The 266,731-nt window shown below is 36.6% G+C and overlaps 1 protein-coding gene across 1 annotated transcript; it reads left to right on the top strand.

Annotated features, from left to right (window-relative positions):
- Nucleotides 1-23,188: 23,188 nt before the first annotated feature.
- Nucleotides 23,189-255,768, top strand: LOC112977984 (liprin-alpha-2-like; the record flags this gene model as incomplete). The annotated part of the gene is made up of 6 exons (XM_026090976.1): nt 23,189-23,399; nt 34,213-34,463; nt 194,872-194,934; nt 233,685-233,786; nt 243,800-243,964; nt 255,694-255,768. Coding segments are annotated over exons 2-6 (654 nt in total), but the record flags the coding sequence as incomplete, so codon positions are not given.
- Nucleotides 255,769-266,731: the final 10,963 nt, after the last annotated feature.

Raw genomic sequence — 266,731 nt, 5'->3', positions numbered from 1 at the left:
AATGAGGCTGGGGGTACTATAGGTCAACAGTTAGTCTGTGAGCAGCAATTATTTTTTGGGATGCAACCCTTTGTGGTCAGGGGCGGACCGTGATACCTCCGTATCGCTCCCTCCTCCGCCGTGCAGCTGGAACAAACTGTCTGGCCTTCACCAGCTAGTTCGTTACTCATGTTGCAAAAGGGTGGTGTGCTTTGGCTGCCACGTACTGTTTTTCCCGTGTGCCCCCTTATCTTTCTCCCTGAATTCTCTCTTGTTCCCACACAGCCAACCTCTCCATAGTCCCCCAATCTGAGAATCTCATATATCTTCCATTAACCTCTATGATCCTGGAGCTAATTCACCCAATTATATTATATGTTATCATGAACTCTTTGTACTAAGGAGAGGATTGTGTATCCTAATAATACTAAGATCCCTGAAGAAACATATGCGCCATTTTCCTACCAAAATTTATGGCAGCCAAAATGTATCTGAGGATCTGGGCTTCAGTGACAGATGTCGTTTATGCCAGACAGAGAAATTACAGAAAGATACAAGCCACAAAATTATCTTTATTTTTGTTTCTAAGTGCCTTAGCTTTAACACTGCATTGTACAAAATTTCTTATATTCCTGGATATAATGAACTGACTGCAAACCTTTTCCAATTCCTCAGATATATCCTTTCCTGCAGCCTATGCCTCTTTTCTTCACGTCCTTCTCTCTGACTGGATGTCTATGTTCTCTTTAGCCACTGGGCAAACTATGATCCTTAGTCCTGCAAAAATTTGTTTTGGGGACTTGTGGACAGTAATAGGGCTCAATACTATGGCATTTCTTCCAAACAAGCTCTGATTTACTTTGCTGAAGGGAAGCCAGCACTCAGAGAAGCAAATTAAAAGTCTCTTTGTGTATAGACTCTTACTGCTGGCTTTCCTTCAAGCCCTTAAGTAGACAGAATTTCATATTGGCATTTCCAGTTGTCTTCAGAAGAAAATGATAACCTTTCTTGCTGCAGGCTAAATATTATACTGGGACATCTGTTGGTCGTCTTCTTTTTCTGTAGGCTGGACCTTTAAACATAAGGATTCTTTTGGTTTTTAGATTCTTTTTCTGAGAAAAAAAAATGTAACATCATTCTTTCACCTTTCCTGCTAGTAGTTTTTTGTGATCTGTACAGTAATTCAGCATAAATAACAAGCATATTTGTTCCAAGTAATATAGATCTTTCCTATTATTCACAACAAACATCTCAGGGTAGCATTATGATTTTTAAGCAGTGTTTCTAAATTTGGGGTAAAACAAAGTATAGAATAAAACATCACACAGTGTCATGTGTGCATTTTATTTTTGCTTTACTGATGAATGCAGTGACCAAACCGTCTTATCCTCTTTTAGGTTTCCATTTAATGTTTTGTAATTATGACTCATACATTAAAAATAAATGATCAATATTTATGTATATCCTGAATGTGTTCTTATAAGGAAATATGGAGATGTTTTCTCAGAAAATCCAAATCATTCTATAGGTAAGTTATTTTTAAAACTGACATATTTTTAAGAAAGCGGAGATCCTGCTACTGAGGGAATATTTCATCTACTGCATGCAATTTTGGCACTGATTCCACCCACCTCAGGCAGAGTTATTTATTATAATGCTTATCAATGCACTATAGCTAGTTAAGGAAACAGTTTACTTTTTTGCCTAAAGCAGCAGAAACTTTTACTTTTTTAAAAAATATAGCAATCAGATTACAGAAGAAACTATGCTTCAATCCTGAAAACTAGGAAGTACCTGGGATAGGCTTGTGATGCAGATGCCAAACAAAGCATTTTCTGCCTTGCTACTGAGCACTGTGAGCTCAAATGGAATATAACAGTAATTTTATATACATATATATGAAACAAAACTGACAGTAGGTAACGTAATCATCTTTCAAAATGATGAAATATATATATATAATCATATATGAATAGTATATACCAATTTGTAAAGGTATCAATCGTGCAAAATCTGCACGGATTTTGTACCCCTATCACAAATGATGCCAGAAGAGAAATAAATGCAAGAAATAGTTTTTCTAGTAGTGGATCCATATCCTGTTTGTTTTACCTCGTGACTGGCAAGACAGAATGACACATGTAAGATGGGATATTTGAAGCTGTGATAAGTGTATTTTGGTTTCTGGCCTGTCTGCTGGTGAGGACACACCCACACAATTTGGCTCATTACCTCTAAGCATGACTGATTCATTTCTGAAGGAAAAAGTGGCACAACATTACAAATTAGTCAACAGGAGCTATAACTGAAAGAAAGTAGAGCACATGAAAGACTTACTTGGAATGCCCAGATAAATCCACTCGACTCACTACTAGCATCTGACAAAGCTGGCAAATTCTCTGGTGCTATAAAAGCTTAAGATGTGCACAAGCCTTTGATGCCTTATTTGTCAGAACACGTAGTGGAAAATATTGCCTGTTTCAGAGTGGGAAGGTGAACTGCGTGAAATGTCATGGGTTCGGTTTGTGCGGGGTTAGTACTGACTTTTACTTAGTGAATTACAGTAAATGTGAGCTCCAAAAATTTTTCTTGACTTCAGCCGAGCACTATCACTTCTGCTGTCCACAGGCTCCTGGACAATAGCCTGTAGTTGGCATTGATTTCATGATGCAAGCTATCTCTTAGAATTTACTATCTGATTTGACTTTCTGCTTACAACAGGAAGGTTACTTTGGACCTGACTCACAAAAATGAGACAGAAGCTTTGGAAATAAAATTAATACATTTTGATAAAAAATTATGACAACACAAAAGCACAATCATGCTTGACAAAGGAAAAGAACTAACACAAATTATCAGTATCTGTAGATGCATTACAGCTTTCCTATCCTCAGTGCCTAAAAAAGGTACTACCTCACCAACACTACAGATGACTGCTGCAGGAAGGTAATCCAGTTTGCCTTAATTCCCAGTCAGTGGAGAGAAACAAGTGCCTCCAAAGACCTACGGAGGGAGATCCTGTCCAGCTAACACAGGTGCTTTCTTTTCCTTAATGACTACCCTCCAGAAGCAGTCAATCTGCTTTTTGCTTAAATCTGAATCTCAGCAGAGCTCTGAGATCTGTGAGACAGCCAACCACTCTGTCCAGCCTCCTCTAAGTATCAAGGACTAATGTTAAGTGCTAAGGGAACAATTAGGAAAATTAGAGAGGGTCCTGGAAAGTAGATGGACTGCGTTGCTGTCTAGAATAAAGAGAATTTTGGGAGGGGCCTGATTTGTATTTTAGGTAGGATTAGCACTTAACTAAATCCCAGTATGCACTATTTATATAATCTCAGTGGGGAGTCCTGAGAAGGAAAAAAGAGGTGGTGCTAAATGCCATTCTGGAGTATTTTCCTCCCAATAGCGCTATGCTATTTCCTTTGCAGAGTTGCTTCCACCCGTACTCCTTCTCTCATTATGAACTTCACAAACATTATCTTTGATTTTATATATACATACATACACACACACACACACACACACACACAAACTATATGCAAATGGACAATATTAAAATGTATTATGGAGGTTCCTATGAAGTAGCTGTGAGTATATTTTTATTGTGATTTACACTTCTTCCATTAGTAGTTCATCATTTTTCACAGCTTCGCCTAACAAGTCTTCTACATTATTCAGCACTGCAGAAATAATTCTCAATCATATGGCATGGAGTCATTGTTAGGCATCCTGTGAACTTGCATTGAACTTCTGTCTAATACAGGTCTTCAGGCCTGCTCATTCACTACTTACAATTCAGCCAAGCTCTATTTCTGTAAGTAACTGTGGATACGATTTAAACTCTGGTTCCTGAATATCAGCAAAAGCAGGCTAAGGTTCAGATTTCATCATAGAAGTTTTGTGTAGCTTTAACTAGAAAAGGGTTGCTACTAAACATATGTAATAGCTTACACTTAAGTACTTAAGCTTGTACTTAAGTAACAAATTTAATTATTGCAATTCTGAGTACCATAATCTCAAAACATCCTGCCACCTCACAGAATTGCCATCTCTGATGTAACTGTGCAGGCCTGCCAAACTATGCAATAACATGCCTAAAGGGAAAAACTGGAAGTAGTAATTCATCTCCTTAAGCCAATCATGAGTTGAAATGCTGCAAAATGAAGAGGAACTTAGGCACCTACTCTTTTTTAGAGACATGTGTCTAAATCTGGCCAGGCAGGTGACTCTTTCTGACTGAGATATCTTGGTGGGAAACCTCTCTTATTAACTGGCTAGAGACTAGTTTTCTGTTAAGAAGAAAATGACATGTGTAATAGAATAACCAATGTCTTAGCAGTTAAAGCTCCTCAGCTAAGTAATGTGAAAGTCAGTGTCCAAATCCTATTGGACCCAATCTGAAGCAGGGACATCATCACCAAGATTGGTGCTAAAATCATCAGAGCTCTGAATAGCATAACCCTCTCTCAGAAGTACTTTGTGTTGGATTCCTCTAGTCCATTTAAATAACTATTTCCAAAAAGAGTATTTGAGTCTCAGTTGCGTACATCACAGGTGAGGACTCTAGTCTCTGAGATATAGTTCTGGCTCAAAGAACACTTTGTTGAGTATAGAAAATGGAAAAATTTCAACATGGACGCCTGAGATTCCCTGCCTTCCCATAGACATTAGGGCTGGGCATTTACCAGAGACGCAGGTTCAGGTCACTACTTTGCGTCAGGTAGGCTAGGAATTTGATCCTAAATCTCTCACATCTGAAACGAGCACACACCTGACACAGGCCTTCGCCCAGCAGCCTTCTTTTGTGTATGTTACATTTGGCACACAAGAGCTCGGATGTAAAGTCCTGACAAGATAGACCTCTGGTCCTCTGAGGTTCAGGGCTGTGCATCAGCTTCATTTAATTAACTGTGGGACAGCATCTGTGTTTAGATACCTTTTCCCTGGTTCACTGACATATAGGCACTGGAGAGTACATGAGTGGTGGAGCTAGGTACTTTGAACAGTAAATGACAAACTAAGCATTTTGTAAATCTCGGCCATAAATTAGAATTATTCCTGGGCTTGTAGTGGACAAGGATTTCAGAGGACTTTTTTTCATTTCTTCACATCTGTTTAGAATTTGACTAAAACAATATGAAATACTTTTTTAAAATCAATATAATTAGTGTTGCCCCACTATACTATATTAGAATATATAGAGAACATACTAAGTTCTATTAAGCTAATATATAGAGAACATATTATGCTCTTCCACATAATGGATACTTTGTTTCTCTGATCCTTAAATGTTCCACAGGTATGGCCCTGCATGCAATGTACTCTTTTAACGTTGTGATGTAAATATAGTAAAATGGAGGTTTTCTGGAGTCATACTCCTTTTTATTCAGTAAAGTTGCATAACTAATTTAACTGGGACTGGATTTTTGAATTGCTGTCCACAGAATTTGATTTGTCTAAGTAGAATTCATCTCCTCCTTCCAATACAGTGAAATAATAATGGGAAATTTCTTGAAACCTCTATAAATTGTAAAAAAAGATGTTCTCAGCTCTGCTACCATCCCCTGTTCATATTGCCGTAAGTAACAGAAAAACAACAACCAAACACACAAATAAAACCATTTGTACAATTAGTGAAATACTGTAGAAAGCAACTTGCTTTTGAAATAAATGTGATTAAAAATTCTACTACGCAGTTCTGATTTCTATTTCAGATCACTCCCACATGCTCACAAGGAGCTTGTTTTTATTTTTGAACTGCAAAAGATACTAAGATTTATAAGTATTTCTTCCAGATGCACATAAGCATAAAACACATGGAGCCAAATTTATTTTTATTGCAACTCTACTAATATAAGGGAGTTACCCCATTGAATAAAATGTGCGTTCCTCGTTCAAACTCTAATGTATACCAATGTGACTAAGAGAATAATTTACTTCACAATATTTAGTAATAAAACTTATTTAAACCTAAAAGTATGTCATATAACACATCAGTTTAATATATTGATATATTATTTTTTCTTCTGAAGCCAAGAAAAAAACCCCTGTGCCTATAGAATGTTAACATGGAAACACTTTTCCCCTTTATTCCAAATACACCTCTTTTTTTGTTTCAGGTTGCTTTCAAAATTTATTCTTAGATCCAGTCTTGGTACAGCCACAATAAGCATTAATAGCCCTTCATATGACCTCTCTTTTGATTTGGTTCAGCTGAAAAAGCTATAAGTATGGTATGCTATAATTTTAGTTAAACTGGTGCAAGTTCTATATCTAGCCAAAGCCTATAATCCAACTGTTAAATATTTATTACTGGTGATAGTATGACTCAAGGAAATACCACTACTAGCTTGTAATTCCAAGAGAGAACACTCATTCTCACTCATTCTCCTTCCAGCCATAACTAACACTTTCTAGGTTTAAAGCATTGCTCATTTGACATGGGATATTAAGTAATGACAAGAAGTGTAATATCCATAATGCTATTTTTACAGAAGTATTTCCAAGACCATTGGCCATTTCTTAATAGGTCACAAAGTCTGGCTGAATTACAGGTTATTAGATCAGGCATTTATTTCTAACAGCAGTCATTTGGTTTTGGCATTTCCTTTTATTGTTTTTTCTAGGATAATATTACTTTTGACAAAGCAGATTTTTCATGAGGCTGTTTTAGTTTTACTGTAAGTTGTGATTGCTATTCTGAATCCATCTTTTTGCAACTTTGCTGGTGTCAATGCATTTTCTTCTCAGGAAAGAGCCAGGAAATATTTACGCAGATATTCCAGATGTCGTTTCCTTTATCTCTCTTTTCAAATTTTCTTTGGAGTTTGAGATCAAACATCTCTCTGTATGCACATGGTAAAGAACGAACAAAAGAAAAAAGTCTGTAGATATTTGATTGATGTTTGGTTTAAAGATGAACAGCTTTCTTCACACACCCAAAATAAGGCTCCATCTTCCTAATAGAACAAAACATCACAGAGTAATAAAGGCTGGAAAAACATCACAGAGTAATAAAGGCTGGACTCTTCAGTGGGTATAGGGAACAAAAATCCCATTTGAGGATGTAAAAGCTCACTCATACTAGACAACATAAAACAAGTGACCCTAAAATATCCCAGACAGAAAATAAAATACATTGAACTGCTTTTACTTTTACTATATATGCCCATATTATCTTAAAGACTAAATATTTCTGGTTTTAAAAACAAGGACCCAGTATTTTCCTGAAGTAAACTATCTTAGCTTAGTGGCTCACAACATCTTTATTGCTAGGCTTCATTAGCAAACTGGCCTTCACATGCTGTCACACTTTTTTGTTCCCCCTCTCCCTTGTTAGGGCTTCTTCAATTGTTCTTTCTTTTGTCTATTCTTACTTCAGGTCCTTCTCTGCTGTGCAGTTCATTTATTTTTCACATCCTGATGACTATTTTCCTTTTTTATAGCCTGCTTTTATCCTACAGTTCTGATCTCAGTCCATCCTCTGTTCACCAGAAAGCTACACACAACTGATGTCATCCAACAAGGAGTCCTGCAGACATAACAAGAAGGCTGATGCTGTTGGGTCCACAGCCCAAATCAGTACTCATAGGGCATTCACACAACTCAGTGTATAAGCACTGAAAACAGGAGCCGGTGTTAGGGCCCTGAGGGCACTAATAGGCCTTAACAGTCCTGACCAGCCTCACCTGCGGCCTTCTCCACACCCCTGCCCATGGGCCCTGTTTAAGCTCAGCCTTGGCTGCTTCAAGTCCTTGCCTGAGCCATGCTGGAGGAGTCCTCATCTCTAGCAGGGGACAGTCTTGTCTGTTCCTGGCCACAGACCCCACTGAGCCAGATATGAATCTGAGGACTGATTTCACAGCTTGTATTCAACCCTGCTTTGTCACTATGGACCTGCCCAGCACTTACTGGGCCTGATCCTAACTCTAAGCTGTGGATTGACTTCCTGGCTTGATCTTGGACCTGCCTCATCACTGTGATATTGCCTTATGACCTGGACTGTTGGTTGGACCTGGCCACCACCTCTGAGCCTGCCCCACTCATCTCACTTGGGTACTGTGGGACAGGGTCCTGGCCTGGGAGGCCCCTGCCCTGCTGGCCCTGTTATCTTCCTTGGCTCCTGGCTCACCTTCCCTTAGGGAGCAGCTGGCCCTTGCTGCTCCCTGACAGCTGGAAGAAAAAGTAGAAACATTTGTACTAGACAGAAAACCTGTCTGCAGCAAACATGATAAAGATAGTTTTGGATTGTTTGTGATCACTTGAAATTTGTTTCCCCCCATCCACACTAAAATTTTTCTGCTCAATATTTACCCTCTTCTCCCAAGAGAAGACATCATTCTGCAAACTGCTAAATATCATTATAAAGAAAAAGAAAATTAAAAACATCAGGGATTTGCTCCTTGTAAAGCATGTTTTCTGTACCTATGTCAGAAACTGATTTTTTTGTCTTAGTGTTCTGTATGATTAAACTACGGTTCTGCTGTTTAAACTGTATCCCAATGCTTCATTAATCATAAGCCTATTGAGATAGTGATACATTATTTCATAGAAGGAAAAATATGGTATCATGTAAAAGTTAGAAGTGACAATGAATGTTCCATTTTCTTCTACATAAAAAACAGAACAACTTACTCCCAAACTTCATGCTACTATGACAACTTCTGTTTCTAGAGGCTGAATTTTGAAAATGTTATACATACTGAACACTCCATTACTCCACAATTAAACTCATCTTCAGGAGGGATGGTTACCATTTGTCACAGTACTTAGTGAATAAGGATGTCCAAGTGTGATCCAAGAAAGAGGCAAGTGTGAGAAAAAAATACATGCAAATAAAATTCAAGCTCTGTAGCTGTTAGTGTCATCCTGTGTTCAGCAAAATTTGAATATGAAAGAGTTGGTTTTCTGCTCTATTTGCTGTCTTGATGTAGAAGATATAAATATACTGGAAAGAGATGATTAATTTGTTTTGAAAAGTGATACATCTGATGCTTTATTTGCTGACCATATAGAATCATATTATGACACACTTAAACTCCTGCTGATTAGTATTTTACTTTGAGAGCAGTTTCATTGATCTTTGGTCTGGTTCTGAATCCAGAGAGAAAAGTGCCTGATAGGTGTTCTGATTTGGTTTTGCTTTACATCAGTGATGCAAAAGGAAGGACAACTGATATGTCACTTAAAAAGAAGTGATGTCAAATCAGCATGATTTTTGCTCTTCTCCCACTTTCTAAAGAGTCACAAGGGCATATTTAGATTTTTGTACTCTGAGAACAGAGATGCCCTTTTCTCAAAACAAGGGCATATTTAGATATCTGAACCCTCTCTCTCTCAAAATACCAGAGCAAATGCTAGTATGTTAGATGCTGGATACATGCCTACAATGAAGGACACAACAAAAATGAAAAGAAATTCACAGTGATGCAGATATAACTTTTTTCCACTGTAACCATGGTTTCGTCAGTGAGTACTTCTATTGTTAGTGCACCATTTTAAAGGCAAAGAGGAAAACAGCAGGTCTTTATGATACCAAGATAGATTTGAATCCAACGTGACAGAATGTCTTACATAAGGAAGATACAAGACATAGGGGAGTATATTATAGATCTCATATTATTGCCAGGACATTCCTGAAATATTGAAAAAAAATCACATACATGAAACCACTATATGACTTAGCTGAAATTATGAAGGCTGCATCATGCAGTGAAAAGCTAAAATAGCACAATAAACCCAGATATTCTCTAGTACAATCATTAATGTTATATATGTTCATCAAATAATTTCTCTCAGTCATTTGATCTAACAAGTATTTTTGGATGAATTTAATGAATTTAAACTACACTCATCCTCAAACAGACTTTCTATGGGAAGCCATATAAATACATTTTGAAGCTATTCCTATTCCTCTTGAAATTTTATATAAAACTTGGAAAACTATGCCTTTACTCCCTACAGTTATTATCTACTTCAGATATAATGGCAAGCGTTAAAGAAATATGGAATGAAAAGTATAAATCAGCCAGGGAAATTGTCAGAAGAAAAATAAACACAGATGAATTCTCAATTCCTTCCAAAAAGCATTTCTATTTCCTCAAAATACCAACTACAAAAGAATTAAAATTAATAAAGAAGGCGGCACTGAGTTCAAGCACTGAGATGGCAAGAAGTTCCAAATATAAAGAAAAAGATACACTGGGAGTGATACCATAGATATATTATACTATTCTATCTTTTTATTGTCTGCTCTTATGACAGCTTACGTTAACATATAACTTAACAAATATATATATATATATATATATATAAATAATGGGTCAAATGAGTTGACAGTTTTTGAAAATCCTTATATTTATTTAGAATCAGGATCTTAAATTAGTGACAAAGTTTTATTCCTTTATATGAAAGTCATGGCACACTCTACTAAGGTAATACAAGTGTTTAGAAATTCTGCCATAGGTGTTTCTATTTATCATCTGCAGAGATCTGGGCTGTAGAGACAAACGAATGACTTACATGAGTCTCAGAATCACCAGTTGATTGCCAATAGTGTCTCTCTTGATTTTAATAATTGTTTTATGGAGAAGATGTTTAAGTATACATAGATAATTTATGTTTAGGCTGGACTAGCTGCTAAGGAGTTTACTGTTTGTGTGGAGAAGTTAGGATAAAGTTTTTATTATTTCCCATACTATTTTTATATTTTTCCCTAATTGTCCCAAGTTGAGATTGCAACTTCAAACCCCCTGGAACTGTTTCATCCATTAGATATCCATGAGTGATCTTATTACCAATCTTAACTGCTCCTAGCTTCCTACCAGCTTTAGAAGCACAGATCCATGTTCAAAGGAAGACAAAGCAAAATGAAAAAAAAAAAAAGACATCTATTGAAACACATTTTCTCACAAGCATCACTCTAGTTGTCCTTATTGTCTCTTTCCTCCTCTCTACTCAGAAGTCCTAGCTAAACTGTAGGTTTGACATGCCTAAGTATATACACTTCAAATCCCAGAGTCATATGATTGTATCAGAATACATTTATTTTTAAACAAAATATGAAACTCTCCAGGTCCATTATGCTGCAAAAGAAGTCTTGAAATGTAACCAAATGTAACAAATGCAGCAGTATGTACAGAAAACCTGAAACTAAAGTTCTGAGACATGTCACGTTTAGCTATAGCCAGAATGGAGAGAGCAGAGTTTACAGCCCTGTGCCTTCTTCCATGTCACTTTTGAGAAGGCTAGAGAGAGCTGGAGGCAACAGGCTTCCTAATCCTGCTTTCCTAATATCTATACCATGGATGCGCGTCCCTTTAACTCAGTAGTTTGTTAGTGTTACAACGGAGGCCTAGAAACAGCATGGGAACAGAGAACGCAGTAGTGACAGGAGAAGATAAGATGCCTCTCTAGAAGTGAAAGGCAGAGAAATGTCTCCAAGCTAATGCTTGGCTTGCCCTGCAAGGGGCTCCTGAAAAGGCATTAATGTATCTTGCATACCAACGCCATAGAGCCTAGTCCTAATGAAGTACTAGAAGCTGGCTGAACGGATCAGCAACAGGATCACAGCCTGACATGTGGTCGGTAACACCTCACTGTCTACAGTGTATGAGCACAGATTCCTCCCAGACAAAGCTCATTCACCTTAAATGCACCCGTGCTTTAAAAAAAAGGATGAAAGCTACATATACTTCAGTCTCTTATTCTTTAGTTTGTTCCTCTTTTATGTGGTTCACTATTTAAAGCGTTCAGTCTTTGTGTACAGTCAGTATGAAGTTATTTGTAAAAATAATGTGTGGCAAATTGGCAGACAAGTAGAGTTTAAAATATAGACAATCTGTTGAGTGCTTTAGGAGAGCTGCCATAAAATTTCATTTCTTACATTATAATATGTTTAACATTTTATGCAGCATAGTACTTCAGAAAAAAATGATTAAACAGTAAAGATTCTCTGAACATGGCTTGTAAGGGGGAATGCATACAAGGGCTGTCGGGGACAGCCCAGGCTGGCGGCTCCCTTTCTGCAAGGGCGTCCGTGTCACCGGGGCTGCCGGCAGGGCAAGGCCGGGCCTGGCTGCCAGGGCCCGTCCCCCTGCCCCGAGGGCAGCCCTGGGAAGGCACTGGGCACTGCCGTGGGTCGGGGCTTCGGCCAAGGTGGGGTGAGGTGGGGGTCGGGGGGCCCGTGGCCAGGCAGGGGCAGGGCCGTGGCGGGGCTGGAGCTGGCACTGCTGTGGCATTGCGGGGCAGGGACTGACCACCCTGGGCTGGGCTGGGCTGAGACGGGGCCAGGGCTGGGCAGGGGAGGCCCAGGGTAGGTCAGGCCCTCAGGGTCTTGACAGCGGCTATGAACCAATGCCAGTAACTCGCTAGTTAGGTTCATGACTTGTGAAAACGCTCTAAGGACTGGGAAAACAATGATCATTTTTCTACACTCAGAAATTAATGTGGGAGTCAGCATATCAAGCTATTCGTCTCATGAAGAAAAGGGAACACCAATGTTTTTGTAACTGTAATTAAAAAATTAAACAGACATAATGAATGATTTGTCTGAATGCCTGAACACTATGAAATCCAAACTCCATTGAATTGAAAACCTATGCCTATGCAGAGCCAGAATTTCATTCCAGTTCTTTACACCAACGTGTACTCTACTCCTTTCTCTGTTGCAGGTCTGTATTTAAATAACGCATCTCAAGAAAGCTAGTAAAGCTACAAAGTATTCTTTATTTATTTAGTTAAACTAAGTCTGCTTGAGTGTTGGGAAGGTAAATGGGCTTTTTTGTTCAGTTCTGTTCAGATGTTTATTAGTTAGATCTTCAATGCAGGGGGAATAGACAGTTGCTAGGAAATTTTACTGTCTGGAAATTGGCAAAATGCCCAGTTAGTTCAAGATCTACAGAAACTTTTTCCATGTTTAAGTGTAAATATATGATTTAGTATTAGCTAGCATTAAGAGTCCATTGATTTTTGTGTTCCACATGTATAGGTTTTCCTTTACCAATTCAATTCATAGTTATCATTTTTTTAATCATTAAATTTTTAGTCTTATCTTTAACCTTTTCCTTGCAAGGGGGCAGTAAAATCAGTTCTTTTTCCCTGTGCTTCTCTCATAATGAAGACCCATAGCAGGAAAGCTCTGAACTTAACCTAATTCTTATGCCCCCCCATGCAAAAAAGACTCTCTAACTCTGAATTAGGTGATGAGTTATCTTGTTGCATCAGATGAGATTCATCCAAAAAAAGGAGCTAAAAATGGTTTGTCTATGCCAACCAGTAGGAGCTGCTGAGAAAGAAAACAGGGTTTCCTTTGCACTCCGTAGAGATACAAAAAACCTCTATGTGGCTACTAATAACAGAGTAGTTAAAACACCTTAAACCAAGAAGGCTGGTTTCAATCTCCCTGCTCTACTGTCTTGGAATGAGAATTTCAACGCAAGTCATGAAAAGTATTTTAACAAGCAGGCCATATGGCATTCTGGGGGGAGGCTGTTCAATAAAAAACCATTGAATCAGGGGACTGAACAAAAGCATCCCACACTTTTTCAGTGTTTTAACCACTGAGCTCTGAGGCTAGTAGTAGTCATAGTCTTTCCTCCTCTCTCCCTGGCAGGATGAGAAGTATGGCAGTCATTTTTTTAACACAGCTTCAATTTAATTAGAAAAAATATTTGACTCATTTTATTAATCATCCTGTGAATGGCAGTGGTTGTTTTTTCTGATGAGAATGCTAAGTAAGATGTTCTCATTGCTTAATTACATACAGCTCCTACTTTGCTGTCAAGTGTTTGAAATCTTTCCTATTCACGCAGAGTTTCCTTTCTACTTTAAACTGCATATTTTTGTCCTTTGCAAATTTCAGATAGTTTTTTCCTATCTTCTGAAAGATTTTTATCTTTTATGATAGTTATCTGTTTGTGCTAGATTTGTCTTGCTTTTATCTCAAAAAATGAAGGTAATTAGAAATGGATTACTTGGAAGCAAAAGGAAGATTTTTCTTTAAAGTAAAAATAATTAATAACTAATAATAGCTGTTAAAAATCTTCCTCAGGTTTCCAGCAACAAACTGGAAAAATATTCAAAAAAAAAAAAAGAAAAAATTCTGAAGAAGTAGGAGCAAAAAATTCTCCAGTATACAAAGGAGGTCAGTGGAAGTAGAATACGAACACAATATAATTGAATGTAAAAATTTGATTTTAAAATATAACTTCCATTAGTCACTTTTTACAACAGCATTTGCTCATTTTCAGATACTGTGATTAATGTTGAAAAAATGCCCAATAATATTTAGGGTTTTGATAAATTTATCTGATGCTTTTCTGGAGAATTCTCGCAGGACTGAGACTTTGTAAGCTTGATCTTTTTTGACACTGTTTTTTGTCTGATCTGTTTGTAGGTCTGTATGTGAGTATGTGTGTGTGTGAAATGTGAGAATTCTCAGCTGTGATCTTCAGTTCTGCAAACAATAACTTTTTGTTCATCTTTGCTCCTCTGCTTTCCTCTTCTTTCCTTCTTCTGTTAACTAATGGTAGGAGAAGTGTGAAGTTTGTCATGCATACAGATGTTAAGAAATCCTTGCCATGACTGAAAATAGTTTGAAAGTAACAAAATAAACAGCAATGCACATATATAGCATAAAGTATGACTCACTTTACGGGTAAAATTTAGAAATATTGCAAATACATGTATTTCTCCGCACTACTGAATATTTAAATCCATTACTCTGCTACATGATTTTTTTATTCAGATAACTGAAGAAATGAAATTATTAGTTTTTAAATTTTTCATTATGTTTAATGGGTATTAAATAACACTAAAAATTATAAGCAAAAGTAACATATTTGACAATAATATATCATACCAAGTGTGCTCTGGATCAGCTTACATTTTGTCTTCTCTAATTCAATTCATAGCAATCTAACATATAGATAAAAAAACAAAGAGTAGGCTGAACATTACTGAGTTTTAATGTTAATGTAAATTTAAACTTGTACTGCTTCATGTTTAATTACACAACAAGTGCTCTTAGTTGGCTGTTCTTTAATGGCTGGTTATTTATGTAAGAGTATAAGTGTGCAGAAAAGGTCAACCCTAAAGGCCTATGTTGGTGTGGAGTTTGATAAGGGGATATCTGAAAACTAGCAATCCTGCTGCAATGTATTTAATGCTGTTTGGGCCACACTGTGAAATACGCTTTTCTGGTAACAAAAACAGTAGTGCGCAAGTTACTTTAATTTCTGTCTCTCATTCTTTTTTGTTCTTATTTTTCACTGATTTTATTACTCCCTGAGATTCTTTGTCAGGTATACTTCACACGCCACAAACTCAATAGGTAAATCAAATGTTCTGTGCATGAAAATACATGTAAGTATACAAATTTCCAAAATAAGGTACTAGTTTTGGCTTTTTGTAGTCCCACAGTTCCCAGTGTTTTTCTTATTGTTGATTGTGAGCCTAAGCTTGTGACACAAACAGATGTATGGTTCATACACTGGCTTGTCTTTCTCAAATTTACGTTAAGAAAACACTTTGGATAGATGTAATCCCCACAGTCAGTCTCCTTTTTCTGGAAAGGAAACTGGAAAGCTCTCCAAGGTACTTGGCTGTTAATCTGGCTGTTAGACTCCATAGTGAATAAAGAACCTGGTTTCTTTTTCTTGTTTTGTTTTGTTTTTTTCAAAAGGCCTGATTTCATAATCGGCTCAATGTACTAAGTAAAATGAATTTATACTGTCCAGAAAGCAAGAAAACAACTGTTTCTTTTGCTTTAATGTAATTCCTTCAACACAGAATTTGCACCAGGAATAAAAAGGAGCAGAACCTTAAAACAATAAGAATGAGCCAGTACACATTTACAGTGAAGCGTAAAAATTATCTTTGCAGAGAGAGATTTCATATTGAATTACTAAGTTTTGCACTGTAAGCCAAACCATTCTGTAGCCCAACTGTAAGCCCACTGATTTCAAAGAATGGTTTTAAAAAAATGTTATTTTCCACTTCTTTGCTGGAGATTCCCCAGCCATAGCATAGCACCCTAAACAACTCAGCATTGTTTGGAACTTTTTGCACCCAGGAGGAATGAATGAACAACAGCCAACAGTAGGAAGCAGTGCAGGAATCTCCTAATCTATTGGCTTCATAAATGCACCAATGCCAAATCAACTGTGTGTGTGGCCACACTAAGGGAATGAACGTGCTTTGGCTGCAGATGAAACTGAATGGCCGAAAGGTGGGGAAATGTTCTTGAAGCTGGAGTAAAAAGATAAACTGATCATTTTTTGTGAAAATCTGTTTAGCATCCCTGGTTAGGCATTGATCCCATGTGGTTTCTTACATCTAATTCACTAGTGTATCCAAATACTTGCAGAGCAATTCGTAAAGCAATTTCGCTAATACCTGTTTTAACTAACATCTCTTGTGTGTTTTTTTTTCTTTATCTCATCACAGGGAGAAGGTCTAGAGTGAAGTGCTTCCCTTTAGCATGTTTGCTTGCATGTCTTTGTTTTGTTTTGTTTACGCACTGCAATTCATTTGTAAGAGAAAGCAAAGACAAAGAAATGCATCCTACAGTCAGCCCAGAAGCTGAGAAGATTTTATGAAGGTCCTTCATTTTATTATTTTTGCTGAGCAGATGAGTTTTTTCCCAATATTAGAACAGTCTGTTATCTCACAGGAACATAACTGTCAAACTCAAAACTTTCATTAATCTGGATTACAGACATCCAAAAAGCCATGGAATTTCTGGATAAATATTGAGAATCAGAACTTGTTTTAAAATTCTATATCCCGGAGCTTAAAATCCAGACTGAGGAATAGAGCGTGTCTTTTGACTTGCCCAGAGTAATCTGTCTGGCTGCAGAGCCATACTGCACTATTGTGCAGTAGATGCATTTTCCTGACCATAAGAGGATTTTTATGCAGACAAATGGCACTCTTGTAGCAAAGCACAGAGGTTATGAAAGTCTAAGTAGCTGAAGCTGATGCTAGGCTAGGATGGAGTTTTCTGGCTAACTCCTTACGGAAATTTTAATTTGAATGACGCTGTATGGAGGTTTAGTGTAAACAGGCTTGATGTTTGTGTGTATAAAGGAGCCAGATATGACCTCAGCACCTATGAGAGGCCTCAACACCTTGACACTTCATTGTTCCTGAACATCTTATCTTTTCTAGGCTTGTGATGGAACAAGCGTCCTGGGGTGAAAAGACAGACTAATAGTGTCATTTAGTTCATTTGCTGTGATGCAGGCTATGATGGCTCCCTTACCGACAATGTGGTATGGATTGTTTCTTAATTATAGGATCTTTCGTCAGCATCAGTATTGCTAATGTTATTCTTTGCTGTTTGCCTCTGATCTACATCTAGTCTGTGGTCCTTGTTCTTGGCTTGTAAATCAGTTCCTCCTTCATTAACTCATACTATATGATGAAGTGGATTATGAATTGAATGGCTTTTAAAAATGCATTATGACCACAAATTTTAAAATGTGTAAAATATTTTAAAAATCATGATACACTGGTTCTTGATGACTGTTGCTTTTTTTGAGTCTTTCCATTTTTATACCTCGAAGTTTGAAAAGGAAGAAGCTCCTTAGCTGAGCAAGTGCATAGGACACGATTCTCTCATGTGCCTGAATTTTACTGACTTCTTGAGACTTCACTGTTACCCACTCAGGTCTGTACCATGCCAGATTTTTATCTTTGTCATTGGCAAAGACCAACACATGATGCTTTAAAGCAATTTGCAAAAAATCCAAAACAGACAAAAGGAAAAATTATGCCACGAGTGGGAGATTTTTCTTTATTGCCTTCATGCGGTTTGTTGCTTGCACCTATACATCTTTTCAAGATAATTAAAAAACAATTAAAATGTAGCCCAAGAATGTGATAGCACAGCCAGCTCCTCTCAGTATAGCTGAATGTCACCTTTCATTTCTTATGGTAACCATGGTAGAGTGAAATTTTCTGCTCTACTGTAAATATTTCTGTAGCAGACTGAATTAGACTGTTTACTCGCATCTCATGCCACTTTAGCTGCAAACAACACTACAACTGAGTAACATTAGACAGTCTAGAAAAAGAGTAGAATGACTGCTCTTAGGTGAACAATGTTCCCAATCATATCCTGTCAGATCACATAAAAGTTCCTCTTTAGTTTTCAGCTCTCTATGCAGGAGTATGTGAGTAACTCGGATTTTTCACGAAGGTCTTTATCAGCACTTAAATCCTGTCTCCAGAGAAAGCGTCTTGAAGAAGTGTCGTAAGACCAGAAGATTCACCAGTCAACCATTCCTTAGTTTGGAACTAGTGTCCGCTCAGCAGATTAAGCTAATTGAAGCAGAGAGAAAAGCTATCCTTTCCCAGCTAAAGACTTTCAGCTGTACTGGAAGATGCTAGCCATGCTATCAAATTAATTGTTCTTTAGTTGGCTTTGAACAATGTATAGCTAAGCTAAAACTATGTACCTGTTCTAAATTACTCCTCCCTCCCACATCAGACATTGGCACAGGGACATTTTAAAAGTTACCATGATGATTTTTGAGGCCACTTATGGAACATTTTTTGCATAACAGAAACAGTTTTTTGACAGTCTTCTAGCAAAACATAGCAATCAGGTCATGTCAGGTGAAAACCCATAGCTTAAAAAGGTAAAAAATATAAAGTGAGGAAACAGAGAGAAGCCCTTAAAGCTGTGACAATATGCAGAGAACCTCTGGGAAATAAGCATGAATGTAACTGTAATGTACAATTTGGAATTGTTATTCCAATTACACTGGAATGTAATTTATGCACACAATATTATATTTCTTTTTTCCAGTCTCAGTCAAGCTCTGAACTTTATTCTTTCTTGCACTCCTTTTTTAGTCTCTAATGACTTCTTGACGAAGTGGATATTATCTCTAAATCTTCCTGATCTGTTTTTTCCCCCTATGTAACATTTCTAAGGCAGGCTCTCTTTTCTCCATCTTCATCAGATCTTCATCATGTGGTAGTAAAGACCCTGTCGCCAGGCTTTAAAATATAAAGTCCTGCACCATCAACATTATTCAAAACAGGCTACAGAGTCACTTTCCTTTCTTGTTTTTTTCCAACCACATCATTTATCTTTGCTTCCCTTTACCTGCTCCTCAGTTTACTCTGTTATGACTTGAAAGCAAAGACTTTTCCAAGTTGCTTCATCACCTCCCTACACGATCAATTATGCCTTGAGAGTACTGTGATGTGAGTTCCCTCTTTCACCCTGTTCATAGCAAAAGACTTCATCAGCCTCAACTTTCTCTTTCTCATAGCAACAGCCTGCCAGAAAGACCCATGGCTACTCTTACACAGGGGTGGAAGCCAACTTTCAGGCATGTTTTTTAAATATTCCTTTTGTCTTAAGACTAACATTTTTTTCAACAAGCTAGCAAATGGTGCTTTGGGAGAACTTCCTATGATAATACAGAGTACTGTCTCACTCTACTCTTCCTACATGTCTTTACCCATTTAACTGGCCTCATGTAAGTTCCGCATGCTCAAACACTAGATAAATAATGCCATTTGACAGTGAGACAAAATAGTTGATGCTTTGGGGGAATTTAATAGATTTGGTTTGCACACTCAGAGCTCAGATAAACAAAAGCATGTTTTGGACATCTAATGGCTCAAATTCCACTCAAGGAAAGATTGAGTTCATAGCTAAATAGTATATTCAGAACCTTCCATTAGTAAAGTTTCCATAAATTATATCATTATGTCTTTGATCAAATTTTTCCATGCACTAAGTTTTACTAACAGATGCCCCCTACTGTAGGGAACATTCCCTTATTACAACAGAGCCCAAAGGACTTGTTCCATCTGTGTTTTTGTGGTTCTTCCTTAGTTCTTCATTTTCAATTCTTTAGAGTTGCTCTTCTTCCATTTCATTGACCTCAAAAATCTACTTGCTTGAATAAAAGGTGTAAGTTGGTACCACAAAGCACAGGTACTAATTGGCAGCTTTTGCACTACACAGTAGCCTCAGTATTGTGCAACACGATACTGAAGCCACTTTCTCATCTGTGAAGCTGGCAACAGAGAAGCTAAGGGCAGCAGGTCAATTAGGACTATCCTATGAGTAGTGATAATAGTCCTTCTGTGCTGTTTTTTTTTTTTGCTTTAATGATTGAAAGACGGTAAAGCAGAAGGGTATGAGGAGCTGAAAGGCTGACAGTCTTTCCAAAGTATTCCACAAATGTTTATAAATCAAATGACTAGGAAGGAGGGCTATCCGTTATAGAGCTTTGCAAATAATTGACTCCAGTTCTTGGAGCAGGAGGTGGAATCTTTTCCTAAGCAAGTGGTGAAAACAACCACCTTGAGTGAAGGACATTGAGATGGAATCTCCCACGTGCTTGGCAAATGCTTTAATTACTAAGCCACTGTTTAAAGAGGTGAACAAGAAATAAGGATGTCATCGACATCATTCATTTTTATCAACAATTTAAAGAGTGATACTTCCAAGCCTACAGACTCTGTTCTAAAAAATAATAGTGCTGACTTCTGGAGAATTCCAAGCTGCAAATCCTGATTTGACCTACATACTTTACAGCACACAGAGTAATGTGCTTTAACCCCTGAGAAAGGAAAAAATCAGATATGCTCTCCTTTGAAGAACTTCGTACTAGCCAGCCTAGGCAGCTCTCTAATGAGTCCTTTCTGAGCTGCTTAGTTTTTCCTTATTCACCTAACTCAAAGCTCAGATTGGTTGTGTTAGCCATGTGCATAAGTCTCTGATGGATGATGTATCTTGCTCTCAGCTGCAATGTGATTGTCAGGCAAGTGGTCAAATGGTTTGTATGCTGAAGATGAATTAAGTCAGTGTAAGGATCTGGAAGGGCTAAGAAAAGTGACAAAAAGCTACTTGGAAGTGTAGGACAGCTGGTGTGAGGAATTACTTTACTTTGGTCCTTTTAACCCATACATTGTGTTGTGAGGCCAAGTGCTTGAAACCGACTCTGGCATGACACCAGTATTTCCTGGCTAATTCACTGCCTTTTAGAGTGGTGTTTGCCACTTATCTTTGCACTTATTTTTAAAATGTCCATGTTGGCAACTCTTCTTAAGTATTTGCTTTCTACCATACATTTACATCCTCTGTACATTTACATTTTCCACAATACAGCATCAGGAACAAGCAAAAATAAGCCAAACCTGCTGTGAAGGTGCTCGGCTGCCACAGCAGCAAGCACCACAGCGCCTGAGCAGGCCGTGCAGGCTGCGGGGCTCCCTTACCCTCCCACCACCCTTCTGAAGTGGATGACATGAATTCAGACTTTTTGGAGAAATACAATCAAACCACCGTGGGCAAAACAAGCATATTTTTTTGTATGTGGAAAAAATGGAAACAAATGCTGAAATATTTCTGGCAAGAATGAAGTTCGTCCTCAGTCCCCAAACTAGGATGAACTTAATTTCACATTAACACATTGAAAACTCCGATTCCACATCATTTTCTGGTACTTATTTGTCCCCCTTCTGGCCCTTTCTCTGGCTGTGTGGCCCAGGAGTAGTTGGGAAAGGTCACACACAGGGGCCGAGGGTGCGGGTGCCGCCGACCCTGTGTGCGTGAAGCAGGGAGAAGGGAAACCCCCTCTCGGGTCGCTCTCCCGCCGAGGGCAGAAGGCACACACCGCCATGCCAGGCGGCGTTTGGGGGATGCGGCCCCACAACCCCTTCCCCAGCCCCGCCGCTCTACCGGCTCGGCGGACTGCGACCGCCAGCCTTCAGCCTCCGCCCCGGCCCCTCCCACCTTGGGCTTGCGCGCGCCGCAGCCGTTGGGACGGGGACGGGGAGGGGGGCGCCAACGGCCGAGTCGAGCCTCGGGGCACCAACGGCCGGCCACGCGCCCGCCCTTTCCAATGGCCGTTAGCGACCGAAGCGATCGCGCTGAGGGGAAAGGCGGGAGCCCCGCTCTCCGGTTAGTCTCCGCGGTTCTCTCTGGCTCTCGCCCTTCGGTGTGTGTGTGTGTTTTTTTTTTTTTCTTGTTAAGGAGTGGGCGTGAGGGAATTAGCGCCCTGCGAGCTGCGAAGCAGCAGCTGCATCTGGGGAGCCGCGTGCGTGAGGCAGGGGGAGCAGACGTGATTACTTCAGAATTTATTTAAGGGCTGGTGGAAACCACTGCAGCGGCTTCCAGGGGAAGTCCCCGCCGACTGGGAAAGCGCGGAGCAGCAGCAGCAGCAGCGCCGTAGCCGCTCCCTCCGCCCCCGCCGCGCCCGCTGCCTCCCTCCTTCGCTCCCGCTCTCCGCCCTGGCCCTTGGCCGCAGCGGGCCCACGGGGATGCCGCGCGTCCGGGCTTCGGACCTGCGGCGAGGACGCTTGCTCACTCCTAGCGTTTCCAAATGCATAAATATTAATTACGTGCCTGGACTAGTCAGATTATAGTAGATATTATCGCTGCTTTGTCATGGTCGAATTACAGCAGATGATACGTTTTATTACACTATATATCCGATTAGATGAGATAAAATAGCGTTTCCCTGAACTCCTCAAATTACAGGATATAGTAGTTGAGAGATGTCATCCCACTTTAAACACAGACATCACTTAGTAGTTAGGCAGGAGTAGGGGGTAGCACAGCGCCTGACAGCGGCGCCAGGTCCGTCGAGGAGGGCTGAGGGAGCAGCACGGGCGTAGCTCGCCCCGCGCAGCAGAGCCGCCCAGGACCTGCCTGTCGGCGCGCGCTCTGCGCCGCGGAGCGCGTGCAGCGACTGGCCGTGACTCTCCCGACTCCTACCGCCGCAACTCCCGGGGCTCGGGGCCGCGGCTCCTGCGCTGTTCCGCCGAGATCAGGCTCTGCCAGGCAGGGATGAGCTGCAGGCAGAGGGTTTCTTTTTGTAAAGCAGAAATCAGCGTTTGCTTTTGGTCATGCGGTCGTGCGTGTGTGTGGACTTCAGTCATGCACAGAGGCATAATCAGCCTGGGAGGCACTGAATAACCAGAAAAGCCAGATATTATTCAGTTAACAAAAGAAGATAAATAAAAGAAAGATGCTTTCGCCCCGACCCCTCCCCCCTGTAATCGCTTTCTTCCAGCTGTAAAGATGCTGCTGCTTGAAAGGGGCTGCTGGAGCTTTAAGAGCCGCTCCCCCCCCTCCTGCTCCCGACAATGGTCTGAGCCGAGCTCTGCTTCCCAAAGCAAAATTTGTAATATGCCATTTTTCCCATGGACGCTTCTCCTCTTGGCAGCTGACGAAGTGATGGAAGAAAATGCCGAGGTGTCAAGCAGCCAGTCTTGCCGGAGGACAGGTGCAGGGGCTTGGGGTTCCTCGGAGCAACGCCTGTGTCACCATTGCTAGGAAGACGATCCAGGAGCACTCGGCTGTGTGAGTCCCTGCTCGAAGCCGGTGGAGACTGCGGTTGTTATTGATCAAGTGAAAGAGCAGACGCCGAAATAAAAGCCACTAGGTACTGAACCCTCTATTTTTGAGTTAGACCTTCCCTCCTTAGTCTCTGCGCCCTTTGGGAGGTGATGTGCAAATGCAAAATCTTGCTATCTGCTGCTTGCTGTCATATGTCTGGTATTATTTAAATGCATTTCTGTAATAGGAGTTGGGAGTTGGGGAATTTCAGAGTAAAAAACATGAGGCCAACTTCTTTTTTAGTGTGGTTGAGGGAGTTTCAAGGCTGAAGGGATGACATATAGAATAAATGGTTGGAATAAGTCCTTTTTTTAAGGCACTGTGTTCATCACCCTTCCTGTGTGGAAAGAGTGCAAGATGCTTCCGTTAAAGGTGATATCATAGTTTAGTGAAGACTCTGGCAGGTAAGGAGTTAACTAGGAGGAGAAATATGCATGTAATGCAACTCAGACAATAGGAAGGATTTTCCTTATGAAATTACAGTGCGCTGCTTAAGAGCAATCTTGCTGAGAGCATTTGAAAAGACGTAATTGCAATAAGAACTGGCTTTATCAGCCACTAAATCTATATAACATTTGGGGGGAAAAATAGCTTATAAATGCAAAATATCCAGAATGATCCAATGAAATGAGTTTTCAAGCTGATGTCACTATGGACAGGCTAGAATGTATGGTAGTTAAGATTTCTACTTCTTTTTCCTGCAGCAAAAATTATAAGTAACTTGAAATGACTCCTCAACCTTGGTGTGCAAAACAAACATCTGAATATACAGAAAACAAGCTTTTAAAACCAAAAGTGGACAAAAAAGTGAAGAAATAAAATTAAGATTCACATTTCTAGAAGGTGGTAGCCTTCAAGGTGAGCAAAATGAATGCTTGTCTGAAAGCCTTTGTCAGGCAACAGCCAAATATTATTTCTCCTTCTCACTCCCACAACCTGCCCAAGTAAGTCCAGCTGGTAAATTATTCCCAGACTACATGAGAAAGTGAAGATATTTGTCATAGCATTCTGTACAGTTTGTTACAGAGCCAAAAATAAATAAATAATTCCCAGAGTCTTGGACAAACGAGACAACAGATGTCAAATAGGGTGGGGTCCAATGAGAAGAAAGATGACAACTTTTCCCCCCTCCTTTACAGAATATATGTAACAGATATTTCAAGTAGTTTGTTTTCTGAAAGTAATTTAGAAAAAAAGTCAATATTAAGGATGCACTTTCACACCTGGTCTGTACATGGTTATCAGCATCAGTAGATAAAAGAAAGAGAATTGCTATCAGTTTAGTGGAACAGCTCCTGAAAAGAAGCCTTATATAACTCTAACCAAGGGTGGGCATGTACTCTATGCTGTTTGTTGCAGTTCTTGTCCATTCACTTCATCTGGATGTCTAAACTGAGCCTCAGTATTCCTAATTGAGCTAATATTCAGTTCATTCTTGATGGAGACATAATGCAGCTAACACTATATTTGCTCTGACATTTTTTCATATAACCTGAAAAACCTTTAATGCAGTGACAACGAACCACATTTTCCCCCTCTCAAGGAACAAATCACTTTAAATAATGGTTGTTTTTTACCAGTTAAGTGCTTTGTGATTCGAGGGGAAACCTGTTCATGATTTCTCATAATATTGTAGCCACTGTAAAATAACATCCAGTGTGCTCATTAATTAAGCATAATATATAAGATACTTTTGATTTATATGTTCCAATTTGGAGGTAATAAAATGATAGGAGGCTAGTGGCTTGCCTATGTTAGTGACTTTTCCAACCATCTGCAAAGAGACTGATCCAAACCCACTGAAGTCCATGATAGTGTTTCCGTGGACTTAAGCAGTTTTTGGAAATGTTTGAAGAAAATACTGAAATAGGAATCAATCAACCTGAAATAATTTTTGCCATAAATGGTGTATCAGATACACAATGGACAATGAAGAAAATGTATTTAGAGATCTTTAACGTTTTGCTTCACAAGCTGTCATTGTGTATGTCTATGATACTTGAGCACCTGAGGTCTAGAAATACTATTAAAAGTAAATGCATAATGTTAAAAACACAGATGGTCTTATTTGTTTCAAATTAGAAGAATTCTGAAGAACTCATTTTGCCTGAGTGCCTGTCTTCATGGATTTTAAGAGAAGCAGTAATTTGTTAGTATACCCCTTTCCCTCAAAACCTCTTAGACGGTTTGGAATAGTTAGAAGGTGCTACACAAGTTCAGCTTCTGTTGAAGTGCTTGAGTTTTGGGTACTGTGTGCGTTTCCTGAGCAAGGGAGTTGTAATGCCTGCTGTGTGGCTCCTGATGAATGTGAGCAACAGCGTTTGTGTATTAACAGTAAACAGCTGCTGACCTAAACTAAATGTATATTGCATTGAGAGATTGTTATACTCATGTTTAGAATCCTGGTAAAGTGGTAAACTTTTAACTGTAGACATACTAAGTTCAGTATCAATAGGGGGTTTGGTTTTGTTTTTGAAGAAAACACATTTCAAAAGTCTTGTTGCCTCAGATGGTTCAAGCATTAAGTTATATTACTATAGTGCAAGTCAACTTTTTTGGGGGGGAAGGAACACAAAATTTCTGGTTTTTTTTTTACTTTGAGTTTATAGGTATACAATATTTAGGTATTAATGAGGCATCTATCACATTGTTAAGCCTCTGCTCTTTCCTCTTCTTTGCGTTTGTGTCTGTGTAGGAGGAAGTATTGCACAGCATAATGTACTTGAAGGTTTATTCTGTTTTCACGGATTGCTGTGGTCTTGAAGATATGGAACAGAGTTATTTGATCCACTACTTGGAGCACCTACACACCCTCTGGAACAAACCACAGCTCCCTCTATGTGTGTTCTTGGTAGTCTGTGCTCCCTCATATATAACTGAGCATTTCTTCAGTCATGTCCTAGCAGAGCAAGATAGCTAGCAGTTAGTAGTGGTCTGCTGTACTATGACTATCTGGCTTGTTTCTCACCTACTCCTGAGAAAGAGAATGGTTAACAAAGATCTTTGCTAACTATTCCCTCTCACCTTCCCTTCCTCCCCCAACTCTTTCCTGGCTCAGTTTTCTGGGGTCTACAGCCTGCAGTTCTCCCCTACCAGCATAAAGACCTGCATGGAGTTCCTAGATGGATGGTTGGGCACCACTGGTATATAATTTGGTATGATCTGAGGTATCAAATTAGGAAACAAAATTGAATGCCTGAAGTGCTCCTTCTTCATCTTTTCTTCCTCCTCTCATGTGACCAGAATCTTAGTATAGGAGTCCTTACTAAATGACTTCATTGGGAATTTACTCAGAACCTGCAAAACTGACTTTTTCCAGTTGGTTACAAATTGCATTCAACACCATGTATCTTCCTTTAGAGAAGAAAGCAGTCTTTGGTTTGGGGTTTTCTTTGTGCATGTGCTTTTTTTTTTTTTTTTGAGGGAAAGAATGGTGTTAGGAAGATTTTTGTTTTTCTGGATGAGAATACAATGTGTTCACATTTCCCATTAATGGCATAGTCAGAAAATTCCAACAAAAGAAATCCTACTATGGGTTTATAAAGTACCCTTTAAAATTAGGGCAACTTCCTAAATGTACTGAGAGCATTTAGGTGTGTTGTAAACATTGACTTGATAATAGATCATGACCCTGAATAGGAACAATTTCAGTGATTGAATTTTGGGGAAAAATATTTATTTATATTTACTGTTTCTTCTCCTATAATTCTAGAAAAAGTGTATACAACTTAAGTAAAACTACTGCTGTTCAGCACATATGTATTCCCCTGCAGAGCTAGGCTTTAGCAGCTTTTTAATCTTAACTCTAGACATATTTGTTTCAATATTTGTTTTATTATAATTCACTGGGTGGGTGAAAAAGTCTAAAGCATTAAAATCTTTCTTCAAATCTATCTTGTTTGAGATATTTGAATGATGAGTAAAGCTGGAAAGTAAGCAGGGACATTAAAAATTCATTTATAAGAAACACTTTTCAAACTTTAAAAGCTAAAATGTTCTGAGACCTTACATTTTAGCATCCAGTGTAAAATTTAAGTTTATTCTTTCTGTGTATGTCTTCTGACAAAGAATAATTGCTTGTGTTTGCAAAAATAACCAGTGATTTTTATTTACATTTTGGATGCCTATAATGTAATTATTCATTTTGTATCCTAGTAAGGTTGTGTTTTCAGATTTCTATAGTTCAGCATATTTTGAAAAGCAGAACCACTTACAGGTGTCCAAAACATCACTCAGAAATTAAGACATTTAATGTAACTAGTACTATCTGAAAATGTGGCCATACTTTTAATCAAGGTTTATTTTTAATTTTTAAAAGAGAATTTTTTTTACTTTTTGTACAATTATTCCAAGAATATAGAGTCCCAACTTCTCCACAGGGCAGGCAATCCTAGAGAACTCAAGGTATTTTTTATGAGTTAGATGAATTGAGCCACAATGTGTGGGGTGGGTTTTTTTTTTTTTTGATTTATTTCAAATTTCCCTCCAGCCTCATTTAAATGTATGTTAAATTTCAGAATTGCTGTGATAAATGAGCAAGCTCTTTGAACTTAAAGCTCTCTCCAGAAATATGGAATAATTCATTTGTGGAGATCATCTGGGCCAGTCCCTTGCTCAAAGCAGGGCCAATGTTGAAATAAGATGGGGTTGCTCAGGGTTAGTTTAGAGGAGAGGAGAGAAAAAAAAAAGGATTCAACGGTCACTGTAAATTTCTGAAGTTCAAGGCAGATATTTATACACTCCAGTTTTGCTTATATTTCATTGTATTAACTGAAAATTGTCACAGAAGTTAGTTTATAATTTAGAATTGTGGCAATTCAGTTCAAGTTTTCTGTTGCAAGCTTCACAGAAGGGATTTTGATGCTTCAGATACACTGTTGTTTGTCTTTGCTTATCCTTCTTTTGCTGTTACTATCAACTCAGAATTCTTTTTCCGTAATAGGACTCATCAAAGATATGTAACTGTAATTGCCTTGTAGTAGTTGATATGAATGTATTGATTATTAAAAAGAGTATTACTCTGGGATAACAAAAATCTTAGCATAGCAGCTGGTACATGCAGACCCAGTGGAGAGATTAAAATATCTGCATAGACTGGATGAACATATTTTTGCGTCTGAATTTCAGTGTGTGCATAGAGTTGAATGAGGAACTAACGACCTATTAAGTTCTATAAAAAAAATTCAGGAAAGTAGGGAGCTGTGAATTTTTTTCATGATCTTAGATCTTTTTGGTCTCTCTCTGGTTATATAGTTATAGGCAGTTCGTTGTATGGCAAGGGAGCAGCATCTCAAATCATTGTTTGATAAACCCAATTAGAAAACATGGAATATCTAGATGTCAGTTTATGACTATATTTAGTCTATTCAAAAGTTATGCTTTAGAAAATCAAGTCCTAATGAGCCTAAACAGTCTTTGAAGCGGTAAGAGTGGGAGGACAAAATGGGATTTTAAAGATGGTCCATTGTTAATCCCGCTGAGTTCTCTGCTGGTCTGTGATTAGCAGGTCAAGAGTACGTAGTTACAGTGATTCCTTCTGATTTCAGTCTATGAATTATTTTAGTTGATTATGTTATGAAACCAGAAAAGAAAATTGATGGGGGGTTGATTTTTTTCTGATCACCAACAGTAGGCTTTAAATTCAAAAGCTGCATAGAAGAAAAATAAAAGTTGTCCCCCTCCCCACCATTAGAAATTTAAAAATATAATTAAGGTCACTCAGGCTATGACCACATTAGCAATTGGAGCTAATTTCACAGAGCAGTACTATTTTAGTTTTATGATTTGATGTGAATCCCTCAGTTGTTTCCATCTGCATTGTGTTGGTTTGGATCTCTATGTGCTTTTGGTGTATGCAAACTAAATTCTTTTCAGTTATAATTAAACTGGAAGCCTGCTCCAAAGCCTAATGTCCTGACCCCATGTGTGAACCACATCATCATGTGGTCAACCAAGGGTTGCCTAATACATGTTCTCTATCAGAAAGCTCTGGAAACTGCAAGACTCCCTGATGTGGTTCACTTGCCGTATAAAGAACCAGGTACGTATGTGCCTTCCTATTTGCCCTCAGCTTCCAATCTTCTGCTACTAAATTGTGATCATTCTGTTTGCTGTCACTTACCCCTCTATTTACTTCTGTGGGTTTAAAATCCTTTCTCTGCTTTACCTGCCTTATCTTATGTTGCAGCCCCTCTTCATGAACCTCCCTTTTATTTTTTTTCCTTTTTTCTTTCTGTTTAAATTCTTCAAATTCTGTTGATATTTTGACTCCTTCCTCTATCACGCAGAAAATTCAACAGGATGCAGTATAGTTCTGGGGAAATGGCTCTATTCTTGAATGTGTGCTGGAAGAAGGCCAGCATTTCTTGGGGACAGTATTAAATGGTGGCAGCCTCAGGAGATTGAAAGCATCCCGTCTGCTGCCAGGTATAAGAGTAATAAAGGCCAGGTGAAGAGGGGTTTTGTTCTCTCTCTCTCTCTCTTTTTTTTTTTTAAGGCTGCTTTTCTAAAGGCAAGACACAAATCATAGTAAATCAGGGGCAGCATGGCAAATGTGTGCCTTTCATGAAGACCTGAAGGAAATCTATGTTTGGGAGCCCCACCATAAACCTGCAGTTGTTTGAAATTTTGCTTCTGTTTCGTGGGTTGATGACCAGGAGCATTCTGAGAAGCAGGATTCCCTTCAGAGTTGTTCCAGGGCCCTATCCTTGGCTCCCAGGAAAAAGCCATGTCTTCATATGGCCCAGGATTCCATTTCCCCCTGTTCCCCACCACTGCAACCATCAATGCACCCCTTTTTGGCACCCTCTGTGAGCTGTCTTGGTGCAGCCTGGGGTAGCATACTGCTTTTCTATATTTGTCTCTAAGCTGAAGGTTGGGAAAGGGAGAGGATGTGTGTGGTTCCAGTGGAATAATGGCATTGATCTCAGAACTGAAGGAAAGCAATGTACATCACCAATCTGACTGCAAGAGCCACTGTACCTTTTAATGCAGTTCTCCTGGGGCCATGAGCTGTGGGAGAAAACATCCAAATAGCAACTGCCTACCTCAGAAACTGCCTACCCACTCCCTGCCTTCTCTGCTGTCTTACTCATAGTCCAAGTTGGTTACTTGTGCCATGTCAGGATAACACAGCCCTCCCAGGCTTTCAAAATAAGCACACCCACATGGTCCACTCCCCTCCCTGACTGCAGCAGCTTATAGGGAGAAGACATGGTCATAGTGCCATGAACATTCAACCTGTGGATCCCATTGCTGCCCCACAACCATGTATATATTTTCTCTCACATTGCTGTAATTAACTGCAGAAAGAGATTTTCTATTAATTTTGATTACAAGCTGCTGAGGTAGCAACAGCTGTCCACACACAGGTTTCCTTCCCCCCAACACCAGCAAGCATGTTAAATTGCACCACTAGTCTTCTGAAGAGCCTGTCCATGGGCATACATGTTGCTTCTATGGAGATCCTGCATGGCATGAGCCCTTCAGGTTCAGGGGTTGGTGCAGACACAAGCATTCAGAAGATGCAAGCAGTTTTGTGGTCCAGTGACAGCCTTCAGGCAAGGGATCTGTCATGCGACATGGGCTTGGGAATGAGGAAAGAAGTCGCTTCTGTGTCATTTATTTCTGACAGAATATAAGGTCCACAGTCTCCCATAGCCTTACTCAGTAAGAGATGAGGTAACTTGTTGTGAGGGGAGGGGTAGCCCCTTACTATTTAGTGCAAACCGTACTGCAAACAAACCAGAACAGCTCCTTAGTCTGAATGAGCAGAAGAATGGTGTACAGCACGTTCACACCAAAAACAGGCAGGATGACCCACCCGTCTTAATAGCCTCATCCACTTTGCCAGTGCACTTGAAGCAAGAAGATTTCAATTTGCCTCTATTCTGTGCAGGATACAGGAAACAAAACAAAGGACTGCTGTTACCACAGTGGTCTCTTTCTGTTCTGTTTATATAGCCTGTTGTCCAGCCAAGTTGTGCTGGACAACCAAGCTCTGGTGGTAGGCTTCAGAGAATTCCATGACCATCAAGTCATCTCCATGTTCCTAGGCATTGTGTCTGCGTCTGTTGTAGCCGGCCCAGGTTAGCAAATTCAGTATGTTTTAGTCCCCTACCAAATAAAAGTTTGTTGCTGTTGTTTGGTTGTACTGACGCATTACTGATTTGCTGGAAGAGTTCTTTTTGTTCAGCTTCATGGCCTTGCTCAGTTATGCACCTTCTTCATGTGTGGGTCTTTGGAAACTAATGGTCCCATTGTGATAATCCCCAGGTTTTATTGTGGATCCATGTTTTCACTCAGTGATAGTGGTTTAACTTCACAGCACTCACGGCATGCCCTGCCATTCAGACCCTAAACCTGATCTGCAGGAGATGGGAAGTAATTTCTTGAATGATGGAAGGTTCACCCATGAGAGTCCTCTGGGGCAGGAGGTGCTCCATAGGATGCTAATGAGCCATCTTGAGGCAGGAAAGTTTCAGTGACAATGTGAATGGTTGTTTTTGGTCTTTGCTCGGGGACTGGACATGCCGATCTTGGTCTCTGACCACCTGCTGCATACCAGTTAAGGTATGAAAAGATCAGGGTGGATAGTGGACAAAGCAGTTGCATTAGCAAGAATTCCCTGAAAGGTTTTCTGCCTTTCCAGGGAAAACAAAATGTAGGAGGGTAGGTTCTGGTTTATTCAAGCTGTCCTTCTGGCAGTGCAGTTGCAGAGTTTAGTCTGGCAGTACTCATCTATGGTGCCTCACACTACACATTGTCCATACTCAGAAGAGGAAGTGGTAGGTACCATAAAGATCAGTTGGAAATGGTGCAAATTTTTTCAAACATTAAGTTTGAAAACTGGTTATGGAGGCACTGATGTATTAACAGCATCTCAATAGAGAGATGAAAGGACATTGTAGTGCTTCCTAGTGGACCCTGTAGTTTAAGATGCAAAGCTATTGGGGATAGAAAATTTTGAACCTCGTGTAATGGAGATACGTGGCATTGGGTCAGATAATCCTGAGTAAATTTACCTGATCCAAATATATTGGAGATGTGAGGCGCCTCAGCACCTATCACTTTAAGCTACTATCTGCTCTTCTTGCACCTAATTAATTGCCAAGGTTGACAATAGCTGTAAACAACCTTTACCTTGCCTCCAATCCAGACATTTTAAAATCAGGATCAAGATCTGCTGGAGACCTCAGTAGTGAAACTATTATCTGTGAAAGCTACACAGTAGTAGCTGATAATTCACACTGAAATATTAATGTGGTTGGTACCAAATTTGCTAGTTATTCACATCTGCTGAAGAAGTGAAAACTAAGAATACCAGATTCTGCATGAGCATTTAGAATATGGTCAAGGCCAGCTAATCTTAGCAAAGCTAGGTCATTTTCCCAGTAAATCTTAGCAGCAAGCAATTGATATTACCTGCTTGCGACAGAGATGGGGAAGGGGGTAGTTAGTTTTAATGAAGTAAGCACAGATATCTTAACCCTTGTTGTTACTTGCTGTATGTCTTTAGGTTAAGTTCTGTAACAGCCAGATCTTCCATTTTTCATAAATTCCACTTTTAAAAATTCCATTTTCCTACTTAGGAAAGTACACCAGATTTAGGAATATGTAGAGCTAATCCAGCATAGTATTGGGACTGTGAAATGGTGATACTCTTATATGATGGCATACTTAAAATAGAAGTGCGTTAATCATATGTATTGTAGACAAAACTCATTTGTATAAGGTCCACAGCAAACTCCTAATTAAAATATTCTAACTTCAGTAGATGAACTGAAAACGCTTTGATTCCACTTGCTGAGATAAAAGGCTTCCAATAGTTGCTAAAATAAGAGAATTTCCAGAAATTAAAACTAAAATATGTATATACTTGTTTGGCCATACTAGAAAAACAAGTTCTGATTCTTCAAGTGATTTCATCCTTCTATTTCTATAGTATCATATCATTTCTTCAATAATTTATAAACATAATTTTTTTGATTTTTTTAAAATCTGAGCTTTGAGGCCTGTTATAGCTTTACTTTCATGTTTTGTTCTTCTTTTTCATCTGATGAACCCAATATCTTATAGCATAAGCTGACATGCAAGCACAAACTGACGTTTTGAGGTTCAAATAAGAAGCTTTTTAATTGAAGAATGGGACCAGGCAATATTATTTGCTGTACTCAGGACTGTTTTTAGGAAACAAACAACAGTGATTCTGTCCTTAGTAATTCAATTTGCACAAGATATCACAGGGATGGTAATTAGAAGAGAGTTTCTAGTTCTTGACCTCTTACTGAACAAGCTCACTGGAGAATAATTTCCCCTGAGGGTGGAAATAACTAGACTGAAAAATAGATTAACCTGGCATTGTTAAGGCAGCGTGATACTGGATCAATGGTTAGCCCGAGTTGTACCGTAGCAATGCCTAGAGCAGGGCAAAATCTAGCAATTGATGGCAGTCATTGTCATCAATACAAACAATTCAACAATGACATTAAATAAGAGAGAGGAGAAAATCAACAATAAAGGAAACGACAATTGCAGAGAAAGTCTTTTTTGTTATTTTAAAGGAGTATTATTTGTACAAAACTATTAATAATTTGAAATATTTTGTTATCTTGTATCTCCCTCCAGTTCCTCTTCTCTCGGTTAGCAAGCACATTCAGAATCTTTGCTGTGTGGAATTAGTCACTGTATTTAATCCCTGCCTATCGACCATCTGATTAACATTGAAAGCACAAAGTTGAGAGGGGGGGAACGATGCAATAATCTCCCAACTGTGTCCATGTGACAGAGTTAATTTCTCTTATAAATCCCCTTAAATGTTTTTCTACTGAAGTTTTTCCTTGATTTTTGTTTTTTTAAAGAAATGATGTGTGAAGTGATGCCAACGATAAACGAGGACACCCCGATGAGTCAACGGGGGTCCCAAAGTAGCGGCTCGGACTCTGATTCTCACTTTGAGCAGCTGATGGTGAACATGCTGGATGAAAGGGACCGTCTCCTTGACACTCTTCGGGAGACACAGGAAAGCCTGTCACTTGCACAGCAACGCCTACAGGATGTCATCTATGACAGAGACTCCCTCCAGCGACAGCTTAACTCAGCGCTGCCTCAGGTATGTAGCTTATAAAGATTCTTTTTTAGGTTCACCAATTTTCTAGTTAATGTCACTGACTCTAACTTTAATCAATATATTCCTTGAGGCCCAAATTCTGCTCCCACTGAGGTCTACTGCAAAACTCCTATAGATTTAAGAGTACCTGGTTTGGCTTCCTTACGACCTGTGTTCTCTTCAAAGTTATGACTAGGAGTATTGTCATTGACTTCAAGGAGAGCAAGATGAAGGCCTGTAGCTACTGGTTCTTTTGGCTGTTGCTCTAATATTCACAACAGGTTAGGGATCATTTAAATTAAAGATCTAATGGTGGGAGTGAAGAAAAAAGTATGAGGAAGTTCAGAGTCTATCCCAGATAAGAGTTTCTAACTAGCATTACAATAAATAAAACTAGTTTGTGTAGGCTAAATAAGGTATTACACACAAAAAGAAAATCAAGAAAAAAGAAAATTAATATTTTTCTTCTATTTTTTAAATAAATATATAAATATATACAATTACCTTGACCTTTTTTAGGAAGTAAAAAATGCATTACCATATTTCAGTTAAAACAATAATATTATATTATTTTTCAATATTATATTCTCTTTCAATATTACATTTCAATATAATATTATTTTTCAATATACTAGAATTTAAAGACAAAGAAACACCTTAGTTCAGTCTCCATATCTGGCCTGAGGTTTGAAGTACAGCGTGTGTGAAAAAGCATTTTTTTCTCCGTGTGATTTTCTGTGCATCTCCCAACTGTCACATGATAGAAGACTTGATTGTTACCTGACAGCCTGGGCATACTTGTATACCTATTAGTCAGTGGCTGGAGAAAAGAGGAAGAAGAGAGATTCAGCTGTGTGATTGGAAGGAGGAGGTGGTAGGGATGAATCAGTGAGAAGGTTCTTGAAGACAGAGGAGGGAATAAAGCAGCTACTGGAATAGGAAAAGGAAACAGTTGCTTGAGGACAAACTGCAGAAGGGCTTTGCAATATCATATGATAGGGGTGAAAAAGAGAGAGAAATTGTGTAATCATTTAAAGAATAGATTCTGTACCTTAAATGTTGGCTTCAGGAAGTAAAAGGGGCTGCACTTGGCTTGGGTCAAACAGAAAGACAAAAGCAGCAATGATCCTGCTACACAGTAAAATCTTTCTTTTTCTTGCTAATTTGTGGGCAGTTAAGCTTCTCTTCCACTGGTGACTCTTCACAGAAGAGTGCAAAAGAGTAAGGGAAAGAGGGCATAGATCCTTTATTCAAAGATTTCTTGCTAGAAATCTGAAGAAGAGAGGAGGTTCTGCATCTGTGAACCCCCGTTCAGTATGCCGCTTAGCCAGAGGCATTCTGTGCTCAGCCCATAATGAGGCGTTCCTATTGAGCAGTAGCAGGTGTCTAAGCCTAAATCTTTCCTTGCTTCACATAAGCAAAGCACCTGGTGAAATCCAGGAGATTAGCTAAGGGAAATAATATTCAGCAGAAAGGTGATACAGAGTCTAAAAGAAACAGAAATTCTAAGGATCTGGAGCGTGATATGATTTTAATCTTTAGTAGCTGTAGTAAATGCTTGTGTTGTGAGTTATAGCCTTGCAGCCGCTACAACTCAGATTTGTCAGGTGAACACTTTCACTACCATGTAGCATTAAGAACGTGTATTTTATGTGGTACTCTACCAAGTATGTAAGTAGAGATATAGGTTTCCTCTATAAGAAACAGTATGACATACTGCTTACACTTTAAAGCAGTACAAGACTTTTTTCCCATCAGATAGATACTCTAAATTTTCATGTAACTATCTTGGTTCTGTAGAAAACTGTTTTTACAAGTATCGAACACTGGCCTATTAGTAGAACATTTTGGTAATACAGCCTTCCAAGAAAATAACTTTTATGACTCTGCCATACTCTTTATCTTTCTTTTTGGAGTTGAGAATTCTACATTATGCTTTTATCATTTTGTTTAAGTTTTTGTGAATGGCAAGTTTGCATTGCTAGTTGCTTGGCATAGCCCTATGACAAATTGCTACCCAGTAGTCTTATTGTGGAAAGGAAGAATTCTGTGTTCACTATATTTAAGGAGAAAATGCATAAATACTCCATGAGATGACTCTTATTTAGTTATAATGTGAGATCTAATGAATCTTCCTTTATCATACTTCTTTTAGCCCTTGATTTCTAGAGAGGTTTTCAAAATTCAGTTATTTCATAGTATTTCTGTAGTGCATTTACATCTAGATGCATCCAGAAAGTGTGTATTGACACAATCATGTTCTGAAGCAGTTTTATTAGGTCACTATTTTTGTTTACTATCTTAAGACACAGCTTAAAATACGATCTGGAAAAATTACTGCACTTTTCAGTAGTAGGATCTGGATCAAAACACCTACATAAAAAAACTAGGGGAATGAAGCGTTGAAAAATCTTGTCTGATTGGAAATAATTAATATGAAGCTTTGAATAATAGTTAATGCCATTACAGCTATAGCTGTTAATGCTGTAGCCAAAATGCAAAGTATGATTGAAGATGACTCTAAGTTTCTATATTGATCTATCCTACAACAGGATGGTGTGTAGTATGTTAGCTACTTCTTTCAAATTCGTGAGTTACAGAAATATAGTTATCCTGTTATGTTGCTATTTTGAACTTGAAATCATTTTTTTGAATGTATCAGAATAGCAGTCATAACTTTATGAACATCTATGTTTGACAGAGCAGCTATGTTTAAGGAAGAAAGGAAAAAGTGAGCCAGGCAATTACAGATGAGTTAGACTAGATGTAATAATAGAGGGGACTTCAAATATTGTTTTGGAGGAAAAATTAATTATAAGTCAAAAAGTTAAGTTAAAAATGTGACAAGGATTTACCAAAGCTTGCTTTATAATAGAGTAACTCAACATCACTCTTTGATGCTGGGACTGTTATACTAGGGAACTATAGTATCCCTAAACTAGCTATCTTTTGAAGTGGCCACGCTTGAACTATTAGTAGATGTGAAGTGAGTAAGAAGAAGAAGGGAAATTAGTAAGGCTAAGCAATAAAAAAGAAACAGGAAAAATTTGCACTGACAGGAGATATTGACGGGATGGAAGGAGGCTAATAAAATTGTTAACTGAGAATAAGTTTTGGAATCCATTTTTGTTAATAATTTGAGCACAAAAAGTAGGAGTATGCTAGTGGAAATTGTATATAACACAAAATTGACTTGTATCGTAAAATAAGGGAATGAGTATGATATCACAGAAGAGCAAGAGTACTAGAGATGGGATGAAAATTTTATGGTGCAAAGTTGAGGGTCCTATACCTGGCAGCTAAAACAAGAATTTCTGCCCTGGCCTTTTAGTTAGCCGTAGCAGAGAGGGAAAATATATGCTGTAGAATGACTGTAAGTAACCAATGAGAGGTGTATATAAAAAAGGTAGATATGATTCTGAGATGTATTGCACAAAAAATTCCCATTAGAAATTGGTAAGTGTTAATGCAGTTGAATAAAGGATGGTTTGAACCTTATTGTCTGGGATTTGGCTCAGCAGTGATTGATGGCAGACCTCAAGTTGGAACAGATTCAGAAAAATGCTGCTAGAAAAAAGAGGAAATAGCATCTTCTACATGAAAAGACTAATTGAAGTTGCCTTACTTATGGAGAAAACAGAGTTGAGAGGGAGTATGAGTGTTTTTGTAAATTTTCTTGGAAAGGAAGGAGGATGGAGAGACTAGGTAAAGGTGAAAAAAAATTTAAGCTAAGAATAGTGTTGATGGAGGAACAAATAAGTATAAGGTAGCTATGAATAAATGTATATCACTCTTCAGAAGAAGGTTTTGAATTATCAAGGAATGATATTGGGAATCAGTCTTTCTCAGACAAAAATGGTGGCAGAACCCCAAATTGTTTTAAAGATGATACTGCTGTGAAAGACATTATGTAACATAGTACCCTTGGTTAACTTCTGGACTTGACCCAGCAAACCCTTTCCTGACTTCTATTCCAAACTTTACTGTGGAGAGATTCCACTTTTTGTGAGATCATTCATAGTGTTAAAATAAAACACTGTTTGAATAGTCTTACTAAAACTATTAGAATTACATGGTAGTAGGGTTGAGTTCAGAAGTGTTCCATGTGTAAACAGGTCTTCTAATACTCAGAATCTAGCTGACAAGTAGTCTTTCTTACTCTTCAAGGTCTTCCCAAAGCTGCCTGTTGACAGCAAAAGCCTCCAAGGAAAGTGTATTTGAATCTGCATTGTATGTTTTCTTACAACAAGAATTTATTGTATTTATGTAATGATGCTTGAATCTGGCAAAAAAAAAAAAAAAAGCTAAATACAATGACTCTGCTATAATGGAGAAGCAGTAGATCTAAATATTTAACAATCTATTTTTATTTTATTGGAGTAAAATTAAAAAGTTCTTTGTGTGTAGCATTAAAAAAGTGCTTTATCACACAAAAAAGGTTAGTAAAGAGAAACTTTCACTCCTGTTTTGAGTGGTAGAAAGAGGAAAAAGTTCATTTATTTACAACTTTTTCAAGAATATTTCTGTTTGGGTTGAAACACATCATAGTCTTCTCTAAGTCAAATTAGGCTTGTTTTGTGGTTGTTTTATTGTTTCTTTTCTTTTAATCTTGCAAAAATAAGTTCTGAGGTATGGAAGATGCTGAGTGATGTAATGTTTATATTAAGGCATTCCTAGTTTATCCACTCTCTAGTCAGACAAATGTATTTTGTACGTTAGTAATATACTTGCTCAGAGATTTATTAAGAAATTAACCTAATATTATATTACTAGAAACAGTGTAACACTGTGGCACAGGCCTGTGGCTGCACAAGATAAAACAGCTTTCAGATTATTCTCAAAGACACCAAAATGGATCCTGATGATTGTCGAAGTCAGGACAATCTCTCTGATAATTGTCAAAGTTGGTGTCTTTCTCCTGCCCTGCACTGGGTATTTAGCAAGACATCCTTGGGGTCATTACTAAAAGGCAGATGTGAATGCGTAAGAAATTTTCACTCTGATGAGAAGCTTACTTTCATCTTGAATCTGGACTAATAAAAGAATTATATTGTGCATGATTCTGAGAAAATCAGTCCCAAATTATGTTTTTAAATGAAATATTTTGGTTTTCTTTTTGAATGATTGCATTATTTTAAAGAAAATATTAAATTCCTTAAAGTCCTTTGAATCAAAATAAAATATTAAAATCTAAACACTTTTTTACTTAATATTAAAAAATGCAATTGAAACAAATTTTGTGAAAGTTTTGTGCTCATTTTGTGAAATCAGAATTTTTTATTTGAAATGTTGCTAAAGAATTTACACTTCTGAGTCCAACAGAACTTAGAGATATGTTGTTACAAGGCTGAAAAGCCTGTGATAATCACAATTTGAAAGCAAACTTAGTAGATGAAAATTAGTCCATTTGACGGTGCTTGGCATGCATTCATTGACTAGTACCTTGATATTTAAGGTAATGCACTAATTTATCTCAGTCTTCAAATAAAAAATCAATTTTTGGAGAAAATTCATAGGTGATATGAATGTCATACCATCATTGATGTTGCTGTAGATATGCTGATGTTTTCAAGTAAATAAAATATGATGATACATAGTTTTTGTTGTCATAAAGGACACGTAGAATATACAGTTCTAATTAAATGATTGATTTACAGAATCTTTCTTTCATGTGTATTTTAATGTCCTTTACTGGGCAGATGCTGGATTTTTGTAAAGAAGTCTAAATTCTGATCTCACTGAGCATTTATTTTAGTAGAACTTTTTTTTTAACATGAATGTAAATCTTTTTTGATGTTTTGAGGATCAAAATCTGGCCCTAAAATATATCTTTGTAGTAGGATTCATCTCAACTAAGAAAGCTGTCTAAATCTTAAGCATTCAGTCTTAATCATACAGAATCTCTCTATAAGAAAATGAGAAAAATAGACCTCTTAGAAAGGGCAGTTCATCGTGTAAGATAGGTAAGGTGAACCTGGAAATATTAATCTTCCTTTCTTGACTATAGAAAGAGTTTTAATGACTAGGTTGGATGGTTAATTTAAATGAATTTAAATTTGACCTTTTAAAGCTACAGCAGTCTAAATATGCTATTCATTGGTAGTGATCATAGAATAATTTATATTGGAAGGGGCCTCTGGAACTCAAGTGGTCCAAACCCCTCTGTAAAGCAGGGCTAACCATCCAGTCCTTGTATGCGGTTATTATCGAAACACACATTAATCTGGTTCTGAGACAACATCCTGTTCTGAGAATTTTTACAGCAAGAATGAATAACTCCATTCAAGGTAATGAGCAAACAAAACATGCACCTTTTGACATGATGTGGTATTTAACAAAAATCTACAAGTTTATGATAGACCTTCTAACATTAAATCCAGAAAGAGAAGATTTTCAAATAGTGCTGATGACAGTATTTATTATAGGAAGTAAATATTAATAATTTCAGTTACAATTGACTTTGTTTCTATAATAGCTTCTTTAGAATATTATTTAAAGTATTTTCACCAGGATTCTCTACAACAGACAGAAAGACATTAAGTACTAAAGAATTAAAGTTACACTTTTTTTGTCTTGATAAGAAACATGGAAAGGAAACTATTCCAGTTTCTTATTCTACTTCTATTTAATATTTTATTTCCAAGAACCTTCTGTGTATTGTGATTAGAGTGAATCTCTGTAGTGGAGATCAAACACCTGGTTCTAATTAAGCATGAATTCTTGAAGACATTGCTAGGAGTTTTCTGCATGTAACTGAAATCATTAATATTTTTTTCCTGTAGTAAATATTATCATTAGCACTATTTGAAAATCTTCTCTTTCTGGATTTAGATAGTAGAATTCTTTGGGGTGTGGGTCTACAGTGCTAAAAAACATCTTTAAATATCTCCTAGTACCCTTCAGGTTTCAGCTAAACTCTAATTAATTGTTAGTTACATTAACTCAGTAATAAAATCAGTAATAGGAATATACTGATAATCATTAAGGTTTTATTTCATCTAATAAGATACCACTTATTTGAAAATGCTTACTGGAGGGAAGATAGAAGGGAAAATCCAAAGAAGGAAATGTAATGACCTTGTTTTATTGAACCAGCTTATGTAATTTGATCAATATTAAGCTTTAATAGGATTGTGTTTAGGGAAGTTTGTTTATAGGCTTGCAATTTCTTCCAATACTGATGAACAATGGATGTTTTATTGCCAGGGATAGGAAAGGTATAGGAAGACAACAGTTAGTTAATAGGGCCTTATTCCAAGGTTTCGCTCTCGTTTGTTCTGTCTTCTATGTCTAAATGTTTGTGCATATATAGAGACATATATATATATATATATATATACATACATACATACAAATGCACATCAGAAAAAATAAGCTCATTTTTAAATAATTGAAAATGAGTTTTTTTCATTTAGGATTGGACACTTGCTAAGGAATTTCAGGAATTTGTCCCTTGGATGGAAATAATAGGTTGCACCGTAATAGTGTTCTCCGCTCGTGTTCTTGCGATGAACATGGAATGATGGCTTTTTTGCCCCATTTTATTCTTTCTGGCTATGCCGAAGAAGATACAGTAGAGTACCAATGGTATACTATGTATTTGAATCAGTATTCGTATTTGAGTCAGTACTTTTGTTAAAGTGCTAAACTCCTCTTGTAAGAAGAACTTTTATAAGATCTTCTCCTTCAGAGTTAGTTTTCTTTACTTTGCAAGATAAGACCGTTTTCCTCACATTTCCACAAAATAATTTGAAAAGAATTCCAAAAAGTGAAATGGATCTCATATCCCATATACCTGAGGATGAAGTCCCAAGCTCTCTAACTCAGAAGTCTAGTGTGGCACTCTAGTGCAGTCAGTGGTTATATGTGAAATTTAGTGCTTAAACCGGGGCCTGTTGGTATCTCTAGGAGATTTCCACTGACTTTGGAGAACAATTCTTTGGGCTGCTTAACAAAAATGTCTTTGTTTTCAGGTGTTCTGAGCATTTACACATTTACATTGAAGTCAGTGCAAGTAGCAGGTCTTTGTCACTCCCAAAGTTGGTTTAGATTTCTAAATGTGGATGTAAATATTTGCATAACCAAATTGGAATGATTTATTTTTTGCTAGTTATCTCAACTATTTATCTCAAATTATGAATATTAAAGGAGGTATACTGATATGTATGCAAAGGATCCTATATTAAACATAACCATGAAATTAATTCTAATAGAGTAAATATAAAGGTAAGTACATTTTGTTACAGAATTAAAATGTACAAAGGAGAGACATAACATCTGGAACTCATAGGAAACTTGGCATTATTAAGTGGAACACAGTGCTGGAATGTTAATTATGTGTCCTACCCTAGGAACTCTCAGAAAAGGTTTAGGTATTAACTTCCTCAGTTACTTGCAGAACATGTATCCATGAATTTTCTTTTGTTACATAACAGCGAATAGAAGTTGTTTGCATGGTATTAAATACCAATTTTGTTGACTCCTAGCTAACATTACCTGTCAGAGCACAAGACTAGCTGTAGCACTGGCATAAGTAGGACAATGCTTTAGTTGGCTTCCCATTAGTCAGACTGTCTTCTATTGAAACTGCCAGCATATTCCCAACAGAGAGCAATCATATATGTGATTACTTAAATTCTTTTCAAGTATGAGTTTATTTCCTTGTACCTGTGAAGTTTTGTATATTCAATAGCATATTGCAAATATTTATAAACAGGAGAGTTTCTCTTAAAAACAGAAAACTTTTACGTACAAAAAATACTTGATGAATGAAAAAGACCAACTTGACAGTCCAGCAGAAAAAGCTGGGATGCAAGAAAAAAGATAGAAACAAAAAAATTTAGAGGAGGAGGAGCACGTGGTGAATGCCTGAAGCTAACAAGATTGTGTACTCTCATTTCACTCTAATTCTGCTTCATAAACATTGCTATCAATTATTTTAGCTTGAACCAGGCACATCAACTGCTACATTAACTATTGATGGCTCATTATCTCAATGCTCCTAAAGACGCATGACTGAATATGAGATAAAAATAAACTATCCTGGTCAACAGAATAGAGCAGAGCTGGTTATCCGAGTGCTTACAAATGAGGCTGTTGCCTTGAAAATCGAAGACACTATAATTTTCATAACAACTATAGTCATGGTGAGGAAAAATGGGGAAAAAAAGAAAGCGATTTTATAAGGCTTAACTCTCTTGGAATGTTCTTTGCTCATATCCTTGAAAATGGGTGGTATGGTCTCAGACATCATCCAAGAAGAATAGCACATCAAGACAAAAACTCGAGACTAAAATGTATCTTCTTGAAAATACATATTGCTGCATTAATAATTTCTCCATGAAAAACAAAGAAAATTGAGAATATTTAAGAATCATCTTTAAAGTGTCTCTTTCAGCCTGTCTTTCTATATTAAGAAATGTTTGCTTAAAAACATCAAAGGGATTTAGGGACATGATTTTTTCCAAAGTGCACAATAACTTTCATCGCTCTCATTGAGATCTGTGAAATTTCGCTGTTGACTTTGAAGAACAGCAGTTTGCTTCTATTGTTGAATGTTTATCTTTCTTGTGGTCCCCAAGAGCCTGAATTTCTGTTGGTAGAATTTAAGGGCCAGGTAAAGCAGTAACTTTGGTTTATACAATGTAAAATTTTTACAGTCTAGTCAAGAATCTGCTCCAAATCCTCATTTGCTGAGTATATCTTACTCTTTCAGTGTGGTTTTTACTTGCATTGACAGTACATTCTCATTGGTTCATTACGTCTAAGTCTTTACCCCAAATTGCAGATTTGTTTTCTCCCATATAGGATAATGTTTTGTGATGTTCTAAGCCAAAGGGAACATTGAGAAGGAATTTGAAAGATGATCACAATATAATACTCATCTAGGAGTTAAGGAGCCAGCATACTAGTGCAAATAAGGAGAAATCATGAAACAACTGGAACTTACAATTACAATGATAAATAAAGGGAAGGAATAATAATGAAAAGGTAATGAGTGTGTAGATAAAACCATGCTTCTGCATCAGAGTGGTGGAACTTAAAAGGTAGAGTGAAAGAAAATCTGCATAGGAAGTTGAGGCCTGGGTCATAGTTCATGGAAGTCAGTAGGAATTTTTTTCTGTTTACTTCAGTCAGCATTAGACCTAGTCCTTAAAGAGCGAGTATTTAAGGAGCAAGCTGAGCAAAGGGACAGAGTGTCTGTGTATCTGTTCTCAAAATTTCTGCACTAGCTGTTTGGCATTGCAGTTACAGCCATTATCAAATAATTGCATTACATGTTGAAACAAGTACACACACAAAAAAGCAACCCTGCATTTTTTTAAGGAGAAATTTATCCCCCTCTTCCTGTCTTACGATTCTTTCAGTGCCTGTTTTTATGCCTGAATATTCAGCCCCCCCAGACCTTTGCATTTTATGGATTATCCAGAAGCTGGGATTTATGCATGAAAGTGCAGTGCTCCTTGAAATATATACTGTTATTTCTGGAGTTCTTTGGGCAGTGTTTTAGACGAATATCATAGTGAGCTGGGAAAGAAATGTGATGGAGCTTCTAGATGACATTTTGGTAGAGCAAGACCATTTGTGACCGTTCATTTTTTGCTTTCCTCATTCGGAAAATGTGATTATTTGTTCTGTATCATTCTGTTATCAAAATAAAGTTCATGAGGGTATTTGAGTCTTTGCAGTGTAAATTATGGTTTTTGTATTTTTTTGCTGTTATAATGACAAATTCTCTATAGGCATTGAACACTGAGACAAATACTACATTTAGAAAGTAAATTTTCTGATCTCACAAAAAAAATTACTCTTTCTTTGGCACTAGTAAATAAAAGTGCCATCTGGAGAAATGTGTTTTGGAGATGGAATTTGGAAGTTATACACTAAGTTTGTATATTGTACTTCCTTTGCTTAATAATATCAAATCCTGCATTACCAATGGAAACAATGAATACCCAGCACTCTGAGACATGCTGAACAAATTTAGATTTCCAGCACTTCATTTCTGAAAGGTAAAAGATAAATACTATTTCATATAATTAGAGCATAAGCACATTGGTGTGCATCTTTGGTCAAAAAAGCCTAAAGGACAATACTTCTCAAATAATGAACACTACATAGATATAATTGTCCCTATTAAATTAATTTGTCATTAGCAGTAAAATCCCAATATGAGAAGCATTTCAACAAAAAAAAGTTTTTTTAAGATAGTTTCTTATTGTTCATTAATTTGTAGACATTCTTATGAAATCCAGATACATTATTTGACTTGCTGTTTGTATCTGCTGTAAACAAACAAAAACTTTGTCAGCTGAAAAACATTTGAACATCCCTTAAAAATTCTAACACTGTACATGTGGAGAATAAGTCAACTGAGCTATTACATTTATTCATTCTCATTTTTTATTGAATATTTAACTAATTCTGTGGGTCATTTTACTTTCCATCTACTTAGGCTCTGAGTCAAAATCTGAATTTAACTGTCTCCTTTATTAGGAAGAAAATGTGTATTTTTTTTGTGTAGTCCCACTGATCCATTTTCTGGGTGAATTATTGCCATATCTGGCCACAGTGCTCCCTGCATGCTATTAATGTGAACAAACTGATAATATCTGAAATATTTTGTAGGTTCCCTACAGAGACTCAACATCTTCATGGGAGGCAGGGGGAGGGAATGGAGGACGTATGATTTGCTGAAATTAGTAAATTGTTCAAAAATGCTTTCAGGAAGAAACACAGTTTTTCACAAAACTGAACATATCTGTGCATTTATATATTCTCAGATTAAGTCTTCAGAAATAGTACAGTGCATGGGCAGATGTTGGTTTTATTTCCTTCCAGACAGAAACTTCTGCATACTTTAATAGGATTAGTGAAGATTATGTGGAAACCTACATTTAAGTCTGAAAGTTGATAATCATCTGGCTTCCAAAAAAAAGGTTACACAAGATCTCAAATAACTTTCTAAAATGTGCACCTTTGCCATATGTATTTCTAATTTCACTATTTCAACTGGTTAAAAATCTTCATCTCTGTAATCTAATTGTGCTTGCATCTGAACCATACATTGACGGGTTTTTTTTTATTTGAATGCATCTGTGATAATTTTGCTTCTTACTTTCTCATTATAGAGCTATGATAGCTAGGATTACAAGAAGATCAATAACAATTTATAGTAATTAAAAAACCAATGTTTTGATCTGTCTTAGAAGATATAAAAAAAGATTTTTTCATTGCTGGTCATTATTTATATTTTCAGAAATTATAGAAAGAAAGGCGATAAGAATCATTTTTGTTTTGGACAGAATAAAATAAAATAGAAAGTAGATCTCTCCTAAAAGAATGCTAGCAGAAAAAGAAAAATGAAACATCTGAAATGCTGCTTGTCTAACCCAGTGCTGCATTTCTGAGTCCTTTGCCATGATCCCTCCTCCTTTGTCTTCCAACTTTCTTCTGTTCATAGGTTAAGAAAGAAAGAGTTTACACTTGCAAATGTTTTTAGATATATTTTAAAGATGCCATCTAGATGAGAATAAAATTCTTGTTTCTCATTAGTTATTTAAACAAACCAAAAAAGTACTTTACGTGAAATCATATGGCACTGAGCTGGATGTAAAGCAGAAGTTTTCTAGGCTTATACAGCAAGAAATGGTTTAACTTTACAATTCTTTGTATTGTTTTTCTAGAGATGGGAGAATGTCCTCAGGCATAACATACAAGCAAATGCTGCCAAGTTTGTAACCCTGTAATGCTCCTTTCTAGTGTGTATACACACCAGCTGCTCCCAGAGAAATGTAGTATTGTTCCAGCACTTTAGCATGAACAGAAGCTGCTGGAAGACAAGATGTACTCCCATGTTTCCCTTCCTTTGCAGCCCTTTGCAAAGTTTGCAAGCTTGTAAACATTTTCTCTGATCTAGATGAAGCACTTGCACTTTCTCAGCTGAGTAAAAATGCTTTGATATATCTAGAATGTAAGAACATAGGAATGATCATGCCAGGTGAGACTTAAGTTCTGTCTCACCCAGTGTCCTTTCTCCAGCAATGGTCAGCAGCAAAGGCCTAATAAGAAGTGTAACAAGAGGGCAAGCGTGGTAGTGTGATATCTCCAGAAAGCTTTCGCAGGCTTCTACAAGTTGCAGCTGAGGGCAAGTTTTTCAGCTTCAGCTTATTTGCTACTCCTAAGATAGAAGTAATGTGTTTGTATTCTGTAACTGGTCCAGTCACTTTTGAACCCATGTAAAATTTTAATATCCATAGCATGGACTTCCACCTACTTTGTTTTTTTCAAATTTGTCACGTGCTAATTTCAACCTACAGCCGATGTCCTCTATTCTTGTTTTGGATCAGATAATGAACAATCTCTCTTTTCATGCCACTTGCAGTTCTGTTTCATCTCTGTCATGTTCTTTCATACTCATCTTTTCCAAACTAAAGAGCTGCATGTTACTTAATATTTGTTTTTTTTTTTCCTAGTATGGAAATCAATTGATTTCTTTGATAATCTTATAAAAATAGATCTTACCAGATCTCAAGATTTTCCACAATCTAACTACTAAAATTTTGTATTTTACAGTTCAAAGAAATTGCATATTTACTTGTCTGGAATGGGAGGGGGTCAGTTGCAAATTTCCTTATGTGGAGATAGAAGTACTCCATTCTGCTAATTAAAGCATTAGATTGCCACAGAATGACTTACTATTGTATTTTTTTAAGTTCATATGTCATAGCATAGCACTGATTATCTTGCTGAAAACATTATGAAGTTTTCAGACAGTGCATTTTCTTTTGCTGCCTGGTATGAATTATGCCCATTCTTGTCTACTCACTGAGTTTGTTAAATATGAATATATGTTCAGTGGAGGATTCTTACCGCAAGGTTATAAATGGAACCACTCTTACAACACTCAGAGGGCTGAATATTTTTCTGGAGGGTGAACAAAAGTCTTAAATTTATATGCCTCAGTTTCAATTTAATAGACTAACTCCTGTTTCACTCTTCCTCCTTTGCCATCTTACTATTGTTTATGCTGATACTGATTGACTTCTTAATAATGATGATTTTTTAACCCCTGCTTTTCTTGCTCTGTTTTCAGTAGCTGATATCCTCACGTCCACAAAAACTTAAATGATATGAAAAAAAGTCTCGCTAGCTCATTTTTTAATGACAACAAAAGTATCTAAATATTTGTAAACATGCAGATCTTGCACATGAATGTGCTTATCTGCATGCAAACAAGGAAGTAAAAAAGAGTATATAAAGTGATATAACTACATAACTACAAGCTACTCATCTAAGTGCACATAAAAATCTGAAAACAGAATGTGACCAAGCCCAATAGCAAGTTAAATTTAGTGGACTTATCAGTTCATGTGTTTTCTGCAAGTGAGGAGGGAAAATAATAAGATACAGAACTAGTGAATGCAAAATACTGTTTGGGTTCTTTTAATGACTCTCTCTACTTTCGAGAACTGCAAGAGCACATTGTACAATGTCCTTGCAAAATTGTTCTGTTGTCATTTTCTCAAAGAACATCACCTGCCTACCTCCTCTTTTTCCATGAGTCAGTAGTGACTCATGACTGTTTTACATTGTCCTCCAAAAGTGAGGTATTTTATTTTATATGAGTATGTTTTATATAGTGTGCTATGTATGAAGAACTGTGACACAAGTCAAAGTCACAGTAGATATTATTAGAATACTGACATGGAAGGTTGTACATTAACAAGATTTTAAATGACTTATGACAGATCCTCTGGTTTGGAAAGGATGATGCTCCAAATGCCAAAGATAAGCAATATATTCTTTTTTCTGACAGAGTGCACATTTTGTAATGTAGTAGTATAAGTTGCATAATTTGATCATGTTGTACCTTTAGTATCCTTCAGTATCCTACTTTTAATTTATAGTAGTGCAAATTAGTGTTGGTATTTTTTAAGACTGTTATTGAAGATATAGATTCTTTTCTCCTATGTTTTTTTTTCCAAAAAATGTTCTACAGCTTGTTCCTTTTGATATCAGTTCTAGTGCTCATAATACACAGATTTGCTGGAAGCAGTTTTAATCACTAGTGAGAGTAGGTTTACATGGGACATGGATAAAATGCTGATGGCTGCATGTGTTCTGTCCAGGATATGCTGTCACCAGTGGGGCTCTTCTTGTCCAATTAACTGCGAATTTCTATTAAAAATCAATTGCTAGCTACTGCACAAAGTTTTTCACTGATTTTTGTCAAAAGAGATTTTTCAAAATGAATGTGATTGCATAATCATTCATTAAAATAATCGTTATTATCTAAAACATTATTTTTAAATCATTGCAGTTTGGATTTTCCGTGAAGGAGAAACATTTCTAGGTATTTTCAGTCTTTATGTCCACAATTTTAGAAAAATATTTTGGAACCATTTTCTATAAATTCATCTTGGAAAAAATAGTTTATTGGGAAAATTTCATTACTGTATTGGGAGCAGAGGTTCATTTGCATTTTCCAAACAAACAAATTGTTCACTAAAAATTCTTTTTGACATCCAGACCTAATTACCTATTTTTCAAAGCATGTAATGTCTGGGATATTATTTTTGTAAAGTAAAAATCTTATATTAGAAAATCTTGAAGAATTTTTTTTACAGACATTGAAATATTTTTGCACAACTTCTTAATGGAATGTTTATACTTTTTATTTAGAAGTAATCTTTTGCTATGAAATTGCCTATTTAAAAAGGAAAAAACCACACCTTCAGCAAGAATAAAACATTGCAGCTGAAATGAAAAGGAGGTTTGGGGGTTCATCTTCATTTTTTCTTATTAAGGAAAGCAGAAAATAACCACCCAAACTATAGTTCAGAAGGTAAAAACCATTTATTAGAAGTGACATTTTAAAAATAGTTCACTGATAAACTTTTACTTTAAAGCACTGGAATCAGTATGAATATGTTCTTTTATCATCATCTATTTCACTGATTTTTTTTGCTTTATTAAATATGATGGTTTCAGGGAGAAGTGTAGCTAGGAATCTGGCTAGCCATTCACATTTCACCTTTGGTAATGATTGCTTTAGGAGGATATGTCACATGTGTGCTCCTTTTTATGAGACATAAAACAGATTGGTATTTCATGAAGATATAAAAATTCCTATCTGTACATTCCTCCTCTACATTATTAAAATGACTAATGGTGGTTATCTTGCCTTCAGCTACAGTTATGTCTTGTGCAAGCTTTCTTATTGAAAAATACTTCCTGGTCAGATGTGTTGTTGCCAGCTTTACTTAGCATTATTCAGTGGTAGAATTGATTGCCTCTGCTCATAGCTTAAGAAAAAAAAAAAAAGAGGAAATATGGTGTGATATGTTTTGGTCTTTGTAATTCCATGCTTTTAAAGGCAAAATAGGAAGAAATCAGAAGGTTTTGCTTCAATTTAATTAGTCCTGAGTAAGGAAAACATTGTTCTCTTGCTTGAAATCAAATACATTCATATTATGATTTTAAAACAAAATACTTCTCAAATAAAATGAGTCTTGACATTCCTTCATATGGAATATAAATTCCTCATTAATATACTAGTGAACTAGTTCACAGATGATCTTATCATGTGAATCTTGTCTGGTGTTTTAGAGCTTAATGGTCTAGAGATGTTCACCTATTATAACGATACTTAATGTAATTAGTTGACTGAAGGAATATAATGTTCTTAGGTTTATAAACCGTATATGTTTTTTACAGTCTTTGTTACATCACAGTTATAGTGGTTGTCTAGCACATACAGACAAGGACACTTGTTTTAATATGAAGGGAAAAATCATCCTAAGGAAAAATATAGTATTAGTGCCCCTCTAAATGAGGGTTAATGTGTACTTCAGCACTTTCAAATGAGTGTGCCTACTTTCTAAACATTTTAGGTTGGTAGGATACAGCTTTAGTGTGACACTCCTAATTATAAAAGTGTCACTTCTGGAAATTAATAAAAAATTTCATTAGGAGCTCAGTGATTATGTTTATGAAGACTGTCTTGCTAATCTAAGTTGCAAAAGTGCAGGATGCTATTAAGTGGTAATCTCATGCATTTTAATAGCTGTGTAATTCTGAATAATTTCAAGGAGAGTGTTAAATATATTCTATGATACTGTTAAAGATGCTTTTAACACAATAGGTAGTTCATACCCCATTCATTGTCAGCTTCCAAATATAAATTGGAAAACAGGTATAGGTTAAATCACTTGAGAGGCTGGGTGATTAACCTGGTTAGCAGGCTCATGCAATCATTGCTGCTCCACATAACAGCAGTCTGATGGGCACACATCAGCAGGGCGACTTTGTGTCCTAGTGGGACAGATTGCCCTCATTCTTTGGGGCCTCTGCAGTATCTCTTTTAGTTTCCTGACTTAAAAAAAAAACAAAAAAACTCAGATCCTTAAAGGTATCCCTAACTGCCTTTGATTCCTCAAAGAGGTTAAGGTTAATGTGTACTATTAAGAGCCACCAGACTTATTATCCAAACATCCAGTGAACCCTGTGCCTCAACTCTCACTGTCACTGGCTTCAGTTAAATACTCCTCACTGTGCCAATAATTAGCCCAGAGTAGCTAGCAGCTGCCATCCCTTTGCAAATTTTTGGAAAAGTAACCTTGATTCTCATCTAGTCATTGCCTATATTGGGGGACATTTAAAAACTATAATTTTGCTTCATTGCTTTGATGCTGAAAAATACAGAACTGGTATAAAATGTAGGTCTCTGGAGTGCCCTATGTTATTTTTTATTGCATACAGACTGGTCAACAGAATATAATTGGCTGAGAATATATGCATTTTTTGGCCTCCTGGGCTTCTCAGAACTGATGCTGAACTGCATGTAAGAGAGGTCATGGAAAGAGCACCATACATTATGCTGGCTCATCATCTCCTCTAGGCAGAGTTATGCAAATACCTATAACTTTGCACTCTGTGTCATCTTTCTTCTGAGTGGATGTATTTCCGAATAAAGTTGGTCTTTTCTAATGTGTAACCTGGCTTGTATTGTAGGTCACTTATTCTGTGACCAACCTCAATAGGGAAATGTGGTTGCATGTAAAGTAGAACTAACTTTGGGGAGTAGTATCTTCAGAATTTGTTTTACTGAATTTGTGTGCTTGTAATCATATTCACAAGAAATGTAACCAATTAAAAAGAAACAAACAAGCTTAATCTGGCTCATCACTAATGAACAAGTCTTCAGCAAGTCTTCCCTTTCCCCAGAGACAGAATTCTATATCAAGAGTATATAGTTACTTCTCGTAATATGTATGAATACAGTTGTCACAGAAACAATGGTACTAGTCCAGTTAGAGTATAGAGCTCAGGAGACGCAATATGCTTCTTAAAAAAGCTTTGGAAGTACAGACTTAGGCTTAGAATAACAGTCAGTTCAGGAGCATAGTATTTGAAATGCTCATCTAACTTACAAAACATAATATGAGCTTGTGGAGGGCTGGATATGGCCGTCAAATTAGACCAGAAGACAGACCGACAAAATCATGAAATGGCATCTGTAGTAGATAATTTTTTTCTAGACTAACATGGGGAACTGAAGTCACAAGATCTTCAGTTGTGAAGAGGTAACATGCTAATGTTAAAAAATGTATCCAAAAATATTTCAAGAATTTGTTTTTTTTTCAAAATTAGTAGTTAATAACCTACCTCCCATTTTCAAACCCAACCAAATTATCTGTATTTTAGATGCTAAAGGATGTTCTACAATAGCAAAAAAGAAAAAAAAATCTAAATTAACAGATTAATTTAAATACATAAAAATATACACAGGGATAACATTTCTGCTTGTAGTGGACTCACTAGTCTCCTAGCAAGATCTACATGTTGACATAAGGCTAACCTTGACAGGAAAGAAGTTTCTATGAGTACACTCGATGATAATACAACATCAGTGAGATGGAAAGACATTGCCAAGGAATTGGGTAGATTCATAATTGTTTGAAGTCAAAGGACTTTTTACTGAAGAGGAAAGCTTCAGCCTTTCTAAAGCTTCTCTCAGTAAAAATTTGAAGTGCAGTTAAAAGCTTATTGTGCCAAAATGTGGTAAAGTAGGAGGAGGATGTAATAAAATAAGTTGTAAATTGGCCATTTAGGTAAAAAAGGGTTGTTGCAAGATAGTTTAGTTAAAGGTGACAGAACGGAAAATGACATCATTTGTTCTCAAGTACTGAAAATAAAAATGTAAAGCCTACAACTAAAACAAGACATCTGTTTTGAAGCAGCAAATGGAGTTTGCCACTGATAATGAACTGTATAACGTGATTTGAAATATGATTTTTTTCATTAGAAACTCAGTGTAAAGGGGATCCTGTGGTATGGCAGTGCTTGATAACCCTACAAGAGAAAAGTTTAGAGAAGTCAAATAACCATCAAATTTAGAATGCACTTTGACATTGCTTATTCATGAAATAATTACTGATTTGTTTTTTGTGTGTAAATTGAATGGGAATGCTAAGCTGCATATGAATAAAAGAAATTTAGTCAGTCTTGAATAAATCTGTTATGATACAAATATTCTGTTGAAAGAATTTCATATAAAATTATGTGTAATAATAAAATCCAGCTAGTATCTTAGCAACTATATGAGTAAAATTCAGGATAGTCATGTAACTTTCTTTTATTGTTTATGATGATACATAGTGGGAAGGAAAATAAATCTGAACATTTTCCCAAATGGTTGTGTTACATTTTTTCATCTGCTTAAAATGATAAAAGTTTGAACTTTGAAGTTCTTCATAAAAATGTTTATTGTTCTAAAAGGCTATGTAAGACTTATGTAAAAGAGAGATTTTACAAAAGATCCATCAGTAGTAATTCTTGGTACAAAATAAATCATTTGGTTGGTATGCCTTGAAGCAGAATGATTATGTGAAAGGCCTGAAGTGGGAGGACGCTAAAAGGAGCAAGCACATTGTAAGGAAATCACACTGATACACAAAGGCACAACTTAAAACATTACAAAACAAAAATAGTAAAAAAATAATTAGCAAAATAATTCCTTTGTGGATCAGTAGTTTTCTGCTGTTGCTTTGTAACCAGTTAGTTTTCAAGGCTCTGAATTTATTAACACATTACAATAGTACTCTGCATGTGAATGTTTCCCTATTCTCCTCCTTTTGTTTCTGTTATAAATTAAGTATCACTATTAATAAAATAAAGCTTTTCTCTTTAGAGCTTATTTTTAAAACAGTGTGGCAATACGGAGTAGTAGAGTTTGCCTCTTGCACAAACCTTACTCCTGCCATCTCATTACGTTTTAGGTATGCTTTAAGCAAATCCTATGGGTCTATTTATAAATGGAAACAGCAGCAGCAGCATGAAGAATGTTCACTCTCTTATTGTTTCTTTGTAGAATCAAAATGTGACATGTTCCTGACATACAAAATTGTGTTGTTTAGAAAAAAAGAATTTAGAAAATGAAGTAATTTATGATAGTATGGATTTTTTATTAATTTTATATTACTATCTTGGCTGTTTTGGGAAGTAAAAAAGGTTTCTGATTAGATTTATTCAGTCTTTTTAAAACTGAGTGCAGAAGTAGCCAAAAATCAAGAAATTAACAGAGGGGGTATATGACATTACCTAATTTGTATCTCAACCTTATTGTGTGCTTTTGTTCCTTCCTCAGATTGTTGATTTATTGCTTTCAATCCATATCAACAGCTGTGTGACAGTTACCTCCAGGTCCCTTTAAATTATACATATCTAAATAAGTTACTACCTTAGACCTTTTTTTTTAAGTACTTCTCTGTCCCTGTGTTAATGTTAAGGCTTTCTTTGCTTCCTCTTCCACTTGCTTTCTTGTGGCAGTGCTGATGTTTTCACTAGTTTAGATTAATTTAACATTGCTCCATGCTGATTTAGCTATATTTGCTCTAATTTTTTAACAAAATTTCTTAAACATTATTTTCAAAGGCTTTTGTTTTTACTCTGATCTTTTTCGCTGTAAAGTCAAAAAGAATATTTATCTGTGTTCTGTCAGCCTAATAAGTGACCTCCTAAGTAGAGAGCATTTCTTATCTCCTTCCCTGGGGAGGGCAAATTACCCATAACTAAATTTCAGCTCCCCTTCTGCATGATTTATTGATCATACCTGTAATTTGCCATTCCTTATGTAAAGTTTATGATTCAAAATCTTGATGAAGTGTTGCTACTTTTCAGAATCACTGAACAAGTTCTGTAGAGCTGTCTCACCCCATTATGCTGGTCTAAAACATGTCCACTTCTGATAACAGGCCATGTGTTGGTGGTAATGAATTCAGAAATAATTGCTTTCTTTTAGTACAGACAAAGGAATTTCATTAGAAAAAGAAAAGTAATATCAGGATGAACCAGTCTGTTTCTTTTCCTGCTCTGTCGTAGGAGGTTGTTAGCCTAGCTTCTTGTTATACATTAAGTAATAATAATACACGTACACTCTTAAATTTGCCATTATTTTCAAAATCTAGTAGCATCCCTTTTCTTTTCAGTTTTCTTCAAAAAGGACATATTCCGTTATCTTAAACTTTCCTATCATACTTTGAACCTAATATTATGTTTATTTTACGCTTTATTTTAGTAAGGCAATGACATTTGTCTGCTACCAACAGTCTGTAGAAATAATTTTTCTAATATTACCTCTTTTTATAGTCCAATTTAGTATTAACATTTAATATTAAATGAAGAGGTTAAAGCCTGTAGTCATATGCTTATGACTGAATTTCTGAAGAGAATGAACTTTGGGATTTGTTTACTGATGCATAGTTTCAGATGCTTTTCTGGAAAAGTATTTGCTCAATATTCAGTACCTAGTTCCCTGGAAATAATACAATGAGCACGCAAATGTCCTTGTAGAGTTGATGCAGATTCTACAATTCTGTGCTATATTATCTTTGAATATATGCTATGTCCTTTAATGCTGTTTATTATATTCTATATTGCTGTTATGTTATACAACCTCATTAATTAGATTTGTTACAATAAAACCTTTGCGTAAAGTAAACTGCTTTGGATGATAATATAATGTATATACAGGGGAAATAGAAGGGAGAGAAATGTTATGTTTTAGGCTTATTTTTATGTTTTATATTTAAGACCAATATAGAGTCTTATGTAAAGCTTTTCTTACAAGAATCTAATATTAGCATATGAAATAATCTGTCTTGGCTTTCACCTCCAAACCTAAATTAGTATATTAAAATTTAACCAATAAAATAATATCTTATTGAATATACCAACAGGACAGCTTGTTGTATGTGTGGTGGTTTGGAGCAAAGAGTTTTTCTTACAGTTCAGGCTTTAGCTCTACATTGCTTTAAGTACAGAAGTTAGGATGGTAATTCTAATAAAAAAAATAAATCACAGTCAGTTTTCCTCTAGTTCATAATGGCAGGGTTAGAGGATGCAAATTCTGATAGTTACATTGAAGTTGCTCTATAATTTGTGTTTTGACAGTAATATGTATGACTGCAACTGAAAGTAGTAGGTTGATGCACACCTAATATCTTGTTATGGAGACTGATCTTCAAAGAGACAAAGGAAGAGGAATACTGAAACTGAACTGCAGGTTCATAACAATACTACCTAATATACAAGAGTCCAGTGAAAATAACCTAAAGAAATGTAAACTGAGCAATCCTTCTAGAACAACCTGAGCTCCTGGGTTTGAGAGCCTTTTTGTTGGGCTTCCTCCTTGCGATATGTAATGGGCTGCTAAATTCCAAAAATTTTCTCCATTTAGGACACGGAAATGTTAAAATTTTTTACAGCATAAAATAAACAACTAAGATGTTTCTGTTGCCCTGTATTAGAGTCTAGAGTTCTGATAATGAAGCTTCATCTCAGAATGTATCATGCTTGCTATCTTCTCAAAACCTACCACTTAAAAGATCATCAGTGCTAGGCGGCATGCTGCAGGTGTGTTATCAGGAGGTCAGAAAATGTATTAGAAATGCTTCTGTGTGTGTATATGCCTGGGTTTTTTGTTTTTGTTTTTTATTTTAACTTCCTATTGGTATATTAGCAATCACAAAAAGACTTTTGATTTCTCTTTGTGATTATGTTTTATTCCTAGAAATCTCAGCAATATCAAATATTTTCTTAAATGAAATCTGCCTCGCCTTTCACCTACAATCCTAAATTAATATATAATTTAAACTGGTTCCGGTGAATGAGTAAGAAGGGAGACAATATATCCTGTTCTTATTAAAGCAGATAATTCTTTTTCTGAGGAGGACCATCTTCAAGAAATTTCTTTGTCATTTTTTGGGGGGAGGGAGAAGACAGAAAGGTAGCATGTCTTACATTTGGCAGCTAAATTAGTTTTATTTTCCCCATCCTGTCTTAATGTGCAGATTAGGTACATTTGCACATCTGCACACAGTGTCTGCTTTGCTTGATTGGGAAATACAGATTGTCTATTTCAGTGATAAATTTCTTCATTCTTTCCCTGTGATCTATTACATAAAGGCAATGAGATGTTTAGTTCGTCTAAGCTATTCTTGTTCTAATAATCTGCTATCCACAAACCTTGTAACAGGAAGAAATGGAACTATCTTGTCTCCAGCTGTCTGTCTTTCTTACTTTAACAAGATAATAAAAAAAAAGAAAGAAAGAAAAATAACACTGGGCTTAAAAAGATGGTAATTTGTTCTTCATCTCCTGCAGGACAGTGTTTCTAGTATATGAAGTTCTTCAGATATCAGTGAACTGAGGACACTCAATAACGTTCAAAACCAAAGCCAGTAGCATTTTACCTGAGACTTTTTACTAGCTTGGAATCCTCTTGTTCTCCATTCTTCTGTTTCTTCTCCCCCCAGAAAAGTTTTTCGATGTCCGTGTAGGTTTGTATACATTACTTGTATGCACAGCAGTAACTTAATTCTGGCCCTGATCAGAATTAGCGTGGATACATGTATTGAACTATGAACATATTTAATTATAGCCTGGCTTTGTCTTTCTTTTTCACTTGGATCAGGAAATGTACACTGTGTTCTTACTCAAATTTAGTTGTATTTTAGTCATCTGCTCATTCCTACTAGCACAACAGACTGTTAATTCTATGGGAGAATCTTTGGCTGCAGAAAGTAAAAAAGGTCAGCAGACTGTACTGTGTACTCCATGGCTATCTACATTAAAGCAAAAATCTCAGTTCAGTAAAAGAAAGCAAATCAGATGGGCAATTGTTAGTGTGACACTTTCACTCTGAACTTGAAGAGGTCTCAAAATGTGGTAGAATTAGAAACCGATACTGAGCCCTCAATTAAATAAAAGTGAGTTGAATGAATAAACGAAGTGGGTAAAGATAGAATGTTTCTGTTCTGTTTATCATATTAAAATGGACTGAGTAACAGTGTCTGTTGTTAAGATTTCCTGATACTTTTGGCTTCCTAAGGAACGTACAGAAGTTTTTAAATGCTGGAATGCAGCTTAATTTTATTTTTCTGACAGTGAAATAGTTCTGATTATCATTCTGCTCCACATGCAACATCAACTACCCTAATTCCATTCTTCCTGCAAACTTAAATTATAGTTTGGTTCTCACTGTACTTCGTAAGCACTGTCTATGTGTCTACAAGGAAAAATAGATTATCATGACCAGAACATTTGAAAGCAGATGACACAGATGTGCAATTTTGTTTGTTTTTTTATTGAAGCAGTTGGCTTCCTTGCATAAGCATCCTTACAACACTGAAATGACATAAATTAGAACATAGTTCTTCTGTTATCTCTTGAAATTAATACATTCTGACATATTTGCATAGATTATAAACATCTATAGAGTATAAAAAGTAAACATTTAATCATATGCAAGTTATGCTATGTTGGCTGGAAGCAAAATGTTACATGGGAGATGCTCTGCAATATGCAAGTCCGTAGTATGCAACGCAGAGCACTTTCTGACAGGTGCATGAGTTCTCTCACTTCCTATTGGGTTATTTTTCTTCAAAAGACGCCAACTATGTCACAAGTTATCATTCATGTTGTTGCTCTGTTTAGCATTTCTTCCTATCCCTACCACTTTTTAGCTAGGAGGTGCAATGACCTGTGAAATCTAATTTTCTATGTAAAAATTTTAAAGGGTGATGTAAGTTGACGTGTAGGAAGGCAGATCATGAATGCCTAAGAGACATAGGATACCTATTGTCATCTTACTATCATGTCCCATAAAAAGATACAAATGATAACTGCCAATGTATCTCACTATGCATAATTATTTCCCCTAGCTCCCCCCTGCGTTTACATGCCCACAGTATTGAGTTTTGTGACTTAGTAGAGGAGATTACAACAGGATTCAGTGTTTGGAAGTCAAAACAGGGTTAACTGCAACTGGGATATGAACAGTAGGACATGTTTTAACAGAGACAAAGTATTAGTCTAAGTATGGTGCCAACAGGACTACCAGACAGACTTGAAATTCGGTCTTATATGGGGGGAAGGAGCTGAAAGAGTGATCTAATAAAATGCCTCCTACTCTTTATTGTTCAGACTTCAGTTCATCAAGTTCATCAATTCAGTTAATCAAGAACTTTTTCATGCTTTGTTGTAGTACTTAGCTGGGGGTGAATGTGTAAGGGGATTGGCAGGATGAGAGGCTCACTTGATGTTTGTAATGCCATTGGAAGAAGCTCAGCTTCAGTAGTCCATCCCCGTCTAGTCTCACTAGCTCTAAACTAACACTTGGTTTCTTTTCAGTCTAAGGGTGTAGACTAGCAGCAAAGGTGAGGAATGAGCAATGAAGCTTCATGGCTGCTGCAGGATAAAAACAGTGCAAACTGCACTGCAGATGAAGTAATTAATGCAGCTGTGTCACATGCTGGATTTGCATTCTCCCCCCTACCCCTTCTCGACTTTGAATTGCACTGACAATCCCAGAAGCTGGGATCCAAACCGCCTATGCACTTGCTGGCTCACAGGTAGGAATTCAGTTTGATCCAGAGCTCTGCCTTCTAGATGGGATGTGAGGGATGATCACATATATGACAGCAATATGTGCAGCTCCATTGCTTGTACCAGTTTTGATGCTGCTCATGTGAATTTTTTAAGCAATAGCTGTTCCCCTTCTGCAGTCACCTACTGTTGTGCAGAAATTCTTGATCAACGTCATGTTCTTCAGAAAGTCTGTTTATTTATGAATTGGAGACTGCAGCAATCCCTTTTATCCCTAACAGTGCTTGGTAAATCCATAATTTTATCAGATATGACCCTCTTTTTTTCCTAATTGAATTGTTTTATATTTTATGTTCAAAAGAGGTACTGTTTATAGCACAAAGCAGTGGTAAATAGGTCTGAATTTTGTGTATACAGTAGAGATTTGGTAAAGATTTTTCCCAGCTATGAAAAGTTGGAGGTGTTTTTTCTTTTTAAATGGAAGTAATTACATGCTCTCACCTAATGCTTTTCTTTTGTAATTCTAGATTATACTTACTGATTAAAATCTTTTTAATCTATTAACATCTGCCCTAACCACTTCAGAATCTCAGGTCTTACCCTGCTTTTTCATTATCTCCAGTGGAGAAATGAAGCTTTTGGGGCAAAGAGCTCTGAGTAGCTCCTTTCCGTTCTCCAAGATTGTTTCTTTCCACCTTGCCTGTTATAAAGTTTCTCCCCTGTTCATAGTGACTGGGGACTGGAATGTGAGTTAGGGATGTGGAAGATAAAGTTCTATCCTTCTGCTCCACTTTTAAGAATTCCCATTAAGAATCTATTCTTTTTTAGAAATCAACTTTCTTAATTAAGATTTATTTTTTGTTGCTTAATTTTTCATGATGCTTCTTATGTGCCCGGTTTCTTCTCATCCAAAATCCAGTATATCTTTCTCTTCTTTGCTTCTACTTATTTATTGTGTGAGTTTAAAAAATTTGCCTTAGGCTTCTCTCATCCCATTAGGAACAGGAAGGCACTAAAGCAAGGGCAAGCCCTGACAAATGCCACACAAAATGGAAGTATATCAATAGATAATGTTAGTTCTGTCAGTTCACTTTTGTGGTTTGAGGAGTTTATGTGACAGTGTTCAGCACTGATGAGTGCTGGGTTATAGAAAATCTGAGTCTGTGGGGAGGGGAAGAGAAATAGGGAGGCTCAGACTATAGCAGGTCTTGTTTGCTAATATTATTTGTAAACCTAACTGAGTTTCTTCCTTGCAAAATGTTTCATAATGTCACATTTTTAAAATCTGTCCACATATGTAAGTTGAATGTTTATTGCATTTCTTGGTCCTTAATTGACATTTCCTGGTACTTCACTTTTGCAGATAGGTCTTCTATCTCTTCTACATAGCCTGGAAAATGCATTGACTGCATATTTATCACATTGTAAGAACATGTTGATGTTAATGTCAGTTTTGCCTAACCATATTCTGGGACTTGAGCAGACTGATGTAATTCCTGTCTCCTTAATATGTTAAATATAAAATTCTTCATGTAGAATAGACTGCAAATAAAGCAGGGAAAATCCTTTTGAGGATTTGAAGCCATTTTAAATACAAAAGGATTGTTGAAATCAGTTAGCCTCAATTTGCTGTAAGCAACTTGTATAGAGAAGCAGTTGGAATAGCTGCCTCATTCTGACAGATTATACATGTGCCTATATAAACAAAAAAAGCAGCCCATTAGCAAGAGACTGTTCAAGAAGAATTCAGCCTTTAAGATATTGCTGATGTTAGTCTGATCCCTAATCACAGCTGCAACACTGAAGTATGTCTGTAGCACTCTTCTATGCCTGTGTCGATTTTGTTCGCCAGTAATGGACCTGGCAGTATTTTTATGTATTTGTTCTTTACTGTGATGAACCTTTCAGCATTGTAGGTTGTTCCATTTTATGGGAAAATAAAATGGAAACTCTGTCAGTTGTTGGCTCCAGTATAATTTGACTGCTTTCTGTGTCTCAGTGTATTCCCCCACTGACAGCTGAAATTGGTTTGCTGCAGTGATTCTTTCATACTTAGATCATAACATTTGAAGTCAGGTTTTATTTACCTCAGTATAAAATTCTGTCTTTATTTCCTTATCCTACTTCTGTTTCCCTGTTAAAAAGTTCTGTAGAAAATCAAAGCATCTGTAAAGTTAATTGATAATTTTGGCTTTCCTGTAGAACTTAATAGTTAAATTTAAAAGCCTAAAGATTCAAATTTGAAGTTCTGTGGTCACCTGTTTTTTGATTCCTAGCAATTAAATTTTTCATTAAATTAAGGACTGATTATGAAAAAGAGGTTCAATCTGAACTGAGAGTCATTGAATCATGAAATAGTTGAGGTTGGCAGAGACCCCCTGGAGATTGCCTAGTCCAATCCCGCACTCACAGCAGGGTTAACTATAGCAGGTTGCACAGGACCATGTCTGGTCAGGGTTCGAGTATCTCCAAGATGGAGGCTCCACAACCTCTCTGGGCAACCTATTCCACTGTTTGATCACCCTTCCAGTAATTTTTTTTTTTAATGTTTAAATGGAATTTCTCATATTTCATTTTGTGCCCTTTGCCTCTTGTCCTGTCAGTGGACACCACCGAGAAGAGTCTGGCTCAGCCTTTGTTACTCCCTCCCTTCAGGTATTTTTACCCATTGATAAGATTCCCCCTGAGCCTTCTCAAGGTTAAGCAGTCACCTAAACTCTAGCCAACTGAGATGGTGCTGTTCCTGTGTATAGCTTAGAATTGTCTGGAAAGTAATAATTTTGGAGAAGACGTGATAGCTTCATCTATTTGGTAATTTTCTATTTGGCATTGTGGCTATACCAATGGGCCTGATGTTTGCAGAGCTGTTAGGAATTGTTGACAAAGAGACTTGAACTGGGGAATCTAGCTCATAATGATAGATACAAAAGGCTTTATTTTTTTTAATCTAAAGATTCTAAACTTAAAAAGGTTAAAAAAAACCCTTTTCAAAAGTATTTTAAAGCCCGTCTTTCATAATGTTAGCTCACTGCATTCTATAAAGTTTTTAAAAAACACATTTATGTTTACTGTGGAAGATACAGGTCTGCACACCTCAGTGTGCTAGATGCTTTACAAGGAGCAAGAAGGTGATTTCTATACCAAAGACTTGCTGTCAAGATGAGACAGTGGATTGAGGTAGGAAGAGGAATTCAACAGGGCAATATTGATTAATAGAAGAATATATTGATCACAAAGATAAACTAGGTCTGCCCACATCAACTGTTACTCAAGTTTTTATACTTACTGGAACAAAACAGAATTTTATGAATAGGTTTGAAGGGAAGTAGTAAAGTGACAGAAATTCATGGGGGATTCCTTTTGAAAATGAGAAACAATATCAGATGAAACCCAAAGATATAGATGGTAACAAGTAAGCAAAGAGTTTGGTATCGTGGTATGCGTATTGGTCAACTCCCATTGAATTCCCAGTAGAATTTTAGTTAGAAATTTAATTAGGTATCTTATTAGTACTGTAGTTTGAGAGAGAGAGATGTCAAGAAACACCATTCCTTTCTGAAGACAGAGGAAACATGTAATGAAACAAGCAAGTACCTTTCATACTCAGGTGCACAAGCCAAATAAAATGTGGAGTTTTTTTTTACTATTAGTTTAGGTAGTCTTCACTGTTTTTCTCTAGCTAAACTTAATGGGATTTGTTTTATTGCATTCAATCTACAGCTCAGTATCAGGTGTCATGGGCCTGTTACATGATTTACCAATGGGTAATTTCACAGTGAGAAGTCTTTAAGACACTTTCCACCAATAAGAAGTGTCTCAAAAGTGCTCAATTGCCAATTGCATTTATCTGAATATGCTTATTGTGCATACAGACCTCTTTTGAGCAGCCTGTCATGCTCCTGTGGCATCCTGGCAAGAACAGCCAGGCTGAATGAGCACAGCTCCCAGTCCTTTGGAGAACAGTGTAATTAACATTTCTGTGATTTGGCCATAGGTTTGAATTAAGCTCACTCTTTATGTTACCATTTTATTTTTAGTGACATACTTATCTATATCTTTTGCAGGTATAAAAAGCTTTTAACAACCACAAAGTGGGCTTGGTGGAATATTGGTTTGCTTTAGCAACTTTGGCACTAATGTAGGGAAAAGTGTCAGGAGCAGGAAAGATGGAGTTGCAAGCCCTTACACTTCAGTTCTGGACAGCTCTGCTACCTAGAGGAGTCCAGTATTTGCTGTTGTAATGCTATTGTAGATGTGCCAAAGGCCATTATGGACACTGGAGCAGCATGGATTTAGGACCATGCGACAACCTTGGCTCCTACCTCCTTCAGGCTTCTTAGAAACAGTAATAATGCCATACAGGGATATTGCCATATATTGCTGCAGCCTATAAAGGGGCCAGTTGACTTTTATTAGAGATGATGGTGCTCAAACTGCAGGTGTGAGGCTGTGAAGCAGAGGCTCTAGACTTGTTTTCACTCTCTATCCACATCCATTAATACCTTAATCTGTTCAAATGCTGCCAAAAATGAACATGGTTTATTCACCAGTGTTCTTAATTCTGCTGATGTAACTGTAAGCTATGCTCATTTGGGTAATAGAAGACAGGCCAAACACAACTGAAGTTTCTAGTTACTTTCTCATCAACATTCCGTTGTCCAGAGGAAAGAAAGTCCAGACACATCTTATGGGGCAGATATGAAATGGTATCTTGAAACAGGCCATCATCAAATTTGTTAGTTTTGTTTAAAAACAAACAAAAAATCGCAAACACAGGAAAATTCTCTAATTAACTTCCAGATTAATTAGAGTATAATTAATATATTAAATATCTCTCATCTGCATTTTGTTGTACATTTTTTCAGATTTATTTTTTGGTTTACATAGAATCAGAATAGATTGCCTCCAGGTTTACTTGTCCAAAACTGTAAGTAGTAAAACCTGAATAAACATAGCATATTTAAATATCTCAGCATACACACTGAAAAAGCAAAGACATATTAGAATGGCAAACAGCAATGAATAATCAAGCAAAACTTTCCATGTACACTGGGACTTTTGAAAAGTGAAAGATGGAAAAAAAATTGTTAATAGAGGAATAGCTGACAGAAACATGTTTGTTCTTCATGTCTGTCTTGCACTAGACAGCTTTTTTCTCTTATTGGAAAATATAAATTGATACTGTCGTTTGTAATGAAAACAGTTCATGTGACTTGACTCTTCACTTCATGTATATACAGGAAGATAGTCAATTTTTTTAACAGTTCTTCAAGATAGTAAAATCTATTAATAAAAACTAGCACATATTAAAAGCCACATAGTGATAATTGCATAGTGAATGCTATATAGATTTTTTTTTATGGGGATCTGGAATCAACATACTGCTGTTTCTATCTGAATCAAGATGTAGTAGGGAATTAAAATGATCAGATTTTCTCACAGCTTAGTGATTTAACCCTAGTCATCGTTTCCTTAACCCATTCCATTTTAGTTATAGCCCTTCCTTGAAACAAAACTGCAAAATATGTTGTGACTGTGATTTTATTTTATTTTCAAGATCTATGAACTTTCTTATTTTTGTAAATGGTCATGAAATAGAGTTGCTATATTGATCATTGAATTGGAGTTGAAGGATTATTCTGTGCAATATCTAGAAGCTGTGTTTTTTTTCCCCGTATAAAAATAGGTGGATAGGTCCTCTGTCTTCCTCACCCTCATTATCTTTTAGTAAATACATACACTATAATTAAAAATACTATTAAAATGTATGAAAGAACTTTGTCTCTGTAACTTTTCTCTTGTTCTCCCAAGATAGAAGAGCATACTTGTAAAAGTGAAGTCAAGAATTTATGATCTGGAGGGTGCAACTTACTGGACTGGAAGTGTCTGTTTGGTTCCACTTAGGAAACACCAGTACATAAAGAGTGGCACATTTGGAAATAATGACCTGAATATGCAAATGGCTTAGGCAAAGTAGGGAAAGGGCCTGGCATCCATTGAACTCTCTTAGAGGTTAGCCGGACTGATCACTTCTGATTTGAAGAGGGGTCTTGTATTTCACTAATTCTAACTTTGACATTGGAGACTGGGGAAGTCCTAACTAAGGTTGACTACCTTTGGTCATAACTATTATAAAAATTTTAATCGTGCAGATGATGACCAAGGATAAAAAAAGGAAAAGAAGGCCTGATCCTACTTGCTCATGAAATGGAGGTAAAATGATTAGTCTAACGATTAGTACTTCTAGACAAGAAAAAGGCCTGGAATATGCAATATAAGACATCTGTGTTTACTTTGTTTTACATATTTTGGAAGATACAGGAAAATACTTCAGGATTTATTAATTTATGCTTCACCATTTGCACTCACATTACTTTGAATTGTCTATAATATTGGATGGCTAAGGGCAAAATCTAGCTTTGATTTAAGAAGAATTCAAACACCTTTGAAATGCTTATTTTTTAGTCATTATGCCTAGTCAGTATAGAATGTGTTCTTGACTAGGTGACAGCTTTATCTTAAAGATCATTCTTTAAAAAAAAAAAACCCACTAAAGGACTAAATGACATGATTGGGGATCCACAAGTGGACTTGATTTTTTTTCCACTCTGTTTTACCTGTTTTATTCTGCTTGTGTAATTCTTTTTTATGAAACTGCAGCTTAAACCTCCCAAAGAATTGGGAAAATCAAGTCCTGAGAGTGTAGTAAACTTCAAGACCTTTAAACACAACAGGTGATGTTTAAGTTCTGAGCTCTGTTTCACTGAAGCACTAGAATAATGTGGAGCAAATGTTTAAGCTCATAAAATTGTATATGTAGAAAGGTCATAAATATTAATTGGTCTCATCATCACTGAATTGAAGAAGAAACTGTAAGGAATATCAATCAATTTATATTAGAAGTTTAAAAGCAAAGGTAGCATTTTATAAAATAAGACTTTTATAAACTAAAACCTTTTATAAAAAATTTTCTAGTTTTTAATATATTTTTATGTTTACTTTCCATCACATAAAATGTCTGTCTGCTCTCATAAATCTTAGTATTTTTTCTGTAAATGGAAAGTACTTCAGGAAGACTGCAGAAGATGTGTAGTAGGTACGCAAGACTTGAGCTTGTATAGGCATACCTCGGAAATATTGCGGGTTCAATTCCAGACCACCGCAGTAAAGCGAATATTGCAATAAAGTGAGTCATATGTATTTTTTGGTTTCCCAGTGCATATAAAAGTTATGTTTATACTATACTGTAGTCTAGTAAGTGTGCAATAGCATTTTGTCTAAAAAAACAATATACATACCTTAATTAAAAAAAACTTTATTGCTAAAAAATGCTAACCAGCATCTGAGCCTTCAGCGAGTCATAATCTTTTTGCTGATGGAGGGTCTTGCCTCAATGTTAATGGCTGCTGACTGACCAGGGTGGTGGTTGCTGAAGGTTGGGGTGGCTGTGGCAATTTCTTAAAATAAGACAACAGTGAAGTTTGCTGTATCAACTGACTCTTCCTTTCACGAAGGATTTCTCTGTAGCATGTGATGCTCTTTGATAGCATTTTACCCACAAGAGAACTTCTTTCCAAATTGGAGTCAGTCCTCTCAAACCCTGCCGCTGCTTTATCAACTAAGCTTATGTAATATTCTAAATCCTTTGTTGTCATTTCAACAATGTTCGCAACATCTTCACCAGGAGTAGATTCCATCTCAAGAAACCACTTTCTTTGCTCATCCATAGGAAGCAACTCCTCATCCGTTAAAGTTTTATCATGAGATTGCAGCAATTCAGTCACATCTTCAGGTTCCACTTCTAATTCTAGTTCTCTTGCTATTTCCACCACATCTGCAGTTACTTCCTCCACTGAAGTCTTGAACCCCTCCAAGTCATCAACATGAGGAAAAACTTTTTCACTGTGAGGGTGACAGAGCACTGGAACAGGTTGCCCCGAGAGGTGGTGGAGTCTCCTTCTCTGGAGATATTCAAAATGCGTCTGGATGCAATCCTGTGCAATGTGCTCTAGGTGACCCATCTTGAGCAGGGGGGTTGGACTAGATGATCTCCAGAGGTCCCTTCCAACCTCAGTGATTCTGTGATTCTGTGATCCATGAGGGCTGGAATCAACTTCTTCCAAACCTCTGTTAATGTTGATATTTTGACCTCTTTCCATGAATCACGAATGTTCTTAATGGCATCTAGAATGGCGAATCCTTTCCAGAAGGTTTTCAATTTACTTTGCCCAGATCCATCAGAGGAATCACTGTCTATGGCAGCTATAGCCTTACGAAATGTATTTCTTAAATAATAAGACTTGAAAGTCAAAATTACTCTTTGATCCATGGGCTGCAGAATGGATGTTGTGTTAGCAGGCATGAAAACATTAATCTCTCTGTACATCTCCATCAGAGCTCTTGGGTGACCAAGTGCATTGTCAATGAACAGTAATATTTTGAAAGGAATCTTTTTTTCTGAGCTGTAGGTCTCAAAAGTGGGCTAAAATATTCGGTAAGCCGTGTTGTAAACAGATGTGCTGTCTGTCATCCAGGCTTTGTTGTTCCATTTATAGAGCACAGGCAGAGTAGATTGAGCATAACTCTTAAGGGCCATAGGATTTTCAGAATGGTAAATGAGCATTGGCTTCAACTTAAAGTCACCAGCTGCATTAGCTCCTAACAAGAGAGTCAGACTGTCCTTTGAAACCAGGTATTGACTTCTCCTCTCTAGCTATCAAAGTCCTATGTGGCATCTTCTTCCAATATAAAGCTGTTTCGTCTGCACTGAAAATCTGTTGTTTAGTGTAGCCACCTTCATCCATTATCTTAGCTAGATCTTCTGGATAACTTGCTGCAGCTTCTACATCAGCACTTGCTGCTTCACCTTGCAGTTTTGTGTTATGGAGATGGCTTCTTTCCTTAAACCTCATGAACCAACCTCTGCTAGCTTCAAACTTTTCTTCTGCAGCTTCCTCACCTCTCTCAGCCTTCACAGAATTGAAGAGAGTTCGGGCCTTGCTCTGGATGAGGCTTTGGCTTAAGGGAATGTTGTGGTTGGTTGGATCTTCTATCCAGACCACTAAAACTTTCTCCATATCAGCAGTAAGACTGTTTGGCTTCCTTATCATTGGTGTGTTCACTGGAGTAGCGCTTTGAATTTCCTTCAAGAACTTTTCCTTTGCCTTCAGAACTTGGAAAACTGTTTGGCGCAGGAGGCCGAGCTTTCGGCCTATCTCGGCTTTTGACATGCCTTCCTCACTAAGCTTCATCGTTTCTAGCTTTTGATTTAAAGTGAGAGATGTGCGACTCTTCCTTTCACTTGAACACTTAGAGGCCATTGTAGGGTTATTAATTGCCCTAATTTCACTATTGTTGTGTCTCAGGGAACAGGGAGGCCCGAGGAGAGGGAGAGAGATGGGGGAATGGCCGGTCGGTGGAGCAGTCAGAACACACACAACATTTATCGATTAAGTTTGCCATCTTATATGGACGAGGTTTGTGGTGCCCTAAAACAATTACAATAGTAACATCCAAGATCACTGATCACAGATCACCCTAACAAATATAATAATAATGAAAAAGTTTGAAATACGGTAAGAATTACCAAAATGGGACACAGAAACATGAAGTGAGCACATGCTGTTGGAAAAATGGTGCCAATATAGACTTGCTCGATGCAGGGTTGCCACAAACCTTCAATTTGTAAAAAACACAATATCTGCGAAGCGCAATAAAGCGAAGCACAATAAAACAAGATATGCCTGTACTTAAGGAGAGGAAAGGTATGTTTCTAAAAACTTTAAAGATCCTCTTTATGTGTTATTTAAAAAAAATTGCAGAGAGAAATAATCAGTCTTTAGAAAACACCATCTCTGTGAGAAGAATAGAGTCATTCTGTTACAATCTTACTTAAAACATAGTTAGGATTACTGCCTCCTCCTTATTCCATCAGTCATAGTGTTCATGCATATCTGCAAAGGGGAACATATAGACCTCCAGGATATGCATAATCAAAGGCTCTAAAATCACTCAAAATTGTACTAGTTTGTTTCAAATGGAAATTTGATTCCTTCTTCAGCCTTTGTTTTTGCAAGTGTTAGTCTTTTCTGCTGTATTTCAGGATATGTTCATATTTCTTCTTAATATTTTATGTAATGAATGCCAGCTTTCAAGCATATTTAAGACATTTTGGTGAGACAAGTAGCCCAAGTCCTATCTTAGAGACAGTTCGGAGTAAAATACTTAAAGGCTAGATTAGATGTCCTGCTCAAGCTGCCTTTGAGGGGACCTGGGCCTTATTCACTTTCTAAAGGACATAATGGTATTTTTATATCATATTACTATAAATGCAAATACATTAAGTCCTGCAAGACAATTGGATACCCATTATATATCAGCTTCTTGACAGGTAGTTTTGCAGCATTGCAAATGCCATTGCATCCTATTTTTGATATATGAAAGTGCTGATGACACTTAGCAGAGAGGCATCTTACAAAACTTTGGCTCTTCCTGGTGCTTAGCTGAATATATTCCTTTACAAACCATCCAGTGTAAGTTGCTTTATTTTATCAATGAGAAATGAGGCAGGTTTCCCCTTCTATTCCACTCTTCTTTAGAATTATTAGCTCAAAAACATCTGAAGGGATTTTCAGCACTCACTTTAAAAACAAAAAAAAAGTGGTGGAAAGTGCAAGTATGGAAACATATTACCGCAGATATTTTCTCCCAAAGGTATGAGTTATGAAAATGAATTGAATCAGGGAAGGGGTGAAAGAGCATTATAATTAGGGATGGTTGAATATTGTTTGTCAAAGACATTATTCAACAAATTATTCATTATTGGATAATTTGAGGACTCACATTTTACCATTTCTATAGCTCGTCAGATGGAGTTCTCAAATTATTCAGTGAATAAGAATTATGTAAATTATTATGACTTATTTTTTCTGCTATTTCATCTGTTTCATTTTAAAAAAGTATTTTCCATCCATGTATAGTGGGAGCTACAACGGCTCATTTGAAATACTGAAAACTAAAAATGCTTTATATCTCTCCAAACTGTCTCCAAACTATTATTAGTCTTGTGCACCAAGACTAATAAATACTGTTTCATTGCAGTGGCAAGCATTTAATTATTCTGATTTTCAAAGCAGAAGAAATGGAGCAATTAAATGATCTTCCCAAAGACATGTAGTGAAACATAGGAGAACTGAAATAAAACCTAGATTTCTGCACTAATTGTTGCCTCAAAAGATCTTCATCATGAAGAGGCAGAGCTGTTTCAAATATAACCTTTACTTTGAAATTCTGTCACTTTTTGGCTAAGATAAGCACTGTATCAATGCATCTGATCTCAAATGTTGTATAAAGTAAACAAATACTGAATTACTTGCATCTACTTTCATATGAGATGAATGAAAAGCAACTACCATATGATGGAATACATCAATCATTTAAAATTATTGTTCTCACAAGTTCTCACTTTGTTGAGTCTTCTCTGCTACAGCCTCATTATCTGTACCCTTAGTCTTGTCAAGTTGCCTTGTTACAGTGGCCGTACTGGTGTGCTTGTGTACAGTGTTTGTCATGTTTTGGATGGGAGGCTGTCATATGATTTTTTTTTCCTGAGGAAAGTGACTTTTGGCACCTGATGGAAATTTCTCCTGGTTCATTGGGCAGTCCTTACTGGAAAAGGCTGGCTACCTAATTTCCCAGGCTGCTCTTCACCAAATTGGACTCCCAGACACGCACAGTTAAGCAGTTCAAGGAGCTGCAGACCAGGGAGCCTAGGTAGGTCAATAGGAGACCAGGCATGCCACGCAGACAGACCTCAAATTCTGTATTCTTCCCTCAGGCACTTCCACAACTGCAGTCGGCCAAACCCATGTAATTTCCATGAGAAGTTTTGTTAGAATGAGTATGTTCCTGTAAACTATTTGGACTTGTTGAATAAGCATTTTCCTGTGGAAAGTGTAATAAGAAGTTTATTCTACACAAAAGTGCTCCTGACAGGTTTTCAGAAGCATGCTTTTATCTTATTTTATTATAATTTAATATATTTAATTATATGTTTTTAACCAAAATTTCTGGAAAGAAGTAGAACAAATGTTATGTTCTGCTTTTCATAGGTGGAAGCATAATCAGGCACTTTTTTCCCTAGGCAATTTCCCAAGCATATACATGTTGTACAGAACTGTGCTTCTGGCTGAACAGCCACTCAGAGGGTTCCTTTGGGGTGCTGAACTTCCTTCCCTGACAGTTGGGGGAAGTTGCCAGGGGATTTGCTTCTTTTTCATTTTCAAAACACTTACAGTGATAGATTGGCATGGCATTTCCTTCATTGAAAGAAGAAAAATATTACAGCTGGTGAATAGTGCAGTCCAGACATGTTGGGGGGAATTGACAGCACTTAAAGCTGAGCTTCCAGGCTGGCTTTGAATATGTTTAGTCCAGCAAATGTACAAATCAGGGATTTGAGTGGATTGTTTGAAACATCTGGAATGAGTGGCTGTGCTATTATGGCACAAGTCAGATGTGGGTTACTAATTTACTTTGGTTTAGATATGTCTGTTTTGCAACCTTTTTATTGTCAATAGTTCTCCTGGGATGTAGTGAACCACTGTCAAGTGGTACCCAGAGCAGGATCTTCTGGGTTTCCATCATAAGTGCGTATGCAGGAACTACTAGCAGTGAATTGCACCTTCTCCTCAGGTCTACCACCATGTTCTTATGATGTAGGTGAATGAAGTTTCTTCTGAAGACTGATTTCTTTCCGTAACAGGCTATGTGAAATCTGTGGCCGTGCCAGGACTGCGTTGCTTTTTCTTAACCAAAGATGTGTCAGGACAGGATGCACAAAGGCAGAATTAGGATTTCATTATAGCTAACGTTTTGTTTTTGTTTTCAGGTTGAGGTGAACTTCTATTTAAAATTGTGCTGCCAGTGGTTTTTAATAACAATGTTTAGGCTAGTTGTGTGAGAGCCATGCCTTGTTTTTTTCCGAACAAACATATTTGCCAGTTGTTGGTAACAAAAATAGCTAAGTTATTGTGAAACATCACTAAGAAATGTGTATGATTGGGGTGCTATAGCACTATATTTTTTCTTGAAAATGGGTGCTTCATTAAATACCTATTGCTGTTTACCCATGGTAAACACTCATTTTGGTAACCTTGCTACATTCATTTTACTTTCAAATTCGATAAGAAAATTAACTAATGGTTTGAAAGTTTATCTTTAACACACTTTTGTTCTATGCATTTATATTACTTGAGTTCAGGAAAATGTACCTGCAGTTATGTCTTTGTGGGTAACTTAGAAAATGCCATTATTACTAAGACACTATAATATTTTCACTATATTTTTATTACCTGGGTATTTCCTGTGTTCAGTTTCAGAATGAGGCATTCATTGCTTGCACTTCTTTAAATGCAAATTCAAGCTTATGAAAAGTGCACTTTTTAAAGAAACTGTAATTTTATTTGCTACTTTATTAGATTATACTACATAGATTGATCCACTGTATTATATTTTAATGAAAAGAAGCACAGTATCATTTTGGTAACTTTACTACATTCATTTTGTTTTCAAATTAGATAAGAAAATTAATTAATGGTTAGAAAAGTTGTCTTTAACAGCTTTGTCACAACAGTCATTCCACTACAACAACTTCAGTCAAAATCTAGTTTGCTTTTTATAGACAGTGGTGTTTACTTTAAATCTGTGATTTTTTAACTGTAATTTTTGCTTTTGCGTATCTTTCTTTGGTTACTTCCTTTCAGTGTCATACCAGGTTTTTTGGCAGTCTCCCATCTTCTAGCTTTCTAGAGATCAGAAGAAAGTATTTGAGTACTACCTTTTATAGTTGCCATAAAAGCTAGGTCTACATGTTACATGCAAGATACCTCTAAAGTCCATACTGAAATATAAATTTAGTGTTTACCTCAGTACTCAAGTAGAAGGCCTTAGGAAGGCCTCATTTATGTGACATACCTGTCCCTTTAATACGAAGCGGTTGTTACGACAGGCCTGCATTTTTGGAGTCTGTAAAATATACGTCTTATCTCTCAGTGTTGCTTCTTACTGTAAGTTGATGCTACTTGGGAGAAGGAGTTGGAGGTGGGAGTAAGAAGAAATTTCTGCTTTTTCCGTAACATCAGATTAACACTTGTTCGTCACAGAATTATGGCAAAAATGGGATTTACAGCACAAAAATGGGAGTCAGCACAACCATCTGGTATATCAGCCACTTCTATGTCTGTGTGTGACACTTTTACTTACAACATTTTAAAATATGTATGCCCTGATTATATATGAAAATATATTTTAAAATAATTATGGACTAATATCTGTGTACATTATAACTACAGTACAGTGTCTTCTCAAAAATACACAGAAGTTGACATGTCTTTTTCTGTTGGTTTTTCTGTTGTGCTGGAGAACCTCAGTGTCTATACTGCACTTCATTTTCATGAATATTTGAGACCTTTGTAAGACATGCATAGTTAGAGAAGCTGTATCTATAACCAGGCTTCTATCCTCTTCTTTTTCGAATAGCATAATGCTATTAATGGTTGAACTATAAGGATTATTAAAGTTAGTTATGTGTCTGTTTTTTTCTGATGTTTTTTGCCACTTTCTGTATTTATGTATGTGTCATATCAAATTAATGTTATAAATGCCCTTCTCTTTTATTTTGTTTTAGCAACGTTCCTTGTTTGGCTGGCATACAAACATGTTGAGATCAGATTTGGTAGTTGCTAATTCAGATAAATTTTTTTTGCCTTGCTCTTAGGAAATGCTTTTTCTTTTTCCCTCCAGATATTTTTAGCCTCACTGTTATTGTTCCCAGTTATGCCTTCCTATGGTATCTGAAACTTTACAATGTACTTTTCAGAGATCAGTTTTCAAATATGAACACCTTAATAAGACACTAGCCACCCAAATAAGGATGTTTAGTATATAAAAATGCACATTTAAGTGGTAATGCTGAAATACAAAGAGTTTATACTAATGACAAAAATCGAATGTAAGACTATCTTTGTGCAATGTCTGTTTTTGTTATTGTTGGTATAACTGCACATAGGTGAGAAACTTTTTTGCTAGATACTGATAAATAACTGCTACTAACTCAACACTCTTTTTATATGAAATCATATTAAAAAGAATCATGTTAACAAATACATTTTGAATATACCAGTCTTGTATTTGTATTAAAATTCCAGCAGCTGCCAGCCTGGATATTTTAATTCTTATAAATACTGTAGCTATTAAAAAACAAATGGAAAAATTTGTTTCAAGATGACTTAAATTCCCTCTTGAATGCCATAAAACTGATGCCATTCTTAAGGAAACAAACAGCTATCTGGCTAGTTTTATTTAAAATAAAATGATGAAAACTCTCAGGATATTCATTATTAAAACTGTTTTTTTTTTAAATGAAAACCAAGGGGTATGTGATATTCCTAAATTTAATGTGGCTGATGTATTGATACAGAAGAGTGGAGAAAATTATTTCGGTAAAAGTAAACTACAAACCAATATCCGATGAAAGCAGAGCTGATTGAATGATGAATTTCCTTTTTGCTTGTTCGATGAGTACACAATGAAATGGTGGAAGGGGGAAAATTGTTCAGACTATACTGAAACAAATCTGCTAGATTTTTCAGCTAAAAATTCAAATCTGGATATTTCACCTTTAGTGAATTAAAAATATTTAATTTCACCCCAAACCAAAGCTTTTTTCTTTTTTTTTTTAATTTCAGAAGGTTATGGTTTGTTTTTTTTCCCCAGTTTAAGGCAGTTTTGGGCCAATGTTGGTTAGGAATGGACAGGCAGAATTTTCAAAATGAATTCTGTCCTTTTTTTTTTTAATTTATACAAATGTAAAGACAAAAGAAATAGTTTCTGTGTTTTCAGAAGTATGTTGTCCCATTTAGTTACATGACTTTTAAAAAACAGAAAAACATTGGACATCATCTCTGCATACCTCCTTCAAAATGCAAACAGGTGATAGCAATAATTAAAGTTTATGGTATTAAGATATTTAATTGGGTAGCTAATTATGGTTGGTATTTTATTTAGAATAGTTCATTTTAAACCTCTTCCTATGGCCTTAATGAAAGCACAGAGTCTGGCTTTTCCTGTCTGATTGGTGCTTATCATTCTGGATGCAGATCTCTGGATCTCCTGTCCACAACAGTGGGAGATGGGGTGTTTCAAGGTAGGACAGGTGAGGATTGCTCTAGCAAGAAGATGAGGCTTAGGCTGCTAATTAACCTTAACTAAAAACATTTTGTTTATAATCAGAAGTTTTATGGCCTATTCTAAGTGCTTTAGTTCTCTCTGTGTTGGCTTGTTTGAGGAATTCCACCAGATGAGCCCTTTGAATGCATGTTATTTCAGAGTATCTGTGGCATCTTCACATGTACAAAGTGCAAAGCCTCCCTTCTCACTGAAGGAAAATGTATTTTTTTGTAGTAACAACTGCATACCCAATAAAGGCAGTGAGTTTTTTATTATTTTTGCCATTATAAAGGTCATGTCAGCACTGTGCAAACATTTGATGGGCAGCACTAGACTTGGTGCAGGCTGGTGCTTTTCAGTAAAGAATAATTTTAGGTAGTTTATGAAAGGTAAGTTGACCCCAGCCCAAAATCTTTGAGTAGGGGCTCCTAATCGTTTTTAAGGTCTGAGGTCTAGACTGTGAATGTATTTCACCCAGAATAGTGTTCATGTCCTTATGCCTGATACCTGTGAGATCTGTGGTTGTGTCTTCCAGGAGGTATCAGAGACCATTTGAAAGAACAGTAGGTAACAGAGAAGTAGTAGATAATAGAGATACAGAGACAGCTAGAGGGCTAGGGGAGGTAGTTGTATGCTGTAATACAGCATATTTAATATCCAGATATGGTGCTTTCCATCCCTGAAAATTTTTCTGAAGGAATTGGGGATGCTATGCTTATAGAATTATTTTCTCAGAGGTGCAGGAAAGGAGTAAATGTTTTAAATTAGAAGCATTTTTGTAATATATAATATACGGTGTGCAGTAGGTACAGAAAAACAAAAGGGCATTGGAATTGTAGAAAAAAGCTTGAAAGTAGAAGAAAAGAAATAAAATATATTGTGTAATACCAGAAAGATGGAGTTTGAAGAGAACGTGGTGTTTAAAGGATCATTTTTGTCTTCATTGGTATCTCAATTAATCTCCTGTTACTCTGGATTTAGGGGAATACCTCAATTACATTGATTCCTGAAACTGGAAGAGGCAAGCCAAACAATGAGGTAGACTTATTTGAATTAAACTGTAAGGAAAACCTGTAAAAGATTTATAACAGTTAAGTTGCAATTTTAAATTCAAAAGCTGTTTGAGAAAATGAGACTCTCATATACTTTCTATGGTAAAAGCAGACATGTTCATAAAAACATTTCAGATGTTTCTTCATGTTTTGCAAATGCTTTATTTTTGATGGCATGCTATAGTGATCTATCTACTGCACAGAAAATTTGGAATGTATCACCAAAAAAAGGACTTAGACTGTAAAATGTGGTGTATCCCTTTAGGATTAGTACTGTCATTCATATGGCTACTTCGTTTTTTATTTTTCCTACTCACTATACCTTAAGAGCATCTGCTTTCTTCAAAGTATGTATTTCTGGGTGGAGGTGAAGGACAAGGAGATGAGGTTTTGGAGCTGAGACTTTCTGGCCGCAGGTCCAATGCGTGACGTTCTGTCAGCATAAAGATTTGAACTTGCTCACCTTTGAGAGACTTTGAACAAGCCCAGCTCGCAGGGAGCTTACCTACTGTGATTCCAAGCAAGGGAACTGAACTGTAAGCTTGAACTGGGTCCTAAGCTGCTGTCCTTGGTGTCATTGTCATCTGGCGAAAGGAGTGTTGGAGCAGGAGTCATTGTATTGCTCAGATCTTCCAGATGCCACCACCAAATGACGGCAGTCAGCAAAAGCAAAAGTGAGAATGCAGCCATGGATGGGGAAAAGGTGTTATGCCACAGGAAGATGATTCTGAAATCCAGAATCTGATTTAGTGACCCTCAGAAAAGGTACATTCCCAGAGGTGGAGGAATCCCAGTGAAACTGTGAGTCAGCAACTTTATTCTAATGCCTCAGTCTCCTCCTTAGGAGGTTAATTGTCCCATACAGGCAATGGAAACACTTATTTGGAACAAGATGGCTTTATGGCCTTCCTCATCCTCTCAGATTCTCAAGCCCTCCAAGTGCCCTTTGTTTTGTTGAAGAATTCAGTTTACTTCAGCGTGCTTGTCTGTTTTGTCGGTTTCTTCTTAAAAGGATGGAGCGTTACGTTGACATAAAGAGTATTGCAGTTCTTCTGTATGGACCCATGGTGTCATCTTAGCATATAGTAGTAAGACATGGCTTATCAGTTTTGCCACTAGATATTCCAGGGAATCCCCTTCTACATTTTTAAGGACATGACTTCTGTTAGTTTGTTGAGCAAGGCTGCAGAGTTCTCACTGCTAACCTGTCCCTACTGCTGCCTCTGCTCAGGCTGCATTTCTGTCACATCCCCGTTCAAAATGTAGAGCTGCTTGTGGAGGTAATGGTCTGTTCCTACTGATCGTCCTCGTCCATTATCTATCTGTTTAGGCAGTTAGCTCTTACCTCAGGTGCACTTCTGACTATACTCAGTGGTTCACATACAAATAAGAAAAATTTTTAGAAAATATGTTATTACTCTTCAGCCTGGAAAAGTCTTTGGGAGCAGTAATTTCCTTGATTGTTCAAAAACCTTGTGTTACTATCCATTGGAGATTATTGACTGGCCAAGGACTACTTGCTTTCATCCTTTTCCTGCCATAATAACTTACATGTAACAATATCTACAGAGAGAGGTGCCAATTTCTGACTCAAGTAAACAGAAGAAAAGGCAATTAAAAAATGATGCAATATTGGCCTGTCTCTGGAATATGCCACTTATCAAAAGAATGCTTCAGAAATAGAATTTTATTTAAATTTTTCTGTCCAACAAGAGAAACTAGAAGTATAAACTAATCTGGATTTTATGCTTGCTTACTGAATGAAGAAACTGAAAAGGAACTCTCTGTAAACTTGTCAGCTAAAATGCCAAATTAAATACCACATCTTGAATTACCCAAGTTATCAACAAATTCAGAGTCAGGTAAGGCTGAAAATGCAGTAGTCCAGATGTCGTTTCCTTGCCATCCTCTGTCTGAACAGACTATATGTGGTCCAGTCCTTGTAGGCAGACCAGTACTTTCCATACTCAATATCCTGGCAATAACTTTTAAATATAGACACGTCCTTGTGTTTGAGTGGAATGATAGTTAAGTTACAAAGGTGACTAGAGTAATTCCTTTAAGCATTTCCTTCAGCCAATGTAGCTATTCTCTCTCCTACTTATATTTCTCGACCTTTAACACCACAAAATCAGGTACAAGATATTTTTAGGTTCTTGATTGTTTTGTTTTTATTGAATGAAAAGGGGAAAAATAATTGCATAAAACTTAGTGTGATATCACTCTTCCACATGGCTACTAATGGTATGTTGCTCAACTTGCAGTTTTGCCCTAAATATTATGGTATTATCATTTTTGGGGGGGGGGGGGAAGGGAATTCCCTGTGGAGGGACAGTTTTAGGCATTGACAGGTTACTATCAGAAGTTCATGTCATATGTTATCCCAGATCGAGGAACTGCTTGTCAAGAATACCTGTAGATGGATATGGAAAATTGACCTAGGATTTAAAACTTTGGGGGTTGTGTTTATCAAAAATGGTTTTGATAAATGTGTACATTTCTGTCAATAGCTTTTGGAGAACAGTTTTAAAAGTTTCATTTTTAAATTTGGTATTTTTGCATGTGACTCCAGAAATTTGTCACAGATACAACATCTAATTTTCAGAATATAATCTTGCCCTTTGAAGAAGAAAAGATTAGGTTGAAATTCATGATCTAGCTTTTTTTCCTCTTCATTTTCTATCTGTGTATTTTCTACACAGACGTTGGCAGTGGTAATAATTACCGACATTGTCATCTTTTGAATCTGTGTTGTTTACATGTGCCAAGATTCAGAGGTACTTAAAGAGATTAAACAGGGCAATTACTGAGTAAAGTCTCTCAACATTCTCTCTTCTGCTAATGTAAGAAAAAGCATGAATGTATCAATTTAAATTAGAGATGTGGAAGACGAGTTTTTAATATAGCATAGTACCATAGAATGTGATGTAAATGCATTGGAACAACATGATGGTATATTAAAAAAGGGATTAAAAATGGACATCAATCAGCAATGTTGCTACAGGGAAATACATTGTGAAATCTTTTCAGTGCATGCTTTGTAGTCTTTGAAGAATTCTTATCCAGTTGGATTGGTGACCATCCCTGAATTGGTGTTTCTTCCTTTTCTGGCAAGAATAAGTCTTTTTTTCTTTTTTTTCCCCAGGATGTGAAAAGCCTGACCTAGCAGAACATCTATTGAACGAACTACTGTTCTGTTCTCTACTGTTTACTGGTTAGTAAATGCAAAGAACTGGTTGAAGAGAGCTAAAGAGTCTTCCACTTTTGAGTAATCTTGAGAGTGTTCAAGGATGTAATGAGGAAAAAAAAAAAACTGTACAGAGCTTGGTCAGCTTATGAAAAGGATTATATGAAGTGTCATCTTCATTGGCACTAGGAGATGGAGCTCTGTGAAGCAGGCTGGTCTTATGCAGCTCCATACTTTGCAGGAATCTAGTTGAATTTTTGTAGTTTTTTCAGTGTCAGGAACTGTTTTGTGCTTGTTTTTCTTCCCTTCCTTCTTCTTTGCCATCAGAGAAAGGAGAGGAGACAAGATCACCACTTATAAAAATAATGCCCATTGAAAAAATATATGAGGCTGGAAGTTGAAAAAATCAAAAAATGTGCTAAAAGGGCTATTGAGAGTTGAGAAGGCGTGTATAATATGACTAAGCCTATGTAGGGCTATTGTGCGATGGTTCTTATGTATTATTCTTGAAAAATTATTATAAATGTAGACTATCGAAAAGGATTTTAGAAGAGATTAAATGGTTGTCTACATGGTTTTAATCATTATCTCCTATGTCTGAAGTGTAGCCTTTTGTGTTATTACCTTCACTTGTTTTAACAGTAGTAAATATAATAATAGAACTTCAGTATTTTTAGCCACTAAAGCCATAAAATTCCAGATAATTAAGAAGACAATTTTGGATAAAAAAGGGAATCTTCAATTCTGTGGATGTTGCAGTGAACATGTTACACTGTTCAAACATATGGAAGCAAAGCACAAAATAAAATCTTTTGCCCCATTGTTACACTTGCTCTTTGTTCCTTGAAAAATTGAAGACCAAATATTGAAGAAAGTAGATAAAGGAGAATAAAAATATTGCATCTAAGGAAGAAAGGAAAGGACTGTGATTATAGAAATTACTAAAAAAAATCAAACATCTTGCTGTTCTGTACCGTCAATGAAATTACTACTGTTTTTTTCTTTCTTAACTCATTGTTTTATCAAAGGTGTACAACAAAGAGACAGTGTTTTATTCAGTCAGATAGTTGCACTCACACCCACAAAATTGCTGAACAAAGTTTTTGTATAGAAATCTGCATTAGGGTAGGTTATCCATTGTTAAAACATTATTTCCATGTAATTTACTATTAATATATTAATATTTAAGTTTTTTATTTTGTAATGTTCAGCTCTTTACTGTGATTCATGGGGAACTGAGAAGCTCATGCCTTATAACAGTTGTAGCTTCTTAGGGGAAAGAGGAGAGCGGAAGTCATATTTCCTACTTAGGGTCTTTTTTTGCAAAACACAGAGTATGTTGCCCCAAAGGTTGTAATGTGCTATTTTTGTTGTTGTTTAGCCAAATGAAGGAAAAAGAAATAGACTGGTATTTGATGAAAGAACATTTTCGTCAGGACATAACCATTTTCATTCCTATTTGTGATCTCTGTGACTCTCTCTAAATATGCATTAAGGTCTGAAATACGCCCTCCCCAAGAAAATTCAGTCTATTTTGCACAGGCACAATTGGTATGCTAGTGTTTGAAAATATTTTAAGTCTGGTGATTTTAAAACAAATATAAAAATTACATGAATTATGCACACACAACAAATATTTTAAAGAAAATAACGCTGTGTCTTGTTGCAGGAGGTGGCATTTACGTGTTTAATCTGTTACAAAGGTGATGTTTAAGGGAGAGTATCATCTGCTACTTATTTGCATGCAATTTTTTCTTTTATAGAAGTGTTAAAATTATTGCCACATCAAAAATACTTCTCATTAACATTATGACTGCAATAATCACATGAAAAACTTGGTGTCCTCTTAACACAGCGTTACTTAGTGAATAGGACATATTCCACTTGCCCTTCTAAAATTAATATTAGCTCTATGTAGGCCCCTTTTCTATTAAAAAAAAATATCATTTTATCATCCATGTAGCAATTAAATACTATGTATTAAATGGACTTTCTGACTTGCTAACTTCTGCTTCACTACAACTTTTTTCACCAGGTAGTGCCAGTTCTTGACCCTGGGGGTCAAGATATATTTGAACAGTGCCTTTGTTCTAATACAATTTAAATTGTGAAGGTTCCACAGGACATAATTTCGGAGCTGATCTGAAGTGTATTAATTTCAACTATATTATATTAACTTGATTTTTCAGGTCTGTTTCTGGTTTCTGAGGGGTACTGGAAAGAATGCCTCCAATTTCTATTCTCCCCTCCTTTTTAGGGCGTATCTTGCAAACCTAGTACAGCTAGGTATATAAATATATAAATACATTTTATTTCTCCTTGTACACTGTTCATAGATACGTTTTACTAAGTGTCTCATGTTTACTTTGTCAAAATCCATGATCTTTGAACCTGGGCATGAATTCTGTTCAATTAAGCTCAGTCAAATTTCTTCTGACACCTTAATGTGCTTTTTGTAAAATCATGTTTAGTGTGCATATATGTGTAGAGAATCACTTAAGATTTTAATGTTTTTGCTTTAACTTGCAAGCAGTCCTTTCCCAGTTTGTAACAACAATTTTCGAGGGTGATGCTACACAATATTTATCTCTCACATTTTTTCCATTAGATATTTTCAATTATGAACAAACAAATAGTATGCTGTAGTTGAAATGCTTAAAATACAGATTTCTGCTTTGTTTTTCTAAATGTACTGATTACTTCTTTAAAAGGGTGAAGTGCTGGAGATTGCAGTAAAATCAGAAACTCTTAGTTTATATATATTTTATATATACACATAAATACACACACACATGCATGCAAATGCTTGCATCTAAAGTATCTGGCATTTATTTGAAATATTCATTATAATGGTAACAAAATGAAAGCAGTTTACTGTGTGGTAAATGACTATATCTCCATATAAAAGCTATCAGAAGATAATCTTGTGCATGATGAAGCTATGTGGATAGTGTGTCCCTGGTCCTCAGTGGGGCAACCATTATTTTGAAAACCATTATTTATAATAAAATTGGAACTCTAATTTTTGAACACTAACTTTGTCACTTCAGAGACTGTGGCACTGACTAGTTTATGCAAAAAAGTCTGTTTTTTAACACAGCTTCTCAAAAGTTCAGCCACCCTTATTTAAGGTTCTGGATTTTGATTCAAAGAACTTGTCTGGTTTTGAAAAAAATGTGTTAGAACAGATGTAACTGCAGTTGGTGACTGGTCATAGAGGAATTGCAGTTGTAGAGGTATAGAAGTTTACTCTGTAGCAAGCAGTCCAATTTGTACATAGGTTAAAAAACAAGAGACCTCTTTTATGTCCCAAACTTTTAAGCATTATTTTCAAGTATAAATTTATTTCTAGGTTAGTTACTTCTGAAATAATATATTTTAGAAAAAGACAGGTTTTTGAATTTGGCTAGGTAACTAAATATTACATGGTCTCCTCACAGATGGGATTTTATTAGAGGTTCTAAATTGTTCTGTCTAGATAAATCAAAACATCTGCTCCTCTCTGCAGAGAAAGGCATCACATTTTATGATATAGTTAGAAATATTAACTGATTTTTTTAGGGGTTTAGAAATGATTTTTGATAAAAGTGGGAAAGTGATGTTGAGGTAAGCAGCTTCTGCTGAACTTGAACTTCTGACCCTCTGCTTGAGAGTCAGATGTTGCCAAAATTTGACACGATTAGGATCGAATAAGCCAGTGACAGCCAGTATTTGGTCAGAACGTAAAGCATTAGAAATGAAAGCAATATACACCAGAATCATAAATATCTTTTAGGAAAAAGAGATACTCTCTACCTGGTATCCAGACAGACGTGAACTATTATTTGTGGACTAAAACAAGAACTCAGGTCCTGCACTGAGTTTTATACACTCATTCAAGAGAAGTTCAGTTTGTTCAAAACACTCCTAAGAACTCAAATTAATGGTAGATTCACAAGGGGCTTGAAGTAGGGGATTATGTTTAGCCGGTAGCTCATGTCTGTTAGTGTGAAAACTGAAGAGCGTGAGCCAAACTGATGGATTTGGAACTTGCAGACCTGGAAGTCCTTCTGTCTGGCCAGAGAGAAATTATCCCACAGTCATGAGGATGCATAATGATTAAAGATCATCTTTAAAAATAGTAGGCAGAATGCCTACAAACTTTGGTCAGTATTGTTAATCTTAATTATAGCGTGTTTAATTTTTCTGTCCTTTTCAGAAAGATATACTGAGATAACTGTGATTCTGTGGAAGCTGCAAAGACCATGTGATATGCCTTTACAGAAAACTGTGAAAACAAGGATAACTATCTTAAAATGTGACAGGTCTTAAATGTTCACTAGAAGAGACTGTCAGAGAAGAGCCGTTTCTATCTTTTTTCCCCCTTGTATGACTATAATTAGGAAGAGAAGATGAAAAATTAATGATGAGTTAAAAAGGGATATCTTACGCCAACTACATCATTTCTCAAAATTCACTAGCACTTAACTACCCGTTCATTTTCTCTGACTGTTGTATCTATTGTCAAATATAGTATTCACAGTGAATGTAAGGTGGATCAATATTAGATACTAGCATAGTAATACATAGCAAGAATGAACAAACTACATGTGTTTGTAGCCTAAAAGACTGACCCTAAAGCTCCTAAAGCAAAGGAGTAAAAGAGCATCATCTCTAGATTTCGCCTGTTGTATAAAGATAAATCAGATGTTCTTTCAGTGTTGTCAGATATAATAATACAACACATATGTTTAGCTTTGCTGCATATTAGGTCTTCCTTAGGTGTTTTCCTCTTATTAACAAGCTGGATTGGTATGTTTACAATTAAGACATTCAAGAACAAATTTAGAATTAGAGTTGTTGGAAAAAAAATGCTTTCAATCACTGCCATAATATGGATATATATGTGTTGCTCATGCAACAGCATACTTTAAAAATAGGCAGGGAATGATAAAGTAATTCCGGGCAAATTATTTGTCCTTAGACTTTTTGTTTTAACACCCTAATGCCTCCAGAAAGTTTGGTTTAAGAAACTTAAATTATATAGGAAATAATATCTCTTTTCTTTCCTTTCCCTGAGTTCATAACAGAATTGTCTAATTCCATTAAACACACCTTTACTCTTCCATTTAGCAGTATTATGCTTTATTGAGAAAATCTTGAATACTAGAATTGTGCAGGAAGTAGAACATTGCTGCTATGCACAAAAGTTTGTGATCTGAACATTTTTGTGGTATGAATGTTTTTAGGGAGTAAAATCTTATCCTTCCCTGCAAATCTAAACTTACAGAAGTGTTTTATTTGTGGTCAATTAAAACACTCCATTTTACAATTCAAATTAAAACACTCCATTTTACAATTCAAATATTTGAATTTTGCAACACTTTAAAATTTTATCTGAAATACATTTTGAAGCTTTTTTTACAAAAATTTGAAATATTGAATTTGGAAAAATGTTTATAGAATATTTCAACATTAAGTGCTTTGTGACATTGTCACTCAAATTTCATTAAAAGTATATTTTAATAATATATGTTCAGATGAAATGGTTTTGGTTTTAAGAAACCAACATTTTTGGACCAAAGAACATCCCTCAGAAATTCTTATAAAGAGCTTCACTTAGAAGGAGATTGAAGCAGTATATTTTTATTTTCTAGAGCAGTACTTCCTCTGTTCTTTTATCTGCATAGTGGCATACGGTAAATATTTAGGACCTGTTGTAATGCTTTGTTTTACCTTCCTTACTCCATCAAACAAACTTTTTTACATTTTTTTTTCCTCCACTGAAATTATTCATTTGCAAGTAAATGATCAGAAACTAGATTCTGAACTTCATAATAAGCTCACTTGTAGATCTGTAGATCTGTAGATCACTGTGCTCTGCGTATGCAGCTGGTCTATATAAATGCTCTTCTCTATTCACATAGTGTACACTTTTGCAGCTTTAAGGTGTGAAGCTTGCATCTGCAAGCGCTGCTCTTCCTTTCCTTATTTTTCAGTCATAATTAGTTTACCTTTCTAATGTGCATTATCATGATATGGAAGAGTGCTCATTCTAGCTTAAATAAACATTCACTCTTCTTGCAATGGTCTGTCTTAATCCATGTCCATTCTGTGCATTTTTAGAGGTAGCGAACCTCTACAGCAATGTCCTGTGACTCATGACTTTATGTTTGTGCATAAGGAAAAATTACTTTGGGCATTTGCAGATTTCTAAGTCCTTCATTTGCAGAACCGGAATTTTTTTTCTTCAAGTTTTTAAAAAAGGAAATTAATGTATCAGTGGCTTCATGCTGTACACATAGTCCTCCAAGAAAATAGTATAAACAAATGAGACATCAGGGATTCATATTAAAGACTATCCCTTGCTACATGGATTGTTTATGTTGCTGTAGAGCCAGACAACAGCTATAGGAGAGCAGTGTTCTCTCTTGAAGACCCCTTTTGAAGAAGTATTAGTGACTTAGTCCCCTCTTCTAAGGTTCCAGTATGGGGGGGGGGGGGCAGCGGGCATGAAATGGGTGGGAGAGGGAATAAGCTCTCCCAAAATAATCACTGCACTCTTAAATTGCTTAAAGTTCATGAGTTACCAGCTCAGTCTAGTGCAAGTTAAAGGAATTGCTAAGGGTATTCTAAAATATACTGGCATTTCTGCTGTTACTGTTATCTAGAATTTCAGAGGTGTACAAGGAGTTTAACTGCTGGATGAAGTTTAGTCTAAAAGAGTCTGAGGAAGGATTAGGACCTCTCTCTGACTGACCAACCGGAGGAGGGTAGGCAAACAAAACTCTTTGCAGCCAAAGAGAAAAAAAGGTTTTTTCACAGTGCAATTAGCACAAGAAGCTGCATTGTGCTTATCAGTCTATTCCCTTACATGACCCCATGTCCAAAGGGATAATAGTAATTTCTGCCTTGTCAAATTCTCCCCTTCTTCCTGATTATCCTTGCACCGCTGATTCAACCAGCCACCATTCTGTTGCAGATTACTTCCCTCTCCTGGCCTTTTTTTTTTTTTTTTTTTTGGAGACAGGGTGTCGATCTGATTTCAAAATACATGTTGAATATGCCCAAGATCATCATTTTTAAGAAGGTTACTTTGTGGCTAGATGGTCTTATATCAGCAGAAAGAAAAATGGAAGTAGAAGTTAGTCAAATGAATGGAGATGGTTTGGAGGAGAGGATGTGACAGGGAAATTTCATTTTGGATAAAATGATAAAGAGGATGGCGATGTGGAAATTTGCAGATAACAGTGTTGGATCCTTATGAGGTTGCAGAAGTAGGAATAAGTGTTCTGTCTCTGTGAAATGAAGACACGTAGACACTGACCATTTTTCAGGGTTATGTATAATTTCTTGTTTCCTGTCCTCAGTCAAAGTTGAGTGAGGTGAATTTATAATCTACGATTTGTTTGCTATAAAGTTATATAAATCTTTAAAATAAATTCACTGGATTTGGGAAATGAGTGTGTCCCATGTGGATTATTATTTTGCTTTTCATTTAAAAGTCAGGAGTCTTTATTTTATAACTCACAACGTATGGTAGACCCTTTTAAATATTTGTAGGTAAATGAATTATTTCACATCCACTACTGGCTACAAACTAAAGAGAAATTCCTCTAAAATATGAGAGATTAAGATATAGTTATGAAAATGTGTAAGCTTTCATTAAAACATTATAAATATCTGAATGGATACAGTGACAACTTTTGGTGCCTTCAGAAATGATAGCTCCAGCACTTCAGCAGCTACCTCTGCTGCAGCAGTCAGGAGGGAAATGGGCACAGCCGTTTATTATGTTGTTAGTTACAAGTACCATGCGGGAAAATGTAGCAAAAATATCCCGAAAAGATTAATTTTCATTTTCAGTAAATACGACTTAACTCTCTGTTGTCTCATGTTCACTTTTCATAAATGTTTTCTCATACAAATTAAATGGCATGAATGTTCAGCAAAACCATTAATGCTAGGTAAAAATCAGTTTTTAGTTTTTGAGCAGCAATTCTGGAAAGCTTATGCTAAGAACTGTTTTTTTTCCTTCAGATGAGAAACACATGTTATATAATCTCTGTGTTTGCTTCGTAAGCAGGTTCTTTTGAGCATTTGGATCATCTGCAGATCAAGAATTGCTGTCTGAAATGATTTGATGACTAATCTTATACCACAATTGCATTTGAAAAGTGAAGTCAAGGAAAAATTAGATTTCTTTTAATAACAAATATTTATCTAGTTCTGTTTAGAAGCCTGTAGGCAATAATAAAACTAAAATGAAACAGTAACTCACTGATACTATTCATTGAGGAGAGTAAGGGACAAAGAAGAGGCTGAAGCATGTGATATTTACGTTCCATTTTGTGCATTCCTCTCCCCTTTAGCATCCAAAAAGCTGAAAGAGAAATAAAGATGTATGATATCTCCTCCACATCATAACACTGGGAGAACGGGAGAGAGGCTGAGTGACTGAACAACCCCATAGACTGTTGTTGGTGCCAGACATGTCAGAAGAAAACTTACCATTACAGCTAAATACAGTAGCATACAGTGTTCATGTGTATCAGGGACCCACTGATAGGAAGAATAGGTAATGCAGACATCTTTCAGGACTTGGGCATAGTAGAAATTCACTGAAAAATGGAAAGACATTGAAAGACATTGAAGACATTATCTAAACATATGTATTAACTGTTTCTCTTAAATATTGGTGGTATCCAACTAGTCAGGTATCAGAAGTGTTAGTAAGTCCTCTCTGTCTCCTCATCAATTTATTATTAAAACTTCATTGTATAATATCCTCACTGTGCTTATTCCCAAATAACAAACCTTTTCACACGTTATAGAGATGAGATACTGGAGAAGAGATTCAAACACATCAGTAAGTCTTAGTCCCAAAACCTCCTGATGGAAAACAGGAAGTCTTTTCAGTACTAAATCTTCTCCTTTTCTAGTACAATAGTTTTATTCTAACCAGAACTTTTGTAAACGCTTATGGATTTTTGTCTTTTTTCAGAAATATTTTTTGTTTTCATACTCTTCAGCCACATTAGAGTAGAAACTGTTGCTGATTTTACTGAATCTTTGGTGAAGATAACATTTTGAATAGCTTATCAAGACAAAGTTGAACATTCTGTTTAAAAGTTTAACACCCTAAGATACCATTCAGTTAAAAAGAAAGCAGTTTTTATAAACATGTTGGTCAAGAGCTTTCATCTGAAAATAACTAATTAAAAAGAATAAACATCAACACCCAACAGATTTAGTACTCGGTTTACCTACAGTGTACAGTAGATGAAGGAGTTTAAGGGAGTGAATGTATTTGCATGAGAACGTAATACACACAAACATTAATAGCTAAGTTTAATGTGTCACACAGGAAACATTAACGCTTATGAAGCTCCAGAGGTTTGCGCAGGTCCTCCAAAGGTTGGATTCGTTTTATAATTGATAATAATTTTCTGTAATCATCTCAGGCCAGCTTCCTGCACAGTAACATCTGTCAGCTAAATCATGCACAGTATCTGGAAAGGTGGGATTATTTCAGTGATTATACTTACTGACTAGAATATTCTGTGTATTACTTTGATTTCTCCCATTTAAACAGTAGTCCTAAAGCAGATGCAGGAGGCCAGTGGAAGATACTCAGTGCAGGAGTTCTTCTAAAGGCATAGACTATAATTGTTCCTGCAGTGGGTTTAGGATACTAGCTCTGGACTGCAGCAGCCACATGCTGGCAGCCTTTAGAGAAACTAGAAGTCAGCCCAGCACGTATTAGCCCCAGAGAATGGGGTGGGAGGAGCAGATCCTTTGCAGATCCTTGCCAAGTTTTTCTGGGTATACTAGAACTTCAGGTGTTTCTCAGTCAACATGAGAGTTTGAGTTCATCTGCTGTAGCTATGATTCTTAATCATTAAAAAAGATTTATATCTGGTTTATTTTGATGTTTTCATTTCTTAGAGAGAGGTTTATTCTCAAAAGTGGTGAGCCAAAGCCAGACTCCCTATGAAGTTGCTAATGATGCCTGGTAAAAATGTTATGCTTGCTTCAAGCTAGTGACTTCACTGACATGTCTCTTAAAATAAATTCATTTTAAATGTACATTTAGAAAGGAAAGTGAAAACTTTATATTTTATGCATTAGGAACAGTTTCAATAATCTTCACTTTTCCAGTCATCTCACTTCCCAGCAAGAGCTGGGTATATATTCTTTCAGAACAGAAATTAAAGAATATTCCTACTGATGTACGATCTTACTGAATCTGGATATGTTTATAAATATATACTTACAAGGGGAAGCCATATAGTAGTCACAGAGGCACATCATTTATTATAAAAAATTTGAAATTATTAGATTTATATATTTTTTCAAATACAATTTCTAAACCAAAAATTTACAAACAGCTTGAAGCCTCCTGATATATGTCATTATTAAAGTAATTGCAATACATAAGTACAGAATAAGGCAATGTTAGAAACAATAAATAGAAGATAGAAAATGTTATGCCCAGCTTGAAGAAAATTTTTATGAATTTACACACTCCTGATCTTTGCTTTTTGTCTTGTAAAGGACTCGTGCTACTATTCATTGCTTCCTAAATCAAAAGTCCTGTTTGTATAACTGATCATCCCAGGAGAATGTAGATATTAAAAATGGTAAAATTCAATTAGTTTTGCACTCCTACTACTTAATTTTATGTAGATGCAAAAAGAAAGCAAGGCTTTGCCTGTAAGACACAAACCCAGACTGTGGGAAGTACAGCCACATTACTTCCAGGAGAAATGCAGGGGGGGCAGTGTGTGCCTAAGGGACAGAGAGACCAAAAGAACAACTCATTCAACGGGAAATGTGCTGAGAGCAATGCCCTTAGAAGGATGTCATCCACTGCTGAAGGTGATGGGGGTGAGGAATCGTTTGCTGCCTCTTCAAACTTGCAGTATTTGGAAGGCTAGAGTCCTATTTGTGCTACAACTGAGCGATCCTTCTAAGAGCTCCAGTCTGAGAGCTGCAGCTGTGCTTCTCCCTGTGTACCTTACTTTTAACGATGTCCTAAGCATGACCACTAACAGGATGAATTACACACTGAGGTTCACAATGTGCCATCCATATTGGACCTCCTCTGTTATCAACAGTGAATTGTAAAGCAGTGGCTTTTACAATTTGGGGGAAATTCTCAGTGTGACTGATTGGGTTTTCTTTTGACGTTTTAATTATCATAAAGGCTCACTGCTGTTTTGTTGCACTGAAACCTCTGTGAATTGGATAATAAATACATGTCATACATTTGAAGGATGACTTTTTTTCCCTGTATTCAAGTGGTAATTAAATTAGTTAAGCTTTGCTAAGTGTTGACACCGCTACTAATCAGTTGGCCAGTAGGTTGGTTTCTTAGAACAGTTCTTTGACAATATAACACACTTGTTTTAAAATGTCACACTGCACTTATTTTAAAATCAGTATTTTGTATTTTCTTGAAACTTAACTGCTAATGGACAGTTTATTTGAATAGGTAATTACTATGATAACCAATTGAACACATTACTTGCAGCATTCCTGGGGAATCTGTTTTGGAACTGATTTTTTCCTAATACAATTTAAATGGATTTCAGAACAACTTGAAATGGAGTTGGATAATATCCTTTCCATCGGGACCTAATTGACAGAAAACTAGATTAACAATACCCATGGGATTATTCTAAAAGTTGTTTGCTTGTAAGTGTGATAAAATGCTTGAAGAACTCTGCAGCATGTTATAATACCCTTTTATGCTGAACAGCACCTACACTGTAAATAGAGCTACTAAGCTACTAAGACTAGTGAACCAAGGAAGTCTGACTTTCAGAAACTGCTAACAAGCCACCTTCTGAAAGTCACATAAGAAAAGGTTGTCAGGCTGGGTGTCCAAAATCTGTAGGTATTTTTTTGAAATTCAGACGTAGGTCTTACTTTGTAAATGGCTACATCTTGACTTAGTTGCATATCCGTATGTACCAGCAAAGAAATGTAAGCTTTATATTCTAATAATAACCCAGACATTATTTCTAAAAGTAGACATTTGCTGTTAACATTTAGGACCAATGTTAATCCAATTTTTTTGTTACAGTACCTATTTTTTTATATCATGCTCAATGTGTGTCTGGTTTGCAAATATATGTGCAACATATATAATTTCTATTTGTTTCTTGTCCGAAACAGTTTTAGCACAGAATAGTGCATAAATAGTGACTATTATTAATGTTGGCATTAGTCTGGAATCATTTGTTATACCCACTCATCTATATTTTGAATGCTGATCATGTTGAAAATCAATGAAGCACGTGAAATTGTAAATGACAAAGTGGAATCATTTGCAATTCTATCCACTTCTGCTCAACGGTTAACTGTTTTAATCTTAAAAAAAATAAAATCCCCATAATACTGTAGGCCAATGATATGAGGTCTAGCCATGTGAATGACCGCAATTGGAGATTTGTACCTGTTTGCAGAAATTTCACATATGGAGTTTAAACAATATGGCAGCTATAATGATATATGTCAGTTTGTATTTTAGATGCTTTGCAAACATTGATTTATATCCACAGTATTGCTTATATAGTATGCAAGTTTGTATTGGTAAAACAAGAGGAGAGGAAAAGAAGCACCATAGCTGAACTGCTCAAGGTCACTTACATGAAGTTAGTAGCTGAGGTGGGACTAGAACCCAAACACTTTTGTAATTGTCCTGCAGACCATCCATCCCCAAAATACTATCCAGGTGACTATATCTGCCTCACATTACAATGCCTTTCCTAAAGGGCATTGAACTTCGAGCTTGATTAATGGTGACACATTACTTTCTATGACAGGAGCATAAGCTCTGAATGAACAATTATTTAAATGTTCTCAGCTGAGAATCATGCCCTCATCATCCATGCTTGATATACAAACATGGTCTCCTGACTATCTACGCTTTTGCCCATCTGTTTGGATGGCATAATGCCTGTTCTCAAGTAGGTCAAAACCTTGCCATAGGGCATGTATGCCAGGCAACAATGGCTTTAGATGGAAGACTGCATAACTCTGAAAGTGTCTTCACTTCTGAGGGAAGTACTTCCTTGAACTGAATTGAATCATTAGTTCCTCAGGTTTTTATACTTATCTTCAGATACTGCAAAGCAGTAGAGAGAAAAAGGAGAGGATGGCCTAATATGATGTAAACTAGGCCCTAGAAAGGGTCTTTTATTTGTTTTGTCTCATATGGGCTCTGAGATGAACAGTATAGTATCAGTGTTTTAAAATGTGGAATCTGCAAGGCCAAGGGAAGAATCTGGTGTGGTGTCTTTTGTTTTAAGTTTCTCTCTCTGCTTCTCCAAATATTCAAGCCCCCGAGAGAAGACCCCTGAGCCTGAAAAAATACAGAAAGATTGGTCAGTGCTCATCTGTTTCTTTTCTGCGGAAGACCACTTACCACATAGAGAGGGAACTGCTTTCAGATGATTCTCATTGAAGAAGTGGATGAGGATGTGTACATAATTTTAATTAGTCTAATCTTAGTACCAGCCTTGTTTATAGCTAATAGGTAAAAATGCAACATACAAAATGGTAATAATCTGATTGCTGTGAGGTGTAGGTTGCTAATGATATGAATAGTTACACTGCAGAGAGCACCATACATTTTTTAAGAAAAATGTAAAAATACATAACAGACAATCTGTAGAAGACAGTAAGACCAGTAAAATGTCTTGTATGTCTTTGTAGATCTTGGTCCCTTCTCAGTAGGTTAGACAGCAGATCTTCTGAGACCCATCACTGTTGTACTCTGCAAAATGTAAGCTAAGCAGCCTTAGCTCATATTAAATAATGATTTAAATGTTCTATTTCAAAATATTTGAGATGCTGTAAATTTTTTTTTACTTCCAACTAATTTATACTAGCATAGCAATTTAAGCACAAAAATAGTAAAAATTATGGGTCAGTTTCAACTGTTTCAGTACCCTGAAAGTCAATGATAAGATTTAGACTGGGGAGCCATCCTAATTTTTTTTCTACAATTCAGCATCTGTAGGGTTATCTCTGATAGGCATATACTGATAGAAATTGATATTCACATTAATGTACTTATTGCAAAATCTTAAAAAAAAGATTAAAAATTACTAGAGTTCAGATACTGCAGAAAACTCCACACCGGTTATACTTCACTATTTCCAATGATTATAAAGCAATAAGCAAAGTGCCCTCTTGTGTACGAAGCTTAGCAATGCCTGTTTACTGATTATGAGAGTATATATAATCTCCCAATCCATTTTTGCTCTAGAAAGGGCATGAACAGAGATTAATTTATTTAATTTTGCTGGTAATTGATAATTATTTTTCACTAGCACATTGGTCTTATTTATTATAGAAACAAATTCAGGCCCACCACCAGGAAAAATCAAACAAAATGAGAGTAACAGCTCAAGAACAATATTAGGCATATGCTGTCCTAAAGAAACCTCATTTCCCATTATGAAATAGTGTTAGTCTTTCTTTGAACAACATCAGACCTGGTGGCTCCTGCCAATCTGTTGTGTTCTTTCTCCCTCCCCACCTGCCCCATGCCATAAAGCTTGAGTTGAAGTTCCCAGTGTCATTGCTTGTTTCTAGAACAGGCAAAAGTTTGGGAAGAGTTAACATCACCAAGCCATGTACCTAAGCTTTCTCACATATACTTTAAAACTGGTCAGTTGTTCCTTTTTAACTGTAATCCAGGTCTTTAAGTTAAATTGCCCAATTTCTCTGTATGAACAATGGATACATACTTATTTCTGTAGGTCTTTAGATGGCAGTTCAGAATGCCTGTCTCAAGATTAGTTTCACAAGCAGCCTTGGTAGCTCCGTAAGGTGATTCAATGCATTTGCATGCTGAGCAGGAACTGCTTAAGACATCTAGTTGGAAGTATTAAGCACCAGATATTTCTCTGCAAGCATGTGACTCACTGATTCTCAGAATTATTCAGGACTCAGAAGGATGAGTTATTTCTGAGGTGAAAGACTTGTTTAATAGTCTAAAGGTCAGAATAAGGTATTTGGGGTCTTGGTTCTTCTCAGCTTGGATCCACAGCTCTGTCTTCCTAAATGAAAGATCTAGCCCCCTGGCTGTCAGCAGGGCCCCTCAGCATCCTGCCCATGAAAGCTGTGTTACTCTGCAGCCAAGAGTGCAAGAACCTCTCAGCTGGAACAAGGGTGAGCAAGTGTGCAACACAAATCTGGTTAGAGCTAGACCAGCCAGCTGGAAATGAACAGCCTTGACAGTTCCAGTGCCTGATCCTTGCACTGCTTCTTCTATTTAATGCCACACTAACATAAAATATGTAAACAATACTGGAATCATTAAGAAGACAGAACCTCTGACCTAACCTTCTTTCAGCTATGAGACCTACATTTGGATTTGGACCAAAGTTCCTCTTGACGGCCTTGTTTCTCGACCCTGGACCTGACCCTTTTCCTGGCCAGCCACACAGTTGCCCAGGATCAGCAATAGGGATGGCAGGAGCTCATCCAGAACACCCATCCACATGGAAGCTAAGGCTTTTTTCTTGAATTGGGAACTCTGGTTCCTAAACTCCTAGGCTGTGAAAGTGTTCTTATCATTAGAATATAACTCCCATTCAGGAGAGTCACATTATGATAGTGAATTGTTTGTGCTGCTCCATATACCTCAGATACATCTAAACATGTCTGTATTGGGCTAGACAACTGTGTTGCTGGTAATATGTTGCAACTTTAGGAACGGAGTTTTTGCTAACTCCAAAAGCAGTTCGTGGAACTACAGATGCAATTTGGTCTTCCAATAATTAAAATAAAGACTGAGAAGTGCAGGGTAGAGGTCTTTGGAAGGCAGCACAATATACCTCCATGAAAAAGCAGGCTGTCAGAGGATCAAAACCAAGCCAGAGTGATGTAAGTAATTTCCATGTTGCTTCTTCAGATTTGCATCAAAAACAACTTGTCAAGCTTGGAGATATATGCCGGGTCTTGGATATTCTTCAGAGCAGTTCATGACTTTACAAGAGTACCCTTCTGCTTGCTTTCTGTTGTCATATTCCAGAAATAATAAGCATCTTACAGAGAAGCCCAAATAGTGCCAGTTATGCTCAGAATGACAGACAAAATCTTTCTTAATAAAATTCAGGAATACCTACTATAGATGTCTCAGACTACTTTAGCAGTATATGGTCAGTATGATAGCACAGAGAATTATTATGGTGGACAATGGAAAATGTAACATGGCCCATTTTGAAGAACTAAGGGAGAGCTGTTTTCTGTTTCCATTGTCCTGATAAATTATGGGCTGCAAAAGACTTCCCAGTGTCATCATAGCTTTATGTAGATTCCTCTCTCTACAACCTTAGATCACCCTTCTTTAAGCATCCGAGTTATTTCAGTTAGGTTGTCTAGAGGTAGGTCTGCAGAGGAAAGTCTGTAGAGGAAGCCTTAGGAAAGCTACCTGGCTAAACGTTAAGGTTAGGTATTGTGAATAATCCTCTATTCTTTTCTTCCAAAATTTCATCATTTCAGTGGCAGCATTATAGGAAGGGACAGTTACGGTTTGTTTACTTTTTGTGCTCCTGTTATTCGTACCAAGTAGGAACCAGTCTTTTTACAGATCTAGCAACTTCCAGTCAGCAGGTCTGTATTTCTGGATGCTATTCTGAGATACCTAATTTCCTGTGCACTCTGTGAAGCCTTGGTGCCTAACAAGGGTTTTGGATTCCACCCCAGTGACCAGGTGCTTCCAAGTTACTTGTATCAGATGCTTTTTTTTTATGTCTAGCCATTAAAACAGAGAGTTAATCACCACTGAACTTCAGGTTATTATGTCCAGTGAAGCAAGGGAGCTGTGTGTTAGGAAACAATAGGGTGAAGAAGCCCCAAACTTATGATCAGAGATAAATTCAGAAAAGAAATATTTTACATGAGGAAGTATAAAAGCTATAGATGGATTTATTTTAATTAAAAATTTCAGAATAATAAAAGTTAAACTAACCCAGGGCCAATGGATATGTTGACCTTAATTTAAATACATTGCTAAAGAGATTTAATAGGAGTAACAGATAATAAAAGCTGGAATTCAAGAGCAACTGCCTTTGAATTATAAGTATTTCACAGAATATTGTAATTTAACATAGAAATATGAAGTTTGAAGATATGCTGTATAGATTTTGGTTAACGTCACATGAAATATCTGAAATTAATCACTATCAGTAATAAAGATTATTGTAGATAACTAATAAAGGAACTATTGTTCATAACTCAAGAAAATCAGTCAGGTTCCTGAGATGTTTATCACTGTCATGCTTAATCATTCCTGAATTTACTGGGTATCTGATAAACCTGCTAAAATGTGATTTAGTCTCATGAAGTTTGTTCAGACCGGGTTGTTGGAACAGAAAATCAAAAGGACTCTGATTGTAAATTTGGGTAGCAAATACATTTTTGTATGGCTTTGTACAGAAAAGGTAAAGTATAAGCTGGTCTGAAAATTGTTCTACCAAGTAAAACAACTCTTGTTGTTGATATTCAGTAGCTGTATAAAGTGAAGAATTTTCATGTTGAGGATATCAGCAAGAAGCTACATAAACAAAAGCATCTTAAAAAAATGTGGGTTAAATCAGGACTAAGATGTGTTATTTGGCCTTTGTGCTACTATCCCTGCTTCTTCTGTTGCCTTTCTTCTTCTCTGCTGGAAGCAGTAAAAATTATAAGGTGAATCTCATTGTGTTGCATTTTTGATTGCTATTTTATTACATACATTCCATTTTCAGAGTATTTTTATCTTGCTGTTTATCTCAGCTAAACATCTAAATTTGGAATGCTGTCTGCGGGCTGCTGTTCTGCTGAATGAGCTGACTGCTTGAAAATATATGTGATGTGATTTTGCACCAGTTAGGGACTGTAAAGTAACAGTACCATTCACTGGCTTGACAAGGGTCTGTTTCCATATATCAAATCTTGTCTCCTTGCATTGTGCAAAAAAGCAAAACTAAGCCAATAATCCCTTTTCTGATTAATTCTCAGATTTAGCAGATAAATCGTTTAGGGTAAAGGAGGAAGGAAAGATATCTTAAGCTTTGAAATAACAAATTCAGGAGATTGTTGGACAGTAAGGCTAGAAAGAGGCCACTAAGATCAACTATTCAGATATCCTCAAAGCATTCCTCCTAAACACTGCAGTACATTGTGACTGAAATGAAGTGACTGAAATCTCTTGATTTTAAAGACTCAGACCAACTCTATTGAATTCTGTAGTCAGTTATTTTGTTTGTTAATTTCTAAACAGAGAAGTGTCCTTGCATCTTAATTTAGCCTCATCTGTGTAAACCACAATGCCAAACAGATGCAAGCATGAAACCAATTTATATCTTATATCCAAAATCTTTAGACTTTGCCTTTCTTTTGCCCAACCCAAATATAAAAAGTGCTTTGTTAAATTTCATAGACATTTCCAAATTTGTCCAAGCTTGAGTTCACAAACACATATTATTTCACAGGCTTTTGGCACAAAGCTTCTTCCACAGAAAAAATAAAGCAAAACAAAGCACAGTGCTACAGAAGAGGTGATGAACAGTAGGAAACGGTAGAGAAGACAGAAGCAGGGCAGAGCTCTGAGGCACTTCACATATGAGTATCTTGCCTGTGATACAGAAGGGAGTCTGAGCTGTCTTTGCCTGACTCCCTGGCTAAATTTAAAGAGCTGTGTTTTTGAAGGCCCTACCCGGCTCTGATGGAGGTACTTTTGGGGATCCTCTAATCTGTTCTGTTTTGGTCATGAACAGAATGCAGTGACATCTTTGTGAAAACATCCCATTTTGAGAAATACGTAAAATATTGCTTTCCCAGTATCTCATTTTAGATAAAGTTTTTGTAACGTTTCATTTATTAAGTGAAGGATCTACCATATAAAAGTCAACATTTTTTTACAAAGCTGTTGCAAATCTGCAGTAAAATAGAAAAAAAAAGAAAATGCATGACTTTTTAAAGGCATTAATTATGACTGCTACTGGCAGATATCCAGAAATTCAGTAAAGGAAACAGCCACATGCTGCCAGAAGCTCGTAACAAGCACACTCAAAGCTTTGCGTAATATTTCCCTTTTTGATATGCAATTTTTAGCAGCTGGAAGTAGTGCTGAAATTAGTTTTCCTTGATTTTTTATTGCAGAATTTATACAAATTTCCTGGGCTATGTTTGGTTTTTGCAGATCTTTTTGTAAATGAGTTAAGTACACCAAGACACCAAGTTAAGTATGAGGCAGCAATGTGCCCTTGTGGCCAAGAAGGCCAATGGTATCCTGGGCTGCATCAGAAAGAGTGTTGCCAGCAGGTCGAGGGAGGTGATCCTGCCCCTCTACTCAGCCCTGGTGAGGCCACATCTGGAGTACTGCGTCCAGTTCTGGGCTCCCCAGTACAAGAGGGATGTGGCACTACTGGAGCAAGTCCAGCGAAGGGCCACAAAGATGATTAGGGGACTGGAGCATCTCTCTTATGAGGAAAGGCTGAGAGAGCTGGGCCTGTTTAGCCTGGAGAAGAGAAGGCTGAGAGGAGATCTTATCAATGTGTACAAGTATCTGAAGGGAGGGTGTTGAGAGGATGGGGCCAGACTCTTTTCAGTGGTGCCGAGCGACAGGACGCGAGGCAATGGGCACAAACTGAAACACAGACACTTCCATCTGAACATGAGGAAAAACTTTTTCACTGTGAGGGTGACAGAGCACTGGAACAGGTTGCCCCGAGAGGTGGTGGAGTCTCCTTCTCTGGAGATATTCAAAACCCGCCTGGATGCAATCCTGTGCAATGTGCTCTAGGTGACCCTGCTTGAGCAGGGGGGTTGGACTAGATGATCTCCAGAGGTCCCTTCCAACCTCAGTGATTCTGTGATTCTGTGATTCTGTGAGTTTATTAACAGGGGTGTTCAGTGATGCAGGGAATTTTGTATGAGTTGTTCATAGTGAATATTGTAATTATAATTGTGAATGATGGCATAAGAAATTTGTTTCTAAGTTATGTTCATCTTTCCAAGAAGATGTAAATGTGTCCATTTAAAACAATCAAAATCTCAAATGAGAATACTTCATCCATTTTCTGAGCAAGAAAACACCAGGAATTGTTCATAAAAAATAGTTAGAACCTTCACAATCATAACTGAATACTGAAAAAAAAGTTCTGTTTACAAGCTCTTCAAAACAGCAGTAGAGATAAAATGAGTGAATAAATGTTCATCGTGTATTAGTCACCCTGCTGCAGTAATTATTATTTCTAATAATAATTTTCTCAGACTGCTTAGACCCTGAGCTTGGATTAACTTTTCCATCTGCTCATCAAATAAAGGTCCTTAATTAGCCAAAGATTTGGGGAGAATCATTAAGAACCTTTGGCTGAACATAGCTAGGACATTTGTGGAGATATGAAACAGATTTTTTTACTATCCATAGCTCTCTTCAAGAGCGAGGTTCACCACAAAGCCATAGGAGACGTATCATCATTGTCATTGTATGGTAAGTGTAGGGTTTTCCTTGTCTTCCCTGGCTTTTGTCCCAAACAGCTGTTCACAATATTTCACAGGATAAAATAGGTACTAGTAGTATGGGACATGGAAGGGTCCCATTCTGTATGATGTTTAAGCATTAAACATTTCCTGTTCATAGCATAGAGCAATCCATGTGTCCCCCCACCAGCTGTGGTGGAATAGGTCTGTCCCATCACTTTCTCTTTGTAAAAGGCACTTCCAGTTCTAGGAGGAAGGAGTGAGAGAAGATGCATGTATGTGTGAGGGAAAATGGCTCATGGAAAGGGCTTAACTTTAAGCAGTAGAACAAATAACCCCTTCTAATAATCTCTTATAAACTTTTTTATCTTTTCCAAGCCTCCAGAAAGCTATATATAAAATTGGAACCTTAACTTCAAACATGGGCCCGAGTTTGAAGATTTGAAGAGTACACTTTGCTAATAAATAAAAGTTTGCATTTTGTGGTACAGCTGCAGACCAGCTTATAAACTAAGTCTCAGCCCAGCTCTGTTACATTTATTGTTCCAGTTTTAGCAAACCTGAGCTTCCGATATGATTAGCAGGTAGGTACCCAAGGTCAAGTAGAATTTTCTGTTCAGTTCCCTTTTTCCTCATTTACCATTAGGTGTGAATAACCTTTACACTGTGATGTTGAGGTGACAGCTCTCAATCTAGGTGCATTTAGGGACTGTGACTGTACCATATGATCCAGGGTGCATATTTTATATAGAACTTACAATCTTGATATCATGAAAATCTAGACTATTTTTTCTTTTTTTATATTTCCATTTTTCCTCTCCCAGTGTTTTTCATTTTTCCTTTAAATGTTACTTCTTTTTCTGATTTTTTTTTCCTGTGCTACCCTCTCTTGCTTCATGGTCCCTCTCCTTGGTCCCTGGTTAATTGGTTTCCTGCTCTCCTCCCAAGCTGCCTACCCATCATTCTGTCCCGTGGCTTGGCTCTCTGTGGCTTCACACTCCTGATTTGCTCTCTGCAGTTGTCTTCTCCACTGCTCTGCTTCATGTGTGAGCCACAGCAAAGTGTCATGGACAAATCTCAGAAAACAGTAGGAAATGGGATTTATGTTTTTCCCCTTGCTGTGTGTACATGTCGAAAAGCAAGAAAACAAGGCAGGGGGAGGAAGGGAAGCATATCATGTTGATGTTTATTCTATTTCCCCCTCTGTCCTGTCTAAATGATGATACATATTGTGTTTATATATGCCTAAAGCATAGCAAAATCAGGAGACAGACAGTGGCAATGTACTGAAACTAAATAAATGAGATAAGAGCTTTTCTCAAAAGCTTGTCAGTGATTTCCTTTAAAAGATTGCCATAAATTCCTATTTGCTTGATAAAAACAACTTCTGCTGCATATCTGCAACAAAGTTGCAGAGAGACTATCCACATTGCCAGAGGGTTTTTCCTGGCTGAGCCAAAGCATGTTTATAAAAGAAAATTAAAATTATAATCTTATTGGGAGATTCTATGATCCATGCTAGAAAGAAATTACATTTAAAATGTAGTATTTATGTTAGACAAAGCTATTTTCACTAGTGATATTTTTATTGACAGTATATTTCTAGAGAAATTTCTTAATTTACTTTTGTAGAATATGTTTGTTTAGATTTATTGAGTAGCAGTATGTTCCTCTGTGCTTGTGTAAAGCTTTCTTATTTCTTGTATATTTAATTTAAAATGAAAAAAAAACCCCCGTCCATAAAATCACATTCCTACTTCAGGTTTTTGCTTATCAACAAACATATTTCTCAGACATCAGCAATGGACATTCTAGACAGTATAATAATCTTAGGAGAAAATCTTGTTACTAGCATATTAGAAAAATTTAAATACATAAACTGTCATAGATTAAGGCAGGAAGTGACAACTAATTACTATTTCTATGATTAATCTCTGCAATTCAGTAATGCAAAATGTCTCAGCTCCACTGTACTTGCTACTGTTTGCACATGTAACAAGAAGCCTTTTTTTTTTCTGTGAAGACCTGGCACTAAACCTCCTGAAGTCTAAGATCCCTCCACTCTGGATTGGAACTTTGAATTCTTATTTTCATGAAAATTTAATAATTTACCCATAGTTTGATTCCCTTTCTATTTCTTGCACTTGCTAGGAATCAAATTTAATTGAAATGACAATCTCAGTAAGTATTTTGATGTTGATTGTCTGTAGATAGAATTGAACACAACTCCGATGTGAATGGAGGAATTAACATAGTTCTTGTGGTGGGGATAGCCCTTCAATATTAGACTTCAGCTTGATTTTAGCTCCTCTCCTAATTCCCATGTCTTACTCTTGTTTCTCTGTATCTTAGTAGATCTGGGATACAGGGTGAGGGAGCTGGAGAGCACCTGCTGGGTCTGTGCTTTGTCAGGGGACTGATGGGGGTGGCAGGGACAAAAAGTCCCTTTTTCTTTTCTCACAATATTTCTGCACTCTGTAGCTACAATGTTGAAAACTCTCCTACCAGCTGAGCTCCCTTGGTATTGGAATTGAGAGGGCCACAAGAAACCAACCACCTGCAGTATTAATTATTGTGACATTTATATCTGCTCTGAAAACTTTCTCAGCTTCCTGGCCTCCATCAATGCCATAATTTCAAATAATTATTGTGTCATTCAATTCACCGAACCAGCCAGCTTGGTACTAATGAAGACTTTAAGTTAGCTGAAATTTGAGACACTGCTACTCATTAGTCGTCTTGAACATTATTGATCAGGAAAGGATGTTGTAGTAAGCTTACCTGACATCTGACTTTTTCCAAAAAGAAAGGCTGAGTCACCTAAGCACGACTCCCTCACCAGCAGGAGGGACAGCAAAACTGTCAATAGCACCCTCTGGTTAGTGGGATCAGAGGCAATTGACAGCTCTCAGGAACTGCCAAAGATGCTTTAGGACAAAACTGCTTTCATGCTGGCAGGGAGGTTGCACTCTGTGTTCATGTGGGCATTTATAAGGCTGGAGAAATGTGATAATCCTTTCATGTGCTGGCATCTTCTTTTGGATATTCTTTTTTGGAAGGAGAGGGGACAGGAAGAGAAAAATAATATGTAGGATGGATGAAGCATCCTGGATCAGTCTCCTGCAAAGTGCGCTTAATCCATGCTTCTTCTTAGACTGGGTCCACTGAAGGATCAGATTGGGTGTTCTGTGTGAGCTGGCGCAAGTTACCACCATTACAATAAAGCAGACAGAGAGAGTGACTTTTCTGGGTTTTATTTTTGCTATTGATTACTTAACCAATCAATGAGTCTCTATAGCTTCATTTTTTCTGAGTATGGAGTGACCAAAGAGAACTGTACAAGTCTGGTCAGAAGCAACTCTGTTTACACAGCCTGAGTAGAGAGGGTGAAAAGCCCACCTGTCCCTGGAGGCTTGCACACATTTCTACTACGGTTGTTGCTGGAGAGGCTGTTGGGGAAAGTGAGGCCTCTCCTCAGCAGCATCGAAAGCAGAAAGTGTTACTCTCTGGATGTTATTATGACTCCTGATCTCTGTACTTGCACCTGCCCTTAAGCCCTAGAAGAAGGAGACCATCCTGAGCTGAAACTTCTCTGTCAGCCCAAAGGGAGGAGTTGGGTACCCAGTGTTAGAAGGGAAGAGGATAACATGGGGAGGAGACAGGGTATTTAGGCGAAAGAGAGCCTCTGAAACCTCACTTGTCTCCCAGTCTCCCTAGCCTCTGCCCACTGCCTGTCTAGAACACTTCTACTTCCCACCACCATAACAATATTTTTACTTGCATAGCTGAGAGATCTTAAATTAACTTTGAGCTCTGCCCAGTATCTAGTTCCATTGTCCTGGAATGTAATTTCCTGCTTAACCTGCTTTTCCGTAGCTCCTTAATGAACAGATAGACTTTCCTCTTTCTGCCGAGAAGACATTGTTGCTACAGTATCTCTCTCAGTTTGTTACCAATTACAGTAGAGGTTTGTTTGTTGGTAAAAGAATTTTTCATATAGCTAAGGGCAGTTCAAGTCAGAAGAGGAAGATTTTTTTTATGTTGACAAGTGAAACAAATGTCAACATCTGCAAATGTTAATTTAATGAAAATGGGCTAAAATCAATAATATAATATGACATATCCCTTATTGGACATTGGGTTCAGTCTGCAGAGACATTTGCACAATTCCCACTGAGGCCAGTCTTTTTCATAAAAAAACAGAACTTTGGCTGTCTATTATTAATGTTTTACTTTGCTGTGTTTGTGTTATTTGTGTGTCCCTATGAGTAACTCGGGACTTTATTGGATTTATGTTAACCTCATTCCTACAAGATCCAGATGTGTAATCATCTTACATTTCCCAAGTGAGGAAACAAAATGAAGAGAGATCAAAAATCCATTTTTGACAATTCTGCTTACCCTTTAGAGTACCTAACTCTGGGAATAATACTGTTGCTGTCAGTTGAAGCTGTTCTCGGAGTAAATCATTGCTATTACAGGCTTGAAGGGCATGATCTAAATCTTTCTGGAATCCATCAGTTTGAGTCAGTTCCTCAGCGATGTGTTGAAAATCAGTAGTAGGAGATGAACTGCAAGCTCCTAGCATGCTATCTGATACTTCAATGCCAAATGATCTGTTTTTGTCACACAGTTATGTATGCGACTCATTTTAGCTGAACACACTTGAAAGGTGTGGGGTAAAGTGTACCGGGATACACAGTAGTCTTAGGGCTGTGACTTGCGTGACCTGAAGCCAAAGGCTGTGGGGGTGTAATGCAGCACTGCCCCTCCGCCTCTCCACCCCACCGGCGCAGCGTTGCAGCCCACAGCCAGGCAGCCCCCAGCCCAGCAGCCCCCAGCCCAGCTCTGGGCACACACACGTCCCCACTGCCAGGTCGTGGCATCCCGGCACTCACCCACTGGTTCCACCCACTTTGCTATGAGGAACATCAACTCTGGGAAAGGGGACAGAAACATTTTAGGTTACCTGAGGCTGATTGCTAACAGTTCAGTGACCAGGGTCCATAGTGCTTTAAATCCTGGTTTCACAAATAGTGTAGTGTCCTTGAAATGTTTTTCTTTTTTGACTAGTTTACTAGTCAAAAGATTGGATTCTTCAGACTTAATATTCTTATCATTTGAAACTGCTCCTGTAGATAAAATGGGGTTGAACCTCTTCTAGTTTCTTGACTTTTTCACTTTTTCACTTTTTTCACCTTAAAGTAAGGGTTTTTAAAGAAAGAGCACCATCTTGTGGAAATACATTTTCTTATAATGCTGAACAGCCAAAAGGCTGTTGAAATCTGTGCAGATAAACTTGGACATAGTAAGTCTCAACACCAATGCTGAGAATTAATGAAACAACAACAACAGCAAAAACTAAAAAAAGAGATAAAAATTCTTCTGTATTATAATTAGCCTTCATTAAGACTGTAATTTGGAACCATGAAAATAATTGCAGAGGTTATTTGAGTAGACAAACTTTCAGGTTAGATAAGGAGGTACTCATATACATATGCTAGGATGACGAAGTGACAAAGCTAGATTTGAGGCTAATTCTTGAGTGAACAAGAACTCTTCACTTGAGATTTGTGATTACTGCACAGAAATTATTTTAGGCTGTAAGTTTAGGCTATACGCTACGTAGGCTAGACATATAATTGTTTCCTACAACAAGGCAATAGCCTTGAGAAGGAAGGCACAATACTGTCCTTTGCAGCAAAGCCAGCTAGTAAAGAGTGAATTTAAGCCTACAGTGCATTTTTATAAAGCATAGTCATTTCTGTAATAGATGTTATGCTGTAGTTGAGGTGTAGTCCGTTTAGCTCTTCTGTTATATACAATATATCTCTGTACCTCTCTGTACTTTCTGGTTGGTTGCACACTTTGTTTTCCATAGTCATTAAATATAAACATGTCAAATAGAATGGTTATTTTATAAAATGGAAATAAGATGATAGGCTGACTGTGATATCAATCTATATCAGCTAATCAGGTCACTCAAAATATCACTTATTTACATAAAATAAATCAGCACTTAAAAGGAACATTTTTACAGCACTTTATTTTCATGGGTATATGGCACCCTGTTCCTCCAGTGCAGTTATGATAGCTCTTAACATAGAGCTCTTTAGGTAGAGTAGTTGTTTAAATCAGATCTGGTATTACCTGCCTATAATCAAGTCTGAAAAGCTGCCCCAGCAAGTGAACCATCATCCACCAGACAACTGCATCTCACTGACATCAATCATTTGGTATATCAGCAATAAAGGCTTTGTATAGGAGCACAAAAATATCATGCTTCAAAAATAAACATAGAATTTATTTTGCCTTCACTTAACAGCAGAAGGGATTCTCCTATGGCAAATATTTGATTGCACAGATATCCAAAAATTTTTATCTATATCTATATATAGAGAGAGAATAAAATAATACAATAATTCCCAAACTTGATTCAATGAATAAATGAATGAAATCTTTATGTCTCTGTTTCCAGTGCATAGCAACCTTGCAGTCAATGTTTTGCTCATGGAAATGTGGTCTAAAGAGGGTATAACTTAATGGCTGTATAATTTGCAACACTTGTAAATCTCTTTTGCATTACCAGAGTGGACTTTATAACCATGAAAATCATTTTTATATTACCATTAAATCTCCTAGCCATTCTGTGAAGCTATTGATTATTGCCAGTATTCCATATCAATTTATGTGGGTTTAAAGCAACCTCTAAATCAAACTAAAACACATACTTTGATATGTGAATCTCTCTTTAAGCAGAAAATTTCCTGAGAATTTCCTGTTAAGGTTTCAAGGAGTCAGATTATTTCTGACAGCTTCCTGAAAAATTTCATGAAGCTGTAGTTTTGTTTTCAGAAAGCAGTGTGTTCTTACTATTGTGAAGGGTAGGCTAATATTGCCAGTCGTGGTAGTACCTTTTGTCTGCGTTTTGGTAGGGGGGCGTGTGTGTATATAGGCTAAAAACATATATTAGCTTCTTGCACTTGGGTTAGCTATAGGGTTTTTTCAGTTTATTTTTTATCTTAGAATTCTAAATATTCTTTGGATGACTGTAAATGATCACTGTTTAACTTAAAACCTAGTAAGTGTTTTTATTAGTGAAAACTCACAGCAGGAGGTTCTACACATTCTGTTATAACTTCTCTGGCATTAAATGACTTTCCTAATGGGTCTAACATTTGTTACTTTTCCTTGTTGCTGCTGGCAGATTTTGTGGAGGCTATAGTATCTTTTCTGTTGCTTGAAAAGCTATCAAGCACATGTAAGTCCAGCTATATAAACTATTGGCCACAAGCTACTGAAACAAATGCCTACAGCAATTCCAGATGTTAACACCTCTCTACTTGGTGAGAGATCCCTACCATAGATCTGGGTCATCTCATGATTTTGGGGCCAGGAATGAAGATGTGTTTTTATCTCAGCCATTGCAGATCACAGTCCAGTGTAGTAGTGCAAACTGTATTCATTAGCAGTTTGAGCTAATGCTGCAAAGTATGTGTGCAAGTGATTATCCATTTGAGAAAAATGTAGCATACTGTAGATGGGTATACATACCACTTTCCATAGTTCAAGAAAATCATTGCCTTTACTCACTTCTGTTCATGTTTAAGATGTGTGAAAAGTTTCTTAGTGTTAGAAACAGCTTTTCCTCTCTCAGTAGTATATGTGATGGGTCCCTCTTTCTGAAATCACCCATCTACATACATCTGCCTAGAGTGGAACAGTTACAGATGGGAGATGGAAGAGAGGTGGTGTAATTTTATCTTTATTTTGCTTGAGGGCTTGTTCTCCCGTGCCTCATTATTTCTTATTTAGAAGACTGCTTGAAGGTTTGTTTTGTTGTGCTATTTTTATTTTATATATTCTGCAGTGTCTGCATAATACTGAGATTTCAGAGTATACAGAAAACCTATTAAAACAGAATTGGAAAAAAACCCTCCCTTGTTCTGGCCCCTTCCCCAAATATAAGAAATTCTACTTTCTGTAATAATCCTGGCTTTGTAAAATGACTCTAACTTGTAAGAGAATGCAGGATGTGTGTTCATACCAGGAATAGTTGTTAACTGTCACTTCATTATATGTATCAAAATCATTTCAAAAGTCTGACTTTACAGTATGTATTTAATAGGGATTCGTACCCATCCAAAGAGCTGATTAAAACAGTTCCATGCAAGCTAATGGGAAATCTGTGTTTAAGCATTCTACATGAAATAATTATTTTTTATATATGCTCATAAAGAAACACTTCCTTGCTAAGAGCTGGGTAAAACTTTCAGGCATGTTTTGGCAAGGTGGACATCAAGGTGTTGCCTATTTCTTATTATTTGGCGAACAAAAATACGTAGTCATCAGCTATTTGAAATTAAGTCATAGTCTGTGTGTGGCCTACAAACCATAGTTTCCCTACTAGACTGTGCCTTACCCTGGCTAGTTCATCGCAGCCCTGGCAAGCACTCCCCCGGTGCTGCCTGCTGCTTCTCGTGGTTAGGGCTGTGAGCCAGGAGGCTTCCAGTTGCCTCAGTTTGCCTCTGTAGACAGGAATCATTGCCCAGTAGTTTTTGTCATACTTAGTTCTGACATCCATTGGCTTTTCAGTTGTATCCACAAGTCCTTTTCTTTGATTCAACTTATGTAGACAGTCAGTATTTTCAGTTTAACATTTTAGAGGTATAAGATAAAAAATAGAACACGCACAAATTTTGTGTATGAGTTGATGGCTTTTTGCTCCGACACAGCCAGAAATCTACAAAAACAATGTAACTGGCACAAATTTCCCAGCTTCAGCAATGCTATTGCTTCAGTTTTACTAATATTCCTGAGGGATTTTTTGTCAGTGGTGCTGGGGGGTTTGTTGCTGGGTTTGTTGTTTGTTTGTTTGCCGTAGGGTTGCTCATTTCTGTTTGCCGTGGTTGGGTGCTGTAGACCCTGCTGCTGCAGCAGACCCCCACCTGCGTCACGCTCCCGGCATTGCTGCGGTTCCACATGCCAGATAACAGGTGACTCCCACCAGCGTTTGCTTTCCTTGTGCGCTTTCTTTGTATTTTGCCACCCACTTGCAGAGAAGGATTAAACTTCTCCCAGATCCGCCAGCCAATCATTTTGGTGTGTTTCCATCTGAGTGAGTATGCCTAAGATGTAACGGCAACTGTAGGGACGTATCCTGAATCAAGATCGTTGACAGCAAACAATGGAGTCTGCATATTTTGATATTCCATGATTCAACAATTTCAGTTCAACAAAAAATGTTAGCCCTGACTTGTCTGTAAAGAGTCAGGTTATTTTGAAACATACTCCTACTGCGGGACAATTCTGAGAAAATTTCCGCCTCATTGCATTTGATAGCGTTGTTGTTAGGAATGTCATATATAAGTAACAGAGTATTACCTCGAGAGAATAGACATAATTATGCCTTTTGTACTATCTTACATGAAACAGAAGCGTGTATAGTTCTGTAGAAATTTTTCACAAGGGAGAAGAATTCTTGTCCCACTCATGTCAGCTTCAAAACTCATTCCTAAAAGTCTATAATTCTATATTTGCTGTTTAAATGAATTCAGAAGTTTAACAGCAAACTAAGAAAAATTACATGAGAAATTCTTGGTACACCTAATCATCAGTGATTCTGAAGGCTCATCTTACAGCTTTGTCTGAAATATGTATTACAGAACCCTGATGAACAAAATTACTTATGTGTGTATGTTTGCAGGACTGAAACTCTAGAGAATTATCAGGAGTTAATGCCTGGCCTTTAGTCCGAACTTTAAAATATGTGAATTCAAGTTTTTTGTCAGGGAATGATTCTAAAATTTAAATTCATTAAATGTAGGCCAATCTTCATAATGAAAAGAAACCAAGATTTTAATAATCTCTGTGGCTTGCAGAAAAGTTTGGGTTTGTATGTAGTTTGTATTTATCACTTCTTCATTGAAGTAATCATTAAACAGTAGCAGAGCAGTGAGTGAGTTAAAACTTTAATAGTCAATATAAAGCTGTGGTGCTGGTTCCAATGAGCCTAGGACACATTTTCATAATTGTTTTCCTGCTTTTCTTTTTTCCCTACTAATTATTGTGGATTGCATGTTCTGCATTGTACAACAAATGTCCATCACTATTTTAGGTTGTTCATAAGCTTCTTTGCCAAGAAGCAAGTACTTTGTAGGGGAATAACAAATGAATGATGAAGAAGCAGCCTGGTCATCTGCCTGTTTTTCCAACTTTATCCGTGCTCTAATCAGGCTTACATGTCCCCAGAATTATTGTCTGTCTTCATCTGTTAAGTATTCCTTTTCATTTAGTGATGACCTGAAAGTGCTTCCTTAAGGCTCTTCACCTACTATGAAACATTGTAGTGGGGAAACTCCATTCTGAAGTTGCAGAAATCCAGCAGCTACACCAGCTTGTGCTTGCAGTGGGCGAACAGTGCATCCCCGGGACGCATTTGCAGGTGGCAGAAGCACAGTTTCTGTGCTACTTTTACATTTTTGTCACTAGATGGCAGTCAGTGGAAAAGGTTAGCACGAAGGGCTAAGCTGTCGCCATTTGTTTTCCAGGTATTTGGGGGTGTCACACGAACCGTAAACACGGACATGCAGCGAGAGGGCAGCTGGCTGCAGAAACCCAGCCTTACAGTTACTGAGACCTGAAAACTAATAGGTTTATTTTAGTGATTCAATTTAGTAACTTTAACTAGAAAACAGTGCCTGTATATCTTACAGTTCATTGATGGTAGCTTTAGGTTTAAATCCTGCCTAAGATGTTTTATTTTGATATGAAGGCGTCTGTTTTCCTCATGACATTCAATGAATAACTCTTGCTAGGAATTAAATGAATTGCACACATAAATCTTCACTTCCATGTTCTTTAAAATGAAATAGGCCTCTAGAGCGTCAGTGTCAACTCAGCCATTCTTACTTTCAAGATTTAGTACCTAAGTCTGTGTTAGATTTCTGACATATATAACTGCGTATCTTAGAAATCACCTAATTCGCATGCAATGTAGTACTGAATGTTTGTAGATGTCCATTAACTGCATCCTGCTTGACTGAGATTAGAAAGTGGGCCCTAATGTTTTAAATAGGATGTGTATATACTTAAAGAAAAGCCTACTTAGGGACTGAGGGGCCGCTTTCTAATCTCACGTACATAGTATGCTCTGCCTATTTACTATATATGGAAAACCATGATACTAAACAGAGATTAGTGTGACATTAAACCTGTGCGTTCTGCAATAAATTACTTATAAGTATTTTAAAATCAGCTCTTGAACCATGCAGTTTCTTTCTTCTTTTTGAAGTATATTGTACAGCTTCCCTAAACATTTTTTTAAAACTTCTATCTAAAAGCCAGTATGCACACTCTGATGTGACCTTTGGTAGCATGATTCACAGATTATTTTTGCATGAATAGCTGGGTACCCAGATTTGTTGTCTTTGCACCTGCAATTGCAAGTCCTGTGGGGACAATTAGCTTTGTTTTAGAAGCATCCACAAGGCAGTGGGAAGGCTGTATCTTTCACATAAAGTGAATTCCTTTCAAGGATCTTCCTATTTACTTGGTTTTGGTTTTGTTTTCTTTTACTTTCTGAAGAATTTCGAAGACAGCCTCAGCATTGCATTTGCATCAGAGAAGAATGATTTTAAAATGCCTCAAGTGATAGAAACCCGTTGCCAGCATAGGGGACACAGAATGATATTTAAATATTTGTGAGACTGTGATACCAAATTTAAATCAGCATGGAAGTAGAAAGTTAAAGCTTGCTCTTCCATTGGTGTCATCTTTCAGTAACAAGAGACCAAAAAATGTTCTGGTTTCTGGTCTGTGTCTTGGGAGCAGGTACTGTTCAGAAGGTCCAGCACTGTCACACCCATGTGCTGCGCACAGACCCCTCCTTGTGCAGATTGAATAGTACAGAAAAAGACTGGCTCGGCTACCAGTTTTTTTTACCAGCTGATGCAGAAAAAGATACATATGGTTAGCACTTTGTTGTGCTAGACAATTCTTTTGAACATTTACATGTACCTTAATATGCCTGCATACCAAATTGCAGGGAAAACCCAATGCAAGAGTAATTAGTCTTCACTTGGAAGGTAGACGCAGTCTTCTTTTTGGTGGTAATTGTGTAACCTGTCTCGTATACCCACTTCTTGCTCATTATGTAGTCTAGTTTCACAGTAAATCTCCTGCTCCTCCAGTCTTAGCTGTTTTTTCCTAAAATAGCTTTGCAAATAAAGCAATGTCTATTTAGTTATATCATGCATCAACTGAAACATTGTTCTGTGAGGCAGTCTTAGCTTCACAGCAGTTTTGCAACCTACTTACATAGTACAGCATGTGTTTTAATGAGTCTAGTAGTTTACTGTGAGTAATTAGGAGATGCATTTGGTAGTTATGAAGTTCATATGTCTGTGTTGCAGGGTTTAGGTCAGTGGGATTTTCTGTATCAGGTGGAGGAAGGAAGTAAAAGTACCTGCTTTTCTCTGTGGTTGTTTCCAGGACTGATGCTTCATAATCTAGAGCAGAAGGGGCTGCATCAAACTGTACCACCATGGATTTTTCTATGGATAGTAGCATGGCTGAGTAGCCATAGACACAGCTCCTGTGTTCTACCATATTCAGAACACAACCTCAAATGGGGTCTCACCCAACTAGCTTTTAATTAAGCAAAATTTTGTTAATTCTTTCAATAAAAGCTAGTTCACCAAAATCCTGAAAAAGGCACGAAGAAAGCGGGAAATAACCATGTTTATCAATGCCTACACCAGAAGACTCTCCTTGTGTAATCCACCAAATCCATAAAACAAAAACACTAATACTAGAACAAGCTCTTCTGATGGAAGAGGTCCAATGTAGCTCTGACAGTAGCATTTTTAAAGAAGTGGTTAATCACTCTTTCCTTAAATGAATAAATGGGCAAAAACATTCAGTGCTCTGAATTCAGCCACATGATGCTATTCAAAGTTAGGTTCTAAACCTCCAAAGAACTATGAACTACATTATTATAAATACATCTATTTTCCAGCTTTAAAAACTGATTTAAGAAACACTGAAAACTGTAAAATCATGAACGTCCTGTCAAAAGTTCTTTACCATTGTGTCACAACAGTTTGTGTTCTCTACCTCTAGTATAGATTTTTATGGCAATATTGTTCACTAACTGGAAGTAATGCTTTTTAATAAAGAACTGATGACAAAGTAAGAACTCGTAAGTGAACACTTTTCATTTCACACAGCCTGGCTGCCAGGAAATATCTTTGTGCTCTGTCTTATCATAGGTGCTGAGAACCCATTGTTCCTGTGGAAGGTGATAGCAAATGATGATCCTCAGCATGTTGGAAAAGGCCTGTGGTTAGGAGCACCTCCAAACAGTCATGAACTGAAACCAAAGTGGAAAAAAACCCCAAGTTTTAATTAAAAATTGCTTCTTCAGAGTCAGCTGCTTGTAGCTGCATATTGCTGAAGGGTGAAATCATTTGGAAAACAAGTGGAATGAAAAAAACTATTTAAGTTAAAAAAAAATTGCAAGCAAAGGTGCTTGCAGTTTTATGTAGGACTCCTATCTGGAAGATTCAATATGATCTGTACTCTGGTGATTAAATCAAGAACACTTAGTGAGGGAGGATGCTGTCTTTTGGACTCTGCTGTGCTGTTGGTTACAACTATTAGGATGATGGAATGTGGCAAGAAAGCAGAAAAAGGGAACACTTGATTTCTTGCCAAAGCACTTGGATGCTGCTCTGAAGCCATGGTGATGCTGTCTCTGCTACAGCCGAGTTGCGTGATTTTGGTCAAGTCACATAAACACAAATCTTGACAGATGGTCATGAGCTGGTCTTGACACGTGGTTTTCATTCTTCATTCTTTAGACCTTCTGAATTTTGCGGAACTGTTAAGTACTGCCAGTCAGAATGACAAAATGGCATTAGCTGAAGAATTCTGTGTTAGATATCTCAGGTTGGATGCAAAACTGACTGACACTTTTGGCCTTAATTTGGCAATGTCTCTGAGTCAGAATTACTGTTATATATTGGAAAGAACAAAACAATCTCATCTCACATTGTGCAAATGAACTGAGACTTTGAATCACTGAGATGCTATGCCAATATAGAGAAATAAAGATTTTTTGGGTGGGCATTCAGCAAGGTTAAATTAGGTGTAAAGCCAGGTGTTAAGCAGTTAAATAGCTTATTCAGAGAGCACTGTAATAATGCTGAGAATATTTTTCAAATCCTGTGGAAAGAAAATAGAACATTTCAGACCACAAGGAACTCTGTAATTGTTCAGACTAGTTCATTCTACTGAATTCTAGGGAATGTTAGAAAGTATGAAAATATATTCAGTTTAGAAACTTTTCATGAAGATCTGTCCTACCAAATCAAGGATCTAATTACATTGTCATTAGAGTTTCTGATAGATTGCACTAGAAAACAAACCAACCTAAAACAATTATGCAACTCCTGCTTTCTTTTCTTCATGGATAAAAAACATTTCCATACCACCACAGAATTAATCAACAGAGCTTAGAATAGAATGCAGAAAAAGATTAAAATTATCAGAAAGAAAACATACAGAATTTTTTTTTGGAAGAGGATGGCAAAACTTGGAATTCAGATGTTCATCTTGTGTTTCATATGTATGTTTGTTTCCTCGTGCCAACCCCTCCTGCAAGTTGAGACGACTTTTACTCTCCTGTGATCCAGCTATCTATCGTCTTCCACTGTCACATTTTTTTCACATTTTTTCAGCCATTTCTTTTGATACCTTATGTAGTTCTCATGTTTCAACATCTTTTTTATTTTTTACTTTGTTCTTATGTTTCAACAGCTCTATTTAATCTCCGTATTTAATAGTACTAAGACTTATCCCTTTGCTATGAATTTGTGCTTATTACATGATCCTTCTTGGCTATACCAGGTGTATTATTGTATAAATTACATGTAATTTACATTACAAAAATTGAGTTTTGTCCAAGTGAACTACTGTGAAATCTTTTACTTTTCTCCTATTCTAGTACTGAAACTTTGATCTAACTTCAAGATATTTTTAAGCTATATACTTCCTTTGACCGAGTCTGTTTCTGTATTCACCTGAGTTCTGATGTCTGATTACAAGACACTTGTGCAGTGTGTAAACCTTGTGCAATGTTTTGTTTGTATGCTTTTATGCTTGGATTTTCTTATGTGTTCTTTGCAAATAGGTCTTCCCTTTTACTAAAAAAATCTTCTAGTGTCTTTATTTTGTATCCTTTACCACTTTGTCTTCTATTTTTGAAGATTAGTAGGATGTATGATTTTCTAGATATTTGCTTTAACACAAGATATTTTCTGTGCTCTTGCCAGTTCCCATATAACACATTGTTTTGTTCTTTTCTGCTGGGTGTTCTCCCTTTGCATTTTTGTATTTTACATTATGTTTCCCATGTTTAGCTGTGCCTTAGTTTAAGAACACTCTGTGTGTTTCTGTGTTTGCTGCTTGTCATAAACTCATACCTGAATCTCTGAGTCATCTTTCCCGTGTTGTTTCAGAACGAACTGTGGAGAATCTTCCAAATACTATTCATTTATACGAATGTCATAAGAGTGTATTTGATAACTTAGGTCTCCCCATTCTCTCAGGCTTTAGCTCAGGCTATATGCACCCGGTGCTCAGCAGATACAATTGCAATATGTTTAGACAATATACTTGTGCCAAGTTTGTTCTAGATGACTTGCATAGCCTTGAAGACTTGGCAGCACAACTGCCAAAAAGTGATGATCTTCTATAGACAATACATGCAGAGCACATGCTGTCATATGTCTACAGTCAGGGGTAAGTGAATGAAACGAAGTTAACTGTCTCTGTGGTACTAATGTGCATCTCTGATTATAATGCTGTATCCTTCAGTTAAAAATGCAGTACTACACTGTATTCAGTACGCTCTGTCTTAACTGAAGGTTTAGAAACAGTTGATAAATACTGATAATTCATATCCTATCTTTGAATCTTATCCTAAGCACCAGATAAGTTTCAACAGAGGACTGGCAATACATAATGTCTTGTATTATGTACCATAACTTTAAACCTTCTGAAGAGACTTGAAATGTTTATTAATTATTAATTGAAATTAAACAGAGCCAGGAAATGTTCCTGGACAGTCAAATGCAATCATCTGTAGTAGTAATCTGTTGGCTCAGACTCTGGCACACTTCTCACACACACTAATTAGCATTTTTCCAGTCAATTCTAAGTATGTTGTGGGAATAGGCCTATTCCAGAGACTATTCCCAATAAGCCATTTGTGTGCAGCCTGTTTTAGACGTTCCAGCACTTCCTAGCCTACTTAGGTACTCTTCTGTGCTGGTTGGCTGCAACAGTTGGGAACCTTCCCAAGCACATTTAGTTTACTCCTAAAAATATAGCCTCCCTTTCCCCTCTACTGACATCCCAGCCCCTGCCAGCTGTGTAGCCTTTTCTGTTAACCTGCCCTGCCTTCTTCTTGCCCACCTCTTTCCTTTCCTATTATTAGCCCTCAGTGACTCAGGTAGCTAGTCCCGAGATGGACGGCAGCAGTGAAATGCAGTAGCCGTAGGGATGGATTGCCCAAGAGGGTGATCTTGGTCTAGGGAAAGGGGCACATAACACTGCTGAGAAAGAATCTGTGAAAGGAGATTCGTGAAACAGGTCAGTGCTTGTTAAAAGTTATTGATAACATTAAAAGCTTATTGATAACATTATTGATAACATTAAAAGCTTATTTTTAGTCCTCATAAAAAGAGATAATTTTCAACCCTGGGTCTTGATCTAACATGTCATTTTTAATCAAACTAAAGCATTCAGCATTTCACAACTCACATTTTTTTCTCTAATAACTATTTACCATTTTATATTTTAGAGGCATTTATTGCAAAAACTGTATCACAGAAATTTTGAAGAATTTTTCAAGGTTTTTATAAAGCAAAGGAAGAGTTCACTGGTTAATTTAACATGTGAACAGTTCAAAGACACATGAAGCAATAAAATATTTTGCTTAGCTTGAATAGAAACCAAGTTCATCTGTTCAGATATTATGAGGCAGAGTGTAAGTAATGGAAAATTATGGAGTAATGGAAAATTATGGATTCATAAATGACTCATTTGCAATTTTTAAAAAATAAAATCACAAGTTTTATTTAAATTGTTGACTCATCTATGATTATTTGCCCAACTGTTCTTTCTTGTCTGTCAAACTACTTCCATGGTCATTGTAGTTTTTTCCAATTAAACAAAGAGAACAAATATAGAAAACTGTTCTCCTTTTTAATAAAATTTCTCTCTTGGTCAGCGTCCGAAATCTTGGAGGAACAATTTATGTTTGTGTTTGTCTAAATTGGTTCATATGCCACCTGTTTATTCTGAAGTATAATGTTGTTCATTCTTAGCAAACCTCAGCTCACTGCATTTTCAGGACCCATTTCTACCCGCCAACTAGAAGGTTGGTGTCTTGGTAAATGGATGGGAGTAGGAGTAAGATAAAATGTTTCCTTTTGATTTCCATCTGGATGTGCTGAAAAGGAGCAAGATTTATTCTCTCATGGTAAGCTGCTATCAAGAGATTTAGAGATGGATAATGCAAATGATTAGTGGCAAGAACGAGTTTTTAAGTGAAGAGAGGCAGTACGGATTAGTGCTGTTCAGTTACAGGAGAAATAAACCATGGCATATTTATTTAAAATATAAATGCTTTGGAGAAGCTACACCAAACCTATCTATTTAATCTCTTAAGAAGCCAGTGGGTGAAGTTGAAAAATGAAGAAATTTGAAACTGATGAAGTAAACCAAATTATATTCTATGTATAATTTTTCTGTGGGTATCTTTCCCATAAGGTTTCCTTATTATAAGTACTATGTTAGATTTGGAAAAGGACTAAACTTTTATATGGATAATGTGAGTTAAATTTGTGGTTGGCTTGTGCCTTTTTTTGGGAATGAAAAATCTTCCTAATGCAGTTCAGTTAGGAAAATTTTCTACTCAGGACAAACACAGTGATTTTATTATTCCATTGGGCATAGATGCATATATTTCATGATACATCTTCATTTCATTATATATCTGGTGCTCTACAATTCTTTAAGGGTTTCCCATGCCACTGTATGAACATAGTAATTAACATTACCACTACTTGGCTCTGATCAGAATTTAAAGCTTAAAGAATATAAATTCTAAAGCAAAATTCTAAGCTGTATATCGCAAACATATGTTACATCCATCGTGTTCATGCTGCAAAGAGCATGGAATCAGTGCAGAGATAGTACTTAGAATTAGGAACTGTCTGGCCTGAGGTAGATATATTATTTAACCCTGTAGAAATGACTTAACATGTCACAATGTCTCTGTTTGTACAATGTCAGTAATTTTGCAATTAGTTTTGCTGTGTTCCATAATGATCTGTGTCTTAGTTTTAGTCTGGGCTGTTAATCGTGCATGTGATATTGTAACAGCAGACTGTGTCTGGATGTGACTGTGAATTTGTTGCTGTGGATGTTGCTTTGCACATCACTTTTTACAGGAAAGTATGAAAAGTCATTTTCAGGTTTGTTTGGTTCTGTTTTCCTTACAGAAATAATGTAGTGCATATTTTTGTTTCACATAGTTGTAGGAATAGTTATTTTTAATAGTAAATTTCTCTCAGGGGTACTTAATCAGTTTTTTCTCCTTGATTATAATATTTTCATGTCATATTTTGATGACTTGTTTAACATGCAGTTCAGACTCCTAGGGCGGGATTCACTGCACCCAACTTCAGACATCCACAGTGTAGGCATTTCTTTCTTTACTCCCTCCCACTTCTGTCGTGTGATTCATCTCAAACTAAAATAGACAACTAAAATAGGTCAGAAGCAGTGCCCCTTGAAAGTGCCTATATTTATTGATTTTAAAGGGTAGCTGACAGAGACACTGCCATCTACATTGCAGATGTTGCTTGTTGAGGAAGATAAATGTTACCTTGAGAAGGTGCTGTTGATTCCTGCCATTGCTTCCTGGAGAGAAGGCGGTGGGAAAGCTGTCTTACATACATAGGCAAGGAGGGTCAGCGTGGGGGTGTAGTGCTGGCTCAACAGCAGCCACAAATTTCGCAGGTGCTCGCTTGGTATCTCTCTTCCTGAGGGTCTTTGTCAGTTCATAAAGCTCTCCCGTCTTTGATCTGCCATCTCTGTGGAACCGAGCTTGCCCATTCCTGCCACGTGTCTTAGTCTTCTCCCATTTTTAGCATTTTCAGAATGAGTTGGAGCAGTGCAGAACATGAGGAACTAGTCATCCACCACCGTACAGAAGGGACGAGATTTGGTTCAAGGAGGAAAGTAGTATTGTATCAGTATTACAGTGTTTAGTTTTGCCTACCTTTTTATGTTTTCGTCAAGTAGCTGTTTTTCCTGATGTTTTTAGGCCTTGGTCTTTAATAGCAATAGTTCTTTCTTTGGTTAATATTAGCACGCATATTTGTTAATTACCGATCCATGTTCTTTCCCGCTTTCTAGCTAGAGATATTGATTAAGCCATAATAATATTAAAAACATATATATAACACTGCTTGTAAGTGTGTGGCATTTCTTGATGCATGGCAAGATAAATCGTGAATAATGCTACTTAGTCACTCGCATGATGAATGTTGAAGGGCAAAATTCTTCCCTTTTTGTATCCTCCAGACTGAATGCAGAAAGGAAATAAAAATGACTTTTATTTTTCCCATGTCCTATAAATGCCCTATAATTACTTTTGTAACATGATTAATAAAGAACAAAGGTGACTGTCATGAAGACTAAGTCTCAGAAAGGCTAACAAATCCTTTTTGGGGTATATTTGCATGCTTATTATGTTTCAAAGTAATTCTGCCCCAAAGTTAGGAAAATGATTTTTTCTTATTGTTGCCTTTCAGCTCTTCTTTCACAGTTGCCTGAAAAATAGATAGGATAATTAAAAATCAGCATTAAAAAGTGGCAGAGCAATATTCTGTGATTGCCCAAGTCTGAATTACAAAGGAAGTAAAAACTTGAAAATGTTTATGAATTCACACTTCCTAGCACTAGGAAAGTATCTTTCAACTGTATTTATATACCATAATTTCCTCCTCAGAAAAATGCAATATTTGTTGCTACTTAATAGCTATGCATTTGCTGGATCATTCTATATTTTTATAACAGCTTGTAAGGAGAAAGGAAAGTCTGCTGAGTCAAGAGTGGGAACAGCCATTTGCCCTCAGGACAGTAATGCCTGTGCTTGTCTTATAATCCCATATCTTTTCTGCGTTGAAGGAAAAAATGATTTTAGAAAGTATTAGTACACAAAGACTGTCACTGCACTTTTGAAAGGGAAAATGATACCAATTGGTTAAGGACAAGCATGGAAGAAATAGACTTTTTAGAAAGTTCATTCTTTCACCTTTATTCCACAGCCACTTATCTTTTTAGGCTGTAAAACAATAAAGCAATGCGCAGCAAAGTGAAGTCTTTTCAAGCTAATATGTTTTTACTGGTTTGTGATATGTACTTAAATAAAAAATATATTGGAAGATTTGATTGCTTGTCTTACTCTAACTGTAAATGTGAATTTTGCATTATCTGTAAAAGACCACATTTTGTAGATATGCTTGGAACAACAGGTCTGACATTTTCAAATCTGCTCAGACATTCTGGGTATCTGAGTGATGTGTTCAGCAGTGAGATCTGATTTTCAAAATGGCATATAACAGCGTGAGCAGGGCTGAAGCGACTTGCAGTGGCTATTCAAGGGCTGAGCATCCTTGAAAATTAGGTGAATGATGTCTTCAATTAAACACCCGAATTAATTGCTGCTCTCGGAAGTGAGACTGTAAATATTTTTCTCTTTAACAGCCCTTTATCAGATTCCAATAGTTGTAATCAAATTCAGAATTGTTGCTCTAATTAGCTACACAGTTGGCTTCAGGCCAGAGAAGCTACTAAGGTAAATCTACTTTGGGGTATTTTCTTAGAACATTAGTAATATCCTACTTCTTGCACAATATGAAGGAAAGCACAATTATGCTGTTTTATGGTTGCTCTGAAAATTCATGTTTCTCCAGATTATGTTCACTTCCACAGATATATGATCACTGACACTATGGAAAGTTTTTTGAAATTTTAATTGAGTAAGAAGACAAGCAGACTTTCTTTCTCAGGCTTATTGAGAGTCACAATCCTTACTCAAATGAATATTCTCAGATTATTTAAATGAGACTAATTGGTTGTGAATTTTAGTTTTTGATTTCCATAAGTCCTTACTCAAAGGACCAGTTTAGCAACTTGCATCACTCACTTATTAAAACAGCAGATATTTTCCAGATGGAGCAGAAATAGAAATAAACGACAAAGACAATTGCCTTTGCACAAGCTTTCCTGACAGCTTTTATCTTGTAGATATAACTCTGCTACTCATTTTCATTAGTAGTTTACTCTCTGGGCAGTTTTTATACTTATGGAACAGGATACATCTCAGTGTATGTAAAGATGGCAGAATCAGTGCTTTTTTTCACAGCAGTGTTTTGTTTTGAATAAAGTAATACTTCTAGGATGAAGAATGTAAGATTATGTTTTAAAAGAAGGAAAGGCAGGACAGAAAGGATATCTACTCATGGTGAGCTGTGCTAAGTCACAGAGCTTAATGCCTTACCTCGGATTTGTATCTTGTTTTATTTTTCCAACATAGGCTCTCATTCTATTTTTAAACTCATGATAGGCACATAATATAAGATGTTCACTTAAAACCGAAAAGCCTGTTTACTGAGGATGATACATAGGCAATGATTATCTTCTCTTATGTTCTTTCACTCTTTCTCTCATCCTTAAGATACCGTGATCCTTTGCAGAAATATATGTGATTTAGCTTCTACATTTACTGTTAAGAAATGACTCTAATTTTGCCAAGCACACTGATACCACTGTGTATAATGTTGCAGTATAAACAACTTAAGGGATGTAAATAGTGGAAGTGATAACTAAGTGATATGACGCAGGGTGAAATAACAAGCTGACTGTTTTCGTTACTTCTTTGCTACCATCTGGGATGACAATATTTTGGAGTTTTTTGGTCTTGATTCACCAAGAGTTAATTGTAGATTTGACTGGAATTTTATTAAAAATGCTCATAAATGTAATCAGAGGTAGGATTCTACATTACAAGGTGTCTTTCATCTAAAGAGCCTCTGGACTTTTTCAGGAAATATCTAATTATGCTATAAAACAGAAATCCTGGCATCAAGAGTGAATGGCAGGGGACACAGGATACGTACTAAATATAGTATCTCTCCTCAGCTTAGTATCTGTGCTCTTGGCAGTTGAAGCCAAGAGTCATGGAGAAAACAAAGCTACATATCTTTTCACATCAGGTAGGATGCTACTTAGTGAAACAGGGATACAGCTCTGCTCATTTTTCATTGTATTATTTCGTTACACATTCTCCCAATTTTACCATCCTTTCTTCCTTCCACTCTCGCATTACTCTCTGTGTCCAGAACACTCTCCTCTGTATCCAAGCATTAGGTTTTCATTCAGATTCCTCTTTACATTCACTCAGTGAGACACTGGCACCAGTCCGTGCCTTAACACCGGATAACAACAGTGTTTATATCAGGTTCATTTTGGTTACCTAATAGGTTTCTGTAGACAATCTTGATGTACTGATGGTCAAGTTCTATTGAGGAAGCACAGGTGCAGTGGTGAGGGCTTGCTGTGTTTTAAGGAAAATGGAGTGGAACTTGGGACATTTCAATGCAGCTTTCCTGAACCGTGTGGAAAGGGAATGAGATAAAGAACTATTTAATGTATTAATTTCTCCCACTTTTTATGGTCAGACTATCGTAGGCCACTGACTCAGAGGAATCCTAGCTGAGGTCAGCAATTGCCTGTCCAGTGTGTACATAGGGAAAGAAAGCCTTGCTTCCGCCCAAGCAAACAGTTTGCAAAACCAAGCAAGTTGTATTTTGGACTTGTTTGCATTTGATTGTTGTTGATTATGGACTGCACACTTGGTAGGTTGTAGAAAATGGACTGTGGATTAGCTCCTTTATTCATAAACTCGCTTAGCTATTTGAATCCATGATTTTAATTTGATTGACCTTTTATGGCAGAGATATGACTAGTGTTAGAAAAATGAATTCTGAAGTTTGCCATTTATAACATAAATGAAATGTTTATGCAAGTTTGAAGTTGATGGATTGAGGAAGGTGCTGACGGTGTGACTTTTCAAAATAATTGCAGTACTTGGCAAAATGTCCCTGTAAATAGAACAAAGCAATGATACTTCAAAAAGGAGTCTCATTTATATTTGTGTTTTCCCTGAAAGCTTCAGTCACTGTTCTTGTACCTGGAAGGGCAGCCACTGTATAGAATACAGACACCTGTTATGTGCCCGTTCTGCCCTTTACTGTCGCTGACATATTGTGTTGTTTGTACATCTAACAGAAGAGATTTTGTTCTGCAGTGTATTTGTCTTCATAAGTTACAGAAATCTTTATATTTGAGGTTAAAATAGGGCTCATAAGTGCATACTGACTTGGTACAAGCACTTCCGTGTAAGACATGATTCCCTGTACAAGCATTTGTGTTTGTATATTCAAGATACAAAGCAACACATAACAATGATGGAAAATGTTGATAATCAATTCTAAATTACAGTTGCAGGATGAAAAATGGGCTTTACTTATCAGTAAGATAAGCTGATCTATTCTATAAGTCTTCCATTCTAAAAGGATTTTCTCTTTGTACCAAAAAGCTGAAAGGAAGCAAAAACTTCCTGGTACTGTACTTCATTTTCCTTAATTCTCCCTCTCAGTTCATCATGTGGGAGCTATACAAGCTGGGAGCAGAAGCTTGATGTATATGCTTTTATACAGTCTTTAAAGTATATTCAGTTGTCAGATACTATGTTTTTGTGTTGTCTTTTGATGGAAATATATAAATACTTCTGGTGTAGAATTTCTTTAAAGGAGATAAAAGAAGTTGGAAATTAATTTGGGCTTGGAGCACAGTTAGATGAGACGTCTGGCTTTATGAACATATTTGATGCAATTTAATACGCAGTTTGAATATCTTTTGTCTGAACTGTGGTAAGGTGTAACATCTTTTCAGTCACTTATAGCTGGAGACCAGAACTCTAAACATTATCAGTTTTCAGTTCAAAGTAATTCAGAGAATGTTAGCCAGATGAATAATATATCATATGATGCTCCCTTTATATTAATGTCTACATTGGTAAGCAGATCTTAAAGAAACATGAATTCAAGTACAGTATTGTAGATTTTGGAAACCTTAGTAGGGTTTCTGTGACTCTGTGAAGTAAAAGTGATGTGGTCTGAGTTAAATGTGAAAGCTCTCTGATGTGCTGAGAATCACCCACTCTCGCTGCTCCCAGAGAAAGGCGTTTCTTTAACATGGTTTTCTGTGATAAGGATAGAAATGAGAACAACATGTGACATAAAGCCCGTGTTTCTGGATAATTACTCATCTAATTTAATAAGAACTGGTGATTTATATCTTAACTCAAAACATCTGTTTTTCTATTGCTTTACATATTCTGAAGAGGAACTATATCACACAAGCCCTGGCACATTAAAAAGCTAACTGTGTTTGGCAGTCAAGAAGTGCATCTTGTTTCGGTAGTCAGAGATAAAAGTTTTTATATTAGTCTCCCTGAATTTCCTAAGTGCTTCACATAATGGTCTGATAGATATATGTGTGTATGTGTGTGTGTATGTATAAATAGTAGCTGACATGAAAATAGTTTGGTAGTTTAAAAAAAAATGTACCACCCTGAAGGGTTTGGAGATGGGTATCTAATTAAAATGCAAAGTCAATATAGCACATATAATATAGATTCAGAGCTTGGTAACTAATAAATTCAAAAATAAACGAACTAGGGCCATCTGGGGAAAATGAATTGCCACATCACATATTATTTAGGGATATAGGGTTTCTTTTCCTATGCCTCATCAATGTGAGTATGACACCTGAAAAGTAAGAATGCAAAAGACGTAAAAGCTGTAACTACCAGCCTATCAGCTGTTTTCATACAGGACATTTTTCTCCTCCTCTAAAACAACTGGATAATAATGGAATATTTAAATTATTCATGGGAAGCCTCATTGGAACAAATGTTTGAATTGGGATCACCCACATCCTTGTGTGAGCACTTGTGCCACTGAGCTGCAGTCATGGTCTGTAGGTCTGGTTCTCAGTTTGTCCTATTAGATCTGTTCAGTTTCTTACAGTGTATTCAACTTTGTGCTCGCTTTGAAGCCAGGTTGCTTGATACTTAGCTTAGCGGTCATGGCATTCAGTTAGTCGTGGCAGAACTGATTTCAGCTTGTTGTTCTGAGGAGGTAGCTGCATCCTAACCGTGAGGCTGCTGGCTCCTCTGAAACATGAACCGCTTGCTTTTCCTGTAATTGTGAGCACCCATTCTGCTCTGTGTTATCAGGTCATACTTTCTGAATTTACATAAATTCTGACCCATTTCAATAAGGAGACTGATTTCATTTAATCAGTGTTTTTTTTAGAGAAGTACTTTTACACGAATCTTTTCAAGCTGTTTGAATGTTGCATTCAAATTATGTTATGATTCCAGGAGGGTCCTGCAAGAATCTGTTGTTGGCCTGATTCGTGGTGAGCTGAAGGAAAATGTATAGTCATTACTGGTAACATTTTCACAAAAAATAAAATTTAGTGGAGAGACAGAACAACAGTAATACTGATATATCTCTTCCCCAGATCTGTACAGATTAGCTAGATGTGTTTATTTGAACATTAAAAATTATTTCTTTTTAAAGTGCAAATTCCTTCACGTAAGAAGGAAAGCCCAAGAGACAGATAAATATAGGGGACAGTATTTTGAAAAACAGTAATTAGTAGAAAATAATAGATAAGTCATGTTGGACAATGACCTGAATATGAGCTAGCTAGAAGAACACTTGTAATCTTTGATGAATAAATAGGGGAAGTAGCAAGCCAAAGGATAGCAATAGTATTATGATCATGGAACGCTATCACTAGAGTATTTGATATTGACTATTTCTTAAAGATGTTGGCAAGTTTTTTTGAGACCTAACTAGAACAAGGTATAGCAAATTCTGGTGAACACCAAACTGAGTTTCTGATATTATTGCTAGAAATAAGGATAAAGTTTTGGAAGTTGAAGCTAGAGAAGTTCAAACTGATAGGTACAGTTATTAGTAGTGACAGTAATTGTCCATTGGATAAATGTGCAAGGAATTTTGCACATCAGCTCTTCAAATCAAAGATTGTAATCAAATTATGGACTTGATGAGAGAGCAAATAGGTACATTTCTATGGTCTTTCAGGACAAATGATCTTAAGCGTCCATGAAAAAAACTTGTTTATTCATTGCACTACAGCGAAATAGCAGATGTTTGGTAGGTGGATCATAAAGTGGGAAATAGCAGCCCAGAATAAAAAGTTCTGTACTTGGGTTACCAGAGATCTTGTATCTTTGCTTTGACCAGCTGAGGGACCCCTTTGCTAATATCAGCATCTAGATATTCTGCAAGAGAAATCAAAAAGGGGAGCATAATCTGTAATCTAAAATCTAGGTCTCAAGAAAATGTTAGAGGCAATAGGTTTTCTTAGCTTCAGTAAATGTTATAGAAGCAATATCCTAGTAATTATATATATATAGATATATATGTATGTATAATTCTTTTGGAATGGCTGAAAGAAATTGTTAGAAATGACTTGGAGCTAAGAGGATTTTTTCTCTTTAGCTTGCAGAATATGATTATTGTGCTGCACTCCTCACTGAATGGTTCATACTGATCGGCATACACATTTCCACAAAAGACATCTCTGTGTCTGTCCCAACCCCTTTCACAGTCATTTCACTTTAGAAACTGTCTTATCTTTGGTTGCTAAAAGCAGGAAGATAATGCAGAATAAAAACAGAAGGAGCGTGGCAACTCATCAGGCTTTTAGGTTTGTGACAAGGTTCGTTTTCAAAGCAACGTTTCTTAAGTGTTTTCTCTGTCTGCCTTCTAAACCTGATGAAAAAATACAAGCTGCTTCATAGAATATTTATTTTTCAACCCCCTTTATATTTTCTAACCTTTACTGAAACTCTATATTTCAATTTGCATAAATGGAACATATATTTTTGTTGCTGAGAGGTATCAAGTTCTTTGAATATTACATTGTTTAATGCCTTCAGGTGGTTCAAATGATCTGTGTGTGAAGAAAAAATGTAGTGATTGCTATTTGGATGTTTGATACAGGTGCTTGCAAATATTATCCTTGACCTCACAAAATGTGTTTTTTTTAAAGAAATTGTATACAGCTAGTGAGCTAACCTATAGGTCCGTAGCTTTAAGAAGCACGATGAGGCTTTGAGTAAGATTTCAGCCTTATACCTAGTAGTGTTTGGTAAATCTTTGCTAAAGAGAGAATGAGAAAGGAGACAAGAAAAAAGAATGAGAAAAGAATGAGAAAAGGGAGGCTTGTAATATGGATTATATTTGAACTGACTGTAACTCTGTAAACCACCTCACAAATCCTTATTTTCCCCTATTTTCACAGTCTGAAGTAGCACCAAAATTTAAGAAATGTATTAAAAAATTGACTTGAATTTGGAGAGCAAGACAGTCCGGGTAAGAGAGTCAAAACAAAAAACCCTTTTGTTATTTAAAGCAAGTTAGCATGTGTCAATACAGCTGTTGGCAGCTGAAATGATAAAATCCTCGCTGTTATCCAGTATATCTATGAACTGAATCCAAGACGGGCCTCAGGCCCCCTGTTGTTCCGCGTGCGTGCTGGCTGGCAGTGACGGCGTGCGTTATTGGTTAGCGGGGATGCTCGGCAGAACCCCTTGGCGAGGCGGCGGTGGAGGAGCTCATCAGCACGGGGAGCAGATGGGCAGGGCCAGCGCTGCCACATGCTGCACCAGCTCCCCGTGCTGTGCTGTAGCTCAGAGCTCTCGTTTCTTCAGCACGTTTCTTTTTTACTCCCCCGGGTGTATTTTGAAGGGCTAGCTGAGCTAAAGGTCGGCGACCAATGACCTGCCAGTTCAGCTCGCAGGTGTAGGAGTGGGGAATTGGCACCCTGCACCTGCATGGATGGGGCAGGCTGCGTCTCGTACAGTCGCCTCCCTGAATGTGCAAAAGGATTTGTCTCTGAGCTTAGCGCTCTGCTCGGCATCTGTAGCTCTCTGTGGATTGTACTGTGTGTGTGACCAGAAATGATATTCTCAGATATGAACACTGTCTCTGCCTCTCCTAAAGTGCATCCTCCTAATGGAACCCGGTTTTATACTTTTCAGGTAAGTGAAAACTTCAGTACAACTGCAGGGATTTTGCTTGGTACTCAAAATAAAGATAAACTTTGAGGAAGAGTAGCTAATAGGTAAGAAGCTTATATATTAAATGGTTTTTATTGGAGGAAATATGCAAGAAATCAAGGAGAAAATATGCAAGAAATCAGTATTATCACCGTAACTTTGTTGCCTTAACAAAATCAGCATGAAAATTGCTCATAAATGAATATAAAATTACATTGACAAAGATTATACTGTTGATTCTCTTTCCTGGTAATATGATCATGGAGTTTCATTAGCTCTGTAGTTTTTAGCTGGACCCACACTGAGTCTTCCCATTTAGTTTAGATAAGCACTATCTTGGCATTATCAGAAATTCCAGGTTTATATTATATTAAAAATATTTTTGAAACTTTTTATGTTGTACCTGTCTGGATTTTTTATATTAATTCTGAATATAGTTTCACTCTAGCCAGCGCTTAATTTGATTGATTAGGTAGTAATCATATATGTGCAATTGACAGAAAAGCAGAATCTATTGGTGGGATTATTAACATTTTTAGTTTTAAGCCAAGTTTCACCTCATTCAAGTAAATAATCTTTTGTGCTTAGCTAAAGGTAAAAATTTATTATAGGGTCTAAATCTCATGTGCAAAGCCATTATAATTATAACCATTTTTCAGGAGTATTGAATTAAATGAAATCTTCAGTGCCTTGGCTCTGGAAAAATATGTTATCCCACATTAAGATTTAACATAAAAAAAAAACAGCCCCCCCCCCGCCTCTCTGCCACCCCCACAGTTGCTCTTCTTCTTACACTCTGGCCCTGCAGGGCCATTCAAACACTCCACTCCTGAAAGTGGCAATGGCTCTTTCAGCTCAGCCTCTTACACAGTTAGGATTTAAATAATCTTCCCATTCCTGATCGTATCTATCATTTTTGTCCTTTTGGTTACTGTATGCTGTTGTAGAATGACATCTTTAATATATAGTAAATTCTGTGTATGCTTCTGGAACAAATAATAGGAGGGAATTTAAAGTTGACCATAAAATACTTGGCAAACTTTTTTCACAAAATACAGGTATCTCATTGAGTGGGTCCAATGAATGCAATTCATTTTTGTCTTCTTTTAATCTATTGTTTTCAATTGTGCCGTCTTGCCCTTCAAACAGTGATGTCAAATGGTAGTTGAGGGCTGCGCAGAAAGAGTGACATCCTGCTAACAGTGCTGGTCTGCCGCTCCTGGCAGTGACTCAGAGACAGGAGTGCCCCAGGCCTCTTCCTCCACAGCCCAGCGCCTTTTCTCACACACTGACATTAAATATGCTGCGCAGCCTACGGTAGCTGTGCTCTTAAACACAGTTCTTGACATCAGGTATTCTTTCTGAGTGTGCCGAGTTTAAAAAGTTAGTAAAATGAGGGTGTTTGGTTGTGATACCAAATTGACTATTTTATTATGTGATACTTTATGAAAGTAAACACCAAGAGTAAAATATATAATCTTTTACAGTATGTATTGTTGTTACAAGCAATCTCTGTGTTTATTGTAGACATTATCCCACATGCAAAAAATTCTCTTCTAAAAATACTTCTTCCACAGATTTTTAAGCTGAGAGGACATAATCAAAAGGGGAATATAGCCTAATTTCTTGTTGCATTCTGGATGCTTAAGTGAGCAATGTAGAGTTGAATGACATTTGAAAGTAAAGTTGCTATTTAAGGACAATCTGTGTTTGTGTACCAGAGCAGCTTGGTGTTTTTAGTGCTAAAACTATCCCTTAAAATTTTTTAAAAATCAACCAGAGAAAGATTATATTTTCCCATGATGGCCTTTCATTTCTTTTTATTCTTTTTTCTATTTATTTGTTTACATCTGGGCAGTGCAAAGAAAGATATGTAAAGCAACTTCTCAGTTTTTGCTTTGGCCTCCTGTGTGCTTCCTTATTTTCTAGCTTTTGACTCCTCCCTCCATTCCTGTAGTATCTTCTTGTCCCCTCTTTACTTACTTCAGTCTTTGTTTACAAATGTAATAAATGCTGAGAAAGGCTTCCTGTGACTCTTGTTAATTGTTTTGATGTGTTTTAAATCTACTTTCACCTTTTTCTTTCTTGCCTACTTATTCTACTGTTTCTGTATGTTAAATTGTAATTGCTTTGAGACAGAGAATCTCTTTCATTTAAATAGTTTGCAAAGTTTTGGAACAGTCTAATCACCCTTAATTTGAAATCTATATGCTGGTACTTAATCTAAGTATGTGAAAATCTTAGTCAATCTGTTGCCTAAAATATTTAAAACTAAACTGTTACACCAAATTATGAGATGAGAGCCTGAACTGACTGATGGAGGATAACAATTAAGCTGCTGAATTAATTGTTTATTGGTTCAAAACCACAACATATTAATTCTCTGGGCAACAAAAGTGGTGCAGAAAGAAAGATAAAGCATACACACAAGCCGTATGTTTATTCTTGACATTTCACTGATGTTCTTAGGAAATAAGACTTAAAATGAACCCTCTGCAGGCCAAGGAGTCAGAATGGCCATATAGGAGTGCATCCAGCAGAGAGCCCTTGCATTGGGAAGAATCCTAATTAGCGGATACCCGTGTAGAAGTTTTTGCAGAAAGCATTTATTAAGCTCTTAATCAAATGCTATCAATGGTATGCTTTATAATCAACTTTGATTTGTTTAATAAATGAGCATAAATTAAAACATCAGAAGTCTTCCATAAATTTGCAAGTTCAGAGCTTTTTTTTGCCTGATATGCTTTATTTCTAGCAGATTAAATTAACAAGGATTTTCTCAACAACTAATTACAACAGTTAAAATGACATTTTCACCTGCAACATGATATGGGATGAATAAATGTTATTTTGCTTCCCTTTCCTTCCCAGTTTGTTGTGGGTTATTATCAAAGCATTTATTTGATCTCCTGGATGCCTAGTGTTCAGGAAAAGTATTGAGTTTGAAAATTACATAGATGTCCGCCACTCTCTAGAGACGATGAAGTTGCTAGTGTCTTTATTCTGCTCGGGAAATCTGTTCTGAAGTTCTATAAATGTTAAAAGCCTGATTTAGGTTAGTATATTTGCTGAACCACCTGTTATAATTAAAACAAGCTTAAGCTTTGATCCCTGGAATATATTTGAACAAAGCAATTAAAATAGAAAACTGTATGAGAGGAGGTTATATGAAGATGTTATATACTGTAGGAAAGGAAGGACTTGTAGCACTTTAATGAACAAGGTTGACTTGTGTAGGAACCCAGGCAAAGCCAAAATTTAGTGCTCTGTATATCAATATCTCTTTGGTTCATCTCAATTTGCTTGTACTTTTCACTCAACCTTAGCAGACTTTTGTGCAACTATACAAAAGAAAGCAGTGGTTTTCTTTCTTTTTGCTTTTAGGCTTGATAAAAAGTTAGTATTTTTACTATTTTATGTGAATATAGTTTGTCAGCAGTCCCTCAGTGAGCATATATCTTTCATCAAAGTTATAAACATTGAAGTCCAAATATAGTAAGATTTCCTTGCTCTTTGGTTGGTCTTGTATTTTACTGTATTCAGTGATTATTTGCATAACATAATGATGCAGGTGGAACAGTCTGGCTTAGAAAGGAGATATTTATAACTATGTTGTTTGTTATGAAATGGGAAACATGAATGCACTGAAAAAATAATTCTTAACCAAGTTTTTATGTTTATAGACAAATTGAGGGTGCTTGGTTCTTTTATGAAAGCACAGCACAAAGGAACTTTAAAATTTCAAGTTTCTCGTAAAAGCAATTTAAGTTGATGTTGATGTTTGTCATGAGATAAATTTTATTTTATTAAATTGGTTGTCTACACTAATACATGTAAACATTAATTTGCGTATGATCATGCATACTGCTACAAAGTGCTGCTAAAATATGTATATGATGGCTCTGTTTTATTCTTACTCTAGGTAGACTGAATTGTACGTGTATAAAATGTACCATGATTTATATAACATGCAGAACAGGGTCAAAAATGTTTGTGTGTACTTTCAGACCTGCGTGGTCTGGTCACAGAAGTGCGATAGGACCTGATCTTTCTTGCACCCTTCGTCTTCTCCTCCTCAGCTGGCTGAGCGTGTGGGCAGCTCCTGCCAGGCGTCCTCTGCCAGGCGGGGGATTTCTCCTGTAGTTTTACCTAAATAAACATTTTCTCTCCATACTTAATGCACTGGCACAATAAATTTCTTTTACAACCATCAAGTAAAAGTGCTAGAGGGATGTTCTCTGTGAAAGCTGCAAGTCCATAGCAAACTGGTAATTTATATCATTAGAGATGATAAACCCGAAATAAAAGGCCAACTGTAGCAGGAGTCAACTGAATAATTGTTTCTGTGTGCAAAAGCTTGTGGTACAGATTGTGTGGGTTGTTGTAGGCTTCAGAAGGTTTGAAAACCCTGTTAGTGAATATAAATAATGACAGTGGCTGCAAGGCTGACAGTGAGGTGTTGCCAGAGACTTCTGACCTCTCAACAGTCAGAGAATAGCAATGCTGGACTAGTGCTTTACCCTGTAGCCAACTGTAGAAAAATCATTAAAAAATCAGGCCAGAGTCACAGGCAAGTGACAATAATAAAGTGATTTGCCTTGCAAATAAGATGGAAATATTTATAGCAATATAAGTGGGTTTTATATAATTTTGGAATTTAGTGCTTGCAGGCTTATTTACTGAGAAGTAAATGACAAGTGGCAATAAAGACTAATCTTACATTACAGCTCATAGCAAGTCTTACATTACAGCTCATAGCAAGTGTTATTTATTCTGATTTAGGATTTCTATTTTGTGATATGTACTTTCATTGCTTGTTTTGTGAAGAACAAGCTCAAAGCACTTCTGCTCAAAGACATGTTAATGCAGTGTTAATTTGAATGTATCTAAAAACAGATTAACATATTCTCTGTATTAGAACAAATATAAAATTTTGCAGGATAAATATTTAAACATTTTTATACCTTAAAACATATTATATCAAAGAAACTTTCAGTAAGTTTCATTTGCTAGTGCTGTTAATTTTTTTGTGTAATGGAGAGGACTCTGAGCATTTTTAATTGGTCTGCTTATACCAACAACTAGTAGGTTGCACCATTTTACCCAGTTGGTGAGAATTTCACCCTCTGCCTCCAGTAATGGAACAGAATTATTCAGGCTGGTAGGAAAATCAGGACGTAGTCTAACTATTCTGCTAAAAAACCCTAAAGGTGTGTTACTGCAATAGGCTGAGTGTACCATTTAATATACTATGTGTTAAGTATCCAGAGAATATTTTTGTCTGCACAAGTGTTTTGCATGGTTCTCTTGCACCAGAGAATTATGATTTGCAGCCATCAGAGCTCATCAAAGACATGGCAATGTCCTCACTGCCCACAGCCCTGTACACACCCACGGCATGGAGAATATCTTTGAAAAGCTATTAGGTTTCTGCTTAGCTTCTGATTTTTAGGTGGAATCATGGTGCTGAGAGCTGCCCTGCCCCAATACCCTCTTTCTGCTTCAAAATCAATGGCACTGTATGGCCACACATTTTCAGTATAATTTTTTCTCAGCCAGTCAATAAAATGGTCTGATACACTTTATGAAGCTGCTGCTCTGCATGCAGCAAACTGGGAAGAGTGACTGAATATTAGCTGACTGTTTTGACCTATAGATGTATTTGCATCCTCCTCTGGGTGGAAACATACATTGCTTGAGGAAGAAATGAGAAACATTATGGTTCTAAGGTAAGCCTGATTACCGCGAATTTGGTAATGGAAATTAGGGAAACCAATCCTTCCCCTCAAAAGTCAGAAGACAAGACAAAACAAAACACATGCACACAGACACATACCCTTCCCACAAAACAACTAGGAAAAACTAGCATAGAAGGATCCTGTCTATGGTATTTTTCAGTTGTAGAGACTTAGTAAATTATATTGTTTTATCCAAAAATCAGATACTTTATTAGACTAGACAAAGAATACAGAACCTTAAAATATATACATAAAAGGAAACAGAAAGAGCTGAATGGCTTTGAGTCTCAGTTCAATATTCATGTAAATTTTTGCCTATCATGCGTATCCTGTTTTGTCCACAGAAGAGCATTTTTTCATGTGTTGAAACTGAACAGTAACCAAGTAGAGCAGTCCATGCACCTTTTCCATGTAGAACTGCTATCATTCAAACAGAGCGTGGCCCAGTCTACTTTGCAATGCAGATGGTGTAAGGAGTCCGAAAGCACCTTTCCTCTGTGTGCCGGAAGCACTAGGACTAAAACAGAGCTGCCATTTCTATTGCAGCTGTATAGATGTGACTGATACAAGCAGCGGACCAGTAGGAGGAATAGCAAGAGGAGTTCTTTCCTCCCGTTCCATAAATAGGATCATGGTTGGATTTCTGACTCATAGCTAGAAACCATGTTTCTGGCTCAGTTTCCAAAGTGCCTTCAGTGCTGGATTCTGAACCTGGAATTCTTTTACCAGAATTCATACAGAAAATAAAACTTGAGGAAGAAATGTACTAGTATTTTCCAGAATACTAAGAATGCTGTGGGTAATGGTTTGTGTTGATTTGATACTGGTTGATCCATTCTTAACTGCACACAAGCTGTATAGGGTGAGAGAGTTCATAGCAGAACATTTAGGTAAGAAGCTATGGGTAATAGGTTAGCTTATAGGGAAAGTAGAGAAAATAGAGCAGGCATAGCCTGCTGTGAGAGCACAGATTGTGTCTCTATAGATGTGTACTGAATATCCTGTATATGTTGTCGTGATAATCTATTGGAATGGTGCATTCTTCCCTTGATGGATATTATCAGTCTTGCTATGTAATACCACTGAAGCTTTCCCTTCCCTGTCTGGAGTGTAAATAATTTGCTGATTACATTGTACATTTCAAATATGTCCCTAGTAGTTTTCTCAGGTCTAGATTATGTTATCTCCTACTCATTAATTTACTTCACACTGGGCCAAGCAAAGGACATCCCAGGTTTGGGGTTTTAATAAAAGAGGGCATTCTGTCTGGAAGATTTTAGTCTTGACTAGCTTTTAGTACCATGTATGATTCTTCAACTTCAAATCTTATCTCACTATAGCTTTTACTGTCTGGAAATCTGAATTAATCAACCATAGCAACATAAATAGAGCCCTAGACATGAACTGATAAGCCTATGATCATCAGGTATCCTTTATGAGCTGGAAATATGAGGTAAAAAAAAAAGTTTTGGGTTAGGAAGTACTGAGGATATAGTTTACCTAGAAAAACTCATCAAACATGGAAAAAAATAATAAATGAAATTAATATAACAACTAACTAGCACAGTATTCACTTTATTTTATACAGAGCATTTTGTTCTTGCAATCTTTTTGTACACAGATTATAAAATTCTAAGGCTAGAGCAGCTGTTGCTTGCCTGTTACTCATGTAGCACTTAGCCTCGTGTGGTTTTGACACTAATGATGTTGAGAGATGGATGATGTATCAGAAAAATTTCTTCTTTTTCATTCATCTGTCTTAAGGCAACGAATAAAACTGGTGAAGACAGACAACACAAAATACTTGGCATGTTCGGCAGTCCTATGATCAGTGGCAAGCCATATAATGCATGGTTTGAATGGTTTTAAATAAGTTGAGATTTGAATAAAAGTGCTGAGGAGCTTGTTAGCATGTAAATATGTCTATGTTTGGTAAACTGTGTGATAGAAACATTAAAGAAAATACAAATATTCCAGTTTTGCTTTTAGGCTGTATTTGCCTTTTGAATGTGATACTTAGTAATATTCACAGATTTTTAATATAAGATTTCTTAGTAATGGTTTTAGTAAAAAAAAATATATATATATTCCTTCTCCTGTCTAGATCAATATTAGGTTGGCACTTAGGCTTAGCAATATTTATAAAGGATTATGAGACCAGGATTGTTTTGAAATGACAGCTGACATAATTCAGTTGGTATTGCGATTCACTCAAATATGTAAACAAATGGGAAAAATGTGGATTCAGTATTTCCACTTCAAAGAAGTAGACTCATTTAAGTGATCTGTTTATATTTATTCACTAAGAGGAATTATACAGTTTCAAATGACCAAGAATGCTTGTTCCATGAAATTTGTTACTTCTAGTGATAGGTCCTAACCAAGGATGACAGACTTGATTTTTGTTTCTTTTAAAATAAAGTATTTTAATATGGTGTGTATGGTGACAGCACAATATAAAGAATGACTATCTACACCTTCAGCTCTTACAGTGTTGGTGCTGAGCAAAGCCAGAGTGGTGGTGAGATGTCCGTGGCACTGAAAATGCATTGACGGTGCGGTTACATGTAGAGATACACTTATGCTATTAGATATTAAGTCAAGGTATCATGAGGTATTCACAAAGACTAACCTAGGTGCAGGGGAAGTTACTTTATCCAGATTACTCTGCTTATGTTTACATTACTAAGTGATGTGGCACAATAAAAGTTAATCTCTAGAGCAAAACAGCAGTAATAAGGATCTCTGGTCTGTATCATCCACTTTGGGGGCCAAGTGGGTTATTTTGGATTAATTCTAGTCTGGGCTCACTGGCTGAACATCCGTAAATGGATGGAAAGCCTTAGACGCACTCTAACAGATAGGTGTCATTTCATCCAGGTGGGATCCAGTTCACATACTCTGAAACCTTTTCTCCATGCAAGCCAAAACAAATGGGAACAACGGGGAGATTTGCTTCAAACCTCCTAAAGTGAACTAAAACACTAATGTAGACATGATTTCTGTGATTACAGGCTCTGATAAACAGCATTTCAGAGCAAGGGCCTAGTTCTGTGAGAATCAGTTTATGGGGGTATGTGTTGGCCTGAGAGAGTTCAGGAAGATGATTCCCCCGGTGTTCAACCTTTGTCAATATAAGTATATGGATAAAAACTATATTGACTCCCTAACGTCATACGGTCATTGCAGATTAATCTTTTCAAGGCTCTGTGCCTTGTGTTTTATTATTTTCTTAGGATTCTGTGCAGTGTGTTTTATTATTTTCATAGGACTCTAAAAGAAATAAAAAGAAAGAAATACTATGTAGAGAAAAATAACATTAAGATGTTATATTTTCTGATCAAATAAAAAGTTTTGATGAAGTTTTGGTACAGTTTTGATAAAGGAAGGAAAAAGGTTACATTAAGTCATGGAAATCTGTTTTCTGCACCACAGGGTCTCACCTTACTGGTAGGCAGACAGAAAATTATTTCAGATTAGTAGTTGAGTCTCTGTTTCACATAGCTGGGGACCTGTATTTCAAATTGGCTCAGTGGGCAGACTGGATTTATCTCATTAGCTATGCAAGCATATACTGCATCCTTTGGCCTGAAGCCTTGGATATCTTTACAGGCACTGTAATGAACAGTGAGGACATACAGATAAATATCTGCTGAACTGTGGTCAGCAAAGAAAATATGATTCGTGGCTTACTCTAAACACACACATACATGCACCTATTGCTTGAAGTAAAGCTGCCAACATCAGCTTTTGTGTTTTGGCTAAAGATCTGATCACAGTAGGGCATATGTTCATATTTTCCGTGTGGGAATATTCTAGTTTGCTGGAGGTGACCCATGAATTTTCAGCTGGTCAGAAATAGAGACCAAAGATTGTTTTAGGCTGAATAAGCCAAAGGGTTGATATTAACACAGAATGTTCCAATCTCCACCAGCTTTCAATTTAGTACAAGAAAAAATGACCATTTATCCTTCCAACAGATATGACAGTCACCATCACGTTTCTTGCATCCATAAGACTAACACAGCTCACATATGATATAAAGGAATGAAAAAGGGATGAGCAGGTTTGGAACAATCTCAGAAAGATGATCAGAAATAGTTTATTTTGTTAAACCTCATTTGATCAAGCAGTTAATCAAAGACCAAAGGAAAAACTGAGGTCAGTGGGAAGCCCGAACCCAAAGTTGTTAGCTGTTAAACACAAAAATCTGTCAATTATACATCAATCCCCCCTTAAGAAACATTATTTTGACTTCTATTTTTAATCATAATGTCTTTCCAAACACATACAAAGTTTCTTTATAGATGTAGAGTAATTTGTAAGAGATTTATGTGAATTCCTAGAGGTATGATTGGAAGCTGTAATGGGTTCATTATGGAGCAGTAATGCTTTGAATTGCTTCTTGGAGTTGGATTACTGGCGAGTATTTGAATAGCTAGCCTCTTAATTAAAGTAATTTTGGAAGCATCAGTCACGGTTTTTATTTAAAGTTGAATTGAATTTTGCATTTTGCATAATTACATTTAGTACTCAGTATAGCATCTTTTTTATTCTCTCTCAGAAATCATTATTTATCATTGCATCCTGTGTATAGGAAGAAAATGAGATATAAGTCTATGTTGAGATGTTTTCTATTGTGTTTCATTTTTTTAAGGGTGGCACAGAGAATAACATGCAGAATATAGCTTAGATACCAAATGTAGTAGAACTGAATGTCTTTATTTCTAATACTGCGCTCTGCCACAGCACAGCACATCTTCGGTGACTGGAAGAAAGACAATAGTTACCTTAATGGAAGAAAGATAGTAGTTACCTTAACTAATATGAAAGCCTGTTTCCTGTTTGTTAGTATCCCAGGGGAACCCTCACTTTTGCACAGCTCTGCCACTGAGGAGATATCTGAAGTCAGTAATGAGACTCAGCTTTATCACTATTCACTAGGGAGCTAATTCCAGTGTCTGAGAAAAAGGAACTTTAAAACTGTGACCTTTCAGTGGTTCTCTAAAGCATATTGATGCAAACTGACACAAAAATCTGCCTTGATCCAGTAACAGAGTTCACATTCAGTTTTTCTGTAATAAATAAGTGCAGCATTATTTAAAATAAATGAATATTTGTTTTCTCCTGACAATGATAAGTTCCTATTTTTGGCTCCATTTTGTGTTTACTCTTGCACGATCAATATCAGCATCTCAGACCCAGCAGGAGACACCATCGTGAACAACATGGTGTTAGGGGTTATGGAATTAGAACTCCTGAAGGTGAGACCAGGCCAGGGTTGATGACACTGGAATATGTGAAATGCTTGTACAATTCAGGATATGCTTTTCCACACTGTGTCACTAATTGGGGACTCTATAAATGAACCCTTTTTGTTCCTCAGCTTTATGACGTTTCAGTATATTGCTGATTGTGGCTGTATAGAAAACTGGGGACAGAGACACTTTGTTTTACCTTCTGTTTCTCCAGAAAAGAATGAGCTGTCCAGACAGTGGCTTCTGATTGTTCCCACTTACCATCTGCTTCGCTTGGTAATGTGGTCCTTAAGACATTTTCCTCTTGGAGGCTCTTGGTCTAGAGGAAGCTAGGTTAGGTTAGCATGTAGTAGCAGCTGGTAGTTTGCACGTTTGCTTTTTTCCTCTCTGCAATTCTTTGCAGAATGCTGGACTTCAGAGAACTGCTTCTGAACTCTTGATTTCAGTTTCAGAAAAAAACTGTTATTTGATCACCCTCAACGAAGAGTGATATCAGAGCTGTGAGGTGAAAGGTCCCCTTTAGGAGCAGGATGCACAAGGACGTATTGGCATGACCCTCATTCTGGCCCTCACAGCTTTCACTAGGAACTGAAAACGGTATGAATCTAAGTCTTGATCCTCAATTAAAAAGTGGAGAGAAAATTAGAATCAAGCACATATTTCCACTTCTAAGACCTGAAAAATCAGATTTAGCCTATCTTTTTTCCCCAAAGATAGCCAGAACAAGGGAATAAAGTATGTTGACCAACACAATTCCCTCTATGAGTAAGTCAAGACCAAATGCATTTGCTTTTGGCAAGTCAGCATATATGAAATCATCACTGGTAATTCCTTGTTCAGCAAACAAATCTCAGCAAATCTCCTAGCTCTTTGCAGTTGAGAGAAGGGCTGGAGTTAGGTCTTTTGAAGATCACCAAGACTTCTGACAGGAAAACTTCAGAGACATTAATTGTTTCTACTAAAGAGAGGAGTTCTGCCAAGGAGGCAATGAGCATTCATTTTGATCTAGAGGACCTTAAGTGAGAAACAGTCATAGTGTGGTAGAAGAATATGCTGGAAGCTTTCCTATGGCAGCTGCAGCATGTGAGATCGAAATCACAAATTGCATTGCATTTCTCTCACACACACAAAAAGGATATGGATATTTTCAAATTTAAGTCCCACTCATTTAGTATACCAGCTGCTTTATCTCCATTTAGTCTTCTTATATTCCGCTCACAGTTCTGATATAGTTGCAGTTCTTTTAACAGCTCATTGAACATGAAAAATACATTCAGATAGCAGCTGATTGTATGGTATGGTATGACTAGATGGTACTAAAGGAATAATAGAAATTCCATACATTTTACTTATTTGGGAAAACTAGGCATGTTAGCTCTGATTTTTCACCTCACATTTGCATGAAACCAGTGTAAGAGTGGAAAGTCAAACCCATTATTTTCTTCCACTTAATTTCTTACAAATAACAGTGTTATATTACTTCCTGACAGGGTTTAATTAAAGCCTTTGGAGATTTTTTCTAAATTAAGGTTTGAGGTTCTTCAGAAGACGCAACTGTGAACTTATCTGACCGAAAGAAAACTAGCAGGATTGTTGTCTTCATTGTTTTATTTATAGGGTACATGTGTCTTTGTGTGTGATGCGTGAGAGTTATAATAATTTTAACTGTCTGTAAAAATTTTACATACTAACTAGCGCATCTAAGACCTGTTTTTTGCTAAGAGAAGGTACACGTCCACTTTTTCTCTTTTCAGAAACAAATGTGGACTAGAAGTAAAAGGAAAATATAGATTCCCCCATTTTGTCAGTGTTTTGGTGGTCCTCTGAGCTTTCATCTTTCCAGTACAAATGTTCTATCTTCACTTTCACTGTAAGGTTCATCTCACTTAATATTTAAAGCTGTATTGTGAAGTCCTAACTGGACTTCTAACCATACTTGCAATTCCTCCAACCTCTTTTCTGTGTGTACTATGTAAAGAGATAAACTACTCTAAAAGTATCTGTTTCTAAGATTCTGAAGGCAGCTAATGATAATTAGATGAGATTTTGTAGGTGCTGATTTTTGGTCAAATCAAATTTACCTGCAAGTTGCAAAGCTTAAGAGGATTTGAATAAATTTTTGTTCTGTTTTTAAACCTACCTCATTGTTTTACATTTTGAAAAGTTAAGGAGTAGATTATTCCTGATGAACACTTAGGGTGTGTGTTCACTGTACACTTACTTGGAAGAGAGTGAGTCTGAATATGAAAAATGTATATTCCAGTCATCTGATGAAAAAAAGAGTAAAGATATACTCATAGCAAGGTTTGATGTGGTAGTCTGATCCTTTTTTGCCTAACATCATTTTATAGGGTGTGGTATAGACTGTGATGTGGAAAAATAACTTTGTGCTACTCAGATAAACAACATTCCCTGATTTTGATATCAAATGTTATGTATATAATCATGATAAGACTGGGATGGCCAGTAAAGAACAGATGTAATTTGGGTGTTTAGAGCAATTGTTTTTAAAGAACACATCTGAAAATACTGTTGCTCTTCTTATATTTGTATTGTAGTTGGCCATGCTTTCAAATTTGACTACTGCCTCTGTGATATGTTTACTTTTCTATAATTCTGTTTTTTACATTGCTGAAGGATATTTCTGTTTGTTTAATATTCAAAATAATTTTGATGTATCCCTATCTGACAAATATTGAGAGCCAGAGCAAAATAGACTGAATTATAGTCAAAGTTTACATGTCAAAAGGTCAGTCTTGGCATGATAAATAATAGTATGATATGCTTTATAAGAACCATGTATAAGAACACAGGAGTCAGAGAGGTCAGTTTTAATAATTTAGAGAATTCATGGGAAAACACATTCAATTTTTGTACATTTTACCTAATCTTGACATCAGACATTGACTACCAGTAAAAAGGAATAATTCTGCTTGGTTTGAGGAGTAGACCTCAGGTTTGTAAGAGAAAAATTTAGACATATACAATATGATATACAATGGACTTTTTCAGTTTTATGGCTGAGACAGAAAGGTATTTCTGCAGAATGATCTATTAAACAAACAATATATAAGGAGTTATTTGATTATGGGAAATGAGCATTATCTCTATTATTAAATTATAAATTAAAAAAGGGACTGTTAAAGTGACTATTTTGTAAAGAAAATATTTATGCAGAGCCTAAGGACTTCTGCTGAGTCTAGGAACTACTACATAGTAAAGAAATTAAGGAGCTACTGTCTAGAAAGAGAAGAATTAGTGAGTGACTGTCACAGAGTAAACTACTTTGACTCCAGATTTTCAAAGTCTGCGGTAACACTGGTTTAGTAATCCTTTAGGTAAGAAAATCCATTCTTCCTCTCTTTTTGCCATATATTCAGATTTTTAAGAAGTCCTGTTTTTTAAGTAAGTTGCTCTGAATGGAATTGTTTGGACTGTGCTGGTTGAGTGTTTGATGCAGAGGGTATTACAATACGTGAGCCAAGGGAGGTGTCCAGAGGGACAGTAAATGCAACTGACTGTCGAAGGGTCTGCGTAATTTATCTTTCCGAATATCAGTTGGCTCCAGACCTCCCTTGATTAAAGCCAGCACTTTCTGAAACCTTCTATAAGATAGAAGGAACTGTGGGCTTTCTTGGTAGGTGAAGAAATGATCTTTGCCTTCAGCGTGGAGTGGCAGCACTTGAGGACTGACTTGAGGGGTTAATCAGACATGTAGCGAGATCTGTAGCTGTGACACTCCTTAGTTCACAAATACAGTTTACTCTCCTGTGCAAATCAAGCATCTTGAAAATGGCTAGAAACTGAACAGGATCTGTCACCGTATCAACTGCGTTTAGTGCATTAGAGCTGTAGCTGAAAGGTTTGTTCTAAGCATCCCATTACATAACACAGGTATCGATTGATCAGTGTCATTACCTAGATTTTTTTCCAAACTTGCAGGGTGCATCTCGTTCTTTAATGTAGTTTTGAAAACATTTAAGGAAGTTGTTTTGTGGAAAACAGTAACACTAGAGAATTGGGCTCCTAAACAAAATCATCATCTTTACTTGCAAAGCAAGTACTGAAGTAGAAGGATTTTTGTTGTAGGATTGCAAATTCAACAAACAGTATTTATTGCAGCCTCTAGCAAAACAGATGGAAATCTATACATGTCAGCTTGCTAATTAAACACAAATGAAATCTTGTTTCCCATCAGCTATTGTTTGTCTTTCTCTTTCATTGTTCAGAGAGGTGACAAGAAGGCATATAATTCTGTTTACTTTCCCCCTCCTCTTTTCTGGCTTCTGCCCACCCTGTGCACTGATTTCCTTTAAAAAAAGCTAAAATTTTCAATATGATCTTTTTTTTCTTTTTTAAGAGATGAAAGGGTAAAATACTCTAAGAAATCTGAGGTTCATTCACAGGCTGAAAATGTTTGACATTCTTGAGTTTTGTGGGATAGAAAGAACATTTCCATTTCAAGTCCTGCTGTGGTAATAATAATAATAATAATAATAATAATAATAATAATAGAGTTTTCCCACCTACAGAGCAAGGGTAGCTCCTCCACAACTGCATAGGATGAACAATCCGTGATTCTCTTCTCCATCTCTGGAAGGAAGATTAATGATAAAGGCTGGCACGTCATGTTTGGATTGTCAGTGTTTTCAAAGACGATGAACCTCCTCCCCCCCACAAAGCTTTGCCCCTTCCAGGCAGCTTGTTCCCTGTGTAAGGAATCAGAAATACTATACAAGGAAATACTTCCCTATAGAAATGTTGAAAGAAATATATAAGATGAATTACTTCCTTACAACTGCTTCTGAATATTTTTAATATACATTTTGATATGAAACCATATCAATATCTTCCATGATTCAGTACCATCTGAAATATTCGTTACTGGGTTTTCATCAGATATGCATTAAAGTATATAATATTTTTATGCTTATTATGGAAAAAAGTTATATTCTGATGTCATTATCTTTCTATCTTTAAGTTATAAAACTTGTGTTAACTTCACTCCTAGAAATGCTGGAATTAGATAGCAGTATGGTATCCAATGAGCTATATTTTAAAATGTATGAAATATCTCAACTGTCATAGAACATAGCTGCCAATGTCTGCAAATATATCGCACTGTTAATTCATTTCCATAGTCTGTTTCATTTTAAAAAATTCCATTGTCCAGGTATTTCTTGACATACTTTGTAGTTGTTAGAAATTAGCAATATTAAAAACAAATAGTGGTTCTCTAACTTAACTCATAACTTGTCCCCATAATTATGGAATATTTCTACAACACTAAACATATACTTGGTTGGAGGTATTAGAAATGTTCCCTATTATTTGCCCTTGCCATGGCACAATGTTTTGAGTATCAAATTAAATACCTTATCTTTAGTCTTCCTAGTTGGAAAACTGCAACTGATTTAAGTGGTTGTCCAAGAGCTGCAAAATAGGCATTTTTTTCAGGCTGTCTTTAATCATGCTATTTTAAGAAAATATGACAAAATGGTAATAAGCTAACAAAGCTACATTTTATTTAGTTTCCCTGTTACTGTTTCATAGGATGTGAAAATGCTAAGGAATGTAATTTTCACAGATTTTGTTCTACATATTTATGTTTATTTGTATAGTGCCTTTTATCAAAGACATTCCGTTTTTTTCCTAGGATGTATAACAGAAACGTAGTTTTATCAAAATTGTATTTGGAATGACTATCTTTCAAAAAAAGCTTCATGTCTCAAAATATGTTTTGGAAATATTCATATACAGCAATAAAACTAAGTCTTTTGTAGGATATCGTACATAATATTTACTAATCGTGCCAAGTTTTTATAAGCATTTCTGCTAGAGAAATGGAGGCAGCACTTTGTGGTGGGGTACGTGGTGCGTTTCCTTTGTGAAGAACACCCAAATGCCTGACACTGGCCAGTGGGTTGGACAAGGCCTTACCTCTGCCATCAGACACTTGCCAGAAGCCTCTAGTTGAACCCAGCACATATACAGTATGGTATAATTCACGTGTATATATAAATAAAAAGGCAACATTAGTTTTGAGGATTAATACCGACTGGGTCAGCATTAGAATGTAAGTAATGACATTAACAAGTTCATACTTGATCCAGAGAGAAAAATAAAGAAAATTGGAGCTTCCCATAATTCTTTTTTCTTTCATGTAGTTGGAACAAAATATTTTCAGATGTTACCTAGACAGAAAAATATAGTAGTTTTTCTGCCTTTTGCTAAACTGAGTGGCATATACCGTTGGTGATGAAAAAGAGCATGTGGATCATTATTTCCAAGGATTAACAATTCAGAATGATCTTTGTTTAGTGAAATAAAAAGCCAGCTCTGTGCTGGTGAGCACAGATGTAGCTATTGAACATAACTGTAACTACTACCAGGTCATTATTAAACAAAAATATTGAATATTTTTGCTAAAATTTTCAGGAAATAGGCTAGATCTGTTATAAGCACTGATGAGTTTTATTCCATTCTAACTTGGCATTTAATAAATTGTCAGCAATTCAATCTAGAGACATGTTTTACTACAACATGAATATACAGATAGGAAAGATAATATACTTCCTGTTTATTAAGCAATTACAATAAACAAGTAGCTATGTTCTGCACTTCATTTTCACTATTGTCGGGAATGTACTGGTAATTGAAGATTGCTACAATTGTTAAATAAAATAGCTGGAGTTTTTATTTTCAAGGAAGAGAGAACAAATGCAGGCTAGTGTCAGGAAATAAGGAAGAACAGGTAGTCTGCATGGCTGCATGGTTCATTGACATTCCCAGCTACCTTCACTTCCATGCCGCCAATAGACAGCGTCCTTTGGATAGAAAAAGAAATAAAAAGTAAAATCATGTTCATATATGAGAGCTAATGACTGCCTCAGCTGCTATTGCATAAAGGACAGTACACACAACAAGATGAAGAATTTAAAAACCTCTGTCATCTTTTATTAGGAATTTGAAATCTTTTGCAGTGATTCCAGCTGTCATTTTTTTCCCTTTTTGAAGCCTGTCTTAACAACAGACTAAGTAACTTTTCCTTAGGGGGCCTTTGTGATCCAGGATTAATGACAGGTTTTTCGTTGTTTTGTATGCCATAAATGCAGAACAAAACATTAAACTACGTGTTCTGGGTTTTTTTATCTCTGGTATCGCAGAAAGCAAAATCCAAAATCTCATTTTTTTTTCATAATACACTTAAGAACAAACTAGGACTACAGAACAAGTCTATGAGATTTTTTGGTTATTATGTATCTTTCCTACTCAAAATTTGACCAGTTTTCTTCAGCTCTTATTTGGCTGCATTATGAAAAGTATTTAGATTGAATGACCTAGAGAGACCATTTTTTTTTCTTCCCTATATGCAATTGATTGGTGCATATTTTATCTACAATTGAAAGTTTTCTTTATTCTGGTGAGTGTTCAAAATTATTTTCCTTAACTGTAGAGTTAAGGAGTCATAGTTTTCATTAAATTATATTAAAATATACACTTGTAATTGCATACAGAAAGTGTGTCTTTGTTATGCAGTAATATCTCTGACTGAAAAAATGAGGTATTTCTTTAAAAATATGTTTTAAACATTTTTCGGTAGCTTGTTTTGGATTGTGGACTGTCTGAATAAGTACTTTGATTTAAACAGAAAAAAGCTTGATTAAAGTCTCAAACATTTACATGGAATATTTGAAAACACAGTACCAACTGTGATTTTTCACATAACTCAGGATATGCAATGAGGCTACCTAGAATAATGAGTAAAAATTTTGTCTGAATTTTAATCATTCTCTTATATTTTAATTTGAACTTGAAAATAATAATTCCTTGTGTATTATCAGACAACTTATTCAAAAATAATAATTAAAAAATCTACCAGAAAAATAAGCACTTTGGTCTATGAGAGTACTTTAAATCTTTCTTGGAAGGAAAACCAATTTACCAGTTGCTCTTCATCTAGACCTTTTCACAACACTAATTTCAATAAAGATTGTATCATGGGAATAGCAAAAAGCAATTCTCATCTCCTCTTTCTCTATTCATGTTACTAATTTTCCCCACTACACTATATGCTCTCCAGAATAAAGATATTTTGCAAAAGACATTATCTTCAGACTTACCTAATGAAATGTTTGAAATGGGGTCTTGATACGGAAAGTCAAGGAAGTTTTTAGCCCGTGGTATATTTTGGTACTGTTCGCTTAGCAGAAAGTTTTATTGTCAGACATTGATGTTATAGCTAAATTAAAATTAAGCTGGCATAAGATGGATGAGACAAAGCTGATGTTTTAAAGAAGCTGGAATTACTCCAAATTTGGACTCTCAGCTCTACACAGGATGCCTTTCCTTGTAGTAGATTCAAAAGATGAAAGCAATTTTTAAAATCATTTCCTACTTTTTTGTCACTTCTTTTTCCTAATTCGAATCAGATGATGCAATTTTGCCTTTATTGCTTTTGTTCTAAATTTTAACTGTACAATCTTCTTTGAAAGAAAGAATTGCAGATGCAGAGTTGTACCAGTGCTGCCATCTTTTCCTCCCTACTCCTGCATCCTCCCCTTTTAGAAACAGCGATCTGCTACACACAAATTACTATCCTTTTATGCATCCCTCCTGTGCATGGGCTGACTCATTTGTGTTGCCAGCAGGCTAGGAGGTGGAGGAAATTCTGCTGCTTGTTTGCCCCTCTGCTGCAATTTGAATAAAGGACCTACAAAAAAACTGGTGAGACCTTTAGGAAAGATAGATATACAGGCCAGCGTGCAGTGCAGACCTCTGTATTAAATGTGCTCTGACTGAAATGCAAGACTTGCAGGAAGGAAGCTGCATGGTGTGAGAAATATACAGCCTAAATAGACTAAACATGTTAAGTATCAAGCGATATACTGAGTCCTGCTGAACTCTACCAGCAACGATTTCAGTTCATGCTGCTTTGCACTGTTAGACCTGAAGAATGCCCTTCGAGACACAATAGTTATGTTACCTTAGAAACATCTAGTTGTCCATGAATAAACTTCCTATCACTTTTGCCACTTTTCAGAGCTTGTATCAACATTTACTAAGACAACACTTATTACTACATCTAAAACTTGGTTAAGTTTATGGAAAAATCACCGTTGGCTACTTGGATTTTTGAGTACGCTTCCACAGTCTGACCAGAAAAAGGCAGCTGTTACGCAAGAGCAGGTCTTCTCATCTGTCCAGAACCTGAATGTTGTATTGTTTACTCCAGTCTAAAAAGAAGCTATGGACTTGTCCTCTGTTATAGTTTTGAGAAAAAAAGCTTTCCTTTGAATTAAAGTCATCCTAAAAAGCCACTTTGGGGCTTTGAAATGCTACTGGTTTAAGAAATTCTCCTTCTTCTTCTTTCAACACCATTTTCTAATATGACACCATATTCTATGTGCATGAGACAAATGACTTCATTAGCAATATTATTAGTATTTTGTGTTTTCTGAAATAGTTTGTCTTTCTTTTGAAACATAATAAATAAAAACACAAACTAAAAAGTGTCTTTATAGCATTTAATCACAGGCGATTTGATATATGAAGCAGTATTTCTCTTATGTCTTCTCCAAGTTGAGAAATTGTCAGTAGGATCACTCTACTAAAACTCATAGCTGGGACACTTGATGGTTTTGAGGATAATTAACTGCAGTAATTTGTCAAGTTTCTTCTTGGAAGGCAAAGCTTGTCAAGTGCCTAAGATGCTCATCAAACCTACTTCACAGATAAACTGTAGGGCAGGTGTGACTCTGGATGAGGAAACATCAGATCATCTGGTTTGATCAAATCCCCTGGAATGGAGACTGCCTAAGGACACTTTCTATTTTGGATCTCAAATGCAGTTATTTATTTTAAAAAGCAAGCCTCATACAAAATGATAAAGCAAATTCAGGGGCAAGTGCAGATCATGTTGCTGCTCCTCGTTATGTGACATCTTGTCGTCTTTTACCATAATGATGCTCAGTTCATCCAATGCATTTTATTGCCAACATGTCACATCATGCAGCATCTTAGCAGGTTTGGACCAATAAAATTTAAAGGGAGGTTTTTTTGTGATTTTTTTACCAACAAATTTGAGGTGCAACAAAGTGGGAGAGCTATGATCCAACAAGATAGATTGATTTTTAAAATTTCAATTTATTATCTCTGGATTCATATAAGTTATTTGTGTGGTAGGTGTGCTGAGTGTCAGATTTAAGAATCCAGAATGGGCTCAACAGAGGAAGCATGGATTACTCTGCTGTCATTAATCCCTAAGGGAGCATTTTTACGTTATTCCCCTATTAATAGCAACATATTATATTCTATTTAAAATAGAAGCTTGTATTGAATTTGTACCTCATTTAAAGTGTTTTTTCTTTACGTAGCATTTTATGTTATTGGGGCAATTATTATGTAAGCAGGATAACAGCAATGTGCATGCTGGAATTCACATAGTGAGTTACAACACTGGTGCCGTTTGTTATTAATGGACAGGTTGTAAAGTCAAGGATATAAATAAGCCAGTGTAATTAAGACTGTCAAAGGACACTATCAATCCTTTCAGTCTATGAAACCATTTTAGAAAATGTGATCCTCATTCTGTGTTACATTCAGCACTGATACCTTGTTTCTGCTTTTCAAATTTTTGGTGAAACTAATCCTGATTAAAGGGACTGACTACCTTTGCTCAAACTGTGTAGATAATAAGTGCTGTGACAGATTGCTTAGGAAATGCTGCGCTGGAACCTTAGTTTTTTTGTGACTCCTTGGTTAGACAGGCCGTTTTTCTGCAGCAAAGCATAGAGAAAGAGGTCTGAGACAAAATGCTTTTCTATGTAGGCTCTTTCTGGGGACATGAGACAGAATAGCAAAACCCAGCACAGCAAAAGAACTACAGTGATTTTTTTTTTTTTTTGAAATCACTTTCTTTCTGGTAAGAAGGGATGTTTTTTGTTGATGATTTGCAGAGTGAGACACACAAAGACATATCAAATAAAATGTCCTGCCTCTCTGGATGGACTGGCAGGTGTAGCTCATATTGCCTTCAGTATCAATAGGTACTGGGGAAAATACCTAGCCTCTATAGCTTGAGCTTTAAAGATGTGATATAAGAGACAAGTACCTAGGGAACAGTCAATTCTAAGGTACATTGGGGAGAAAGTATATGTTTTTAAATCTAGGAACATGGAACACAATGCTACAGGATGATTTGGGACTGAGAGTTTGTTGAGGTAAAAATCATCTAACATAATATCTAACATTTTTTAAAAAATACAGTAACAAATTGAGAGGAAATTTAATTTCAGGTAGGTAAGGCCAGACTGAATGCTATGCACATGAACAGCAAATGATCCTGTTTCCAGAGCTATTTGCATGAGCGGATTGCCTATACATTTATTGTTTCATTCCAAACTTTCATTGCTGTGTTTTAATCCATTATTAGTTAAAAAATCCCAAAAAGAGGTATTTGAAACATAAGCATTTATTTTCTTTAGATAAATTTAGATAAAATTTTCAGATACACACCTTGTGAAAAAAACACTCATTCTTTTTTAACAAAGTTCTATAAGAAAAAAAAGGTATCCATGCTGATTTTGAAATATGATGATTCTACTGTGTCCATTTCCATTTGTAGTTCTTAGCATATGAAGTGGATGTGTTTGAGCATCACGTTCATGTGCACGTATATAACCAAACAGCTGGATAAACCGAGGGATGTCAGACTTGCTTGGTATCTCCTGCATGCAGATCATGTCTTCTAAGTTTATCATAATTAAGGTGGGCGATTGTTTTAAGTGGCAGAATTACACAAATCAGTCGTATTGTTACTACAGGAATTGAATTCAAAGTCTGCTGTAGGCCTAAGGGAGCTGGTAGTGTCCAATTACACGAAAAGCATGTCTAATATTAAATGGCTAACACAGCCAGAAACATAATTACCATGGATAACTAGAAATAACAAGATTAGAAATGAAAAATTGCACATTATAATTCTGATCATGAATTTACTGGGCATGAATTTAGTAGTGGACTCATGCATAGCAAATTTCAGGATTGGGGCTAAAAGTAAAAAGGATCAATTTTTATTATTTTCTTTTGGGAAATAATATAAATTAAATAAGGGACTAGTATATACACATTCACCTTTCTTCTGATACTCGAGCTAAAATCACTGCCATAACTAGTTATAACACTGCCAAAGCCTTGCTACAGGCCTACGTAGGTCAACACAGACCCACAGCTTGGTATAGTGCAACTCACAGACTTTGTTACCACTTACTCTTGTGAAGCTTAAACTGCTAAATGCTTGTTCTTGCTGACAACTGCAGCTGTGGGGAAACCTTTTACAGCTGTATAGGATTTTTAGGAAGTATTAGCAGCTTATTGAAATGAAACTGCTTTTGATATAAAACCAGGACAGGGTGAACTAAAACTAGGATGACTTCATTGTGTGACCTGGCCAGCCACTTGCTTAAATCAGGTGACTCCACAGGTGGGTTTGTTGATCAGTTATAATAGTTTGTTATGTGTTGCTATGCTTGCATACAGTGTGTACTCATTAGCAAAGATTTGTGGCATATCTCCTGATGCTATAAAATAACTCTCATTGTAACGCTTTCTTCTTTCTTCCTTCCTTCAAGCAGATGTGAGAAATAGCTTACTGCTCCTGAATTTCATTTTTAAATTCATTTAGTCTTCTAGACTGCTTCACTTTCTATTGTACATTACTCAGATGATCCATTACAACAATTAAGAAAAAAACTAAAATTTGATCTTGAAATGTTTCTCTTTATAGTGAGCTTATCCAATTAAAAGTAGTAAAAGCTTAATTAATCTTTATAGCTTTATACAGCATGTTTTAGTTATTGAAATATAGTACTGGCAAGAAAAGATAAGTACTTATATATCTGTAATATACTTACAAGTACTACTGGATTCAGTTAAAGTCTTTTTTGACCCAAATTTTCCCTCCTTATTCAGGGGAAATTTATATCAAAGCCATCAGTAGTTTTTAATGTGTCCAGAGGCAAACCCTATAAATAAATTCTCTTCCTATGCAGGAACAATTAAATCTCAGTCTTGTGACGCTCTGTGCGTGGATGACAGATCATACTTTATTGTATAATGGAAAGGTACATCTAGATTACAAAATCAGAACATCGAAGAGCCTTCATGTTTCACAAAACAAATCTCTAGTTCATGCTCTCAAGGAGAGAGTCTATTAAAACACATGATTTACTTAGTTTTGTTTTGATTCTTTGTTTATTGCAAAAATATATGAGACATTTGTAAATTAGTTAATACCTTCTCTTTCATGATCAGACTTCCCTCTTGTCCTCTTCACTGTTAATAATTTTATCATTTCTACAACTGCTGTGATATTACACATACAGTAAATAGGGCTGTCATGGTATAACAAACACATCTGCTTATATAACAAAAATATAATTGAGCTTTCTAGTTTTGAGCTCACATAGCTGCAATAAACCATCTCTGTGCATAAATTTTAAAAGCAAGGTGTTTCAGTGAAGTGGAATGACCTGGACATTCACCCAGCAGCTGCTGCTGGGTTTGACTCTCTGATTTTTCTCCTAGAGTTGATTCAGCCTCCCTTAGGCTGAGCGGGCAGCAGCTCGCTCGCGCTCTTTGCCTTGCTAGATGTGTGCTTTCCCCGCGGCCCAGCCTCCCTGAGGTCCGTACCAAAGCAGCCCCGCGGCCTCTGCGGCTGTAAAGGTTTATTCTTCAGCGCCCCAGCTCCAGGTTGGCAGCCCATCCCTCCGAGCACACTGGCTCAGGAGTAATGCTCAGATTTCAGACTGATCATCTCTGACTTTTGCTAGCACAAGAAAATACTAATTTAACCTAAACCACACAAGAATTGCATGTGTTCTCTCACATCAGTTACTGCTTTGGACTTGGAGGCTTAGGATTTAAAAATCCAACATCTTTCTCCCTGTTCTTCCCACAGCATCTCTTGATGGTTTCCTTTACAATATGGGTTGTTTCCGTATTATCCAAATTCTCTTCTCAGCAACTAATTTCTTCTTCTCTTACTCTAAACAACTGAGAGTCTCTTCCTTTATAGCGTCAACCTTTTTCAGACACTCTCTTGATTTATTTCACTAAGTGACAGCATCCTCTGCAGGTAATCAGTGGCCTGGCTCCCATTTCTCTGAAACTGAGTTTTGAAAAACTCATTAAACTCAGAGGATTGTCCATTTATAGTTTCATTATATTACTATCTCATCATCATTGTTTTATAGAGAAATAAAAAAGGAAACCGGTAAGGCCCCACATTAAAATGAGGCTTGCAGCCTGTGATGGACCCCCTAAAAAAATCAGTTAGAATTATTAAATTGTACTTTGACAGAGCCAAACTGTCACAGGACTTCGAGGAAATCAGATAAATGGCATGCTTTAGGAATTCAACATCTGTAAAAACCTTTGAAGCCTTTGAAGGTCACTTTTCCTTTGAGGGTCAATTTTTGTCCCTTATACCTGGCTTTTTATACTTTTGAGTCACAATATACCAACATAATTCAGTTAAGTGGTCTGGTGCATACACACACACACACACACAGTCCCCAAACCACTTATCCTAGCGTTCTTAACATTTGAAATAACCAGGAAGATCTGCTACGTAGGCAAAAGTATCACGCGCATAAAGAGAAAGGTCCAGGAGGAGAGAGAAAAGAGGGCTGTGGAAAAGAATGTTAAATATATCGCATAGGTCTCAAGCTTGTAGCTTAGAAATCAAATGAAATTTCACCACCAATTAAAATCTGCGTAAGTTCAAACCCGTGGACTGGCTGTCAGGGGAGCAGCTCATTTTGGAAGAGGAGGGAGAGGTGCTAGAACACGGCTGCCAGGTCTGTCAGACTTCTTGATATCCAATGCAACCTGATACCCACGAGGTTTTGGTTAGCTTAGTAGCTTACTGAACCATAAAGATGAAAGCGTTCAACTTAGGGCAAGACTGAAAAATTGCTCTTACCTTCTTTTTGCCAAAAAGGAAGTTAAAAAAGAGAGATAAAACATGTTTTAAGCTGAAATAGGTATTTCATTAGATGGTTACTTTATTTCACTTTCAGGTGTTACTCTCCCATAAAAGTTAAATATATAGAATTTGTTCAATATCTAAATGAGGATGTTGAAAATTAGCAAAAATATTAGTAAAATCTGTCACCTGACGAAACCAAATTTGTAAATCATAGCAGAGTGCAGCCCAGGCTGGCGACTCCCTGTGTGTGGGGCACCGATGGCAGTGGGGGCTCCCGGTGGCAGCAGAGCCAGGGCCTGTCCAACCACCGCGCAAGGGAGCAGGGCAGCTCAGCAAAAGCATTTTCATTTTTGTCCACCTCTGTTTTTGTCATCTTCATATCTTCTCTCTGGCCTGACTGCTTCAGGAAAACACTGTAGCATGTAAACAAATGCTTGGCATAGCTGATAAAAGATGGGCTTTCCATACTGCCAGTGAATCAAGTCTTTTCCTTCCTTAGCCTGAAGTCCCTTTGGTCAGCTGCTCACAGATAATGGAGGTCAGCTTCTGGGCCACACCAGTACCTTCTCAGGAAAACAAAAAATCAGAAACTTTCACCTTGCAAGCCACCAGACTCATCTTTCCTTTCTGTATTTAGTTCACCCTTTTTGTATATCCATACCATAAGCTCAGTAACATTTTTTATTTTATTCTATTGGTAGAATCGCTATCAGCTGTGCCTGAAGGTCTCTGCTGGCAGGCCTACAGGAGGCAATACCATCCCATGTGTCCAGGGAATAGGGCTGCTTCCCTGAATTGGTGCCACCCCGTGTTATCTCATTCTGCCCTTTATTTTTTATTTGAACTGATATTGTTTGTATTTCAGGATGTCTGTCTTGATTCATTTTCAAATGTAACGTGGTGACTTTTTGTGCCATTTAAAAGGAAATAACAGTGATCACTCGTACTAGAGGACTTAAGTCTGGGAGCTTAGTCTGAAATCTGAGTAATACACGCTACCAGCACACAGTAACCTGTCACTGAGGCCTTGCAAGCTTTCTTGAAGTCAGCTGGGCAGTCAAACATTACGAAGGTAATATTTATTCTTGTGGGTAAAATTCAACTCTATCAATAGATAGAGCTAAAATTTTATGCTACCAAAGACCTCAACAGAGGCTTGACTGATTTTCTGTACACAGGCAGATTTAAAAAATTTTGTTTAGTCTAGACACCACTATCTGATAGTCCACAGGGTCTGTAAGACTCGCTTACTCTGAGATATCTCTCCTAATACAAGTGTCTGTTCCTACTCAACCACCTCTTTAAGCAGCTACAGCTGTGGTTAAGAGAAATATAACAGTAAAGCAATTTACTAACCCACTGCTGCTTAATTTAATTTGAACATTCCTTATGGCTTTAGTAATCTGGTTTTATCATGTAGTGTTTTATTCAATCTGAATATGCTAATGAAGAGGACTGAAAGGCAGATGAAGACCAGGGAAAATAGCAAAAAAAGAAAAAATGCAAGATTGGGAGAAGACAATTATATGTGAGCTACATTAATATTATTTTCATGTCTGTGTTATATTGGTGGTTTTCAATCCTCCTGAAATAGTACTGTAAAGAATGCGTAAGTGTTTCTCGGGATAATAACAGTGAAGTCCACATTTACTGTTTATTGACCAATAACTGCTTTTCATTGGGCAGATGAAGGCAGTGTTTTGTTGAAGAGCGTAAAGGTTGTAGCTCTAGGTTCCTCAGAGTGCATTAGACATCCTTAACTTACTTGAATGTGATGCCCTTCTGAAGCTGATGAGATTCCTTGTACTTAAAATTAAGCATATGGTCTAGTAATTTGCAAGGTCAGAGACTTGAAGGTTGGAGCCTATAAAAAATGGTAAAAAGGGATTAAGTCTAGCCTATCTAGAAGCTATTAGAAGTATGCCATTTTGAGCAAGAATGCTTTTGATAAACACAGAATATCCTAAACGCAGCTGAGATATTCATCTAATTGACCTCACATAATTTACGGAAAGACTATCCAAGTTAAAGTCACTATCAGTGCACAAAAAATCAGTAAAAGAATAGAGATTCTGTATATGAAAAGTAAGGCAGAAGTAAACATGAGACATCTTGAACAAATATTAAAAAGAAATGATCTGGTGGAAAATGAAAAACTTTTACAAAGTAATAAATATTAAATAAATAAGATAACTAAAATCAGATATTTTAAATCCAAATAGCGTAGCATTCTATTTCTTGCTTTAATAAAATACCAAAGATAAAGGAAATAAAAATGTCTTACAGTTGGGAAAAATTAAAATAAAATAAAAGTAAAATCCATAGTTGAAATTCACTTTTTCTTATGTGTCCTATTCTTGCAAGTATTTTTCTCTCAGATTTCTGAAAGAAATGAATTACTCAGTAGCTGCCGCATGTTATTCTTCATTGAACACCTACATAGTTCACACCACAGTGCTATAGACTGCAAGAATGCCCAGCATTGAAGACAAGTGGTCTCAGTCAAAGAGAAAAGATGTGCTTTAAAGCACGAGCTCAGATACCTTTCTTTCCTCATGTGCAATCGGTTGCCATGTGGTTAGGAAGAGATGGGCCCTGGGTTTTTTTAGCTAGCTCTCCCCTTTACCCAGGAAAGGCATTCTGCTGCTTGAAGAAAAGACCAGCTCCTCCATACTGACTCATTCTGTGAGTGTTGTGCCATATTTATGTTTTGGGGAATGGACAGGTACTTCTCTTTCTTGGGTGATATAGATGGTACGGGTTACCAGTCAGTTTTTTCTTCCCCATGTTTAAATACAAATCAATAACTCATGCCACTTCCTTCCTTCAAAAATGTCTGTTTGGCCAGCTTTATGCCAAGATCTTTAGATACCTCTCAACAAAAATGTCAACAGTAGAAATCACTCTCCTGAAAATTGAAGTGCTCCCATCTGTTGGCCAAGTGTGAGATTTGACTGGTTTCAGATTAAGCAGCTGCTGCCCCAGCTCTCTTGTATAGGGGAGAGGAGTGAGATTCATGGCTTCTGGAGGGTCTGTGTGTTGTTCCAGAGCTACAGGGGTCACTAGTGACCCCATCTGCTTTTAGGTCAGAGTGGAAGGCTTCAGTCATGGTATGGAATAACCAGTTCCTGTGACAGCTCCTACCTGCAGTGGATTTTCTTGTAAAACCTGACTGGGCATCAAAGGTGGTGGTTTCATTCTTGCTGATCACAGATAATCAGAGCACACCAAAACTGGTAGTGCTGCAGCCAGGCTATCGCCTCAGGAGCAGCCTGTCTGTCCCAGAATCCCAGAAAGTCCCAGAAGTTGCCATGTTCATGTGCAATCACATGAATAAGCACCAGCGCACAAAGTAAAGGTTGACTGGTAGACCTTGATCTTAGGGAAGGAGACCCAGGGATTTTCAGATTCAGTACATGGGATGCCTTACCTGCAACAGGATCCTTAAGTGATTGACAGATTTTTGCTAACATGGCTATGGAATACAAATGGTGCTTTTTATTCCCAAGCCCTAGGTATCCGCACCTTGTGCCTGGTTATTATTATTTCGTATGTGTATTCAGGAAAGTTGTGGCCTGCTGTTTAAGCCTTGCCCTGTGTTTGTGTCATGCTTCCTTGTGCGTCTAGGCCAGTTCAGCGTTTTCGGAGTCCCTGTTGTTCAACTGAAATCTGCCTGAAGTCTTTTGGGACCGTTGGCTTTGGTTTGTTTTGTTGTGTTCTAGTATGCTTCTGTGCATTTGTGTTTGGTGTCTGAAACAGAAAACTCCATGTTTCCCCTCTGACAAGGGCTTTTCTTCCCCTAGTGTAAAAGAAGGCCTGGAATGAGCCTTTTGCTGCTACCAGTGAGGAGGATTCAAAGCGCCAAGTCTGTAAACCTTTTATGTGGTGGGATCAGTTGGGATTTTTAAGTTGACTAAACTGATGGAGATTACTATACTGAACAACCCTCAAATAGCTGAAAAGGTCAGACATATGCTTCAGACAAATATACTTCGGCTGACTAATTTGGAAGCAATGCGGAGTACAAGAGTTACAAAATATCATGAAGAAAATTCTAGCAAAAAATCCATAGTATTTTTTCAGAATTTTAGCTGAAATTTTATGTACTAATATGAACCTAGTTGTCATGTTAAACAACCTTTTTCTTAATGTCTTTGGAATGCCACTATTTAATTATAAATAATATAAAAATACTACCTGTTGGATAATTTGACTAAACTGTAATTTAAAAAAATGGTGCTGAATTATTTAGAATAAATACCAAGATAATGCTCTGGGTTCATATCATAAAACGAATCTCAGATTTTAGGAAGATTGGTATTATAAAATCCTAATTTACCCCTCTCTTTGTAATATATTTATAGGCAATTTATTGTAATCTGATTTCAGGTATTATTACAAGACATTTATAATATACCATTATTAATATATATCTAAAAAGATATTATCACTTTTTCAGAAACATCTCTAGTTCTCAATTCTGAAGGGACTTTTATTCCTCACAGGAAAAATATATACTGGAGAGTTTTTATGGTGTTTTAAGGAGTTGAAAAGAGCTAGAAATTTTTGTTACAAACCATGAGAAACCCTTTTATCAGCCTCCAGAACTTACCTGAGATTTATTTGGCGTATAGACTTAAATTGGCAGGGGAAACCCAAGGCTGCCCTCTAACGGCACTTTCTGCAGTTATCCAGTGAACGTACAGCTAACCAAAACTGCCTGGTAATTACTATACTGTAGGTTACACAAGCCATTTCTAGTGCTTATGGTTCTTCTATATTTGCACAAAACTTCTGTAAGAATGAAAAAAACGTTGAACATGTCTGTGGCAATTTTAGTATTTTATAGTGTTGATGGAGGGGAGAATGGTTTTCACTCTTCGCAAATCGCATCAGTAAAAAAAATGGCAAAGGTATTTAATTTATGAAGCAATGCACCAAAGCAACCCGAGAGCTCCGTTCTTTGCTGAGATTAATTTCTAATCAGTGCACTGCAATTAGGGAACATCAGGAGAATGATTATGCCTCTGTGCTTCTTCTGTTTCTTGATGCATGTTAGAGGTATTAACTTCTATCAGCTGGATATCATCCCCAAATTAGGGAAACAACATGTTCTGGAAAGACACCAAACATGCTACTGTGATCTGATGCACCTCTTTGCTGGGTGTGTAGTTTATGAAGGGTTCAGAAAACAAAAGACAACCTAATTCACTGTAATTGATTTTTTATTTTAAGCTTTTTGAAAAAAAATCACCTTTTTAATAGGAAATGTCTTCACAATATGAAATAACAGAGGGCTCTATTCTGCTTTAAAATGAGCAAAACACTCTTATTTTGCATCATTAGACAAAAACCAGGGGGGGTGCCTGTACAGAGCTATTCATTCCCATTGCTTTTGAGTACCAAAATAAAGGTATAATAGATTTTATATATATATATATATATATATATATAAAGTAACGATGTATAATGTCTTGGCTAGTTCATGCAAATAAAACAGGGAGTATTGTTCTGTGCTACTGGATAATTGAATTATCATAGTACATTTATGTAGAATAACAAAAAGTAACATATAGCTATCAGTGCTCCATTTATTTATTTATTTTCATCTTTTTACTGAGCAATCTTTCTTCATCTAAAACCTAAATATAGATCTTGGTTTGTGAAACCTTCATAGAATGATATTATTGTTTTAATAGGCCGTGAAAAAAATGAATTGGCTACAGCTTTTCATGTTGTGGGGCAAAAGATATTACTGGTTGACAGTGAAAGATGGTTTCTGTTATTAGAATAAATTCAATCAAACACATTCCTGTGATTTCCAGTGACTGCGTTTTTGCAAAGTACATTCAATTGACCAAATATTGCTTTAAAAAATTCCGTGCTGATGCTGGCCAGTAACATCTGCTTTTTAATTTGTAGACCTTTCAACATTACCCAGTGAAAGTCCAAAGTATGTTAAACCTCACAGAAGCAGTTTATGGGTCCAGAGGAGCCATGCCAGACTAAGCTGAAGCTCAAATTCAGGAGCAGCTGCAAAGTGTCTCATGCTCCCTCATCAACCTGGCGGTATTTCTCATGCAAAGCTGCACTGGAATTTAGTTAATTCACTTTTCCTTTCTTTCAGAGGAACCAAGGGCACACGGTAATGGGGTGGTAAGAGCTGTGTTTATGCTTATGCCTACTGCAGAAGCAGTAAGATGACACAAAGAATCACTCAAAAATAGAGACCCTCTCATGAGTTACCCTTTAATTTTGTACGCTTAAAAGAACCTTTCCTATCCTGTGCAGGGATGTCATACTTTTCTCATGCAGCTTCTGGGAGATTATAAGCCTTGTAATTATTAGGAGGACAAAAATTGCAAACTCCCTGAACTTTATATCATAAACTATGATTAATTCACTCATAAACTTTTTCCTGTATGAGAATAATATGACCTAAGTATTGCAAACAGGAAGAGAGAGAGAGAGAGAGAGAGAGAGAGAGAGAGAGAGAGAAGAACAGAAATTGTGCTGATGTGTGCTGTGGCGACAGCTATTCTTTTGGATCTCTTCATTTTCCTGTGTTCTCCAATCAATCCATTTTGAAAGGTAGAATTTTTTCAAGGGACGTTTCCTGTTTTCAGTGTAGAAGCTTCTTTCAAACTGATATTTCTTTTAAAGTGGAAAATAGGTAAACTTCTAACTGATGTCCCACCAGTTGGACACACACGGTAATAGAAGTTAAAAAGAAACTAACAATTATGTTAAAATAAAACTTGATTCTATTCTTTTAAAATAAAATTGAATAAAAAGAAAAAATAAAAAGAAGCTATCTATTATGGTTACCATAACAGAGTGCCAGATACGCCTTCTCCTCCCATAATTTTCCTTAGTGATAGCAATATATTCCAATATGTTTGAATTGTACTTTAAATCTTAAAGAAACTCCCAGCAAAAAGCAAGGTATTTAGTAAATTTTTTTTGAAGATTGCCTGTCAAGATATTTGTCTGTACAGTGGCTTAAAATTCTTCGAAGGTCAGTCTGAAAGCTGCATAGCACACCTATCCCTACTATAGTAAGACATTTCTGTACATAAATGCTTAATTGCATAGAATTCAACTACTCTGCTGGAACAAGGCCACAACAGTGAGCACCTTGAAAGATCATAACCTGAAATGTATTTATCACTGGAAAAGCTGTTTTACAAGAATATGGCCAGAATAAGGACTACATTTGAGTACCTGGAAGCACTATTTGCCTGTTGGTCTGTAAAGGACACTTAGAGCTGAGAAGTGAAATTTCAGAGCTCATTAGGAATAATTTTTTTCTGTGAAGGTTAGGTACCAAGAAGATTTCCATGGACACCAGAAAACTATGAGTGTCTTCAGTTTTGGTGGTGATAGAGTTCAGGTTTAATTCTCTCAATGCTTCATGTTGCTGCTGTTTTAATGAGGTAATGGGGAGGAGACCTTCATGCTGTTCACGCTGGGTGCCTCAGTTAGGTTTTCTGATAACAGAGACAGACAGGCTCTTTCACGAGATCAAAGTTAGGGCTCACCTGCCCTGAGACTGTGATTAGGCAGGCCCCTAACTGCTGTAATAGCTGCCTGCCATGCATGGGGAAGTTGTGGTCTCCCTTTTCTCTCCTTCCATTTCCAGATTTTGGCCTCAAGGCTCTGTTTTCTTCTTAGCACTTGCCAGGACATTTGCTGGACTGATTTAAATCACTGCCGTGGCAGAAAATACTGCTTCTGCTCCCCACCCCCGAGACACAATTTCTGTCCTTTTAGTGAGTTAGATCATCTCACAGAAGAGTCCAGTAAGCACCAGAGGTGCATACAGTCAGCACCTTGTAGGTAGATGTGGAAGTGGGACCTACCCCTTCACAACCCAGAAACTCTTATGTCAGCTTGTTGCATCTTCTGAAACTGTACTCTGAATTACTCGTAGGAGAAACCTGCCCTGTCCACTCTCTGCTGGGAGCAGTTAGGCTTCCAAACTTCATGCCTCACTTAGGCAGCATTAGTATCCCCCCAAGTTAATCACTGAACATGTTGCTTTGATTTTATCTTTGACAGTCTTGCATGCTGTCACTCTCTGAAGTTTATGACCTCTTTCCAACCTACATAGATTCTTGAACCTTTAAACTTCTGTAATTTATCATATTGTTGCAGTTGCCCTCTGGGATGTTGTACAGGAATTTTGATTATTTTAATCATAACATCTTTATAATTAGCTTTATGAATGATACTCTTTAAATCTTTAAAATAATTACAGAGCATAATTTACATTTAGAAAGAGCACATAGCTCATAATAGTGAATGAATAATACATTTACTTGACCTGAAGCTTTTTTTCAGTTATGGTACACTGATAGAGAGTTTTTAATAGCTTTTATACTCTCTGTTAACTCTTAGATCATTGAATTCTGTGGAGGTTTTTTCTTGTCACATCTCCTTAGAGGCTAAAGATTAAAAAGAGAAGAGTCTTTTAGGCAACTCTTAGTAAATAATGAAATAATCTCCCTGCCTAACTCAGACTTAGAGGTCTATAATTAATATGATAATGTAATCATTCTGTTGGTTTTCCTCATATAATAGATTATTTCTTTGTTCCTATATAAGAATATCAATATCTTCTGGTGTAAGATGAGCTGCTAAAACTTTTCTAGTTTTATACTTAATTTGAATAGGTATACTTTGATATCAAGCAAAATCATGAGTGCTTCCTCATAGATTAAAATTAGCTTTGGAAATTTGCAATCCATTAGAGATAGAAAATAAACAATTCAGAAAATTCTTGTTTCTAAACAATAAAGAAAAATAGAAAAATAAAAGACTTAAGGAAAAGCTTTCATTAATTATATACTATCATCTTCTGTTAGTAATCTGTTTGTAACAAGATCAAAGCAAATCCATACAAGCCCAAATATGCATGCGTATACATGCTCATGTTTATTTTACAATATTGGAGGTGTTGTTTGTTTTGAACATTAAAATAATAGAATATTACCCTAATAGTTTCTTAATCACACCTATGTATAGAATCTCATTAATTCTGTAAAATCATAAACAAATTTTATACCATTTTTATAAACCTAAAACATTGTAAATATTGGTTATGTTGATACTTTGGAATCACAGGCAAACTTTCCAATGATCCAAGCAATATTTTTTAAATGCCAGAATAAAAACTATTTTTTTAATGTGAAACTCTTACTGTATTATGTTTATTCTGTGCATTTCTGTAAAATTGGGTTTGGAATAATAAACTCCACCATAGTCACTTCAAGGGAAATTTGTAAATGGTAAGCACAAAGTCAGACTTGATTTCCTCTTGCACAGTAAATTCTGTCCTAATCTATTAATACATGGAGCATTTATGCCAATTACATTATAATCTAAACTGCCTGAAATTTTATTTTTTAATATATTCTGAGATAAGGTCATAGTTCTAAGAGATTTGTACAGTTAAATTATAGGTCAAATTATGCTTCAGTAGAGAGGTGAAGAGCAGACCTTTCTCTGCCTGTGCATGAAGTGATTATAATTTTGTTGCTTTTTTTCTGGCTGTGTACTGTGAGTTTTTATGAGACAGAGTGCACTCACTATACTTGTGTAGCAGATGATTGACACAGTTCCACTAAACTGCTATTACTCAGAGCCGGTGAGAGGTTGTGTAGCTACAGTGCAAGCTGCTCCCCAGCAAGCTTTCTTGTATTCCTTGGTCTTAGTGGTTTTGACCTTGTCTATCTTGGAGAAATCTGAATGGGTGCAACTGTACCTGTGTATTGAAATTCAAGTTAGTTGCTTATATACTACATGGGCCTCATTTACCTGATTAAGTGACGCTTTTGTAAATCCTGCTCTACAACAGTGCAGTGCTTGCATGCTGAACATTTAATTTTTAGGTCTATTTACAGTGATTCCATTTTCTCCTAATACGAAATTGTATTTAGGATATTTTTAATACTTGATCATCGAACACAGCCTTCTTTCCCAATAATAAGCCCCAACCTTACTGCCAAACTTCTTCAAATTATGTTTTATTTATGATGTATTGCTAAAATTAACTGGAATGAAGTATGTGTTGCTGTAGCTGAACTGTCAAGACAATGGGAAGACAGATATGAATTTACATCATCTCTTTCATCTTGATACCATTATCAAGCATTAGACTAATAATTTTAATATTCCCCCTATTTCATTCTCTGTAACATTAATATACTATTGGCCTTGCTACTATTTGCATATATTCTAATATGAAAGCAATAGGAAAGAACAAGTGTGTGTGCAATGTGTTTATTAAAATAGTATATGAAAGCACAAAAATGATCTTTTCGTAGTAGTGTGAGCATTCTTTTCTTTTATTTGGTGATACCGTGTGAACAAACTAAAGGTATCTACTACTTCTTCATAGGTTTAAGGTAAAATGTAGGCTAATAATTTGTGGCTGGGTCAACGGTCTGCCTGAGCTGTGTAAAAGGGAGGGTATTTATTTGCTTCCTAAGTTATGTGCAAGCTTGTAATTTAAGCTTAGTGCTAACTGGGCTCATAGCTGTCATTATTATCCTTAGTAAGCACAGTTTGGTCATCAAGTTCCTTCTTACATTGTTACTACTTTGTTCAGATTTACCAGAATTAGAATTTATTTAAATTACACAAATGACTCTGGCTGCAAATAAAAGGAGGGAGAAGGACCCTTGGATATTAAGACTGGACTAGAACAGTGTATCCATGAGAATATTAATAGAACTGTTATGACACCTCCTCTCCTGTTAGAGGGGTGTTGGTGTATATATAGATCACATCTCCCAGATGGATATATCTGGCTTGAGTCAGATGGGAGAGTGGGCACTCCGTACCAGCTGTATGGAGAGAGGCATTAAGCAGCCAGAATTTGGCTCTGCTGTTATTCTTGCTTCCTCTTAGAAAAAAGTTATTTTTCATGTCAACATACTTCCAATTGCTATCTGTGACATATAGTTATTTTTCAGAAAGTCATTTTTACACTTTTATTGTTAAGCATTTGTCATAGATAAATGCAGACTATTGTTCAAATACATTCATAGCGGTAGATGTAACTGGGTATTAAGAGTTTTATGTTAAATGAGGTTAAAAGCACTACACAAAATCAGTGACTCCTGCTGCAGCTTTGTACACTGGCTACAGAATGATTAGAGAATAATATAACCCTTTGTTCATACTATTCAGAATACATGTGAAGTGTTAAAGGTGATATAATTCAGAAATAAACTTTTCTCTCCACAGACAGGTTTTTCTGTTCTTTAAGGTCTGAAGGTTCTCTAATCTAGATCAATAGCAAAAGCAGTTTGTATAATATTGTAGGCTTAGCATCAGCTACCAAATTCAAGGATTTTGTACTGAGAGTAAAAAATTAAACAATTCTTCCCATTATGTTTAGATACTGTTGTTAATACCTTTATATTATATATATAAAAATATATATTTATATTTTTATATTGTATATATAAAGATATGCTGCTTCATCAGTAAAATTGTTTTACTGGAATAATATAAAGGGACTATGGTAGTGACTTCTATGCAAAGGTATTTTCTTTGCATTATTGTGGATTAGTGGTGCTCACATCACTCCTTGCTGTGCCTCAACTGAGGATGTAGAAATAGCATCAAAGGGTGGTAGTCTATCAAAATATGCCCTTCCAGTTGCAAATAAGAACATAAGCATATCTGAAGAAAGCACCATCTCTCCAAGCTACTTCATCTGTCTGCTTGACCAGGTAACTTGCAAAATGTCCTGTTAAATCCACCGCTGAAATATGTTACGTATCTTCTACTGCTTTTTCAGCAAACAGGCAAATAATGCCGAGGGAAGGGGGATGTATGAGGACTCACTCTATTATCCATGCTGCTTCCCTTGCAGTAAAATAATCTGATTTGTGTTACTGCAATAAAACCTTCTGAGTACTAGGCTGTATCATGATATTTAACAAATATTGTAATAGTGACTGAATTTCTTCTTTGACACATTTCTTAGATGAAGCATCTCAAAATTTCCTGAACAAATGCTTTCTCTTTCATGTGCAGCATGTGCTTAAGGATAAATTTAGGAAATTAGTGTTCAGTGTAACTGAACAGTGTAACTGAATAGCTTTGCTATTGTGTATTTGTGTGTCAGTATTAGGGAAGGAATCATTCATCTCCTAAAAATTCCCTCTGCCAAACGCTATGTAGGAATATATTTAGGACTCAGGCTTTCAGAATCCCCTGATGAATTCAGATATCAACCTTGTAAGGAGAAAGTTGTTTTAGTTTTAACAATAACAAAGAATGCTTTAAAGTATAGTGTTTCCAGATGGCAAGATGTAACAACTAAGAGGACAGGAATGATTCCACTAATCTAGGTATGTCCTAAATTTCACTGGAGGGTCTCTGCCAAGTGGTATCCCAATACTCATCACTGCCAATAACTCATTGTGGTTCAACTGGAGTATTTCCTTGATAACTGTAGCATGGGTCATCTGTAATCTGAAATGGACTTTAACTTGGTCGTGTATAAAGACAAGAAATACGTGGTCCAGAGGAAGTCACAGACAGATTAAAAAAAACTGTGATGCTTTTTGGCAGCTTTTTCATGTGTTGGTGAAGTCCGGTTTAGATATTGTGTGTTTGGTGTGGGCTTTGCTGTCACCGGACACTTACGGAATATCTCTTGAACACATCAGTTGCTTCCCTTCTTCTCAAAGAAGATAGACACAAGCAGGTAAAAGAGCAGCCTTAGGAATTTGCTTGCAACAGTACAAAGGGCAACAATGATAAGAAAGCAAGCAACAGAGAAAGAAAATGAATAGAAGAACTAAGTGCCAGGCTACATCTCCTTCTAACAATAGGGTTTACTTCCCTCATATAATGTAGTCTCTAATAGGTTGCTAACGCCCTAATAACCTTCATATTTCTCTGAGACCCCAATTCCTCATTTTCCTTAAGACCCACCTGAGCTGGCAGGTGTTGCCAAATTTGTGTCTTCTATATGATGAACCAATTATATACCAAATAAACTTGATACTAAATTCACTTATTGCATATTTGAATACAGTTTGTGCCAGAGAAGAACAGTGTTCTGCCTACCTTGTAATCCCTTCACTGTTGTAGATTGACCTGGGGTTGCAGCACAAGAAGACCAAAAGTATGTGACGTTACTGCGGTTTTAAGGTTACCTTAATCTGGGTTTGAATAGGAAGGAACAAGGTGCCTGTTTGGCCAGTTTTGCTCCTCCTTGACGCCTTGATGCATGTAACTGTGCAGAAACTTCTGCACAGATGCTGCAGCCTGTGCACATCTTGACTATGGCCCTTACTCCAAAGCACAGCTACCTCGCTTTCAGTGCCACAGTCTCTCTTACTGCAGTAGTTGACTTTCCATGGTAATATGAATGTGCAGATGACACACATGCAAAGTTTAAAGCTGGATACTTCTGTAGAGTACAGCTGACAGAAAAATCAGTGCAAATCACATTTGTGTTTCAGTAGCTGGTGATGGGCTTGCTGGTGATGTCAGCATGGAATGGGTAAGTGCTCCAGAGGCAGAATTATGCTGTTTGAAATTGGATCCGATGTTGAATATATCAGCTTAAATGTTGTTTAGTGCTCAGGATGCATCTGTTTGGCACAGCTGAGATGAGGAAAACTTAGAAAACTAAAAGGTATATAACACCTGTGAGGAACATTATAAAACCTCAGACCAGTAAGAGTAAATAAAGTGGTCTGTAACTTCAATGTTCAGATACAAGGGAATTCCACAGACATTGAAGAACATATCCTGATGAACACCACTGAAATAAAAGCAAGTTATATCAATAAAAACAAAATGATTGATTGTGGTCGAATGTGGGGGGATGCTCCCAGCTTCCCCCCCCCCCCCATACATTTGGTGCCAGTTACAAGTAGCCTGAATTCCTGTGTTTTACACTCCAAAAGGGAGGATGTCAAGACTTTGAGATAAGGCCTGCTTAACGCCTGGACCTTGAGAAACAAAAGCCTCCTCTCACTGCTGGGGCAATGTTAATTGCTGTGGTCAGAACTGTCTCCTCCTCATCAGGACCCTGAGAGATAACACCTGCTTTCACAGCTGGGGCCCCACTGCAGACTGGAATTAACTCCTCCTTACCCCAGCTATGGGATCTCTCCTTGGGACCCTCACTGCAAGAGTCAAGCAGTCATTCGCAGTCACTCAAACTCCTTTCTTCAGTGCTGAAGAGCGTACGAGGCAGCTAGCCTGCCCTTGGGGGTGTTCGGCCACCCCCCCCCCCAACCCATGACCGTGGGTGCGATGGTCGTAACAACGAGGGAGGAGAGTTGAACCCCGCAGCAGCCAAGAGCCAGGGACTGCGCCTGCGTGAAGGGAACTGCGACTGGCCTAGCGACTCCACCGCCACCTTCCCCTGAAGGGTACAAACAGGTTGGCCCCGGAGGCCGTCTTTGGCTCTTCCCGGGTGACAGCGGGTGTGCCAGCTTGCGGAGCCCCTCGGGACAGGGACGTCCTCCCGCAGTTACTTCCCTGGGATTGAGTGTACGTTGGCCGCTGAGGCAATGCGTGGATAAGATCGATCAGAATTGGTTTGCCTAGTTCATTCATTTGGGTATTTACAGTTAGTATAAATTAGCTATCCTTTTCTGTTTACTTAGTAGTTACTGTTAGCATAACTTTTAATGTAATTAGAAATAACTATTCTAGTTGAGCTGAGTTTCTGTTAATAAGAATTGTTGCTTTGTACCATTGTGGCTTCTGTAGTAAATTTTGGTCTTTGAAACAAGTTGTGGAGTCATGCAGTAAATCTCCTTCTCCCCCTCATCCCCTCCCTCACGTCACATGAAACCCACATGGTCCGGGACTGTAAGGTAGTTGGTTGTACCATGACATCTGCTATTAAATAAACATTTTTAACACAAACTCCTTTTGAACATTATTTTATAGTCATTGATTTGGGTTTTTTATTCCCTGTGAATACTTTTAATTACCTGTATCTTCTAGTTATTAGAATGGATGACATCCAAAATCAGTTCTTGATTTAAAGAATAACTAATACTCTTGTTGAAACAGGAGAAAAAGTTCAGTCTGAGAAGGTATTCCACGCACAGTAAAGAAATGGGAGTAGCTACTTCTACAGCATTAGTTCTCCAAGTCTAGGATCCTTCAGCTGGAGATGGGGTTAAGAGAAGTATGACACAGCTCCTTCATGAGGGAATATTAATGCAGATGGAATAAGAGGGTCCTAAAAACAGACTCAGCTTCATAATGCCATGTTACCATCATGACTCTTAAACTATGCTCTCAGGCACCTGCTAGAGAAAGACCCAGAGATTTGACAAAAGACTTGTTTCAACATACAAATTTCGCTGGGTGCTTGAACATTTATTACACCGAGGAAGAGGGGAGTGTTACTGCATGTTCCTGAGGGAGGAAACTAAGTTTAGACTACCACCCTCACAATTTTGCAGTGGAATTATTTTTACAATTATAATTTAAAATAATTTTGAAGCATCTCTGCTCTTAACAGGAGTTGTGTATAAATGGCACCTTCTTACGCTGTTGTTCTGCCTCTTGTATACATTGAGTCATATCCACAGGTTTCAGGGACAGCACTTTTTTCTGCATTTTTCACTCTTTTGTGGCGTTCTAATATAACCAGGACTCTAGGGAAGGCAGGTGGGATATATTCCAGCTGGCATATAATTATCATTAACTCCATTCTCATTCCAAAATGTTAGTTGCTGGTAGTGACCAAGACAAAAATAACCATTTCTGGCCTTCAGAGTCTACTTTCAACCTGCCTAAGGAAATGGAGCAGGTACAAAGTGCAATGCCTTTTACTGCATTTTTTCATACTAGAGTTAATTTTAAGTAATTTTTAATGATAATCATGGTATCAACTCTTGTACCTTTTGTGGATAGTTTTTTTTTTTTCTTCTATTCTGTGTATGTTTTTCAGAAATCAGTTCTGCGAAAAGGGCCCAATCCAGCCTTTATTTTGAAGACTGCAGAATTTTAAGTAGCTTAAAGCATTTTTTCCTTTTAAATGGCAATATCATACTTATGAAAACTGCATACATTTAAGGCTGTATAGTTACACATATGTATATATTCTGCTCTGCAGACCTTAAATGATATGAGTGATTATCGGTATTTACAGGCTTTTAAACTGGAATTATATTATTTGTGTAGTGCTGTTATGGTTCCATATTGTTAGACTTTCAGAAGTCTTTAGAAAGGTTGCTCTTGCAGAAGTTTCACCATTACAGAAGTTTCACTGTCAAACACAAAAAATCTAAAGCAAACAGCAACCTGAAAATGTAAGTTTTAGATTTACTTTTTCAACTGCATACTGATTTTATAGAAAAGCTGAAAGAGAATTGCATGTGCAGCCTGTTTCTTGTTTTGATGCTTTGGTTGTTGACTGCATTAATACCAAAATAAAAATGGGTTACAAAAATTTAAATCTAAGGAAGATTTTCCTTGGGAAAACCTGTAACTATATTCCTATTTACTTACTTATTTCTGTGTTTAAATGAAGTAGAGATATAAAACTGTATTTATTAATAGCTTATCTCTTGGAAATCTGATGGAATTGAAAGACTGAAGTGGTTACAAAAGGAGGATGGCTGCAAAATAGATTGTTATTAAATATCAAAGCTAAATCTATGTCATTTTTCTCTAAGCATAAGAGTGTTAAGTAGGCTGCCAGTAGCACCGTTCAATTAAAAATGGCTTATATCCTGTAGTTCTGCTATTAAAGTCTGTCCGTTTGACTTAATTCCACAATAAAATTGTTGTTACAAGAATTTTTAACAGAACATATGGACAGGGTTTTATGTTAGTCAAGCAGATGCATGCAGAATTCTAATATGTACTTAAGGAAATACCCTTTTAATAATATAAAGACTTAGCCTCTCTTTACAGCTGGGATCTGCATGAGGGTTTATTCAGTGCATTATTAGTGGCCACCATTTTGCTGCACATGCAATTTTTGTTTTGCTGGATGTTTTCAAATAAGAAAACGTCAGCCCTTCACAGTGAAGACTATGTCAGAGATAGCTTTTTCTTTGTATTTATGGGTAGATAGACAGATATCCCTGGACCAAACACAGGCTGTGGATAAGTACTATGAATGCTCTCTTATTAATTCAGCACAGTGCTGGCCAACGTATGTTTCCCAGTCCTGCACTGCAAAATATCTAAATAGCAAGTGTTGGGTCTTTTAAAAACTACTGAAATACGTATACCTTTTATAGCTTAAAGTTGTTAAACAAGGTGCCGTTCTGGAAGTTTGTAATGTGGAGAAAGCGATGTAGAGAAGTGGTCAGAGGGCACGCGATGTTTGTGTTTTGACTCCCCTTGACTTTTACCTTAGGTGGTGTTGTGGGCCCCAGTCAAGTAGTTGGTTGTGCTGCGTCTGGGTGCTGTCCACAGACTCTGTGAGAAGACTGCCCCAGAGCATATTACATATACAGTATAGGTTAGACATCTTACTGTGAGGTAGATACAGCAAAAAGTTTGGGAAAGGTAACGGGCAGTAAGGATAGTGTAATGGGAAGTGGGCAGGGTGCATGATCTGCCAGACCATTGGGAAATGACTTTTAGACGTTACAAGAGACTCTGGAATGGGTTGTGTACCAGTGCATGTGGTACTCATTAGGCATAGGATGGTACCCTCTGAATCTGAGTGGGAGACTTCTCATATAGTTAAGCTGTACCAGGGCAGAATGACTTACAGTACTTGAGGAAAAGCTGGACTGGTATGTGACAGGGCAGCAACTTCTGGCAGATTAAAAATGAGGTAAATGATAGTAGTATTGTTTTGTCAAGAGCTTGTGGAAATAAGGCATAGCTAAGAAACTGTTACCCTCTCTAAATACAATTATCATTTTAATGGTAATCTCTCTATTCATGTTTATAAACCTGATGCAGTGGAATTCTGGACTTAATATTTTGGGTTTAAGTTATAAGACAAGGTAGAATACAAGTTTTTAGTTTAGTTTGAGTTATGTTGGGGCTTTCAGTGTGAGCCCAGAGAAGCTACGGGATATACCAGGTATCGTATAAGTGTAATGAGTATATAACATAGTATACATTTTTAGTTATATACTTGAGAAATAGAGGAATACTATTAGAACCCATGCCTCTCACAACATTTTTTCATTTAAATCTTTTTTTGTGTGTGTGTGCTTTGAAGTAGAATGACACCATTTGGTATATGTTTTCATGTTTATCCTTGCTGTCCAAAGGCTACGGATCAATATATTTTGATTTTTAGTGGCAGACACTCTTATTTCCAAGCTGGACACTCATACAATGGACTTTTCCTTTTTTAGCACCTGTCCAGGCACATTCTTTGGCTTTCCAATTCTTTAATTCCTGCAGGTATACAGAAGTGAAGCTTTCTAAAATGGGCATCTGGGCAACAGTAATCAGCAGTGTTCAGACATGCTGCCTACCACTCTGTTTCTGCCTCATGATTTTACAGAGCATTAATCCACAGGATCCTGTCTTAATCCAACCCTGCCTGCTTTCATTTTTAAGGTTTTATTATAAGGTTATACTTCCTATGAAGACCTAGAACTAACTATAATATTTGTAAAGAACAACTTATACTTTCATCATTATGACACATAGCATTTGCACTTTTCAGAAATTCAGCATCCATTTTAACATTGGGATTATTATATATAGTATATATATATAGAGTATATATAGCTCTATATAGTATATGCATTCTTCAATATTAGTAATACTAGTTAGAAAACCTAATTAGGGATAAAGCCCTGTTGTTCCAGGCAGGGTAGACACGTAGTCTTGGCTCCAAAGAGCTCTCACAATGTGACAATTTGACACATCAAGTTAAAGGAAGGCTGGAACACAGGTATAAAAATAGGAAACAATGTAATGCTTATTGTATCTGCAAATAACGTTTGAAAGCTTCCAGGTTTTTAAGGCATTTTACATGGTTCACAGTTGCATTAATTGGCCAAGGATGGCTCTGTTTCTGGAACTATACTTCTACACTAAAAGCAATAGTTTAGGAAAGATAAAATTCTATTAGACAGCACTGCAGAAACATTCAGTTCAGAAAATAAAGAATAATGTCTTAAGTGGAACATTCAAAAAACATAATGAAACATGAGCACGTGAAGGTGTGATGTTTCATTCCCATCCAACAAACATTAAAATCTAGACATCACTCCATCTGTAAAGTAAGTAGGTTTTTCCATGTGAGTTCTTTCACCTAGTGTCAAGAAGTGACATGGAAACAGTATTCAAGCAAATAAATAGATATCATGAAGGGATATCATGCAGAAGTCATTTTCAGAATGTGTTCTTAATTTTTTTTCAGTCTGAGTTTGTTTTTAAGAAAGTGATTTTGTTGTTTTAAACTAGCACTTTCTCCTAAGTGTGGTTTTGGAACATTAAAGTACTGGTTAAAGCACAGTATATTTGTGGATTTGAAAAAGGATCAGATCCAAATGAAATACTTGGGTTTTTTTTGTTTGATTGTTTTTTAATCACCTCCCGCGGACAACTTTGAAAGTTTTGGAAATCTAGAAGTGATTATGTGTATTATAATACCACTGAAGGTTGTATCTGGTGTCAGTTCTTGGGATGACATTCTCATGTCTCTCTTTTTCTAAGAGGTGAAATGGCGGTAGTGCTTGATTATTCTGATAATAAGATGTCTGTCTATTAAGTAACTCTTGGGCAAAAAAAGACTATGATTAGACCAGAAATCAACAAGTTGAAAGGTAGTTGTCAACAGGTTTTCATTTGCCTTTATGGAATAGCAGTATTGAATGTGTCTATTCTGCCTCCATTTAGATGCAATGTTGTGTTGACCAGAACTATGTTGTGTTTGTGATAGCTTAAAATGTTAAGGGTTATTCTTTTAATCAGCCTGGTATTTCATGTGTTTCACAAAGCTTTATTTTGAAAATTTTGGCAAGGAGTTAAATATTTTTTATCTGAAATTCTCTTAAAATGATCCCATCATTAAATATTCTTGTGAACATCAACATTTATGTTGACTTAAAGCTGAACATCAGGTTTTAGAACACATTTAAAAGAGTAATCTTTAAACATATTTACCAAGAAGTAAAAATTGGACACAAGGCAGGTTTGTGCCCTATTTGATTGGAAGTACTGTAAGTAAAAATCTGAGGAAGGAGCTCTGATAATAGTTCATTAATAATAATCCTGAAGTTATAGTTTGTTTCACTTCTCCAGAGCTGGTGAGCTTGCTCTGGCTGATCTTGAGTATGAAAAGTGAGTAAGTTTCATTCATGGTTTTTCCATCTATTTTACATTTCTGTTTCTACAGCAGACCAACCAGTTAGGTCAAGTTTTCCTTTCAGTTTCTCAAGATTCACCTGATAATCTTAAAAGGAAAGTTTTGGAAGCCTTAAAGCCAGTTTCTTGATGTAAGTTCAAAGTGTAACAGGGAGCTCTTCATAAGTAAGCAACATGGTTTTGAGAGCTTGCAGTCTGCATCTTCTTCTTCACTGTAGTTCAGGTACTCGATTCACATACTTTGAAGTAGTTGGCCTGATTGCTTTGCCTGCATTTTAAATCAAGCATATTTGGAGAAGCTCTCTTCTCCATGTGGCTTCAAAGTTCTGCAGAACTTGTTCAGAGCGGTAGATTCTCTTATTGAAATGTTCTTCTTCCACAGTTGGTGGGATTATTCTTATCCAGAGCATGTGTGCGCAAATAGAACATTCATTTGCAACAGGTAATACCATCCTTATCAAAGGGAAGTAGTTAAAACTGAAGCCCTGTATTTAACAATAAATATAAGCCCGTATATATATAGGTGAAAAGTGCCATTGCATTTGATCTCTCATTGGATTAGTCTGCAGTATATATGCTTATAATCTCTATGATTCTATGAGTTGTAGTATATGTAATAATATAGTGAATGATAAATCTCTATGAAAGGCAATTCTGAGACCCTGATAAAGCAAATGCTTAAAATCTATCAGCAAAGGACAAAGTGTACTATGTTAGCAGCACTGATGTGTTTTGAAAGATTGTTCTTAGGAATCTCTGCTTACCTTTTTTCAAATGGAAGTTTCTGACCTTTTTAATTTTGAAGGATACAATGAGGATATAAAAGCCATTGGAGTCATCAAAGTGCTTTGAAACAATTAATATGAGGTGTGAACTGTCTTGTCATCTCTTATAGTGCCCCATAAGGCACACATCCATACAGCTCACTGCAGCTCCAACGGAGCTGACACCTCAGCAGTGCAGAGCACTGAGCAGTGCAGAGATGCCTGCTTAGCCTCTGAGAGCTGCGTTACAGTTCCTGTGTTGTTGCACCTGGGCTAATGGGCCCTGTTTCTCCACACCAGTATGCCTGTGCTGCTTCCCCATTTGGAGTTAGATCATTCAGGACTAATTCAGGGGTCTGCTATTGCACAGCGTAGCCATACCCACAGACTCAACTCTTTGCACTGTGGATTTTGAAATGGTTCCAGTTTCCTTCAAAATCCATTTTTTCTCTTGCTCACTGTCCTTGTCTGGTTGGGACTGTTTGGGCTGGGCCTCTGTTGGCCTCCTAGTCTTTACTTATGCTTGTGAAGGCTAAGTCACAGGATTGCACTCCTTGTTCTGCTAAACCCAGAGAGCAGGAGGCTCCAGATGAACACGCTGGGTACGCACAGACTGCAGCTCAGGTGCTGAATGCATGAACTGCTGGCACTGGCTACAGATACAAGCCTTCACCAGCACATACTGTGACCAGACTACCTAGTGATGAAAACAGATTAAAACTTAGCAATTTCCTCTCCAAAAGCTGCTGCTGAATACTGCTCTGTCTAAGCAGGGTATTCTTATTTTTACGCTGTGAGAGTTAATAAAATTTCAGCAATGTGTAGATACTTTGAAAGAAAAAATAGCTATCCCATCTGCTTTCCTCTGACTAATATTTCTTCCATCACATGTTTAACACTAAGCCTCTGTGATGGAATTAAAAATAGATAGCTACAGAAGCACCCTGATCAATTCATTGACACTCATCCTTTGAAACTTGCAAACATAAAATTGTGGAGTAACAGATCCAGCCATGCATAAAAGCTAGATTTTTCATTAAAAGCTCCTATTCCCAACAAGATCAGATACAGAAACAGTGCTGGAAGATACTGTTGAGACATTCAAATATGAAGATAAATTGATGAGGCTTACACAAACTGGAAAAGTGAAAAGGCTTAATTTTGATTTCCACAGGATGGTGCAAGGAAGGAGGTTTCATTTATTCTGGATCTCACAGCTAGCCCATCTCTGCAGTATCTGATCGCCTCAGAATTACTGTAATAGAGAGGGTGACTAACTGATCTTGTTCAGCAGCACAACAGAGAAATAGAAGAGGATAATCATTCCACTCTGAACTAGAAGTAAAAGTATTAGTTTTTTCTATTAATGACTTTGTCAGAAAAAAATTGAGACGTTTCATTACAAAGCTGATAGTTTACTTAGGTAAATGAAGCCAGCTAAGGAATACATGATGTGCTCTTCTCTTCTACCTATCAGTTTAGTGGCTTATATCCAGGATATAAGGAGGAGTTTAGATTCCTTCTACACTTGCAAAGATTTGACTTCTCTCTTCCAGTCTTCTAGAAGATGGTAGCAGCAGTCAGGCTACGCCCTAACCTGTGGCTGATCTTTCTCCTCCTATTGACACCAAGCCATCATGTATCAACCAGTAACAACCAAGCAGTGCAAGGATGAAAATTCAGGTTTGTCGCTACTGGGCGAGTGGCCCAGGCAAGTCTGAAAGCCATTCTGTCTTCTGGAGTAGTTGTACTGCATGCACAGGGAAAAAACTCCCAATAGGAGAGATTAAAGGGAGGACTCCAGGTATTTTCAAACATGATCCTGTGGACATTCATCTGCAAGGCAGCAGACTTTGGTTCATATCTGTTTTGAATATGGCAGAGACTAAATTTGACGTGGTTTTCCTTCCTATCAGGTGACTCTTTTAGCTATACAGTGCATTGACATGCGGGTCTCTGTCTTGTATTGGAAATGGTCTTAAATATCCATTAAGATGGAGAGAAGCAGAGGGAGATACTCTAGCAGGGTGACAGTAGAGGACAGGAGACAGGCAGCTTTAGTGCTTGCATGCTATTCAGTCTCCCACGTGCATAGTCCTTTTTAAAAATCAACAGTATAGCAGTGGCTAACAGGATTTAAAGTGTATCACAACTCTTGAATATTAACAGCAGAACCAAACCATAAGTGTAGATCTGTGGAACTGAAGAAGAAGCGTAATCAAATGCCCTAATCATTCATAAAATCTTTTAAGCTAATATGCATGTATAATGTTTTATTCTCAGTATCACTGTACGCATGTTTCTTTGTTTATACTGTTAGAAGAATAGATTCTGCAAAGGCAATAGCTTCATAGCTGTATTAAAAATGGATGAAACAGAATATGTTTTCAAAACAGAATGTTCTGAAATCATAGCCATGATGTCCTTAAAATTCCTGTATTATTGCAGGAACATTTGGGTATTTCTCTCATTGTATTCCACACTATTTAATTATTAGGTATCACATAGGGATGCAAAATGTCTAGAAAATAGGTTTTTCCTTATGGGCACTTATTAGGCACAGCATAATATTTGAGACAGCTGGATGTGTAAATCCATAAAGTTGTTAAAATTGCATGGGAAGAGGCACAGGTGTTGATAAAAAGAGTGGGATTCTGAGCTGGAGAAAGACTGTACTTCTGTTAGCTATGAGTATCATACAAACTTACCTAAGACTATCAAAACGAATACACTTACTAATCTAATGTGTGTATCTTTGTTCCACAACAAATGTTGTGTTAATGATTAGAACAGCCACATGTCTGACTCATATTATTAACCATGTCTTCTGCCAGAGTTTGTCATGTATTCCTTCGATGCACACAAGTGCCTATGCCAAGCCATTGTCTGGAGAGAAAATTAGTGTACATATGGTAACATTTGTCATAGATTTGCTTTTTTGATATTGTTGAAAGACAATATATTATATTTAAAGTGTTGTTTAGTCAATATTTTCCGTATTTAAATTGCAATATAAAATATTGACTAAACACAATCCCTTTGGTAATCAGTTTTTTTCTGAGCTTATTTTCCAGACCGCTGCTACAATTTTAAGAAATATTTCTCACTCCAAAAACTGTAATGCTCTGTTTTTATTAGTGCCATGCTTCAAAGTGCAAAAAAAAAAAGGAAAAAGTTAGGAAGTAATCACACTTTGAAGTCTTCTAGTTGTATGTATTTATGGATGTGATACGAAATTAATGTGTTGAAAATTCACAAGGGCATCCTAATAAAACACCTATTCTGTGTACACAATAATGTGCATGATTAGAGTATGCTTTAAAATTCAGATATTAGTATCATAAGATATTTCTTAGTCAGATATGGTATTTCATTGCACTAAGCCATTCACGCTGATACCAGTAAGACTAATCTCAGGTGTAAGCTCTTCACTGAATTCAGGCCTATCTAGAACTGTCAGCTTTAAAAATATTTTTTATTGTTGATAGTCAGTGGCAACTTGCTTGGGAGAAGCCTGCTGAGGGCTTTGGCGTGTGACTTGCCCTTGTGCAGCTAGCGCTTCTTCTGTCTTTTCATCTTTTGGGACTGCAATGCTGTGGGTGTCCCCAAGGTGTAGCCTTGGCAGCTGCGCAGCCTTTACCAGCAGACACTGCACCAGAGCTATCTTTGTTCCCCTTCCTCCTCCCCCCTCCCAAATGCAGGCAATGTTTTTAGTACTTTTAATGCGTTTCTTTTAATACTAAGACATATTTGATCTGAAATTGCCTTTCAAATGCATCTGAAGGATCAGACACAGTGACGTTACGGCAGGTTAGCCAAGCCATGATGATTATCCATGCACACCATTAGCCTGTGGCACGTGCAAGCTGATGCAACTTAGGTTTAGCCTGCAGTGAAAGAAGAGTTACTTGAGTCATTTCAGGCCCTACCAAGTAGAGTTACTTTGCGTTTTTCACAGGCCAAAAGCCTGTAGTCAGTCTAAAGTGCTTCACTCAGTAAATTTACTGTCTTCTGTATGTTTGCAATTATAATGCCTTCTGCAATATACTAATACTTATGAGACATATTTCCATTTTTGTCTTATGTGGAATTGTGGCATGGAAGATCACCTTAAATTTAGCATTTTAACTTCACTTGCAACTAAAATGTAAACAAAACTTGGAGGAAGAATTTAGTATTGGATGAAATTAGTTTCATCCTAAGTGTTCCCAAGCTAGAATAAGTATGCTTTGGTTAAATCCCAGCACACTGTTAGGAATACAGCGTGCTATACTTTTTATTGAGTATGTTACTGTTACCATTCCTCAATAGTCTGATTGTCTGGAGATTGCCTCTGGATGCATCCTTTACAAAGAATTAGCAGCTTGTTTGTATTTTGCTGGAGAGAGATGGTTACCATCGGCTGTAGTCCAAAATCCAGTGTGCCTGGCACCTGCTGAAGTTTGCCTTCCCTGTGTTTGTGGGCAGTGATGATTCATCAATGGGGAGGAAGCATCTTTTCAAATGAAAGTACTATATTTTGCCAAGAAAAATGGAGTTAAATAACAAAACTCACCTATGCTTGGCGTTCCTTAGGAAGGAAGACTGAGGGGTTTTGTTACTCTCTTTTTGGCTAAGAGAGGACTGTGTGGTATTCAAACCATCTAACCTAGAGAAGGTGTGTGAATAATTCAGTTTCAGCTTTCTCGGTCTAGATTCTGGGTCACAGCTGCTCCTTGTCAATCTCTCCTCTCTCCATTTCGGTCTTTTAACTGATCAGTGTATTTTGATCTCCTCTTTTTCAGCTGTTAGAAAACTTGTCTATTAACTAAACTAAGATCTTCATTACAGCATTATGACTGACTGTGTGCTTTAAGGGTATTCTTTTGGGGGCTATTATTTAATTTCTTTCTTTTCCCTTTTGAAGTATGTTTTATGAACATTTTTTAGCTTTATAACAACTAATTCTGGAAGTACACATAACATGCAGATAAAATCATGTAATAATTTACAAGTTTGTTACAGTTGCCAACTTTTCAGTGACTATGTGATGTAAAATTTGGGGGGGGGGTTCTATATTGGAAAGCTGCATTTCTGTTTCCTAGCCACAAAATACTGTCCAACAAATCCAGTTCTTTTTTCATTATTACAAAGTGTTGTTAATATTGTTGTCAGACCCTCATGGTTCAATTTTGGGGTTTTGGACTAATCACCAGAATACCCAGGTTTTGAAAACTGGATTCTGGCTTTAATCATGTATCGTTTGTCCATATCTGCAGTTGGGGTGCACTCAGAAAGGGTGTTTTTGTTGGGATCTGCAGTCTTTCATGTTGCTGTGTGGGTGAGTCTGAGAAAAAATATAGCCAATATTTATCCAGTGATGCTTTGATGCTAGTTCTTTGGCTGTTTAAGTAAATGTTGCCAGGGTAATGTGGTGGTGGTGGTGTATTCTTTTCCTGGTAGTCAGTCAAATGTGTGCTCTTGGGTTACCATTTAAGCTTTTGCTGTAGCCTCATTTTTTTACATGGACATGATAATCATTATATTACTTCAAAATCCTGGTGCTCAGCTAGGTAGAATAGCTGTATGGAGAGAACTGCTGCAAGATTTGGGGTATCAGGGAACCCTTTCTTCCCTGGACCAGTTTTTGGTCACTGCTGCAGCATCGGGCACTAGTAGCTCCCCAGCAGAGGAAAGAGCATTTATGGGCCTGCCTGGCTATTTCTATCACTTTTCCCCAGTCTCCTGGGGTACAAGAACTTAGCTGTCTGTGTCACATAGAAACATTTGGATGTTCGACATCCCTTTTCACTTTCATTAAAAAGATACAGCTCTTCTAACATATTCTGTTAGGAAATTTGGCCTGATTTGGAGAATGATAATACTGAAAGAGGCTGAAGGGAATATTACATGTGGAGATGAGCTCTGTAACTGTGAAATAATGCCCCATTCTGTTAGAAAGGAGCAAGATTTTATTTTTATTACTGTTTTTAATTGAATATCCCCAAGGCGAGTTCCCAAATCTCTTTTTCTTGGGGCAATTTAGGCTTGGGATTTCAGCTCAGAGCAGTCTTGAGCTGTAAACCTGTGTGTCAAAATGACAGTTGAAAAAGAGTTTTTAAAAGTTTTTGTTAATAAATGTGATGTTTTAATGCATATAGACACACGATCCTCAGTCTGCTGGTATTCACCTGCAAAGTTAGAGCGGTTTCAGTTCGTTCCTTTGCAATTAGAATTTCATTTATGAATGTGCTTTCCTTGCTAACGCTTTTCACAAAATCTCTTGCGCAGTGACTCTGTAATATCCCTCTCCTACCTGGCAGAGTCATCCAATGTAGAAATCTACATTTGAGCTATAGTTAATGGAGAGAAATAACTGGTTTTATATGCAATTCGTCTTAAAAGAGATGCTGACGTAGGTCGGGTGAGTTTTGTCCCAAACGTGCCTATTTTTCCCCATTGCTTAAGAAAAGAATAACTTCTCATGCTGCCAAGGACAGATGAATCTCCCGCTGCAGCCAAAGTCAGAGCAGACTTTGCCTAGGTGGATCTGACTGGATAATGGAGGACCTATATCACCTTCTGAAAAATCACAACTTTTTGCCCTGTGGCCTTCTATAAATGTATTTTCCCTCTTCCTCTTTCACTTTGTGCTGATTACAGCTTTTTTTTTTTTTTTTTTCCTCTTCTGGTGAGACTGAGAACTCCGCACAAAGCCACAGGCCTTTGCATGCTTTGAGTAATCCTCTTGATGACAATTTGGATCACTGTCACTGGTGTAAAATTAGAAGAATTAACATAAAATTGGAATCTTGATATATGCTCCCAATTCAAGTCTTCTGGCAGGACACATCTGCCATTTTGTTTGAGTGCTAGTTTTTGCCAATTTTTTTTAATAGCCAAAAGGAGGAAAAAAAAAATGACCTTCTGCCAAGTGGAACAAGTGGCATCCTGTCAGACATAAATGGATAAAAAATGTAGCTTTGTAAAAATAAATCAAATAAACCTTATCTAGAAGAAAGACATTCTGTTTCAGTGAGAGGATAACTTATAAAAGTCAGGGCTGGAGTTAAATAGGCTGCTCTGACCTAATTCATTTTATAAACTGTCTCTCATATATATGTGTAAAGTAAGAAACACAGAATCTTTCTAGAAGTTACAGAAATTTGTATTTTTCTTTTGGAAGAGTTTAAGATAAAATTTTGTGAATAAAAATTGGCCATTAGAATTCTTCTAAGTACCTTTATGTATGAATAAAATTGACTTGCCAAAGGATTACATCAAAATATTTTATGGATAGTAACTTTAAGATAGTAACACAGATTAAATCTTGGTTCCAGAAATCTATGATGCTCTTATGGAATCCAGTTTGCATTTTTGTTTATCATCTATTATATTTATTGCTTTAGTTTCTTGCAAGTGGAGAGATTTGCTGCCACTTGAGAAACTGAATATTAATTTTAAACAGGGTGAGCGTATATGTTAATGTGAACAAAATGTTAAGCAGCATTTAGTAAAAAATGAGATGTTTTGTTTTTGTTTATTTGCAGGGGGTTTGTTGTTGGTTTTCTTTTAACTCTTGGAGTTCCGTGGATGCATACATTATTTCTATGCCTGGGTGCAATACAAGAGAGGAAGCCCTACATCTGAGGGCTAATGCAAATAATCTTCCCTCTTCTAACAGGCAGCTTTAATAGAGCACAGTGCATAGTCTTGCATGAGGAAATCGTAAAGAGGAGGCTTCTGCTTTACCTCCTCCTCACTCCCAGCTGCTGGGTTGTTTTGGGTGGCAGTGCCCCCAGCTTCTCCGCGCTGAAAGCCTCCACCTTTGGGCTGTCTTTGCAAGGTGGCTTCACTGCCTGCATCTGCTGCAGCTCACAGCTTTCGCAGATGGCATCCATGTGAAGCTGACCTGATCTCCGACATCTGGCTTTGGCCCAAAGGGTTATGAACAGCTGAGGATAAGACCAAAGTCTCATTAATTTGTCTTTGCTGCTGCTTGGCAGCACCATAAGCAGCTTCAGTTCCTGAAACTGTGCAAATCGCAAATGTAACACTGCTTCACTTTACATCTGTTTGGTATTTGGATGGGTTTTGGGTATCTTAAAGACCTGGGAGGGTTTTTAAGGGGAAAAGGAAAACACTGCTGTTGAAATATACGGTTTAGGCTCCTATAATCACCAGGAAAAGCAAATGCAGCAAAAAAATGTAAAGTGCATGCAGCCCAGTGTACACGTATCACCAGCATACATTATATATACACACATGAAATGTACTCTGCTGCCATTTTTAAAAAACATAAAATTCCCAGAGCTGTGCTTGCACAGTGCCTGCAAACATGGCAGCAAGTTATAATATAAATTATATAAAATAATTACTGTAAGACCAAAGTAATGCATGTGATGGTCACTACCTATCCAGGATCTGCAGAATTTTGTAGTATCATCAGTGAGAGGAAGGGAGAGAGCCAGCTTGCTTGGAAGCTGGCCCAGCAGAGTAGCATTAAATCCCCCAGGAGTTAGCAACATCATATCCCTGTCCCACCCTTAGCTCCAACAGCAAGCTGTATTTTTTCAGCAATGTCTTCTCCAGGAGGATAGACATTAAAAAAACAAACAAAAAAACCCCCAAACAAACCAAGAACAGTTCTGCTGAAACACTTTGCAGACCACAGCAATGTAGGCTTCTGTGTACCCGTCCTAGGTGACAGATGATAAGAGAAATCAGTGTGCCACAATGTTAGCCATATTTCCTGAGCTAATAGAATGAGACTGAGATTATAGTTGTGAAAGTGGTTCTTAACCTCTATAGAAATAGAGCATAGAATATGAAATTCCTTTCTTGGGCTCTAGAATTTAGACTGATAATCTCAGCAGACCTATTGTTGCTGGAATGAGAATGGGCAGTTTTAATCAAAAACTTTGGGTCATCAGACAAGAGAGAGATGCTTTTTCTTTTTTTTTCCCCCTCTCCTCTAACTTGGTCCAGCTCTATAGTTTTAAAACCATAGAGGAGATTTTTTTTCTCCTACGGCCAAAGAAAAATAGATCAGAAAAACATTCTCTTTGTCACTATGTGGCATTAAAATGCCTCAGGAGAAATCATTATAAATGGAAAGAGGCACATTATCTGCAGTGGATACTTTCCAAAGATTGTTTAAATCAAAGATGAGGGAAAGGGGGAGGAAGTGTATGTTCTTTAAAATCCTCTTTATACAGTATTTTCTCAGATAATGTTCAAAAATATCTATCTTAGTAGATATTACATTTCTTTTTCATCCTGTGTCATGGGACTGAGTTCAGGGAATAAGATATTGTCCCTTTTCCTTGGTAAGAAGAGGAAAACAATAGTTTTCTACTTTATTCTTTAAAGAGAGAACTTCTCCCCATTACCTCATATGCCTTCTGTTATTTTTCCTAGGAGGCATTACTGGTCTGCATTTAAAGTTCAGTATATCGAGGATTTGCTGCAAATTCATAAATCAACATAGCATAAATGGTACAAAGCTCAAATGTGACAAAGCAGGCAATGACTTGTAAAGGTGGAAGAGTAGGAAGTTCCCAGACAGATGTAGGAACCTCTAAATTAACATAAGATGTTTTGTTAATACCATAATGGCTCTTTTCTGAATAGGAAGGATAAACTGTTACTGAAGTTTAGGTATCTGTGATTAAGATTAGGAATCCCAGGTAGACTTTCTTGAAGACTGTCCTTGAAGGACAAATTTTCAGTTGGTCAAAATAGTTAAGTTCAGTGTTTATTCTGATAATATGTCTTGGTGAAGATATTTTAATTGATTAGAAGCAGCACAAGGTTTTTTATATATTTACATGGTGAAGGTATGTAAAGTGCCTTTAAAGAGTATCCCTTCTAATTTGTATTTTCCTAAGTAAATACCCAAGCCAGAAACAGCAAAACAAGAATTCTTATTTTAGGATGCAATTAGCTTGCCCTGATTGTTGATGTCTGAGAATTTATAGTGGTGGGAATTACTTTTATTGTTTTACCATCATAACAACAGTTTTTTAGTCATGAAGCCAGATAGCATGGTACTTAAATCAAAAATACAAGTAGTGATTGACTTCTTCAGGGGAAAAGATATTCTCCTACTACCTAGTGAGACTGTTTCACTGCAGAATTCCTCAAAACTGTCTTTCAAGGTTTTAATCGTTATTACACACATTTAACCAGTGAGAGCTATTTTCTATTGTTCTGTTACTGGATAATTATCAAAAAAAAAAAAAAAAAAAGGCTTTAGACTAGATTCTCCCTGAAAATGTATACAAAATAACCATTGTAAAAACACAATTATGAACCTAAATTCTGTCTGTCTGCAGTGTAAAGTACCCTGCTAAGGACGTAAATAATGAGCACTGAGGAGATCAGCATGAGCACAGGCCTTAATAAAAGCTTCTGTGCTTTACCTGTTATCATCTTTGTTTCTCCTTGCAAACCGAGAGGCCCAGTAACTTCTCCTTGCGCATGTTAACTGAGAGACCCAGTATACCAGTCTGGGCCTCCGAAAAGTATCTGGAGAGCATGCCGGTGCTTCCTTCTGTGTGCCCATACCCATGGAGAACAGGCATGTCCCAGGTCCTCCTTGAAGACCAGGCTCTTCACGTTTATTCAATGCGCTGAAAGAACAGTCAGTCAGCCTGATTTCCACAGACCCAGTTTGGGAACAAACGAGCATAATATTCCAATCTGGTGTTAAAATTTCATATTTTTACATGATATCAAATGAGCATGTGCTTTGTTTTCTACACTTTGAAACAAAAAAAGTCTTATAGTTTGAAAAGACTTTTAGGGAAGGAAATTCTGACAATTCCTTATTTGGCTATTTATCTAGCAAGGAAATATTTTTCTTTTTTGACTAAGAACTGTTCAGACAGTTCCTTTTTAGACTCATTTTATTAATTAAGTTTCTAATCATGGAATATACGCCTGAATTATTTCTGTGCCTGAGTACAACACAGAGACATAATCTTGATTTATTTTAATGACTATATGAACTTTAACTCTGCTTCTATGATCACTGTACCAGATCTTAACTTGCTATAAAAAGGAATTTCTCTTATGTTCAATATATTTGAATCAATATTTTGTAGTGTAGTAACAGGTTATTTTAATTCTGGAAATTTTCAGCATTCACATCTCAAAAGATTTTCAAAATTATTAGTCAAAAAATATTTAGATAGTAAAGTTACCATGATACAGGTCAATAAATACAAATCTTATTATCTTTTTAAGATGTTCACTTAATGATATATAACTTAAGCTTGTATCATCATGTAACAGCAGAGTGGTAAAATTTCTACACAGGCTGTGGAGTCTGTCTTGCTTTGTCAGTAGGTTTTAAGGGCCAGATCTCGCAAACTTTTGCGTGTAGACCTAACTCTACAGAATCAATAAGTTCCCTGTAGCTCAATGGGAATAGTCCCATGTCCAGAGTCAAGAATGTACGAGTCTTAGGTACCAGGGAGCTAGTATTGATGTAGATGGTTGCAGAAAGTGTTTTTCTGTTTTCCTTTACTTTTTGCTGCATGTTATCATCATCAAGCTTATAAGAATTATTAAATTATGTATAGTGTGTGTATGTTTATATATTTGGATTTATACATATGTATAATATGTTTAAAACATTCTTGTATTCTTATATATATCATATATGTAAAATTGATGTATAGGGAATTTTTTATATATTTATATATTTTCTATATGTAAACTTTATATGTACACACTCATGTTCAGACACACAAATTCTGGTCATGAAACTGAGACTTCTTTTGTTTTACTTAACTTTCAATACTATTGAATTAAAAGCACAAAGTTGATAATTTAGGATCGTTCATTTACTTCCCATGCCCATGGCCACATGCCATTTCACTTAATTGAGTAGTGAACTGAATGGTAAAGTATGATTAACAAGGATCGTATATTAAAATATTTTTCTTCCCTCATCGAAAAAATGTTTTTGTATATTTTGGTTGAACAGTAGAAGACCAGTTTCTGCAGACAGCCCCCTGACAGCTACAGATATGAGGCCTCTCACAAAGACAAGCCTGATATACTAAAGGCAGCTGGTAGTAAGATGGAGCAATATAAAGCATTAGATTTAGTGAAAAGGTTATTGTTGATGTTTTCTGGAAAAGTAATAAAATATCATAAAGTGTTGTTAGCTAGTACAAATGTTAAAGAAAATTACAGTGAGGTTTTTCTTTTTTCTTTGCTAGATGATACATTAAGAGGGCAAAACTCCTTTTTCAGGGATAGCTGTGCGTCTCTGTTCAAGAAGCAGCAGTAGGATTTCAGATTTTACTGAGAACTTGCACACTGTGCAAGTCTCATATAGGTTGCATCTCAATGGTAGGGAGAAGCTTTGAGTCATGATTTTACTGTATAGCCAGAAGTTAGTGTTTTACTGAAATTTGAACGTTAATTATAGTTACTTTTCTTCAGTTTGAGATTGTAACATTAATATGTGATTTGCAGAAGGGCACAGTTTCAGTGCATCAACCTGCTGGGCTCAGTTTCCAAACTAAATGCCAACTTCTTCAGCCAGTCAAGTCCCCAACTTGAGTAGTCAGGAGAGATTCAAATGCATCCTTTAAATTTATTGTCCTCCCGCATTTCGCCTGTGTCACACAGAAGGAGCGGCCTCTTGAAGAGATGCAAGCGTAGCATGGTCTGCCTTCTGCCTGCTTTCCCTCCAGAGTGCTGGGAGCTGAGTCGCCTGGGGGCACCTCAAACTAGTGTGATCCCCTGTGTCTGGGAGGCTGCAGCCAGTCCTTTCCCAAAAACATGCTGCGTACGTGACGGGCAAGTTTGGTCTTCACTGTGTCTGCAGCCATTGTCTTCGTTGCCTTCTGAGCCAGCCTTTACAGATGCAGGTTTAAGACTTAGCCAGTGAGTCTCTGAGGTGGCCGCAGAAGAAGGACATGTAATTTTTTCATAATGAGGTTGGCAATGAAGTGAGGCATGAAATCCCTTCTTGTTTGTCACAGACTGCCTTAAGTTATCCAGGGAAGCCCCACTTCAAACTTTTCAATCACCTAAAACCTCAGGCAAACACAGAGGTGTCTTTACAGCTATTCTCATGATTAAAATTGCATCCAAGTTATCTAGGTGTAAACTAGGTAAGGTGATAAATCTTCCCATCCTCCATCCTTTGTTTCCCTCCTCTTCTAAGAAAGTGCTCTCTCTGTCTTTCTTTCTATATATGTACCAGATCCAGCATAATAAAAACACTAGGTGCTACTGTAATACGAACAGTGGTAAATACCATTTACTATTGAAGAAAGACAGAAATAACCTAGGTTGGAAGTGATATCTGGAGGTCATCTAGTCCAGCTTCCTGCTCCAAGCATGGCCGACTTCAAAGCTAGATCAGGTTGCCCAGGGCCCTGTCCAGTCAAGTTTTGATGTTTTTCTTCCATAAAAGAGAGCACAGTGGTGGGATAACTGTTACAGAAAGGCATTCAGCATGTAGTTTGTGAATTTAAATATACCTCTGAGATTATTATAGTACCCTCTGCTGGCATCTGGATCACACTTCTCTTTCTCTTTAGAACAGGCTGTATGAATGGCGTCCGAGAATCTGTTTTGTGTCTGAATTCACATGATGATTTTTTTTTTTTAAGTTAGTGGAATAAATAGACTCATACCATCACAGATGTCTGCTTCATCTATGGTGCAACGTGCCACCATGATATGCTGTAACTACGTTATGGTCTTCAATTTTAATGGAGAATATTTGTTTTTTAGTATTGCTCCTAGTCCATCACTCAAAGAAAAAAAAGTTATGGATTCTAATTAGTGTACGTTTGTGTGCATGTATGTATAATGCTTCCATGATATATGCACATCACAAATGCATGGAAAAAATGAATTCCATAAATGGATGAGTTACAATGAACAAATGCTAGTTAGTATTATCTATATTGTTATCAGGAAATATAAATTAAACTGGTTTCAACATGAGCTGAAGGTGCTGCCTACTGATGTAGTAATGTTAGGTGCGTGAGACATTGCATAAGATAGGCCTTATTTTTTCAAGTTACATTTAGCTGAACTTGATTTCCTAGTCTAAGTGTCCTGGGATGGTTGTGGCAGAGATCTTTCTATGGTATTTCTGACTTTTAATGAGAATAGGTAGTGAATTTCCCTCTGAAACATAAAGTTCTTGAATTATTAACCCATATGTATTGTGGAGGTGATCTTTCTGTTTTCCACCACCCAAGTAAACAGTAGAATACCTTCTATCAGACTGGCTCTAAAGATAGTAACTGCCCTTTTCCTTTAGGGATTTTTGCCTTGAAGACTGTTGAAGACTATTGAAGATGGCTTTCTAAGCATGACCTGAGTAAGCTGCCTCACAGAAATGACACACAGGCATGAGTGGAAAAACAGTTCTTTTTTAATTTTGCCTAGTTTCACTAAGCGATATGTGTAACTAAAATTTAAAATAGAGTAAGATACCTAAATAGGATTTTGGACTGTGTTGAATGATTTAAGACTGGTTGAGACCGGTTACTACAAAAGTCTTGTCAAGAAACACCAGGTGGTGTTGTGAGAGAGAATTTTTATCTCCAAGAACAAAATTATCATTATCATTCCAGTAAGCAGGTCCCAACTGTCAGATACCTATGTTAAAAAAAGGTCAAAGAATTGAGGAAGGTTCTGCACTGGTTTCTTCAATCTGTCAAAAACTAGATTTATCAGTGACTATCTTTGAGTTTGTCAACAGCATTGGACACCACTGGTGATGAAAACTGACTTTTATTGCAGCAAATTTGAATGCACGTCATTTTGGACATGGCCTTGAAATTAGCACTGTACTGCTCACAGCATAACTGAGAGCAGGAATTCCTGCTTTAGCGTAGCTTTGACTGGGGACTTGCTAAGAAGGTTTGGGTTGTAATGCTGCTGGTATTTAGAAAAATGTATTTTGTTTCATCTGATCTGAACAGCAAGGTCACTTGGAAGTGCCATTAAAAATGATAGCACGGATGGTAAACGGTTATACCTAACCAGAGGAAAAGGCACAGTTGCTATATGGTGTAATCTCAGGGATACCCACATTAGACACTGTGACTATGGTAGACTTATTGAATTTTCAGTTGTTTCTGGCAGGTTTACAGAATTAGCTAAAACTTTGCTTTATTTCTGTTTTATTTAGACTACTTGAAATGGCAGTCTTAGATATGCTTGGCAGCATTCCGACCCGGCTGTGAAGCCTAGGCCAGTTCTGTGCCCGTGTGGTCCGTTATTCGTGGTTATGACCTGATGCAGCCTGGGAAACTCCCGGCAGTGTAGCTTTGCAGTGTGCTCACCTAGAGGGCTGTTTTGCAGAAGATGCTTTTTCTTTTTGCACTGCAGAGAATATTGTCAGATGCACCACAGCCTCACGTGAGGCTTCCTTTATGTGAAAAGAAAAAAAGAGAGGAGAAGGAGCCTAGAAACATTTCTGGATCCACCAGTTGGGATATAGCAGAGAATCTGCTCCTGTGTGTGTGGTTCAAAGCAAATATTAGCTGGAGTGCTCACCCCAAGCCAGAATATAGGCATGTTCTAGAGCTTCATTTTTGGAATTTTCTCTCCCTGTTGACCCTGTTGTCCCCTCTGATAAACCTTAAGGCTTATGCTTTTTCCTGGAGAGGAAGACCAAACCATAACAGAAAGTGCCATGAATGTTAATTCTAATAGGTTATAGTTACTAGGGTTACAAAATACTAAGTAGATGCTATAATATTATATTCATTCTTGAATGGAATAAATATGTGAATCAACATGCATGAGATGGGAATTGCTGCATTACTTACAAAATCCATGAACAGTTATGCAGAGTATCTCAAATGACTGCCAGTAAATCTTCATATGACAATAAGATGAATATTATGTAGCATACATATTTTAAAGACAAGCAATTTTACAAATAAAACACAGATTAAAAAAAAAATTTTTTTTAATTTCCATTCTCTTAAACTTGGCATTTTAGCTACCATGAGTCCATGAAATTACCATGGCTGGAAGGAAATGCCTTGAAAGCATGAAAGGTCAGGAATCTCTCATTTCCACTTATGTAAAGTTTCCTGTGCTAGCCCCAAAGAGTCCCAAAATACTAGACCTTAGACCCATCATTTGCTAGAGTCATTCTAAACCTTTCATCAATTTTTCTTTTGGTTTATAAAAAATGCTTTTCCACAAGGGAAGAGAGGAAAAAATGTGTTTAAAAGTTAATTTGAAAAATGTAGTTAAAGATACTCAGAGATTAGTGCTATTAGAACAGTGATGGACAGCAGAGACTGATTAATAAACAGAGGGCATATGCAGCAGTCAAAAGTATACAGTAAAAAAACAGCTTTTCAAACAAAAGCACAAGATTGTCAGAAAACATTATCATACATTTGATATGTACATAAATTTAAAAATGTGAAAAATACATAAAGAATTTACACATTAATCCAAGTGTGTTTGCTTCAGTGAATTTATTTCTTTAGTGGATATGTGTCTGTAAACACTGAAATTAAATTTATTAAGAGTTAAACTAATATTAAAGAAAGATGTTTAAGACTGAAATGATGAATTGATAAAGTATATAATGTGTGTATTTTCTTGTGTGGAAGTATTGTTTATTTAAAACAGTGTCATGCTGACATAATGTGGGCTGTGTTTTCCTTGCAAAGTTCTGGAGCACCAGTGGTGTTAAAAATCTGCCTAAACATGATCTATGAGTTGACTATGAAGCTGCTTTTCATGGAGAAGTTCTTTGCAAACCTAGCTACTTTCTATCAAGTGAAATTAGCTATAAAAACAATACAAAATCTTCATTAAAATGTTTTCAAATATTTAAGAATGTGACCTGAAAGAAGGGAAATCTGAGATCAGTAAGTTAAGAACTTTCCAGAATAGAAATATGGAAAGTTTTGTTTAAAATTCAAGATGTGCTCTTTTTTCCCACTAATAGCGCAATTCTCCCTTAAAACACTGAAAGTTTAAAATTCTTTCAAATATTTAAAAAGTATTACAAATTGCAGCGTGAAGCGTATTGGCAATATGAGGTTAGTGCATAGGTGAAGCTGCATATATGCCTGTGGCTGCTACTAAATATGCTGAAAATGTGCGTACTTTTGTTTACTGCCCAAGTCATGAACTTAAACCTATGTTCTCATAAGTAACAATGATAAAGTCATTATAAAACATCTTGCAATATGTTGCATTTTTCAAATGTTATATTGTGCTACTAGAAATACTGGAATGAGAAGGTGTTGTCTTTATGTTGTTTCTGAATGCCCCGTTTACTGAACGGAGCGGTGTATAGCCACAGAAGCACAGCTTAGTTCACTGTTTCCTTTGAGAGATGATGAAGCTCGACTATAATTGGCACGAACGTTGTACGTTTCTTTGCTTTCAGCAATGGGAAAAATCCTTTAGAGGTTTAGTACAGGGCTGGTTTTTGGTTGAAAGAGTACTGCTTCTAAAACTTTTAAAAAATCCCTGCTGTTCGTTTCCTCTGAAGTAAATACTGAGATTGGAAGAAACGTCAGCAGGTCAGGTAGCCTACTAGCCACGGCCTCGCTAAAGCGGAGCCGGTCATAGCTTGGGCTCTGCAAAAAGAAATGGCCAAGTGATGAAAAAGGAGAGAAAATGGCCTCTCATGCTAAAATGTGTTCTTCAGGAAGCTGAGTGAACTTCCAGATTTTTAACTGCACATAGCTTTTTTCCTACTATTTTTCCAGTATTATGATCGTGTGGTGCAGTAGAAATGGCTGAGGCGGTATGCCAAATTTATTAATTTAATAAGCAAATTCTACCTAACAGATTGCCTTTTTTTGCTCTCCATAGAGTAGCTTAGTTTGGGGGAGGAGATGCTCCTTTCTTCATTCCTTGCAAGGGGGTCAACCTCTTGCTTTGCGCAGACGGCTCGATTTAAAGCCCGCCCCGGAGCTACGCTGCTGCTCCCCTGCTGGGCACCTGGCCATTCCCTTCTGCGGAGGGCAAGGACAGCGCAGCTAAGCAGCGCCGCACTTCCTCGTTTCCAGCCCCTCACAAGCCAGCAGGTTTTCTCTGTATGTAACAATACTTCCAATTTTTTCTGTGGGTGTCAGTTGAGCCACGCTTTCGCTAGATCAGCTTGCTTGAATGATGATTAAGAGCGTTCATCTTATTAGCATGGTGTAATTTAAATATACTGTAGCACTGTACAAACTTCTGTTCCATTCAGCAGACTCTCTGTTGCCCCCTTTTTTCAGATGACGGTTGCTGCTGGTACGAGCATTGAGAATAACATTCAAAGGACCATATCCTGCCCTAATGTATGTTCTACAAATCTTGGATTTTTGTGTAATTTAAATGCAAAGCCTCATTATGTGAATTTGATATTTTGTTGCCCACAGAAATTTGTGCATTTTGAGGTTACTTCATATGATATATTTCAGGATTACTGAATATTGTACTACAAGTGAGGTCTCAGCCTATCCAAATGCTGTATTACTGTTACTTTTTCTGTGTGACTTGATGGCTCTGCTAAATAAAGACCATGATAATATATTCACAGCTCCTCTGAGTTTACCTCGTTTCCCTCCCAGCTCAATGCTACTGTCAGTTGATATCAGTAAAACCACACCAGGCAAAATGAGAAAAGCACTGAGAGGCTATATTTATTCTACTTAACTTTGTTCTAAATTGAATTTCAGAATAAAGATGTGTTATACTAAATTTGGAAGGAAGGTAATTTCATTTTTCCTGCTTAAACAAATGTATCCCCTGACTTAAAATGGAAGAAGGGAGGAGTCAGTACAGCTGATGAAAGAGAATAAGAAATCTATTTTGTCAACAAAAGAAGCAGTTTATTCACTTGTAGTATAATAGGTCATATATCTTTTTTTTTAGTAATACAGTTGATAAAATGGAAAGTTATTGGACCAAAAATGAATTTGATACATTAATGGGGAAACAGTAATGGGAATTTGGGATGTACTACTAAGAACAAACTGGCTCTGAATTACATAGAAACTACTTTTTTATCATGTAATGTGTTTAATAATTTATGTTTTCTACCCTAACATTTTCTGGATAAAGATTATCATGTTTATAGGAGAACTGGCAGGAGAAGTTCTGGATAAACATTTTCGTCACCTTAATTTCCTTAAAGATATAACATATAATTGAAATACAGGTGCAATATACTTACAATTACTAATAGCTAAGAGTAAAATTACTGTGATTTAATATTGCCAGGAAGTTAGTCTGTCCTCCCTCTATGGAAAATAAAATAAAATCAAAATAAAACAGGTTAGGTGAGCAGCTTAGACTAGATGTTAAAGACCATTCCCAAACTTGAAATAGGGGAAAATGAAATTCCTGTTTGGATAACAGTGAAAAATCTTGCATTTCATTTAAAAGACTAGATTTTAATATTTTTCTCTGAAATCTTTCCACAAACTAACAAGAATTTTCAAACCGTCTTTAATAAAAAAGCTAGTGGCGTTGTAGATTTCACTATTTATTGTACATACACTAAAAATAAAACCTTTCCTATTTAAAGCTACTGTTTATTTTCTTCCCAGGAGAAAATAACACAGCTTAGTCACAAAAGGTGTGAAACATGCTTTTACTGCTGTTAATTACTTGTACCCAAAGTCATCGTCGAGTGGTCATGAGACCTAATTTTAGATTCTCACTGTATAATGGGCACAAGAAACCCGGTTCTTAACTCCTAAGACTTAACTCTTCTTACTGTTCACTTTCACCTCTTAGTGTTGATACAAAATAGGCACAGTTTTGATTTCTCTTTTTTAGAATTACTTCAGTATATACATGGAATAGCTTTATGGTTCAGTCTTATGTTAGAGAATTTAAATGTAATAGTTCTTCCTCATGGTCTGCAATTTTCTGGAGAGAAAATAGATGCTATTCTAAAAAGAATTAAGAGAATAAGACTTGCTTCCCAAGAGAGAAATAAAAAATTGTAATTTCGAATTTTTAAATACCATACTACATCAAGTAACCGTTTCTTAACCTTCAAGATCATTTCTTGTAACTAACCATTGCAAAAGAGGTATTCTTTCTCTGAGTCTGGCAAACAGATGGATACAATGGATTGTGCAATGAACCATCTTTTAAGCCTTGACCATCTTAGCAAGTAGCTTCAGGTATGTGAACAGCTGGAATCCATGGCAATACTTGCACCCGCAAAGGTGCTAATGTTTGTAGACATTTCAGCAGTGGAAACACAGATATTAGCTTTTCTCTTTAACAACAGTTTTAAATCTGTCAAGAAGTAATAAGTTACTAGAAAATCAGGAGATGGTTCAGATCCAGTCTCGAATTCTGATCATGAAAAAATCATAGCATACCAGCGATAAGTACTTCCCTCCATTTTTGTAATATGAACCTGATTGTATTATACTCGTGTAACTGAAGACCACTGTCACCTTCTCAACCTTGTAAGAAACGGACAATGTTATGATACTACCCTTTGTCTAAACCTAGTTCCTCAAATAGTTAGAAAGGTGATTTGTCTATTTTTTCCAAAATCAACAAAAGTGTAAAAAAAACTCACAACCAAGAATAAAAACTTTATTGTCAAGTCTCTATAAGAAAAGCTAGTAAAAGCTGCTTCTGTTAGAACAATTAAAGAAAGAGTGAATCCCATTGTTTCATGCTTCTTCAAATGCAAGTTTTCTAATGAAGTTGATACAAGTTTCAAATCCTGTCCTTTAGCTCTACTGTTGAGTCCTCAGTTTGAGACAGAAAGAACTCACTTATTTCCTTTCCAGAAAAGAATAAATTTTATCTATCATCAGCTTTGTCTTTCAGAAGGTCATATCAGACTTACTAGGGAGGAGTTCTTCAACTTAAATTAAAGAAAAAACACAAAAATGCACACATTCAACCTCTGACGTGTCTCAGGACTTGATAAGCTTCACACTTGTAGCTCATTGGACTGACATGTAATCTAGGTTTTGTGTTTAAAATTAGCTAGACTAATGCATGGTCATTAACAATTAATGGAATGCTATGTCTAAATGGTTGGGAAAATGATTATCAGTTATCTGTATGAATTAACTCTAGCTGTTTATATCCTAGAACAAAATATGTTTTTTGTGTTCGGGGTTTTTTCCAATATTCATTTATTACCAACCTCATTTCAAAAAGTTAACTTCCTATACATTATTAACATGCTGTATATTCACTGGCTTGTCTTTCAGTAGCATTTGATTAAATTTTAAAAGCCCTTTTAGGAGTTTAGAAAGGCATGATATCTTCCTATGTAAAACCTGTGTTATTTTGATCCTTCCTACTTATACTTATCTAAGCACTCTGTTGTTCCATCTTTAATTACACACTTGGTTGGTTTCTTCAGACAGAGTTGAGGTACACTGGTCTGTAATTTTTCCGATCACTTTACACTCCTTCTCTGAAAATTTGCTCCCCAGGAAAAAAGTTTTCATCAGGTCAGTCTCTGCGACTTGGAGAGAATTCTTTTTTACAATATACTGACAAGGAGATGCAGTATTTGTTCTACTTCATGCTTCCAAGAGCTCTCAGTGAAAGAAGTTCATCTCGTGCTGATGATTTTTTTAACTTGAATTCCTCGAATTTCTTTCTAATTTCATCAGATCAGCTTCAGATTTTAGAGTTTATAGTTAATAATGATGGAAAATCCTGTCAGATCCAAAAGAATCCATTTTGGAAGCAGCATATAATCCTGAACCAACATCTACATAGCACCCACCTGCACCAAGCCTGCAGCAGAAGCGGAGAGGGGAATCTGCACATCTGCCTGCCCTGCCGCTCTGGGGCAGGACAGGAAGGGAAGAGAATTCTGCTTCGCAGGCTCCTTGGTGGGGCAGCAGGAGCTTCCTGCGGCCTTCCAGCAATTGCAAAAGCAGATCCAGCTTCAGTTCTGAGAAATACTGCGAATGAAAAAAGTCACCCAAAAACTGAGCAACAAGATACAAATGTGAATGGGAGTGGGAAGCAGTTTGCAAATTGTTTTATCAGTTCCTAAATCCTCTAGTTCCCTGGTGATTAGGAATCGTTTAGATAACCACTCATTACTGAATAAAACCCAGTCCCTTAGACTTCTTCACAGGTACACTTTTCTGCTATGATTGATCGTCCTTACGCTAATTAGAAGAAATACGCAAATGTAACAATTTAATGCACTTTGTATATTTGAGAAAGCAAATTAATTAAACCATTTATTTTATTTCATTGAATTCCAAACCCATAATTAACTGTATGAACCATTTAGAAGTCTTAATAACTGGCATTAAGGCTGTCGAATCTACAGTTGAATCTATGTTGGAGTGCATGATAACTTTTCAATTAATCGGCTACATTATTCTGAAATGTTCTCTGGTTTCCCAAAAGTACTGTGAATTGCACAAGCTTATATTTCTGCCTTTTGTAAAAAGGAAGGCTCTGAACATGCACTTTTATTTATATATTTATTTTTAAGACTGTGACTTTTTTTTGCTCTCCTGTTTTTCACTGGAGGTTACTGTCAGAAGCATAAAATTTCCAGTCAGTTCAAATTGCACTGGTTCAGCATTTTAATGACATGGCATTAATTCATTGCATACAGTTTTCTAAAACTCAGTTACTTAGTCAAACAGAGACACAATATTTTTGATTTGGCTCTTCTGGCTCTTAATCTCAGACCTAAAATATGTTTTTAGAAGTACTCAGATCTAGAAACAGAACTGAGGTGCCAAAACTGCACAGGAAACATAGAGTAGATTGTGCATGAGACATATAGGTTAAATGGAAACAAAGGCTTTACTGAGCCTAAATAACATCTGTTAATGTTATTAATAACAAATGTAACAGGGCATTTTAAAGAGTGTATAGTACATTGATTTACATAATAAAAATACACTGCAAAGCTTGCAATAAAACTGAAAATCAAGAAGAAACTTTGGAATATATTCAAACTTATGAACTCAGAAATTATGGATTTCAAGGTGTAATTTTGTGGGCAGTTTCCCACAAATGAAAAAATCTAATTTGCCTGCTTTTGCTGTGCAAAGTGTACATGTCCACAGTCTTCATTATAGGCCTCAATTTATCGGTATTCCCACAAAAACTCTGTTTTCTATTTCTCATTATTATAAATTCTTTACATGAGAGAAGCTGAGTGAGAAATCAGTATTATAGACAAGAGTAATACACTATTACAGTTTGTGCCCTTCCCTTATGTATCATTGAATGGAATAATAAAAGGCACTTTAATGCTAGATTTGCGGTCTTTCATGCAAGATATCCCAAACCTTGACCTTCTATATATATGTATTGATTTTATAGATTAGCCTTTAAACAGCCAGTGACTTTATACAGTTGCATTATCTTTTAAAAATAAAAACTCTTTCTTGTTAAGAAGACAGGGGAAGTAATTTCAGTAAATATACTCTGAAAGTTTACATGCATTCTCGTATGCCTGGATGAACATTACGGATTGATGTAGAGTCATTTAAATGGAGCAGCCTGTCACACTTTGGTGTCTCTGTGCCATTCCTTGGTGTCTGGAAACAGGGCAAGCTGATGGTCAGAACCAAGGCAGGCAACTCTGTATGCAGGTCCACTTGCAGTGGCTGCATGACCTTGAGTCTCTGCAAAATAGGGGCATTGAGATTCCTTTCTTTCACAGCTCTTTAAGGTTCACAGCAAAAATGTAAACAGCAAAATGAAAAAGAAGATAGTAGCAGGTATTAGTAATTGCGTTTTTTCAGTAAAACAGTTTTTTCTTTCTAATCCCATGACCATAAGTAGCAGAACATAAGTCTTCATAAAAAAAAAAAAATTGCTCTATATAATAAACAAGAACATATGTCACAGTATACCCTTGCAAAAAAAGCTAATTATTTAATTTTAAACAAATGCAAAACAATGCAGTTTGTTACTGCAGCACCAGTTGTTCTTGCTATGTTTTCCATTGAAAAGCCACATTTGTACACCTTCAGGAATTCTTGGTAGAGCTAGTCATAAGTCTTATAGTAATTAGTTTAGAAATGCAGGGGTTTTTTAAATACCAGCATAGGTGATTCAGGCAGCTGTGTTCAGATAGATATGTTTTAGTAGTTATGTAATTTAATGTGTGTAAATTTTTAACATAAACATCGATGGTCATCTTAATGCTGTAGACAAGGCATATAGCATATATAGCCATATTTCATATAGCAGTTCTGTAGGAAAATAGCAACTTACCTAAATTTTATCAAATTCCACTGTTAGGCAGTATCTTTTAAAACTGCTGCTTTTCATTCATCAGTAATCTTTAAGATGCTTTAATCAGTTTCAAAAGCTCTCACAGACTCTTTGGGAAGGTTACAAAGCGAGAGAGAAAGCGTTGATAAAATACACATACCTTAAAACATCAACATGTTTCTTTTTCTCCTAAATGAGAATGAAACTGTACTTTCTGTGCTTTTCTGATACTTCTTTTTTCTATTAAAGATCAAATCTGGCTTGTTTCTGTGAGGTGTTTCCTGTGAATAAGCTAAGAAAGTTCTTTTCCTTAAGTTTAAGCCAAATGCATTTATTTTCAGATAAACTGAAGCAGGAATCATTTTTTCTATCCTGGAAAAACATTTCTGAGCCTGAGAGGGGGAAAAAAAAACCTATAGCTGCTGAACATAGGAACAAAAAGTCAAAACCCTGAAAATAATTATAAATTAAAACTCTAATTCCAAAAATATTTAAAAGAAATGGATGCCTAACTTTTTCAAGGAAAAAGATAAGGCTAGTATGTGATGCATAGAGTATAACAATGAATTATGTTGTTGATAAGTAATATAATGTTTGATCATGTCTAACTTGTCCATTTGTTTTTATTGCACTTTTTAATTCATTTCAGCAGAATACTTTTGTCTCAGTTTATAGGACAAATTATTTTCATGTTTTCTTTGGGTAGGGATGTATTACTGCATGAAAAGCACCACACAAAACTTGCAATTCTCCTGCTTAGTCAAGAATACATATCTGTAGCAATATTCACAACTTTCCTTCTTTTTGCTTAGTTGGCCCTCTTTTTTACAAGGGTTCAGCTCTTTTTCCTAAGTTCATAATATCTCAGGTCCATTGAATGCATGTTCACACAGTTGTTTGTTTGACATAAAATAAAAAGGCTAATTTATAAATAGCATTAACCAAAAACAGATGTTTTCTAAAAAAGAACGGGATTAAATTGAGTTCATACTACCTGCAACTTCATGGAAGATTAGACTACTTACCATTTTAAATAGAGGCTATAAGTTGAAACTACAGAAAGCAGGTTTAAATACGTGTCCATGCCACTTTTGAAAAATTTATGCGAACAGAGAGCTTTGAGGCACTTGTTCGGGAAACATAAGCAAAACCTGTTATGAGGCCGTTGGCAGGCAGCTGTCTCATATGTGGAACAGGAAAGGAAGACCTCTCTTAACCTACTGCCTAGGGCAAGTAGTGTGGTAGTGCGTGAAATAGTACTACAGTATTTATATATGGGGCCTTGCCAAGATTTGTCACGTAGGTGAGTGAATGAAGATTTTCTCTGTACTCTGACTGTGACTCTGGCTGAAATTTTCCCTGTTAAGACCAAATGAATCTTGAATATAACTAAATGCTGAAACAGCTATTATTTAATTCACAAATCGTTGTAGACTGCTGGCCTGGGTCTGCAACCCCGGATCAGGCCAGCTCTCCTTTTCTTAAGCTTTTGTTTACTGGTAGCACCAGAAATCTACAAACAAGCAGGAAATCATAAAATAAACAGTTTGCTGTAAATGGAGGAGCTTTCCTGTTCACTTTGCAGCTTTTCTCTGGGAGCTATGAAAGCTTCCTGAGCTTTCTGCTCAACTCTTTCAGCTCTCTTTCAGCCTTCGTAGGATTCAAGTATTTACCAAATAGTTACCTACCTCTTAAAGCTACATCCTTTTTCTATGTGATCTTCAGGATAAGGCTTCCTGGCCTTCCTGATACTTTAAAGTGTCAGACCCGGTTGGCACATAGAAGTGTTATTTTTGTCCACGAGGAAAAAGAAAAATTATAAGCAAGCTTCTTTTCTCAAGCTTTTATCCAAACGCCATTGTTCAAAGTCTATGAATTAATTCATTAACAAATAAACTTGCAATCAGAAAAGCAGGTTCAGTTAGTTCTCAGTGCCAAATACGTAGACTGTGAAGTCCTACATTTTGAGCGTGACACTAATCTTTTGGCCTCCATCTCCCGTTTCCCGCCACAGGGCCAGCAAATCACACTGTGCAGCTCAACATTTCTGCCTCTGCTCCAGAGCTCATGTGAGGCAATTAGCTGGCAGACCTGCTGTCTCGCCAGCCATGCCAAGTGGGTTAAATCCTAAGGTAGAAAGAGATAGCAGTAGTGTGCTGCAACTGAGGAAATGTGTCAATGGTGAACATATGTCTTAGCAACAGCATAGTGTCCTAGTCCTTAAGTGTGTGACCACACACACCCCTGGTATCACTGTTATGTGCACAGTGCTCTTTCCCCAGCACAGCCTTGCAAACACTCCCACGCTTTTCCATGTCATTTGGAAAATGACATTCCCCTGACTTGAGAGATTTAAAATTGCAAAAAGGAAATCAGGAATTAGGGGTCGTAGCAGTGTTAACAAGCAATTCACAAAGAATGGTTCTCCGATGAAATCTAAATAGTTCCACACCATTTAATTTTGATTTTAATATGCTTTAGGAGTAGACATAATACCATATGGTTAGATCTATTACCAGCTACAGCATGCCAATTTATAGGAGCTTATCTGTTGCATCCTCAGAGAGGAAACAGTTTGAAAATCAATACATTATCACAGAATCACAGTTTCATTTTGTAGGAGTCGGTTTAATCATACAGATGAAGATTAGAGGATGCAGATGACTACAGGAGAAGCCAGCCTACATTCATGAGAGCTTTCATGCTACTTGACAACTTTACTGATGATAGACAAATTTACTGAGCAGATCCACTGCTATGACATACCCAGGAACTTTAAGCTAGCATTCCTCGATTGTGGTCCCATGTACGGCTTAATTGCGTAGGTATACTCTAAGCATGCCTTACATATGCAATTCAGCAAATAAGAATGAGCACTGCCCATGTCCATCTACTAATCCAGATCAAAATGTCCAGCTCTCAGGCTCATCCATGATCTCCATGAGCAAAGGAAAGAAAGTTCATCATAGGAGACCTTCTCCCTTCTCATCTCATGCCACGTCTAAATCCAGCTTCCATGTGCTTCTATGCAAGGAGCTGTACAGAGGAGGAGCACTTACCTAGCATTTTCTACTTTTTACAAAACTTCCCAACTGTTTTTCTCTTTTTTTTTTTTTCTGCTCCTGAACCACATCTTAAGTAAGGAGTTTTTTAAACCACAGGAGAAAAACCTAGATCTGAACAGAGCTCTCTGTTGCTTGACTTTTAAAAGAAATTCATGCGTATAAAGATATACTTGTAGAAGGAGAGCAGATTTTCTTTTGGTTTGCTAGTGTTTTGCCTCTGTACTGATATTTTAGTATATGCACTAGATGGGAGGAAATAACTCTACAGCAGAGATTTAAGGCATAGCAAAGTTGTTTCTGGATCACAGTGATGCTTCTAGATGCTTTCAGCTACTACTTGTCTGGGATATCACAGAATCACAGGTAGCTGAGGTTGGAAGAGACACTGGAGATCATCTAGTCCACCCTTCTGCTCAAGCAGGGTCATCCAGAACAGATTACCCAGGACTGTGTCCAGTTGTGTTCTGAATGTCTCTAGGGATGGATATTCTATAGCAACCTGTTCCTGTGTTCAACCACCCTTACAGTAAAAAAGTGTTTTCTTACGTTCAGATGGAATTTTCTATGTTTCAGTTTGTGCCCATTGCCTCTTGTCCTGTCACTGGCCACCACTGAGAAGAGTCTGGCTCCTTTTTCTTTACATCCTTCCATCCAATATTTATAAACATTGATAAGATCCCCATGAACCTTCTCTTCTCCAGGCTGAACAGTCCCAACTCACTCAGCATCTCCTCATATAAGATATGCTCCAGTCCCTTAATCATCTTAGTAGCCCTTCACTGGACTCGCTCCAGTAGCTCCATGTCTCTCTTGTATTGGGGAGCCCAGAACTGGACACAGCATTCCAGATGTGGCCTCACCAGGGCTGAGTAGAGGGGAAGGATCCCCTCCCTCGACCTGCTGGCGGCGCTCTGCCTAGCTAGGATACTGGCCTTCTTTGCTGTGAGGGCACATTGCTGGCCCATGTTCGACTTGTCCAACAGGACCCCCAGGTCCTTCTCAGCCAAGCTGCTTTCCAGCCAGTCATCATGTACTGGTGCCTGGGGTTATTCCTCCCCAGGTGCAGGAATCTGCATTTGTTGAGGTTCCTCTGTGCCCTTTTCTCCAGCCTGTTGAGGTCTCTTTGAATGGTAGCACAACAATCTGGTGTATCAGCTACTCCTTTTTGTATCATTTGTTTTGTATCATCTGCAAACTTGCTGAGTGTGTGCTCTGTCCCATCATCCCAGTCATTAATGAACATGTTAGGCAGAACTGGCCCCAGTATCACCCCCTGCAGAACACCACTAGTGACTGGCCTCCAGCTGGACTTCGTGCCACTGATCACAACACTCTGAGCCCAGCAGTTCGGCCAGTTTTCATTCCACCTCACTGTCCACTTATTTAGCCTGCACTTCATCAGCTTGTCTGTGAGGATGTTACAGGAGAGTGTCAAAAGTCTTACTAAAGCCAAGGTAAACAACATCCACTGTTCTCCCTCCATCCACCACACCACTCATCTCATCATAGAAGTCTATCAGGTTGGTTAAGCACGATTTCTCCTTTGTACATCCATGCTGACTTTCTCCCGATCACCTTCTTGCCTTTCATGTGTCTGGAAATTGTTTCCAGCATTAGTTGCTCCATCACCTTCACAGGGATGAATCTTCCTTGATTTGCATTTGTCTTAGAAAACAGAGATACAAAAGAAGAGCCACCAATTGGTAATGACGTAGAAATGATTCATGTGGCAAAGGCTGTTATTCCTTTGTGAAAATAAAAGAATGCCATCTTCTCCCTTTGGTCTATCCTCCTACTCTAGTCCCAGCATTACTGCTGAGCTTACCTGACCACTTTTTGCACTGAGTTAAGAAGACTGGAAAGGGAGCTTGTCTCTTTGCTGCAGCCATTAGCAGTCTAAGTCCTCATCCACTTCTAATAATGTACTCTATTTAGTTCAGTTTTAAGGAATTGTATTCACTTTGACACCGACTTAAACCAAATGGACTTTACATCCCAGCATTCTTACTGGTTTTGCAAAAAGAAAAAAAACACGCAAAACAAAAATAACAAAGGTCAAAACTGTTCCCCTTGCCAATCTAACACTGGAGGAAACTATCCTCCAAAGGTTACTAATGCACTACTTGGCAAACATAAGCCTAAATGGATTTAGAAAATCCTTTTTATTTTTTTTTATTTATCTGTTTTTGCCACATGTCTGTCATGAACTGTGCTTTGTTAGTATTACAATGTAAAGTCATTTTTAATCTGTGCAAGGCATGGATAATTGCCACTCACTGTGATCAGTGAAAGTCTGAGGTAAAGTGCTAACTGTCATTTGAGATGGGGATTTAGTTTACTTGGGATATCTAGCCGTTTCTTAGTCATAAGCTTTTTTGTTAGTTCATTTATTTTAAATACTATGCTGATATTTCAATTAATTGTATCAGACTAAACATCTTCAGCTCTAATTTTAATAAAAAAGAACCACTTGGATCATTTACAACTTGATCAGTACATCAAATCACAGGCTTAATTTTCTGCAACCAATTAAACTATTACTTTTTACTTTGATAACTACTAAAGATGTTGCCTGGCTCCTGGCAATCTAAGCAGTTAGTTATTGTGTAAGGAACATTATTCAAAGTTTACAATACTTTTCAATCCTCTGAAAGATGAAGTCTCCCCAAATAGCAAGCCACATCATTACCAGTGTATCTGCAAGCTGTGATCGAATTTCTTCTTTCTGCAATATTTCTATACTACAGACTTAGAAAGATGTACTAATAAAGTTAGGCTCTGCTGTAAGTGAGTGGCTTAGGGTAGGAAAATGTATGTCCTGGTGCTGAAGAATTACTGTGAAAAGAAAATCAGCTCAGGAGCTGTTTCTTTCTCTGTGTAGATCTCCAGGAATCCTTCAATCCTTAAGCTAACTGCTGAAACTTCAAATTCTGTATTTGGGTGGGTTTCAACTGACAGAAGCAGCAAATTACAGGGTTTTTTTGCTTCCTAATATATAGAAATAGTTGATGGAACAGAATATCATTTTATGAAGCAATCAAGTATTCTTTAGTGTTAATATTCTAATGTACAAAATATACTTTTAGCGTCAGTGTCAAGTAAGTTGCAGTTATTTGAATTATGTAAATTTAGAGATCATTCAAAGTTTCAAAGTGGGATTACTGAAATTTCTAATTAATAATTATGTGACCATAAGTTTATGTGAGCTTATGGATATTCTGGGTTTTTTTACTAATGATGATAATGAAAGTTTTGATTGAATCTTCTAAATGACTTTAAAGTTAAATATACATATTAGGAATGAGCAGCCATAATAATAAATAATAAACCACATCTACTTTTTTTTGCAGCTATGTAGAAATGTGATTTTTTTTTATGAAAATGTATGCCTAAACTGGATAATGAAAGTGTAAAAGGACACGCACAAACTCACAGTGAACAACTAGTTCCCAAAGCTTCGATATTAGTCATGTTCATGCTACTTACCTTTAATATTGATGTTCAGCAGTTTAGCAGTGCTGTCCTGGTCCTAAACCTTCAGAGAGTGGCAAACTGTGCATTGCTTTTGTGAAGAATATGAACATAAGGGCTATGCTGAAATCGCACTTCCAGTGTTTGGTGGGTTATTGCATTCCCCCTGCGGGTCTCGTTTGCTGCTGGTGACTGTAGTGAGAGGGCATTGCCGCTCCCCCCGGCCCACGTGCCTGGGTGCTCTTTCCCTGGGAGCAATGGCTGCAGATATAAACCACCCTGATTTAAGTGGGGATGTGGCCGGGACGATTTAACCCAGCAACTGGGAAGTGTATCTTTTCCCCAGCTTAGGTGTAGCTGAGGTAAATATGCTTCCAGCCAAACTTGATGTAAAATGCAGAGGATGAATTTATGCTTCTAAAAATGTAAATATAATCTGTGTAAATGCATCTAAATTCTTCTTCAGAAGAAAGATAGGACTGTATGTGTGACAGAGACCCAGACAGATCAGTTGCCTTTGTTGTTTTAGAACAGCATTCCTTCAATATAAATCTCATAATACAAAGCTTCTGTTACTCAAAATAGAAAAAAAGCAGCAGTAACTGCTGGTATTGTGGTTGCTTGCTGTAACAAGAGCAGCAGATTAGAGTTTGAGAAGAACATCTGAATTTTGAGGATAACATAGCCCCCACAGACTTTCAAAAGCTCCCACTCTTAAAATCTGTTTCTACTCTTACTGTCTATGGCTACTCACAGAATTAAAATTCAGATCACTGTAGACTCTAAGACAAAGCCCTTTGCCAGGTGACATAATCAGATTAGAGCTAGAACGTCAGTCCTGCTAACATTAACGTTGATCAATGCTCAAAAGTACTTTATTGTTGGGGTGTCTCTATCACTGGCCTCTCTCGACACTGGTGCATGGCTGCGGCATGAGTGTGGGACTCTTCCTCTTGCTGCCAGCAGCAGTTTGGCTCCAACTTGGGAGAGGCACAGCAGGAAGCTCTCTGATGCAAGGGGGAAAAATCCTGGACTGGAAGGGAAGGAAAGATTAGACTGAGAAGGGCAGCCTAGGGCTGGAGGGGGGACACGGTAACTAGGAATTAAGGCATGGAGGCCAGAAGCAGGAGGAGCATCAGAGACACCACTGGGAACCAGAGGAGCTGGTGGCTGCGGGGAGAGGGAGGGAAGCTCAGACAGATGAGAAGTAGAGCTGAGAAGGAAGTTTTCAATGAGCCAGCTGTTCCAGCTAAAAAAAGCAAATCATTGAAATGAAAAATTTTCATGGAAATGCATCTGTTTTCATAGGAAAGATTTTTCAGGTCCAGAGGCTGAGGGAGGGCAAGAGAGACAGAGCATTACCCCCTCAGAAGTTACAGTGAATTCCAATGGAAGAAGCATGAAATGATCGTATAAAAATGGCTTGTGTGCAAGAAGTGCTTTTATAGACAGCCATAATCCTGGTAATACTACCTAAGCGATATTCTTGCACTCTTCTAACAGAGCCTTTTTACTGTAATTATATATACATACATGTACATTCCACTGTGAGTGGTGAGATAGAAATTTTGGTGTAATTGTTTCCCCAGCCAATAGTTCTGGTTTATTAAATTGCTAATAGTTGTCCAGTAAGAAGAAACAAACATGCCCAAAGAAAGAAAAGGAATTTTAAAGGTCAGTGTTACTTAACAACTTGTTTCATGCTTACAGCAGACTGGAGTTAGAAATAATTGGAAAGCATACCAATATTACAAGTGACAGATCAGAGGAAAAAGCTTGCACCAAATATTATGTTTTGAATTTCCTCAGTGCCTCAAGGAAGTCATCAGCTTGGAAATGCATAAAAGCTTTATACAATAATGATTAAATATTATACTAATGCAAGGATAAAAACCTGATTTTGGTTTCCCAAAGGAAATGCCAAGAAAAAATCTGTAATGTAACTCTAAACTATATATCTCAAATATAGCATATTTATTTTCCTCATCTGAGGAGCCATGAATCATCATGATGGATCATTAAAAGAAATTCATTAAGAGCAACTCTCCTGCCAGTGTTACAGGTACATTCTAATGCTGCTGCAGGGCAATTTAGTTTATATTTACAATAAGTTAGAAAGGGCCATATGATCTTTAGGATTTGAATTTCACCTGGCCTTTGAATTGCACCACTGCTTTTTCATTCGTATGTAGTAAGTCTATAAAATATTACCTGGGTAGCGATAGAATAAGTTTTGCAACTCCTTTCTTTTTCTGATTAAATTGTTATGACGTTCTAAGTAAATAAAACAAGCACAAAAATACTTTAGGCAAGCTCATTGTCCATCAGTTATTTGTTGTCTAATCTTCATTATATCTATTTGTATGTATGTAAAATATGTACGTTGAATCCATCTATGTCTCTCCTTTGTATTACACATCTTACAGACCAACGATATCAAATTATTAGCATCAACTAGCTTCTTATTCCATTATTCCCAGCTTGTATTTTAGATAGTAAAAGGCGTAATTATACAGTAAGGCATAATTATAGGGTAAGGGAGGAAGTGTGAAGAGATGGATGATTTGAAATAAGGGAAATATTTAAAAATGAAACAGAAAGATAAAAAAGAAACATATATTTAAGGAAAAATGAGCAAAAAGGAGCCTTATGAAGATACTTCTAAAAAGGCATCCTGTAATCCTAAATATTTTTCTTGGGCATTTCTATGGAGAGTATTAAAATTTGTTTGGCTGATAAGAGAGAGAAACAAGGAAGCTAGTGGCAAACAAGGAAACTAGTGGCAAATTCTATAAACAAAGTGGTTCTGCTAGACAAATTTAACTTTTTTTCTCTCTTAAACGTGTATTTTCTATATAGGTATCTTTTCCCAGATAAATGATGAACAAGTTTTACTACCATGATTTCTTGGTTTTGATGCATGTTGACTGAGTTCTTGGCTTTATTATTCTTGCACTTAGGATTAAACAGCAAACTGTTTAAGTCTGTGGTAAGTTTTATACAAATGGAAAAATAATCCATTTCAGATCTTTGTTTTCTGTAGATTCTCTGGATTAGTCTGGTTCTGTCTCTATTTCTATTCTGAGTGTCGTATGAATGTAATTCTGAAAAATGAATAGTGAACACAAGATAAATTTTATGTAAAGAAAATAGTTTCTGGATTTTTAAACTATTCATTTCAAAAATTCCTGTGAAGACATAGTCTCATTTTAATAATAAAATGATGCTATTAAGTTAGCATAACATTAGCATTCTGAATCAATCAATGAGTTTTGGGGTCTATAAACTCACAAAGGATGTTCTGAGACTGGTAACTTCCTGAAGCAAGCATATGTTATGAGTATTTTTTTAAGTATCAACTTGCCTCTAAAATGTACTTGTTTGATTTTGGCAGATGACACAGTCAAAATCTGTATGCAACAACTATTTACTTGGTGGTTTTGGTAACAAGTAAGACCAGACTTCTGTCTTCTCTAAAGTCACATCACCCAGCTGAGGGTCAGAAAACCATTAAGAAAATTCCATTAATTTTGTCATGATTTCTGGAATTAACTAATACTGTGTTTGAATAGCAGATGGATTTGTTATGAATGGCTGCATGATGGAATTGAAAAAGAATCTGCTGGGAAACTGAAGATACTGAAGTGTGGATGCACAGATAGATGTGTAGCATGGACTGGGATACTGGTGTTCCCTAGTAAATCACTAATAACGTCTTTCATGAGCTAGTTCTGTGCCTTCTCTTGAAGGCCATGATCCTTGGAGGGGAAAAAGACAGCAAGAATTTATTTGGGAAGAGATTACAAGAATACGAGCAGAACTGTTTCCACTTTACAAAATTATGAAAAGAATAAAAATAGCTTGAGTACATAGTGAAAAAAGCTTTACTTGATTTCAAAACTGATTGAAGTGCCTCTTAAAATAATGTACATTTTCTTCTGAATTAAATCAGTATTTTCCTATTGCCTTTACTATATTTTGTTCATTTTTTGTTAGGTGAAAATTTGGCACTTTGTCTCTTTGATCTGCTGTTTTTGCTAAAGCAAAATAATTAGAAAATTACTGCAATATTATTAGCTCTAGCTTACACTGATAAGTCCCTTTATTCCTACAGTCATGCAAAAAGAATTTTATGTTTCCATTTAGTTTCAGCATTTTTTAGACAAGTATCATTATTGAAATTTTATTAGGAACCCTTACTGTGTTTAAATTAGTTTTGTTTTTCAAATATCATCTTCAAATTTCATAATACAGTTTTATTTATTCTGTAAATAGTATCTCTGATATTTCTTATGTAAGCAGATGAAAACTGATAAAGAATTAACCACTTTTTCAGCTCAAATGATTTTAAAATATTAGGTAAACGTCAGTATTTATCTTGAAGAACAATCCAGGATCAATTTTGATTGACAGCTATTGCTTAAACACAGTCTTCTCAAAAGATTCTTGAGATGTTTTCTTTACTATTAAATCAAGTTAATCAATATGTGATATACCTGCCTGGCTATTTAAAAGAATACAATTTGTCATAAATGACATGTACTGTAGCTGGAAGGGAGCCTCCAAATCTGACACCAGGCTATGCTGTCACGCTGAGAGTCTTTCGTTATTTTTATAACGCACTTTTACACTGTTTCAACTCAGAATCCAAATCCAAATGAAGCAGATGAAGGGTTAAGAATAGGACTAAGAGATCATAACTTGTTTAGTACTTCTAAACTGAGATATATAACGTGATCTATATGACATATCCTGTATGAAATTGAATTTTACAGTCACAGTTAGTCCATGGTAGATCCATTTCTTTCCCCAAAAGGCAGGAAAAGGCTGGAAATGATAATGAGTTTCAATGCTGTGAATTAGTCAGCAGAAACAGACTTACTGCTCACACATAAGAACAATATTTGTCCTTAGGAGCTACTGTAGGAGAGCACCTACTTCCTAAATACGATTTTACTGTTTTCTTCTATAGGAGGAGAGGTCTTATGAACTCCTGCTCACAAGCAGCATAAAGTTCTCATTAATCTTCCGCTCTTAGACTGCTTTGAGTACACATCTCAGCTGTTAAAGTGATACAGCTTGAAGATTTCATTTAAGCTTCAGCTCCAGGACTGTTCGTCCAGGTGGCATACACTTGGACAGTTTCAGCATGCAACAGCTCTAGTTTCCTCTGCCAGGAAAACATGCCTTGCAGGGTAAGGAGACAGGTTTTCAGGGATTGTTTTGTGTTCTAACTCCCTTTTGGGAACTGTAAATATATGACCTGTATCTATATCATTTAGTTAGTCCAAAATCTTCCAAACGTATCCCAGAAGGCATATCAACCTGTCCACTTCCTGATCTCCCCTTAAAATATCCTATTCTCTCATGACAAAAATGAGACATTTCTGTGGTTATTCATTTACTAGTGTGTCTGAGAAACAAAGAGGGCTTGTATGGGGTCTCAGGGAAAATTGCATTTTTGTGAAGGTGTGACCCCTAATGAACTCTGTGTTTTCATTATCTCTCCAGAGTCACGCTGGAGATTAAGGTCTCCTTCTGACTATATCTCTGGGTGCCACAGCCCACAAGAGCTTGCACTCTGCAGCTGTGAGCAGAGGAAATGTGGTTGCTCTCCTCTTACACATGAACTCTGTTTGGCCTGACCAAAACCACTTGCCCAAGATCAAGACCCGCAGGAGAGTGAGGAGGGTGGCAGTGCTAGGCCAAGCCCTCCCAGGAGCTCCTCGCGCAGTCAAGGAGAGAAAGTCAGGGGAAGGAAGCCGCTGCAAGACATCTTTAGTCCTAAATCCCAGCCAGATGCTACGACGACCATCTGCAGATTATTTTTCTATTGCGCCAGCCACACGGACAGCTCACACTGCAATTTGGGAATCACACGCTGTGTAGGCAGACACCCCTTTAGCTGGTGTACCTGCACAATGCTGCTCAGGTAGTCCTGACCCAGAAAGGGAAGGGAAGCACATAGCTATTTTTTCTTGTTGTTGTATCCTATCTGGTTCTATCCTTAGAGGCAAGGATCTCCTGGTCTTTGTTTAATTTGGCTTTAGAAGCAGTGCAGTATTGAAGGATACCCTTGGCTCTAAGCTACAGTTACACAACGGGATATTCCCTGTGGCCTGGAGCTCGATTGTCCACAGCAGGGAGCTGTTAAAAGGGTCCCAGAACAATTTATCCCCAAGCCAACTAGCTGTCACCCAAAGCAATTCCCACGTTTGGTTTGGGAGCTGGCATGAGCCAGGGATAGTAAGCTGCTGAGCAATTTGGCAGCAGCTGTACTGTTCTGCAGGCTAAGGGAGTCTAATTAGCATAGGTTTCACCAGACTCTCATTTTGCCGCTACCCCTGAAATGCATCAAGCTTCCACTTGGAGCTTTGGTGGGCTAAAGAAGAATGTACTGCTGTTGCCTGGTCTTCGTTAACACAAACAGGATTGTTAATTCTCCTGCCTATCAGGAAGCCCATATTCCTTTCAATAATAGAGTTTTTATATGTTCTTCCCTGCTATTTTTGTGCAGTATTCTTTCACTTATATATTGCACACATTTTTTAATCAATTGTTGTATTATTCCATTGTAAAAGATTAGTGAAATCTTGAGGTCTTTCTGGTTAAATTTCTTATTCTGGGAATCATTTTTTTTAACTTCTAACATCACTAGCTACTGTTTTCATATTTTAGTTTTAATTCCCATAAATTTCAGTTATCCTTCAAGTTTCTACCATTCATTTGTTTGTTTGTTTTCCTGCTTACAATTTAGTGAAGTTTCAGAGCCAGTCATTTTGCTAAAAAGAAGAGTTTACTGTGAATCAGGAAAAGGAGCAATACATTTCCTCTGTTTAAACTCATGACATTGTTTCTACGTAAAGATGAGAAAGGAAATGAGAATGAGTGTTTAAACTGAAAAGCCAGCTTATGCCCAAAGGTAGCATGTTGCTGGCCCTGTAAAGGAGAGTTAGCAATAGAAGCTTTGAGGGAGAGTACACACAATGCAATACAGACCCACAAGGCTCTAAATGCTACTGTATGAACATATATTATTCAGCTCTCCCCTGGACTACTCTTTGTTTGGCAGCCCAGGTGGCTGTGATGTCTGTCTTTTCTTGTTTCTGGTGATTTATCAAGAAAATTGATTATGCAGTATGTAGCTAAAGCCAATTATCTGTCATGTTGTCATGTTGTCTATGACTTGTCCCTAACAATTTATTGCCTCTTTTTTTATCCTTAGATTTGGAGAGAAGCAATATTATTCTCTGCTTTCATACCATATAGTATAATGAAATACTACACCTTTGTGTAGAGTGTCTCAGCATATTGCTAGTACAAATTAATGATAGTGATTTAATATAAAATTATTCTGTTGTGTGTAGGAGGATTATATCATAGTGAGTGAAGGGAAAGTTAAGTTACTTTCATTGGGTCAGCCAGGGACTATGTCGAGTATATTTGACCTTAATGAGAAAGTGATTTTAAGTATTACACTGCTGATGGCAACATTTCCAAAGCTCTGTATGCATGTAATGATGTACTTAGGTTTAATAATACTATTTTCAACAGAGACGAAAGCGCCAGCTCTCTTTGTGAATTTTTGATAGTTTAATGCTTATTCTTTGAAAAGAAGTTTACTAGCTTAGATTTCGAAGTCTGACTGACTTTTGAGACAGACTTCTGAAATCAGACTTCTAAGTCAGGATAGACAATCCCATGAATAGATAACCCCATCCTTGATGAAGAATGCACCCACAGGATTTAACAGGCATCAAGATGCAGATGACTCTTGAAATTAAGAGACCCCCAAATATTAAGGCATTTGGGGGATCTGCTTTGGCCAGATTTCCTGCACTGGGGTAACTTTCAGACCTGCTTAGCCTTGCCATTTTAAGAAGTCTGGTAGAGAACAGGGCTGATGGTGTGCATCTGTCATCTGGATCTAGCATGTGTTTTTTCCTTGATTGAATATAGTGCAGTAGGTGCTAGAGGCATTGCTGCCCGGCACTTTTAAGCCATGGGGAATAACTTCTGACATGATTGCTACCATAGAAACCTGTTTCAGCTGAAAAGAAATTCAATTCATGTAAAAAACTTTTGAGTCTGACTCATTCCTATGTTGTTACGCTTAAGAGGCTTGACACTGCAGTCAGGACTCCTGGAAGTGTGTAAGTTTTAGACTCCCTCAGAGCAGTAGTTTTATTCAGATACTTTGGAACTCTGTATCCACGATGTGGTCAAGTGGACTCTCCTTTTAGTAGAGCCCCAGCCTAAATTAACATTCTCCATCCATGGCTTTATAATATCATTAGTTTCTAAGAAGTGAAGAAATTCGTGAGAGCTATTGAATTTCCAGCTGCTGAGTTTTCTGAATAAGTAATGTAGCAAATTTTAGCACATATTCTCGGCAGAACAAAAAGAACAAGTTAAGCCATTTGCAGATGCATCTGCCTCTTTCCTTAACAAGTACAAAGGAAAGAGTTTGGGCCACGTTTAGATAATAAAGTTTGTCAAATTCACCTTTTTGATCAACTCCTCTGGAATTTGGAAGTCATGATAGGACAATTTCATCAATAGTCAAACAGAAATACGATACTGAAATCAGCTGTATACAGGAAAGGTGAATCCTGCTTACTACATAGTTAGTTTTCTGAAAACAAAACAAAGATTGTTTTTTAAATATTTTAAAAAGATGTCTATGAAAAACTCTTCAGTTATTACAGAGAAGGCCGTTAGAGGATAAAGATGAAAAACCTTTTATTTATACCTAAAAATTGATGTGTATAACTTGTTATGCAAATAGTTTGTTGTTTCTAGATCTAGTAAAGATTGCATGCATATATGATCATATGGTTTTATATTATCTATCTAATAGCAAGCAAATAGAGTTATTTAAATATCAACATAATTTGTAGAAAAAGAGCAAATCAAATTGAATAGGTGTCCTGAGGCAAAACAGAGCATATGACTTTACATAAAGTTGATCATGGTAAGAGGGAGAGAATATTTTCAAATATTTCTGTTTCAGCAGATACAGGCTTGTATGTCTATTTATATATAATGCAAAAAAAAAGGATAGCTGTTCTTATCCCTTTTAATTTTGCAAAGTGACCTAGTTCAGTTCTCATATTTTATTCTTTCCTGTTGAGAAAGGCTTTTGATTCAATTGCAATATTTGGGCTTTTTTCTGAAAGATCTAAAACTGGTGCTGAACACTGAAATGTTGTCACTGTATTTTAACTCATTTAATCTTGTTATTTTTGGCTACTGAATGCAGTTGAAAAATAACTCTCCAAAATTTAAAGAAGGAACTGTACCTCTCTTAAATGCCCTTTTGCTCTCTCCTGCATTAAAATATATTGCTTTATTAATGTATACATTATTAAATTACAGTCATATTTTTCACTTTAAGATATTATATTAGCTTATACTGTAGCTCAGCGGTTTATTCACAAGGTCAGTAATAAAAAATTTGAATAACTACAGGCTGTAAATGAAAATTTTAGATAAACACACAGCTTTACAGTTTATTGAAAACCAGTTTTGAATCAATCAAGAGACGAGAATGAAAAGAGATGCCTTGAGGTGCCACCTTCAGTTCCACATTTGTACTGACCTTCTTCCATTCCAGTAGTGCTAAAATAGATGTCTGCCTACATGGTTGTCATCAAGACTTTTAGTAAATTAATATGTGATGTTAAATATATCACTAAATATAGTGCGGGCAGCTAGCCTTTTAGATGATTTTCAGATGGAGAGGTGCACGTGTGTCTTCTTTCCAGATTATCTCCATCCAGATAGGAAAGCTGATTGTTCAGGTGCAGACATGGATGGGATCCATTGCCCAGAGCATGCTACACCGAGGCATTACCTTTCTAAACCATTAAGTGGCTTCACACACAGTCAGGGATTTTGCCTGTCAGGTCACCCGCAGACAATCTGTGGGACAGCTACAGTACCTGTGAGAGAGCTGAACGTGAATCCAGAGACTGGCTGCACAGCCACTTCTTGTTTAGTTTTCACAAGCAGCTGGGATGGAGATGTTGGCATGTAACAGTAATCCCTTGAGTCATCTTCTGGTTCATTTCTGATGCCTGGAAATGTCACATTTTTAACCTCCTCCCCACAGACTTTATTAAACAATGCCAATATGGAAGTGCTAAACTAGATGTCTGCTGAAAGAGATATATTCAAGATTTTTTGTAAATTAATATGTGATGGCTATATACTGAATATATTCCAGACAATTAGCTTTTGGGGAAGGCAGAAAAGTCAGGACTTCAGACTGAGAGGACTGCATGTCTCTAATTCAAAGAATACAAAGTGTAGTATAGTATGACTGCTATAGTTATTATTAATCTTCACACTTAAACTAAGTTCTATTGCTTTTTTTACTAACAGTGAAGCACATGCATTCCTTAGTGAATTGGGAACAAGTGAGATACTGTTTTCTGCAGAATTCATAATTTCCATGTTTAAAAATCTCTCTTACAACTAGGAAATTTATTTTTATATATGAATGGCATGATACAATGCTATAGCATTAATTCATCATATACTTTTTTCTGCATGTCAAAAATACTAAATCTCATTTCTTGATTAGAACCTTTCTTTGCAATTATAAGACATTTTCCCTTCTAAGGAACTAGAAGATAAATGTTTAACATAAAAAGTCTATTGTAGATCTCTTGGTTGGTAATATATGTAAACAAGCAACTGTTCAGTGTTACCCACTTTAAACTGGTAAAAGAAATTCTCTTCTGAAAAGATTCTCATCTGTTAAATTTTGCTCTGCTTTTTAGGTTTTTAGTATCCACTTGACCGCAAGAATCTCTCCAACTAACATTAGCTGATGTAACTACATATTGTTCACACCTTGTGTTAAATTGTGCCATATCCTTCTTTCCTTCTTTGTTTGCCTGTGAAGGGAGGCTCCTTTATTTGCTTTCTGTGTTATTGAGGAAACACTTCCAGATCATTCTTTACAAATTACATCTCCTTCTTTTGCCCAGTTTCCCATCAGAGCAAGCATTAGACACCCTCAGAGACCTGACAGAATATCATGTTTGAGCACATTAATTGCTATTCATTGCTGTTAGCTGTTAATTCTAATCAGTCTACAGGGCAAGCACGCAACATTGTATAGGACTACCATCATGGATACTTTGGTGGCACTGAAACCTGACAATCTTAATCTCATTTTTGAATGCCAACATTGACGGTTATGTGGTGACATCAAGATCTCCTCCAATATTGCTAGATGGGGAGAGGTACCAGAGTTGGTTATCCCAGCTGGAGACAGAGGAAGGAGCTCACAAGCAAGGTCTGCTCATGAACTTGCACAATCTAACTGTGGCTCTCTTTCTGCTCAGCTGGAAATTTGCCTCCTAAATTAATATGGTTTCCAATTATGAGATGGCCTCAAAGAATTGGTGAGTCAGGTCACTTCAGTCCTAGGGACTGACTTTTTAGAAGCCAAATTCTTCGAGGTTTTTGCATTCAGTTGGATTTCTTTACACCTGCAGGCTTCAGGAAGAGGGGCACCAGTGTAAAAGGAGGCTAATATATCCAAAAGGTTTAGAAGGGCTGTGAGCTGCCGTAGGACCCTAAGCTTCAGCACGTCTAACTGCATATTGTGGTTTCTGCCTTGAGGTTGCCATCAGAAGTATAAACATCCAATTTAAGAAAGACAGGGTGTTGTCTCATTTAGCAATATTGCATGATAGTAAAACGGTTAAAAAAACAACTTTAGGAAGACCTATGAGATTGTAGAACTAATGCATTTCAGCACAGCTGACAATTATGAGCATGCTCTGAAACAGCTGTTTGCATTTCTGTTGCGTTTGTAGTGTTTGCCTTTGTTTGGATGTTTGCTTGTCATTTTTACAAGGGTCTTGTTTCTGGAAATATCCTGTAAAGAAACATACTCAGGGAAAATATACTCTTAAAATACACTCTTTTACACACTTTAGCTAGCTTTTTTATTATTATTTCTGAACCTTAGGAGATAGACCATGTTGCAGAAATACAAATCATAACTGAACATTATACAGTAAAATACAAACAAGAAGCTTGTGAAGTATTTCTGTACAGTGCATCTGATAGACATGCATCTACTGGCAGATAGGAAGAAAATGAATCATTATATATTCTATTTCACAGAGGAGGCATAATATAAATATGGTTTGTTTATGTTGCCGATACATCTCAATTTGTGAAAATCTGATTTATTAAAATCATGTTTTCCATGTTCTCTTCATATTAACCACTGTAAATTCAGAATGAGAAAGAAGGGCTAAAATATAGTCTAAAAGTCATGAAGTAATGAGGTCATGAGATTAAAACATAACTGGTGAAAGTATTTAATAGTCTGTATGAATATCTTTGTGAGTAGGCATGTATTTCACTCAACGATTACCTTGGAAAGGTAATTTTTATTTCCTCTCCCTTTTATATGACTCTTGGAGAACTTGTGATGATAGCTAAACTGGGTTTTCCTGAGTAGGAGAGCTCAAAGTCATTGTGTATATACTGTTCTGAAAGTTACAGTCTAAGTCTATGTGTATTTTGTTACTTGGAGATAATGAGGCAGATGTAGTATTCAATTGTTAGTAATGTGGTAGACTAATGGACTTCAAACAGCAAGAGTGTGGTCTCCAGCACCTCAAAGGTAGCTGGGCAGCTGGGCTTGTTTGAAGTGTAACTTTCATTTAGATGCTGAATCTGGATCAGCAAATCTCCTGATTTAGTTTTCAAAGTAACAATTACACTTCAAACAAGCCCAACTGCTTTTGAAGGGGGGAAGTGGTAGATATTAGGTATCAAAAGGAGCTTCAGGAAGAGAAAAAGATCAGACTTCAGGGCATGTGATGTGCGCTTGTAGTAAAATATTTTAAACATAATTTTTTTAAAAAAAGAGTTTACCTATTTCTGAATTTTGCTCTTTATCAATTTCATGTAGGAGAAATAATATTAATAATATTAAGTGGAGTTGCCTAGGTTATATGATTAAGTTAGCAAAACTTGCATCTAGTTCATGTATTGTGTAACATTTATGTGAGGTGATCACAGGCATACTTGAGTAGTTCTGACCTGACATTCAACAGAAAACAGGAATGTGCATACATATGTCATCAGAACAGATACCACATCACTTTTTAGAAGATGAGGACTAGGTACCAGTTTGGGGGTATTGTCCTGATGCTGGTCATCCTGTTCTCGGGCATTGCATAGGCACCACTCATGACTGAAGGACTAAATAACAAGATGTGGACAAAGAGGGACTCACACATGCTCGGGTCTGAGTAGAATGATCTTCTGGGCCACCTGTCCATTGGATGGCTCGAAAATTTATAGCTAACGGGGCCTTATTTTGATGTAAATTTCCAATTTACTGAATGCAATCACCAGAGTCCTGCAGAGCTCTTGATAAGCAGTATTTTTTCTTATATATTCAACGATTTCTTATATCCAGGGAGTGCTTATGTATGGAAGGTACAATTTATAAATTGTTACTTCCTTTTGTGAACACAGGACATCAATGGACATCAGCAAAGTTATCCTTTCATCGAAATTCCTACTCTAGAACCCCTATTTCTGTAGTCTGCAGAACTGTTTTTATGATTTTTGCTGACTTGAAATGAATGAAATCATTTAGGATAAGAAACATTTTTGTTATTTCTCATTATAAATCCGAGGACCTCATTAACATCTTTAGAGAGAAAAAGTAAGTTTACTCACTACATTTTCAGAGTCAACAGAACACTTCAATTATCTTATATATTTTTAAAAACTTTAGAAGTCTTTAATAAAGGGTGACAGGATATGGCCAATGTCTGAATGTTAGCATCGTTGTAAGATATTTTTTATTCCTGTCTCTTTAATATGTAAGGTGTAGAAGCTAGTCAGTTCTTCTTTAGTGGTTGTGCCATTTCTGCTATAGAAGATACCATTTCTTAATTTGGTCTCTTGGCATCTGTAAGTATATTGTTGGGGGTTTTTTTCCTCAGTACAATGTTTATGTCAGTAATTACTAATTCATCATATTTCTTGATGGAGAACATCTGCAGAAGTCTGCAACTGATTATCTTGTTTTCTCTGTTGAAGTTTTAAAAGTCCACTGTAATAGTACAGACCAAATGAAAGATCATTGTTAACAATTGCCAGAAGTAAAACAAGACTTTAGTGAATTTTAATTATATTTCTATTGTATATAAAAACCCAAATGTTCTACTGCAAATTACTGGAAACAGCAAAATTAACAGTGCTTCTTGAGGTACATATTTGTACTTTGTGGATACTAGATAACTGTTTAGGGTAACTGGAAGGCCAAGTCAATAGCAAAAGAAATAACCATTTGTTTCCAGTGTAAGTATCAGGAAAGTGTTTTGACAAAGCAGAATGCTTATATCTTAACATTTCTCATCAAATAGAAAGCAGATCAGTGTAATCCATATCTTAAATTATTTCCAATAGAGACACCAAGAAAGATCTATGTGTAAATGTAATTTAATCATAGAAGTCAATATATAATGTAGTCATCTAAATTTAGGGATCCGCCAATAACAAGTAGAATTCACAGTAGTAAAACTTTATATATGGATAAATTATCATGGACTTGAAAATGGCTTCAAAATGTCATCTATTCCATCCTCATTCCCTGAAACAAGACTATAAACCCTCACAGGTATTTGTTTAAATTGTCACTAAAAATGAAAGTGATCCTGTAAACTTCCTGTATAACCAGTTTTACTGCTTATACTTAGCTGTGCTTATAAAGGGTTTTCCTGAACTGCCTTAGCTGCAGTTTAACCTGACTATTTATGCCCAACTCTCAATGCACACAGAGAATAGTCACTTGCATCTTTATACCAAAAAGCTTTTGCTTATTGGATCACTGTTACCGATTCAACTTCTCTTTTCTAGAGAAAACAGGCAGTCAAATCTGCCCTTTTAAACCGTCTTACAGACACCCTCTCCCTGATCTCTTATGGTACTCCCCCTTGGACTTCCTGATACCCACCCTGACTGCTGACGCTTCTCTTGGCATCTTCCCCGGGGTAGTGGCCAAACCACCCCATGCAACTCCAGTTGAATACAGGCGCCTAGAAGAGTGGGATAATTACTACCTATGCTTTATATAACACAGCACATTTTGGGGGGGAGGGAGGCAGTGATTGCCATCAGTGTTATCAACCATAAAGTGATCCAAGATATCTAAAGGTGGGAATTTTCTTTACTTATCTTAAATAGACCTTAGTCAGGCTGGGACTGATCTGACCAAAAGTAGACATCTATAGTGTAGATGAGGTAGTTATCTCAAGTCCCTTTATAAAAACCCTATGTAGAAAAATAAAGATTTCTAAGGTGTACTTCTTTCCAACCCAAACCAGATAGCTTTAGCATTTCAGATCAATCGCATGCTAAAAATACCTTTCTTCCCTTTGCTGGCCTTGGGTGACCAGCTCAGATAGTGACTTTAATAATACAACATACCTATCGAATTTGGTGAGATAAATTCCATCCAGAAAACCTAAATTTGAGTATTTGAATACTCAAGCATCGTTCAAACCTGATGGAGGATGGTAGCACTTATTCCTGCCAGGGAAAAAGTGAAATACAGTTATTGTGAAGAGGTCAATTGTTGCATGAGGTCAGTTAATAAACTTGTTTCTGTTTTTTCCTTGGCTTTTTTTTCTAATAAGGAGAAGAAAAAAAAAACTTTTTAAATTAGTGAGTTTTTGTTAAAATAGGCATCATATTTTGAAGTTTCAGCAGGGGTTATTCAAAACAATAGAATTACACGTTTACTTTTTCTCTCTCCTTTATTAATCATTTTTTACACATCACACAAATTCATGAAACAATAGGTGAATCAGTGGAAAACATCCCCAATGTCAGATATTTTTGATTGTATAAAGTGATGAGAAGAAAATAAAACCAAATTGCATTTTTGATTTTTAAATATATTTAAAATGCTGAACAATTTAATGTCAATTATTTCATGTGCTGTTTCAAGTTCTGAGAGAGGAAAAAAAGATTTTTCTGTGGAAGGAAGGATGTGTTCTGAATCAGAATAGTAGACTTGTTGACCTATTATTAATAGCTGAATTAGTGATTGTGGGTGAGATTTACCCAGAGACAACACTGAGGACAAAGGGAAAGAAACCAGTGTCAAAACAATATGTGCTCCACAAAATGGGGGAGAAGGAACGGTCGTGCTGTATTTTGTCAAGTTTGCATGAAAGAAAACAAAAAGATGCTGCACAAAGAAAGAAGGCGAAGCTAGAGAAGTGGAAAGTTTGAAGAGAGAGTCAGGCATGCTAAAAATCACAGACTTGTAAATGGGAATTGACACCAAAATAAGCTGTACATTCCTTACCAACATTATAAGACAAAGGCTATTCTGTTTACTGGTGAGTATGTTTTGCATCTTACAGTCACCCTTCATATATCCTCTGTGTCAGGATTTATTTTAGGTTATTTCTCAGGGCCATGTACTGACCTCAATCTGCCTTATAATGAGAGTTGTATGTACATGCATATGGGTTGAAGCCATTGTACAGTCTATAAAGTGCTTCAATAATTTGTGAGAGATTTCATTTATAATTCTCTGTTTATTTTAATTTTGCAAAAATTTGTAGGATGATAAGCATAAAATAAAACTGTATGGGGAATGGGAGGTTGTAGTCTTATAGTTAAATTTAGAAGTTTATTCGTTGTTTATGATACTGCTCTGTGGCCATTTCACATATTTATTATTGAAACATCTGGAAAAATACACTTTTCATCAATTAGAATAAAATTAATCCCATTTTCCTTTGTCTTCAGTCCCGTATAAAATTATTTTATAAAGCAGTCAGAGTCTGTAGTTTTAGACCATATCTGGCTCCTTTTCTTTATTGTATAGATGATGAATTTCTAACTTCAGAATAGTAAATTGTCATCAGTTTTGATGAAGTACAGTATTTAATCAACCAAGACATACCGTTATAAATATCTCTTATGTGAAAAAATATCTCTTGGAAATAAACAAATACACTTTTTCAGTCCTTTAATATCTACAAAATAACAATATCTGCAGAGTGTTTGTGTATTTTTAGAAGACGTGAATATGAATATCAGTGAAACAAAGGCATTTATTGTTACTTAAAGGAAAAAACGTTGATGGCATATTTTCCTTTATTATATAGTTCATTCACTTCCACACTTCAGTGGTGTGACTTTAACGAAAATTCACTACAGCCCCAACTACCAACACTTTTCATCCCACTTCTGAAAAGTATGCTGTCATGGTGTCTGACCTGAGTAATGCCTCTACAAAATACAGTATAGCATGTATACTAGAATATTTTGAAATATAAATAACTAAAACCCATTGTAAGCCAGCCTTTGTTTTCATCCTACACTATCTATATTATTATGAGCTGTTTAAAAGTCCCCCACCTGAATTACAAATTCTGCTTTATTATATTTAGAAATGTTTATGAGTGGTGTTTTTTCCCATCCCATTTCAGTGAGAATCCAACAGCTGCTTAATTCAGCTATAGACCCTCTGTGCATCAGTATTCCCATCAGTCTGGAGCAAAGCACTTAAGGCATAAGTGTTATTTTCAAAGTAGCAGAGTATGCTGTTCTTCCCTGTGATAACAATTTTAAATTGAACCAATCTGGTTAACATAAACAACTACAAAACAAGAGAACTTTAAATTTTCCATTTGTTCCTTTTTAGGGAAAAAAGCCTTTAATTTCATTCTTGTTCTTAAATTGGGGAGAATAACTCTATAGTTTGGTATAATTGGAATTGCCATGTCCTAATAATCAAGAAAGTATTAAAAATGTAGGCTGTATTTTTTAACCTTTAACATTTACTTTATTGTAGGTGGAGGCTGTCAAGTCCTTTGCAGCCTCAAGCTTTGTAGCTAGACACTGCTGATGACAAATAAGGGATGTGGAATTTATTTGTTTTTAAGCTTTGTGAAGCTCACATCTGCTATCATAATCTGAAAATCTCACAGAGCATAAGAAATTTTAGATAAAAAAGTAAAAGGCTGTGGCCTATTATACCATACCTTTTTCCTTAGTCTTTCCTTAGTCCCTTTCCTTAGTCCCTTTCCTTAGTCCTTCTAGTTTGTGTTCTACTACTAATGTAAGTGTGAAGCCTAGTTTTGTTTTAGCAGAGCAATACCCACTGATTATTTTTCAGTGGGTATTCAGTATTATTCTTCAGGAAGCATTGATTTCATTTAGTGGTCGGTATGCAACAGGTACCAGATGCAATTTATTTAAAAATATAGGGCAGTGGGAAAATTTGCTGGAACAGCAGATGTATACCTCATTCAGCAGTTTTCCACTGAAGAGCAACTGACTGTCAGAAAATAGGAGTGTCAACATTTCTCCCTATTTTTGAAGGTGGTGGAAGCTGGTGGAGCCTTCTACAGCTAATATAGGTCATATTAAGAGTTTCATTCATACAACTCTTTTTCATGACTATAACTCAGCTGCCAGAAGTTAAAACTCATTGCTTATGGTAGATGAGTTTACATCTCATAGAAAGAGGTGGTGAGCTGAAAATCATGTGCTTAGCTCATTGAACCCATTAAATGATGTTTAGCTGAAATTTAGCATATAGCCGTTTCTAGAGTTTCGAAATCTTTTTGAAAGAACAAAGTCCAAGAAAAGCACATTTTTTTCTTTTAAATTTTTAGGAGATAAAAATGAGAGAACACTTTTTACGTGACATCGTATAAAATTTAAGTTTTTACATGACCATTTTTCAGGCTAATTTGGACCATAATGAAATGAGGAACACAGGTTTGTGTACAGCTGTTCTGTGCTAATTAGAAAGTTAGACCTGAGTAATTACTTGTGGCTGTACTACCTTCTAGCAGTGTTTCTAAAAGCATGTGAATTAAGTTAATATTGTTATTTCCCTAGAGTCTAGTGAAATTCATCATGGCAGACTTGTGCTCATGTCTTCTGTGTGTAGGTCAGGTTTCTTCCTGAAGTTATTCCGGGCGAGAAAATCATTGCAGTAAGTTGAGCCATTGTGATAAAACCTGTGTTGTTAGAAAAATTAGCTTTGGCTTCATAAATCTGTAGGAATTTATATGGCACGTGTGTATTATAGTTCTGACACTTGAGTCACCCTGAGTTCTTACAGTAGTACTGTTCTCCCTGTTACTTTTAACTTTATCTAAAAATAGTATGCTGTGGGCTAAAGCAGTGGTCACCACCATCTGCACTGCTTGTTGCTGGCTACATAGGAGATGCGATACATTTAGCTGCCATCCTCCATGCTGCCTAGACTATTACATGATATGCTTTTCGTGGGGGTGAGCGCCGAGACCTTGAGAGCAAGAAGAGTCAAAAGCCTTGTGTGCTAACCAGTTATACAGTTGGCAGTTATCAAAAGAAGATAGGTATCTTTGATAGAGCTTTTATTTCCTTTACACACTCTCTTGAAATATATTCTTTCTCCTTCATTCTTTTCATCCTTGATCAAAATCTTGCATTATCAAATACTAGTAGCTGGTAAACCATTTTGTTGTTCAGTAATGACTACTGTGGAATATACAGTGAACTTGTCAAAATAGCAATATGCTATTTGAGGTTGATCTCGTCTTAAAAACTGTCAGTCTTGCTGGAACCACTGAACGTTCTTCAGTGTGTCTCTGTGTGCGCCAGGGACCTGCAGTGGGGGTCATTTTGCAAGAAGAAAGTGTGATGGCTAGATAAGCAATCTAACTCCTGAAAAGAGCGATATCAAAGGATCACTGTAGTCTCTCAGAGCAAATGATGAATACTTTTGACATGCAAGTTTTTTAATATTAGGCCAGTGTTGATACAAGCGATTTGCATACTTTTCTGTGTACGTGTGTGAAAAATATACAAAGGGCCTCAGGTAGCATTTAAAGTTTCTTTTTTGTTGACTTTTGAAATACAGTTTGAATACTTTTGGGACATTTGTTCTAAAAAAATCATGAAAGTAAAGGATACAGCTGTTTAAATTAGAAGACGTTTATATAAAAGTCAGGTTACACATGCCACGAAGCAGGTTACACATGCCACCAAAATATATATATCTAAACTTATTCAGTATGTTCAACAGCCTTAATCAGATATATACATTTTATATAATATAATGCTTAGTTCTCCCTTATTATTCTTTTCTAGTATCTTCTAGAAGCAAAATATCTTTTTTTTTTTCAGGTACTGAAAGGGAATTTGGAGGATTTTCTTTTTGTTCAGAAAAAAACAATTACACCTGTTTTTCTTTGGGACCGTGGTCATGATGGTAAATAATTCATTTGCAATAGGAGGCCATCCACAGACTAGTTTGAGATGATTTCTTCTGCCCAGAAAGGAATTGTTGCAGAAGTAGCAAATATTTGCAAGGCTTGTTCAAAATTTGATGTAGATTCAATGAAGTATTTAAAGAAGGGATTGCTCTTTGGTGGATATCCAATGTAGCAATTCTCCACTTCTCCCAATTTCCCTTAAATCAATGTTTTAGGAATATTCATGTTTGTAGATAAATTAACATTGGCTTTCAGACTCTGAAAAGTTTTTTTTTCCTTTTTTTTTTCTCTTCCGAGGAGTATTGACTGTATGCTGATGTGTGGGTGAATGTCTGCGTATTTCAGAATTTCAGTTAATGCCCACGTTTCTGAGAAAAAAAAGAATGCTAAAAGTATGGGGTCGCAAGTCCACTGTGTTGCTGAGTTCGCTTTCTTGCTTTTGTAACAGAAATCTCATGCTCTTTTTTTTCTCTCTGGATTCATGAACTCTCACGTTGTCACATTTAATCACACTTTCCACATGCTAGGTATCCTGCAGAGCAATAAATAACCCAAACCAGTATGGGTAATTCCTTGGTAGTTTGAAGCATGTTCAGTCACCGAGTAAATAATAGCCAGTAAGATCCCACCTGAAGAAAAGCACCTTATTTCATATCTGAAAGCATGGTGTAAGTCAAACTTAATGTAACTCTGCTCAAGTTAGAGGCCACAACCACATTATATTATATTTTTACATAATTTACTACTATTGGCAGACTTTCTTGAAGGGGTAAAAGAAAATGCCTGCTGCCTATAAAAGGGGAAAAGCGAGACCCAACTTTCTTATATTTATTTATTTACGGAGAAGTACAGGAAACTCTCCATGCAAACAGCATCAGACTGCAAATGTGCATAATAATATTTTCAACAGAACAATTTGAGGACTATTCTAAAACTTTGAAACTGTGACTTTTTCTGAGTTTGAAAAGACCAAAATTTTAGTCCCCAGATCCAAATAAGATTTCCTCTTTATTACCTGGATCTTGTTACAATACAATATTTTAGGGCACATGTTTTGCAACCTAAAACTCATATGTGCAGACGAACTGTTACTATCCCAAACATTTTGAGCAGAAGTGTAACATTAAACATTTCACAAGATTGACACTAAACCAAAAATTGAACTCTTACATTCAACCTGTGTAGAATCAAGCAATATTTCTATTGGTCTTTTATAGTAAGATAAACTGTGAACCACATCCAGAAGTTAGTAGTATTTTGTCCTGTTAATAGGAGTCAACAACGTTGATATCTGGGCATTGATGGTGCAAAATTGCTGAAATAAATCCTTGGTCACTTAAAAAGCATGGAAACTTAATTCTAGCAATATTTCCAATGAAGGAATAATAAGAAAAGAAAGAAGATACAATTTTACAAAATTGAATTGGATGAAAACATAATAAATGAAAGGTTACAACTCCTGGGGAATTGTAGTAGATGGTTATTTCTCATGTTAAATGACTTGCGTCTAAACTTGTAGGGAAGCAAATCTTTCTACTTAGCTTGTGTTGAATGTACAGTAAAAAAGATAAAGCCTTACCAATCTTTCTCCATGTACATTCATTCATTTCTGAAATGAACTGTGGTTCAAAGAAGGAAATTGCAGCGGAGGAGACTCTAAATTCCTCTGAGAGAAGAAAAGTGTATCTTAGAATGTCTCTGAAAGGGAACTTTATGTTTTTTTATCTTACAAAGTTCCTCTCTTTTTTTCACTAGTTATTTTTTGTGGGGACAATGAGAGGCAGCTTGCATTTTCATTTGGGTTCATCTCGCTCTGCACTGGACTGTATTCACATGGTGAACAGCAGTGTTGCAGCCATGAGATCTCATAGTGTCTGTAGTATAACCTCAGCTTGGAGGCTAGATATATAGGTTTCCTGCACATTAGGCCATAGAAAACAAACTCTGGAGGCCTTTTATGGGAACAATAAGCGAAAAAAGCATTTGTTAAGCTTGCCCCTAGAGGCAAAGATTTAAGAGAGCAAAGCTGTGGTGTCCCTCCCCTGCACAGTCCTGCTGCCAACACATCTGGCAGCACTGGCAGCCTGACTGTCCCAGCTACCTGTGGCCTTCCCATGTGCTCTGGCTCTATCTTGGCTGCTTCACCAGGGGGACTTAATGATTTGTAAGGCCACATGGTCCTTGCGGTGGCTATAAAGTTCTGTTTGTTCTCAAGGCTTTTGCCACCTCTTCATAGATACAAACGGGGTAAAGGAAGAACTGTGATTTTGAGTCAGCTATTTTTCAGTCAGACAGTGTTACAACCCAAGCCTTAAGACAACAAGAGAAACAGCAGATAAGATAGGCTCCAAGATTATGTTTATTCAGATGATAAAAAATTGCTCATTCTTGTGTTATCATGAAAAAATTTTGTTAGTGTCCTGATGTCATAGTATAGTATAAAAATAGTGCAATCAACTGAGTAATTTTCACAGATTTTTAATTCCTGTTCAGTTCTTAATTGGCTTTATAGCCAAATAACTTCTACATAAGCTTTAAGAGTGCTGTTGTGCCCATCAAATCATATTACTTATGCAACAGATACTACCTTCAGGGCTCCCAAAGTATGACTGACCATGCAAGATTTGTGCTGCAAACAGTAATTCCAGATGACAGTATTCCCTTGGTTCCTGTATGTATAGGAGGGAATTGCAAGAGCAGAGGTCATTATCATCACATGTTATTACCTAACTGGGTAAAACAAAAGTATGTTTTGCTTTGCTTCTAACCTGTGGGAGAAACATGTTCTTTGGAGCATTACACTGTTGTATTTCAGGGATATCTTAGACTGAAAGGATATATTTAAAATGAGTTTTACATGTAGCTTTTGAAAACATGAATTGAAAAGCAAGTTGTGAGGTTTTATCCATTATTAATTCGTCAAAACAGACATGACCAACAAAATCATTTGTCAAGCTCTAGGGAAAATTCAGTTACACTGTGAGACTTTCTCCATAAAGACTTATGGTATAAACACCAAGAAAGAAATCTTTCTTTGTCACCATTCAATCCAGAGAAGTCTCTTTACAACTGAGCACTCTCTAGTACTTCAGATGAAGAGAGTAATTTGGTCACTTTAGCTCCAGATGTATGAAGAGGTGACTGCCAGTACTGCAAATATGTCAACAACCTGGGGAAATTTCAGAGCACAGCAGCAACTGAATAATTAAAAGACTTGAAGGTGCTGAGTCAGTGAGTTGTGTGAAAAGGTCCAAGATACAGGATACATTTAGCCCAGCCAAACTGGAGACTAATGGTTGCTATAAACATAAGCCTAAGATATTTAGAGGCTGAGCAGACAGTGCTAAGTATGGGACTCTTTGGGTGCAGAATTTTGAGTAATGATTTATTATTAAGCAAGGGAAAAATTAAGCTGATGATCAAAGAAAATTTCCCTAAGAATAAGCTCCCAAAGAATAAGCTCCACAAAGTAATAGAAACTCCATTGCTTAATAATTTGAGACTATACTGACTGAAGCATTAGGAACTGTACTGCTGCAACAAGCTTGCCTTGGCACAGCAAGGAATATACAATTTGCTAAACTCATGGCTTTCTCTGTTTCCTAGCAAACCAAGAAAAGCATGTTCCCAGACTGCCTTTGCCTTACTGTAGTTAGTAACTGGAACCATAAGTCACCAGATGATACTTGTTGTCCCTCTTACCACCTGTCACCCACACAGATGCCCAAGCATACACCAAAAGTCTATTTATATCCAATTGAAAGAATTATATGGAGAAATGAAAAATAATAAATGATATAATAAAATACTAGTTTTATTATACAGAAAGTTTATTTTATGAGATTTTGAAAGCATTATAAGCTCCTGTAAACTGTACATGAATTAGCAACAGAGTTCCACCCTGTAGTGCTATAAAGTCTATCTTCAGGAAGATATGAAAAAAGAATATGTGTGCTTGTGTTTTCCTGTTTCAAAGGTCCCATCCAATCTGACCAGAGATTATTGGGTTACTATTAAAAATAGTATTTTTATTTGATATGTAGCATTATTTATATCCTAAAGTACAGGAGTTTTCTAAATGAAATTTCTGGCAGAATAATATTGCTTCATTGTGAGTTTCTGAATCCTAGAGAAGATCTACAGGCAGAAGTTTTAATAATACTTTTCAAAAGTGAGCGGAGAGTTTTAAAAATTAGATATCATTTTCAAAAATAATTTAAGGAATATGATGTCATAGTATGCTGTGTGGCCTTACAAATTCTTGACTATTGGGCTGTAAAGTGAAATGACTGACTAGGAGGGATTGCACAAAGCATCATTAGATGGCTCATGTATCAATAGCTAATCTCTAAAATGAAATCTACTGAGAATATCAGAACAGCACTTCATTACCACCGTACAATCTGTATGGAGGCTTAAAATGAATTCAGTTTCAGATGCTTAAAAGTTAAAAAGTACTTAATTACAAACCAGAAGGATAGTATTTGGAATCTAATTTGAATAGCTTTTTGTATTATCAGTCATACAATAAACCAGTAAGTATTTCTAAATTTGATTAAAACAGAATGAGCTTTATCTAACTCCACTCAGTTCTCATGTCACCCAGACTTCTGTGTTAGGCCTGGCCAGCACTATAATTTGGATAAAAGCTGCTTTCAGCAACTTGAGGGGAGGCAGGAGACCAAGCCCTTTGGAGATCACTGCCAGCTTTTGTCTTAACTGAGTAGATTTAGTTTTGGCTTCATCTTACTGGCTGGTAAGATAAACCCCTGGACGTGTTTGTTTTTCTTAAACTGCTACTTTCTTTTTGGGGGAATTAAGAATGACTTCAGCTTATTCCTGGCTGCTTATGGGTGCTCTCAAGGGCTACTGACTATTTTGGTCAAACTAAAATTATCTTAGTATTTAAAAACATATATATATATCTTTGTTAAGTGTCAGTGTTCTTAATCAAGATATGTTTTTTCTGAGACATGATCAGAAATTTCAAAGGCTTTTTTCATCCTTTGCCTCACTTTTTTCATGAGAGATGTAGCATCTTTTCACTGTAATGGATAAAATTAACCACTGCTGTTTAATACATGTTATGCTTGTCAAAAATAAGCACATATGGAGTGAAACCTTTTTCTTATTGAAATGAATAGCAAATCTCTGACTGTCATTTGTGTAGTCGAACTTTTATGTGTTTTTTGAAGAGTAACAGAGCAATGGTAAAATCAGGACATTTTAATAGGAAGTTTGACTACTGAAAGATCAGTTTTTCAGAAAACATATTAGCTGCAGCTTTAAAACTTAAGATAGCAGTAACTTAAAATCCTGCCTCATTTTATGTCCTTATTTTATAGGGAATTCTCTCCAAAATAACAAATATAAATATTGCTGTGACATCATCACAGCCTTTTAATATAATGACTAGATACACTTTAATAATTTAATAATATTTAATAATAATTTTTTAAAAATAATTATTTAATTAAATATCAAGTAAAAATAGTTCAGTGTATTGACTTACACAAAGCACATGTTATTTATTTATTTTTATTTCTTTATTAAATAGATCTTGATCTATGAATTCCTTAACTTTTTTCTCCCATACTATATTGTTGCAGCTGCCTTACAGAGGGGCAGGAAAACTTGCTAAGAGGATATGTTGTGTTGAACCTTTTTGTATGTGAACTATGGTGTCTCTGTTGCTGTGAAATAGGCAAATTCTGTTATTCTTCATACCGCAGTTCTTAAAACCTCTTTTTTTTTGGTTGAAAATTTATGGTTAAAGCCTTGAACCTTCTTTAATTTATAAATGTAAGTCAGTGTTTTTCATAGGTACTTTTCATTAGATATGCCCATGTTTTCATTGAAAAATGCATAATTTTGAATGTTTTGATAGATGCTGATATTTATATTTGCTATTTTAACTTGTGTTGATGATTTTAAAATAGCATTTAAACCCTAAAACTCTACAATGCATATAGACTCAATTATTTTAGTGCTTATGTCTTGACTAACTTCATATTTAATTTTATTTCTTAGGAATTTGCTGCACTGACAAAAGAATTAAATGCATGTAGGGAGCAGCTGCTTGAAAAAGAGGAGGAGATTTCAGAACTGAAAGCTGAAAGAAACAACACAAGAGTAAGTATACAGAAGACCTTTTATGGATATCATGTATGCATAAAGCAGAAGGAATGCACTTATGTATATATATTTAGGTCTTCTTGAATAAATATTAAAGAAGACGACAAAATCCCAGTCTTTCAGTAAGTACATCAGACTTGTAAGGATCTAAGTACTAAGATGTATCTACCACGCCATACTCCTGCAGGAAAGTGAGTAGTTGTTTTTGCAAGATATATTAGCAGATAAAATAGCAGATTTTGTATGTAACGTCATAAGTACATTCAGTTTAAGTGGTTTCTAAAACAAGGGGCTCATGAAGTCTTCCAGCGCCCCAGGGTTTGCATAAATAGCCTGCACATATTTTCCTCTTTTATCAAGTCAAAAGCCAGGGTACCACAGACCCACCTTCCACTTGTGCCTTGGATATGATCTGAATGAGGGTGGGATCAAGACTGCAGGGTGAATCACAGTGAGTCTGCTGTTTAGTCAGTTAGTTAGTTAGTTAATTAGATGCAGCCATGGTGATCCTTGAAGTAAATGTCATTTGCCTTTCACCTGAGTGAGGACAAGATTCCACCTTTGAATTTGCTACGTTCTACTTTGATCAAAAGATGCTATTACGGTTTGGGAACAAGAACCTGTGATGATACCTTCTGAAAATTGTGAGACAGTGTGCAGAATAGTTTTCAAAATAAAATAAATTGCACATAGAGGTGCCTGGTGCGAAGGCAGAAGTGATCAAGGAATGGAAGAGAACAAAGGAGGCATTATGGGCTGTGGAATGGGGTGAGAAAAGAGATGGAGTGGCCCAGTCCAGACAGAGGTTGGGCTGGAAATGGACATGCAGAATAGATCTCAGAGAGTTTGACCACCAAGGGTGTTTTCTCATATGCATGTTTCCTTTTTCAGTGTTCTGGGTAACTCTTCCCGTTTTCCTTCTCCCCCTAAACTCAAAGCACTTCAGTTGCTCAAATAACATCATTCTGTGGTTAGCTAATTAGCTTTCTGAAGAAAATCTAACAATGTACATGACAGAAAAACTGAAAGGGGGTCTTTCCCTCTCCTTTCATCATAGAAAGCCAAGGTACCATAGACTTCAGAAATCCAAAGAAGGAAATACGATACAGATCCCTACAAGGAGATGAAGCTGCCTCATCTACCTACATGCTAGCTCGCAGGAGCAAGAAGGGATAATCATAAAAATGAATGATTAGTGTGATGTTTCCCCATTAATGTGATGCAGAACATAGAACAGACCTGCTTTTTCTCCCATGAATCTTATACATTCTTAAACAGTCCAGAATGGCATATTTTCCTACAAAAATAATGTTAATGGGTGGAGAAGCACTTAGAGATTACACTGCATTCTTGAGGTTTAGAAAGCCATCTCAACTACAAATCTGAAGTTTTCTATAGCTGCTTAAAAATTACCAGTAACTGCTATATATACCAATTATCATAGTGTTTAAAGAAAACTTAGGAAAGTCAATTAAAACCATTTATGTAGAATAAAGAATACTTTGTGTTTATTTCCAGTGCAAACTTTTGAAGACACAGAGATGCAGTTAAGGTACATGCTCAGACAATTTTATCTATTGAGTAATCTACATAAACCCATTCCTCCACTGAACTAAGGTAAACAGGACATATCTCCATTTGCCTTTCTTTATATAAAAAAAACACCATATATACTAAATTTATAATGTCATCTCACTTTTCGTAAGTTCTTCATAAATACGCATATAACTCTATCTAGCACAATGCTTTGTTCATTTCAATACTAAGCCCACTGAATACCAAGGCCAGGTTGGTATATTAAAACTGCAGCATACTGATACCTACTGTGGATCAGATATAATAAACAGATTGGAGTAGGAGAAATCCAAGACAGCCTAATAGTCAATGATAGTCACTTATCAAAAGACTGAGATGAAAAAAGGGTCAACTACAAGTCATCACCTAAGTCTGATTGAGCTCTGTCATAGGCATCTTCTTTGCAAACCAAGAAACTTAAAGATCAGCCACTTTTATGTTTCTTATGTTATGTAAAAGAAAAATTGTTAAGAGATTTCCAGGAGAATTAATACCAAGGAGTGAAAGTTATAGTGTGTGATGACCTTGCTGGAAGTCCTCACAGCTAAAATTAATAAATTCTACCAGTGTGTCTTGAGAATGCGGAAGGAGCTAGACATTGGAGGTGAAAAGATTTAGGCTACAAAATATATAGTTTGAAGGAATGCAACAATAATCACTAGGGGAAAATATTAGTGGTGTTAGTCCAAACATTAGTGGGGAAGGAGAGGGAAAAAAATTGGAGACATGTCCTGTAGCATTAAGTTATACCCCCATCAGGTCATGTGTATGTTCTTGCCAGGCTCTCAGTTGCCAGAGTCCCCTCTGATAATCATGCTGTCTTCTATAGGTTCCTGTACACTTTATTTATAGGGAAATATGAACAGATAAGATACAAGGCTGCTGTGTTCAGAGTACAAGCTCAATGACATGCTAGTGATGAGACTTCCAGCAATGTTCCTTGACAAGGCATTGCCTATAAAGATGCACTTTTGCAAAATGAGATTTATGTTCAGTTACTAATAGTTACTAATATGAAACAGCTTTAATACTTTGTCATAAAAAGCTCTCCCAAAAATTTTCTGATATTTAAACAAAGATTCTAATAAAGTAATAATATTTGGAGGACCACTGATATACTTTGGTACTGAGGAAATGAAATGTCTTTTCTATCATCTAGAGTCCAACTAATACTTTCTGCTTTCCATCCATCCCACTAGTGTTCACACTTGATCCTGCTCTAGCTTGGTTAGGCTAGCACGGCTTCCCTGCCTTCCCAAGACACTCTCCTGCATAGCCATATGTGGTAGAACTACTCAGTAGAACCACTTTTTTCCAAAGTAACCCTTCCTACTACTTTTAAGTAAAGAAACTTCATTCTAAATTCTGAGACTCTTATTTTTATACTTTTTAATCCAACTTTTTATCTCCCTGGGTTACAGCATAAAGATACTGTTTGCATTATCTACTGCTTCAATCTGAAGATCACCAAGAAGAAGTAAAACTGGCAAGTCTGTCAAGTTCTGAGTAGACATTCCCAACTATCTCTCCCCTTCCAACCACCTTCTACATTTTCAGTTATGCCTAGCTAGTAGTTTTTTCTTTATTCTAGACCCACATCCATGTGTTTCTTTGTTTCTTGGCAACAACCTGGTACAGTTTTTGCCACTTTCCACAGGAAACACACACCTCCTGATTTCCCACTCTATGCCAAGATGCAGCGCCAGACCGTGACATTAAAACATATCAGAGAGAGAACGTGCTGGAATTACATTCTTTAGGACCCAGAAACTCCCAAGCCTCAGTCAAAATACTAGGGTTTAAACCTTGCTCCAAACTTAAATCTGTGAGTTCTGACTCGACCTTCCTACCAATATCTTAAGCGAAGGCCCTTAATGAACTTTTCCTGTTGATTATGTATTTGCCTATGATAATTTGCTTTTTCTCATATATTACAAAAGAAAAATTTTCATGTGAAGAATTTAGTTGGCAACTTAACCTGTCAATACATGAGGCAAAATAGAAATGCAGAGCATGTGCGTGTGTATTGATTGGTGCAGCATTGCTGACAGGAAGACACAGGTTCCCTCTGTAAAATCATTGCACATGAGACTGAAAACATATGCAAAGAGATCTTTATAGGAACTGTTACAGTTATTTCTCTGGATATAAGTGTATTTCAAAAAGAATAATCACCCTATAGCATGTAGAAAGATATAGAATCTTTTCTGAAGCTGGAACTTAGATCAGTGCAATCTAGCATATTATTTAATGGAAATGGTAACATAACACCAGTTTAAATTAAAAGTGAAAGTTATTTTTGTGCCAATCTGTATTCTTTAAAAGTAGAGAAAGTTCATAGGATTTAGTTATTAAATCACAATTAGATTACGAGGAAATTTGGGGGTTGGTTTGGTGACTGAAACAAAAATTCTTTTAAAATACTTATATGGATGATCTGGTTGTATTTTTTTTCACGACGACAAAAAATCAAACACCTCTGTATACATTTTGTATATAGCTTAAAATGTCACTTTAAACTGCTCTGAAATATTTTACTGCAAGCATTTTTAGGAACAGGAAAAATGAAACCCAGTGTTCCTGAATAAAATAGCAGTAATAAAGACAGTGTCGTCATCTTTCTTTTATTCAATACCTCAGGAGCTGAAGCACTTAAAGGGAATGTGGCTAACCTAGATTTGATTTTATTCACCTTTTATTGTCTCAATTTGTTGATGAATGGTCTATGAAACTTCTTCAGTTAGCCACTGCAGTCTCATAACATTCATAGACCATAATTTTACCCTTCAATTTTATGATTAAATTGCCATTTTATTCTGTTACAAAACTCTAAGAATATCTGTGAAATTATACTTTCTACTCCTTTTTTAGCTCATTTTCTTAGGGATCCTTTTGATTACATTGTTTTAAGAGGTGTTGAAACTAAATCAGGCACTCTATTTTCTTTATTAAACATGATGAGGGGAGTTCTTATAGTCTGAAAGCATCAGACTCATGAAAATAAGTATAACTGTATCCTAAAAGTCTGTAAAGGCAAAGTCATTATTTCACTAATGTAAATAACAGTAATTTACATTAAAAATTATGTTAAAATTACATAATTTTTGCCTCAATATTATGCTCTATTTTATGTACTCCCATGTATTTTCTTTCAAAATAAGAGCTTTTGTCATATAGCACAGTAACAATAGATTATAGTATTCAATACCTGTATTTTCAGACACCATATAAGCTAATAGTTATTATATTTATATTCATTATTCTAATGAAAATCTTTATTGCTATCACTTTCTATCATTATCCTGATGATTACCTTTTCTTTTCTACTTCTACTTTACCTATATTTTTTCATTCAGATTTTAGGTTCCCACTGCTTTCTCTTCTGTTTTGCATGTACAAATAGACAGACACAGGACATGAACTGCAGTTAGGCTGCAACTTTATTTTTCTCACTTGTAACTATTTAAGGTTGCCCCAGTTGATCATTGGTGCAAATTGGCTCCCATCAGTGTTGTGCAAGTGCTGAAGAAAAGCATATGACTGGTTTTAGAGATAATCTGCAACCTCATATCTGTTTATATTTTACCTGTCATCTTTGCTTGCACCAGAGATGGAGATTCACTGAACAGTGTGCACTCTAAACATAGACTGAAGGGAAATTCAATTTTGCCTGTGCTGGTGGGAAGTTTTAAGCTGGGCCTGGAAAGAGCATTGCCTTCTCCATGGGTTGCCCTGTTCCTCTAGGGAATCCCTTAAGCTAATTCTGGCTCATTTCAGCAAATCCCTTTTCTTCTATATTCTTTTTTCCCTATATTTCACTGTCTGTTCCTCTTCTCTCCATCACCCTCTCCTGATTCTTTCCTTCCTCCATTTATTACCCTGTCATGATCTTTTTTTTTTTTTTTGCAAAATAGCTTGTTGCAAATAAAGAGAGTAAAGATAAAATATTTTACATTAATTAAAATCCAGGTCCTGTCATAACACAAACTCTAATGAGTTGCATTAATTTCAACTACTGAATCACCATCCCTAAAAAAGAATGTTTTTAACTTTTTTCATTTTTCATAGGTGAATGCCTGTCCATGTGGTAATGATAGTAGAAGATAATATAGTGGTTGGCAAATGACACTGCTATCCTACGCACGTGTAGTTTACATTGCTAAATTTTACTTTGTATTTCTATTTCACAGAAGTCAATCACTTGCAAAAGTGCTTTGGAAGTGATTTGAGAAACAGAGGAAGCTGGGTATATTCTAAATTTTTTTCCATGTGGATTGTGTTCTAATTAACATTTTTAAATGATTCATTCCTTCACAAAATATATAGTAGAGAAATTTTCAGTTTTTAAATACTGATTTTTAAATATTCCTTATGCTCATGGAGAGTCTGGAGTCTGAGGAAACCTTCATCCAATTTAGCTAAGATACAACTATCAGCAATTCATTTGGGGGATGCTAAAATTTTTTCAGCATGAAAGTAAAATTTGGCTGTCAGATTATTTCATAAATCATTGGCAAGTTTGTTTGGCAGTAGGAAGAGCGTAGCAATGACCTGACGTTATGCTTGGGTGATTCTGTCCGGCTTGTTGCTGTTGATCTTGATCTTCTTTTCTCTGCAGCCTGCCGGTCCCTGTGAGTGCTCTGTGACTGTAGCGGCTTAACATGGCGTGAGGGAGCAGAAAATGCTCAGCAGCACACGCTGTTTACTAATGCCAGTGCTTAACTGCAACATGCAAAAATACCTAAAGCTGTTCCTAACAAATTTTTGTAATATAAATCAAATACTAACATTTCTACAATATCATTTTGATATGACATCTTGTGGTGTTCTTCTCACAAATACCTGGGGTAGTAATTTGTGAAGTTCATAGAGGAGAAAGTCCTCAACATGCTCACAAGGCAGATATTGTGATTTCCTTCAGGTGTTTAACTTAAACGTTGCCTGGACACAGCAGTATCTTCAATGTCAATTTTATGTATTTTTATGTCCCTTCTCCCATCGTTGTAGTAGCTGAATGCTTCACAGTTCTGTAAGTGTAGTTACATTTGCCATTCTCAGGGAAGTAGGGAAGATCTATTACCCTTTTTTAATACCTTTGTAATTGAGGTAAAGATGGGTAAAATAGCAGTATCAATTCTGTAGAGTAGGGAGCAAGGATGTGACGTTCGGTGCTCAGTCCCAGTCAAGGGTTCTAATGCATGGATTGTTCTTCCCCCTCTCAGCACGGTGAGGAATAATGTGGCGCTGGGAAAGCTGGTTAGTAATATGGTCTGGTCAGCTAACACGGCTTTGCCAATAAGCATTAATCTTTTTATTTTGTAATTTGTAAAGAAATAGAGTTGACTTTTGTTCAAAGGCAAAAATAAAGCATTGCTATTAGCCAGAAAACTGTCATCGTGCCTTCTTGAGCAATCTTAGGGCTGATGGTAAGGAAAATTCTGGTCTTCAGGGGGTTATTTCCAGAAAAATGAACATGTGTTATCTGAGTAGCTTGGGTGAATAAGAATAATAAGAAAAAGCAGGGAGTGTTAACAAGTAATGCAGTAATTCCCCATGGGCACCTCGACACTTTGCCGTGATGTCAGCTCATCTTTCCTTTTCCAGTAATATAGGCAATTCAATGTTTTATGCTTGAAGATTTATTTAACAACCACTATGAAATATATGCTGACTTTTAAATATGTTTTTGTCACCTCTAAAATGGTAATTTTACATTAAGGTCTAAAATTGCTTTTGTGTGCATATTCAATGGGTACATTTCTTTTGATTCAGTTTTATACATTATGCATATTTCTAACATGATAGTAACTTAAGCTAAAGATAAATATTTTATCTGCTAATGTACAATGGACTAGGGTGCTGTAGTATTCATCCCACAGAGTAAACTCCTCCACATTCACCCCATTAGAAATGCTGAGTTCCCACCACTCTACTGTCTTCTTGTACTTGGAAACCTTATTTAACAAAAGTTTTTTCTCCACCACTCTTTTCAGTCTCCATTCTTCCTTCTCATAAGAAGATTCTTATCTTTCTTCTGTCCATGCTGTTTTCCAATTCACTGTGAAGATCTTTTGTCTACCCCAACTCAAAACAAGGTGCTGGATGTACTTTGTTTTTTCCTGTGTTCCTTATTTTTCTCTGTTCTATAGGTTCTGTGTAATTCCTTCTGCCCTGAAAGTTTTTTCCACGTCAGGAATTCCGTATTGCCATCCTTTTTCTCCCTGATTTTTCAGATTTTCTCATTTTCCTTTCCAGCTAGAACTCATATACAGGGTCTCAGGATTTTCCTTTCCTATCATCACAGTGTTGGGAAGATAAGCTGTCAAAGGTGGCAGGGTATCAAATATAAATTTGCCCAGTGGTGGGGCAAAAATTAGTTACCAAGATTTTGTTATTCTGGACTGTTTTAATGAGTGTCAGTGTGAGCTGCAGACAGTCACAGATTTGCAGAAGGTAGAAGGTATGACCATGCTAATAGTTAACAGTGGTTCAACATTTTCCTTTTTTTCCCCCCAATTTTCCAAGTAATTAATAGCATTTTGACTAGGTTTGGACTGTTTCTGAAATAGGTGTGATGCATTGAAAAGTTACTGCATAGACAGATGAGTCAGACTCTGACAGGAGCAGCCACCAAGTAGGAACGACAGTTGCAAAATGTAGGTCCACGGCCTGGGGTTCGAGTCACAGTCTGGCTACCCTGGGGCTCCAAAGTGGGGCAGAGCCTGGCTGCTGGCAGAAGGAAATGTTGCAGTAGCACAGTCCTTCAGGAGGGAGGGGACAGACATAGCATTAGAAATCAACTAGAACTTTCTTTCCTCCAGTAATCTCCATGGCCTAGGAAAAGACATGAAGATATATGAATGTAGACCCTAATTCAGAAATTCCTGGTAGCACTTAACGGTGCTGATATGTGCTTTAAGTGCTGATATGAACAGAAATACTCCGTAAATATTTAGAGGCTGTTCCGATCTAACCTGAAGCACAAGCTTACCACATTCCAGTATCAGGTTCGTGATGCTTCTATCATGAACAGGCCGCTTCACACCTGCCTATTGCTTCAGACTGCCTCAAATTATTAAAAATCCTTCAACATCTGCCTTCAGCCATACAGGGATCAGAAGACAAAGTTCATGTGTCTTCATGCTCATTTGCTCTTGATAAATTTGGTCCATCACTTGAATTCAAAAATGACAAAAATACATTCCTCCTTTCTTCAGCTGCATGGGGTCATTACAATTCTTAATGTATTAACATTGTTTGCATATGTGTTCACTATTTTTTTCTGAATAATGGAATTATTGTAAACTAATAACCAGGTGCAAATCCAGATACAGGAACCATGACTGAAGCATAGATAACATTAAACCCAAGTCATTCCTAGTTTAATAGCTATATATTACAATTACAATGTGATTACAGTCTGGTTTTGCTCTTCCATGTCTTTTAATTCATGTAACAACAAAGATCATTATGTGGCTGAGAATAACTATGCATTAAAGATAAATATATCTCTTTTCTAATAGTATCTATATTAAGAACCATATCAAAGAAGCAATGATAAATAATTATCTATGTAACCTTCAAATTTCCGGTTCAGTGATTTAGATATAATTGTGTGTTGTAATTACAATACATTTATCATGCACTATGAATTTAGCTACCCTGTTTTAGCCTTACAGCTAACCAGTGCTCATGTGTGTTCAGACACTAAGAACAGCAATGATGGTCATATAAAAGTATAGATAAATGGTATATTTTCTAAGATATTATTTCAGTATTTCCTTAAGCTACTTACAGTAATAATGCAAAATAATTATCATATATAAAATGTTACTTACAGTTGCCTAAAAAATGCTGCTTATGGACCTTTTTGTCTTCCATCATGTTGTAATACAACAGAGACATTAGAGAACATGCTAGTGACAAACACCATTAGCCAGGGCATTTAGAATAAATACTGTCTTAAAATTTTAATGAAATTTTCTGTTTATTTTTACATCCAATGTTAAGTGACTTCCAGTATAAATAAAAAATATATTACAGTTAGGCTGAATAAATTATAAACTACTTCAGCATTTTTACATAATGTTTTAGACTTGTTTTGTTTGTTATTTGGCTGTTAATGCTAATCAATTACTATGACAAATAATATTGTAAATATGTATTTAATTTAGTTAAATAGTGACTCTGTGCCGAGTGATTTTTTGTTCTCACTGTTCATAGCAGAGTTTTAAATGAAACAATGAGTACATTTCCTATTTTTCTACTTATTCCATCTGATTTAGAATCATGAAATGTTGGCAGCAATTCCAGCAGTCTCTCCCATAGCAAGTTTGCCAAGAGCATTGCCGTTTGGTCCTGTGCGCTTTGTAGTTAGAATTTCCATGGCGTTTAGGTGCACACAAATTAATAACTTTTTATATTAAATCCAATAGCTGTTACTGGAGCATTTGGAGTGCCTTGTCTCAAGACACGAAAGGTCACTGAGGATGACAGTGGTGAAACGGCAAGCACAGTCTCCCTCAGGAGTTTCCAGTGAAGTTGAGGTCCTCAAAGCCCTGAAATCTCTGTTTGAGCATCACAAGGCTTTGGATGAAAAGGTACAGTATGGAAAAAAGCTTACCAAATACACTCTTACATTTGTTTTATTGTGCCTCGCGATGCGACAGAGCAATAGTATTGTTAATTTCCTTTTTGGAATATGTCCTGTACTTACAGCAATTATACACATCCAAAGACATCCTTAAGAAAGCATGACCAATAGCTCTAATACACTTCATGTCACTATAGCTATCATTTGTAGTCAATAGTATTGACTGTTGTAAAACAATTTCATGTGAGTCTCACCCCTACCAGACATACTCCTCTTATTTAACACTAAGTAAACATGACACCATAGGGTTTATTATCTCTGCTGTATGTTTTTTTAAGTAAGTTATTGCTGAGAAAATATAGGTATCTCAAATTTCAATATCTTATCCACAAACTGAGAGTAAAAAGGCAGAATGAGATAGCATTCCCAACTACATAGAAGAACTTGCCTCTTCAAAATTTTTACAACTTATAGAAATATTGTTATTAGAGGAAAACCTCCTAAGTTTCAGACATTTTTCAGCATTTACTACATAAGCGCATCATTTCCTGTAAGAGTATAGTAACCTAAAATGAGTAAAATCTTTCATTATCAGAAGTAATGGAAGGCTTGCAGAACCAAGATGAGAAACACTGATGATGTTAACTGAGTCTGGTTATGCCGATTGAGGGGATCTTTGCACTGCATTCCCCATGTGTCCAGTGCTGGAAAAACTATTTAGTGTGAATATAACTCAGTATGACTATGAGGAATCACCTTGAGCATTGCCTTATATGAATTCAGAAAGCCATTTAAGTCTAGAAACAGTATACTCAAAAGATACTGTATCTGAATTGGAAAGTGCTTCAAAACTACACATGGGGAGCACCTGAGAATCACTGCTCACCAGCAACATGCCTAGTTCCTTGTGGGGTCTGTCTTGGCTCATTTGCTTGGGCTCAGCACTGCAGCTGAATTGTGTCTGGGTCTCATATGGTTGGGTAAGCAGGAGAGACATCTTGTGCACCACAGCATTGGGAGCTGTGCACTACACAGTTGACCTGCGCTTTATAGAACCAGTTCAGTGGTCTCATGGTAATACATTTAACTTTTTCTTTTTCAGAAATATACTCAGAAAGTTGACTATATTTAAGGAGCTGTTATTAAAAAAAGCAGCTTTATGAATAGAGCAGTTGCAGTTATATAATAGTATTCATTTTTCATTGCTAATAAAGTTGAGGAACACTATAGATTATAACTTATACAGGATTTAACTATCAGGTTCAAGGTTAAATGAATTTAAATAACTTTAAGAAATGCCAAGTTTGAACTTATATTTTGCGAATAGGTATAAGTGAATATGTTCTATTCAGTTATGCATCATGAAAGCACACTTAAAGGAAGTTTAGAAAAGGAATACAGTGGCTTTTAGCTGCTGTTAACAGTTTGGTTTTATAAGGTTTTGGCTGCCATTATGACTAATCCTGTATTATTAAAAATATCTTATGAGGATTAATAGGGTTTATGGTTTGAGCCTTGATCTTTTATTCAACATTTTAAAGACTGATAAAACTATAAAGAGTAGGGGCTCTCATGCTTTATACTTTTTGACAGTTTGTTGGATAAATATAAGAAATCATGAGAACGAATCTTTAAATAGATTCTGATTACTAAGCAGTAATGTGCTTTTTAGATATCTTCTTTTGCAAAGGTTTTATTCTACTATGCAGTTTATTTTACATCTCAGGTTGAAGATTACCATACAGAATCAGGTTGGAGTTAAATATAATATTTCCACCTACGTTTCTGAAAATTATATTTTCTATTTTTTTACATAACAGATTAGAATCAGTAATCAGCTCATTTAAAAATTTTGGCATAACACAGGTATACATCAAATGTGTGTACAGGGTCTCTGTCCCAGTGGTAACAATAATTATCAGTGTAGAAAAATTAGCCGTGTGCCATCATATTAGTAGATTTGTATAATTTTAACTTAACTCATACTTTCATTATAAAACATTCCAAGGGTAATTGAGGAAACAGTTTACTAAATATTTTTAAACTAATTTGTTTTAAACTAGGGCCCATTATTTTCAGGTACAAATCATGTATAAAATTATATGTTCATGTTATAATATTTCTCAATAGAAAGACTGGAGCCAAGATGTTTTATATACCATCTGGATACCTGATGATATAATGCTACCACATTATACCACATATTGTCAGCATTATTGGGATTTTTACTCAAAAATGATGGAAGTAAGAAGGACTGCAGACACCCAAATGTGCAAATAAACTTTTATGGTATATGAGTCATCTGTTCTGTACTTTCTTTGACAGAAAAATTGTACAGCATATATTTTAGATGTGTTTCATTGCCTTCAGAAATAAGATATGATTCCGCCTATCAAAACCAGTTGAAGTTATTCAGAGAATAGTAGAATAATGTAGGTTGGGCCTCTTGGAGGACATCTGGCCCAACCTCCTGCTCAAAGAAGGGCGAACTATTTCAGATTGTTCAGGACCCTGTCCAGTCAAGTTCTGAATATCCCCAGGGAGAAAACCTAGTCCGGTGTTTGCCTATCTTCATTGTAATTTTTCTTTCTTAATACCTAGTTGGAATTTTCCTTCTTGAGACTTGCAGCTGTTCCCTCTTGTCCTACCACTGTGTATCTCCAAAAAAAATCTGGCTCCATCTACTCCACACCCTTCCATCAGGTGGCTGTAGACAGCAATAAAGTCTGCCAGCTCTCTCAGCCTCTCCTCGGATGCCATGCGCTTTAGTCCATGTGACCATCTTGGTAGGCCTCTGCTGAACTCACTCCAGTCTGTCAGGGTCTTTCTTGTACCGGGAAGCCCAAAACCAGACACGGTACTCCAGATGCAGTCTTACAAGTGTTGAGCAGAGGGGAATAATCATTTCTCTCAACCCACTGGCTGCACTTTTGCTAATGTAGCCCCATAGGTGCCTGGCCTTCTTCACCACAAGGGCACACTCATGTTCAACTTGCTGTTCACAACATCCCCCAGATCTTTTCTGCAAAGCTGCCTTCTCCTTGGTCAGTCCCCAGCCCATCCTCTATCTCTGTTTACTTCAGGAGGTTTCTGTCAGCCCATTTCTCCAGCCTGTCAAGGTCACTCAGAATAGGAGCGTTGCCTCCAGCATATAGACCACTCTGCCCAATTTGGTATAGACCACAAACTTGCTGAGAGTACACTCTACCCCATCATCTAGATCATTAATAAAGTCATAAAGCAATATCAGTCTCCGTATCCACTCCTAAGCAGCACCACTAGTAATCAGAAGCCAGTTGGACTTTGTGTCACTGCTCACAAATCTCTGGGGCTGGGAGTCCAGCCAATTTTCCACTCTCTTTATAATCTATTTATTCAATCTGTATTTCACCAATTTCTCTATAGTGATAAATGGAAGATCTTGCAGAAAGCCGTGCTAAAGTCAAGGTAAACAACATCCCCCCTGCTCTTCCCTTATCCATGAAGCAAATCATCTCATCACACAAGGCAATAAGGTTAGCCAGATGCCATTTGCCTTTGGCAAATCCATGCTGGCTGTTCCCAGTCACCTTCTTGTCCTTTATGCGTCTGGAAATGGCTTCTGGAGGAAGGTAATTTCCATGACCTTCCCAGCACTGAGCAGCCAGCAGTTCCCTGGATCCTCCTACCTGCCTTTCTTGATGATGGATGTGACATTTGCTTTTTCCAAGTCATCAGGAACCTCCCCTGACTTCCATGACCTGTCAAAGATGATAGAGAAGGGTCTCACTATGACATTGACCAAGTCTCTCAGCATCCTTGGATGCAGCCAGTGTGTTCCCTTGGACTTGTGAATGTCTGATTTGCTTGTGTCCTACCTTCCTCTACTGTGGTAATGCTTCACTCCCACAGGCTCTGCTGCTACTCTCAGGGACCTGGAAGGCCTGAGGGCAGACCTGACCAGTAAACACTGAAGCAAATGATATGATATGTGATATGACACATGCAGCACGATATATTTTCTTTTGATGTTACAGGAAGGTAAATCTGCCCCATCAGAAAATATACTCTAAAAGGAAGTAGGTTAATGGATGAAGAGTAAAGAAAACTGTCAGATGTGTATTGAAAATGTATCCTGACCATTTGCAAATTAATGTTGGAAACTTTTCTTTTTTGTTTTTTCTTCACAGACAATGTTGACTTGAAATCAGTAACTTAGCCATTACACCCTTGAAAAAGTGTAACAAGATCTTTTCATAAGAATGTTAGCCTTAGTATCTTTACAAAAGTCCTGGGCAAATGTTTACAGTCTTCCTAAATGCAAATTTTCATTTTTGGTCTCTTCTTTCATGTTCTCACTTCCTATACTAAAACATTTTGAGGTGTTGTAACAGGCTGTACTACAGACCTTAATTGGTGGTTCAAGGATTACTATGTATACAGTACAATAATTCCAAAAAAAACATACTCACTACTGTAACAAAAGGCAATGAAAAATACAAAATGGTGTGCAAGATGTAAGATGTATGTAAAACATATCAATTTAGGATTCTTCTTTCCAGGGAGGCCTGTTTCAATATCAGGAGTACCAGAAGTGATGCCTTAACTTTTTTCAAGAAGGCTATTGCCTTACAGGAAGGCTGAACTTTGCCTTTAGCTTTCATCCAAAAGATAGAATAGCATACAGAAACTATGGCCATGATTGCATTAATCAGAGAAAGCATGACTGTTGTTGAGAATTATTTCAGTGTCTGACAGCTCCTTCAGGATCTCTTCACTCCCTGTAGAATAAAAGTTTTCTTGAGCTTCCCACACTAGAAAGCAGATCCTGTTTGGCTGAACTCAATACATATCCCAAGGAATAGTAGGCAGTAAGAATATGCTGTTATTCTACCATTATCCACATGAGATCCTAAAAATATTATACAGCAGTCTTCATAGACTGTTCTTTTGTAATTGCAGTGTATTTTGTGATAATTTTCACTTAGGACATGGGGATAATGAAAGAGTTAATTTAGTTTTTAAACATTTACTATTTTATGTGTATCTGGAAGTAATCTCATCATATTTCCTCGGCCAAGTGAGTCCGTGGCACAACAAACGGAAATGATACTGCATAAAATGAATATTACTGTTTAGAAATTTTATTTGACAGAAACTGTACACGTTTTTGAACATCTTTATATATCTAATTCTGCTAAAATTTGTAAATCTTTAACTTTTAGAAATCTGAAAACACAGGACATCATTGGCAATTCTGCTGCCAGTTCTAGATTTTCTTGGTGCTCTAAGGTATAAAATATCCTCAGTTAGCATAGGAAGCCATAGAAAAAGTCCTAGAATAGCCAATCTAGTTAATAAAATATATTTTATATAATTTCTCACCAGTTAATCACCCCTGACCACCTTAATATTTGAGGACTCAAAGACTTCTGTTATGGCTGCTAAGTAGCTGATATGTAGCTGTTTTGTTTTATTTCATGCAGTAAAAGATGTACAAATAATGTAAGACAGCACTATAGGGTATTTTGGGATATATATGGATAGCAAATGAAGAATTGGTTTACTAGACATCATCAGTACTGAATATAAAATAGAAGCTCAAATTAACTTCATGGTTCAGTTAGACACTTAGCATAGAATAGGCGAGGAAGAACACTTTCCTTCTATGCAATTCAGGAAGCAGAAAAACTGGAAAAATGGTCATTTTATTTAAACCATTCTGTAGCTTTACTTGCCTTCTAACATCTGTCTGAACATGTTTCTTTTCCTGCAACCTTTTTTTCTACCTTAACTTAAACTTTTCATTCAACTTTTAAAAGGGGCATTTAAAAAAAAGAAACCATTTTAAGCAACTTCTCCTCCAAACCCTCTTTTGGAGATTTGTTAAGGAAAATAGTCCAGCTGATCTTCACAGAGAAAAGCAGCTACCAAGTTTTATCATCCTAGCTGAGATTCAAAAATGCTGGTTCTCTTAAAATTAATTCATGGCAGAAAAGTCTATCTGACTATTCTCGCAAATAAAAACAACTAATTCATGTTGACATTATCACTATCATTTTTATTCATAAGCAGGTAGCTAAGAGAGCTTTTATTCACTAGACTATTCATGAAAAAGTGCTTCAATTCTGGCATGTACAAGTATTTTTGAAAGCTCTTTGTGGGCTGAGTATCTGGAGAGAAAGAATAAAGAATTTGACAGCAGAGAAAAAAGTGAGATGCAGTTGCTAGGAGACAGGGAAAGATGGGTGATATCTTGCACTGACAGCACTGCTAACATGAGATCAACTGTGTGACATTTCAAGACAATGTGGATGCATTTAAAAGCCAATGGAATATCCGTTCACCTGGGCACGTGTTGGATACACCAAGTAACAAGGAGAGAGCAAACCTTTTTTGCTGTATCTGTGTCAACATAACAGAAATCCGTCCTTTAAAAATGCAAGTTACACCATGTTCTGGTAGATCAGATGACATCTGATTATTTGTCCTTGACTTCATGAAACTTTATTTAGTAAAGCCCCAGAAATATATTGTTGAAGTACCATATGAAATTTAGGTAGCACATCATTCTGAAGTGATAAACACTGTCTCACTAAGATTGTGGTTACTTCTATGAACTATATTTACTCATTCACTGTCTTTGAATTCCAGAAAGGAGAAAGCAATGTAAAATATTAATCATTTATCTATATTCATCATATGAAAAATAGAATGATTGGATAAGAAAATTTTGCAGTTGTACCTGCTCCTTTGTCTCTTAACAAGAGAGTGATCCTGGAAAAACAGTCTTTCCTGCCTGTCAGAAATCAGGATAGTTCCCTTTGTTTTGTTTACTTTAACATAAATTTGAAGAGGGAATCCAATACAAAATTTATTGCAGTACATTTGTTTAGGACTTTACAGAGCCTTTGGCTGTCGTCCCATATTTAGATTCAAAGGTTATTTATTATGACTTACAAGGCTCAGGCAAGCATTAATGCAATTACTGTCTGGTAAATGTAGCTCACAGTAAAATCTTTCTTCAAAGTGTATATACTGCATACCTCAGTATGCCGTTTGCAGTCTGTATTCTTTTGTTGAATGTGAATGACCAAACCCGAAATTTTTATTCAGCTTCTGTGTCCTTCCTCAAGTCTGTTTTGAAATCACTTGAAGACTAAGAAAGAAATTTACCTTAACTTAAGAAATAAAGTTACCATTTCAATATGTATGCTATTTACAATAAGACAGCAATATGATCTCTGGGCTATAAACCAGAGCAGAATTGTCCTTCAAATAAAAGCACCAATGTAGCACTTTTTCTCTCTTTCACTGGTAGCATCAGAGCATCAGAGATGTCCCCCACCTTCAACAACCACAACGTAAGGTGGTTGAACAGGAGGTATTAGTTGCGACACTTCCAGCATCACCATGGTGAACGTGAACCTGAATTAGCTGTTCACTGCTGACATAAAGGGACAAAAGAAAAGACTTCTGTGCCAAGGCAGAGTTGCTCTCTGTTCTTTTTGCAAACCTGAAATGCTGAGGATAAAAGGGCCATCAGACTGCAACTTTGGGATAGGTAGTTGTAAAAAAAAGGCAATGCATTAACTGTGTACATACAGAGGAAGAATCTGAAGGGAAGGGAAGGGGAAATTTCTAACAGTCACCCTGTTTTGCACTGATACTGCTCTGTGTTATTACTGACAATAGGCCAAGAATGAAAACTTGGATTTGTTAAGGAAAAAAAAAGAGAGGAACCTCATGAAGTTCAACAAAGGCAAGTGCAGGCTCCTGCACCTGGGGAGGAATAACCCCCTGCACCAGTACGGGTTGGGGGTTGACCTGCTGGAAAGCAGCTCTGCGGAGAAGGACCTGGGAGTGCTGGTGGACACCAAGTTAAGCATGAGGCAGCAATGTGCCCTTGTGGCCAAGAAGGCCAATGGTATCCTGGGCTGCATCAGGAAGAGTGTTGCCAGCAGGTCGAGGGAGGTGATTCTCCCCCTCTACTCAGCCCTGGTGAGGCCACATCTAGAGTACTGTGTCCAGTTCTGGGCTCCCCAGTACAAGAGGGATGTGGCACTACTGGAGCAAGTCCAGCGAAGGGCTGCAAAGATGATTAGGGGACTGGAGCATCTCTCTTATGAGGAAAGGCTGAGAGAGCTGGGCCTGTTTAGCCTGGAGAAGAGAAGGCTGAGAGGAGATCTTATCAACGTGTACAAGTATCTGAAGGGAGGGTGTTGAGAGGATGGGACCAGACTCTTTTCAGTGGTGCCGAGCGACAGGACACGAGGCAACGGGCACAAACTGAAACACAGACGCTTCCATCTGAACATGAGGATTTGACTATAATAGCTTGATATTCGGAATGATGATGTTAATCCCATTTTTCTAGTGTCATGTAAAACATATGTCCCTCCTAAATTTTCCTTGAAACAACTGCCTATTATTTCTGAGGAGTGTTGTCTTCAGGCTTTAAAATGTCCATATAAAACCCGCTCGGATTCAGTTCTACAGTGCCACAGTGTATAAAGTTTAACAATATTTTTTGTGCATCCAGTTCCCAGTGGAGCTGTGACTTCCCCACTAATGTTGCCCAGCTGGTTTGCAAATTCACTATTCAAAGTGATGCAAGTGTTAGACTGTTTAAAACCTGGTTTTATAATGTGCATTCTCATTTATAAAACACTTTGTTTGCATATGTAGAGGTCGCAGGAAACTTTATGAAAATTTAAATAAATTTACCAACTCACCCCTGCATTCAGTTTCAGCTATTTGAGACTTCCATCTTGTGAATTTTTCCTCAATCAGTTTGTCTCTCAGCTCTGCTTACAGCCTAGAGGACTGAAGCCAGAAATACAACTGCCATTTTTCTATGTATTTCTTAAAAGTAAATTGAGATTTCTATTAAACAATTGCTGTCGCCAGCTCCCACTGTGTTCAGAGAGACTGAAATCAGGTTTCTTGAGACAGGACTACACTCCTCACTGGTAGGATGTGGACTTTAAGTAACAGTGGAGAGCTAGTGAAAAGCAGAAGTGGTGGTGGGAAGAGAAGCAAGATACAGAAGGGTAGTTTTAGGATCTACAGAGGAATCGGGGAAAAGCAAGATGCAGAAGGGTAGTTTCAAGATCTACGGAGGAATCGGGGAAAACTCTGGGAAGGCAATGAGCATGGGGGGAGTAGAGGATGAGTAAAGATGTGAGTGCTATGTAGTGAATCACACTGCCTAGGACTTTTCATCTGCCTGGAGAATGAAAAAGGTTAGCAAGCAGCCCTTGGATGTTGAGAGAACTGGAGAAATGCTGCTAGCCTTCATATACAAAGCAGGAAAAAGGAAAGGCAATTAAAGCAAGAAATACTTTCTCAGCTATTTAAACAATTACAATTTTTCAACTATAGGTAGAATAATTAATTCATTATATCTTTTGTATGAAATATTTTTATGAAAAATATAATTTGATGGGGATTGTGAAGAAATTAGAATTAGAAATTAGAACTTTTCAAATTACTTCTAAGTATTTTGTGTGTTAGAATTGCCTACTAAAAACTTACATAAAATGATGGTAATGATAACTTCTGCACTATTGTAAAGCTGAAGCTCTATTAGTATCTGATTTTTATCATGTAGCTGATTTTGAAAAGTGAGGCTTATGATTAAAGGTTTTTACAGAAATCTGTGATTTATGTGGCACATTTTGGGTTCCATCATGTATTCTAACTGCACTCTGTTGTTCTGGTGTGGGGAAACAATTTAGACAGTCTTCAAAATATGTAGTGACTTTCACTCTCACAGTTGTCAGAGAGGAAGAGCAGTCACTGTCAAACTTCAGGATGGTGTAAACTATTCATTTGCATCAGGTGAGGAGCAGGCACAGTCAGTAACTGCAGCTCAGCTATTGGTTACATGTTGGTACCCTATAGGAAATGTCCATTTAGGCTTCACATGCATCTGTGGGTACATTAACAGTTGATTTTTTTCAGTCTCGTAGTGGTGAAGGAATAAAGGGAAATTAATAAATCAAAAGTTAAACTAAAAATTAAGGATTTTTTTAATCTTGGGGAAGTCTTAATACTGTTTTTTCTATCTTAAGACTCTTCAACTCATTTTTGTTTTGTTCCTTTGAGGGCCTCTCCCTCATGATTTCTGCTCTCTTGAGGTTAGCAACCTTGTTGAGGATATACTAAAGATACTTGAGGGCATTTAAATAATTTAATGAAGACATAAAATACATTTTTAATTTTTGTTTCTTTTAGTAAACCTTAAGTATGTAAACGTGATCTAAAACTCGAAGTACTGCATAAGCAATAATTAATTTAAAATACACACTAGATTTGCATTTATTAGTAGTGTTTATTTCCTGCAAATGTATTTGCTGTTTAGATTTAGTTCTCTCAAAACTTAATTAGGATAAAATTTGTGTACATGTTATGTTATGGTTTTGTTAATAAGTAATTTGCATCTATTAAAGTGTAAGCCATTCTTGGGATGTAGGGAATATTTGTCACAAGGTACTTGCAAAATTTCACTTCTTCATGATTAATGGAAAATAAAGTATATAAGGAAAGGTAATATAATTTATAGGACCAAGAGGTATCACTGGAAAATGTATAAAGGTTTTAGGGCATACACATCTTTTCAGGGGTCTTCTGTATTTGTCAAGGGTCTGAAAACAATTGTACATACTTGAAGAACGTACAATGCTTCTTTGTACATGAAAGCTTGATTTTTGTTTTCTTTTGTTTTCCAGCTACATCGGTTGATCTAATAGAATATGTTAACTTTCTCTACAAACATTGCTAATAGCCTTAAACACCCTTAGATCATCAACTGGAACAGCACTACTGCAGTATAGTTGGTGTAGGAATAGAAATATATCCTCTAAGTGTTAGTTATTAGCCAGGTTATAGTTCATTTTATTTGAGGTGCCTAATGAAGCTGTGTAGGGCAGAAGAAGAGTTGCCATAGGATCCCTGTATAGTCAGAAGAGAGAGATAGACCCCTCCACACAGCAGTGAAGCTCACTTTAGGTCTGATTTGCTGTTGGATTTTATTGGGAGCCTGGTGACTGTGCTGTTAACTTAGGTTATCTAAGGTTACATGAGCTGACTCTGAGCTGGGATGCTCAAAAGAGTGAATATGTCTTCAGAGGTATTAAACCATAGTTCTTTTAGAGAGTACCTCACAGACTTTCTTAGAACAGAATAAGTCATCTATGAAACTGGTACAAACACAGCACTCTTCTGGTTATGAGAATATAACTTGTTTATGTCTTTTGGCAAAAACAAAACAAACTGCATGATGTTATGAAGAATCTTTAATACGTATGGCTGAAGGCAATGGTGCAGGTTATTTTTTCAATGAATTTGGTGAATTCAATTCATATGAGCAGAGTAGTTATCTTCCATGATGTGGACTTAACATATTTTCAGACATTTTTTCCATATTCTTTGTAAAAAGATGCTTGTGAATAACGTTTTACTTTTATTGCAGAATGTGGTTTTAGGATACTTGCACTTGCTGTGCATCGCCTAGAATTATAGGCAAACTATGGAACAGCAGTATGGCTTTTATAGTTTGACACCTATTTTTGTGGATTAATTCTTCTTATAGTTAGGTTTAAGCCTTTACTAGACAGTATGTCTCATGAATGGACACACCTTGCATGCCTGCAAACAGACCAGCAGCTTGTACTGTAGTGCATATGGCAGATATATAAATTTTAAAGACTAATAGAAATTACGTTACTGCACATATTTTGATTTTTCTTCTAGGTAAGGGAACGACTGAGGGTTTCTTTAGAAAGAGTCTCTGCACTGGAAGAAGAACTAGCTGCTGCTAACCAGGAGGTAACATGAAACACTTTCTCCCCTTTTGAGGTGCAATTTCTCTAACATTCTGTCCCACGTGTTCCCCATCACTTTTCTTAAAACTGTCACAAAAAAAAGATTAATTACATTCTGAGTAAGCTGCTGAAAAAGGCTTGTTTAAGGTAGTTGTCAGATTAATATAACTTTCTGATTCCTGATTTATTCCATTCTTCTACAGGGCACAAACCAAAACCCAAGAGCTAGTGACAGGTCCCCAATTTTTATATTGGACATGAAAAAGCATTGAAACAACAAATATGTTAGACACTGTAAGAAATTTAAGAACTTGAATTTTCATATAACCATAAAATTAGATTAAACATACATAAAATAAATATATATGTTAACAATGACATTTTAAAACTAAGTGATGGAGGAAAGATTATGGCTGACCCTGAAATACAGGTTTGTCTCTTCCCTTTTAATTGCAGTGTGTCATGATAGACTGTGGTGGCAGATAGCTACAGTGAACTTAGAAGAGAGATTTCTTTTCCTGTAAGGTAGTTTGCAGTCTGTTCTCATCTTCTCTGGTGTTTGAAAGGAGGCACAATGACACACAGCTGTATTATAACATAAGTATACACATATGTGGAAAGGAATTTTACACCCTAGAGAAGGCCAGTCTTAGGTCTGATAATACATGTAATGGAGTTTGCTGGTCACTTTACCACCCCCATCATGTTATGAAACTCCACTGTTTGGAGAATGCTGTCTGACGTGTGCTTCTTACGCTTCTTAAAAAAAATAGAAAAGTAAGAGAACTGCATGAAAGCTATTTTGGGTTATGTGCATTTACTGGTGTCATTTTATTCAGCCTTAAGGCATAAACTGAAAACATCCACAGGCAGCCTTAAAGTACTACCAAGTAATCCTGGTAAAACAAAATCACTATAATTCAAAATTATGTATGATAACATCAAATAGATACTTCTCATGTATTTTTTCTAGTATTAAGAAAAAATTACTTTCTTAAAGTAACTTCTTAAAAATAGAATCTGCAGGTAAGATGCTAGTACCTCCTTTTTGTAAATCATGAATTAGATGTTTTGAATCATCCCTTTCTTCTGTGAAGTAGCTGCATTTTATCACCCCCAAAGTAAAACCACTGTTTTAGTACGCTGTTTCATAATGTCCTAAATACTTGGGCTCAAATGGTATAGTTACATTAAATTGAATAATCTATTATTTGCACTAGTGTTTGTTAAATGAAAAAGCAGCCCTTTTGGACAGTCAGGCCAACTGAGATGCATTCCATTCATCCAGTCCTTCCCATTCATCATCTAATTAAATCCAAATATTCTGTTCACTTCACTGGAGATGGGACCAGGCCTTTAGAGCATTGCCTTGTTATTTTGAGATTGAAAGAAAAATAGCTATAGCCATTAGTACTCAGCACTACTTAGGTAATAAGAATTCTATTGCAGTGCTGTACATCAGACTTCTGACGTGATCTGAATTTTTTTGAAACATATGTAGTACTTCCTTGCTGTTTGCATCTTTACTTTTCTGTTATGAAGCAGAAATTGAATTAATAGGTAGAGCCTAGGTAACCAGGTGCAAATTGTAGATCTTTCTCAATGTAATCAGTCATGTACTTAATTATATTTCTGCAAGATAATTCCAGATACACATGGGCTTTCTACTGAGAATGCTCTTCAACTTTGCTCCAAACCTTTGGGTAATTAGGATCTCTATTGGGTGAAATATGGAAACAATTTCTACTGATGCCTTATTAATACCTTTACCAGTAAACAGAGATGTCTCTTACATTTGGGGACAAAATGAGTATGAAAGAAGAGCTGATAATTCCATCTATGTAAATCTCTACTTCCTTTTTTAAAAAAATGAGTTTGAAATAGGATTTTCATAGCCTATCTTGCCCCAAATCCTTAGAAAAATTGTACAAACTTTGTGTCTACCTGATACTAAAAACATTTAAGACATTTAATGAACAAAGCATGACATGATCATTAACACAATGTGAACACTGGTATCTCAGTTTCCTATGAAGATCTTTTAAAGCTGAAAACTGGAAATCCAACTAAACAATAATAAAAAAGAGCTTGGTGGGAAGAGATACAGAAGAGAATTAGTGGATTATTTTCAAGCAATAAATGCATTTGAGCAAGAGTTCAGATAATGTTCACACAATTAGTTATTTAAACCAGACAAAATTAATTAGACAGCTGCAACATTTAAACCTGGTTTTACACTAGATTCCCCAGTGAATGCGCAGGCAATGGTCACTGGAAGGCTTTACAGGTTGATTGTACTACATATGAGGAGAAATGGGTACTAAAGAGGGTACTGAATACAGGCTTTTCAGTTATTTCTGTACTCCTGTCACTCAGTGTCTGTTCTCCCATGAGAATTCATATTTTCTTTCATATCCATTTTCTCACACTGATTCTAACAGTATGCTACGTATTCAGGACTATATCTAAACATAAAATGATGACAGTAAAGCAAGTACATGATTAGACATATAACAAATGTCAGATCTGGGGATAAAAGCTTAGGAGAGATGTGTCTGTTAAGGTAGCACCTTTCTCTGAAGCACCTAACTTATGAGTGTTCATTCCAGTATTCCCAGAGCCACAATGAGACACAGCAGAAATTCATGATCCATTCACTTACTAGAAACAATCATACATTTTATATATATTATATATATATTATATATATATGTATGTATGTGTGTATATATGTATATACACAAAGAGAGAGAGAGAGAACAGCTTTCCATTATAAAAATGTGAATATGATCTTATTTAACAGCCTTTGTAGCATATTACATGCATACCAAATCCTATGAAGCACTTTGTATTTGAAAGGGAAGAGTAATATTCATTTAGTTTAAATTGCAGGAGGAATTGAGATGAACCGTGTGACCTGTTGGGAGAACTTAGTTTGTGTAGCTACCTTTTATACATAATCGCATAGTAGTAATAGAGAAGAATCTTGGTCTGCAGTTCTCGTACTACCTGACTAATGATATGTCATAAATCACACTTGTTGGTTCAGCTGAACTTCTCAAAAACAAGAATATCAACTAAATGGTTCATTTCTGTTTTGATTCTGTGAAGGCAATAGTTTCTATAAAAAATGAATCTGTAGTTTGTCTTCTTTCCAAATGAATGCTATATTGAAATTATTTTGATTTTGTGTAATTTTTAAAAAATATTTGCAATTCACAATATTTTAAAAATTCAGTTCTCTTTATAAATGCCAATATTAAATACTCATCAAATTATCAATGGAATCTTTATATTTAACACAGATTTAACAACAATTTTATAGGGGTAGCGTTCCCCAATTCAGTTACAGGAACTGTCTTACTGAAAGTGAAGTCTTGGTTTTAAGATGTACCAGGCTGAAGACATGATACTTGTACAGTACATCTGCTTCTTATTAAAACACATTTACAAACAATGGACATTACACTTTATTTTACAGAGCATGGGATTCAGTTCAAAAATAGACACTTAAGTGTGGGTGTCTACGTGTGAGCCAGATGTCTAAAAATCTGCTGTAGTCTGTGGAGCTCTAGGTAATCCAGTCTGGGACATAACCTGGCAGTTAATCTGCCAGGGCTGCCAGATATGACACAAAATTTACAGGAGGGCTCCATCTGTCCGGAACAAGAGGTGGGGAAGGAATACCCCCGTCACTAAAATGGCACTAGGCACACCTATGGTAGGCAAGTGACTCTCACAACAGATGTAGACACTGAATGCACAGACAGCTAAATTTAGATGTCTTAATCAGACAGCAGAAGGCATCATCTGGTTCCACTGAAATCAGACAGTGGGCTTCTAGTTGTGGGGGAGAAGCAAAGTGGGCCTTTCTGTAATTAAAGAGATGACTGACATTTATTTAAGTGTATGTTGTATCGGGGAAAAAATGTTTTTGACTATGTATTTTATTTTGTTGCAAACAATTAATGGCAGTAGAGGGGACCTTTAAACATGTGGATGTTTGGAAGCAAGTCAGAGTTAGCAGTCAGATGCGTTTTTCATCTACCGAATCCTCTAAAAAGATGCACTGCGAGTGAAATAACAATAAGTTCGTGGTGCCCCTGGCCCCTTACAAAGTCAAGTCCTAACAACAGGCTAGAAGACTTCTTTATTTTGACAGGTAGAAATGAGATAGTCTAAGAAACTGGGTAGAGTTACACACCAGCTTTCTGTATTATTAGAAAAATAATGTTATTACTGTGATATTTAAGTGAAACTTCAGCTATACGTAGCAGCTCTGAAGTTTTCAGAGAGTTTTCATACACATTGTGGTAAGATAATTGTCTGTGATAACTAAATTCCATAGTCCTCATTACAATATTTGCATTTATCAGCAGTAATCACATGGTGTACCTGAAATTATGACATTTTTTTCTCATATATTTACACTGGAAACCATTATTTTGTAACATCGGTCAGATGTTGACCGATTAATTATATCTATTGTAGCTAAGACAAATAGTAGATCTTGTTAACAGTTTTCAGAAAGATTTACTTCTCACTTTTAGCTAAAACTATTGTAGAAAATAGCTACATTTACTTACCATCAGATGCTTTAAAACTGTTGCTTTCTAGCTACATTTTATCTTGTTCCATATACCTCATGGTCTCTGCAAAAGAGTTTTGTGGCTGAAGGTTGTAATTTGCAGCTACCGATTAGGCAAGATGCAAGTGGTACATCCAATACCAAAGCTCAGTGGTACAATTGTGTCTATTTATGAATGCTATGAATGCAAATGTGATGTTTTTCAGTGAGTATACGAACATTTTCAAGTTTCAACAAGGTTCTGCTAACCAGCTTCCTTTTTACACACTAATTTGAGAGGAATGAGTCTCATCTGCAAGGGAAGTGGGATGCGAATTTTCGTTCTTGATTTTGCCATTTATGGTCTTCATGGAAATTAACTGTAATATTGAAATTACTGACAAGATAACCATTTTTGTTTCAAAGCTTTTGAGATCCTCTTATTAGCACTATGAACTTGAGTCTTTATTAAACATCTGTTAAACTACAGCAGGTTCAGACATCACACTGAGATTTTTAATTAGCCCCATAGATCTCAGAATAAAAGACATTAGGAAGGAACTCTTGCCACCAGTGTTCACTTTCTATGTTAGAAAATTACTAAACATCATTTGAGCTTCAGGCAGTGGTTAAGAAACTCTAACAGTTTCCAAAGGGCAGAGATCCGTAGAATATAGAGAGGCGAGACCGTGGCACATGAGGGTGCTTCTAAATCCATTCCTGCTGCAATGTGCAGTCTTAAATGACACCTACTGTGATTTCCATGAACAGATTTCACTGTTTCCCAGAATTCTCAACAAACAGTTTCCCCAAATATGACCTTTAGGGCTTTTTCTCAAGGCTTGTACTTCAAATTAAGCTTTATGCATGGCTAGTACTATACTGGGACTAAGTCATTTTGTAGAGTACTCTGCTTTGTACACAAATTTCCTCCTACCCTCCTTAACCATATTATCCAACCCTTGTAAAATCTTCCTGTGTTATTAAGATTCATATGATAAGTGGCATTCCAAGACCCTTTTTTTTTTCTGGTTAACATACTGACTTTTCCATCTTTCCTCATTAGTGGAAACTGTGGCATGGAAAATAGGGCTATAATTACATTTATTATCTCAAAGATATACTTTAGGAACTCTGAAAGCACTGGGAGTGTGTAGAATATGAAATTAGAGAAATTACTGGTTTGAGTTTATGTATCACTGTACAAATACACTCTTTTCTTCAGCATTTGTTGAAAATACCAATGCTGTTTGAAAATGCCAAAAAACAATATTGTCTATGTCAATTAAGACATAGATTACATTTTAAACACTCGAGCAGCCTTTGAAAACCTCATTGTTGCAATTTCCACCTGCTTCTACAGAATTTATGGATCCTTTTGAGGATAAATTTAACTTGTGGAGCTGTCAGACAGATTGTAGGAGATTTGGCCCATACGTCTCTGCTTCATATAATTGCATGCATTCTCTTTGGACAGTGGGTTTCTTCCTTACCGATGGCAAACTACTTATTCATTAGGGTATCCCATACCTAATTTTTGTATAGCATCCATGAAATCATCCATAAATGATTTACATCATTTAAGAGAAAGGATTATTTGAGATTTATGGTTCTTTATTTTCTATACCAGAAACTTCAGAAAATGTAGCCACTTACTCACCAAAGAACTTTTGTGTACCGTGCTAATTGCCTTACTTGTGCTATACAGGTCAAGTCAAGAAACCAGTAAATAACAGAGGTACATTTAGCAGTTGAGCAGAATTTTGACTCTGACCGTGAAGGTTGTCACAGACATTGTTGTAGTATCATCACTGCTTCTGAAATATTCTATAATATTTAATTTGATGAAAACATATTTTCAAATAAAGCTTTATTCAACTCTGAAGTGTTCTTTTACCCGTGGTTGCTGCTTGTGAAAATACGCTTTCAAAGCTAGCTGTTAGAATTTCAGCTCCTATTAGTTTATAAGCTACTTTTTACAGGCATTTCTTGATGGCTTTGCTTTTGTACATACATACAATCCAAAAGAGTTTTTGGGGGTAAAAATGCTATTGAATTAATAGTTTGCTGAGAAAAATAGCATTTGCATTTATTGAACATATAATATACACAGAATTTCATCAATCTGAAATTCAAAAATTGATTGATTTCAGATCTCTGGATGAAACTGGATGAAATTCAGTGACTTTTTCTGAAGAAGGCTCATCTAGATGCTTTTACCCATCTTTAGTGACTTTAAGTGTATAATAATAAGCTTTTTGGTGAAAAATCTGAAGTAGTCTTAATCTATAGTACCACTATTTTACCCTATTTTCTCAGAATAGTGTGAGTGAAAGTTATTGCTTTGTGAACTCTCTCCCACATATTAAAATTATTCATTATTTTTTGTCTTGAAGCTTTATACAGGTCTAACTATGCAGAAAACATCTTTATAGACTGAGCTTCCTTTTAAATGCCTATGTAGTTGTGTCAGATTTTATCTTTTCTGAAAAGTTGCACATAATAAAAAATAATAGCTCAGTTTGAAATGTAATCTTATGTCCTATAGGTAATTGCTTTTCATTTTGCCTTTAACTTTGACCATCTTGTAGCTAAATGGTTAAGCCTATAAAAAGTAATGTTTGCCCTTTAGTTTTAAATGTGGTAATGAAGCAAAACAATGATTTTTTGTGGATGTTTCTTATACTCTTTGTCCCAAAATATTGATTTTTGTTTCTACACATGTTTGAATTAGGATTTGTGGCATGGCAGCTGAAGAAGTTGAAAATTGCTACATCAGCAGTACATCTTTCACTGCCTTATTTTTTACAAGGTCAAAGAGAAATGAGCACAAGAAATAATCAGTTAAGTTGTTATCACTATTCATTTTATTAATTAATTCCAATCTGAATTCTCAGAGGGAAAAGCACATCAAATATATTGGGTGTATTGAGGACAGCAGGACTGATCTTGGCATTGCTGTCAAAAGCATTTGTCACTAAAGTCTGGCCAGAATAGGTCTGAAATTTCTCAGAAACTTCTATTTTGAGGAGAATGAGAGAGCTTGAATTGTTTTCCATTCTCAGAAAGTCATTTAAGAAAGAGCATTAATTTCCATTGCCATAATTGAGACTAACATCGCTATGCCACTTGAAAAGACATTGTTTCTCAGTATTATATTCATAAATTGCTACCCTACACAAAATTTATCCAAACAATTCTGAGTACAAAAATAAGAGATATATTTTCTACAGGGATGGCAGATATTGGTTTGGGGCATATTTCAGTATTGTAATACGAAAATCTTGATTTAAAAAATTGCTTGGAGATTTAATTTCCCCTTCGATAACTTTCCTTCGTCACTTAGACCTGTTTATATGTTGACCTCAGAGTACTGTTGAAAATCTAGTAATATATATTAAGTGGCTTTTTCAGTAACTCTGCTCTTTCTTTGCTGAAATGATTCAGAAAGCAATATCTTGTAGCTGCCCAAATGTCTTACAGTATTTTCAACTGAGATCCTGAAATGCTATGTTCTGTTACCCCTCTGTTTAGTGTGTGGCCACCAGTAACAAATTTTAGGATAGTGATGGCATGTTCAAATTATGCATTGCCTTTTCTTCTAATTTGAATGCTTCTTATGCATTCTTTAGAAGAAAACATTTTGTAGGAAGGACTACGATTAACAGAAAGAAAGCAAAGTCTGTTCTCCTGTGTTTGTGAAGAGCTTCTTGAAGAAAAGAATAGCTGAAGGGAGAGGCTTTTCATTTTTTCACAAATTTAATAAAATCTTTGCCATCAAGGCTTGATAACTTGTATATGTATATATATACTTGTATACTCTGTGTTTTTCAATATGATGTCATACAGACAATTGCTACATGCATCTATTTTTGTTTTCCAGATATTCAAAGATCCCAAATATGAATCAATTAAGGTGCTCTAGGATGTTACTGCCATTAAGGAAGGAGTCAGATTCCTCAACTGAAACGATAGATTAAGGCCACTAAACATCTCCATTGCAATACTCACATTTTCTTAAAACCTTGGGTCACGTCTAATATTTCTATTCCATTTTATTTACATGTGACATTTTGTAATGGATTTTGTTGTATAAAGGTTTTTTGACTAGACTGAATCATAGTGTCATAGTTTCATCTTTGAAGAGTAGAGTTTAATTTCATTGCTATTATTCACAAAACAGCAGGAGATCTATTACACCTCTCAATTTTCTGCTATTGCACACCCCTAGGTATCAATAAGCACACATACATTACTCTTAAAGTGCTATAAGCAGGACTTTTTTTCCAGTGGAGCCATTAATTGCACTTTCTTAACAAACGAAAATCTAAGTTTTGTAAGATAGTGCTTAAAGAAAAATGACAAAGAACAAAAAAACATGGGAAACTATGCAAAGAAGACTTGCTAAGTCTTCTTTCTTTACTGTTCCCACAAACATGGTGTTCAGCTGTGAAGTAATTGTTTAAACATATGTTAAAACAGGTTCCTGCGGAAAGCTAGATGTTTGAAATCTATTTTGCAAATCTCTTCAAACCCACTTCATTTTTTGTCTGACAGAAACATTCAACTTAATGAAACCTTGGTCCTCCATGATAAGAAACATTGGTGATTTAATGCTTTGTTTTGTCTCTGAATAAATGATGCCTGGAGATTAAAAATTCCCAGTTTCCTCCCAACCTTCTAATACAAACTCCACATTAGAAATTAGTAGCTTGATCAAAATGAGCATAAATCTAATCCAGTATATTCTTTTTTCCTTTTATGTGTGTTTAAAAAAAATTTCTCAGATGCTCTTATTCAGTGTGAAAGCAAGTTAGATATCACCACTCTAACGTAAAAATGTTATCTTCCTTTTGTTTTGTAACCCAGCTACTATGTACTTTCTGGGAAACAAATGAATATACCAAATTCATTATTGTATAACAATTAATTGGGACTTTTCCTGCAAGAATTTGCAATTTCCTACCTTGTTGCTCTGACTACATCTTCCATCTGCTGGTTCTACTGAGTTTCTCATTCACTTTCTCTGGAAGCAGAGAGGCTTAGCTTTGCTTTTACAGTATCACTGACCTAAAAATTTTCAGTTATGTCAAGCTTTTCAGTCTTACACATGAGTTCTCCCACTTTCTATCTTCCATCAGACAGTTTCTTCTCTAGACCTTGCAGTGTTTTCTTACCTGTTGCTTCATATGCATTCGAAAAGTTTTGAATAACATTTCTTTATATCTCTTCCTTAAAATCATTCCTGTCATTTTCCTTATTGATTATAGTTAAACAAGTGATGATGAATTTTTAGTCTTTCACATCTTTCTGTTTTCTGACTCTTTGACCCAACTGATAAAGAAAAGTAACTAGGAAATCTATGACGAGTCTTCATTGTATTCTATTGTTCAGTTTCTATATTCTCGTTTTTATAATACCTGCTGCCTGTGTTTTCAGACTTTTGCCTTTGGGATGAAATTGTCTTAATATTTGCATAGCAAAATATGTCCTAATCTGAATTCCAATTTAAAGTGCTGCAGGGATATAAATATTTATTGCTACATTTAGTAGTAATGTATTCCATCTTCACATTTATATTTGAGTGCTTTCTCTGAACATTTTTACTAAGATTATTATTGCATTACTACAGTGTAGCAGAACTCCAGTAAAGGACCAGGACTCCATTTTGTTGTACAGACAATATAAAAACATGGTTCCTGTTCCACAACATTTATAGTGTAAATTTGCTTTGTAGTGTCCATTGCTCACACACCTGTGGAACAGAAAACCTAAATGTAAAGCAAAATAAGCATAGTGATCTGAACAATATGTGTGACAGTCACCATTTAAACCTCTTCTAGGGTCATAAGAGCTCAGTGAATATCACGCGCAGAATTCAGCTGAGCTGGTGCTTTCCGACTGTGCTTGCTCCTACAAGCATTGAGGTTATATTAACTGGGGCTACTGGCTTAGTGCTCTTACAAAAGGAAAAGTAGGGTGCAATCTAATAGAATTCATGGGTACGATGGTCCATTCTGTAAGCAATGTTAGGAGAATATGACTGAATTGTGTGAGTGTTGTTTTTTGACAGCCGATGACTGTGGCAGTGTTGATCCAGGTGCACAGCCTGCCAGGCAGCCGTTGTCCCAGTATGCTGCCTGAGTCCTAGCATGCTCACAACATCGTAACTCCATGCTGGGGCAATACCTGCATCCATGCCCTTACCCCAGCTCCATGCCTGATTTTTTTTTATGCAAGGAAGGCAGGGGCTGAAGCAGGGAGGGAACAGCATCGCTCTCCACTAGGTTCTCAGTCTGGATAACTGTAGCAGCTAGTGCTCAGGCTCACTGTATAGCACACCACTTCTGCAATAATTCAGAGCATACAGAAAATTTCAGTTTTCTGGATCTCATGAGAC

The sequence above is a fragment of the Apteryx rowi genome, unplaced genomic scaffold (assembly GCF_003343035.1).
Source record: "Apteryx rowi isolate R43461 unplaced genomic scaffold, aptRow1 scaffold_889, whole genome shotgun sequence".
NCBI lineage: Eukaryota > Metazoa > Chordata > Aves > Apterygiformes > Apterygidae > Apteryx > Apteryx rowi.
The sequence above is the reverse complement of the archived record's forward strand: the minus strand, read 5'-3'. Positions and strand labels throughout refer to the sequence as shown.